Raw genomic sequence first — 283,834 nt, 5'->3', positions numbered from 1 at the left:
TTCTTTAAAAAAGTCACAAAAGTGCTCTTATGTCAAAGAATAACAAATATGACTAATAAAAATTACACAAGTCAGATTTACCCAGTAATGCAAGGGTGATTCAACATGAGAAAAATAAATGTAATACACAACATTATAAAATAAAGGGATTCCCAGCAAAAACACAACACACACACACACACACACACACACACACACACACAAAATACTAGAATTAATAAAGGGGGAAAACGTACAATTATTTCCAAACAGAAAAAGTACTTGACAAATCCAATACCTTTTCATGACAGAAAGACTCAGAAAACCAGGGAATGAAGAACATTTCCCAATATGATAAAGGATCTTTATGAAAAACCCATAGCCAACATCAGATTTAATGGTGAAAGAGTGAAAGCTTTTGCCCTTAAATTCAGGACTGAAGCAAGAATGATACTTTCACTACTTGTGTTTAACACTGGAAGTTCTACCCAGAAATATCAGGCATGAAAAAAATTCACATTGGAAAGGAAGAGGTCAAACTAATTCCATTTGAAAGTGACCTGTTCTTACACGCTGGAAACATTAAGAATACAAACACACACAAACCTACAACAAACTACTACAGCTAGAAAATAATATTGCATAATTGTGGGGGTACAAGAGCAATATGCAAATATCAGTAGTGTTCCTATATTCCACCAATGGACACTCCAACAAACATAATTCTATTTACAGTAATATCCAAAAAAATAACACACTTAGAAATAAACTTAGCTTAGGCTAGACAGTGAAAGACTTGTACACTGAAAAAATTAATATCTAAACACATGGAAAGACTAAATAGTAAGAAGGCAATACTGTCCAAGGTGACCCACAGATTTAATACAATCCCTATCAAAATTCCAAAAACCTTTTTTTCATATACAGAAAAGCTAATTCTTAAATTTATATGGAGTTGCAAGCTTCAAAGAGCCAAAAAATCTTGGAAAAGAACTCATGATTCCCAATGTGATTTAAAACTGACAGAAGTCTTGGCAAAAGATAACATACAGACCAACTCAAAAATCCAGAGGCAGACCAAACATCTATCTATGGTCAATTGGGTTTTTGACCACAAGGTACTAACACTATTCAGTGGGGGAGAATAATCTTTAATAAATGGTGCTGGACAATTAGATATCCACATAAAGAGAATGAGGTTGGACCCCTACCTCAATACATAATTCAACGAATAACTCAAACTGTATTAGACCTACACGGAAGAGCTAGAACTATGAGATGTTTAGAAAACAGGGACAAACCTTCATGACCTTAAATTTGACAGTATTTTTTTTTAGATATGACAACAAAAACATAAGTAACAGCAGAACCTGGACACACGACTATAGTCCCAGTACGGGGGAGGTCAAGGCAGAGGATCAATTGCTTGAGTCTAGGAAGTTGAGACCACCAGTATAAGCAGCATAGTGAAGCTTCATCTCAAAAAACAAACACAAAAAAGGGTTTAATCCTAGCATTGGGGGAAAAGAGAAAGAAACAGGTCAAAGGGCGGGAGTTGTGGCTCCAAGGTAGAGTGCTTGCCTAGCATGTGTGAGGCACTGGGCTCGATTCTCAGCACTATATATAATTAAATAAAATGAATATCCATTGACAACGAAAAAGATCAATAAAAAATAGCTACATCAATTTTATCAAAATTATAACTTTTGTGCATCAAGGAACAAATCAAGAAAATGAGACAATCTGCAAAATGGGGGAAATATTTGAAAATCATCCACCCAATAGAGTCTGGAATTCAGTATCTATCTATCCACCTACCTCCTACCTATCTGTATCTGTTGCGAGGGGGGTGTTTTCCTGTGACACTAATAAGGCAACTCAATTAAAAAATGGGCAAAGGATTCCAACAGACATTTATCCAAAGAAGATATACAAAGGGTCTATATTCAATATCATTAGTTGTTAGGAAATGCAAATCAAAACCAGAATGAGATAACTCTTCACACCCACCAGGATGGCTGTAACCAAAAATTACCAGAGAATAAGTGTTGGTAAGAATATTGAGAAACCAGAACCATCACACACTTCTAGCTAAGTGAAAGAAGCCCTAAAAAAAGAATAAATTCTATAATTCCATTTGTATAAAATCTCTAAAACAGGCAAATCCCTGGAGACAGGAAGCAGATTAGTGGTTGCCAGGCAACGGGGGCAGAGGGGTGGGAGGAAAGGAGAGTCATTACTTAATGGGTTCAGGGTGTTCTGGGGTGATGAAGAAGTTGTGGGACTAGACACAGATAGTGGCTGGTCAACATTGTGAATGAATTAAATGCTACTGAACTTTTATGTTTAAATGGTTGATTTTATGTTGTGTGAATTTCTCTTTGTGACACAAATACTTAATAAGTTTGCTTCCAACATTCCCCAAACACAATTAAAAGATGGATAAGTTACAAACTGACAAATCTAAGTGAAACAAATACCAACAAATCAGCTCAGTAAGAACCACACAAATGAAATCACTATAGAACAGCAGAAAGGACATAACACATTTTCAATGAGGAGGAAGAATATTTGAAGATATGTTCAACCTCACTAGTCATCAGATCCATCCATCAAAGTGACAGGATACCATATCACAGGCATTCAACTGACCAGAATTTTAAAATTTGGTAGCATAAGCATTGACCCAGGGTATCAATCTCATTATTAGTGGGAATATAAATTGATCTAACTGCTCTGGAAAAATTAAACATCCACAAACCATGCAATTTTGCAATTTCACTAAGATATATACTGGCTTGTGTACCACTGGAGATATAATGAATGTATTCACAGAAGAGCTAGTATGATAGGGAAAGCCAACAAACAATTCATATGAATGCAAGATGAAGAAGCTGAGATCCAGCTACACAAAGAGCACTTCTCAGTAGTCAAATGGATAACTGCACATACAACAACAGGGATGAGTTCCAGTTGTGTACATACTTCTTACTACATTACACCAAGTGAAACACTCAAAAGATTACAGTTTTTTCTTAGCAAGTGTGTGTGTGTGTGTGTGTGTGTGTGTGTGTGTGTGTGTTTTCTATCCCTGTTTGGGATAGAATGTTCCATGGAAAAGCCCTTTGTGTGTCCCCTTCTCTTGCTCTGTCTTTGGGTGTAGCTTTCCTAGATGTCAGTGAACCTAACAGCAGACATCACAAAGCTAGACTCCACCCCCTGAAACCTGACCCTTTGCCTCATTTGAATGGTTCTCTTCAATAAAAGGGTTCAGCACTTGCTCATTCTCTTTCTCTTTCTGCGGATCCTTAAGGTCTGAGGAGCCATCACAGGACCCCAAAGATAAAGGTATCTCTGTCTTTTTGTGTAGTTATTTTGTGCAACCCAGTTCACCTGGAGTGACCCTGAGTGTTTTAGTAGTAAGGAATGTGACATTCATACACATACACATACACACAAACACACACACACACATATATATAAAATTTACCATTAAATATGTGACCTGAAACTATCTAAAAAGGAAATTAAAGGAAAAATGTCAGCAAATCCAGGATAGCGGTTCCTGGGTGGGAGAAGGCAGTGGACGGGATGGTTCTCTTACTCTTTTTTTTGGGGGGGAGGGGGACTAAGGATTTAACCCAGGGATGCTTTACCACCAAGCTACACCCCCACCCCTTTTAAAAATTTTGAGACAGGGTCTAGATGAGTTGTTGACGCCTTGAATTTGCAATCCACCTGCCTCAGACTCCCAAGTCCTGGGATTACAGATGGATGCCACTGCACTTAGCTGATTCTTATTTTCTTGTCAGGTGACAGGATTAGGATGATGGGTGTCAACAACCATAAAGGGATGAACAGAGACAAAATAGAGAGATGCAGATATTAGAAAGGGCCAAGACCACACATGAATCAATGATGAGATAAACTTTTTGTTATAATCAATGACTATTCCAATTATGCATACTTGAGGTTCAAAATAAAAAGCAATTTTAAGAGATGATTTAAAAAGATGAATTACTGGGCTGGGATTGTGGCTCAGCGGTAGAGCACCTACCTAGCACAGGTGGGTCACGGGTTTGTTTCTCAGCACCACATAAAAATAAAGGCATTGTGTTGTGTCCATCTACAAAAAATTTTTAAAAAAAGATTCTCTCTCTCTCTCTCTCTCTCTCTCTCAAAAAAAAAAAGATGAATTACTGATTAAGACATTTAAAATATACAGAATTGCATTTATAAAACACAATAGATCATTAAGCAGGATACATCAAATTTTAATTCTTTAGGGACATCTCAAAGAAATGGAACTATACCTTCACCAGAATATTAAAATTTTAAAAAGTTCAAGCTGCCTAACCTCTTCTTGAATATACATTAATAGTAAGGGAGATGCTCTTATATTATCCATGGAATATTGAAGAAACTTGGAATTTCCTTCTAGTGTAAATCCATACTAATGAGGAGTGTTAGACCTTCAAAATTAAGCAGAGATAAGCACATAAATAGCTGTAAAACAAGATGCACCACAGGAAATTAGTACAAAGTAAATGAAAATATTCATGTAATAAGTTACTATGAAAAAATTACTTTCCTATTAAAAATCCCTAGCACTTTTATGGTTCAGATTCCTTGGCACTATGAAATGCATGTTTTTTAATTAACAAAGTTTAAAATAACAAAGATGACAGTAACATAGAAATGTCTCTTAAAAATTCTATTAGAGTGGATTCTATCTCCTTGAAGTTTCCTTAATAACAAAGCCAACAGAGAAACAAATGAAGCAAATTAAAAACCTTCACTACATCTTTAAAGAATATCTGAAATGACCATTAGCAAGTGTAGGGAAAATTCGATAGAAAAAATTCATAAAGCAATCCTTACCCCAAAAAGTGAGCCTGTGGAAGGTTGGAAGAGAAGGATGGAAACTTTCCAAATGACTCAGTGGGGAGCCCCCGCCCCCTTTTCAGTGCCTGTCACAGTGTTGTCAAGGAGAGATGCTGCTGAGGTCCCTGGGGTTTTACTTTTGTCTTCTTTGGTCTGGTACACTGGAAAATGAATTCTAACGTGTCTGTGTTAAATGCAGTGACGCGGGGATTTTTAACTTCCTTCTCTTTGTGCAAATGCTCTGTGATATGTACCTTATAAGCATGCACATACAGACATATATGAGTGTTTGCATACATACAAACACTCATTCACAATGAAAACTATATAGCACATTTAGAAACAAGGGAACATACTGAGGATGCTACCTGAGAAAGCATAACACAAAACAATACATATAGTTACAAAATATGCCTCTCTATCCTGGAAATAGAAGAGGCTAAAATACAAAAGCTTGCTGTGTTAGAGAAATAGGAGGGTTCAGAATGACTGTTATCTATCAAAAGAACTTCAGTGGGATTGTAAACTGTCATTTCAATATAAATTTGAAAAAAGTGTTTAGGAAAAATAAAAACAAAAGTCATTCTCATTACCCACATGTTGAGGGAGTTGGATACAAAATTCTCTGCAGAATTTCTCAAAATGCTAATTCCACCCCTTACCTGTGGCTTTGCTTTGTGTGATTTTAGTTACCCATGGTTCAAAAAGATTATATGGAAATTCCAAAAATAAACAATTAATAAATTTTAAACTGCACATCATTCTGAGTAGCACTATGAAATCTCATGATATCCTGTTCTGTCCTTCTAAGGAGGTACATCAAACCATTATCCAGTGTATCTATGCTATCTATGTTATCCACCTGAAGTCACTTAGTAGCCATCTCAGTTGTGAGATCTGCTGCCCCAGTACTGCAGTGCGCCAACAGAATTTAGTAGCACTCACTGTTTCAGGTATCACTGGGGGTCATGCACATCTCTCTTGTGGAGAAGGATGGACTGCACTGTTTTCCCTCTGTTCAGCATTCTCATTTGCTTAAGAGAATGCTTTGAAATTTTTTCTGTAAAAATAAAACTCCCAAGCTCCCAATTAGTTGTCAATGATCTGCCTTTCTTACCAGCTTTGCACGTCATGGAATCAAATAATTTAGAGATGATTGAGCCTCTTCCTCAATTTGCACCATTTGCTGTAAGGAAAGTAGGGAATCACGCCGATGATGCTCTTGGCACGAGAGGTCTTCCATGTGTTCACCATAATCAGGAGCTCCACGATGAAGGTGTTCACATCCCTGTAACCCAGGCACAGAAAATCCCATTGAGAGGTGTAAGACTTAAGATTTCCCTCCTGACCTGGGGGTGTAGCTCACTAGTAGAGCATGCTTAACATGCTTGAGGCCCTGGGTTCCATCCCCAACACCAAAATAATAACATTATTGTCTCCATGTTCCAAGACTAAGGTGCAAGTTACAGAAACCAGTGATGTCTTCTTTTCTCATATCTCCATGAGCCCTCCCCACATTTCCTCTCAATTGATGACTCTAGTTTCTTCCCCCCCCCCGAGATCACTAATGTTCAGCAGGAAAGAGGCAATGGGGATTAGAGTCAATTTTGGAGTATTTCTGGTATGCAAAGTTCCTCTCTGACTAATGGCACAACACAGGCCGAATGCAGGGTGCAGATGCACCTGGTGGTAGGCTCCCATGGAAGCTGTCTTCTGACATAGTACTGGTCTCAGAGATTTCTCAAAAATCTCTTACACACTACTCCCCATCTACTCCTGCTGCCTGGAAGATCTTGCTCCAGCAATCCTCCCTCCCTGCTTGCACCATCATCTGTCACACTCCCCTGCTCATACTCATCAGCTTGAAAATATTCAGGTCCTTCTTCCATTAAAAATTATGATTCATAACTACCTTCTCTGAAGCCCCAACTCTTTGCTCCCCTTTGCAGTACATCTCAGGATAGGTGTCTACCCTCACTGTCTCTGACTCAGACATTCTCATTCTCTCCCAAACACATTCCAAAGAAGCTTTGATCCCCAAAACTCTTCTTGTGATAATAGAAGCAAATGTGACTCCATTTTGTTTTATGACTTCATCCTGTAAAACAACCATGCCAAGTAGAAGGGTCATGAATGGGGCAAGATATTTTTTCCTTTTGCTACAGAAACCTTTAAGAACACGGAACTACCTAATGGGGCATTGTTTCTGTAACTAGGGTAACGGGGCTCTGTTTCTGTAACTGGGGTGACTGGGCTAACTGTGATTGGTTAGGTTTCCCTCCGCTTGACTGCACTCTCCCGCTTCTGTAACCTGGCTGGCTTGCATTGGCTAGACCCCCGAACATCCCTTTTGCGGTTTTCAGGCTTATAAGGAGCGCCCTTGCAATTATTCAGGGCTGATAGGGGAACAGCTTTATGTTCTAGTCAGTCACCACCGGTGTACTTCAATAAAGACTTGATTCGATTTTACATGAGTGGCCTGGAAGTCAAGTTTATGAAATCCCCAGACGAAGCTTTAACTGTAATATTATCACCAAGGTCGATGGCCTCTAAGTGGTTAAATGCACCAGTCAACACTCAGTCCTATTTCTCGGCCCCTCAGCAGCATCTGCTGCAGCTGCTCATCCCTGTCCCTTCAGACACTTAATGCACACCACTTCCAGGGCACCCCTCTCTGGCCTCCCCATGCCTTCCTTGTTTCTTCTGCTGGTTTCCCTTTGCCCGACCTCCACCTAAGACTTTCATTTGTCTTTTCCTGTCTCCCCTCATCCCTTGAGCTTCTCATCCAATTTCATGGCTTTGTAAATGTTGGTGACTCTCACATTCCTACCTCCAGCCATGCACCTCTAAACTAGGATCTCAAAGTCCCACTGCTGCTTGATGGTTCCACTGGAATGTGTATCAAGGCATCCCAGGACTTAACCTACCCTAAATGAAACTGTTCTTTTTCCCAAAAATAAAAACCTACTTCACCAGAAAACCTGTGCCAGCTCAATTACTGGCAACACTCTTCCTCTGGGTAACTCAGGACAGAAACCTTAGAGCCACTTCTTAGAGATCTCATCTTTTCTAGATGGTTTTTGCATCTCACCACTGCCTCTACATCTGGGTGATGTCACCACATTAGATGACCATGGCCTGCCCCTCCTGGAATATCCCTGAAGTCCATGCTCCATGCAGAGAAACCTGCCCTTCAAGTGAAGTTAGACTGTGCAGGCCTCTGCTCAAGACCATGAGACAGCCTCCTCTTCTGCCCATGGCCAAAGCCCAAGACCTCACAGTGGCTCCCACGCTCTTTTATCATGGTCAGCCCCTTCCTTCCCTTGGCTTCATGGCCCCTTCTCAGCCCAGTCACACTCTATTCTGGTCAGTCCTCCTACTGCTGCTCATTGCCACAGAATGCCTGGTTCTAGGTGGTTCTACCAGGCTCACTCCCACCCCTCCTGTAGTGCTTTATTTCAACATCACTTTTACCACAAGGCTTACTCTGTCTGCCCCTATACCCTCTCACTATCAGCCCTTCTGATTTCTTGCCATACCACTTTATTTTTTTCCATAATGCTTATCACTTCAATATATTGGATAACTTATTTATCACATTCTCTGTAAATCTCCCTCCACTAGAATATTAACCCCACAAAACAAGGATCTTTACCTGTATCAACCATTAAGGAACCTCACACACCAGTAATGTGAACTCACACATCACAGACATTCAACAAATATTGGTTCATGAGTGAATGGAAACACAGACCAATGGTTGAGTTGGTTTCTGTTACTATCAAATGACAAGTCTGATATCTGGTGAATTAAAACATACTTTCATAGGCTGGGGCTGTAGTTCAGTGGCAGAGCACTTGCCTAGCATGTGTGAGGCACTGGGTTCAATCCTTAGCACCACATAAAATAAACAAATAAAATAAAGACATTTAAAAAACCATACTTTCACCAAAGCATTCTGTGCAGAAGGACAAGTAGAGGAACTGACAGTGAGTACAAAGTCACTCTAAGATCCAGAACCAGGAGCAACAAGGAATAGGGCTTCCACCACTCAACTCAAATGATGAAACTTGCTTGAATCACAGGAAAACTTCAGTTAATGGACTTTTCTTCATTTAAAATTTGTCTTATACTTCTAGTAACTGCCACTGGAGTCTGTACTAAAATGAAGTAAGGGGCTGGGGCTACAGCTCAGGGGTACAGTGCTCTCCTACAATGCATGAGACTAAAATGCAAGACTCTAAAAAATCAATCAATAGATAAATGAGGTGGAGGCTATATCTGCCACCAGCAAATCTCCATGTGATTTCAGAAAGAAGACAACTGCATCCAGGCTTGTCATAACCTGGATGAGACTGAGGACCTGACTTAATACAAACTGTGGCACTCATAGGACAATGTAAAGCAGAGGTAGAAAGAAGATTTGGGGATACTTAGTAGTCTTGACTGGGGGAATAAGAAGCTGACAAAAGGCAGGGACAGATGACAACAGTGTTGAAATAAACAAAAATATGCAAAGGATGAGAAATGGAAGTACTTGAAAATGGGAAGGATTAACACAGTCACCCTTCTCAAGTCCTGAATTCTAATTCAACTGGAACTTCAGCTCCCACTTCTCTCTTGGACAATCCACACTGCCTCCAGAATTTATCTAACAAAGACCCAAATTGTCTCTGAGGAGACAGAGGGCTGCAGACACTCAGGAGCCAGAGCAGCCCGAGCCTTCTATGCCTGCACCTTCCCTCCCTGATGCTGCAGTGGGGTACAGGACAGGCAGGTCCTCCACTAGCACTCTGGCACAGGACAGGCCTGGGAAGAGGAGAGTGGCACAGGATACCAAGACTTGGTGCCCTCATGCTCAGCTCTACTGGGGACCATGAAGGTCCCTGCAGAAGAGGAAGCAAGGGCACCTGATAAAGGCCAGCCACAGCCACTCTCTCACTTTCTCATAGCACATACACTCTCTCTGATTTGGGAAGCAATGACACTTCCTTGCCACTCCTCTTTCTGGAGCAGATAAGAGTTTTGTGACATCATCCTGAGGGAGCAAAAATCAGGACAGAGATATTAAAAGTCTAGGTGAAAGTATGTGTGTTCCAAAACTAAATTCCTGGGAAATTTGGCTTTTCTTCCCTTTCTTTGCCATTTATCATATTTATTTATATGTGTGTGTGTATACATATACATATATATATTATATATATATATATATATATATATCTGTATCTATTACTAAATTTGGTAGACAGCAATTTTCAGACTCTAAGCTAAAAAATGATGCACTATCCAAACTGATTTCTAGATGTTAAAAAATGTTCTGAGGCCTCAGTTCCTGTGTTAAAAAGCAGGAACTCAGGGCTGGGGTTGTAGCTTAGTGGAAGAGTGCTTGCCTAGCATGGGTTCGATTCTCAGCACCACATATAAGTAAATAAAGTTCTATCAACAACTAAACAAATTTTTTTAAAAATAGAGAGAGAAACTCAGAAAATGTGGCATTAAGAAGTGGTTAAAATTTAGGGCTTATATTCCATCTTAGCAGGGGAAGGGGAAGACGACAAAGGACTCTTAAAAGAAATGACTTTTAGGAAAGATAAGCAGTCCCTCTAGAAAACAGATGGGGATAGGATACAGTTTTGTGACAATTAGTATGACTTCTTATCTTGGTGAGATTTCTTCTGTACCTCAAGACAGAAGTCAACCTCCCTGGTTGGAACTCCCAAACTTTAGGAAAGACATTTATGACATGTGAATTCTTTTGTGAAGTTTTGCTTTTATGCAGATAAGGAGAATTGAGAAAAAGTCCTCCTCATTTATTTACTATTTCTCAAATGTCCTCAGATCAAAATAATCCCTATGCCATTGTGGGATATCTTCTATCCCTTATAGGGACAGGACTGGGTAGGACTAACGATGGCAGCTTCAAGCTGGAGGGACCTGCCACTCTCTGGCCACCTATAGCCCACTCTGCCTGGCCAAAGCTGAGACATTTGGGGCCCCTGCTCCTTATCAGAGTTTGGAATGGATAACCTGGAGCCATCACACCTCTCCCCTCCCACCCACAACAGTGTGGTTGCTACAGGCTACCCCAGGGGGACCTCATTCTAGGGCAACTGAGCTGGAATGAGGGGCTACTATTGGGCTGGGAAGCCTAGGATTGAAGGACTAGCCAGGGACTTAAAAGAAAAAGGAAAAAACAATCATTCTGAGTGGAAAATTTCCATTCAGAGAGGTATCTAGGGACATCTGGGGACAAATGCACAGTAGAAAGCAGGTCTTCATGTGATCATCCTCTCTTCCACAATGGCACTTCATTCAGAATGGCACAGAAACCCTCATTACACTGAATTCTCTACACCCAGCTTACACATCGCTGACCTCCACAATTTCTAGAACATATGTGTGTCAAATGTTACACTAGGTTGGGATATATGCTCTTTCAGTATAGTCTTTAATCTTCTTAGCTCCTTTACCTTATAAGTGGGGACCATGTTTAAATTATCTGCAATAAAGTCTTTAAGAAAATTCCCTTCCTATAGCCTGTTTTGTTTGTTTTTTGTTTGTTTGTTTGTTTTTTGAGAAGCTAGAGTAGAAATGCTTCCCTGCAGGCCTTACACAATCCTGACTATGGACTGTTAGGAACTTCATGGATTCTGTCATCATTAAGAGTGTCTATTCTAACACTTGATCTGAACTTTTATGACAACCCATTGAAGTAGGTAGGAGAATTAAGCCTAATTTAGAAATGGGGGAAGTTTACAGATGAACAACCTTACTGAAGGTTGCTTGGCATCTCAGCAACAGACAGAATCTGGTCTTGGCTTGATTTCTAGGAACTGGTAGCATACAACACTAGTTGTACATCCCTGCTGAATCCCACATACAGTGAGCAGAAATGGACAAATATCCAAATTTTGAAAAACGACTATTGCAAGCATGCCTTCTTTAGAAGATACTTCTTATCAAATGCTAAAAAAACTTTGATGCGGTATTTCCAACTCTTGGAATTTACCCCAAGGAAACAAGGACAAAACTCTATGCTTAGTGATGGTAACTGCAAGATTTTTTTTAAAAGAGCAGAAATTCTGGATATATATGGGAAGGTTCCACACTGGAGTCATCAAGTACAATGAGACTGTACACTCAACATAATAAATATTCAATACTATATAAGCAAAGCTGGGTAACAAAGGTACAGACCAGGGCAGGGAAAGAATAAGGCCAAGAAAGGTATTCTTTTGCGGGGGGTGAGAGGGGGAGGGTCAATAATGTATGTAAATAATTTTTATTGGGGTATTTAAATTCTTTTTAAAAAATTACAGATCATGCTTCCTAATGCCCCAAAGTCCCATTTCACATTTCCATATTCGTTTACACACTCTAATCACCAAAATTGAGCCAACATTAAAATTAAAAAATAAATCCTTATCATCAATATACAATATTCGGGGGTAAAACATTTTAAAGTACAATAGTAGCTTAGCAAGCACATCCCTCAACCTCTGCGGGGTTGAGTATGGTGTGGAATAAAACCATAAAACCACTCTTTTGTAGGTAAACGTCCACGACTAGCAAGACCAAGCAAATTAAAACTCGGGGCTGCGGGTACACTAGGGATGGGAGATGAGATCCCCCGCTGGCTGGGGACCTGCTCTCTGAAGGGCTCTGCCTCAGGTCCCACAATCAGGAATTGCCTCCCCCAGGCGCCTGGAGGGGACGGGGGACCCCGGGGCCACGCGGTAGGTCCCGGTCCCCGCCAGCCCACTCGAGAAGGAAGGAGGGAGAGAGCGAGGGGCTCCCTTGGGGCGCGACGCTGGAGTCTCCCTCGGTACCGCAGCCTCCCCCGCGGGACCCGGACCCTTCAAGCCACGGCGCTCCCCGCCCCATGCACCTGCCGGGAACGCCAGAGCCCGCCAATCCGCACCGCCCCTCGACGCTGGCTCCCGCCCGCCTGCCTGCCTGCCCCCGACCCCAGCCCCGGCCCCGACCCCAGCCCCGGCCCCGGCCCCGGCCCCGGCCCCAGCCTCAACTCACCCTCCGCTGTGGGAGGAAGAAACCGCGGATCCCCAGGCGGCGTCCCTCGGACCAAATCGGTAGCTCCACCCCCAAAACCGCCACCGCAGCGCTGGAGAGGCCCGGATTTCGCGGGGCGGGGCCAGAGGACTCACGTGGCTCGGGCTTGGGGCGTGGCCTACCCGAGGGGGAGGAGCGGATCTGAGGGTCCAGTCGGTAGGGGTGGGACCAGATAGCGGGACTGGTGGGGAAGGAAATGGGAACAAGAGCCGGGACCTCACTCCAGGGGGCCGTGGCGCTCCCAGTGGCCCAGCACCCGGCCTGGTTGATGAGGAGGATCAGCAAGGCCTGGCCAGTGCGGAGCCCGCGGGCCTCGCTGACAGGTCAAGGGTCGGGCGGGGTGCGGCTCCCCCACCCGCCAGCCCAGCGCGGGTCATTCTCTCCAGCCGCGCGGTTAAACGTCCCATGGCCCTGGGCTCCGCGGGCGTCGGACCCCCGCCGCTGGGGAAACCAGGAGTAAGTGGAGCTGATAAGAATTGTAATGCATTGTTAAATATATTTAACACACACACACACACACACACACACACACACACACACACACACACCGGTGGACAAAGTGGTGCTGCACCGGCCCTTCTATCTGGCGATTGAAGGGTTCCTGTGTCTGACAGGCCATCACCTCATCTGTCCTCTCCTCTTGTCAACGCGGAGCAGCTGTGACTCCTCACAGCTCCTCCTTTCAAACATCCACGCTGTCAACAAGCGAATTGTTGGATCTCTGGGTACCATCATCATAAAACATGAAGATTTCCAATTATTTAGTTGCATAGTCCTGGAATGGAGAAAATGTTTAAATATAGCCAGTTCCACTGAGGCATTATGTACCTTGGACTCTGATGTACCTTTCTTCTATGGGTCCACGTTTGAGGTGATACAAGAGGGCTGGCATTCCTTCCTTCCTTCCTGAGCAAGAGTTTGAACTCTATTCTTCAGCTACCAGTGAGTGAAGGCTAAGCTATGTCAATAAAGAATTTGCTGTCTGCCCTTGTTATCCACCAGTTGTCATAGTGCCCAAATCCATTGATGATGAAACTTACAAAGGTAGCTACATTTCAACATGCAGGGTACTTTCCAGTACTCAGCTTTCTCATTTTTAAAAATCGAATGGTAATTATGTGAAATGGTTAGCCTCTCAGTAGCACAAATGGGGGAAGATGCAACGAAGAGGAGGTGATGGTTCATGCTACCTTCAGGGCAGAAAGCATGGCTACATCATTGATATTCGAAGTCTAAATGTGACTCAGCAAGCAAGAGCCAAAGGAGGCGTTCCCCCTTGCTGTCTATATCTCCATGTTGTATGAAATGTCTTCGTTTTGAAAAAGAAAAAACAGCCTTACTTTTTGATAGATCCTCAGAATTCTTTGTGTTGATTTGGGCAGCTGACCTTTTGTTTTCCCTTATTTTTGTCTCAAGTCTACATATGAAAAAAGAGCCCTTTTCTTCTCAACTAATGGGATGATAAGGAGAACCATCTGGAGATTTCTTTGGTAGTTCTTTAGAAGCAACTTCCACTGCTTATGCTGATCAGCTTCAGGGCTTCCACGGTGGAAACTTGGAAGGGAATTGTTGTTAGGCTTGGTCATGGGAAACTTGTGAGCCATCAATTGACACCTGTCTTCTGATGAATACTTGATGTGTGAGCCAGAGACAGTAATAGCCTAGTATTTCCAGTTTCTTTTTCTTTCTCCTTTGAGACAGCAGTCATCACTGTTTTGACAAGTTTATAGGTTTTATTTGGGAAAGGGTGCAGGATATTGAACTCAGGGGCATTCAACCCCTGAGCCACATCCCAAGCCCTATATTGTATTTCATTTAGAGACAGGGTCTTGCTGAGTTGCTTACTGCCTCACTTTTGCTGAGGCTGGCTGGCTTTGAACTCATCATCCTCCTGCCTCTGCCTCCCCAACCAATGGAATTACAGACATGTTTGTGTTTTAATGTTAACTTATAAATAGGAATTAACCAAACCTCAAATCTGTTTTCAAGTTGTAAAAAAATAAACTTTGGTCTCAGTACACTTTCAAAAGGGTTATTTAATAATGTAAATATTATAGTTTCCCCTACTCAAGAACCCTGTGAAGAACACGTACATTGAGTTGGGGTCATAGCTCAGTGGTAGAGTGTTTGCCTAGCATGTCTGAGGCACTGGGTTCAATTCTCAACACCACATATAAATAAATTAATTAAATTAATAAAGGTCCATTGACAACTAAAAGAAAAAAAAATTAAAGAACAAGTGTATTGTCACTATAGTTTGAACACTGTTTCTAGCAATACTATTAAGTTACCTCCCTCAGGTGAGGAGAATAAATGACACTGGATATACCCATGAAAAAATACTTGTTAAGCATTAGTTCTGGATGAATGTGGCTTTAAAAACTTTAATGAAAAGGTTAGTGACAGAGTTAGTAAGCAGGCAGATGCCTTATAGGAGCAAATTGCAATCAAGTGAGAGGGGATCAGTTTGTGTATAACATCTCTGTTATAACAGAGATGATAACAGTCATCTCTGTTCATTTCTAGCAAAGGTTGGTTTACAGTTGGGGAATGTTTCCTAAAGCAGGTTCCCCCCAAAGACCATTTTCAAAAATATGAAGGACCACAACCCTTTTTCAGCAACACCAAGGATCCTGAGATTTAAGCTAATAATTTTTTGAAAATCAGAAGAATATAATTACTTCATTATATAAGAAACCTTCTGGTAATTATTTGATTAAAAGTTTTGTTTTTAACATTAAATGGGAAGAAAAGCAGAAATAATTAAATCCATGCCTTTAAATAACTCAAAAATAATATTTTATTGATGAGTTATAATATATGAGTTATAATAACTCATATATTAACATATATGAGTTATAATAATTCATAAATATATTTTATGTATAAGAAAAATTATGCTATCAAAGCAGAATTTTAAAGTGATTTTTGAGCAAACTTGCAAGGATAATGATAGTAATTGAAAATCCCATAGAGAGAATTTTAAAATGTTCCTTTGAACTTTGAGGCCTGATTAGAGGTAGGGTCTCATTGCCTTTTTTTTTAAAGATGAAGCCTGGTATTTGGACCATGCTCTTGATATATTTGAATGTGACTTTTGGATGTTAGTGCACTGTTATATCATTTGGCAAATGTTTCTATAAAGTATGCTTTGCTAAAACCTCACAGTTCTGTTAAGGTACAGATTCCCATACTGTGAACCTGTCTCTCTACATATATAGTCTGAGGGGGAAATTCTGAACGTATGTAAGTCTGTGTAACACTTTGATATTATTTTTAATGTTCACCAAGTGGTACGTTCATGTATGTCCTTCAACTGGACTCAGTCACCTTCAGTTGGCTTGTTTGTCAAGCTTGGTTTACTGATTCATTGACAAAAAACAGTCTTGGGCTGGGGATGTGGCTCAAGCGATAGCGCGCTCGACTGGCATGCGAGCGGCCTGGGTTCGATCCTCAGCACCACATACAAACAAAGATGTTGTGTCCACCAAAAACTAAAATAAAATAAATATTAAAAATTCCATCTCTCTCTCTCTCTCTCTCTCTCTCTCTCTCTCTCTCTCTCTTTAAAAAAAGAAAAAGAAACAGTCTTGTCAATGTGGCACTGTTCTTGGTGTGTAATATTTGTGTGTGGTGTTCTCCCTCTGCCCGAGAGGAGTATAGCACAGATGCTGGTCTTACATTTCTATAGACAATGGTAATAAAAATCTTAATATGTTCAAAGGCTGAAAAAAAATTAAAATAATAAAAACAATAATAGTTGAGTTATAGCTCAGTGGTACAGCACTTGCCTAGCAAGTATGAAGCCCTGGGTTCAATCCCAAGTACTGGGCAGGGATGGGGGGATGGAAGGAAAAGAATCTTTGCTATAGTTTAATAGAAATTGTTCATGGTGTTGAGGGACAGAATGATTCTTCTCTTTCAAGTGATTGTTGAAATGAAGGAAACAGGGACGTGACTGTCAAACACTAGGACCAGGTTCCACATCCTCTCTCCTCTCCATTGCAGAAATGACCTCCTAGAGATACCATTGCTTCTCCGAGCTTTCAGCTTCCTCACCTGAAAAATGGTCACTCATGTTGGTGACATAGAAAGTTTGGTCCCAGTGCCTGAAGTAAAGCCAATAATGAGGAGGTTTTGAGAATAATGAAAAAGTTTTATTGCTTTGTTAGCAAAGGAGATACAGTGGATTCCTGTCCCAGAGGCTGTGATTCTAACTGCCAGGGGGAGCAACTGGCTTTTAAAAAGGGGATACAAAAGCTAAAATGCAGCTGTGCCCTATCAGGATTCATAACTTATTTGGAGCCCCGAGAGAGAGCTGCTTCTCAGACCCACTTGTACAAGTTCTGAGGTCTGGAGTCCTTCATTCCTGTGGTCACTGAGCTGAAGAACAAATAACTCTGCCTAGGACAGGAAGAAGGTTAATCTTGCTTCCTTCCCTCTGCACCCATTTCCTCATCTATAAAATGGGAATGCTAACAGCTTCTACCTAATGGGTGGTGGTAGTGACCAGGTGAGTTATTAACCAGCACACAGATGACAACCACTATTAGCTATACTTAGGAGCTATTGTGGTATGAATTGATCATGGTTCTGTTAAACCAACCCCTAATTATGGGCACTTTTTTACTATTGTATACAATCTGTATCTGTACCATTGCCCAATTATTGCCTCATGTCAAATGGCTAGCCGTGTGCTTACTTGAAAGGTGACGCCCTTTCTACATTTTGTTTCCCAGAAGTATATACTGATTTACATTCTCACCAAGAAGGTAGAAAAGCATGTGTGCCCCTCACCCTCACCAACACCAGGCACTCTCCATGTTTTAACTTGGTAGAGTGCATGGTCAATGTTTCCTAGACTTTAAAAATCACTTGTCCAAATCAAGCTGCCTGTAGCTGTGCTGGCCATCCTGCTGCTTGAACTCCATCTCTATTCATTCACTCAACACATGTCAGGCCCATTGCCAAGACCTTGGGTTACAGCAGGAAACAGACAAAACATCTCCTTCATAAGGTGGCCACAGTAGAAGGGCCATTTCATGTCAAGTGTTCAGCAAGGTTCTGCTTTGAATACCCAATAATCTATGACTACAGTATTTTCAAGTAAGTTTGTTTTCATTTTCTAAATATATTACATAGTATTATTATCATCACATGTGGCATTCATCATCATTACACATAATAATATATTACATATTGTCATTATCATTTTTAAGCTATAGACCTTAGAAGTCACTTTTCCTCTCTGACCCTCAGTTTCCTCATCTATGAGGAATAGGCTAATGCTCCTACCTCCAGGCACTATTGAGAGGATGGAATGGAGCCATGTATCCATGGTACCTGGCAACAAACCACACCACAGTGAAGTTGAGATGGGCCACACACAGCCCCCTGTGGCAGCCTTCTACTGACAGACTCAGTGAACATCTGGGCTTTGAGCCTTTGCAGGAATTATTCTCACTGCAGCTATTCTCCTTGCCCTGTTGGCCACACTGTGCAGAACCACAGCAGCAGCCCACCTGCTAGGACTTTGTTTCCATAACTGGAAAGTGACTAGTCAAAGGTGAGGATTCCCCATGCGGCACCCCAATTCAACTCTGTGGGGTCTCTCCCTGCCAGAGTCCAACATCACAGCAAATGCTCCCCCCTCCCAAACCATATTTCTCTGGCTTGGTTACTCTAAGTCCATCATAGTGAGCTGGAGTCCTTTGGACCTACTGATCTGCTCTTTCACCTGCTCTGCCAGTGTCCTAAGTGGAGAGCCCTTTGTTACCACCCTTCAGGCCATTTCTCCTTCCTCCTTCATTGGAAGTTACCCCCAGAGAAGCCAAAGAATGAGGCCTTGACTTTGCTTCTTAGGACCTCAAAGGAGTAGATTCAGGGAATTTCACTACTCACTCATATTTTGTATTTGCTTGAGATAATAGCAAAGAAAAAGATTTTTCCCCATTCCCATTCTATCAAAAGTGTTTGTATTAATCAGGAATATTGCAATGAAGCAAAATTTAAGCTAGCTTAAAAAAGAGTTGTCGGGGGGAGGTTGCTTCATTTTCATAGCAAAGAAGGCCAGAAGACAGTTTTATGTGTGGCTATATCCAGCACTCAACTATCCCCAGGGTTTTATGCTTCTCTACAAGTTCTATCTGCTTTTTTCTTGTTGTGGTTTTATCCTCAGCCAAGCTCTACCCAGAATAGACGAAAGACTTTAAGAATCAACAGTAAGGTTTACTGCATGCGCACTAAATAGTTCACAATATTAAAAAAATAAAACAGAAAATAACAAGTGTTTTTAGGATATGGAGAAACCAGAACATTAAACATTGCTGATGGGGATGTAAAAGTGGTGCATTCCCTGCGGAAGACCATCAGTATTTTCATCATTGTTTCCATTGCTGCAACCTGACAAGAACAATTTTAGAGAAGGAAAAGCTTACTTGGGGCTCATGATTTCAGACCATAGACAGCCAGCTCCATTCTTTGGGGCTTGAGGTGAGGCAGAACCTCATGGCAGAAGAGTGTGGTAAGGAAAGCAGCTCAGACATGATAATCAGGAAGCAGAGAGCAAGCTCCACTCAATGAGGACAAAATATATACCCCAAGGCATGCCTCCAGGGATGCACCCTATGTGTCTCACCCTCCAGACACATACCCTGTGTGTGTACAGTTACCACCCAGTTTATCCATATCAGAGAATTAACTCACTGGTTAGGTTAAGGCTCTCACAACCCAATTATTTTACCACTAAACTGTCGCATCTCACGACTAAACTAGTCAGGGTCACTCCAAGTGAATTTGGGGAATAAATAAAGACACAAACACTGAAAGTTTTGGGTTCAGTGACTGTCCTCAGCTGCAGCTCCCACAAGGGGGGCAAGGCAGGCAAGAAAGAGAGGAGCACTGCTGAACCCTTTTATTGGGGAGAAGCTGTTCAAATGAGGCAAGGGGTAGGATTACAAAGGAACAGGTGAGTGTAGCTCAACCCCCTCGGGTGACACCTACACCTGGAGCCATAACTTGCTATCTGAGCTGGGACAATGCCCAAGTCACTACAAAATGTAGTAATTAGCCAGAGCCCCAGGACATCAGGACTTTGAAGACAAGTTCATCCAGGGCAGGTCCCAACACTAAACTGTCTTGCATTGTCTGCACACATGAACTTTCAGGGGACACCTAATATTGAAACCACTGTAAGAGTCCGGCGAAGCATCGGAGAAAGAAACCACAAGAGACCAGCTTCAAGCAATAAGCAGGGGGGGAGTTTTATTGAACCAGCATGCTGGGGCTCCGTGCCCACTCAGGAAAGGAGAGCAGTCCAGAGCCCAGAGCAGAGGTCAAGCAGAGCTTAAGTACACTTTTTGGAGAGGGCGGGGGGCTTTGCATACATCAGAACAAATCATCATGAGGCGCGGGAAAATTGAAAAACAACTCTGAGACATGATTAGTACATTCATTGGCGGGAACAATCTAGGCAGGGGTGATTGGTCACTCCTTAGCGGGGTACACATTTAAACTGATTGGTTTTGGGGCCTGGATACCTACGTGCCGTGCTACTTGGAGCCCTTAGCTATTAAACAACCAGGGAATCAATGGAAATATTTACTGGGCAGTTCCAGTATTGTCCTAACAGCTACAGAGATTACAGGTTCCGGGGGTAACAGAGGAATTTTAACAATACCTAGTCTTTTACTTTTTAGCCCAGGCCCCATAGTTTAGAAACTTTACAATGCCTGGTCTTTTACACTTTAACTCAGGCTTTACGGCTTAGAATCAGCTTAGAAATTTTACCTTTACACCACAACAGTTGGGGAGTTCCTTGAAAAATCAGACATAGAGTTACCACATAACTCATCCACTCCACTCCTAGTTACAGGCCTCAAAGGAGTGAAAACATAAATAAATATGTGTAAATGAATGTAGATAGCAAATTATTCACCCAAATGTCCATTAACCAATGAATGAATACACAAAATGTGGTCTGTCCACACAATGGAAAATTATTCATCCATGAAAAGGAATAAAACACCGATTTATTGTACAACATAAAAGAACCCCAGAAACATGATGCTAAGTGAAAGAAATCACTCAGGACAGGTCATATATGAAATGTCCAGAGTAGGGAAATACATTTACACATAGAGTGGTTTGGGAGTGAGTCCTGGTCCTTTGTTTAGTGAGATTTTATAGGTTTTGGGGGATACTCTTTGTGTCACAACATCAAACAGCAAATCATTTCACACCGAAAGAGAGTCAACAACAACTCTTAACATTGATTAGCACATTCACTGGCGGGAACAAGTTGGGTAGGGGTGATTGGCTAGTTCAAGAGGAGGATTCCTTTGAAGTGATTGGTTTAGGCCATGAGGGATGTATGGTTTCCCAACATGTTATCAACCACCGTAAACTACTTGGGGGGTCATCTGGCATCCTAGGTATTTCCCTGTCTCATGCTGATTGGCGGTTGCTAGGGTGTTGCTATGGGTCCTCACCTAGCCTGAGTCCAGATCTCTCCTGTTACTTGCAGATAAACAACTCAGCAGGGTGGCTATCTGCCTAGGAGTGCTCTGTGGGTTTTTCCAAGGACAAGGATCACGCCCCCATACTTTGGACAGGCTTTGCTCTGAGGTAGAGGCTGGTTTCTCAAAAATGGAGTTACATCAGTTTCTCAGCATGGTCAACCACAAGACTGGGCTGGCAGGTTGGATTCAGCCTGGCATCCCAGTGTCATCTCCTGTCATGGGGTAGAAGCCTGTGACACAGGGTCTGTAGGAGATCTGGGGAGCAATTGGACATAAGAGATACAAACAGCCTGAGTATCTGTCAGGAAAGGCCTGGGGCTTGCTGCCAGCTGCCGGGACCTGTCTTCACATGCTCTGCACAGGATGTAATTGAAGAGCTGTTCAATAGGAGGAGCATCAGCTCCATATCCTGAATGAGGAACCAGGACCAGAAACCACCAGCAGGCACCAGCTCAGCTTCAGGGTGAGTGGGCATAGAGGGGACTCCACAGACAGGGCCTAGAGAAGAACAGAGAAGGACCTAGAGCCCAGAAATACTTCACTGCAATACCTTGACCTGTCCACACGTTGATGGGATCATTAGAAAATAATATTGACATATTTCACTTCACTTCCTGTGATAATTTTGCACTCTGATATTCAGCTTATTAAAACTGGATCCAAGTGTCCATGGAGCATTTACCTGACTGTCCTTCTGTAAATGCTCCATGGACACTTGTAAAGTGAGCTTACTGTGCTGACACCCCACATGATTTCTTTGCCAAATATCAATCTGCCTGCAGCCCTGCTGAGCCTGAGGGGACAGGAAATGTCGCATTCTTTAACAAACTGAGGCAGGGGGCAGAAGGTCCAGCAGTCAGTGTAGGTAATAAATGATGGGGGCTGAGAAGTTGAGGGTTGGTTATCAAAGAAACCAGGAAAGCACCTCCTGCACAAGGAGTTGCTAAGGATTACCTCCTGGGCTGCTCCTTCCTCCCCTTAGGCACATACAAGGAGAATAAAGAAAAGGGCGTGCATTCTAGGGTCTTTAAAAGAGCAAGAAACACCTACTCCCAGGGACACCCAGCCCTGGGACCCCTTCTCTTTGGAGAAATCTGTTCTCTCTGTATCTATCTTTTTCTTAAATGAAACTTGCTTTCTATGCTTGCTTCAATGTTTCTCAGGTGTTTGATTCTCAGCACCAGGGGAACAAGAATCTCTTCCTGATCTCCAAGACTAGTATCATTTCCATGACCACCAGGTCTCACATCATCAGAATTACTAGGGCTGTGTTTTGTGAAAACATCAGGCGTCTCCTGTCACCCTGAGCATTTCTCTGCCACTGCCATCTCAGTGAACACACCCAGAGATCCAAAGGCAGGAGCTGGGTCTGTGCCACAGTCCAGATAAAGACGGTTACCACAGCACTCAGTCCTTCAGGCCTGGAGGACCTGGACTTCATTTCCCCCTTACAGTCCTTTTAGCAGCACCACAGGAAAGAATAGCCTGGATGTCCTCATTCAGGGACCCTCCCCCGCAGGATAAACCTGTTTATCACCAGAGTGTGATGTTCTGTCAAGACTCATGGGATAATGCTCCTAATGCAGGAGTCACCACCTCTGTTCAGCTAACAGAAAGGCCTGAAGATGCTACTGTTTCTAAACTATTCCCTCTGCAATTCCACTTTGAACTCTGAGAACCACTGTTGGGCTGGGGGTCTCCTGTCCTCCTCTGGTGCAAGCCACCTAGGGCTTTGGAGTTTGGTTTGAGTTCCTGGCCCCCAACCCTGCTGGTGGGTCACATTTTGCCCAATGACTCTGTCTCCCCACTGTCTGGCCCCAGGAGGGAGAGTTGGTCCTAGAGGTGGATGATCCCCCCTGCTCTGTGTGATACAGGCAGGCATAATGGAGAACCTGGAGGAAGCCCTGGAGCCTGATGTCCTGGGTGGCCACCCTGCCTAGCACCCTTCATTCACCAGAATCTACTGGATCTTCAGGTCCACACAACAGATTTTCATGTTCACCTGGAGGTTAGCCCCACCTTCCAGGCACAATGTGACATGGCCACCTACACTCTGGGTCCTGGGAATGTCCCTGCACCTCTCGAATCCTCAGTCTGCTCTCTGAACATGGGGTGCCTAGATGTTCAATACTCAGGGTTGTTGAGGACTTCGTGTGATTTCCATAGACTTGATCCCATGGGAAGATCTGCTGGAGGGGCTGTGGCTGTTTCCGTCATTGTCCTCCCCCATCAGGGAACCTTTTCCCGTACCCCTCACTCACCCCCCTTATTGGGTTAAGCTGCTTTCTTCATTGTAAAGGAAGTTCAAGGTTCACTCTATGAGCTTCTCAGTGTACCCAAACTGGATTCCCTGGGGGCTGGCAGAGGGATTCAGGACCACTCAAGACATCTCAGAAGTAGGTGATGGCATCCCAACCTTTAATGAATACACATGAAGCCACACTATGTGCAGACACAGGGAGTAACTCCTGCCCTCTTGGACTAGACCAGGTCACACTAGATATCAGGGCACATAGTTTTAACATTATAGGAGCCATGACATCCTCCTGGCCTCCTCTAGATATGCATAAATATCAGTGGGACAAGCTGACCCAGAGGAGGTAAAGAGAACTAGGCGGTATGTCAGCCTGTGAGCTAATGGCCTGGGGAAGGCTAGGCAGGACAGACCCCCCATTGTTACCTCATTTATCAGATATTTATGGGGCACCAGCCCTGAGACAGTGAGTGCAATGCACGCAGCAGACACCACCTCACTCTCATCATGGGATTGAGGGTGGGGCTGTCGGGGAGGGAGAAGAGGGAGAGTGTGTCAAGGTTCCCTGAAAAAGGGTCAGGTGGTCACAGTGTTGATCAAGGACTCTCCCATTGGGGTTTCTGTCAGTCCATCCTTGGTTACCAGAACTGTCTGTCACACTGGGGTGGACACAGGGTGGGCTGGCCTCTAGAGGGCTTGGTCCAGAGGCTCAGCAGTTCAGCCATGCAGGGTTGCCTGGGAGGGCAGTGTGGAGGAAAGGCTGGGCCTCTCGTGCTGCTGCCCACCCACATTCCCCTAGGGTGGTCTCTTCCCTCCTTGGCTCATGTCCACACAACAGGACATCAGCCAGCTCAACACTGCAGGCCCACCTGTGGGACACAAGACCACCTTCTCCTGGATCTCCTGGAGCACCCAGAGTCCACTGAGGCAGATTCTGAAGGTGAGAGGACTGGGGTGGGGGCCTGTGAGCCTGTGGGGAGGAGTTGGGACTGGACACACAGAACAGAGTTTCTAGAAGCTGCAGTGGGGCAAGAATAATGAGAAACAGGGCAATTGGTGGTTGAATTCAGTCCGGAACACTTCCTCATGCTGACTTTGTGTGGAGTTCTCTCTGAAAGTCAGTGGACAGTATCTTGTGCCTGGAACGAACATGGACATTTGTGATCTTGTCTCCTCTTGCAGTTGCAGGGCCACCTCCAGCAGTTGTAGAAGCTCCAACAGTGGCTCCATCACCACCTTAAACACCAGAGGGAGAGTCTCTGCCAGAAACCCCTCCACCACCAGCTCCAGGTTTGAGGTCCTAAATGTTGTAGGCAAGGCACCGAAGATAGCAGGAAACAGTTTTATTTGGCTACAGCCAGGTTCAGGGGGCACAGCTTTTGCTGTAATCAATTAATCCTGAACCCTGAGTTCAGGTAGTTTCAGGGTTTTATACCCAGCATGTCAGGGGAGGGGCTCAGAAGTTCACAGTCTGCAGAAGTTCACATAAAAGCAGCTTTTTCTTTCACTGTTCTGGGCAAGTTAATCCTTCAAGGACAACACCTGAGAAGGGGAGAGCTTCTTCTCCCCTTTCTTTCCTCCCCCTGCCAGCTGTTACCATGGAGCCCATTTGTAACTTAAAAACATAGACATCTCTGTGAAGCCCAGCTCAAGGCCAGAGGCCTTGTTTGCATATTTCTTCAAAGTACTATACTGGATACATTTGTGAAAAACTAGTAAGGGGGTGTTCAGCACCTAGAGTGCTGGTGTCTTCGGCCAGTGGCCAAGTAAACAGGGCGACATGAAAATTGGAAGTTTATCTACATTGAACTCTTTTGCAGAGACTCTTTTGCTGACATTCCTAAAATCAGCCATGGTGAAGAGGGCTTTTCTGTGAAGAAATGGGGTGCCACTTCACTAGAGGATCCACAGCCAGGGCCAGCTCCTGAGCTCCACCTTGGACCTGCTATGCCCAGAGAAGCCTTCACCTCCCTTACCCATTTCACTTATTTTCCTACTCATTTTCGTTGTTCATTTTTTATTTGCTTATGATTAATTTTAAATAAAATTGAGTGGTTTACTCATTTTGAAATGTTCAATTCGGTGCAATTGAGTTCATGTTCAACGTTGTGCAGCCATCCCCACTGTCTAGTCCCAGAACAGTCTCCTCATCTAGTCCCTCCCCATTCTCCTGCTAGTCCCCAACAATCACTCATCATTCTATCCATGTGGTTTGCAGATTTGTGATCGACAGATATTTGCTGGGCAGCTGCTCTCTGCCACACTGTGGGGATGGAGGCAGATGCAGGGCACTGTGCCACATCACTTCTCACCCCTCCACCACATCAGAGACTCCTGGCCTCTACCTGATGCTTCCTGCCAGCCTTACCCACTTGCAGGCTGGCCTTTAAGTGCCCTTGCCTCCCATCTCAATCAAGGTAAGACACATTGTCCCCATCATGGCCTGTGAGTTCCTGAGGATGTGTTCTGACCCTTCCCCTCTTCCACCTGGATCAGCCTGCAGCATATGTCCACTCAGGTGGCTCTGCTCACATGACACCACCGGGATCACTGTTTCATTTTTCTCTAGAGTATCTTTATCCCTCTGAGGTGTTATTTATCTACAGTGATGTGTCACATGACAAGAGTACATAGGAGGGGCCTGGGCTGTGGCTCAGTGGCAGAGCACATGTGAGGCCCTGGGTTCCATCCTCAGCATCACATAAAAATAAATAAATATAAAGGTATTGTGTCCAACTACAACTAAAAACTAAATATTAAATTTTTAAAAAGAGTACCTAGGGTGGTGGTTCCACAATTTTATAACGGGATTGAGAAATTCCTACCACCTTGTGAAAATGTGACAATTATAATAATCTTAATATTATAATTGTATAATCTTAATATTATAATAATAATACCTTGCTCTGGTGGTGTAAACAAACCCACTCACTGCACTGCAGGTTTTATTTTTTTTTTTTTATTGGACGTTCATAACATTACATAGTTCTTAATACATCATATTACACGGTTGATTCACGTGGATTATGAACTCCCGCTTTAACCCCGTATACAAATTGCTGTATCACATCAGTTTCCCTTCCATTGATTGACATATTGCCTTTCTAGTGTCTGATGTATTCTGCTGTCTGTCCAATTCTCTACTATCCCCCCTCCCTTCCCCTCCCCTCCCCTCCCCTCCCCTTTTCTCTCTCTACCCCTTCTACTGTAAATCATTTCTTCCATTTGTATTATCTTGTCTTGCCCCTCCTTTCCTCTTATATGACATTTTGTATAACCCTGAGGATCGCCTTCCATTTCCATGCAATTTCCCTTCTCACTCCCTTTCCCTCCCACCTCTCATCCCTATTTAATGTAAATCTTATTCTCAAGCTCTTCGTCCCTGCCCTGTCCTTGTTTACTCCCCTTATATCAAAGGAGTCATTTGGTATTTGTTTTTTAAAGATTGACTAGCTTCACTTAGCATAATCTGCTCTAATGCCATCCATTTCCCTCCAAATTCTATGATTTTGTCATTTCTTAATGCAGAGTAATACTCCATAGTATATAAATGCCACATTTTTTTTTATCCATTCATCTATTGAAGGGCATCTAGGCTGGTTCCACAGTCTTGCTATCGTGAATTGAGCTGCTATGAACATCGATGTAGCAGTGTCCCTGTAGCATGCTCTTGTTAGGGCTTTAGGGAATAGACCGAGAAGGGGAATAGCTGGGTCAAATGGTGGTTCCATTCCCAGCTTTCCAAGAAATCTCCATACTGCTTTCCAAATTGGCTGCACCAATTTGCAGTCCCACCAGCAATGAACAAGAGTGCCCTTTTCCCCGCATCCTCTCCAGCACTTATTGTTGTTTGACTTCCTAATGGCTGCCAGTCTTACTGGAGTGAGATGGTATCTTAGGGTAGTTTTGATTTGCATTTCTCTGACTGCTAGCGATGGTGAGCATTTTTTCATGTACTTATTGATTGATTGTATGTCCTCCTCTGAGAAGTGTCTGTTCAGGTCCTTTGCCCATTTATTGATTGGGTTATTTGTTATCTTATTGTCTAATTTTTTGAGTTCTTTGTATATTCTGGTTATTAGGGCTCTATCTGAAGTGTGTGGAGTAAAGATTTGTTCCCAGGATGTAGGCTCCCTGTTTATCTCTCTTATTGTTTCTTTTGCTGAGAAAAAACTTTTTAGTTTGAGTAAGTCCCATTTGTTGATTCTATTTGTTAACTCTAGCGCTATGGGTGTCCTATTGAGGAATTTGGAGCCCGATCCCACAGCGTGTAGATCAAAACCAACTTTTTCTTCTATCAGATGCCATGTCTCTGATTTAATATCAAGCTCCTTGATCCATTTTGAGTTAACTTTTGTGCACGGCGAGAGATAGGGATTCAGATTCATTTTGGTGCAAATGGATTTCCAGTTTTCCCAGCACCATTTGTTGAAGATGCTATCCTTCCTCCATTGCATGCTTTTAGCCCCTTTATCAAAAATAAGATAGTTGTAGTTTTGTGGATTGGTTATTGTGTCCTCTATTCTGTACCATTGGTCCACCCGCCTGTTTTGGTACCAGTACCATGCTGTTTTTGTTACTATTGCTCTGTAGTATAGTTTGAAGTCTGGTATCTCTATACCGCCTGATTCACACTTCCTGCTTAGTATTGTTTTTGCTATTCTGGGTCTTTTATTATTCCATATGAATTTCATGATTCTTTTATCGATTTCTACAAGATATGCTGTTGGGATTTTGATTGGCATTGCATTGAACTTATATAGGACTTTTGGTAATATCGCCATTTTGATGATGTTGGTTCTGCCTATCCATGAGCAGGGTATATTTTTCCATCTTCTAAGGTCTTCTTCTATGTCTTTCTTTAGGGTTCTGTAATTTTCATTGTATAAATCTTTCACCTCTTTTGTTAGGTTGATTCCCAAGTATTTTATTTTTTGGGGGGATATTGTGAATGGAGTAGTTGTCCTCATTTCCGTTTCAGAGGATTTGTCGCTGATATACAGGAAAGCCTTTGATTTATGCGTGTTGATCTTATATCCTGCCACTTTGCTGAATTCATTTATTAGCTCTAATAGCTTCTTTGTAGACCCTTTTGGGTCTGCTAGGTATAGAATCATATCATCTGCAAATAGTGATAATTTAAGTTCTTCTTTTCCTATTTTTATGCCTTTAATTTCTTTCGTCTGCCTAATTGCTCTGGCCAGTGTTTCGAGGACTATGTTGAACAGAAGTGGTGAGAGAGGGCATCCCTGTCTTGTACCAGATCTTAGAGGGAATGCCTTCAATTTTTCTCCATTCAGAATGATGCTGGCCTGTGGCTTATCATAGATTGCTTTTACAATGTTGAGGTATGATCCAGTTATCCCTAATTTTTCTAGAGTTTTGAACATAAAGGGATGCTGTACTTTGTCGAAAGCTTTTTCTGCATCTATCAAGATGATCATATGGTTCTTATTTTTAAGTCTATTGATGTGGTGGATAACATTTATTGATTTCCGTATATTGAACCAACCTTGCATACCAGGGATGAATCCTACTTGATCATGGTGTATAATTTTTTTGATATGTATTTGAATCCGATTCGCCAGAATTTTATTGAGGATTTTTGCATCAAGGTTCATTAGAGATATTGGTCTGTAGTTTTCTTTCTTTGAAGTGTCTTTGTCTGGTTTCGGAATCAGGGTGATGTTGGCCTCGTAGAACGAATTTGGAAGTTCTCCCTCCTTTTCTATTTCCTGAAATAGCTTGAAAAGTATTGGTGTTAGTTCCTCTTTAAAGGTTTTGTAAAACTCTGCTGTATACCCATCCGGTCCTGGGCTTTTCTTAGTTGGTAGTCTTTTGATGGTTTCTTCTATTTCCTCTATTGTTATTGGTCTGTTTAGGTTGTCTACGTCTTCCTGACTCAGTCTTGGCAGATCATAAGACTTAAGGAATTTATCTATGCCTTCACTATCTTCTATTTTATTGGAGTATAAGGATTCAAAATAATTTCTGATTATCATCTGTATTTCTGAAGTGTCTGTTGTGATATTGCCTTTTTCATCCCGTATGCTAGTAATTTGGGTTCTCTCTCTTCTTCTCTTCGTTAGCATGGCTAAGGGTCTGTCAATTTTATTTATTTTTTCAAAAAAACAACTTTTAGTTTTGTCGATTTTTTCAATTGTTTCTTTTGTTTCAATTTCATTAATTTCAGCTCTGATTTTAATTATTTCTTGCCTTCTACTTCTTTTGCTGTTGTTTTGCTCTTCTTTTTCTAGGATTTTGAGATGAAGTATGAGATCATTTATTTGTTGGTTTTTTCTTTTTTTGAGGAATGAACTCCAAGCAATGAATTTTCCTCTTAGAACTGCTTTCAATGTGTCCCATAGATTCCGATAAGTTGTGTCTGTGTTTTCATTTGACTCTAGGAATTTTTTAATTTCCTCCTTAATGTCTTCTAGAACCCATTGATCATTAAGCAACCTATTGTTCATTCTCCAGGTGATGCTTGATTTTTCCTTCCTTCTTTTATCATTGATTTTCAGTTTCATTCCATTATGATCAGATAAGATGCATGGTATTATCTCCACCCCTTTATATTGTCTAAGAGTTGCCCTGTGACATAATATATGGTCTATTTTTGAGAAGGTTCCATGTGCTGCTGAGAAAAAAGTGTAATTACTTGATGTTGGGTGGTATAGTCTATATATGTCAATTAAGTCTAGGTTATTAATTATGTTATTGAGTTCTATAGTTTCCTTATTTAACTTTTGTTTGGAAGATCTGTCCAGTGGTGAGAGAGGTGTATTAAAGTCTCCCATGATTATTGTATGGTGGTCTATTAGACTCTTGAACTTGAGAAGCGTTTGCTTGATGAACATAGCAGCACCGTTGTTTGGGGCATATATATTTATGATTGTTATGTCTTGTTGGTGTATGGTTCCCTTGAGCAGTATGAAGTGTCCTTCTTTATCCCTTTTGATTAACTTTGGCTTGAAATCTATTTTATTAGATATGAGTATGGACACTCCTGCTTGTTTCCGCAGTCCATATGAGTGGTATGATTTTTCCCACCCTTTCACCTTCAGTCTATGAATATCTTTTCCTATCAGATGCGTCTCCTGTAGGCAGCATATTGTTGGGTCTTGTTTTGTGATCCATTCTGCTAGCCTGTGTCTCTTAATTGGTGAGTTTAAGCCATTAACATTTAAGGTTATTATTGAGATATGATTTGTTCTTCCAGCCATATTTGTTTATTGATGTTACTAAACCTGGTTTGTTATCCTCTTTGACTACTTTCCCCCCTTTACTGTCCTACCTCCCATTGTTGGTTTTCAATGTTATTTTCCATTTCTTCTTCCTGTAATGTTTTGCCAAGGATTTTTTGAAGAGATGGTTTTCTAGCTGCGAATTCTTTTAACTTTTGTTTATCATGGAAGGTTTTAAATTCATCTTCTATCCTGAAGCTTAATTTCGCCGGATACACGATTCTTGGTTGGAACCCATTTTCTTTCAGTGTTTGAAATATGTTATTCCAGGATCTTCTAGCTTTCAGAGTCTGTGTCGAGAGATCAGCTGTTATCCTGATTGGTTTACCCCTAAATGTAATCTGCTTTCTTTCTCTTGCAGCTTTTAAAATTCTCTCCTTATTCTGTATGTTGGACATCTTCATTATAATGTGTCTAGGTGTGGATCTCTTATGATTTTGCACCATCGGCGTCCTGTAGGCTTCTAGGATTTGGGATTCTGTCACATTCTTCATGTCTGGGAAGTTTTCTTGTATTATTTCACTGAATAGATTGCTTAATCCTTTGGTTTGGAGCTCTGTGCCTTCCTGTATCCCAATGACTCTTAAGTTTGGTCTTTTGATATTATCCCATAGCTCTTGAATGTTCTGCTCATGGTTTCTTAGTAGACTTGCTGAGCTATCTATGTTCTTTTCAAGTTGAAATACTCTGTCTTCATTGTCTGATGTTCTATCTTCTAAGTGATCCACTCTGCTGGTAGTATTCTCAATTGAGTTTTTAAGTTGGTTTATTGTTTCCTGCATTTCTAGTATTTCTATTTGTTTGTTTTTTATTACCTCTATCTCCCTGTGAAATTGATCTTTTACTTCCTGGATTTGTTTGTCAATGTGATCTTTCATTGTCTGATTTTGCTGTCTCATGTCTTCCTTGAGACTCCAGATCATCTGAAGCATATATATCCTGAACTCTTTATCTGATATTCCATCTGTTGCAGCTATTACCTCTTCTAAAGTTGAGTTGACCTGCATTGCTTGTGATCCTTTCTTTCCTTGTCTTTTCATACTGCACGCGCTTCTTTCTGCTTGGTGCAACTGTTGTGTTTTTGAAATTTACTAGCCTGAAATCACCTCTTCCGTAACTGAATGAGCTGTGATCAGTAGAACATGGGGATGATTACATCATCTCTTTGAAATGGCGGCTGCTGTCCTCCTCTGTGGTCCGACCAGTGTCTGGAACCAAACTGGACTACTTCTCTCCTCTGTCTCAAAGCTGAAACTCCGCCCTAAGCGCTGCCAAAGTCCTAGCGCCAAACCGCTAGAGGCCGTTCACAGACTCAGCCCTGCAGGGCCCAGATCAGCCGCCGCCGTGACCGGCAGGATTGTGTTCCTGATCCGAGTTGCTCCGAACCGGCTGGAGGGGGGTGGGGTGGTAGGAGTGTGGATCCTAGCGCTGAACCACCTGAGGCCAATCCCAGACTCAGCCTTGCAGGGCCCAGATCAGCCGCTGCCGTGACCTGCGGGATTGTGAACCTGATCCGCGTCGCTCCGAACCGGCTGGAGGGGGGTGGGGTGGTAGGAGTGTGGGTCCTAGCGCTGAACCGCCTGAGGCCGATCCCAGACTCAGCCCTGCAGGGCCCAGATCAGCCGCCGCCGTGACCGGCAGGATTGTGTTCCTGATCCGAGTTGCTCCGAACCGGCTGGAGGGGGGTGGGGTGGTAGGAGTGTGGGTCCTAGGGCTGAACCACCTGAGGCCGATCCCAGACTCAGTCCTGCAGGGCCCAGATCAGCCAAAGCCGTGACCGGCAGGATTGTGTTCCTGATCCGAGTTGCCGAGATTCAGTCGCCTGGGACAAACTGACCCCTCACACAGACTTACTAGTTATCGGCAGGTCTCCTTCCCGTGGAATATTGTTAGAAGATCTTCAGCAGGTCCCATGCAAGTGTATTTATGTGTCTCTCTGATCCTGTTACTGCGGAGGTATAGGAAATGCTGCTTGCTCGCCGGCCGCCATGTTGGATCCCCCCTGCACTGCAGGTTTTAAAGCTGCAACACATACAACAATATGCAGTGCCTAATGTTTGGTGATGGTAATGAATGGTTATGTTACTGCTGCAAGTATTTTACTCTACTATACTTTTCTTAGTATTCTTTTTTTAACCTTTATTGTACTTATTTATTTTTATGTGTTGCTGAGGATCAAACCCAGTGCCTCCCATGTGCAATGCAAGCGCTCTACCGCTGAGCCACAACCCCAGCCCCATGATACAATAATCATTATTTGGGAGTATATTTCTTTCACTTATTAATAAATAAAAACTTTCCTGTAAAGAGTTTTCTGTTTAATGATGGCAGCTGCTTCATATGTCATGTTTTTACCGTGTCTTTTGATTACATCATCTTTTTTTCCCTGTGGACTTAATCTTTGTTGCTTTGCTCATTGTGGCTCTGGGAGCAGTAGGCCATATTGTGTATAGACCACACGGTGTAGGCATGCAGGGGAAAAAGATCATCATCAAGTTTGTGTAAGTGTATTCTATGATAATCTCATGATGATGAAATTGCCTAAGGTCACATCTCAGAACTCATCTTGTTATTAAATGATATAACTCTACTTATTTTATTTGCTCCCTGGCTTCCAAACAGGCTTCCCCTGGCCAGTCCCCACCAGCTGGAATATGATTTGTTCACTGATGGAATTCCCAGCACCTGGATTCAGGTCTGGCACGTAGCAGGTACTCAATAAACATTTATTTTGAATGGTGCAATAAACAAAAAACTGAAAATGAAAGTTGTCGTAATGGGGGTATGTGTGGGATGCTAGAGGAGCTCAGAAGAGGGTCCTATGAGAAGCACATCTGAAGTGAGTGGCGGGTATAAAGGCAAGGGACAGCAAGGGACCTTGAAATAGAAAGCAAAAAGCACAGAGGCAGGAAATAGAAAAGAGGGTCAGCCATCGTTTGTCACTTGAGATCAATTTCTCTCCATTCTGTTTAGAGAGTGGAAGGCGGGAGAGACCCAGAGACTTGGAGAAGGCAGGACTACTTGGTAGGCAGACCCAGGAAGGCAGCCCTCCGCCTCATTCCCCATCTGAGGCAGCCAGGCCAGCTTGCAGGAGCTGCGAGAGTCTGACACAGGACTCAGGTCACTGTAGGAGAATCAGTAGTCAAAAGGGGAATTCTGGTTCCAAGGCTAAACATCCAGTCCTAACATGCATCCCACTTAGGGTGGTATGAGAGCAAACACACACATTCAGAATAAATTATGCTTCGAATTTCCAATTTAGATCTTGTCCTGGGCTGGTGAAATGTGGTGAGGTAGTTGCTCTCTCCATGCTGGGCTGTGCCAGTGAGCAGCATCCCAGGCAGCCCATGATCCTTCACTCCGCAGTGTGCTGTGTTGCTGAGCTGAGATGTTTGAGGGATTAGGGGTGTTCAATGAATTTTTGACTCAGAATGTTTTCCTTTCATTGTTTTCTTTTTCTTTTTGTGCTAGGGCTGGGACCCAGGGCCTCGCACATGCTAGGCAAGAGCCCTGCAGCTGAGCCACACCCTGACTTGTGACATTTCCAGTGTATGCTGGATGTAACCTGCCATAAGCTGAGAAGCATCCATAAGAGGTGAGCCTTGAGGAGAGTTAGAAAAGCAGCTGGTGTTGAGATCCTAAGATTCCCTCCAGAAATCAGAAGCTGTCAGGAGGATAAAACGTGCCACAGCCACGCAATGGGTTAATATTCAGCCACTTGGGCTGGGGAGATCGCGCTCACCTGGCATGCACAGCACGGGGCGCTGGGTTCGATCCTCAGCACCACATATAAATAAAATAAAGATGTTGTGTCCACAGAAAGCTAAAAAATAAATATTAAAAAATATATATTCAGCCATTAAAGGAAGGACAGACTGACACACACTCCAACATGAATGAAATGGGAAAACAAGATGCTGAGTGAGAGAAACCAGACACACATTCACATATTGAATGATCCCACTTGTAAGCCATGTCCAAATTCATAGGGATGGAAAATATATTAGTGGTTTCCCAACCCTGGAAAGGCATTAGAGGCAAGGACTGGGGAGTGACTGCTAATGGGTTGGGGGCTTCTTTAAGGGGAGATTAAAATATTGAAAAAAAGATTATGATGGGGGTTGAACAAAAATTTTTAAAAATTGAATTGTTCACTTCAAATGGGTGAATTCTATGGCATGTGAATTATATGCTCCTGAAGCTTTTTAAATTTCTAACAAGTGTTATTATATTGTTTTCCTTTCATAACTCTGAGGATGGAACCCAGGCCTTTGCAATATGTTAGGCAAGTGCTCAACCACTGAGCTACACCCCCAGCCCAGTTATTTTAATATGGTATACTATTTTATAATTGATATAGATGCTCCTCCCCCAAGCATCACCCCCAACACCTTCTGTGCAAGCAGCAATAGTGACTTCCTTCTAGAGAAGACAGTATGGATGGGGGAAGGGAGAGTAAGGAGAAACTGGACACACATGACCTTATGCAGGGATCAAGGTCAACACCACGGTGATGTGTCGTGTGGCTCCTATATGTCCTCCATACGATGGGAGAAGCGCACATCCCCTCTGTGGTCTTCCTTCTCAAGACCCCTTACCCCAGACCAATAATGACAAAAATATCAGACAATTTCAACTGAGAGCCACTCTGCGGGATACCTGACCCCTGCTCCTCAAAACGGTCAAGCCATTCAAAGCAAGGAAGGTCAGAGCCAAGAGGGGCCAAAGAGGACATGGCAGCTGACTGCAATGGGGGCTCTTGGATGGGTTTCTGGGACATATGGGCAATCTACTGTCTTTCCAACTTTTATGTAAACCAGATTCTAAAATAGTTTATATTAAGGGTGCTGGACATCACACCCAGGGCTCATGCATGCTAAGAATGTGACACACATTGACCTACTACTGAGTTACACCCAAGACTCCAAAACAGTTTATTTAAAAAGCTCATTTTGAGGAAGGAGCTGGAGTGAAATGAATGAAGCTTCACTGTTCTCTGTTGAACCCATGACGAAAGAAAAGACCATTGACTCCAATTTTAAACCAAATTTAAAGCAAGTATATTGTATACACAGGAGACCTGATCCGCAACTGCCTCACCCAAATGCAGGACAAGAGGACAGCGTCTGGTCTAAGAGCAGGGAGGTTTTTATAACCCCAAAAGTTACAAAGGTGGATATTTTGGGAGTTTCCAGCTGACAGGGTTCTGGCAAGCGTGAATATAAGGGCAGGTAGGAGGTTAATATTCTACATGGCTTAATATCTCGAGGCAGGGAGTAAACTCAGATTCCAACATCAAAATTAATGAGGAGCAGCTGAAATTTCAGGAGGATTGTTTGGTCAGGGAGAGCCAGGCATGGGTAAGTTCAAAGAACAGGCAGGAGTTCCCAGCAAGTTTAAAACATCAAAGTAGAGTCAGGCCAAATAGAAATCTTAGTATTTTACAGTAAAACAGAAATGAACTTTTCATGACCTTGGGACGAGACGGCTCCCAATCTTAAGATGGAATTAGGCTGGGTTCATCACATCTTCTCTGGGCCTGACTTCCCCATCAGTTAAAACCCTTCCACAGTGAATATGGGAACCTCACGAGGTAATATACACCAAAGAACTTTGCAATATAAAATTTCTTACAGAATAGCTGATTGAAAAGGCAATCCTCAGCTGGAAAATTGACTCATGGATATATTTCTCTACACGTGCTGATAGTCCTAATTTCATAGGGTCAATCATGGCCCAATAATGTGGACTCTATGAGAAATATATCACTAGATGATATCATCCTCTCAGACCACCATAGAGTGTACTTACACAGGGTTAGACGGCTCTGATGTCCCCAGGCAATATATTCTTAGGGGATCACTGTCTTATGTGCAGCCCATCACCGACAGAAATACTGGTATGTGATGCACACCTGTACTTCCACAGGTCTTTGCCTCTGGATGTAGGTAGGTTAGATTTCTCTCTCTTCCTACGCAGCCTTCCCTCTCACTGTGCAACCCACCACCTTTCTGCATTTCTCACTACCTAGTTGACTATTCTAATTCCCCCATTGAATGGTCTCCTCCACACCTGGATCCTCTGTAGCACCCTCCAGCTGGTTAGGGCTCCCTCACATACACTCTTCAGATGACACACCAGTGGTGGGACCTGGTGACCTAGGAGGATGACTGCCAGGTTTCCCTGTACTGAGGACAGTGAGGGTAAGAGGTGTGAACGTCTAGTGTGTTCGGGTCCCTGGGTAAGGGTCGCAAAATAACCGGGACACAGGGGATGCAGAGCCAAGGCAGCAATTGCAACTGCATGCTGAGGTTTATTTGCAAGTTCTTTTTATATTCTTCTTCTAACAAAGCAAGCAATTCTTCAGTAACATTTCATCTACATTGTCCAAATATCATGCCTCAGCGGGTACACAGAGCTAAATTCAGATTGTTCCTGTTCATTTGATAAGTACCCTCCCAAAGTTCTTTGCAGACATTATCTAATCCCCGAATGTACTGTTCCCAGGTCCAGTATGCAGGAAGCTTCTTCCTGTAGGCCAAACCATGCAGAACTTGTGAATTGCGATAAGGGGAAGAGAACTTTTCCTCCTCCTAGCTGAGGCTTGCCTCAGCTGACCTAAATCACAACCACAGCTCTTGCAAACTGTCAGGCCTGAGGGAGCTAAACTCTGCACACTTAAACCCCAACAAAGAGGGAGTGGGGATGGGGATGCTGAACTTGGCTTCTCCCTGCTGCACATCACTTCTGATGTAGGTGGATTCCTCCTGGACACCATCTAGTCCCTGCAACCAGCAGGTGGGGTCCTGGCCACCAACTCTTTAATGCCCAGTAGTGAGCAGCAAGTGGACACTGATTTTTAGCAGTCAGTCAACGCCCATTATCCCTCCTCAGTATCCAAGGGGGATTGGCTGCAGAACCCCCTTGAATATCAAAATCACCAGATGCTCTACTCCCCTAAATAAATTGTGTAAGAATTTGCATGTCGTACGTACTCACAATCTTCCTTTAAATACTTTAAATCATCTTTAAGTTACTTATGTATATGTTTTGAAACTGTTATCAAAGTGTATGTTGATTATGGAATAACGACAAGAAAATGTCTAAAGGTGTTCAGTACTGACACAAATACGTTTTCAAATATTTTTCATTTGGGGTTGGGTTGAATCTGTGGATGCAGAAGCTAAGCCCACAGAGGGTTGACTACTGATCACAGAATCTCCTAGAGAGAGCCACCAAATGGGCAGAACTGGCCCCAGATGCACTTTCTGGAGAAATGCAGGACAGAACCCCTGGGTCCTCTTCATCCCTCTTTACTTCTGATCACAGTGCCTCGTGTCCAAGAAGCTGAGGGTTTGTAACTCCAGAAGTGGAGAGGGAGCAAGAAGAAGTCTTCCCCCAAAGATGCTGTAGAGGTCCCCAATTCTCACCTCAGGCTTTCCTGCGGTCCGGAAGCCATGAAAAACAGGCCCTGCTTTCCAGGAAACCACTTTATTAAGACAATGGCATCCTGCTGGGGCAGAAAGCAGGGCTGGAGGATGGAGGGGCAGTGCCAGAGCTGTTCCCACCAGGTCAGCCTGCTGGGCAGGGCACAACAAATTGCAAATCACTGAGTCATTTACCAGCCCACCTAGCCCAGCCAGAGTCCCTCTGATTGCTTCCTGGCCCCCACCCAGCTGTACAGCCAGCCCCCTGGGGACCAGTCCAGGCTCTAGGAGGGCCACAGCCACGCAAGCCAAGAGAATGTGTCAGGACATGCTTTGGTTGGCACTACTGGTCTGTCCGTACCCTGGATCACAACAATGAAATGAATGTACCGTCATCCCTCAAGAAGTGCACTCAAAAAAATGGAAAGAAACTTGTATTACTGTGCAAGAAGCCCACAAATGAAATTAACACACAGAAATGTGAGATATATGCCTTAGCTCAGGCTTTGGCTCATACGCACTTGGTTTGCTTCTTCCTCAACGTCAGCATCTCAGGAATATTCCACTATGTATTGCAATGTTTTTCTCACTGTATAACACATAAAATTAAATTAAAATGTAGACAACACATTAGAAATTGTCATTATTTTAAAAGGGGGGTCTGGCAGGTGATGCCGTCTTCTTATGGTGGTCTGTGGATGCCACCGAGGATAGTGCCAATGTTTGGGTAAGTGCTCCCAAAGGCCCAAGTGTTCTCATCATCTCAGTCTTGTCACCAGAATGAGGTGCGTGCAGGACATGGTGGTACCACTAAGAGGGAGTAGTGACTGGAAAAAATTCAAGTGACTCGGCACATTCTATTGAAGGGGGATATTATGACTCAAGCCTCTTTATTTTTTTGCTTCCTAGACTGACAATACGAGAGGCTTCCTCTGCCACTTACTCCCGCCACGATATATGGAAAACAGACAGGGTCCACTGGTGATGGATCGAAACCTCTGAAGTCATGAACCAAAATAAACCTTCTCTCATTGTGAATTGATTTATCTCAGATGTTTGTTACAGCAGATGACAGGAAAAAAAAGAAAAAAAAATTGGATCTTATCACACTTAATTCTCTGCATCTTTGGATCTCACTCCAGATTTGTGGAATCCCTCCAATGCAGCTGGACGGCTTGAATCCATTCCTTTGCCTGGCTGATAGCAATGTTAATAACGTGCAGCATGAATGTCACCTACATGTTCCCTATTTATCAATTACTTCCAGCCAGTTTCTTTTGGTATTTAAACCATGTGAGTTCATTTATTTTTGTCTTGCTACATTTTATTTTTTTTAAAGTTGTCAATGTGGTGCTGAGAATCGAACCCAGTGCCTCACACATGCTAGGCAAGAACTCTACCACTGAGCCACAACCCCAGCCCTGTCTTGCTGTATTAATATGGAAGCCACTTAAGTCTAATTTCTCCATTGACTGAGTTTTGCTTATGTTCCAGGAATTTGAGAATGAAGGGCTCTTATTTTCTTTCCTTTCTCAACAGTTTCTAAATCTGCATGAGGAAGATCCCTATCTCCCTCTCTTGCTTGCTCTCTCTCTCTCTTTAACACACACACACACACACACACACACACACACACACACACACCACTCTCCTGTGCTCCTACGATGCTGGAAGTTGTAGAATTTCTAGTGTGGGGACAACAAATCTAACCCCAACTGAGGCCCCAGCTTCTCCTTGAATCTCCGTGTGAACTCAACCCAGACCCTTCCCTCCTCTGGGAAATACACATTCCTGTCTGATCAGGAGACAGGGCTGAGGATGCCATGCCCATTTCTGAGGATCTGGTGCCTTCACCTGGCTCCCATCAAAGCCCACTTCTAATAGTCACAGCACCTCACATTCACTTAGGTGACCCACCCCTCCCCCCACATTCATGGGGCTAAGAGAGGCTGATTACACTTTCTGGTTTGGGGGAAATGGGACAAATAAAGTCACACACATCAGGAATGATGGAAGCTCTGGGCATGTGCACTGTGGCACTGTTTCCATGCACATTCTACCTGTCACACACACATGCTATGAACACAAGGACAGGCTGTACCAAGCAGGGTGTACCTGCATCATCCTGGGAAGACAGTCACAGGGGTCCCTGAAAAACCACCCTGACCAACCCCACTCAGCCTGGGGAAATATGAAGCATATACCAAAAGGATCCGTGTGTCAGTTCTACTCTTCACACTTAGTTGTGAAGTGGCACCCCCTTTCTCCACAGCAAAGTCTTAACTGGGCTTCTCCAGAAATCTTCACCATGGCTGATTTTAGGAATGTCAGCAAAAGAGTCTCTGCAAAGGAGTTCTATGTAGATAAACTTCCTGTTTTCGTGTTGCCCTGTTTACTTGCCCACTGGCCGGAAAATTATCAGCACTCCAGGTGCTGGGCACCCCCTTACTAATTTTTCACAAACATATCCAGTATAGTAGTTTGTAGAAATGTATAAACAAGGCCTCTGGCCTTGAGCTGGGCTTCACAGAGATGTCTACATTTTTAAGAGAAGTTAACAATTGGGCTCCATGGTAACAGCTGGCAGGGGGAGGAAAGAAAGTGGAGAAGAAGCTCTCCCCTTCTCAGGTATTGTCCTTGAAGAGTTAACATGCCCAGAACAGTGAAAGAAAAAGCTGCTTTTATGTGAACTTCTGCAGACTGTGAACTTCTGAGCCCCTCTCCTGACATGCTGGGTATAAAACTCTTAAAAATTCCTGAACTCGGGGTTCAGGGGATTGATTGATTACAGCATAGGCTGTACCCCCTGAACCTGGCTGCAGCCAAATAAAACTGTTTCCAGCTATCTTCGGTGCTTTGCCTCGTCTGTCCCTACAACAGTTGGGAGTGTGCCTTTGGAGTATATATTTGGTGAGCTGACCTCAGTCTCTCTCTGCTTCCTGGTATGATGTCTTGAGCCACTTCCCTCTACCACATTCATCTGCCATGATGTTCTGCCTCACCTCTACCCTTGAGAATGGAGCCAGCTCTCTATGGATTGAGACCTCTGAAACCATGAGCCCTCAAATAAACTTATCTCCCTTCAAAATCGTTCTTCTTGAGTTTTTTAGCCTCAACAGAAAAAAAAAATTTAAAAGCTAACTAAAACACTTCTGAGATACAAAATAAGCATGTTTCAACAACACAGCCTGAGCACCTGGCCCCCACCCTTGCCCACAAAAAGTAACATATTAAGAGGATGATGCACAAACACTAGAAATACTGCAGGAAATTGCACAGCTCCTCCCTGACTCCACCTCTAGTCCAGGCCTCATTACCGTGTCTATAAATATTGACACCTAAACCAAAAGATTGCTGTCTCTCCCTCTTGAGATGGTCACAATCTCCCTTGAATGTTTATTCCTGGCTCTGTCCTAAAGGCTCTTGATATCTTGAAGACAGCCCACTTCTCCCTCAATTGTTTCTCTGATTTCCCAAAGAAATCTCAGTGTCTCTGCCACATGCTGAAATACTTCTCCATCACATACATCAAGGATCCCACTCAACCTAAGTCAAGGTCCCCTCTCCCCGAACTCTAGGGACCTCTTCCAGGGGCATGGCGTCCATTCCCTGTGAATGGTTGGGGCTTGCTTCCTTCCTCTCACACATGTCCATATGCTACAGGCACTTGGTTACTGTTCTGTTCTTCAAACACCTTTATGGAGGTATAAATGTCAAATGAACATTGTGTATGTCGAAGGCAGTCCACCTGATGTTTTGATGCATGCATACATGGAGAAATGATCACAAACAAGCTAAAGCGCATACCTATCACCTCTTATTGTCTGTGTGGTAAGAGTATTCAAGATCCACCCTCTTGCCAAATTTCAAATATCTGATATTGTCAACTATAGCTGCCAGGCTATACAACAGATCTCCAGAAATTATTTACCTTGCATAACTAAACTTTTATACCCTATGACCAACATCAGTCACTTCATTTATCTCTCCTCAAGACCCTACCACCCACCATTGACTCTCTACTTAAGATTCCACATACAAATGAGATCATGCAAAATCTGTATTTCTGTGTGTGCACGTGTGTGTATTCACTCGTGGTTTGAAATAGAAATCTGATTATCAATGGATTAAAGCTTTAAAAGAAAGTCCACTTGAGGCTTCAAGAACAGGACCAGGACTACTAAAGGTCCAGAGTTATTTTACATTTAATCTGTATTTAAATTTAAAAATATATATATGTTTTTTAGTTGTCAATGGATCTTTAATTTATTTATATGTGGTGCTGAAAATGGAACCCCGAGCTTCCCACATGCTGAGCCAGTGCTCTACCACTGAGCTCCAGCCCCAGCCCTAATCAGTATTAAAATGTTGAGTTATTTCCCATGGATTTATCTCCCAAGTCTTTGATGGTGAAATCCAGAGAGAGTCGAACCTTGACCTGTCCCTGGTTGGTAGATCTGTTAGGAAAACACCAGAACCCGCAGCCAGAGAGCTGTGGTGTCTTCCTGAGTGTCAGAGGACAGGGGTCTCTTGTCCTTTCTCTTCTTTCTTGTCCAGGGGACCCTCTGCCTCTGGAAAGAGACCTGAGTGTGTGAAGGGGCTGAGATGATGAGGAAGGGGAACAGGGTTTGTGATTCTTGCTCACAGAATATTCAGGTCAGAATAAGCCTCCATGGGCTCTCTCTGCCTTCACAAATTCAGGATCTGTCAAAGCTCCCATGATGAACCTCAGCTCAGGAAGCTCATTCCTCCGGAGGCAAGCAGGTGGCCAAGGGGAATGCTCGGTCCTTCTCAATCACAATTCAGTATTTCAGGAACCTTATCTTTTTTGAAACACCTTATCTTTATTGGTGCTCTGTGACACATCTATGCCTCATGCATTTTTAAAAGCAAACACCCTAGGAGTTTGAAGGCTGGTCAAGGCTAATCAAGGTTGAAGTACTTCTCCATCACATATATCAAGGATCGCACTCATCCTAAGTCAAGGTCCCCTCTCCTGGCACTCTCTACCCAAGCTGGCATCCTTGGTGCATTATCAAAAAGTCAGAAATGCATGATTGAGGACTGAAGGTGTCTCACTGTTGCAGCTCTGAAAATGATGGGAGGATAGCATTGGACTCCACCATTTTAAACATTAAAAGTCCTTGCTTCCTGACGGATCACCTTTACTTGGGAATATTGCTGGTTACTAACAGTTATTATGGATGTTCTTTTATGCCTTTCCTGTTTGGAAGTATGCATGAGCCCTATTACTGAAAACTGAAAAGTCATCCCTCCGATTTGTTATGGTGACATTCATGCAGTTTGGGATCGGACAAGGTAAATCATTGTATATTTTGTAATCCATTCCTTGTTTCATCTGTTGAAGCAATGTGCTGTTGCAGAATCCCTCCAGCTTCAGTAAATGGCGATTTGGCGCCCTCTAGCTGCCGTAGCGTGGCAACACAATATGGCTATGCGCCTCTGCAAGTGATCTAGTACCTCCTACTGGCTGCCTGATGACTCACTGCCATTGAATTTGACCCTGAAGAAATAGAGATGGAGATGCTCTGTATCCTGACTGTATCTGTGTCATCCTTGGTAATATTGAACTATAATTTTTCAAGATATTACCTCTGGGAAAAAATTAGTAAAAGGTACACAGGATCTGTTATTTTTATGCTTATAAATGAAAATGTTTATTTAAAAACAGAAACAACCCAGGGACTGGGGGTGTGACTGTGGGAGAGCACTTGCTTAGCACACATAAGGCCATGGGTTCCATCCCCAGCACCCATTGGCCCAACAGTAAAGTATTTGTTTTTAATGGTATCTCCTAAAGTCAGGTGTTTGCAGTTTTGTGCACATGTCTGATATTTTTTGAAAAATAATTAGGGTGATATGATTATAGGTGATTTTAAGCTTTTATTTCACATTTTAAAAGATCAGTGCAAGCTTCATTAGATTTATGTAATGCAAACAGCCTTTATTTATTGTGATTCTGCAAAAACAAATAAAAGGCTGAAAACCTAAGAGCAGAAAGTAGGAACCCCAACTGGAGGAACTAGAAATCTCACACATTATGAAACAAAAACTTTACAGGTGGGAATGTAAAGTGATTTGACCACTTTGGAAAACAGATTGAAAATGTCTTTATAAGTTGGATGTACAGGGAAAGATACCAGGGTGGGGATGTAGCTCAATGTTGGAACAATTTCCTCACACACACACAAGTCCTGAATTCAATCCCCAGCACTGTTTTTTTTTTTAAAGTTGGATATAAGCTATCACATAATGTAAACCAAGTGCAGTAAAACTGTAAGTCCATAAAGTGACTTTTGGAGGAAGGTACATACGAACATGTTTCTCATAATTCCTGAAGACTTGGAAACAATGCAGATGTCCATTAGCAGATGAAGGTCTGAACAAACCATAAACCATATCTACACACTGCCATGTGAGGATGAACGGTGGACACAAGAATACCATCGACAAATCTGAAAATTATTATGTTGAAAGAAGCTAGACACAAAAGAGTATATACCTTATAGTAACATCTATTTTTAAAAAAAACTGTACAGAATGCAAACTAATCAAGAGAGTGACAGAAAGCAGATGAGTGTCTGCTTGGGTTAGAGGGAGTAGGAATAGCAAGCAGAAAGTGACTGCAGAGGACCAGCACATGTCAAGATGATGAATGCATATGTTCACTTTGATGGTCAGCTTTCCATTACTGCAGCAAACTACCTGAGATAATCATCATATAAAGAGGAAAAGTTTATTGTGACTTACAGGTGTGGAGGTTTCAATCCATAGCTGAGTGGACCCTTTGCTTTTAGGGCTGTGGTGAGGCAGCTTATCCTGACAAGAAGAGTTAGGAGATCAAACCATTTGGCCCCAAGCCCCAATTCCTAAAGGTCCCACCACCTAATTGTGCCATAGGTGGGAACCAAGCCTGTAAATGGCCCTTTGGGGAACATTTCAGATTCAAATTATAGCATTCACTGTCCTGATGGTGGTGACGATCTTACAGGTGTGCACACATGTGAATACTTGCCAAGTTGTAGGCTTTAAGTGTGTGCAGTGCTTTGTGTGGCGATCTGCTCATGCAGATGTGTTTACATAGGAATAAATCAAATAAAAACTCTCAAACGAAAAACTTTACAAGAGGAAGAGGGGGAATTGTATAAGATGCTGGCAATCTGGGCCCTCTTCCATGCCCAGGTCCAAGCTTGGGAAGAGGGACAGACACTGCCGGGCCCTCTGCAGTTTCAGCTCCCTCCATGTGCGTGTCATCCTCAATGAAAAGGAGCACAGGGAAACACTGGGCAGGCCCACCTGTCCAGCCAGTCACCCTAGGCCTTCTGGAAAGCACCTGTCCAGCTCAGCACAGCTGGCTCTCCTTCATAAGCATTGCCCAATAAATCTTATGTAAAGATATGAACTTTAGGGGCTGGGGCTGTAGCTCAGTGGTAGAGCACTTGCCTAGCATACGGGAGGCACTGGGTTGGATCCTCAGCAGGACATAAAAATAAACAAATAAAATAAAGGCATTCTGTTCATCTATAACTACAATTTTTTAATTATTTAAAAAAAGAAGATATATCTCATCCATCTCCAGGTGTCTTCTTGGGTGTCTCAGCAACCTATCCTGCTGCCCTAGCACAACAGGGCCTCCCAAAACTTCAGATCCTTCTTCACCAGAGTGTGTGCTCTGAGGCATTCTGTAAAGTACATGTGACTGGGGACCTGCACTTTTTTTATATTTATTTTTTAGTTTTAGGTGGACACAATATCTTTTTTTTTTTTTTTTTTTTTTTGTGGTGCTGAGAATCAAACCCAGTGCCTCATGCATTCTAGGTGAGCGTGCTATCACTTAAGCCACATCCCCAGCCCCAGGACTGTGCTTTTATAATGAAGCCTAACATGACTTATCAGAGCAAAGGAAAGTGCACTGCAGCCCCAGAAGCCAGCTGCGGTGCTCCAGGTGGTATTAGTACTGATGACATTTCCACCTCTCTCCCTTATCTGTAAAGGTGGACTGTGTTAGCCTGGGTCCTGGTGATGCAGAACCCAGCAGAGGCTGCACATGGCCACGCATCCTCAAGCTCTCACAGCAAGTGTGGAGCATGAATGTCTGCCTGAATTAGTCAGTTTTCTGTTGCTCTAAGATAATATGTGAGCACTGTCAATCCGTAGCACTGCCATGCAAGGAAGAACAGTATAATCTGTTTAGCTCACAGTTCGGGAGGCTGAGAGCCCAAGATTGGACAGCCCCATCTGTTTGGCCTCTCGTGAAGTCCTCCTGGCAGGCAGCATTGCAGGGGTCGGAGCATGTTGCATAAGAGATCACAGGACAAGATAGGAAGCTGCCAGAGCTAGGCTTGCTCTTTTTATAAGAACCTGTTCTCCGGAAACTAGCGAGTCTCCCACAATACCTACATTAATCTGTGCCCCCAATAACCTAACCACCTTCTACAAGGTGCCAACTCTTAAAGATCCCAGCACATCTCAATGATCACCATGCTGTGGGCCAAGATTCCAGCACAGAAACTTTTGGTGAGGACGGGTAGAGGAATGAAGCTGCCACACCAGTCTACTAAAAGACTCGTGGCACTGATAAGCCAATCGACTCCAACAGTTTTGTTTCCAAGTTTTCTTTGAAACATACAGAAAAAAAAATCAAAGCTACAAAAAATGTTTTCTTTTTCAGATCCAAGCAGAACGGTGTGGAGAAACACTCTTGGAAGCTCCGTTTTTCCTGAGTTCCATGTCCCTTCTCCAGCACTGACCAGATTCCTGGGAGCAATAATGACTCATAGAACTGTAGTCAGGCCCAGAACCAGGGGTACAGGGCAGGAAGAGGTCTCGGGGTGATCTGGGGCTCCCAGCCTGCTGCCAGTTTCCATCAGGCAGCCTCAGGCAGGCAGAGGAGGGGCTTCTGCCCAAACCAGCTGCAGCCCCTCACGCCCTGAACCCAGGGCAGGAGATAAAGACAAGGCACCCACAGGGAGGACAGGACAGGAGCCTGTGGGCAGAGAAGCCTGCTCTCTACAGGCACCGCAGACGTGGTCACTGCTGTGGTGACAGCTGGGAAATTGCACAGGCACCTTGACTCCTTCAAGCCCACTAACTAGGGATCCTGGGAATCCAGTAAACCTGCCCTTTGTTGGTCCACAGGCAAAGAACTGGGATCACTACATATGAACCTGTACTCTCCAACATGGCACATTATTTGGATGGAGGACTTCTTATAATACACCGTCTTTACTACCCTGTAATTCATTTCCAAATAAAGAAATGGTCACCTGCTCAGTAGATTTCCAAAATACCCATAAATTTTACACAAACATAGTACCAATGAGCTAATGAAATCTATGAAATGTTAGAACAATGTTTGGGATCACTCAAGCCAGTTTTCCTCTCAAAACTGAAATATGGTCAGGGTTGGGAGGTCAAGTGTGAACTCAGCAGGGGAAGAGGCAGCGAGGAACTGGACCAGGACCCTGCCCTGCAAGCTGGTGGAGGAGACGCAAACACCTCTGCACACAGGGAGGTGAGGATGTAGAAATCAGCACAGGGCATCACAGGACAGCAGAAAGGGACCTATTTTGGACTGAGAGAGGGAAAAATACAAGGAAAATTTCACTGAGGAAAGGAGACAAAGTGAGCCTGGAAGGCGATTGGAAATATGTCCACCCTACAAGGAGAAGTTGAGGACACACAGAGGGGAGATGGTTAATTTTAGTGTCTATGTTGGTGGATTAATGAATACCTAGAGAAGTGGGAAAGCGTATCTATGGGTGTGTGTCCTCAAGGATGCTTCCAGAGGAGACGGCCTGTGAGTCAAAGTGGAAGAGGTGGGGAAGTCCACCCTCCGTGTGGGTGGGCACCTGACAATTGACTGGGGAAGTTCCATGCTCCACGTGGAACCATGCAATTGACTGGGGGCCCAGACAGAGCAGAAACAGAGAAAAGGGTTTTTGTCTCTCTGCTGGAGCCAAACACTCTCCTCCTGCAGCCTTGGACATCAGAACTCTCTGGCTTTGGGATCCCAGGATTACACCAGCAGAACCGCAGGCTCTCAGGCCTTCACCTCAGACTGAGAATTACATCACTGTCTTCCCTGTTTTAAGACCTTTGGACTTGGACTGAGCCACACTACCAGCATCCCAGGGTCTCCAGCCCAAGACAGCTTGTCGCAGGACACTTATGCCTCCAAGTATCACATGAGCCAATTCCACCAAAAAAAAATCCCCTCTTCTCTCTCTCTCTCTCTCTCTCTCTCTCTCTCTCTCTCTCTCTCTCTCTCTCCTTCTTCCCACTCTACCTATCTATCCATCTATCCATACCATGAGTTCTGTCTCTGATTTATACAAAAAGAAATAGCCTTGGGCTGGGGATGTGGGTCAGTAGTTAAACACCCCTGAGTTAAAACCCCAGTACCAAAATAAATAAATAAATAACTTATACTGGTACAGAAACGTGTGCATGTATGGTCATGGAAGTGATTTAAAATACCCCATTTCTTTTCAGCAATACAGAAACCAGCCAAAAATTCTTTCATGAAAAAGCAAGAAAATGAAAGCGTATAAGGGCAGTTCCATCTTCCCAGGCACCCCAGAGTCGGGACAGTTACAATGTTTCCCTGGGATCCTTGCACAGGAACCCCATTTTTACAAATCTTTTCACCCCACCCCAACCCTTATCAACTTCTGTAGCCCTTGTCTCTCAGCTTGTGCCCAAATTAATCCCCTTTGCTTTAGGTGAGCTACAGGGTGCTTCACAGGCCCTGGGATTTCCTCAAAGGGCAATAGAGGGCCAAGCATCTATGTGAATGTCACATACCTGTGTGGAGGCCCAGGCAGAGGCAGCTTTCAGACTGTGATAAGGCAACTGACACTCAGCAGGTAGTAAACACAGGTTGGTGGAGGGACAGACACACACACACATTCCATGAAAGCCGTGAGGGCTCCAAGCAGCAGCCGTGTGCCTGGCACCCAGGAGAGAAACTCCCATCTGCACCATGTGCAGGTCCAAGACAGCCCCAGCTGGAGCAAAAGAGGAGGCTGAAGAAGAACAGGGGCAGCCCCCAACCAAGCAGCTGACACCCAATTTTCTTTCCTTGGACCTGGACCACTGTAGTGGCCTCTTCCCTCTAACAGTTTCCCCAATTTTCTATTTTCTTTCCTTGGAAAATGGATTCCTTCAGGATGCTCTACCAATGACATAAATCTCTCTCTCTCTCTCTCTCTCTCTCTCTCTCTCTCTCACTCTCGCTCTCTCATTATCTCACCCTCTCTCATTATCTCTCTAACACTCTCACCCTCTCTCTCATTCTCTCTCTCACTCCCTCTCACTCTCTCACTCTCTCTCACTCTCCCTCGCCCTCATGCTCTCTCTCTCACTCTCTCTCTCTCACTCTCTCACTCTCTATCTCATTCTCTCTTTACTCTCACTCCCTCTCTCACTCTCTCTCACTCTCTTTCTCTCTCACTCTCTCTATCTTACTCACTCTCATTCACTGGCACTCTCTTTCTAACACCTTCTCACTCTCTCTGTCTCATTCTCTCTCTCACTCTCACTCCCTCTCACTCTCTCATTATCTCTCACTCTCTCTCATTCCCTCTCACTCTCTCTCACTCCCTCTAACTCTCTCTCACTCTCACTCTCTCACTCTCTCACTCCCTCTCACTCTCTCACTCTCTCACTCTCTTACTCCCTCTCACTCTCACTCTCTCACACTCTCACTCTCTCACTCTCACTCTCTCTCACTCTGTCTCTCACTCTCTCACTCTCTCTCATTCTCTCACTCTCTCTAACACTCTCTCACTCTCTTTCTCTCTCACTCTCACTCTCTCACTTTTTCTCACTCTCCATCTCTCACTGTCTCTTTCTCTCTCACTCTCTCTCTCATTCTCTCTCACTCTCTCACTCTCACTGCCACTCTCTCTCCATATATATAGTTGTGTACAGACTCACTGCCTTTATTTGTTTTCATGTTGTGCTACAATCTTACCCAGTGTCTCACACTTGGGAGTCAAGTGCTCTACCACTGAGGCACAATTCCGGCCAACGTTACACTTCATGCTAATAAACCTCTGTCTTGACCACTTACCTGGGCCAGAGACTCTCCTCCCTTTTCTTTCCACTTAACCACTTTCTCAGGAGTCATCATTCAAGTCCTGACCATATGATATTCCAGGAAGAGGAGAGCAGCCTCTGACCTCCAGCAGCTGGCCTGGGTCTACTCCAAAGTGGCCTCAATTTAACTAATTACATCTTCCAAGACATCATTTCCAAATCAGGTCATATTTTGGAATTCCAGGAGGACTTGAGATTTTGGAGGACGCTTGCCAAACCTGTACCAGTGCTCACCAGGAGATTGCTGGACAATACCCCCTGCAGTTCCCCACGCCCTGAGCTGGTGCTCACCCTGGGGCCTGCTGCCACCTTTGTGTAACAGTCACTTTGATAACGTGGGAGTGCTGAGGGGGGAAGGATGGAGTGGGAGGTTCTCGGAGGTCTGTTAATCATGTCTGCTGCTCACAATGGTCTCCTGGGTGTTTGGACTGGGATTTTTCCTAGAATCGTCTTCCCTTTCTAGACCAGCTTTCTGGAGAGGGCCAGGCCCTGAAACAGCAAACTACTACATTTCAGTTTTCTTCTCCTTTTCATTTCAATTTTTTTTTTTTTTTTTTTTTTGGTATTGGAGATTGAAGCCAGGGCCTGTGCACAGTAGGCAAGTGATCTACCATCAAGATACACCCCCTACACACACATTCAGTTGATGTGTGTATTTATTTTTTGTTTATCACACTTTTTATCTTATTTATTTATTTATTTATTTATTTATTTATTTATTTATGTTGGAGATTGAGCCCAGCGCCCACACATGCAAATCACATGTTCTACCACAGAGCTACAACCTCAGAACCGCAAACATTGTTTCTACAAATACATGAATAATACATGGTAAATTTTATAAAATTTTAGAAGGATTTTTTTTCTTTTCATTTCAAGCATTTTAAAATATACCAGTAATGCACAGTGATCTGTTTTGTTTTGTTTGTATACTGGGGACCAAATCCAAGGCTTTGTGCATCCTAGGTCAGTGCTGTTCCACTGAGCTACATCCCCAGCCACTACCTGGTGATTTTTTAAAGCATTTTTTAAATGTGTAAAATGAAGACAAGCCCAAGGAGGGTTAGGGACATGGCTTAATGGTAGCATGCTTTCCTAGCATTAGCCTGGCCCTGGGTTGAATCTCCACCATTGCCAAAAAAAAAAAAAAAAAAAAAAAATTAAGCCCAAGAAAATAGCACAACCATGATAATCCATTCTTTCTGTCTTAAATCCTCTGATTTTTAGCAAGTCATGTGGGCACCCGGATAGAGACTATATTGTTCATTTCCCAGTTTCCCTTGTGATGGGGTGACCCAGTAGGATTAAAAAAGTGTCAAATGACAATTTCTAGGCAATGACTCTAGAGAGAGCTCATAGATATCCTTTGTCCTTTCTTCCTTTTCATTCATTCTGAAACTTATAAATGGGATGCTGTGATGGAGAAGGAGAGCAAGGCCACACCCTACACACCCTACAGATAGGAGAGAGGAAAAATGTGAAATTAAGCCACCACGGTGGTGCACATCTGGAATCCCAGAGGCTTGGGAGGCTGAGGCAGGAGGATCGCTAGTTCAATGCCAGGCTCAGCAAAAGCGAGGTGCTAAGCAACTCAGTGAGATCTTGTCTCTAAATAAAATACAAAATAGGGCTGGGAATGTGGCTCAGTGGTTGAGTGCCCCTGAGTTCAATTCCCAGTACCCCCCCCCACCAAAAAAAGGTGAAATTACTCTGAATCCTGGCTGTCTACGGAAATATCAGAGAATACCGGGACCACCCATATTCAGATTTTTATGTGAAAACGATATAAATTTCTGTCTTGCTTAAGCCACTTCTATTAATTTCCTTTGGCTGCTATAACAAATTACAGTCATTCCTCTGTATCCACAGTTTCCACATCCACCATTTCAACCAACCCTGTATCAAAAATATATGGGAAAAAGGTTATATTTTTGCCGATGTGTACTATATAGTAGGCCTTTGATGGTGGTGTCTGCACTAAATATGTATAGACCTTTTTCTTGTTATTATTCCTTACACAATACAGTATAAGAAATATTTATACATCATTTATACTATATTAGGTATTATAAGTATTCTAAAGATAGTTTAAAGTATATAGAACAATGTGAGTAAGAAATGTGCAAATACTACACCAACTTATAAAAAGAACTTGAGAATTCTTGGACTTTGGTATATACATGGGGCAAAACCCATCCCTTGTGGATACCAAGGGATAACTCTACTAAAATTCACTGAATCATATGCTTTCAAATTATGATGTATGAATTATATATCAATTTTTAAAATAACAAAATCTGTCATCCCAAATGTAGCAACCAGGAAGTACTCAGGTGCAAGGAGCCAGAAAGTAAAACACCAAACAACAGAGTCCCTTCAACAAAATCTGCCATAATAATAAAATTAACATGAATCAATATTTACTGAGCACTTTCTGTGTTCTAGTGAATTTTCAAATAGGGGAGACCTCAGAGAGATTGTTCATTTTTAACATAGATTTAACAAAGATGAAACCCTGGGATATTGGGGAGAAGAATACTCCAAGAAGAGGGTGCAGAGGTATAAGGGAAAGAGTGCTTGTTGTATTTAAGGCATATGGGAGACATAGAAGAACACGAGGCACACAGGGAGCAGGGCCTAGTCCTCTCCTCTTTGCTGGGACTGTCACCAGACCTACTGCCAAAGTATCCCCATCATTTTCATTATCTGAGCATATTTCCTAGAACAATGACTTGAGGGTCAAGTTGTAGTGTGCATTCTGATTCTGAAGATGCAGCCCAGGCCCTGAGCATGTGAATTTCTAACAGTCTCCCAGGTGATGCTGATGCTGCCAGTTCTAACACCACGCTTCCTGCAGCAAGGTGGATCTGGTTACCTACTGCTATGCAACAAGCCTTTCCAAACTTGGAGGCAGGGGCTGGGTGTTTAGCTCAGTGACACACTTTCCTAGCAGTCATTAGGCCCTGGGTCCAGTCCCCAGCACCAGATTGGGAGTAGACATGCCAATTTATAGGCATAAGCCATAACTTAGTGTCATGGTGCTGTGAGTTGACTGAACGCAGCTGGGTGGCTCTCCTGCGGGGCCTCCAGTGCAATTGCCATCAGATGCTGGCTGTGGCTACCTGACTTGGCTTACCTTGGACTCCTGGCCTGGGATGGCTGAAACTACTGGAGAGGGTCAAGCCTAGATCTATGTCCATGCAGCCTTTCCAGGTGACCAGCTTGGGCTTCCTCGGGGTGGCCTGACACCTGACATTGGTAGTTATCTTTTTTCAGAATGAGCTTTGTAAAAGATAGAGAAAACTGCAAGGTGTTTAATGCTGAGCCCAGAAATGGGCTCGTTAACACTTTCTTGGTCTTCTAAGGGGCCCACCAAGATTTAAGGAAAGAATATAACCAGTAGATGGGAGAAATTTCAAAAAAATTGGGGCCATATTTAATCCTTGAGAAATATTCTCATAGATTTCTCTCAGGAAAGGCTCATGGGGACACACTGCATTCTTGAGCTTTACATACTTGGGTCCTTGCCATGTGGTTTCCTTGTAGATCTAGTCTGTGGGAGACAGTATGCTACCCTCATTGCATTTTCTGGGATGGATGGATGGATGAATGGATGGGTGGATGGGGTTTTTGTTTGTTTGTTTAGGGAGTCTCATTATGTTAACTAGGCTGGTCTCAAACTGCTGGGCTCAAGCAATGCTCCCACCTCAACCTCTTGAGTAACTGGGACTACAGATACACACCACCTTGTCTGGCTCTCTCCATGTTTTTGTGATAGAATTCAGGGATATTCAAGTGCAGTACAACCACTGCCACCATCATCCAGGACTCCTTACCTCTGGGGTTTAATTTGGATCTATAGTTTTTTGTTTTAATTCCTGAAGTGATACAAGTATCACAGTTTGCAAGCCCCTGGGCTCTAGAAACTGAAGGAATGGTCTGTCACTTACCTGTCATCTGCCTTTTAGCCTTGTGGCTTCAAGAGTTTTGAACTTTATGATGTTCTTCATCTGCAAATCAAAATACTCACTTCGAAGAGATGCACTAAGGAATAGCAGACAAAGACATTTAGCACATACTAGATGAGTAGGCATGAAAAAAATAAAAATAAATCAAATATTATAGATGGGATGGTTGGTCATGTCATTTTTCTAGAGCAATTGATATTATTTAACAAGAGTTGTATCACTGTTCCTTTTCTTTCCCATCTGAGAATAAATTTCAAGGAAACCGTTTCCAAGGGAAAAAAAATGCAACTTTTCTGCAGCTGTTTTGAATAGTGCTATTCATGAGGGAGGTGATTGGAAGTAAAACAACGAGCTCAACAAAAAGTTAAAAGGGAAGAGACGGAGACAGTGGCAAAAATGGAGGTGTAGAAGACTCAGTCAGTTTCTTCACTGAAGCAGCCATTAAACTGGCAAAACCAGACAGAATCAACTCTTTTCTCCTTTTCAATGCTGGGGATTGAACCTAGGGCGTCAGTGCATGCTAGGCAAGTGCTCTACCCCTGAGCCACATCCCCAGCCTCAGAGTCAACTATCTTTGGAACTCTGGAATCTAATCAAGAGTTTCCAGCAACCAGGGAAGTGCATAATGATGAACAAATCTCAGTTAAGAAGGCCTTTTGGTGTTTTTCCTCCCCACCTGCCACCCCTCCATTCCCCAGTATGATGGTGACTGCAGGGATGACAGCCCAGTGTTCCTGGTGGGACTTGCCAGTGTCAAGGGTCAGTATAAACTTTGTTCTTAAAAACCACTTGCACAAGCTGAGGATGTGGCTTAGTGGTAAAGCACTTGCCTAGCATGTTTGAAGCCCTGAGTTCTATCTCCAGCACTGCAAAAAATATGTGCTTGTGTGTTTTGTGGTACTGGGGTTGAACACATCCACTGTTTTTGCATTTTGAATAATCTGGCAGCCCCCTGAGTTCCCTGTGCAGGGCTTGTCTTTGATTTGCTCCCCTTGGATTCCTTTAGCTTACTAGTCAGCATCTGTTGAAAGCATCTAAGACAGCACTTGTGCAACATCTGAGGCAAGAACAGCAGCCAGAAAAAGCAGCAGACAGACAGAGAAGCTGCAGACAGACTGAAGAGCCTGGGAAGGAAGAGACAGAGGAGACAAATATTGGGGGCAATTTCTCCACCACACACACCAGGGGATATAGAGTAAAACCAGCTTGCCCAGGACCAGATGAACACTCCAAAAGGAACTGGGAGAATCTTAGGCTTGCAACTCCAACCCATCCTTGAGCTCCACCCACACAGGAGGAGAAGGCTAACCCAGAAGTTTAGGCAAATAACTATATCAGGAATGAAAATAATGACCACTGAACACTGATCCATAAATAAATAGGAGAATATTATGCACAGCTGCATGCCAACAAACCAGACAAACTAGATCAAATGGGAAAATCCTTGAAACACACACAAAACTAACAAAACTGACTCAAAAAGAAGAAGAAAATCTGAACAGACCTATAAAAATGAAAGAGATGAAGTCCAAAATCAAAAACCTCCCAACAAAGAAAAGTTTAGAACCAGAGGGCTTCACGGGAGAATTGTACCCAATATTTAAGCTTTTCAAACTCTTCAAAAAAAAAAAAAAAAAAGGGTCAGCAGAGGAGGGTATACTTCCGAACTAGTTTGATGAAATCAATGTCAACATGACACCAAAGCCAATTAGAGACATGAAAAGGAAAGAAAACTACAGGTCAACAGTCCTTATGAATATAAATGTAAAAGTCCTGGGGAAATTCCTAGCAAACTAAACCCTACATCACATTAAAGGATTATACACCAGGACCAAGAGGAATTTATCCCAGGAATTCAAGGGTGATCCAGCATAAGGAAATCAGTGTAATACATGGCATTAGTAGAACAGAGTGGGCAAAACATCTCAATTAGCAAAGAAAAAGATCAATAGGGAAAATTTTTGACAAAATCTATTACAATTTATATATATATATAGAGAGAGAGAGAGAGAGAAATCTAGGAATGGAAGGGAATTTCCTCAATATGATAAAGGTTATTTAAGAAAAACCCACATTTTTAGGAGCAAATTTTCATTTTAGGAGCAAATTTTCATTTTAGGAGCAAATTCTGGCACATACTTGGATGAATGGATCACTGACTTTGGATATTAAAGTGACCTATTTGTTTAAACATATTAACAACCTAATTACTAAATTAGTTGCACATGTCATTAGCAGATAGGTCCTTGGTGTTTGATAATTAAAAGCACCAAATTTCCAAAGTGTTTCCTGATAAATTTTAATGAAAAAATTCTAAAGTATTATTATGGTAAAAAATGACCATTTCACTCAATGTTTTTGGTATCCCTCACTTACAGAAAAAAAAAAAAAAAGAAAGAAAAAAAAGAAAAACCCACAGCTACTCAAATGTTAAAGACCAAAAGTTTCCCCCTTAAGATCAGGACAAGACACAAACGTCCACTTTCACCACTGTTATTCAATGTCATGGGGAGAGCATTTAAGTAACTAAAATAAATAAGAAGCACCAAATTGGAAAAGAAGTAAATCTATCTCTATTTGCAGATGGTATATCACATATAGAAAATCTCAAAGAACCCACAAAAAATTACTACAGCTAATAAACAAAATCACAAAAGTTGCCGGGCACAAAACCAACTCACAAAAATCAGTTGTGATTGTATTATAGAAAATAATTCTATTTATAACTGTATCCTGAAAAATAATATTCCTTCTCCTAAAATTCCTAGGAATATAATTACTCATAAAGAGAACCTTTTACACTGAATATTGCTGAAATAAATTAGAGTTAAATAAATAAGAAGACATCCAATGTCATGGACTGGAAGACAGGGCCTCATGCACACTAAGCAGGTGCTCTACCACTGAGCTACACCCCTGAACCCAGAGACAATGTTGAGGGACGTCATGCTGGGGATCAAACCCGAGATGCTTGACCCCTCTGAGCTACATCCCTCCAGGCCTGTTTTTATTTTGAGATGGGGTCTCACAATTGTTGCTGAGGCTGACATTGAACTTGCAATGCTCCTGCAATCCTCCCACATAGCTGGAATTACAGGTGTGCAGAAGTGAGGAAGGAGGAAGAAGTTTTAGTGTCATTTGGCAACATTGGAATGTGAATAGTAGATTAGATTTTAATTGTGTCACTGTGCTGTAGTTTGTAAGAAATTTTCTCTCTTCTTTATTTTCATTTTTGTTTTTGTGCTGCATATTCAGCTCAGGGCCTTATACTTGCAAGGCACACACTCTATCACTGAGCTATCCCCCAGCTCTGAGGTTTTTATGAAATGTGCTGAGCATTTAGAGGTAAAGGGTTTGATAAAAACAACCTAAACTCCAATGATTTAGTAAAAATAATATATATAAATATATAAAAACAGGCACACATATAACATGCATATAACACATATATAACAGACATAACAATCATATATATGTGCAGTAAAGCTAATGCAGTGAAATATTAGCAATAGCAGTATATAGTTAAGAAAAAGGATATAAAAATATTCCTTGTACTATTCTTATTCTTGCAACTTTTCTGTAAATTTGGAATTATTTACAAATAAAATATCTTAAAAGATTTGTGTGTACTGATAAAGTTTTAGTCATAGATTCCATTATTCAACTAAATAAGGATGTAGGACATTCTGTGCCAGGTATGTGCCCCAGTAACCCACTTCCATATCATATGCTGGGAATTCCCCTGGACAGGTCTAGGCTGTGCCTTCAAAGAATGGCATATGCTAGCAGAAGTTATATGACCTGTAGCAGACCTCAGTATTTCATGTGAGTTATGGTACGCATGTGGCCCTTAGTTTGGTTTTGTCTTACTGTATTTCTCCCACCCAACCTCTCTGAGCAAGAAGCTAGTCATTATCCTCTGCAGTTCACAGGCTTTGGGCTGCTGGGCTGAAAAAGGCACTTAAAAGTCTTCTTGATCTTTTTTTAATATTTATTTTTTAGTTGTAATTGGGCACAATACCTTTACTTTATTTATTTTAATGTGGTGCTGAGGATCGAACCCTACTCGCATATGGTAGGCGAGTGCTCTACCGCTGAGCCACAACCCCAGCCCAGTCTTCTCAATCTTTAAAAAAAAATTCTAACATGGACCATTTAAGGTGATGACAGTGATGAGGAGAGTAAGGGAGAGAAGCCAAAGCTTTCTTGAGATGGTCACAAGAGACAAAAGATCAGGTTTACATTCTCTACTGTCAGAAAAGAAAAAAACTCAAAATACTACTAGTATATGATAGACAAACTTATTTCTCTCTCCTGTAACAGTCTGGAGGCATTCCCAGGACAAGTCTTGGATTTTGACCCTCCTCCCATCAAAACGGTAAAATTGAGGCTGGGCACAGTAGCACATGCCTGCAATCCCAGTGGCTCGGGAGGCTGAGGCAGGAGGATCACGAACGAGTCCAAAGCCAGCCTCAGCAAAGGTGAGACGCTAAGCAACTCAGTGAGACTCTGTCTCTAAATAAAATACAAAACAGGACTAGGGGTGTGACTCAGTGGTTGAGTGCCCCTGAGTTTAATCCTTGGTATCCCCCCCAAAAAAAAAAAAACTTTTCATTGTCTATATTGGCACCAGTAACAAGGACCAAATTTTCAGTATCATGATGACCAAGGATGCTGAACATCTTTTCAAGTGCTTTTGCTATTTCTATACATTCTTTGGAGAAATGACTGCTTAAATCATTTGCCTATTTTTCTTTTTTTAACATTTTTTTATTTTTATTTTTATTTTTTTTAATTGTTATTGGACCTTTATTTGTGCCTTACTCATGCTAGGCAATGCTCTGCCACTGAGCCACAAGCCCAGCCCCTGGCCTATTTTCTAATTGAATTGGTTTTCCTTTTTTGTTTTTGAGTTATAAAAGATCTTTAAGTCTTCTAAAATACAAATTATTTATAAGATTAAGTAATGAAAATATTTTCTCTCATTCTATGGTTGGTCTTTTCATTTTCTTCAAGGGAGACCCCAGAGAGAGAGAGAGAGAAGAAGGGGCCACAGGGAAAATGAACCCCTGCCAGGGCACATCCCCAGTGACCCACTTCCTCCAGCCGTGTTCCACCTGGCTCCAGTGACCCCCTGGTCAGTCCGTTCAGACTAGGATGGACCGGTCAGGTTACAGCTCTCACAATCCAGTCACTACAACTCTGAGCATTCCTGCATTAACTCGGAAGATTTGGGGGTGACACCTTATATTGATAAACCCAGCCTAATTCCCTCTTCAGGTTGAGAGCCATCTCACCACAAAGGCATTAAAAGTTAATTTTGGCTTTACTATAAATTACTGTGATTTCTAAACTTGCTTGGAATGCCTGCCTGTGCCTTGAACTCACCCATGCCTGGCTTTCATAAGTTCTGATATTGGGATCTAATTTACTCCCTAAGTGCTGAACCAGTTAAATTTATTAACTAGCCTTTGCGTTATACTTGTCAAAATTCTGTTATCTATAAGTTCTCAAGACACCCCCCCCCCCCGTTTTTGTAACTTTCTGTGCTATAATGCTGCAGGGCTGTCTTCTGTTCCCACGGGTTTCAGGAGAGACAACCCAGCCGGTTGGAATTACAAGCTTGCTTTAATTTGATTTCAATTGGAGTCGGTGATCTTTTCTTTGCGTCGTGGTTTAACAATATCCAAACCAAGACAGTGGTATTTCTATTTTCTTGATTTCTTCTTTATTTATTAATTGGAATTCTTCTGAAAGGGAGGGTTATAAATCATTAAGTTGTTTTGTTATTCTCACCATAGACTCAAGGGCATTTATTTTATGGTTTGGGTTACAAACCAAATCTATCATTGTTTCATTGCTCTAATCGTTCTGAACTCTTTCAGTTTGAGTTCTAGTCTTTAAACATACCCTTTTTAGTTTAATTTTATTTTTTTAGCACTTCCTTACTTTGGGCACCACAAGATGCTCCAAGATCAGTTTGTATTTCACCCGATTCAGATCCAAGAACGAAGGCTCTGGGTACCAGGTGTACTCATCGCTGCTGGAGCATCTCTCCCGTCAGTTGTCAGTGATAAGGAATATATCTGTGTTTACTCCCTGTGTATGTACACACACACACACACACACACACACACACACACACACACACACACACACCTGGATGTATACTGTTTTAAGCACCATAGGGTTCATTCTAGTCTTCCCTCTGTAACAGTGACAAGTCTGGCTCTGACTCTCTACAGTCAATTTGCTCAACCCTGGGACACATCTAAAACAGTTTTGAAATTCCTGACCTGACCCTGTGAGAAACAAATTTACCAACAGAGTACTGCTTTAACATAGTTCTTTTTGCAAACATTAGCAATTCTTTGTTTTTGGATTTAATTAGGTCAGTTACGTATTCATTCCTTTCACCTTGATCATGTGATTCATTTGAAATATAGATATGTTTGTTTGTCACCCTCTAAATTATATTTTGCGTTGCCCCATACCTTGGCCAGTATTATAAAATTTGCATTCATGAAGTTTGCTCTTTGTCATGCCCAGTTCTGTGGGTTTTGATAAATGTGTATTGGTCTGCTCAGGTGTTATAGTACAATTCCACACACACACTGGGTAGGTTAAATAACAGAAATTTATTTTGTCACAACTCCAAGGTCCAGAAGTCCAAGATCAATATGCCATCAGGGTTGGTTTCTGGAGAGGATCCTTGTCCTCATTTTTTTGTTTTGTTTTGGTTTTAATTTTTTTACTTGTAGTTGGATATAATACCTTTGTTTTATTTATTTATTATTGTGTGGTGCTGAGGATCCCCCAGGGCCTTGCACGTGCTAGGCAAGCGCTCTACCACTGAGCTACAGCCCCAGCCGCCCCTCATCCTGGTTTAAGAATAGCCAGTTGCCTTCTCTCAGTTCCCATGTGTTCAATACACATGGAGAGAGCATTTTGGTGCTTCTTCCTCTTCTTATAAGAACACTAGTCCAGGGCTGGGGATGTGGCTCAAGCGGTAGCTCGGGTTCGATCCTCAGCACCACATACAAACAAAGATGTTGTGTCGGCCGAAAACTAAAAAATAAATATTAAAAAATTCTCTCTCTCACTCTCTCTTTAAAAAAAAAAAAAAAGAAGAACACTAGTCCTAAAAGATTAGGGTCCCCCCCCATAACCTCATTTAATGTCAATTATCTTATAGACCCGATCTCCAAATACACTCACACTAGAAGTTGGGGCTTCAACATATGAATTGTGGGGGACACATTTCAGTCCATAGCAAAATTATGAAGTCCTCTCCTCATATTGAAGTGCCATGCAGAAAAGTTCCAGCAACCCCAGAATTCCCTCCTGCTGCCCCTTCATAGTCAACCCCTCTTCCTACTCCCAATTCCTGGTACTTACTTATTGGGTTTTTTAATCCCTATGGTTTTGCTTTTTTGAGTATGCCATCCAGATTTAAAATCTTGAATACAACATTTTGTGTCCAACTCCCTTTCACACAAAGGAATGCATCTAAGACTCTTCTGCCCTGTGTTCTACTTCTGACGTGACCATCTGAATAGCTCTGGGGATCTGCTCCCAAGGGAAACTGGTGAAAATGATTTTGTGAAGAAATTAGCACTGAACTTTATCCAAAAACATGCAGCAAATGAAGAAATATTTATTCAAGAAAATCCATTAAATACAGTAAGAAAAATGAGAGTTTGTGATATTTAATTCAAAATGTGTCCTCCTCCAGAATAGGACCCAGCCACTGACCTAACCAACTCCATTTTGTCCCACTCTGATTCCATTTGCCTCGTCAGTGTTTTTTCTTGTGAGCTACTTTCTTCTGCAGTTGCACTGGATTGTAGAAATCACAGGTCCAATTGGTAAGCATCTTTGTGAAAAGGAATTGAAACTACACTCAAAGAATAGTAAGACAGAGACCACCGTAGGGACAAATGCACTCCTGGACCTTAACTCACGGCTCAACAGCCATTAAAAGAGAGTGTAGGCCTGGAGTTGGGCTCAGTGGTAGAGCACTTGCCTAGCATGTGTGAGGCACTGGGGTCAATTCTCAGCACCACATATAAATAAAGGAATAAAATAAAGGTCCATCAACATATAAAAAAAAGATAGTGTAAGTTCTCTCTTTGCTCTCCTACATTAACTTGTAGCTTGTTAGTTATTGAAAGCTTGGTGTGTGCCTTACCCATTCCCCACAAACAACCATATCAGCTTCAGAGCCCTGGGCATCACTGGGGCCAGGATGTTCTTGCCATGACTCCCCAAGGACAAACAACATCAAGGATAAAAACTGTTAAGGAGCCACCAAAAGGACACATTCCCAGGGCCCTTAACTGGCTACTTGCCATGATTTCTGTTCTCTTCCATGTGTGATCTTAACAGCTACAGCAGTTCATTGTTGTCAGAAGGCAGAGATAAATATTTATCCAGGTTGTGGCATCAATATGAAAAACTAACATTTGGCTCCTGGATAACTCTTGCTTTCCTCAGAGTTAAAGGGCCCTCACAGAAAAGAAAACACACCTTTGAAAGCTACCTAAAGCCAATTAGCATTCTTAAAGCTTAGCTCCCTTGAAAAAAGCCCTTTCACATAAATAAAAGGAACTCTCTCCCTTTATTCTGGGAGCCAGAATGGTCCATGCTCTGTCTCCCTTCACAAACAGAAGCCATAATAAGAGCCTTGCCCCTGTGATCATTCACCTGTTTTCATTTCTACAGTCACTAAGTCAATATTCCCATGTCCAGTGTCAACAGTGAGTCTTACAGAACATCCCCTGACAAGATTACCAGCTCTAACAAGGTGCAATCACCTCCTGATGGGACTGAAGTTGACCCTGTAAGCAGGAGCAACCATCTCACAGTGGGAACCAAATCGCCTCCTTATGAAATGATGACCTTCCCAGAGCTCCACAGAACCAGCCCTGACATAATGACCAACAAGACCATGGCTTGACCAGATGTCCTACTCTGCCAGCTTTGCAAACTCCCAGCCATGCAAGCTTGTCTTTTTTTCTACGAAACTTTTAAAGTTTCTGTCAGCCCCTTGAAGAAGGATCTTTGGTCACTGTACCCCTATTGTTGTGCTTCCCAGTATGATGACCACGTTAATTAAAGCTCCTTTCTTACCCTCCTGCACTGCTCATTTCTTTGCTAGGTATATTGAAATAGGTGATTGGGCTGATCTGTTGGGACCCCTAGAGCCAGGGCTTTTGCCCCAGAACTCAGTAACACTCCCTCTTGGCAGCTCAGAGAGACAGAAATTTGACCCCAGTAACATTAAGATGTGACATATGAGTGCAGCTGCTGAATTTGGCAGGTCGGATCTGAGAGACAATAAAGAGACTCTCTTTATATAAGATAGTGTTTGTTTTAGTAGTCACATGAAAGCAAAAGCAAAAGTGAAAGGTGGGAGAGAAAGAGAAGAAAATACATCACTTACCAGAGAAAACACCAGCACCTGAAGTCAGGAGCTGGGGAGTCCAAGGGCAGCTTTTCAGGGTCCCCACAGGGAAGTCCCAGGCAGAGCGTCCTGTTCATGGGGGAGAGTCCAAAGTCTTATTCCTGGTGAGCTCTTCCTTAAATACAAGTTAGGACAAAGGTTTATCCTAACAGCCTGCATAACCTAGATCCCCTCAAGGACACTTTATCCCCTCAAGGACAGGCCAGATCCCTAGAGAGTGATAGTCTTGAGTGAAGGATTCTGAGTTCTCATGAGTGAACCAAACCCACCAAGAAGTCAGCATTCTTTAGATGTCCCATCAAGGGTGTGTGAAGGTCACAGCAGACACGTGGACAGGGAAGATCTGTAATACTTTCCTAAGCCCTTGAACCCCAGGCTGGCACAACCAAGAACACAGGACTGACTCTCTTTCCCCCCACCTCCCAGTCAGAGGGCTGTCTTCGCAGGAAAGCAGAAATTCTGAATTTCTCATCTTGTCTTCAACTACCAGTTTCTGAGGCTAAGTTGTGGCTGAGTGCAGAAGGTAGGGCCTCCTTTCCTCCACCCCGTCCCCACTGGTGAGAGCAAGGCTCTACCTTAGGCACAGCACCACTGAGAGTACTGGGCCTGATTGACCTTGCCTTGGCTCCTGGAGCTGTGCTTCCATGCTGGCAGAGGCAAGGAGACCCAGGGCTGTGTTCCCCTCCACCCAGCACTAAACTCTTAAAGTGGAAGTGTCACTCAGTCAGTAACACCCATTGTCTCTGCCCCCAGGACAGCTGTGACTCAAGAGAATTTGCCCATGGAAGGGGCAAGCTATAGGAGACAGAGGTCCAAATCTTTCTCCAAAGGATGTACCTTCATTTGCAATGGAGAGAGGTTCAAATATAATCTCAAAAAACAGTGAAGGTGGGGTGAAAGTCAGTTGGGAAGAGATTGACAGGTTTATTGGAGATATAGATAAATTGAAGGACTGCTACATAGCTGGAAGAGACATCTAAGAGGATCACTCCTGGGCAGAAGAAACCTCAAGTGCTTACCATAAGAGTTAGCCCTTTAGGGGCTGGGATTGTGGCTCAGCGGTAGAGCGCTCATCTAGATAAAAATAAATAAACAAAATAAAGGTATTGTGTCCAACTACTTCTAAAAAATAAATATTTACCAAAAAAAGGAGTTTTCCCTTTAAATTTGACTGGATCAATTTATGCCACAGTCCATTGTTGAAAACAACAGAGCAATCAGCCAGCAATTGGTTGAGCTCCATTTCTATAACCGCTCAGGGAAAGAGAGCCAGAGAGCAATCTTCCAAAACCACTCCCAAGGCAACTATAGATGCAAGGAAATCTCCCACTCCCATCCCAAGAATCAGCATCAGTGGCTTCACACTGCAAGGGGGTGATGGGGAATAGACTTCCCTAAAATAATCCATCCATTCACTAAATAAGTTTAAAAAAAAGAAAAAGAAAAAGAAAAGACCAACAATAGTAAGTCCTCCAAGTGGGTAGGTAACCAGTACCCAGGGTTACTACAATACATTTTACACAATGTCTACTTTTCAAAAAAAATTGCAAGACATGCAGGAAAGAATAACCCAAACACAGAAGAAAACGGAGCAACAGAAATTGTCTCAGAGGACCATATATCAAATTTCAAGGTAATAATTTCAAAAGTATTATAAATATGTTTAGGGCTGGGGTTGTGGCTCAGTGGTAGAGTGCTTGCCTGGCATGTGATTCTCATACCACATATATAAATATTTTTTTTTTAAATCCATCAGGGCTGGTGTTGTGGCTCAGTGGTAGAGCGCTCACCTACCACTGGGACCCAGGTCCAATCCTCAGCACCACTTAAAAATAAAAGGCATTGTGTTGTGTCCATCTACACCAAAAAAAATAAATATTAAAAAGTCCATCAACATTTAAAAAATAAAAATAAATAAATAAATGTTGCAAGAATTAAAGAAAGCCATTATTAATGGTGTAAATGAAAGTGTAGAATCAATGGTTCATCACATAAAGACCATTAATAAAGTGTGAAGTTGAAGTTCTATCAAGAACCCACATTTATATTAAAGACCCCACTGCCTGATCTCAGTTGGGTAGAACATCCTGATGGTGGAAACATGGAAGCTGCAGGTCTAGAGTCAAAGTTATCTTTAAGTATCTTAGGCTCTTTAGAAAAAAGTCTACTTACTTTTGTAAACAACTCATAATATATTGTTAAGCTGAACAGATCTCTGCCTTCCACCAACCCTAAAGCCAAGGATGCTATAGCATTTGAAACCTATAGATTTTCCCACTTGGCTGTAACCCACCTAGGTAATACTCACACCAATATATTTGTTGGATGTATTGATTTCTTTCTTTGTTTGGTGCTTTGGAAGTTCATGTGAGGTCTAGGGGTGTAGCTCAATGGTAGAGTACTTGCCTGGCATGTGCAAAGTCCTGGGTTTGATCCTCAGCACTGAAAAAAATAGTTCATGTAACTTCTTCCACTTTAGAGTACCTTATTCAAAGTAACTTAAATCTGTGTTCCCAGGCCTCAGCCACTCACATTTGGCTCAGAGTAAACTATTTCTTATTTTCTTTAAATCATAGTTGTTGTTTTACATCAAATAAAGATAATTTATCAAAGAGAGGTAAATCATTACAAAGAACCAAGTGGAAATTCTGGACTTAAAAACTATTATAGCTGAGATGAAAAACTCATTAATGGGGTTCAATAGTACAGTTGAGCTGCATGCAGTGGCACATGCCTGTAATCCCAGATGCTTGGGAGTCTGAGGCAAGAGGTTCTTGAGTTCAAAGCCAGCCTCAGCAACAGCGAGGTGCTAAGCAACTCAGTGAGACCCTAAGCAACTCAGTGAGACCCTGTCTCTAAATAAAATACAAAAAAGGCTGGGGATGTGGCTCAGTGGTTGAGTACCCCTGAGTTCAATCCCTGGTCCAAAAAAAGAAAAAAAGAAAAAGAAAGAAATAGTACAGTTGAACTGGTGGAAGAATTAGTGCACTTAACTATAGCTTGACGGCTTGAAAGTATGCAGTCAGAAAAAAAAAAACAATGAAGAAAAAGGAATAGAGCCTCAGAGAAATGTGGTGTACCATTAAGCACACCAATGTGTTCTATGGGAATATAAGAAGAGAGAAAAGAGATTAAAAAAATTTTTAAATAAATAATGGCGGGGCTGGGGATGTGGCTCAAGCGGAAGCGCGCTCGTCTGGCATGCATGAGGCCCACATACAAACAAAGATGTTGTGTCTGCCGAAAACTAAAAAAAAATAAATATTAAAAAATTCTCTCTCTTTCAAAAAAAAAAAGAAATAATGGCTGAAACAAATTTATGCTAATAAATAATATAACAGATAAAATGGACAAATTCCTAGAAACACACACACTATAATTGATTCAAGAAACAAATACTGTGAGTAGAACTATAAGAGCAAGAAAAAAAACAATTAAAGGTGAAATACTTGATACATTTCCCCTATAGTAGTAGACTCTTAGGTGTCTACTAAAGATAAATGAAAACCTTACTAAGTTCACACAGAAATCCATCCATGAATGTTCATGGCTGCATTATTTATAATAGCCAGAAACTGGAAACAACCTCAATGTCTCTCAAGTGATGAATGGGTAAACAAAAGGGAATGTATTCATACAATGAAATGTTTTTCTAGTAAAAGTAGGAAAGAAATTCTGATATATGCTTTTACATGGATGAATCCAGAAAATATTATGCTAAGTGTCAAAAGCAAGTCACAAAAGACCACATACTATATGATTTAATTCGTATAAAATGTCCAGAACAGACATGTCTGTAGAGAGAAAAGAGTAGATTAGTGGTTGCCTCAGGATGAATGAGGGTGGGGAGACAGGCTGGTTACAGACAGAGTACAGGGCTCCTTTTTGAGATGAGGAAAAGTTTCTAAACTTGACAGTAGTGATGTTGTACATATAAGTGCAATACATACACCTATACGATACACTCAAGAGGAGCTGGGGTTGCGGCTCAGTGGCAGAGCGCTTGCCTAGCATGTGTGAGGCCCTGGGTTTGATTCTCAGCACCTCATACAAATAAATAAAATAAATGTCCATCAACAACTAAAAAATATTTAACAAAAAAAGAAGAAACACAAATGCCAATAAATATATGAAAAAAATATTCAATATCTCTAACAATCAGGGAAATGCTGATTGTTTATGGCTGAGTAAAACTCCACTGTGTATATATACCATTTAATCCATTTATATATATATTTATATATTCACATAAATATTATATATATATCACATATATATTCATATATATATATCACTGGCTAATATATGTTTATAGAGATTCAGCAATTCAGGACATTATTACTATTATTATTATTATTATTATTTATTTTGGGGTACTGGATTTTGGGGATTGAACTCAGGGGCACTTGATCACTGAGCCACATTCCCAGCCCTATTTTGTATTTTATTTAGAGACAGGGTCTCACTGAGTTGCTTAGCTCCTCAACATTTGCTGAGGCTGGTTTTGAATTCTCGATCCTCCTGTCAGAATATTATTTTTAAATTAGCCACATGAAATAATTTGATTTTCCTCTCACTGTTACATATTAAAATCAATTTTAGTTAAATAATTTATGCAAAGCTTGACTGTGAGCAATAGTTGCTAAAAGGATGCAACATTGTTCATTAATATAAGAGCATTTCACTTAATTACACTGGATAATAGCAGTGCTCCTAAAGGAAAATAAAAAGCAAAGTGATTAGCAGTCATTACTGTTAATTAGCGCTCATGTGACATTCCTTGGGATGACTCTCCTTTAAGTTAAATATTGTTAAAGGTTTTCCAAACCTTGCCTAGGTAAGTATTGGGCTAAGCAGTCAACTACCAGTAAGCAGAACAAAAAACAGAGACAGCTGTGGCTGTGGCTCAGCAGTAGCGCACTTACCTGGCATGTGAGGCACTGCGTTCGATTCTCAGCACTTCATATAAATAAATAAAATAAAGGTCTATCAACAACTAAAAAAAAAATTAAAAAAAAAAAACAGGGACAGAACAGTATCCAGTTAGTATGTCTTTTTAAACAGGAAAAGGTTGAGAGGAATGAGTAAAACTGGAAACTCATACTTCACATTCTGTACTCTAACTGATAAAAGGAGGAAATTTGTGTTTATCAAACTTGCTGTGAGGGCACAGCTCATTTGGACTCCTGTAAACAATCGCCTGGCATGCACACTTCCATATGCATTTGAAAATCTTGGAGATACAGAGCACCATATTCAGCAAGCCAGGTCACTCTAGTAAGGCCCTTAACAAGTTCCAGAAGTTCATAGAGATCTTCAACTTCATCACCTTCACATTTGGTGTACATTCGTCCTATATCCAAGCTCCTTCCTCTGAAGGCTCTGCGGTAGAGGGGAAGAGCCATTGCTTCTGCATACAAGTTAGTGGCATGATGACCCATTGACTGATACATGTAGCTATTCAGTTCATCAGATCCCACTTGGTTTCCATCTGGTCTTAGATTTGCTAAAGCAACAGCTGATGCCCAGCAGCAATGCACTGCATCATATTGTAACAGCTGTCTTTCCTGCCACTGATCAGAGCCACAACCATCATGCTGGGCGCAGTGCGGGTGCGTGCATGCGTGCAGCGGCTGGGAACGAATCTTAAAATTAAAAAAGTAGCCTGATTTTCCATGTTGTTCCCAAGTAATAATAAGAGTCCTGAAAAAAGGGAAAAAAGAGTCAGAGGAGGAGATGTGATATAGGAGCTATGTTCAAGTGACAGGATAGATAAATTTGAAGATTGAGGCAACAAGTCCAGGTATGCAGGCACCCTCTAAAATCTGGAAAAGAGGTCTAGGGATGCGCTTACTACTAGAGCACTTGCCTATCATGCATAAGATCCTAAGATTGATCCTCAGCACTGGAAAAAGGAGGAGGGGGAGAGGGGGAGGGGAGGGGAAGGAGGAAAAAGTCAAGGAAAGGATGCAATCCCACTGACACCTTGGTTTTAGCCCAGTGAAACCAATTTGGGACTTCTGACTGCCAGGACAGAAAATAGTAAATTTTCTTTGTTCATGTGTTTACAGTTACAAAAAATATTTTAACTTTTATACTTATTAAACTAACACTTTAAACATATAAAATATAATATATGGTAGTGTTTTATATTTTTTTTTAAAGAGAGAGTGAGAGAGGAGAGACAGAGAGAGAGAAATTTTAATATTTATTTTTTAGTTCTCGGCGGACACAACATCTTTGTTGGTATGTGGTGCTGAGGATCGAACCCGGGCTGCACGCATGCGAGGCGAGCGCGCTACCGCTGAGCCACATCTCCAGCCCATGGTAGTGTTTTATAAAATGTATTAATCACTTTTTTTCACTATAATGAAATATCTGAGGCTGAGTAACTTTATTTATGTAGCTCACAGTTCATGGAGTTTAAGAGCATGGCACTAGCAACTCCTCAGCTCTGGTGAGGGCCCCTCAACTGCACCACATCCTAGCTGATGACTTCACTGAGGGGATGTGTGGGAGAGGAGAAAATCACATGGTGACGTAGGAAGTCCTAGAAAGAGGAAGGGCCAAGTTTGCTCTTTTATAACAACCAATGTTCTGGCTCTTTTTTAAACTCCTTCTAGCCAGTGTCCCACAAGAAGTACATCAATTCCTTCTGAGTGCTGCACCCTCAGTGAATTAATTCACACTAATCGCCAGACATTCCAGCTCACAATACTCTATGGATGGGGTGATCCAGCAGTAGAACACCAGTTCAATTTGAATGATTACTACAACCTGTTTCACGTGATTCCTATCTAAAGTGCCCCTCTTCCCTCTCCTCCATTACACACTCCAGGATCCACGACCCACTGTATAAGTTTCTTGTTGCTGCTGAAACAAATTTTTTCCATAGACTTGGTGGCTTAAAGCAATGCAAACTTTTTTTTTTTTTTTAACTTCTTGAGGTCAGAAATCCCAATGGTCTCAATGGACTAAAATTGAAGTGTGGACAAGGCAGTGTTCATGCTGAAGGTTCTAGGGAAGGATCCATTTTCTTGCCCTAAACAGCTTCTAGAAGATGTTTACATTACTTAGCTTTGGGTCCCTTCCTCCTTCTTCAAAGCCAGCAAAGGGGAATAGAGCCATAGCATTGCCTTCCCCTTTCACTTTTAAGACCTGCATGATTACATTGAGCCTACCCAGTAAGCTCCCTATTTGAAGGCCAGTTGATTAGCAAAACTAGTCCAGTTACAACTTAATTCCACTTAGCATGTGAAATAACATATTCACAGATATTCACAGAGTCCAGGGATTAGGATCTGCACATGATCAGGAACCTTTCCCCCCCCCCCACCATACCTGCATACACTGATTTTACTTTGCTTGGATGAAAGAATGAAAGCTAGTGTATAATAGGCATTGAAAACATTTGTCCTTATGGACACTGCTAGCTTTTCTTTCTTTTTTTTTTAAACAAAGTACAGATAGCATAAACAAAATAAGATTACATGTCCATAATCAGCAACTCAGGAAGCTGAGACAGGAGGATTGCAAGTGTGAAGTCAACCTCAGCAACTTAGTAAGACCCTGTCTCAAAATAAAAAATAGAAAGTCTGGAGATGGAGCTCAGTGGTAGAGCGCTCCTGGTTTCAATTCCCAGTATCCCCCCCCACACACACACACATACACACACACTCACAGTGAGCCACAAGGATGGCAGAGGAAATGGATTTACCCATGTAGTAGAGGATGTTCGCTCCAAAATTAGGTTTCAGTCAGTTTGTCAACTAAATCCTTCAGAGCTTTCCTCTGTCTTGATTCATGTGGGATATGGATGAATGTATTATTATTTATGAATGTATGTTTTTATTTTGCAGTATTGGAGATTGAACTGTGGGCCTGGTGCATGCTAGACAAGTGCTCTGCTACCGAGTTATACCCCAACCCCATCAGACATTTTTAACCCATCCAGACCAACGAAAGCTATTTAAGGACAGAAACCTCCATTTCATAAAATATGACACCAGGGATCCCTTATCAAGACAATAACTATAGGACAGTGTCTCCAAGAGTTTGTTTGTTTGTTTGCAGTACTGGGGATGGAACTCAGGGCCTCAAACATGCTAGGCATGTGCTCTACCACTAAGCTACACACACACACACACACACACAGAGACAAAAAATAAATGGCCATCCCAATGATGTCCACATCCTAATCTCTGGAACCTGTGAATATGTTACTTCTCATGCAAAGGGGAATTAAGTTGCAAACAGAATGGTTTTTCTAATCAACAAATTGTATACTTTAAATATATATAGATATATATAGAGAGATATATAGAGAGATATATATCAGTGGTACCCCAATAAGGCTGTCTTATTATAATGGGCAAAAGATCTGAACAGATATTCTCCAAAGAAGATATACAGATGGCAAATAAATATATGGAAAGATGTTCAGCATCATAGAATAGTAGGATGATATAAGTGAAAATCACAGTTCATCAATTTTTGTTAATTTTTCTGAAGAAACTTCCTTTTATTTAATTGAGCTCTCTTCTTGCTGTGCTTTCCTCTACATAACTACAGTTGAAAACACTGTTAAACACCTGAACACCTTTGCCTGCCACTTCTGTCATTTTTGCATCTCTTTCTGTTCACTAATTTTTTTCTTAGTTACGGGTCATTCTCCTCCTCTGCGTGTCAACTAATTTGATTCGACAAAGGACATTGTCGATACCATTTATTGAGTAATTGGACTTTGCTATCTTCCTATTTATTTCGTCATTTATTTATCAAGAAACTGGGTCTTGCTATGTTACTCAAGCTAGCCCTGAACTCCTGGCTGAAGAGATCCTCCTGTCTCAATGTGATTGACAGCTGAAACTACAAACACATGCCACCGTGCCCAGCTTTGCTATCTTACTTTCTTAAAGTTTATAAAGCTTTATTAAACATTTCAAACAGCTGTGCAGTAAACACACCAGAAATAAAATCCTGATGTTTTTAGATGTTTCACAAGTGTGGCCTCCCAGTCCCATTGCCCAGATGGACTGCCTCCAATTCTGCCCTCTACCTGGCCTACTCCCTTCCCTCCTCAGGTGAGAGACAGGGATGGTTCTGACTAGACGGACAACCATGCTGATCCCCACTGGGCAGGGGCCAGGAGCTAGTCTCATTTGCCAACACTTGTTACTGAAGTGCTGAGAAATAAAAAAGCGAGTGCCAGTCACAGAGTCTTCCTGTGTGTTCTTCATAATGTACAGTGTACGCTCCCAAGAACGAAGAAGCTCCTGGTGGGAGGATGATGGCTGATGCTTTCCTGGGTCTTGTCTGAACCACCTTGGAGTCCAGTGTGCTGGTCCCTCTGCAATTCCCATGCTAAATAAAAATCCTACTAAAGCTAGCCACCGCTGAACCTCAAAATCAGAACACCTTCCGTAAAGCTTCTTTAAAAGGAATATACAAATGTATATGAACACACACACACACACACACACACACACACACACCAAAATATCCAAACACCTATCAAGGAGATCAGACTGCTATGAAACACACAAGAATGTTCCTGTTCACTCAGCAGGGGGCTGCTACATCTACTTGAGCACATCATACTTCCATCCTGCAGAGCATGCACAGGGGAACACAAGAGTATCCTTCTTTTGACTCTGAGAAAGGCAGGAAAAAAGATAAAGGATGTGAGGCTGGGCTGGAGAGTGGGAACCCAGACCTGCAGGTGAAAGGGGACTGCAGGATCTGAAACCCCAGTGCTTTATAACCTATGCCAATACATTCCCTCCTGTCCTCTGCTTTCTTGGAAAGCTACCAGGGCAGCTGTTTGTGCCCACAAAGCCGGGGGCCAATGCCAATTCTGGAAGTGGGGAATCTGAGCCACTGTACAGGAAAGTTTCCCCCTGCAGCTATAGCAGATGAGAAGCAGAAGCTTCCAGGAAAACCAATGCACAAATGGTGCAAAGTTTCCACTCCAGGAGGACGCTGAGCAGGTAGAGTGGCTTCACAGGGCGGGGTTGAGGAGGAACCGGCAGCAGCCAATGGAGGCAATGCATGATCTCTGCCCAGCAGGACCTTCACCCAGCACCACTGGCACAGGCGGCTGCCCTCCGCTTTCTTCAACCCTCTCTCGAGGAGCTGAGCCGCTGTGCTCTCTGGCTGTTGCCTGGGATCACCGAGGCAGCAGGGACCCTGGGAGCCGGGTGCCACTGCCAGCCACCACGTCCTACCTCATCCTGCCCCCACCTCAGCTTTCCACCAACCCCGCAGAACTTTACTATCTTAAATTGTTTGAACTTTGTTCAAAAAGGCAGTTACTTGTGAATCTGATCCCTTTGAGGCTTAAATTTTTATTCAAAATTAATATGGATTCACAGGCAATTGCAAAGAGAGAACAAAATCCTGTGTATCCTTCATTCAGTTCCCCACATGGTTACAGCTTCCAAAACTGGAAAACAATATCAAAAGAGAAAACCCACATTGATAAAATGTGTATATAGCTACATGCCTTATCACATGTGTAGATTCATGTAGCCCCACCACGATCAAGATGCAAAACTCTTCCATGAAGATCTGGGCACTTACCCCAGAGAAATAAGAGAAAGATCTTTCCCCTTTAGTTATCTCTTTCCTCTCTACAATTTTACCCCTACCCTACACTATCCATAACTTCTGGCAATGAATAATTTGTTCTAAATGTCTATAATTATTTCAAAAATGTCATGTAAATGGAATCACATGATACATAGCCTTTTGATACTGTCCTTTTCATGCAGTATAATGCCCTTGCAATGCATCCATGGTATTTTCTTTATCAATAATTCATTTCTTTATATTGCTGACTAGTATTCCATATATGGACGTATCACAGTTTTAACCATTCACCAGTTGAAGAAAATTTTGATTCTTTCCAGTTGTTGATTTGACAAATAAAGCTGTTATAACCATCTGTATAAATATTATGTGCACAGTTTTCATTTCTCTGGGATAAGAGTCCAGGAATGTAGTTATGGAAAGTATGTTTAGTTTGTTCTATCATTGACAACTATTTATGAGTGGTTGTAGCATTTTTCATTACTATCAGCAATGTATGACACCCCGACACACCAAGTTCTATCAGATCCTTGTTAGCACTTGATATGGACAGGATTTTTTGTTTTTTGGTTATTATAATGGGCATATAATGATTTTTATTATGATTTCATTTTCATTCTGCTAATAGCTAGTGATGTTAAACATCTTTTCATGTGCTCATTTGATAAAGCTTTGTCAGTAAAGTGTCTTTTGCCATTTCTAATTGGTTTGTCTGGTTTTTAACTGTCAAACTTCCACCCCTCTCCCCAGTACTGGGGATTGAATCAGGGTGCTTTACCATTAAGCTAAATCCCTACCCCTTTTTATTTCTTTTAACTTTGACACAAGGTCTTGCTAAGTTGCCCAGGCTGGCCTCAAACTTGTGATCCTCCTGCCTCAAATGGCTGAGTGGCTGAGATTACAGGTGTGCATCACCACACCTGGATTTACTGTTGAATTTTGAGAGTGCTTTATGTATTCTGGATGTGAGTCTTTTGTCAGATATGTGGTTTGCAAATAATTCTCCTGATCTGTAACTTATTTGTCTATGTATTTATTTTTGTTTGTACTGGTGATTATACTGAGCCACACCTTGAGTCCCTGTAGCTAATCTTTTCATACTCTTAACTGTGTCTCTGTAGAGCATAACCTTTAATTTTGAAAAAGTGCAACGTGTTGTTGTTTCATTTTGTTCTGTTTTTCTTTTAAGGATTGTACTTCTGTTGTCATGTTTTAAAACACTAAACACTAGATCCTGGTATTTTCTCCAATCGTTTCTTCAAAAAGTTTTATTAAAAAAATATACTTAAGTCTGTGCTTTAATTTTCATGTCATTGTGAAGTTTAAGTAAAAATTCACTTTTTGCCTATGAATACCCAATTACTCCATTTGTTGAAAAGACCACATTCCTCCATTGATTTCCATCTTTGTCAAAAATCATTTTATTGGGGCCTGGGGTTGTGGCTCAGTGGTAGATTGCTCACCTAGCATGCGTGGGTTTGACCCTCAGCACCACATAAAAATAAAATAAAGATATTGTGTCCACCTAAAACTAAGAATATATATATATATATATATATATATATATATATATATATATATATAGTATTTATGTATGTTTATTCCTGTGTTCTCTATTCAGTATAATTGATCTGTGTATCCATTCTGAGCTATATAAGAAGTCATAAAATTGAACAGGGTGGTTCTTTCCACTTTATTCTTCTTTTTTCAATATTCTCTTAGCTCTTCCAATTCCTCTACCTTTCTTAATTTTCAAATAATTTTTTCTATATCTACAACAATATTACTAAGAATTTTAATAAGTGTTGTGTTAAATCTGTGTATGCATTTAGGATTAATTATCATCTTTACTAATTTGAGTCTTTCGATCCATTTATATGTCTCTTCATTTATTTGAATTTTTTTGTTTCTTTCTCTCTCTCTTAATGTCACACATGCTAGGTAAGCACTCTACCACTGAGCTATCTCCTCAACCCATTTTTACTTTTTTATTTTGAAATAGTTTCACAAAGTTGCCCAGGTTGGCCATAAAATTAGGATCCTCCTGCCTCAGCCTCCTCAGTAGCTGGAATTATAGGCATGTGCCATTATGCCCATAGAGACTTGATTTCTGTCATCAGTGTTTTATAGCTGCATCAACTGGCATAAAATGTAACTCTTTATTTAGCCTATTAATGACATCAATTGTATTGGATTACATCAATTGGTTTTCACATACTGAATCAATCTTACATCTATAGAATTAACTCCATTTTGTCACGGCTTACAGTTCTGTTTATATACTGATTCACTATTATTATTTTGGTGTGAGAATTCAATCGAGGGCTTCACACATGCTGAGCATGCCTCTACCACTGAGCCACATCCCAGTCCCTTTTGATATGTTCAATATGCTAATATTCAGCTAAGAATATTTGGCTATAGGTTTCTTTTTATAATCTTGGTACTATCTTTATCTACTTTTGTTATCAAGGTAATATGGGCCCCATAAAAAGAGTATTAAAAAATTCCAATTTTTCTTGATGAGAAAAAAAGTGGTGGCCAGTAGCGTTATGAAGGCTTATTATGTAGACATTGATATAGAATACGTGTTGATTCTTCTTCAAGTGTTTATTTAAAATCTCTCTTAAAACCATCTGGACCTGGAGATTTCTCCTCCTGGAGTTTTCAAATTCTGGATTTAGTTTCTTTAATAATTATCGGGTTTGTCAAGAACTGCCTACTTAATATTGAATGAGGTTGTGATAATGTGTGCTTTGTGGGAGAACAGATTCACTTCATGTCAATTCTTAAATACGTGTGTAGAGTTGCCCTTTGTTATTCTTTCATATTTGCAGGATTTGTAGGGATATTTCCTATTTCACTCCTGATGTCTGTAATCTGCTTTTTCTCTTATCTCCCCAATGTCCGCCTTTGTCAATCTTACCAAAAAGTTTTCCAGTTTTGACTTTTCAGCTAACTTGCTTTGGGATTTATTGGTGTTCCTCTATTGTTCTTCTATTTTCAAGCTCATTGATTTCTGTTTTTACTTGTTTTATTATTTCCTGGCTCTCGGTTTACTGACTTTTCCCCCTAGTTTCTTAAAGTAGGAGCTTAAATTATTCATTTGACTTTCCCTTTTGTTTGCGGGGGCGGGTACTAGGGTTGAACTCCGGGGCACTCAACCACTGAGCCACATCCCCAGCCCTATTTTATATTTTATTTAGAGACAGGGTCTCACTGAATTGCTTAGCGCCTCACTTTTGCGGAGGCTGGCTTTGAACTCGTGATCCTCCTGCCTCAGTCTCGATGACAGGCAAGTGCCACCGCGCCCAGCAAGCAATCATTCTTAACAAGATCGAATATTTATTGTTATCTTCTCAGTGTTTTAGTCTGTTAATCCTTCCAAAACCCTGCCAAAAGCAGTGCCTGGTCTAGGACCCCACTCTTAAGTGTGTCGGTTGGAAGGAACCACGTTTGACCTGCTTAAATGAGCACTTCACTGACTGAAAAAGTGAAATATAAGTAACAAAATTCACCCGTAACTCCATAGCCCAAGAGGCCCCCCAGGGGGACTGTGGCAGGATCTTCGCTGTCTTTCTGTAAATCCCCACCGCCTACCCAGCAGCCCGCCACCGAAGGCTGAGGGTGCTCCGACTTTCGGCCCCAAAGTGAGCAGCTGCACCAAGAGGCTGCTGGCCAAGCCGGCGGAGCTGGCCCCGCCCATCGCTTCAGTGCAGCCAATAGCGTCGGGGAGGAGGGGGCGGGGGCGGGGCCTGACGGGGGCGGTGCGCTCAGCCTCTGCGCGCCAAGTTCGGGTTGAAAGCGGACGCCGCGGGTCACGTGGCTGGCGCGCGGCTGAGCGCAGGTAGGTGGGTGTCCAGTTGTGGTGCGGTCGGCGGCGGCGGCGTGGGACTGAGGCGTAGCCATACACGTGCTGGGCTGCGTTCTGGTAGGTGGGCTCCCTCGGGTCCTAGGTCCTCGGCGCCCCGGCGCTGTGCTACCCAATTTCCCGCCACGCGCTTCACCAGCCTCTGGGAAACCGAAATAACCCGGAGAGCTGCAGGTTGGCGCCTAGGCGGAGGGGTCCGAAGGCCGTCAGCCGCAGTTCTGGGTCCTGGACACCTGGATGTAGCGCGGGGGGTGGCCAGTAGCGTTACGAAGGCTTATTGTGGGCATAATTAACCGCCCGGTGCTGAGCACTTTTCTTATACGAGTACTGTCGGGTTTTTTTCTTTTAATATTTTATTTTTTAGTTCTAGTTGGACACAATATCTCGTTATTTTAATTATTTATTTTTATGTGTGCTGAGGATGGAACCCAGGGCCTCGCACGTGCTAGGCGAGGGCTCCACCGCTGAGCCACAACCCCAGCCCCAGTACTCTTCGTTTTGAAGACAACTCCTTACCTCGTCCTCACTGCAAGTCAGTGGTAGTAGCGTTTCCCCATTTTGCAGATGAGGAAGGTGAGTCTGGGGGAGAGGAGCTGGGCAAAATGGCAGAACCCAGAATCAAACCCGGATTGGTTTTCAAAGCTGCGTTCCTCGCTGCTGTCCGCTTTGGCGTGCTCCCAGATCTCTGTTGCCTGCAGTCTGCCACCCTCTGTTCTAGGAGACAGGCATTGCACTGTAGGATTCTTGGCCCCGTGCCTGTACTTCGGGGTTCTGAAAGTTAAGTGACCCTTGGTCGACTGAAGCTAGCACACTTGAAGCCTTCAATCAGGCAGTTTATTGGACTGGAAACACTAGTTGTGGAATCAGATTTTGAATTTCTTACTTGAGGGGACTTGTAAGGACTTGTGGGTGATTGTGTTTTTATCTAGTGCTGTGCTCTGGGAAAAGACTTTGGGACTAAAGATAAGCCAGAGTTAAGATTCTGACTCTTGTGATTGATTATATGACCTTAGGTAAGTTAGCTCTCTCACCCTTGGTGTTCTCTGCTTTCCAGAGAACACACAGAAGTTGTTTTTTGTTTCTTGGCTTTGTTTTGGTTTTTTGTTTGTTTTCCTGGGAAGAAATGAATCTAGGGCTTTATTCTGCAATATAGAGAAAACAACTTTGCATGCCTGCCCCAGAACCCTGGACATAAACTGTTATGACTCAGGAACAGGCCAGCAGTACCCCTTGTGGCCCCAATGTGGGGTTCTGAAGACAAGATCAGAGCCTGGAAATTCTGAGCTTTCTTCCCTTAAACACACCCACGTATCATTTAGAGAATTCGATTTTATGTCAGTGGCAAAAATTATACTAAAAATTTATCACTAAACTAACTTAATTTTTTCCCCTCTTAGATTTCTTTACTAAATAACTTCACTGTCCTGATGACTTCTGCTTCTTATTTTCTTGATGCACACTGTGTCCTTATCTTTCTTTAAACTTTCTGCACACCTCTTGTTACTCTCTGCTCAGATTCACTCTCCAGTCTAGTTGTTCAACAAGGAAGTTAGTTCCTTCAGCTAATCCCTGGCTGGATACTCTTGTGTGGCAACATTCCAGGTAAGATTCAAAGGCATAGGAAGACTGATCTCTTTGTAAGTGTCTTCACTTACTAGGTCTTTTTCCCTGTGGTTGTGAGGATCATGGCACACAATGAATGGCAGTGCAGCTGCTGTGAGCCATATTAGACTGGGGTGCTCAGCAGATGTTACACTAGTAATGGTAATTAAGAAGATCCTAAAATTCTCAGTTTTGGGGGGGCGGGGGGTGTTAACCCAGGATTGATCTGAGGGGTATTCAACCACTGAGCCACATCCCCAGCCCTATTTTGTATTTAGAGTCAAGGTCTTGCTGAGTTGCTTAGTGCCTTGCTTTTTTGCTGAGGCTGGCTTTGAAGTCATGATCCTCCTGGCTCAACTTCCTGAGCTTTGGGTTTACAGGTGTGCACCACCAGGCCCGGCTCCCAGGATTTTTTAATAACAATAATCACTGATGCTTTTTGAGTATTTACTCTGTGCCTGGCATTGTTCAGATTGCCTTTTGCCTTTATGTTTCATTTAACTCACAACCAGCTTCTGAGCATCATTATCCTTGTGTTAGATGTGAAAATACTGAGACACAGGTATCAGTTACTGAGGATGCTTATTAAGACATGGCAGAGTAGGATTTGAACCCAGAATCTGTGCCATTACTACAGCCTTTCTTGTAGTGAGCTTCAGCAGACATCTCCTTATGTGTGGCCCTTCACTGCTGAATCCAGGTATCCAACTTGTGACACATCCCCCTGGGTTTTACTAGTTGTTAATTTAAGATTTCACAAATGTATTGGGCAGTAGCTTGAGACCAAAGTTTTTAGGAAATGGTTTGAGGCCATTTAAACTGAAAATACATAACATCAAGGTAAAAATCTGTTTTCCTGTTCTTGCTTTGATCCTTAGGCCTTTGAATCTAATTTTCTGTGGACACTGCTTTGTTCCTCAGGCTTCGGTCACAGGACCCTGATTACTAACCTAAAGGTCTGACATACTGATCCTTAGCAAGTCCTACTTCTTCCTGTCTTAGGGCTTTACACTAAGCCTTTGCACTGCCTGTATTGCTCTTACCTCAAATCTCATATGCTTGGCTCCTTTCCACTGTTCTAATTTTAGCTCAGCACTTTCTATGGCACAGTCTTAAAATTGCTCACACCCATTTGTTGTCCTCATAAGTATCATCACTATCTGTAACTATTTTGTGTATTTCTTGTTTTCTTCTTTATGATCTATTTCCCATTGAGCAGGGACTGTTTGATTAACTTCTGTATTCTTAGCACATAACTGAACATGGGACATAGGAGCAACTCAGTAAATATTTGTTAAATGAATTAATTCAATGTAGGCTGATAGCTGTGAAATAGAGTGTTCAGATATCAAAAGCTTATTTAGAATCAAACATATGATCTAGCAATTCCACTTTGGGGTATATACCCTACAGAACTACAAAACAAAGACTTGAAACAGGTATTTGCACTCACAATAGCCAAAAAGTAGAACCAACCCACATGTCGCACAAGAAATGAATGGATAAACAAAACATGGTAAATGCATACAGTGGAATATTATTTCAGCCTTGAAAAGGAAGGAAATTCTGATACATATATGGGCAAATCTTGAAGACGTTATGCAAAGTGAAGTAAGCTGGACACAAAAGGCCAAATCCCAGATGATTCCACTGCTGTGAGGTACCTAGGATAATCAGATTTCATGGAGACTGAATGGTGGTTTCAGGGGAGAGGAGGGAAAGGGTAGTTAATGTTTAGTGGGTATAGTTTCAGCTTCGGCAAAGAAAGTTCTGGAGATGGGTGGTGATGAAGACTATTTAACAATGTGAATGTACTTAATGCCACCAACTCTACACTTAAAAATGGTTAAAATGATAAATTTTACATTTTATTACCAAAAAAAAGTATGTTTTTCAGCCAACCCTCAGATCTTAGGAACAGATACTATGTTCCCTAAATATAGTATTAACTAAAAATGAGTTTTCCACTCTACATCTTAAAAAGTATATAGTTTCAGGACCTATCTCTTACTGTAATTAAGAATGCCCCAGGATAGTCCCCAAGAAAGGATAATAGATTGAGTTGGTGTAGTGTGTTCTTGGTTATCAAAAATATTCCTGTAGCCTTGGGATTTTGAATTGGTGAATATTCATGATGTGTGGAAAAGCATGATACACACTACGATCACAATCACACAAAATGGGATGTTGTGGTACACAACCATAGAAATGTAAAGTTGTGCTATAGTTGTGTACAATGAATCAAAATGCATTCTGCTGTCACATATACCTAAATAAAATAAATTAATTAATTTTTTAAAAAGCAAAAAAAAAAGGATGTTGTATGTATGTCCACAATCTAAAGGGACATGTCCAACTAAACTGCTTGTGACTGGGTGACTTTGTTCTTGGTTGTATTTTTATTCTTTCTAGAATACACATTTTAATGTTTAAAAAAAACAGAGCTATTAAAAAATGTCCCAGGATATAAAGATTTAAGTGAAATGAGACTAAAAATCTTGAACCCCATTTGAATAAAAAAATTCAGACCTTTTTCATATTTTAGAAAAAAAGCTTATTTAGGACTCAAGGAGATAGTATAGGTCTAAAAGGGATATGTACTAATACTAATACTGCTGGAAGGGTGGGAGTGGGTATTTAATCCTACATGGTAATAAGAACAAGCTAGAAAACTCCAGGTGGGAGGGTGATGAGAGCAGGAGCAGACTGCTAGAGTGTGGGGACACACTGCGGCTCTCACCCAGACTAGGAAATAAGTGGTTCAGAATTACTATCTTAGATCAGAAAATAGATGGTTTGTGTGGGCAAAATGGCAACAAGTTGTTGTGCTGAAGTAGAATCTGGGAGTCCATGGGTGAAGGTCAATCCAGCACAGTGTTTGCCCCAGGAGAACTGAATTGAATGTGTTTTCCCAAATGATTACAGGTCTGACCCTCCAGAGGGGAGGTTTCCAAATACACTTTAGTTCTTTGAAGGTTAAGAAATATCCTGTGTTGCTGGCTACCTTTGAATAGTTAATATTTAAAAGAAGTTTTGTTCTTTGAGATTCTAAGACCATAAGATTGGCTTTTTTTTTAAATATTTATTTTTCAGTTATAGGTGAACACGATGTCTTTATTTTACTTTAAATAGTGCTGAGGATCGAACCCAGTGCCTCACGTGTGCTAGGCAAGCACTCTACCTCTTGAGCCACAACCCCAGCCCCACTAGTGAAATATTTTAAATCAACATTTGTTGTTTCATTTGTTTGATCATTTGGCAAATATTTTCTCTTTCTTCTTTTTTTAATCCCTTTTAGGGATTGAACCGTTTTAGGGATTGAATCCATTTTAGGGCCTTGTATATGCTAAGCAAGCACTGGACCTCTGAGCTACATCCCCAACCCAAATATTCCTTCTTCGTGCATTGCTGTTCTGGGCTGTGGGTGATTTAAAAAGAAAAACACTGAGCACTCACTTTGACTTGAAGGAACTTGGTTTAGTCAGAGGTGAACTGTACTATAATATGAATAGTGAGGCAGCCATGCTGGTTCACTGTAGGTGAAGGCCTCCCAGGAAGAGGGTTTAGGTGGGGGGAGTTGGAGAAAGAAGGGTCTGGTCCATAGTTTTAAACGAACAGCAGGGCTGTTGTGGGTTGTGGCTCAGCAGTAGAGCCCATGCCTAGCACATTAGAGGCTCTGGATTCAGTCCTCAGCATCACATAAAAATAAACAAATAAAAATCAAGAAATTGTGTCCAACTTACAAGAAAAAAGAACTGTGGTTTTGCAATAGATTGTGCTTGTGTATACCAAGCAGTTCTGAGGGAAAGGCTAAAAAAGTATGTCAGCACTTTAGCAACTGGAGGGAACTTACATATTGTGATGAGCTTTGCCTCAGTTTAATATTTAAGGTCACATACACTTTTCCTGTTTTTCTAGGCAACTTGGAACCAATACAATGGCAACTCCAGTCAATGGGACCCACTGGGATCCTGCTGTGTGGTCTTCCCATGATAAGATGCTGGTGCAGCCCCTCAAGGACAGTGACATTGAGGTGAGATTTGTGAGGTCTTCGGCTTATTTTTACATCAGGTGTTTAAATCTCTAGTTCTTTTCCTCTCCCTATCCCTCTAACCACCATAATGGATAGTTTTTTTGTTTTTTGTTTTTTGTTTTAGTTATAGGTGAACATAATATCTTTATTTTTTTATTTTTATGTGGTGCTGAGGATCGAACCCGGTACCTCACGCATGGTAGGCGAGCGCTCTACCTCTGAGCCACAACCCCAGCCCTAACCACCATGATGGACAGATCTTACACATTCTAGGCCCAGCCCCTAAATCTCTGGTTCTAATCATGAATTAATTTATGGACTGCCTTGCAAATATTATAAGAGTATCGGATTGTGGGGCTGGAGTACAGTTCAGTGGTAGAGCGTTTGCTAGTGATAGGGTTAAGGCAGTAGTTTGCTAGTGGTAGAGCATTTGTGCTAGGCCTTGGATTTGATCCCAGCACCACACATATGAAAAAGACTGCGAAATTGAAATTGAGTGGCTTGAGAAAGGTTAAAAGTCCTTTGAGGATAATTTTAGCTGTTTCTTAGTTTCTGCAAAGTGTAGAGCATCATGCTGGATGTTCTGGAGGAAGGTGGGGAAAGATTATAGAGATTAAACCTTTCTTTTTATATATTTATATATATATATATATTTTTTTTTTTTTTTTTTTTTTTTTGGTTGTCAATGGATCTTTTATTTATTTGTATGCGGAGCTGAGGATCGAACCCAGGGCCTTAGACATGCCAGGCAAACGCTCTAATACTGAGCCACAATCCCAGCCCCTGAACCTTTCTTTACAGTGCACAGAGAGCATATGTATTTAGATAGAACTTCCTTGTGTCCTACCTCTGAGTTATGTTCTCAACCTTTTTTTTTCTTTCTTTTTTAATTTTGAGATGGTGTTACCAAGGCTGGCTTCAAACTTGGAATCCTCCTGCCTTAGACTGTCCATGTAGCTGGGATTACAAGTGTGCATCACTGTGCCCAGCCCCCAATTTAATTTTTTTTAATTTATGTATGACAGCAGAATATATAATTCTTATTACATATATAGAGCACAATTTTTCATATCTCTGGTTGTACACAGAATATATTCACACCAATTTGTGTCTTCATATCTGTACTTTGGATAATAGTGATCATCACATTCCACCATCATTTGGAATAATGCCCCTCCTCCCCTTCCTCTCCATTCCCTCTGCCCTATCTAGAGTTTGTCTATTCCTCCCATGCTCCCTCTCCCTATCTCACTATGAATCAGCCTCCTTATATCAAAGTAAACATTTGGCATTTGGTTTTTTGGGATTGGCTAACTTCACTTAGGATTATCTTCTCTAACTCTATCCATTTACCTGCAAATACCATGATTTTATTCTCTTTGATTGCTGAGTAATATTCCATTGTGTGTATATGCCTCATTTTTAATCCATTCATCTACTGAAGGGTATCTAGGTTGGGCATCTAGATTTAGTTTGAGTCCATCCCATTTATTGATTCTAGATTTTAATTCTTGCGCCATAGGAGTCTTATTAAGGAATTTGGGACCTAATCCCGCATGATGGAGATTAGGGCCTACTTTTTCTTTTATTAGACACAGGGTCTCTGGTTTTATTCCTAAGTCCTTTATCCATTTTGAGTTGAGTTTTGTGCATGGTGAGAGATAGGGGTTTAGTTTCATTTTGTTGCATATGGATTTCCAGTTTTCCCAGCACCATTTGTTGAAGAAGCTATCTTTTCTCCAATGCATGTTTTTGGCACCTTTGTCTAATACAAGTTAATTGTAATTTTGAGGGTTAGTCTCTGTGTTCCCTATTCTGTACCATTGGTCTACCAGTCTGTTTTGGTGCCAAAACCATTCTGTTTTTGTTACTGTAGTATAGTTTAAGGTCTGGTATTGGGATACCACCTCCTTCATTCTTCCTGCTAAGGATTGCTTTAGCTATTCTGGGTCTCTTATTTTTCCAGATGAATTTCATGATTGCTTTTTTCTATTTCTATGAGGAATGTCATCTGTATAGGGCTTTTGGAAGTATGGTCATTTTGATAATATTAATTCTGCCTATCTTAGAACAAGGTAGATCTTTCCATCTTCTAAGGTCTTCTTTAATTTCTCTCTTTAGTGTCCTGTAATTTTCATTGTATAGATCCTTCACCTCTTTTGTTGATTCCCAAGGTTTTTTTTTTTTTTTTTTTTGAGGCTATTGAAAATGGGGTAGTTTTCCTCATTTCCCTTTCTGAAGATTTGTCACTGATATACAGAAATGCCTTTGATTTCCCAACTCAAATTTTCAAGTATGGTTTCTATTAGATGTATATCATTTTCCCACCATCATAAAGTGAAAAATATCTTAAATCTGTATTTGCAAAATTTTCCTCCCAAAAGAACCAATCAGCCATCACCCTAATCCTCCCCAAACTTCCCAGCCCTAGGCAACCATTAATCTACTCTCTATCTCTCTGGTTTTGCTGAAGCATCTTGTTGCTAAAGAAGAGGAGCAGGGAATGAAGTTCAGGGAGGGAGAAACTTGGTGGAAAGCAGGGAAAAAAATAACAGGATGGTGTAGAATCAAAAATTAGGTGGGATGTGTAAAGATAATTTTCTTGCCAGAGCTGTGACACACGCCTGTAAATCCCAGCAGTTTGAGAGATTGAGACAGGAGGATCACAAGTTCAAAGCTAGCCTCAGCAAAAACAAGGTGCTAAGCAATTCAGTTGAGACCCTGTCTCTAAATAAAATACAAAATAGGACTGGAGATATGGCTCAGTGGTCAAGTGCCCTGAGTTCAATCCCTGATACCAAAAAGAAAACCATAATTTTCTCCTAAATCATTTTGTTTTTCTTTATTCATTTTATTATTAATTCTTTCCTGGATGCTAAAGTCTTTAAGGAAGACATGTTCTCTCCCATAAGTGTTATGGGAGTTTTCATAATCTGCTTATTTGGGTTATAGTCGATTTCTGAGAGCAAATATGAATCTGTAATAGTATCTTTTCTCTTTTGGAGATACGGCTTTGATTGGAGCAAAATTTTAAACCAAATGTCCAACTGTCCAGCATCTGTTTTCTTTTCATAAGGTTTACAACATCATTAAGAAGGAAAGTAACCGGCAGAGGTTTGGATTGGAGCTGATCGCCTCGGAGAATTTCGCCAGCCGAGCAGTTTTAGAGGCCCTGGGCTCTTGCTTAAATAACAAATACTCTGAGGGGTACCCAGGCCAGAGGTAAGTGAGTGTCTTCCAAGTCCTGTTTCTGACATAGTGATGTGAAGTACTAAATTGGTGTAAAATGTAAACAACATGTAAACTTCATAAAATGGCTTCCCAGCTGGATGGAGTGGCACACACCTCTAATCCCAGTGACTCAGGAGGCTGAGGCAGGAGAACTGCAAGTTCAAACCCAGCCTCAGCAACTTAGTGAGGCCCTAAAGCACTCGTATAGACCCTGTCTCTAACAAAATATAAAAACAGGCTGGGGGTGTGGCTCGGTGTTTAAGCACCCCTGGTACCAAAGAAAACAGGCTTCCCAATTGTGGAGTCTGTGCTCTTCCACTCCTGCCTTCCTGCATAGCTCTTGTATGATTTCTAGCCTGTGATACCACTGCTGTTCCTGGAGCAGGTATATTCAGGGTTACATTTAACAGTCTCTTTGGTAGCTTTCTAGAATAGCAGGCCAGGCTAATAAGGAGTATCATCCAACCCTGACTGAGAAAAGATCAGTGTCCTTTGAGGGATGTCACAAAAAATGACTGTTACTCTCATCTGTATCAGAGTGGCTGAGAAATGAAATGGAGCTGATAGTGCAGGCTGAGTGTCTCATCTGAAATGCTTAGGACCAAGAGTGCTTCAGATTTCAGAGTTTTTCAGATTTTGGAATATTTGCATAGACTATACTGGTTAAGTATTCTAAATGTTCCAAAATTTGAAACTTTTTGTGATGCTGGGTTGCAAGGTAGGTAGGTTCTAATGCATTCTAGGCTCTACCAATGAATTATATACCCCACTCCCTTTGAAACTTTTTTTTTTAAATGTTCCTTGTGATTTCTTCCATCCATGTTCAAAGTTAGAAAACTTAATGCATAAATTATTAGATTTGTGCTTAAGTACTTCAGTTTTGGAGGTGCTATTGTAAATGGTTTGTATTTTTTTTTTATTTTGAATCCTGATTATTCCTGTGTCATTGGTATACGGGACATGAGTTGCCTTTTGTCTATTGGCCATCTACTTTATCTCTTCTATCTCCAACTTTCTTTGTCTATTTTCTGTTTGTATAGCTGAATTGCTGAGACTGAGTTTTTGTAAATAGAGCAACTTATTTTTATAGTTTTGGAGTCTAGGAAGTCCAAGGTCTAGGAACTGCCTTTGGTGAGTGCCTTCTTTCTAGTGGGGACAGTGCAGAGTCCCAGAGCAGTGCTGGGCATCACACGGCGAGACCTTGGTATACAAGAAGCTTCAGATTTGGGAGCATTTGGGTTTCATATTTTAAGTTAGAGATGCTCAACCTGTATAAATTTATTGTTATAAATGTTGGATTTAGGGGCTGGGGATGTGGCTCAAGCGGTATCGTGCTCGCCTGGCATGCGTGCAGCCCGGGTTCGATCCTCAGCACCACATACAAACAAAGATGTTGTGTCCGCCGAAAACTAAAGAATAAATATTAAAATTCTCTCTCTCTCTTTAAAAAAAATAAAATAAAATAAAGGCTCCATGTGGGCCTCATGACTATAAAAAATAAATAAATAAATAAATAAATGTTGGATTTACATGTGCAGTGATTACTTTTCTCAACTCTTTTGAACCAGTGTAAGCCATATATGTGTGTGTGTGTTCATACATACATATAGACATAGGTTTGTGTGTATATATGAAATATATATATATATATATATATATATATGTTATTATTTATTTATTTATTTTGAGATCGGATCTTTCTATGTTGCTGGACTTCAGGGATCTTCCTTCCTCAACCTCCCAAGTGCTGGGACTTTAGACAGTGCCACCATGTCCAGCTTCATTTGGGCGGGGGAGTTGTGGTACTGGAAATTGTACCCAGGGATATTCTACCACTGAGTTACAGCCCAAGCCCTTTGTTTTTTATTTTGAGACAGAGACTCACTAAGTTGTCCAAATTTGACTAGAACTTGAGGTCCTCCTGCTTTAGCCTCCTAAGTTGTTGGGATTACAGGCATGCATCACCTCGCCTCCCCATCTGTTGTTTGTCTTTTACAGTCATTATCAGACAAAGAAAGTACAGAATAAGACATGATCTTGGTGAATTTTAGCATTTGTATTCCAATGGACACAGAAAAAGAAGGGTCACCCTTGGAGAATGAACTGTCATTCTATCCTGAGATGCCCCTGAAATTCTCTATAGAAGTCTGAGGGTCAAATTGAAGGCTTTGTCTTTCTCCTACTGTGAATAACTACCTCTGCCTTGAGCTTTGGTAGATTTACTGAGTAACAACTTATATATCTCATTGGATCCTCCTACAACCTCATAGGACAACATGGGGAGCTGAGACTTGCTCACTCCCCTCCATTGTATTCTTCCCACTCCTGAGCTTTGGCCTCTGCTAGAAGCAAAGGTCAGGGCCCACAGTGGATGCGGTACTCCTGCTTCTCTCCCACAGGTATTATGGCGGGACTGAGTTTATTGATGAACTGGAAACACTCTGTCAGAAGCGGGCTCTGCAGGCCTATCACCTGGACCCACAGTGCTGGGGGGTCAACGTCCAGCCTTATTCAGGTGATGACCACATCTAGATTGTCCCATGCAGCCCCTCCAGGCCAGGCCCCCAGACTGATGTTTACAAAAGGAGTCCTAAGTAAGAAATGAGCCAAAGAGACGGGTGTGTGCATCCTTCTCCACTGCCTTGGGCTCCCACCTCTGCATTCCCACTTCTCTTACTCTCAAGGAGACTGGTACAGGGTTACCGCTTGGGGATCGGGGAGGTCATATTGGTGGCCACGTGTGTTCTCAGCCACTCCTGGATAATCATCTAGTATCCAAGCTCCTGGATGCCACTCAGGAAGAAATACTCACGTCTTTTCTGGCCTCCTGTTTCAGGCTCCCCTGCAAACTTTGCAGTGTACACGGCCCTCGTGGAGCCCCATGGGCGCATCATGGGTCTGGACCTGCCTGATGGGGGCCACCTGACCCATGGGTTCATGACAGACAAGAAGAAAATCTCTGCTACATCCATCTTCTTTGAATCTATGCCCTATAAGGTAAGAGATGATCTGTCTTTCCATTCCCATTCATTGGAAAACCTCCAGTATCTGACTATTGACAGTTTAAGTAGTTCTGTTCCTGTGACACTTCAGGAAACCCTACCTTGTACTATTTTCATTTCTCTGCCCTGGAGGACTCCTCAGGCTCCCAGGGCCCACTGAGGACAGCTGGGATAGATGTTTTTGTTTTGTTTGTTTGCCATCTTAGGCAAAGAAAACACAGAATTTGATGTGGTGCTACGATACCATGGAGGGAGGGAGGGAGGGGAATAGGCAACAGCTGAGGAGGGTTCAGATGCAGCCAGGTGGTGGCCACCCCAGAACTAGGGGAACAGCACCTAGAGTAACAGCTCCTAGCAACCAGGTTAGCAGCAGCTCTACTCTCACCAAGAAACAATCCCACCTGGTTCCCCTGTGGGCCAGCAGCTGCAACAAGGATTGCAGTGTCCCTGACTCTAGCCCCAGTACCGTTGACAATGGCCACAGACCTCCACAGCCTAGCTCAACCCAGCCACTACCTACTCAGGGTTCCAGCCCATTCCTGCAGCCATCACTGCCCACTTTGCACAGACCTGTCCTCAACCGGCATCAGCCATGTGCCCAGAAAACGAACCAGTACCCTCAGAACCAGTGCCCAGCGCTGCCTCTGGGGTTTGTGGGGCAAATCTTTAATGGGAGCTCCATCTGTATAAATATGCAAGTTTAAAAAATGCAAATAGGAGGTGGGGGCTCAAGTGAGACAGTGCTTTGTCTATAAGAACACTAAGGGCGATGGATAGAAAAAAATAATGTGCATTGTCTTTGTTGCCTGGTGTTGTGATTCTTTCTGGTGCCTAGGAATCTTTCTTTGTGTGTGTCTTATTGTCAAATAGTGCCATTTCTGGTTGTTTTCTACTTGCTACCAGGAGAAAAAAATCTTTAAACTTGCTAAATATTGGAGGTGTAATTTTCTTCTTTCAAGATCAAGCCAGTATTCCACATGGACATCCCATGTTGTTTGTGGTGTCCTGTTGGTTGTCTGTGTTTGCTCAGAAAACACAGGGAAGTGTGTGTGTGTGTGTGTGTGTGTGCGCAAGTGACTGTTTTGTTTTATGGAAAGCCTAGGTGTTTCCAGTCAAAGATCTTCTCAGTGGCCCAGACCAGCCTTGAGGCCAGATTTTTAAACATGTCAACAATTAAAAAAAAAAAAAAAACACTTTTGTGTTTGGATTTAGGACATAAAAGCCTACAGTTTCTTTTGCTATTGAAAGAGTTGTGGTAGAAATACAAGGATAGTGACACTTACCCATAATCTAGCCACATGGGAGACTAGTTTTTTTCATAAAAATTTTCCCACTGATAGATGCCTCAGCCTTCTGTGTTGTCTTTTGACCTGTGTCATTTATTTACACTGATTCCCCCACACACACACAGTTATGGTTTAATGTAATCGTTATTCAAATAGGAAAAATAATTTTAAAGACCTTATTTTACTAGTGCTCACTATCAGGGGCTGCCTTTTTCAGATGCTGGCATAATAACTGAAGATATCTTTTAAAAAAATGAAGTACATAATTCTAGAATGGGATCTTTAAAGTTGTTACGACTCAAAGTCAAAGTTGTTTCCTTCCATTTTAACAAAACTGAATAACCTGTGGTAGTCTAGTTATAATTCAAAGACCGACATTGATCAGAAGAAGTCAGTGAATAAAAGAATCTTCATTCTTCCCCTCGCCCAAAGAAAATCCAGTTTCTACTCTTTCTTTTGCTATTGCAAAAGCTGTGGCAGAAACCCTAGGATAGTGGCATTTACCCATAGTCCTGGCCACATGAGAGACAGAGGCAAGAGGATCGATTGAACCCAGAAGTTTCAGTACAGCCTGATCAACATAGTAAGACTCCGTATCCAAAAAAAAAAAAAAAAAAGATTGTTTCAGAGAGTAATTATTGACTTGTTTTCTGGAGCCTTCTGGAGTCTTCTTGAGGCCTTGGGTAGCTTCTTGCTTTTCTGTATTCCTGAAGAATTTATTCTGGACATTAGGATATGAAGTCTTGTGTTCCAGTTCCCTCTGGCCATCCCCATCTTTGACATGCACTCTGTAGGCTGCAGCTCCCTGGGCATAATGGGAGCCTACCCTGTGGCTGGCCTGCCAGAGTGTGGAAAGGCAGGGCCTGGGACCCCAGCTGAGGCGAACCACAGGAGGCACAGCACATCTGGAGGGTGCTGTGAGTGGCACCCTCAAGTCCTCAGTTACTAGGGAGAAGACAGGCCTGATTGGCCTATCAGCAGCCACACATGCTGTGCCTCTTCTGTAGGTGTTCTGGGGTGGCTTTCCTGCTCAGCCTTTCCCTGGACCACCTGCCTCTGTCTTCAGCCCTTAACCCTGCACCACGGGACTCTGCAATTGCCTAATACAGGCCAGAATTCATTTCTTGGTGGAAGAACAGCAACACTGAGTTCTAGCCCACCTCTGCATGGTCTCCTCCTGTCTTCCTCTATCACTGGAATCCCTCCCATTCCCTGTTCCTGCAGGACTGAGGGGGTCTCTCTTCCTAGCCACCAGCCTCTGCACTGCCCTCACCCCACTGCAGTTTGTTATAAATGCCTGTGAATGCTCCAGGAGCATTAAAAAACAAAAACAAAACAAACAACAACAACAACAAAAAACAATAAGATCCCAAAGTGAAAAGCTTTTAAAAACCTCCAACATTTAAAAAGAAAAACATGGAAGGATAGACCACCAATAGATTTTTTTGGTAATTATGGCTTTAAAGAAAAGTTATAGGGGCTGGGTGTGTATCTCAGTGGCAGGGCACTTGCCTTCCATGTGTGAGACCCTGGATTCAATCAAGCACTCAAAAAAAAAATTTTTTTTTTTTTAAATTATTGAGATGGAATGCATTCTGTTGCCCAGCCTGGGCTCAAGTGATCTTTCTGTCTCAGGACCCTGAGTAGCTGGGACTATAGATGTGTGCCACCACACCTGACCATGTCTACTTTTTTTACTGCGTGTCAGTTAGGATAAGTTTCATTGGGACAATGGATTCTTTATTCAGTTCAGAAAAACTACATGCTTAAAACCAAAATGGTCTTTTAACCTGACTCCTAGATGCTCTCTCCTCAGTGCCTAGAACCTTGCATGCAAGCCTCTGTAATTGTGCTGGATTGTAAGAGCTTCATCTAGGGATGACTATCAAACCGGGAACCTTTCACTCCAGGTGTGCTGGTAGTTTTTAGTAGGTCCCAGTAATTGAGAGGAAGGAAGGCTCAGGTTGGGGGCTGCAGACCATGAAGTTTCCCTTGGTACCTCCTCCCCACATCCCAGACCTGGGGGTTTGCTCTGCAGTAATCACCTTTCAATATGTTTACCTCCCCTTTGCCCATATGTTTTAACATGACTTTAATAAACTGAACTAAGATATGTGTTTAAAAAGATACATTTTGGTCTGGGGATATAGTTCAGTGGTAAAGCACTTGCCGCCTAGCATGCATGAGGTCCTGAATTCAATCTTCAGTACCATAAAAACAAAACAAAAAAAAAAAACAATTAATTTTGTGGTGCTGGACTTTGAACTGAAAATAGGCTGTTTTATGTTTCACATTTAGTTCTATACTTAACATATCCATCTCCTTCAGTATTTTTCATTTATTCTTCATAGTCAGCTATGTAACCCTTGACCAACATGTCCCTATTCCTCCCCCCAGCCTTTGAAAGCCACCATTCTCTCTGCTTCTTAGATTCCAGATATAAGTGGGATCATGAAGGTTTTGTCTTTCTGTACCTTGCTTATTTTACCTAGCTTGGTGTCCTCGAGGTTCATCCATGGTACCACAAGGGGAAGAACTCCCTTCTTTTTAAGGTGGATGGCCTTCCACTTCCCATTTTCCTCACTCATTCATTTGTTGGTGGGCAGTGGATTGCTTCCATGTCTTGGCTGTAGTGAACAGTGCCATGGTGAATATGGGAGTACAGATGTCATTTCGGCAAACTGATTTCCAAGTTCTTAGGATGTCCACACAGAAGTGGGGATCGCTAGATCTGAAATTTATTTCTGTGTGTTATTTGAGGTAACAGAGAACCTTTTGTTTTCCATGTGGATACCCAGTTGGTCTAGAGCCATTTATTGAAAAAGCCATTCTTTGTCTACCGGACTTTCCTGTCGCCACTGATATTGCCCAGATATCCTACATCGCATGGAGTTCTGTTCTGGGGTGCTCTTCCTTCCATCAATCAGATTGTCTGTCATTCCACAAATATTGCCTTAATTACTAGCATTTTAAAATGCCTCTTGGCCTGGGGTTGTGACTCAATGGTAGAGTGCTCACCTAGCATGTGCAAGGCCCTGGGTTCGGTCCTCGGCACCAAATAAAAATAAATAAATAAAATAAAGGTATTGTGTCCAACTACAACTAAAAATAACAACTAAATACAACTAGAAATTCTTTACCTTGCAAGACTGAAAGAAAAACAAACTAAAAATAAATAAAGAAATATTTAGGATGACTCTCAATAATGTTCTTATTGTGAAGCTTTCACTGCACCTTGGTCCTCTCAAGTTAGGAACACAGGTTGATGAAGGAAAACAGGTTTATTCAAAGCCATCCTTGAGGAAGACAGGAAACCTTTTCTGTTTAAAATCTCCATCTTCTGGGGCTCAGGGGCATGAACAAGTTTTTTTTTGTTGTTGTTGTTGCTTGTTTTTGTTGTTTTGGGGGTGGTGGTGTCAGTAGTGAAAATTGAACCCAGGGACACTCTCCTCCCGAGTTACATCCCCAACCCTTTTTATTTTATTTTAAGGCAGGGTCTTACTAATTTATAGTTGCCTTGAACTTTTAATCCTCCTGCCCTAGCCTCCCACCCAGCTTCTTGTTTTCTTGTGTTACCAGTGATTGAACCCAATGGCATTTTACCCACTGACCTACATCCCCAGCCTTTATTTTTAATTTTGAGACAGGTTCTAAGTTAAGTTGCCTTACCTGCCTTGAACTTGCAATCCTTCTTAGTTGGCTTCCTGAATTGCTGGGATTATAAGTGTAGCCAATGCAGCTGTCACCCAAACAGCTTTTTCGAGAGGGAAAAGAGGGCAAGACCAGGTAGGAAAGACTTGGTCATTCATCTCATTTCACTAAAATGCAGGAGACAAGTTTGTGGGAAAACAAGTGTCATTCAAAGCTGGCTTTGTGGAGGTAGATCAGGCCATTTTCTTTCTCAAAGCTCCATCTTCCAGGAATCCAGGGATACAGAGAGCTTTCATAAGAGGACAGAGAGCATATTGGGACCAAAGGCAGAAAATATGTATTTATATAGATTTAGCTAGACTGTGTTAATCCGAAGCTTGTCACAGTCTCAGCACACGCTCCCTCATGGCGGAGGGAGAGGGAGGCCCTTCTGAATCAAAAACAATTTAGAGCTTTTAATTTCTTCCTTTCTTTCTTTTTGTTTTTAAGAATTATGGGGCTAGGGATGACTCAAGTGGTAGCATGCTCTCCTGGCATGCATGAGACACTGGGTTCCATCCTTAGCACCACATAAAAATAAAATAAAGAATTAACAATACAGCTTATTAGTACTGAATTGTAATTTAGTGGAAATACAACTTAGTCAAGACTGTATTTTGAATATTCACAGAAAATTTCATGTCATGTTGTACACAAAGCAGAGTCACATTCTTCGTGTCTTCTTACATGTACTTAGGGTAATGATGACCCTCACATTCCACCATCTTTCCTACTCCTATGCCCCCCTCCCTTCACTTTTCCCCTTTGCCCTGTCTAGAGTTCATTTAGGGCTCTGTTACAGGGGGAAGGTGGGACCAAACGTAGGAAATCCACCTTCAGTCTCAGTCTCTGTTGCCACCTTATCATATCAGAAGGAACATCAGCCTCCTGGAGGAGAGATAGAGCAAGTAAATTTAAGAAAACATCTTCCAAGGGAATTGATAAAAATAGTTTTTATTTTTAAAAAAGTCTTTGAATTGTTCTGCTGCCATCTCAGACACCTTGTGTTACTTAATTTATGGTTTTTGAGACATAATAACTTTATTAATTTCATTTTTATTGATTATATGTGCTTATGTAATTGAGTTTTGGTTTTGGTTGGATGGGGGGGGTTGTAGTGGGGTTGCACAAAGCCCTTTGTGCCTGCTAAGCATGAGCTCTATCACTGAACTATACTCGGCATGATTTTTGCCTTTTGATGCAATATCCAGTGACTTTGTAAGTTAACTTATTCATTATAATAGTTTGCCTCTGGGCTTCTGGGTTTTTGGGGTGCCCAATCATGCTGCTTTGAGAATATCAGTTTTCCTAATATTCATGGCTTTTATTTTGTTTTCTTATCTCATGGTGATACTGAAAACTTGGTCCTTGTCCCTAGTGCGGATACAATAATGAGGGCAAGGTATTAAGAAAATGGAAAAAGAAGTTGTATTAATTTGCTAGCAAATGATAAAGGCCACAGACTCATGTTCCAGGGAGGCTGCAATTCTAACTGCCACGGGAACAGAAGTCTTTTTAAAAGGAGACTACAAGAGCTAGGCTTCAGGTGTGTCTATCAGGAATCATAATTCATATCCAGATGGCTGCCTTGAGAACCATTTCTTAGATCCACTGTTACCAAACTCCCAAGTGTGGATTTTTTTAATCCTGTGGCCAGTGGTCTGAAGGACACAATAAACACAGGCTAGGACAGGAAGAATGTTGCTTCCCCAGCAACTAGGGGAGGGAAGATGGAAAGGAGGAAGGAGAAAAGATGAACACGTTAGTCTTTAAATAAGCCAGCAGTGGTAAGGCACCAAGGTTTATGTCAGGTATAAAGTGTACCCTGTTACATGGAAGGTCCTCTTGGTCCTTGGAACAGAAATTGTTAGGCAGGTTTTTTGTTGTATTTGCTTTGTCTCGTGCCTGAAAATCACCATGTTTTGGACTATGCATCATGTGTGAAGGCTATTTCTTGTATATTTTTCTTTCTGCAGGGGCTTTGGGGTTCCTCCTTCTCAAAGGATAGCACCCCAGGGCCAGGGCTCTCTTTTCTCCCGAGGCCTCTCAGGTCATCCTTGGTTATGTGAGCCATACGTGATTGTCTAAACTCCTTGTGCAGGCTGAATACACCTGTGCCCTGCACAAGGATCAAGGGGATCAAGGCCTAGTTTGATACATGGCTCCTGTTGTCATGGTGGGTGGAAAGGTGGCGGGCATGGTTGGTTGACCAGAGGAAGCAGGTGAGCCTGTGTGTCCCTGATGCCCCCACAGGTGTACCCAGACAGTGGCTACATCAACTACGACCAGCTGGAGGAAAATGCCCGCCTCTTCCACCCGAAGCTGATCATCGCAGGTGAGGAGTGGGGCGAACAGCCGCCTTATTCATAGGCAGCGCCCATGCCTGTTACAGAGGGTATGAACAACAGTTTCAGCCTGCCTTAGCTCACTGCTAGTTTCTGCCTTGGATGGCTAAGCTTCTTGGCTCCAAGTATATTTTATTCTTTAAGGACAGGTTTGTATTTCCCACCATTAGTACTCAGTGGAATAAGATCTGAGGCTGTACTAAGAGAAACATTTAGAAATGTTAATCCCTCTGACTCACTGGCCTTCACAATTACAGGCCATCTCAACCACCATTACCTTGAAAAGGGAGGTCACAGAGGTTACCTTTAGCACAAAGGTGTTTTTGGAGGGCACTCTCCATTTCTGTCTTCAAGAGATTTTAGTGGAGAAATCTTCAGGCTTTGATATCTTCACATCCAGAGGCCATTTGTAAATTTGTACTGAGGCTAACTTGGCTGCCCTCAGGCATCTTTACTCTATTGTCATCCTTGTCTCAGGAACTAGCTGCTACTCTCGAAACCTGGACTACGAACGTTTGCGGAAGATTGCAGACGAGAGTGGGGCATATCTCATGGCAGACATGGCACACATCAGCGGGCTAGTGGCGGCTGGCGTGGTGCCATCCCCTTTTGAACACTGCCATGTGGTGACCACCACCACCCACAAGACCCTGAGAGGCTGCCGTGCCGGCATGATCTTTTACAGGAAAGGTGAGCTTCTGACTTTTGGGTAGATGGGTATTGGGTGACATTTTTGCTGTGGGGGTTCAGGTTTGGTTGAGGAAGCTAAAAAAAAAAAACTGGAAATTCTTGAAAATATTATGATGCAGTCCCTTAAAAAGCTACTTAGGAAAGAGCAGTGACAGGCTTTATGGAGAGGACTTACAAGGAAGTCCTGAGCAAGAATTGTAGCCCCATTCCTGTGTATCCAAGTGCTAGGAAAACAGGAAGGGGATCAGCAACTGCTGTGTATTGGAATGATGCAGGCTCTCGGTGCATGAACTTTAATGCAAGTTTTATCATTTTAGTGGGGAATTTCTCTTTCTAGTACCTTATAGCCCATCTCTAAGCCTGTGTGCCCCTTATTTTTAGATTCCCATACCTGGGAAACCACTTGAGCTGTCAGGGCCTTGGTTAGCAATCCTGTGATGACATCTGTGCCCCAGCCTCACATCAGCAGAGAAACCCGCCCTGGATAGCTGCATTACTCTTACTCCTGGGCAGGGCCTCCTCACCTTGCCCCAGCTAGGACTTGACCCAACGAGGTGCCCACGCAGTTTCCCAGCGCTCTCTTGTCCCTGTGCTCCATTGAGGTCCTTCTTCAGTGGGGTTGATGCTTTTGAGTCAGGTGGCCTGTCCCACCTGCCTAGGAGGCCTTTTATTTCTGCCATTGTATGTTAATGTGATTCATTAGACCCTCTGCTGGCTGACAGGAGCCAGAGGACCAAAGCAAACCCTGGCTCTCCCACACACTGTGGTCCCAGGCTGCCCGGGCAGCTTCTTGGTGCTTCATTTCTTCACTTCTGGAGTGGGGACTGGAGTAATAGCACCTGCCTCACTGGACTGCTATTCGGGAGATTAAATGAGTTTACACAAAGTGCTCAGAGCAGTTGTTGGCTCCCAGGATATTCCAAATAGGGTTGTGGATGTGGCTCAGTGGTAGAGTATTTGCCTGGCATGCATGAGGCCCTGAGTTCTATCCCTATGAGCAGCAAAAAGAAAAAGCAACTTCCTTAGAGGTGTTAGTATTATTTATTTTTAAGTAATAATTTATTAAGTTATTACTGTGTGAATATTTTCTCAGAAAGAAACCTTCCCCATGAGTAGCCACCTGAGCATTATCTCTGTTAAGTCGCCTTCCTAGTCATCTTTAAAGAAATGCCAAAGGCATGTGCTTTGTTACAGTCTCGGGAGGGAAATTTCTGTTCCTTTCCACTTTAAGGCTTCATTATAGTCAGGTGTTATGAAGAAAAGAAGCCATCATAGGTGACAGGTGTAGAGTGGAGGTGCTGAAGCTAGGGTTCCAGTCAGTGACCCATCCTGTTTCCAAAAAATCCCAGCAACTCAGGAGGCTGAGGTAGGAGGATCTCAAGTTCGTGGCCAGCCTCAGCAACTTGGTGAGGTCCTTCTCAAAATTAAAAATGCTGAGGATGTAGTTCAGTGGTTCAATCCCCCCCCAAAAAGAGGGAGGGGCAGCAGCAAGGGCCCCCTCTGCTCCATAGCCTTACAAAGCAGCTGCCCTCACACCAGGAGTCAAGGCAGCCTGGTGCTTACTATACCATAAACAATGTAGGTTTGAGAAGATGGAGGGGTCAGCCTATAGGACTGCATTTTGATGGTATTTTTTACCCAGGAGTGCGCAGTGTGGATCCAAAGACCGGCAAAGAGATTCTGTACAACCTGGAGTCGCTCATCAATTCCGCTGTGTTCCCAGGCCTGCAGGGAGGTCCCCACAACCATGCCATTGCTGGTAAAGCATCACCAAGCCTACCCCAGAGCCCTTGGGTGGCACCATCAGCCATGATGACCTCCCATTTGCTCCAATGGTCATCCCATGGTCTCTAATTTCCACTTCACTTGTCCTCCAAAAGTGTGAGCCAGGACTTCCACTGGGGAGGGAACTTGGGGGATAATCTCTGTCCAGGAGCTGCTAACACAGAAGAAAAGGTGGACCACTGGGATTGGTACAAGATGAGGACAGGAAGGAAGTGGTGTCTGCTCCACTCATGGCCATCCTCCAGTGAAACTGGGTCAGGCCAGAGCTCCCAGTGAGAAACAACAGGGAAGAACTCAGACAGAAGAGGGCCCAGCAAAGGCTGAGGAAGATTAGGATCCAAGCCCTGCCTGTCAAGGCACCTGTATCTGACCCTCACACCTGGGGCCACACTGATAACTCCTGTGTTGATTCTGTGACTGCCCAGCAGGGTCTCACTGATATATTTCTTCTATTTGGACAAGTGACCAAGGACGTTTGTGATGGCCTGAGTTATCCCACTGTTCTCTTCTAACAAGACGATTAGTGGAACTTAGGCCAAGGAGCTCAGGATGAGATGTGGCTTCTCAGTTAAGGAGAAGTGCCATTGTTTTCAAGGAGGAGACCTAAGAAAGCAGCCAGTGGTGGAATCTTAGTCCTAAGGGCATGGCAGGCATTGGGAGCCTAAGGGGAGTTTTCAAGTCCTCTGTTTGCACCTGCATCCTCAGTCTCCCAGTTCCTTCCACTCTGGAATGCTGGGCTCACCTAGTGCCCAGCCACTGTTCTCACAAACCCTGATGGGAGACTCAATGGCAGGACTCAGGTGTGTGGATTTTGTGTGATCCTGCATTTTTTTCTCTGTCCATCTAGTAAAGGAGCCCTCAGCCCTGAACGCAGGTGCCAGATGAGTCTGGATGGCATACGGTAAAGCAGGGCTGTCCCTTCCATCCAGGCATGACCTGAGCAATCAGCCTAACTTGTATCTGCCCAACTTTTTAGGCAGCTGAATGATGATTTTCATACATCAAGCTTATAAAGAACTATGAAATCCATCTTGTTTTTAAAAGCTTTTACTTGGTAATCTATTAGCACTGAATCCCCATGCCTAGAGAAAGTTTACCTCAAAAGCAGTTGTTCAGAGAAAGGTTTCCTCAGTAAGGTCTGCAGTAATCATAGGGTTAAAGATATGGGCCTGGGGGTGTAGCTAGGTGGTAGAGCACTTGTCTAGCATACATAAGGCCCTAGGTTCAATCCTCAGAACCACAAAAAAGAAATATATCACTGGGCACTGTAGTGCATGCCTGCAATCTCAGCTACTTGGGAGACTGAGGAAACAGGTTTGCAAGTTTGAGATCAGACTCAGCAACTTAGCAACACCCTATCTCAAAACAAAAAATAAAAAGTCTAGTATATAGCTCAGTGGTAGAGCACCCCTGGATTCAATCCCCAGTATCAGAAAAAGAAGAAATTTTATATTATTTGACACTAAAATGTAATCCCCACAACCTTGGTTGGAATTGCAAAGCATGGGAGCATCAGGGGAAACAGGGCTGCTTTCAATTTATCATCTTTCAATTCTTTCTTGCCTTTCTGACCCACCATCTCCCTAACCAGGGGTTGCGGTGGCCCTGAAGCAAGCTATGACTACAGAATTCAAGATCTATCAGCTGCAGGTGCTGGCCAACTGCAGGGCTCTGGGTGAGGCCCTCACGGAGCTGGGCTACAATATAGTCACAGGTACAAATACCACATGATGTTGGGCAGGCCTACTCTCCTCATGGGTGATCAGAATGTGGCCTACAGGGTGGTGGCTCTGGGCGCTGCAGGGCCTCCTTTGTGTCCTCCTCTCCCCCCGTTCTTTTTGCCTTACCAGCTGCCCTGTCAGATGGGCCACACATGACAACAAAAGCTGCTACTTAATACCCAAAGTGAGGAATAGATGTCCTCAGAACAGCTCTATGGGGCAGTACCTGAAGCTCACCTGAGAGGTTGGGCTGCAGCCAACACACTCCTGTAGGTGGCAGAGCCAGGACTTGAAATTGGCAGGACCCAGTACCCCTCTCTACATTGTCTTGCTCTGAGGTCAGGGCATATCAGGCTCTCCCTGCTGGGAGGGAGACCCTGATTGGCTGCATTTTCCTGAAGAGTTGGCTTGCTGGAGACTTGTTTCCTTTTAATACAAACCTTCTGGATCTGGTTGACCATGAGTGAGGTGGATTTCCAGGTGAGGACCCCATGGGTTGCCACCCATGTCACTGGCACTGTGGATTTCTCCAGGAAGGACAGCATTTTCCTCAAATCAATGTCAGTTGCCATGAGGAAAGGTGGCTTTTTTATACACAGAGCTGCCCTGTTTGTAGCGATGGTGGTCCAGAAATGTGGGGTCATGGCATCTGTAGGCTTGGGGGCTTTCTCCCTGTACCCTATCCTTCACTATCTACAGAGATCCCAGTCCCGTGGTTTAAGGAGTGGTGCTCCCACCAAACAGTCCATTAGTGGCAGAGCTGGCAGGGGCTGGGTGAGCTCCACCTTAGCCCTGGGCAATACCCACCCATCACGATCTACTTGGCTTCTTTTCCTATTTCATCCTTCACATCTTCAAGATATTGAAAATCCAATATCCAATGGGAATAGAAATCCCAGTGTGGACTGTGACCTTCAAGGTCCCTTAGATTAGTTTCTTAAACCTGGTTGTGCACACAAATCCCCTGGGGATCCTGGTAAAACACAGCTTTGACACAGCAGGTCTGTGGTGAGGGCTGAATTTGTAGCCATTCTAGCTCCCAAGTGGCACTGGTTGGGGAACTGCCATGGGAGTTGCAAGGAGTTAGGTCCTGTTAATTTTAGCCACAGGAAAGCCCTGGTGTCAGCAGTCCCATCCACCTTCCTACACGCCAGGCCTGCCCTGTCCCTGGTGACATCGTCTTTGTTCATTCTACCGTTTGAGATGTGATGTAGACATGGAAGCAGATGATGACTGTGAATATCTACTTTGTGCCTGGCACCACGCCAAGCACTATGATTAGTGTCTTGTTTAAACCTCATGACAACCTTTTGAATTATTAGTCTTTTTATACAAATGGGCATTTGAGGTTCCAAAATGTTGAACTGCCTGACAGAAGCCACATTGCCAGTCAATGGACTCAGCCACAGGGCTCCAAAGCTAAGCTGTTGACTTAGCTCCCCTGCATCTTTGAAATCATCCCTGCAACATAGCCAGGCCGAGGTGAGAATTCTCTTATGTCCCAAATCCATGCCTGGCTTAATGAAAGTTCAAAGTGGAAAGATCCAGAGGCTCTGAAGAGTTTCTGGACCTTTGGTCAGGTCCAGACAGCTCTGTTGGATACTCTCAAGATAGCAAATACCTAAGGTGATAAGTCTATAAAAAGAAAACATTTCTTTTGGCTCATAGTTTTGGAGGTTTCTCATCCTACAATCAGCCCCGTTGCTTCTGAGTCTATGGTAAAGTAGCATATCATGGCAGGACTGTGGGTGGAACAAAACCTCACTTCCTGACCAGGCAGCAAAATAGAGAAGAGGAAGGAGCTGTGGTCCACTGTTCCCTTCCCCCACCCCTTAAAGGTTCTATCCCCCAAAAGCATCACGTGCAGACCAAGTCTGTGCCATGTGGACTTTTGGGGGACACTTAAGATTTCTGTACTACTTCAATAATATAGGTTGAGTATCCCTAATCCAAAATCAAATTTCGTGAACATGACAGGGTACCTAAAATATTTTGGATTTTGAACTTTTAGGATAGGGATGCTCAAACAGGAAAGTCTAGCAAATTATCCAAAATGAAAAACTCCAAAATCGGAAATATATCAAGCATTCACCAGGGTTTGGAATAAAATGAACAAGAGGCTAGCAGAGTCTTAACACCAAATATGTACATAGTAAATATGGTGGTTTCCCCACCTGGGCAGTAAATTGAAACCCCTACCCACCACTCTCTAGTGCTTTCTTAGAGGAGCTTGTAAGATTGATGTCAGAGAGGCTCTGGTGTGGCTCAGTGGTAGAGTCCCTGCCACGCATGATCTATCCCCAGCATGGCAAAAAAATCAGAGTCATTTAGGAAATTTACAAGTTATTTGTCAGAAGCCACAAACACATGGACCCAGGGAAACTCCAACCCGTTGCTGACCCTTGTTGTGTTGTGTCATGTCATGGGTGTTGGTAGTCTGAGCCACAAAAACCACTAGATATTCTACCTGGCAGCCTCACATTGGTCCTCTGTATGATACCCCTGTTTACACAGGTTCTGTCCCCTTATCAATTCCTACGCCTGGGGCATCTTTTCTTGTGGGCAATTGATACTCGTCGTGGGTGCTTACTTCCCAACCTCCTCAGCCTTGGTCTCCTCCACCGGCTGCCCAGTTTCCTTCACTTGGCCTACAATGCACCTCTTATATTCCATCATGTCCAATTCTGTTTCCAGGGGGTTCTGACAACCATTTGATCCTCCTGGATCTCCGTTCTAAGGGTACAGATGGTGGAAGGGCTGAGAAGGTGCTAGAAGCTTGTTCCATTGCATGCAACAAGAACACCTGCCCAGGTGAGACTCCTCTTTGGTCTTCTTTCCACACACCTCTGTCTATATTTCTTCCAGCCTGTAATTTTTTTTAATACTTATTTTTTAGTTGTAGTTGGACACAATACGTTCATTTTATTTATTTTTATGTGGTGCTGAGGATCGAACCCAGGGCCTCACAACCACTAGGCAAGCAATCTACTGCGGAGCCACAACCCCAGCCCAGCAGCCCATTGTTTTCTAATGAAAGTATTTCAGACCTCAGATGACTGGGGGATAAATAGGCTCCATGCTAATGGGGAGATAATCCTGGGCTTCTTCCCATATATTCTTTTGGGTTTGGTTCTTGCCCTGCGGTGATAGAAAGAGAAAGGCTGATGTAGAGCCCTCAGCGTGGTACAGCCTTTGATGAGAGATAGGACTTGTTGGAAACAGGCAGCATTTCTCAATGTATTAATAAAATGGTAACATATCTCAAACCTAGACAGATGTTGACCTTTTTAGGAGCAAGGGCCACAGCACAGAAGACTACTTTGCAGATCGCCAGAATAGAACAGCCAAAATATGATCCCACCTCCTTGTGTCTTTGGTACCACACTAGTTTTTTGTGTATTTTTTATTGGTTTATTTTTACTTTTTGTTGTTGTTGATGATGATGATGTTTTAGTACTGGGGATTGAACCCAAGGGCACTCTACCACTGAATACCACCAACCCTTTTTCATTTTGAGACAGGGTCTTCCTAAGTTGCTAAGTCTGGCCTAAAAATTGTGATCCTCCTGCCTCAGCCTCCCAAGTTGCTGGGATTACAGTTGTGTGCCACCACACCCAGCTTTTACTGCTAGTTTTTGAATCAGCTATACTCTTCACAGCTCTATTCTTTTTGCTAGACCAAGCCAAGATCCTCAAGCCAGTTCTTTTTGCCCACATGTCCTTTTAAAATGCAAGCCACCAGCTGCATTTGAAATAACCTGTCCTGAAAATGACCTAGTTGAGGCAGGAGAGTCACAAGTTCAAAGCCAGCCTTGGCAACTTAGCCAGACTCAAATTTTTAAAAAGGGCTGGGAATGTAGCTGTGGCAGTGCACTTGCCTAACATGCATGAGGCCTTGGATTCAGCCCATGGCACTGCATAAAATAAATGCACAGTGCTCTAAGTGTAGCTTAGGGACAGAGCCCTGTTTATCTTGTAGGTGACAAAAGTGCACTGCGGCCTAGCGGATTGCGCTTCGGAACCCCAGCACTGACATCCCGAGGACTCTTGGAAAAAGACTTTCAAAAAGTAGCGCACTTTATCCACAGAGGTAAGAGAAAGATTTGGCATGTCTGCCACATTCTCCTATATGTGAAGTTTCTAACTGCTGAGACCCCGCTATTCACGATGTCTATGTCAAGGCCAAGTTGGGGGTCAGGGGGCAGCAAAATCATTCTACCACATCTTATTTGAGAGGTCTGGAAATGTATGCTGCTCAGGGATGTCACACACAAGACTCACCTCTGAGGGGAACATTAATACCTATAAAGTTTGGTCACTCCCAGCTTGGGGACATTGCGGCAGTGAGCTTTGGACTTCCAACTGTCCTTCCTTTTGGGGTGGCTAGGGTGGGATGGGCCCACAAGTGAGTCACTATGTCTTATGGCCCAGGGATAGAGCTGACTCTGCAGATTCAGAGCAACCTGGGCTCGAAGGCCTCTCTGAAGGAGTTCAAGGAGAAGCTGGTAGGGGATGAGAAGCACCAGAAGGCTGTGCAGGCCCTCCGGGAGGAAGTGGAGAGCTTTGCTTCTCTCTTCCCTCTGCCTGGCCTGCCTGATTTCTGAAGTTGTCATCCTACTCCATGCACTTGACCTGGCGCCACCACCGCACACCAGAAGGGCAGGCAGGAGCACTGCCCAGGGAGTCGCCTGAGGATCCAGTCCCTCGAGAGATGATGGAGGTGCCCCACAAGGGACCCCTCTCTGCCCTTTTGAGGGCATTTCTTTTGGACTTTTCTTGTTTTCACAAATTGAAATTTATTTAAGTCTGATTGTTAGTAATTCTTAGGTTCTTAAATAATTTAAATTTGAACCTCCGATTTTCAACAGTTGTATTTAATTCTAGAAAAAGAAATACTGTATAGCCCTTTAGCCTTAATCATTTAGACAGCAGTATAGGAGAAAGCTATTAGAAAGATTCCAGTATTTTCCTCTGCGTTCTCTAAGTTGCTGGGCTCTCCCCTGACTTGCTGTGACAGGTTAAGAAATACCCCAGTTCACAGCTTATAAATGCTGCCCACTCTTCCTGTTTTGTTGCCCAATGGGATTGTTGCCAAAGGAGCACTGAATTGTGACCATTACAACTGGAGAGGGCAATTCTGAAGCTTCTGCTGTGTATTTTAAATTACAAGTTAGACAAGTATATACAAGGTACCCAGTACAGTGGGAGCATTTGCTGTCAGCACCTCAAAATCTGTTGTAAAAGGGCTGGGGGTATAGCTCACTTGTAGAGCATGTTCTTAGCATGCATGAAGCCCCGTGTTTGATCCCCAGCATCAAAAATAAGTGTTGTACAAACGATCTGTTCCACCTTCTATCCAGAGATCCCCAGCATCAAAAATAAGTGTTGTACAAACGATCTGTTCCACCTTCTATCCAGAGAAGGGCCCAGTCCCTTCTTGGTATGGGAGTCAGCCAGGGGCCAGAGGCTTTCCTGCTCCACCCAAGAAAACCAACTCCCTCCTATAATCAGGAACTCAATGTCACCTTCCCAAAGAATCTTTATTTTTCACGTAGCTGAAATGCAAACTATAGATGACCATTTTAATAAGCACAATCGAAATTTTAACCACAGAATGTCTACAAGAATTACAGCTTTAAAAAATACAACCAATTTTTATATTTCAAAAATAATCTGAACTCAAATAAATTAATTTCTTAAAAAGTCTACTCCTCATACTATTTGTTTGGCATTTACTCTGGTTAAACTCTTGTGCAGTAAAACACCTGTGAGATGCTGTCAATGCATCAGTCCTACTCCAACTCCAGCCACTGTGACAACTGCAGCTTGTGGGGTTGGGATACACATTCACAGATACCACAGGAACATGCAGTAGTAAAATAGCTTTTTAGAAAATAACAAGAGTTCATCACAGATTATGCTTCTAGCTGCAATCTTAAAAATGGCATTTATCTCCATTCAACCTGTGGCTCCAGCCTGGATACAGCTCCCTGGGGTCCTGTCTTGCAGATGATGCTCCTTGTGGCCTAGGATATAGTCTGTTGGTATTTCTTCCACTATGTGTAGGGACAACTACAGTATTCTTCGTGGGTATAGGTGACAAATCAGTCCCCATCCCTCTGCCTTTGATTTAGGAGCTGAAGATAACTGGACATCCCCTAAGACCCTATGTGACACCCCCATTTTGGAGCTGAGAAGTTCCTCCTGGAAGCTGAGCTCCATCCCAGAGGTTAACATGCTGCTGAGTGCTCATTCCCCATCCCAACATCCCCATCCCCTCCTGCCACCTCTTTCCCAAAGCTTTCATAAACCTTATAAGGCTCAGAGGTCAAAGGAGGGGCTCAGGAAAGCTTAGTGTGCCCTGCCTTATCAGCTGAGATTGACTTCACTTTTTCAACCAGAAGTAGAAATTTGATGCTTTTCCATTTTATTTAGTCTATTAATGCTAAATGTCTTCTAAAGATTCCAGTTGTCACTTCCAATCATGGTACTAGGACAAAGACAGAGCCTGCCAGTTTGCTTCAAAGCACAAGCCAAAGTACATGTGATCTCTCTAGGGAAGCAGAAAGTACAGGAGCCCAGGAGAGGCCTGCTTGCCTGCTCTGAGGGTCAGTTCCCCCACTGGCCTTGTACATGTAATGACTCATCCCTATATGCCGAGTTGGCACTACCAGCTGTGCAGGGAAGGTACAATATGGCAGCACAAGACGCTGGCTCACATGCATAGTTCAGGTTGTGGTGTAGGGTATGTGTTCAGCACTAGTCAGTATGCATGCAAGATGTCCAGGGAGTGGAGGTTGCTCTCTGCCTCCACACCACATGGCTCAACTGCAATAGCCCTGAGAACTAGAGTGGAATCTACTACTGGCTTTCCTAGGATATTGAAATGGGAGTTATTGTGTGGGGCTGAAATCTATAGTTTGCTCCAGCAACTGATCTGAAATATGTTAGATATGTCTGAAATAATCAGTCTATTTCCAAATTCAGGAACAATGTAATTTCAGTCATTGTTGTACATTATGGAAGAGTTACAAGGTTACAAGTTTCACTGAAGTAGCAAGATTCCTAGGGAAATAATCATCTGCTGTAGAAGACTATGAGCTCATCTCTATAATGGAGCTTCTGAAAGTCGGTAGTGTATTAACTGGCAGTCTGATCAGGTGGTTCTTAACCAGGACTGCTTTAAAAATTGTGAGGAGGGAAATATTGGGTTAGAGGTCCAGTTGAAACAAACCTCAGACAACTAGTTTCAGTACCAGAGCCCTCAAAGCAATAGTTGGGATTAAAGTAATAAGGGGCACTAATGTCACCTCCTTTTGGGGAAGTGTTGTTTTTTAATGTTGTATGAGGAATACTTCAGATGAAAACTCTTGAAGAGATCCTATTACAAAGGTTTCCCATACCCTTGAGGTGTGTAGATGGGAAACTTCATGAAGGTTGATTGTTCTGAAGTGGAGGGGCTAGAGATTGGCAGAGCATTGGTATTAAATGCCTCTGCCCAAGCTATGACTCAGTGTCAGCACCACTTTCAAGATCCTTCTAAAAGGAAGCACACTTTGTATCAAATAAGCCTTTGAAACCACTATGTGGAAAAGCTCATTTTTAACCAAAACATAAACTGGGAGTTCAAACATTAGTCAGTGAAGCCATAATGAAGAACCACTTTAAAGGAGAGGTGTCCCTTTTTGCCATTTCTGTGGCTGTGGCTGCCCTGGGCCATTTGCTCCACTAACTCCCCACCAGTCTCTTGCCTTTTACTTCTCTGCTGAGTGCCAAGCAGATACTCCCCAAAGGGACTGCCACTTAGGACCTCTCAGTGCATGGCTTTAGCTTCCAGAAAGCCAAGTGTGGCTGTTCAGCATCTGCCTGAAGCTCATCTTCCGCCTTTATCAGTTCCCCTAGAGAGCACAGTGTTAGTCACGAAGTTTCTGTGCTGGTGTGACACATAGGAAAGCAATGGCAATGGTACCAGTGATAGTTTCCCACCTGGTCATTTGGACTCCACAGACCTTCCCTCCCTTAAAGATAAAATACCAAAGTTGTGTCCTTGGAGGCAGGAGAAGATAGCACTTAGCCACTCAGAAATCAAAGTATATCTGGAACATGACAGGGAAGCAAGAACAGGTCGAGGGAGCCCACAAGAAGAAAGTCAACAGATGTTCAAGGCAGAAGCTGCCAAGGCATCCTGGTGACTTCTGTGAACATATGTGCTGAACACAAGGACAAAGAGAATCAACAGGATACAGGCAGAACCATCTGCCACAAAAGGTTTTTGGTTACAATCTCAGAAGCAAAATTACACCCTGTGTCAGGAATGGGGACCTTGACTGAAAGCGAGTGGCCAGAGTCAACAGGCCACATCTTTGTGCCAATGACAGACAAGGAAAGTGATGTGACACAGACTTTGGTCACTCAGCTTCCACTAGCAGTCTCTGCCCCTCAGTAAGAAGTAGAGCTACCTCCCTCCATGAGAAACCTTGATGGTGGCACAGGATGACAGAGCAACCAGGACCCCAGAGATGCACACACAGAGCTGACTCAGGTCCAGTTTACTGCAATTTTCATGGAAAAAAATTTAAAAGAAGCAATACCCAGAGTTTTCCCCTCTAAGGAAAACACTTTTAAAAAAGTGACATTTTCAAGGTTATGAGACCCCTTGTGTCTGCACACCAGTGGCAGCGGAGGAAGAAGCCCTAGGGAGGCTGTGCTGGTTGCCATTAGTGGGACAGCAACCAGAGGGTATCTCCTTCCCAGTCTCAAATGCCTTCCTTGAAGGGGGACTCACATGGGGATTATCGTGAGCTGTGGGGACAGATGCACGCAGCTTTCCAAAAGATAGGTCTATAAGGAGAGCCACATGGGCGCTGGTCCAGGAAGACCCTCCCATTTCAATTCCAGCTGGCCAGGATGACCACCCACACTATCCAGCTGAACAGAACCCTGGTGTGACCCAGTCCAGAAAACCCCATGAGAGGTAGTAAAGTGGTTGCAAAGGCTTGCCGTGGGTGGCTACTGGAGTGTACCTCTACCAAGTCTCAGCCTGTCTGCAGAGCTTCCTAAGGGAGACAGTATTCCTGTACTCTGGCTGGGAAGAGCCAGTGGGAGGCCCAGGAGAGCTGCGGGCAACTCGTCTCTTGCACAGTGGTCATGGCCTCATGGCCCTATGGCCTATTTCATCTGTAGCTCCCAGGACAATCCTCATGCTGGCTGTGGTCTTCTGGTTCCTGCTTCACATCTGGGCCTAGTGATGACCATGAGGAGTGATCTCTAGGGACCATTTACAGGCGTTTTCTTCCCTGGCAGAAGTGAGGGCAAAACCAAGGGGCTGCTCATGTCCTCTGGGGCATTTCCATTCCCTGGCTAGCCAGAGCTTTCTCCCTCCAATCTTCTTCATTTATGGGTCTTCTCTGGGATGATGGGCTCCAAGAGGCCAAACAGAGGGCCACAGCAAGGGTCTCAATGAGGCAGTAGATGTTCTCTTGTTCAGTTTTCCACCAAATCATCAGTTAGCAAGATGCTTTCTAGCCAATTTTGCCATCCCAGAGTCCAGTAATGATGAATAGCCAGTGTTTACACCTCTTCCCATCAAGGAACCTAGGGTCTTCTCTCCCCAACTGAGCCACTGACCCTCTGAAAGCCAAGGACACCCCTATCTGGGCACCACTGACCAGGGAGCTGTGAACACCTGTCACTGATCTTCCGTGTGCCTTCAGAGCCAGGTTCCCACCTCTACCCAGCCCATCTCACAAACTGCCCAGAGCCACATGGGAACCACAACTGCCACCTCCGTTTCCTTCACTGACACCACCAGAGGGCTCAACAGTCCAGCTTGGGCAACCATCCGGTCACGCCAATCCCTCCCCTTCCCATACCCTGAGTCACAGGTCTTGGTCACAGTGGCTGGGACCAACTTCAGATTTTATACAAAAAGCTGGGGACATAGTCAAACCTGAGCATGGGGTGACTGGACCCAGGAGACTCCTGCATATAGTGCAGCTTTAGCAGCTCAGCCAGGTACTGGACCACCCTGACATCTTCATTCACCAGGCCCAGGTTCAGCCTCAGGAAGCTCACCTGGCGGCTGGCAACCAGCTCCTCCGTCTCCTTGTCATGGGCAGGCAGGTGCAGGTGGTGGCAGAAGGTGTAGAGAAAGGCCTTGGAGCACAGCTGGGTGAGCATGCTCTGGACGTGCAGATAATAAGTGCTGCCCCGCTTGATCTGAGTGCGATGGTCTGCCAAGCGGGGCACCAGAGTGCCCCTGTACAGGGGGCAGCGCAGGGTTTTGTTGTCCAGATCCAGGATGCTTGTGTAGCGGCTATAGCGGCTCAGGGCATGGAGGGTGCCCGCACTGCCAGGGGAGGCCACTCTGAAACAAACAAGTCAAGGTAAGGAGAAAGGGGGGGGATTAGGAAGATGGAGGGGCAGATGCTATGATTGTGGGGCTTGCTGTCTCCAGGATAATTCCCACCCAGCCAGCATACACTGTCTCCTGGAAAGCAAATCTGATCATCAGGCTCTTCAAAGGGGTCCTCACTACCCTCATAACCAAGTTCAAATACCTTGGCTTGTTTATAAGGCCCTGTGAAGTCTGATTCCTGATGGCTTCTGAATCCTCTTCTAGTACTTACCTGAAGGGACTTTCCTAGAGCAGGCCAAGCCTTTTGTGGGGCTTCAAAAATACCCTTCCTGTTTGCCTTGCTTACAATGCCCTTCTCTCTGCTTGGGTTTGACTCATGCCTATTTAAATCATATTCTTCCCTCCCTGAGCTGCTCTATGTTCCTCTGCTTCTGTGACTCTGGGACCAGGATCCTTACCCTGAACGCTTCTCTATGAGGTAGAGATAACAGTTCCTACTGTTATATTCCTTGTTGGGTCACTGCAGTGACAAAATGAGCCATGTTAGTATGGTGACTAGCCCACAGTCAGTGCTTCTGTCATCATCATTGCGACTCTGAGCCCAGCACTAACCAACGTGGCAACTGCTGTTTACTCACCTCCCCACTTCACAAGGAGCATTGCTATCCTAGAGATCTAAGACTGTACTGATTTGGTCTCATCCCTCACATCAGTCAGGAATGCACAAGCACTGCATCCTAGAGATCTAAGACTGTACTGATTTGGTGTCATCCCTCACATCATAGTGAGGAACGTGATGTGTACTACAGGAGGGAAGGAGTGGCTCACCTTGTAATCCTGGCACTAGGCAGAATCTGGCATTTAGTTGTCCTCATAAATATTTGGCAAATGACCATTCAGTGATCCAACCCTCTTATTTTTCTTAGAATGGAGGAGTGACCCCAAAATGAATGGGCCAGTATAGGATGGCCCCAGAATTCAGATTTGAGACTCCCTCTTCCCCTCCAGGGGGCAAATATACTGCCTACAGGCCAGCAACCTTGCCTGTCACCCTCACCCCATCACTCACATATCACTGCCAACCTTTCGAACTTGGCCAGCCTGGCCCTCAGAACCCCTCCACGAGGCACTCCAGCCTTTCACCATTCTGGGCCACCCTGATCCAGATGAGTCATCATGTGTTGACAGATTGATGAACTATGAGCTTCCCCTACTGTGTCTTTTAGATTCTCTACCTCTGACAAGTTAAAAGTTGGGATGAGAAGAGTGAATTGGAGAACAGAAGGAGGGGTGTGGGGGGATACTGACCCATCATTCCATAAGTATCAGCAACCAAAAGCCATCCAGGAAGGGCTTTCTTTTCAGGGACTGGATGGTTTCCCTGGGAGGCCCTAGAATGGCTCATTCAGAGCCATGCCTGGTCTCTTACTTGGTCTTCCTGACCCAATGAGTAGCCAACCCACCCTCCTGTTCACTCAAGCCAAAGACCCAGGTCCTTCTCAAAGCACCATCCCCTCACTTCCTATGTGTCACTAAGTTGCTTCTTTGGTCTTCTCAGAACACAGGGAACATCCCATTTATCTCCCTGAATGCCAGTGCTCTGGTCACCTGTCTTCTCTCCTGAATATGAATTCTTCCAGAGCATTGTCTTGCTCAGGTACCTTCAGCTTGTCCCCAAAACCTGCTGGCACAGCCTGGAGTGGATTCTCCACAAGTGATTTAAGTCAAGAAGTGGCACTTGCTATAACACCACCATCACCACCCCAATAGTCTAATGCAACAAGGGTCGGAGTGAGGTCCATAACTTCTACTCCTGGGGCAAATAAAAAGGGGACTCGGGAGGTGGTGACCCATGTAAAGTCCGTGTTCTTACTGCAGACCAAGAATCTTTAGGATAAAGCCTAGGAATCCGTGATTTTAAAAAATCTTCCCAAATAATTCTGACACAGCAGGGGGGCAGATGGTTTGGCAACCACTTAGGAAGTATGACCCCTCCCCCAACCCAAGAGGAAAGGAAACAGAAGTCAGAGAATAATGACTTGCCAAAGCAACACTATCAGTTGGTGTTGGGCCCTGTCTAGAAACCAAGTTTCCTGGTTCTGTCCATGACATCAACCTGCCTTATCTCAAACTGACCAGGGCCTTTCCCCACCACCTGGAGCCAATTACCTCTGCAGGCCAATAAGTTTCCACTTCTGAAAATCCATAATGTGCAAAGGGGAGGAGACCCAGTGCTTCACAGGTTTGGCATAGCGGCCGTAGTTGGGGACAAAGATAGATAGTGCCGTCACAAGCTTCCTGACTATAGTCTCGTCTTCCCCAAGGACCACTAGTGTCCTCCCACTGAGCAGGGAGTAGATGGCTGGGTGGGCAAAAGGGTACTGGCGGATGAATTTTAAGGCGTTCTGGCCAGCCCGCTTTTTATGCCTCTCAGAAGATGGGCCAACCGGATGAGCAAAAGAGGGAGTCCTGTCCGAGCTGGTAGAGGCCACACTGCTTACATAGCTGGTGGTATCTGAATAGTTGTCCAGGCTGGTCTTACTGACATCCCGGCTAGCCAGCAGATAGCTTGGGTCCAGCTCATAAGCTGGGAATGTTTCACAACTGTTGTCTTGGGAAGAAGGGTTGGTGTTTTCCACAGCAAAGTCCACATGGAATCCTTCATCCTTTTGCCGGTAGCGCTGTGGGGGGATGCTCACCACACCATCCTCATCAGAGAAAGTATGGGCTGGAGTGGGGAGTGGCACCAGCTGACCATCACTCTCTTTCCCAATACAGCAAGAAGAATCTATTTGGGATGGGGTATTTTCCAAGCTGCCCTCTCCAGCCTCACCCAGCTCTGGTGAACTGATGCTTGCTTGGAAATGGATGGCCCCCTCATTATCTGCATAGGATTCTTCTTCATTAATGGCACTTGGGTAGCTGGCCTTAAAGTCATCAGGGATGAGGGCTTCAGAAGGACAGGTGCTCAGAACTTCAATACTGTCCTCACTGATGGTCCTGTGGCTAACTGCTTTGCTCCGGACCACCTGGGGGCTCAATGGTACCGTGAGGCTGCCCTGGCTGTCAGATTTAGACAGCACACAGGTGGACTTCTCCGTGCCCAAAACCTCAATGCTTTCACCACTGCTGATACTCCCTTTCATATCCATATCCAGGTAGTCTAGGTTTTCCTGGGGGTCAAAACTGCTTGGCTCTGTCACCTCTACTTCTTTGTATTCCTCATCTCCAAGTTCCTGTTCCATCTTTATCAACACAGACTCCACACTGGACTTGTAAGAACCAACACTAATTAACACTTTAGGAATTGGGCGTTCTTCCAAAGGTCTGGAAAGCAGCTTGTCTTGTCTGGGCTGAGAAGGTACACTCTCTTGTTTCTCCACCACCCTGTCATCAACCTCTACAAAGTCTTCAAAGAGGAAGTTTGTTATGTGCTGCTGTTTTAGAAGTGCTCTATCAATCTGACTAGTCAGGAGGTAGCACAGGTCTCCTCTGAACATGTGCTCGATGTGGCTGAGCTGGGCCAGGGTCTGGGTAAAATACTCAGTGTCACAGAGTTCCTCCAAGGTCTTCAACTTCTTATCAAAACACTTAGTGGACTTTGCCTTGATGAGTTTGGGGATGTAAGCTGGTCGGCAGGCATAAAGGTCTGTGTCAGCAGACTCATCAGGATTAGAGGTAGCAGATGCCTGGTTGGCCTGATCCTGGGAGTGTTGTATCTCACCAGAAGACAAATCAGACCCCTTCACCTTCCTATGAGGGTATGAGCGGATCTGCTTCAGCAGGTCTTGATGTTCAATGATGGACTTCTCCACACTGGCCAGTTCATTGGCTTTCTCAATGGCCTGAGATGAATAAAAGCCTTTGTCATTGGCTTTCTTCTGGATCTCTGTTTCTGTGTGCAGCACTGTCCTAGTGTAATCCAAGTCTTTCAGTTTTTTTTCAAGTTCTCCAGCAAATGCCTTCCTGTTACCCGTCTTTAAGCATTCCGATGCTTTGGAAAATTCAGCTGAAAGCTCCTGGAACTGCTGCATGATTTTATGCTGGTCTGCCGAGATATAAGCCATGCAAAAAGGCCTCACAAAGCCACGGGCCTCCAGGTCATACAGAGTAAGGTGGTGCACATACGCAAAGGCTCCTTCCTTGGAGTCTCCCAACACCACCTTGGAGTCCTCCACAAAGTTTAGCTTAGGGTAGGCAGAACCTGGAGGATGGCCCACGAAGGAAGCCTGATAATCCACAGACATGATCCGCAAGGAAAAGTAATTGAGATCAAAAGTGCCAAAAACTTTGGTGTCATTAGGGATGGTCAACAAGGGTTGGGGTCCCACCTGCTCAGAGAACTCGGAAATAAGGATGAAATCCCTGGAGAACTTGGCCCCGGACAGTTTTGACCACGGGTTGGCCCCCTGGCTGGCGAAAGGGAAGAGTGGCACTGAATACTCCTCCGGCAGGGCCGGCTCATTATAAGGCTCTTCCTCGTATTCGTCTTCTTTGGTGAAGGCCACCACGTCAGGGGCGCTGATCATATTTCCTGATAAATGGAGAGAACATTGAGAGGAAGTGGGAAGCAATGCAGGGTTAATCAAGGCGACGAAGCCAGGGAAGCGCGGTCCTTGCTGCCTCCTTTGAGCCCCCAGGGGTCCTAGGCTGCCTCACACACGCGATGGCTGGAACTTCCGCAACTCCCTCAGAGAGGTAGCTCCTCCAGAGCCCTCCAAGTCCTCATGAACATCAAAGGCCCAAGTGATCAAGGAGGCTGCTTGCTCGCCTCTTCCTCCGGCCAGCGCGGCCAGCCAAGGCACCTGGAGCGAGGTCACCAGCACTCCCCCGAACACGCTGCGACAGCAACAGCCCCAGCCCCGGATCGGGTACCCAACACGGGCTACGGGCCGCCGCAGGAGTCAGCCAAGGTTGCCGCCCCCACGGCCAGAGGGCAGAAACCGTCGCGGCTTCTTGGACGCCACAACCGGGAGCCAGCTATCGCGGTGCCGCCATCTTGGTATCACATGACTCGCGGTCATCGGTATTGCGTGACCCGGAAGCGCCAGTGCCGACGTCTGAGCTAGAGAGAAAAAGCTCGTTAGAGACCGAGCACTTTGGACGGGACTATCCAGCGGGCAGCCTCTCCCAACGATGAGTCCTATTACCAACCACTGTCCTGAACAAAGGGAAAGTGGGGCAGTGTGGGGACCCAGAGAGGGGGGCGGAAAAAAGCTTGAGCGCGAGTGCAAGGCAGTCTGGGAGTTGTAGTTCGTGACCGCTGTAGGACGCGCGCCTGGCGGAAGCACTCCAGAAAGGCGGGCGGAAGTAGGACCCTGAGGTGCGGGGATCGTTGTAGAGGAGGCAGCGGCCGGGAGAAAGCCCTTTGACAGCTTTCCGAAGGCCTGCGAGTTGACTGGTCGAAAGCGCGGTCGGCGCCTAGAGATTCTAGTTCCCTTGCGGTGGGCGGTACCGGCTTCCCCGACATGCTCGGGCAACCGCGGAGTGGGATCGACTGCGGGCGCGGGGCCTAGGGATGATCTTCCCAGTCACCCGATACGTGTTCCGTTGGCTGCGACAGTCTACATGCCGTGACTTGTCCCGCTCCGCCATGGAAGTTGCCTTCCGAGGCGTGCGGAAAGTCCTCTGTGTGGCCGAGAAAAATGACGCGGCCAAGGGTATCGCGGACCTGCTGTCCAACGGTCGCATGAGGCGGGTAAGAGAGCGCTCTGAGTAGGCTCGGCCCCGGGAGGGAAGCCCACCTAGCGGACCGCGGAGTGGGCGTTCATAACCGAGAGGAAGGCGACTTCTCCCCGCTCAGACCACTGCCGAGGCCGCTTGTCTGCCCTCCCAAGCCCCAGGTTCTCCTCCGACCGATGTGCGGTTTTAAATGCAGTTAGGGTGAGCCCCGCATTTGCTCGAAAACCTTTGATCTGTGCCCACAACAGCTTTCCCAAACTTGACCAATTCTCCGAAACTCCTGGGACACAGGATCCGGAGTGGTTCTAGGGAAATCTGTATTTTAATAATTTTCCCTTCAGATCCCGAAGTTCAGTGCAGTTGGAAACCCCTAATCATACACCTTAACTTTTGAAATTCAAGTCTTGGCTGATGGCTCCCCAGTCTTCCTCTGCCACAACTTCTGCAGTCCCTTTGATTTTTTTTCCTTCTCTAATCGCACCTTGATGGGGCTGCACTGTAAGATTTGGGGATTAGAAGTGAAGTCAACCTTGTTCCTACTCCTACAGATGAAGGCCATTTGTTCCTTCATCCTTCAACATCTTTGCTATTTCAAAGCCATACAACTGCACCAAGAAACATGGCCAAATCATAAACTCCTCTATCAAAATTTAAGTCCCTCAAAGGCAGGAATTGTGTTATTCAGTGCACACTGACCATGGAGCAGGCTCTGTTTTAGGAATAAATTAATAGGACCTGCCTACTATTGTTAAGGATGTATTATAGGACAGATGGAAAACAGACTGCTGGGGGCTAGGAATAGGGCTCAGTGGTAGTCCACTAGCCTAACATGCTCAAAGTTCTGGGTTTATTCCCCAACACTTCAAAAAAAAAAAAAAAAAAAAAAAGACTACTGGAATCTACTAGAGATGAAGCAAAGAAAGGAATAGTAGAGAGAATGTCTGGGAAAGACTTCACAAAAGAGGTTACATTTCCCAGTCCTCAGATGACCTTTCTCTTCTGTTCAGTGCTGGTAGAAGAACTTTGAATGCCAGTTGGGAAGGTGGGAACTACTCAGAGAGGGTCTTGCTTATCCACACTTGCAGCAGCAGAGGTGCTTCATAGGTTGGATTTTGGTTGCAGCTTGTGGTGTCATTGAGTTTCAGAGCCAGGGGAAATAAAGAAATAACTTTATTCAAGAATAAATTGGAAAAAAAAGAGTAAATTGAGGGGCTGGGGGTTGTGGCTCAGCGGTAGAGTCCTTGCCTAGCATGTGTGAGGCACTGGGTTCGATCCTCAGCACCACATAAAATAAATAAAGATCCATTGACAACTAAGAAAAATTGTTTTGAGATTCAGAAATGTGAATGACTTGGTTGTGGTCACTAGTTTATTGGTGCACTGTTATGATCTTGAAATCACAAAGATATTAGGGGAGGGAAGAATAAAAAAATGTTTAAGAGACTTTGTCTGAATGAGAGCACTTAAAGCCATTAATTTGTCATGTGACCTTGGACAAGTCCTTTCTCATCTATGAGAAGATGTTATATTAGCTGACCTCAAGCTTACTTTCCAGAATAAAAATTCTATGGATTCTAGCCTAACACAGTGGCACACATCTATAATCCCAGCAACTCAGGATAGCAATACCCTGTCTCAAAAAAAAAAAAAAAAAAAGCTCTTAGTAATTTAGCCCAGGGGTTGGGGATTTAGCTTAGTGGCAGAGTGCACTTGAAGTCCTGAGTTCAGTCCTGGGGGGCGGGGGGTAATTTAGCCTAGTTTTTAATCAACAGGAAATATTGTTGCTTTTTTAAAATTTGTTTATTTTAGGGGAGTACCAGGAATTGAACTCAGGGGCACTCAACAATTAAGCCATATCTGCAGCCCTATTTTATATTTTATTTAGAGACAGGGTCTCACTGACTTGCTTAACGCCTCATTTTTGCTGAGGTAGGCTTTTTGAACTCACTATCCTCCTACCCCAACCTTCCAAGCCACTGGGATTACAAGCATGTACCACTACACCCACTTATTTGAGTTTTGCTTGATCCTTATGCTTATGATCATTTGTTTTTTAATGCGGTTTATAGTTTTTACTTATTTTTTGTTTTTATAGAGAGAAGGACTTTCTAAATTCAACAAGATCTATGAATTTGACTATCATCTCTATGGACAGGTAGGTGCTAAATATTTTTGTCATAAAGCTGAGGTGTGTTTCAAGTCCATGTGCCATTTTGGTGTATATTCTTTGGGTTTTCAGCCATGGCTATACTATACATCCTCCCTAATTGTTTATTTTTAATCAGTGAAGAAGAATTAGCCTCACCATATGTAAAATATGTCACCGTCTTAAGAATAATTTTTTTAGCTGAATGCAGTGGCACATGCCTATAATCCTAGCTACTTGGGAGACTGAGGTGGGAGGATTACAAGTATGAGGCTAGCCTTAGCAGTTTAGCAAGACCCTATTTCAAAATAAAAAATGAAGTAGGGATGTAGTTTAGTGGTAGAGTGCCCCTGGGTTCAATCCCTACTACTACATCATATGTGTGTGTGTCTGTGTGTGTGTGTGTGTGTGTGTCTGTGTGTTTCTTTTAAGGGTGTGGTAGTGCATACTTGTAATCCCAGCTACTCAGGAGGCTGAGATGGAAGGATTGCAAATTGAAGGGCAGCCTGGGTAGTTCAGTGAAACCCTGTCTCAAAACAGAATGAAAAACAGGGCTGGAGATGTAGCTCAGTGTTCAGAGTCCTGGGTTCAATCCCCAGTACCACCAAAAAAAAAGAATTAAATTTTGTTACCTAAGGGTTCCTGGTTAAAGGTGATAATTTTATAACTTATAAAGAAGTTGCTTTAATGGTCCCTTCTTATCTGTTTTATAAGAAACTAATAAACGAGGAGTTTTTGTTTTTTTGTTTGTGTATATGTAGTACTAAGGATTGAACCCAGGGCCTCATGCATATTAAGCAAGCACCCTGCCACTGAGTAACAAAACTTTAAATGATACAAAAGGTGTTATGATACTAGAATTAGAGTGGTGATTATCTTACTATGGTTTTTGATTTGAAGAGTTATTGTATATGTTTGTTTCTTTCCAGTCAACTGTTTTTTAGTTTGGGATTTGGGGGCTTTGTTTTGTTTGTTTTGTTTGCAATGCTGGGGATTGAACCCAGGGCCTTGTTCATGCTAGGCAAGCCCTCTACCTCTGAGCTACACCCCCAACCCTGCCAGTCAATGTGGTTTTTTTTTATTTTTGCTTTTGTTTTGTTTGTGTTTTCTTTAATAGAAGTTCCTTCTTTTGATTTGAACTGTATGGCAAAATGTAAGTACAAAAAGATTGATTTGAATTTTGTTATCATTCAGAGTGTTACCATGGTGATGACTTCGGTTTCTGGGCATTTACTGGCTCATGATTTCCAGATGCAGTTTCGAAAATGGTCAGTATAATTTCTAGGGGAAGTACTTTCTGATTATTACTGTAAATTGTAAAAAAAAAAAAAAAAAAAAAAAAAACAGGAATTTTTAGAATAAATAATTTTTAGAATAAATAACCACTCTTAGGTGTTCCCCCAAAACAGACCCTCTCATGCAGTCATTGGACTGCATTTATCCTGTTGCACATATGCATGAAAGGGTTCCAAAATATCTTATCAGCTCATCTTTGTGGGAGAGTGAACAGTGGTCTGTGCAGAGATACAGCTTTGCTTTTAACTCGAGGCCTTCCCCCCCCACCTTAAGTTGGAGTCTTCTGTGTTTCCCAAAATGGTCTCAAACTCTTGGGCTCAAGTGATTCTCTTACCTTAGCCTCCCAAGTAGCTATAATTATAGTACACACCACCATGCCATGCTTCTCTGAGCCATTTTGGGGGTCCACCAGTGAGCCCATTGGAGTGGTACATTCTTATGAGAGTAAAGGACTCTACCATTAGTGCTGAGGTAAGACTCCTTGTGCTTTTGTTTGTTTTCCAGGCAGAGCTGCAATCCCCTAGTCCTCTTTGAAGCTGAAATTGAAAAGTACTGCCCAGAGAATTTTATAGACATCAAGGTAGGGACTTTTAGAAGACATGTGGCAAAAAAAGTTGAAACTACCACGAGTGGATTGTACAGTCATTTCTGTATTTTTTTATGTTATTTATTTATTTTTTTAGTTGTTGATGGACCTTTATTTTATTTATTTATATGCAGTGTGAGAATAGAGCCCAGGGCCTCACACATGCTAGGCAAGCACTGTACCACAACTCCAGCCCCCATTTCTGTAATCTTAATGCATTTGAATTTGGATGTAAGGTTTTGCTCCAAACTCCATATCATGATTTAAAAAGTTATTTATTTCTACCCATTGTATAAATGAAGCCTTTTTAACTAAGCACCCAAAGGATGAAGTAAGCTTTTTATGAATATTAGGTGTTTAGAGTAAGTATTGTTGAATTATTAATTCCAGTGTTTGTCCCAGCCCTAGGGACTAAAGAGGCTACAAAGTATAAGTAATTTAGCAGTGATTGTCAGTTCAGGGCTAGTTCACCACTAACTGAGAAACCTTAGATGAAAATCAAGTTAATTTTTCTTAATCAGCATATAATTAGAACCACTAGAGGTAGAAGTGTGCATTAGAGCTAAGTTGTAGGTATTATTGTATTTGGTGAAGTTCAACTAAACCCTTGGTTTTCTAGAAACTCATTTATGAGTCTGGAGGATAGTACTGGTGAACACCATCAGTAGCTTTGGTATGAGCAGTTTTCTGTGACCACTCATAAAGGGTGGCACACTCCCAAGAACAGCACTGATCCTCAGTCAGTTCTCTTTAGTGTAGAAGTATCAAGTAATTGCTCTAGATTCTGCTCTTACTGCTCTTTCCCCCTGTTAACTTTAGAAAACTCTAGAACGAGAAACGCGGCAGTGTCAGGCCTTAGTGATCTGGACTGACTGTGACAGAGAAGGTGAAAACATTGGATTTGAGATTATCCATGTGTGCAAGGCTGGTAAGTCTGCTGCTATTGAGGTTCTCTGCTGGGGGACTCCCAAATAGAGAATTCTTCTATATCTCCATACAAGTGGGCCATATTCTTTTGCATATATTTTCTCCTCCCAAAGCAATGGGAATTACACCAGCTGTATTCCTTGAGCAAGTCACTGAATCTTCAGCTTCGTCATATGCAGTGTCAGGGCACTCTGACATGCTTCCTAGGACTGCTGTAAGAATGAGTCAGCAAATAGTGTATTGTATTCCTTTTGTGTGTGTGTGTGTGTGTGTGTGTGTGTGTGTATACCGGGGATTGAACTCAGGGGTACTTGACCACTGAGCCACATCCCTAGCCCTATTGTATTTTATTTAGAGACAGGATCTCACTGAGCTGCTTAGTACCTCACTTTTGCTGAGGCTGGCTTTTAACTCACGAACCTCCTGCCTCAGCCTCTAAGGTTCTAGGATTACAGGCTTGTATTTCTTAAAATTGTATATTGAATTTGTGCCAAAGAATGCATTTACCATAAGTAAAATACAAAGAAATCCTAAAAACATTCTGCTTTTGTAATCTCCCATATTCTTTGTACAAAGCCTGAGTATTCATTGTTGGATTGGAATGTGGCTCAATGGTAGAGCACTTGCCTACTGTATGGTATTCCATCCCCAGCATATGAATGAATGAATGGGTGAATGTTGGCATGTTTTGAATGGCTGTAACAGAGTTAATATTTCCACTTAGAGGAAGTGTTGAGCAACTCATTCTCATTTTGTGGCTCAGAGGTTGAGGTTGCTACTTTCCCTAAGTGATTTTGTGTCAAAAGCTCTGATGGAGTGGCACACACCTATAATCCCGGTAACTTGGGAGGCTGAAGATCACTAGTTCAAAGCCAGCCTCATCAGATTAGTGAGGCATTTATGAATCCAGCAAGACCCTGTCTCTAAATAAAATATAAAAAAGGGCTGGGGATGTGGCTTAGTGGTTAAGGGCCCCTGGGTTCAATCCCCAATACCAAAAAAAAAAAAAAAAAAGCTCTGGTGGCTTCTGGAAATTTAAATACATTAACTTTCAAGGGACAAAGTATATTTCCTATGTTCTTTTCTGAAGGGACTTGAAATTCCCCCCACAGGACCCTTTGATTGACAGTGTTTTTCTTTTCTCTACAGACCTAAAGAGCAAGTAAAAGTAAAGTCTTAAAAGCCCCACCTAGAGAATTTTAGTTAAAATTGACCGTGCTCTTTTTTCTGGCAGTACTCCAGTTACAGGTTATAATGATGTTTTTCCCTTTTCTGTTGGGGAGGGGGCAGGGATTGAACCCAGGTGCATTTAACCACTGAACCACATCCCCAACCCTTTGGGACAGGGTCTTGCTAAGTTGCTGAGGCTGACTTTGAACTCCCAATCCTCCTGCCTCAGCCTCCGAAGTCACTGGGGTGATAGGCCTGCCCAACCACACCTACCTAGCATGTTTCCCTCTTTGACTTTGAATTCCCTCTTACTAATATAAACTAATATATGAAGTGGACTCCTTACAACTTCTTGAACAGGTTTGCCTTTCAAGAAAGTGGTTTAGGAAAAGTGAGCCCTTTGCAATGAGTGCAGTGTAATTTGATTTTGACCTTGGTGACCCTTGTGTTGTGCAGTGAAGCCTGGTCTACAAGTGTTGAGAGCCCGTTTTTCTGAGATCACGCCACGTGCTGTCAGGACAGCCTGTGAAAACCTGACTGAGCCTGATCAAAGAATCAGTGATGCTGTGGATGTGAGGCAGGAGCTGGACCTAAGGATCGGTGAGGAGCCATGGACTCTTCCATGTTGAGGCACACTAGTATTGGGTCATAGATCCAAAATTATCTCATCATCCATCACTTCCTCTTTCATCCCATCTGCTCTCACTGTCCAGGAGCTGCCTTCACTAGATTCCAGACCCTGCGGCTTCAGAAGATTTTTCCTGAGGTGCTGGCAGAGCAGCTCATTAGCTATGGCAGCTGCCAGTTCCCGACACTGGGGTTCGTGGTAGAAAGGTTCAAAGCCATTCAGGCTTTTGTGCCAGAAATCTTCCACAGGATTAAAGGTAAAGTTGGGCAGTTATTGTTTATAGTATGAAACCTACAAGCCCAGGGATAACAAGAAAGTGCTAATAACATTAATTAAGTGGGAGGGTTTGTTTTTTAAGCCTTGCTGCCCTTCACCTTGCCCCATTTCAGTATTCAGAATCCACTGGTTTCCTTAGTTATCCAGAACTCTTCCTTATTTATTTTATTTTATTTTTTAGTTAATTTTTTATTAATATATGACAGCAGAATGCATTACAATTCTTATTACACATATAGAGCATAATTTTTTATATCTCTGGCTATATACAATGAATATTCACATCAATTCATGTCTTCATACATGTACTTTGGATAACAATATCCATCACATTCCACCATCATTTCTAACCCCTTGGCCCCTCCCTTGCCCTCCCACTCCTCTGCCCTATCTAGAGTTCATCTGTTCTTCCCATGCTCCCCCTCCCTACTCCACTATGAGTCAGCCTCCTTAGAGAAACATTCAGCGTTTGTTTTTTTGGAGATTGGCTAACTTCAGTTAGCATTATCTTCTCTAACTCCATCCATTTACCTGCAAATGCCATTTTATAAATGCCACATTTTTAATCCATTCATCTATTGAAGGGCATCTAGGGTGGTTCCACAGTTTAGCTATTGTGAATTGCAGAACTCTTCCCTATTTTATCTTCCTTTGATTGGTACTGTGATAAACCTTTTTCTGTCTGTCATATCACCATGCTTTCTCTGAGACAGCCTTTCTATTTATCTTCCAAATAGTAACTCATGATCACAAAGATGGTACCGTAGAATTCAACTGGAAAAGACATCGTCTGTTTAATCACACAGCTTGTCTTGTCCTCTATCAATTATGTATGGAGGTAAGGAGTCCCATGAGAGTTTAATGATCTAAGAAACATTCTGCACACTTCCTCAACCATACCCTCCTGTTGGCAGCAGTGAACCTGTTCCATTCTTCCCCTGAATTGTATTGGCTTTAAGTTCGCATCTCCGGGCATCATCACTTTTTGGAAGCCAGCAAGACCAGAACCCCAGGAAATAGCACTAAAAATGTACAAGGGGAATATCTGCAGAACTTTTAGATAAAATTAGAAATTTTGAGGGCCGGGCACCATAGTACATGCCTGTAATCCTAGCCGCTCGGGAAGCTGAGACAAGAGGATTGCAGGTTTAAAGCCAACCTTAGCAAAAGCAAGGCGCTAAGCAACTCAGTGAGACCCTGTTTCTAAATAAAATACAAAAAAAAAAAAATAGTGCTGGGGATGTGGCTCAGTGGTTGAGTGCCCTTGAGTTCAATTCCCAGTACCAAAAAAAAAAAAAAAAAAATTAGAAATTTTGAGATGTATACAACTAAAATCCCTCCCTGACACATATGGTTGGCAGGGACTATTCTAGATGAAATGATCTTGAAAGGCCTCTCTAAGAAGTGACATTTGAACAGGAAAAATGTATCTCATAAGAAAAGGAGCACTTGCAAAGTATCACAACCAACTCATGTCCCATGTCAGTCATGATAGAACTGAGACCCCAGTTTCACATTCCTGCTCCTCAGAAGTATTGTCCACTATTCGATGTCACTTCCCATAGGTCAGCACCTTTTTGCACAGTTTAACCCACAGCCTGCACACAGTGATGCCTAAGTGAAATGCAGATATATCTATGTTTAATAATTTGTGGTATGCTTCTGGCAGGTTTATTAATACTTTGATAAAGGGAATGATAACTATTAAGCACTTGAATGTACCACTTCATTAAATGTTATTTTGCTCAATCCTAATAATATTGTGAAAATAGTTATGTGATCCCAGTTTTACAGAGAAGGAAGCTAGAGAAATTGAAGTGAGTTGCTCATGGACACACTATATTTATTGAATGGCAGAGCACTAGCCATTAGATTGGATCCCAGTATGTCTGTTGCACCTTCATAAAATGTTGTGCAGAAATACTTGACATGTGGTATACTTTGAGCCCCTTAAAAAGAGCAGCTGTCCCCAGTCTATTGGGAGGAAGAAACTTGGGTTGTGATATATAAATATCTTCATTAGCAAATCACTTCAGCTGAGTTCCTTATATTTTATATTCTGTTGGAAATGTGAATTTGGTTTTTCATTTTATTGCTTCTATTGTCTGGTTTTCCTATTTCTAATTCTATATTATCCTGAATTTTTTTTAAAAAAGTAATATTGTGCATAGGTAGGTATAAAACTGAACTTGGGAGATGAATAGACTGGTATTTTGTCATCTTTGAAGTAGGCACCTTAAGGCTTATAAAATTGCTGTTCAGAATCTTGGTTTGAGTAGGAAGTGGATGATGGTGTCCACCACACTGTCAAATATGATTGACATTAAATGGAGGTGTCTCTTAAGCTGTGGCTGAGCCCTCTGCTGGCAGTCACCATGATCTGGAATGGTAGGAAGGGGCTGTCACAAATAGGCTGCAGGTGACACACCTCTAGGTTAATATGGTCTTTGTTCTCCTGGCTTTCTAGGATCCCCTGGCAACTGTGGTGGAGATCAGGTCTAAGCCAAAGAGCAAGTGGAGGCCTCAAGCATTGGACACTGTGGTATGTTACAGACAGACTATTCCAGGCACTGGAGAACAGTCATTTTATATTGTTGGGACTGAGATTCTGCATGGGCAGTGGAAGGAAGATCACTTGGGGAAGACATGGGCTTTCTTCACCTGGGCTTTTTGTTTTTAAAGTTAATAAATACAGTATAACTCCATTATATGAGTTTGGAGAAACAGAAAGAAAATGACAAATGACCCATACTCTTGCCATCCTTATGTAGTCAGTGACATAATTTTGATGTCTTCTCTTGTTGTGGTGGTTTTTAGCACTAGGGATTGAACCAGGGGTGATAAAACACTGAGCCACATACCCAGCCACTTTTTATTTTTTATTTTGAGATAGGGCCTCACTGAATTGCTGAGGCTGGCTTTGAACTTGTGATCCTCCTGCCTCAACCTCCAGAGCCACTGGGATTACAGGTGTGCCCCACCATACCTTGCTCTTCTTATTCTTTATGTGTATATTTTTATAGCGTTATAATGGGGTAGCTTGTTTGGGGGTTTTGTTTATTTTTCCACACAAGACAAGCATTTGCTAGGCAAGCACTCTACCACTGAGCTATACTCAGTATGTGTTTTATTCCTGGCTGTTTATATGTGCTTTGACTTAGCAGCAGCATTGTCAGGGTATCACATAGGGAAAAGAACAGCTGGTTATTCCCAAGGAGGCATTAAAGGATGCTTTTTATCCTCCAGGACAATTTCCTGGGACTCAAATGGTAGTTTCTTTCTTTTTTTTTTTTTTTTTTTTTTAAGAGAGAAAGTTTTTTTTTTTTTAAGAGAGAGAGAGAGAGAGAGAGAGAATTTTTTAATATTTATTTTTAAGTTTTCGGCGGACACAACATCTTTGTATGTGGTGCTGAGGATCGAACCCGGGCTGCACGCATGCCAGGCGAGTGCGCTACCGCTTGAGCCACATCCCCAGCCCCTCAAATTGTAGTTTCCAAAGTATGATTCTCAGACTGCTATACATTAGCAACAGTTTGTTAGACTGTTGGTTAAAAATGCAGATTTCAGCCTCTATCACAGCCTACTTTTATCACATTTCCTGGTGGTTAGGCCTTTGAATCTTCTACCTCCCCTGGAAAGTCTCATTATCACACATCAGAGAACTACTACCTGGGATCTGCCTGGAAGTCTCAGAAATCTTCTTTGGGCACAGTCTTTCTCTCTCAGCGTGATGGCAATAGCTGGAGTTGCAGGAGCCAGACCTGCCTAAAGATGAAACATGCAGTCATGGCAGTTCCTGACACACATATACCTTAACGTGCCTATTGATCCTCTTAACAGGAGCTGGAGAAGCTGGCTTCTCGCAAGTTGAAAATAAATGCTAAGGAAACCATGAGGATTGCTGAAAAGCTCTACACTCAAGGGTAAATATTCTATATTTGACAATAGAATTTGGTGCATCTTTATCAACATGGAATATTTTAGAAATATAGCTTATAACATACTGTTTAGATATCACTCTGACAGAAAAAGCATTTTAATATAAGAACCAAAAAATAAATTGAAATCCCTTTTTGTTTTGGTCAGACTGACCAGCCCTAAGAGGCCAGTGAAGTCCCCCAGGCCATAAGGCTGTTGCAGAGTCTTGGGCCTTTATCCTGCCTTATGTTGTCCCTTTCGAGTCTCCTTTGGCTTCTCAAAATGATTCAGCAAGAAAGATTACTGCTTTTCCACCCTGAATGGGGATCCCACCTCTGACCTTTGTTCAGCATAGGTCACCTAAGTGCTCTCCAGTTGAACTGGCTGTATTAGATCAGTGATTGCAGGTGTGTTCTGGGACTTGGAGTTGTTACAGACCATTGAAGAGTTTAGTAATTTCTTTTTCATTTGTTTACTTTTCTTTTAGGTACATCAGCTATCCCCGAACAGAAACAAATATTTTCCCCAAAGACCTAAACTTGATGGCACTGGTGGAACAGCAGACCCCAGATCCACACTGGGGGGCCTTTGCCCAGAGCATTCTCGAGCGGGGTGGCCCCACCCCACGCAATGGAAACAAGTCTGATCAAGCTCACCCTCCCATCCATCCCACCAAGTACACTAGCAACTTGCAGGTTTGTTTCCCTGAGTGTGCAACCTACTGAAACTCAGAGACAGGTGCTGAGGATCAAAGTATGATTCAAATTTGTTCTCCAGGCTCTGACTTTGGAAAATAAGTGATGTTGAACTATCTATTTCATTTCAAAAAAGAGAAGGCAGTGTTAGACACAGTCTTGTTCCTGGCTTTCACAAAAGACCACCCCCCACCCCACTGGCCCCCCTATGGTAGGCTCCATTCTCCATCAGCTCTGTTGCTTTTTCACTAGTCCCTCATATGGACGCATATATGGCAACCTACCTTTCCCCATGCCCTGGCATAGCCTCCATACCCCTACTAGTCTCCTGACCTTGCTGGTCCCTTATTACCTAGAAAAAGCCTTAACCATCTTCCAAGACTGGACCTGTTTCCACAGCCTTTCAGAACCTTTCCTACCACTGCTTACTGCAGTCTCTCCAACATTTCACACTCAACCTCTCTCTGCTCAGCCATTCAGGGATTCAGTCATTTCCTCAGCTGGGGAGTAATCACTATGCAGGCAACAACTATGAAGGATTATTTGGCATCTGCCACTAAGTAAACTTTGTATTTTTTCATTCTTTGTTTTGGCCGTACTGGGGGTTGAAACCAGGACCTCATGCCTACCAGGCAAATGCTCTGCTGCTGAGGTCCTCCCCTCTCCTTTTAATTTTATATTTTGAGACAGGGTCTTGCTAAGCTACCCAGTCTGGTCTTGAACTTATAATCCCCATGCCTCAGCCTCCTGAGTTGCTAGTATATACATGTGCACCACCATACCTGGCTGGTCTTTTTTCTTTCTTTCTTTCTTTCTTTCTTTTTTTTTAAATATATTTTTAGTTGTTGATGGACTTTATTGTCTTTATTTTTATGTGGTGCTAAAGATCGAGCCCAGTGCCTCATGCATGCTAAGCAAGCACGCTACCACTGAGCCACAACCCCAGTCCCTCTTTCTTTTAATATTTATTTTTTAGTTGTAGTTGAACAGTACCTTTATTTTATTTATTTATTTATTTATATGTGGTGCTGAGGATCAAGCCCAGGGCCTCACACATGCTGGACGAGTGCTCTACCACTAAGCCACAACCCCAACCCCTACCTGTTCTTTTTTTAATAATGCATATTCTTTCCAATTTAAAAAGTACCTTTGCAAAGCCCTGAGTATAATCCCTAGCACCACAAAATAAAAGTACCACATGTTTATTTTAGACACTTTAGCAAACACAGAAGATAAGAAAGAAAAAAAGAATTATCTATAATCCTGCCCTCTACTCAGAACCTGATTTTTCAATACATATATATAATATAATAATAAAAGTATAATCTCATATAGCTTTATAAAAACTTCTTAGGGGCTGGGGTTGTAGCTCAGTTGGTAGAGTGCTTGCCTAGCACACGTGAGGCACTGGATTTGATCCTCAGCACCACATAAAAATAATAAAATTAAAGGTATTGTGTCCATCTACTACAAAAATATTTTTTAAAAATTTCAGTACTATATTATGAGCATTCCTCATATGCTACAGTATTTAAAGTGTAATATATAAGCTGGACATGGTGGCACACACCGTAATCTATCTACTGAGAAGACAGGCAGGAGGATTGAAAGTTTGAAGTCAACCTGAGCAATTTAGGGAGACCCTGTCTCAAAATAAAATTGAAAATGGCTGGGTCCAGGCACAGTGGCACACACCTATAATCTCAGCTACTCAGGAGGCTGAGACTGGAGGAACATATGTTGAGAGGCAAATCTCAGGAACTTAGCAAGGCCCTTAACAACTTACGTGAGACCCTATCTCAAATAAAGGACTGGGGATGTGGCTCTGTGGTTTCACACCTTGAGCTCAGTCCCCAGTACAAAAAAATAAAACACTGGAGATGTAGTAAGTGGTAGAGTACTTGCCTAGAATTTGCAAGGTTCTAGGTTCAATACCCAGAATAAGTACATAGATAGATAGGTAGGTAGATAGATATAGATAGATAGGTATTACACAAATGACCCATAATTTATTTTGCCAAATCTGAATGTAAGATTTAAGTTTCCAGGCTCAGGGTTGTAGCTCAGTGGCAGAGCGCTTGCCTCACACATGTGAAGCACTGGATTCAATCCTCAGCACAACTTAAAAATAAATAAATAAAATAAAGGTATTATGTTCATCTACGACTTAAAAAAAAAATTAAAAAAGATTTTAAGTTTTTAACTTTTTGATATTTATACATAAATATTTGTGTGGATCTCAATTATTTCCTTATGAAAGGATGAATGAATTTTGGGGGGCAGGTACAAAATATTGAACCCAGGGGTGCTTTACCACTGATTTATATCTCCACAGCCCCCTTTTTAAATTTTATTTTGAGATAGGGTCTCACTGAGTTACTGAGGCTGGCATGAATTGAGATCTTCCTCCTTAGCCCCCAAGTCACTATGTGTACCACCATGCCTGACTCCTCTGAATGAATTCTTAGAAGGTGAATTGTTACATACAAATACAAATATCTCATGAGTATTTGTATGTAACCTGAGATTTAGCCTCACTAGGAACTTAGCAAGTTCCTTGCTTACCTGACTGATGCAAATTCACCCCAACAAACCATTGCTTGAAAGGAAGCATGAAGCTGGCCTCGAGCAGTCAACTGTAGTGTTACTCTGTGATTCTTATCTTCAGGGAAACCCTTATTAATTTCCTAGGCTTTTGTCTTATTTTTGTTTCTGTTGAATCTACATCAGAAATCCCCATCCTGGGCCTGGAGAAATAATGACTACCCTTGCTTGCCTTTTGCCTGATAGGGTTGTGAGGTTTATCAGCCAAAAACCATCAGTTCCCCCAAGGACCTGCCTAGCCTCACATTGGTGTAGGGCCTGAAGAGCGTATGGCTGACAGTGGCATAAACCAGGTTGAAATTATTGATGATGATGCTATCCTTGAGGTACTGATTCTCGAGAGATTCTTCTTTTTCTTCAGGGAGATGAACGGCGACTATATGAGTTCATCGTCCGTCATTTTCTAGCCTGCTGTTCCCAAGATGCTCAGGGGCAAGAGACTACTGTGGAGATTGACATTGCTCAGGAACGCTTTGTGGCCCATGGTCTCATGATTCTGGCCCGAAACTATCTGGATGTGTATCCCTATGATCACTGGAGTGACAAGGTGATAAGGAGGTGGGCTCCAGGGAGAGGGAGGACAGTCAAACTCCAGACCTATGCTGGTTGATAGAGCAGGACCAGACTGAGTATGTGTGATCTGATCTCTGTGCCTGCTGCTCTCTCTAGCTCCTCCCTGTCTATGAGCAAGGCTCTCGCTTCCAGCCCAGCACTGTGGAAATGGTGGATGGGGAGACCAGCCCACCACAACTGCTCACTGAGGCTGACCTCATCGCCCTCATGGAGAAGCATGGCATTGGTCAGTAACTCACCTGGGGACTTGTAGCTCTCAGGCACTTACTGTATATGCAGCTCCAAGTCTACTCAGCACAGGTGCTACCTCTATATCCCCATTTAATAGTTAAAGCTAGGCCTAGAGAGATTATTGATGTTCCTAAGGTCACCAAATTCCACAGCCAATGTGCTTTTAATGAATTTTAGTTTAGTTTGATTGTTTTGCAGTGCTAGAGTTAGAACCCACAGCCTCTTGCATACTAGGCAAGGGCTCTACTAGAGACACATCCCTACCCTTCAGCCATTGCTTTTAAAAACCCTACACTGCACCACATGTGTAGTGATCTAGATGTTTCCCATGGCTCAAGGCTGATCAGGGAGCACCCATTAGCCTACGTGGGGATTTGGAGTTTTTTTGGTTAAGAACAGCAAATAAGTTATCAACAATTAAAATGATAAGTTCATCCTCAAAATCTATATCTTCGTTCTTTGAAATATCAGACCTGGCAGCCATCACCCTGAAACTAGTGTGAGTGGCAGGCACTAGAGACACAAAGAAAATTAAAACCTAATCTTTCCCTTTTAAGAATTCAGTGTGGGGCTGGAGTTGTGGCTCAGTGGTAGAGCACTTGCCTGTCATGTGTAAGCACCACATATAAATAAAAAAATAAAAAGATCCATTGACAACTAAAAAATATTTTTAAAAAAATAGTCTACCAGAAAATAAACCAAATCCAGCAAAATGTGACGGGTTCTACAGGGGCAGGCAGGGAAAGGGGGCTAGCATTTGAGCTGGATCAGAAAACCACATAGTGACACTTCCTCACTAATGAAGGCAAATCCAGCCTAGGCAAAGCCTGAGGAAGGACAGGAAAACTCATGCCTGCTATGGCTGGGAGTATGTAAGGTGAGAGGTTGGAGGAGATGAGAATGAAGAATGATTTGAGCCAATTTTGCCAGGCCCTGTGTGCCCAGCTGAGGGTCTTGAATTTTAGCACATGGTGAGCAGCTAAGATTTCTAAATAAGGGAACCACATAGACTCAAGATCTTAGCACATAATTTTAAGAGGTTTATTGAGACATAATTTATATATTATATAATTTCTCCCATTTAAAATGTACAGCTCAGTGCTGGGGGTGTAGCTCAGTGATAGAATACTTACCTAGCATGTGTGAGGCTCTGGGTTTGATCCCCAGCACTGCAAATATAAAATGTGAAACTCAGTGTTTTAGTATATTCACAATGTAGTACAGCTATCACTACAGGTTAAAACATTTCATCTCCTCAAAAAGAAACCCATTTTCTTTAGCAGTCACTCCCTATTCCTCCTTCCTTCTAGCTCCCCCCATCCCTAGGCAATCCCTAATCTTTTTGACTCAATAAGTTTGCCTATTTTTTGGGCTGGGGATGTGGCTCAAGCGGCAGTGCGCTCGCCTCGCATGCGTGCGGCCCGGGTTCGATCCTCAGCACCACATACCAACAAAGATGTTGTGTCCGCCGAGAACTAGAAAATAAAAATAAATAAATAAATAAATAAAAATAAGTTTGCCTATTTTAGACCTTTCATGTAAGTGGAGTCATACAATGTGTGGCCTTTTGTAACAAACTTATTTATATCCTCAAGGTTCGTGTGTGTTGTAGCATGTCAGAACTTTTGTCTTTTTTATTACTCCATTGTATAGATAGACCGTATTTATCTGTCAATTGATAAGACACTTGGGTTCTTAAAACTGTTCTGCTGTTATGAACTATGTTACAGATAGTCACATTACAAGTTTTTGTTTTCCATTTTCTTGGGTATACAACTAAGAGTGAGATTGCTGCACCACTTTTTGAGGAACCACCAAACTATTTTCTGAAATGGTTGCACCATTTTACATTCCCACCAGCAGTGCATGAGGGTTCCAGTTTCTTCATATCCTTGCCAACACTTGCTATCTGTCTTTCTGATTATGCTGTAGTTAAGGAGTATGAAGTGGTATTTCACCGAGGTTTTATTATTTCCCTATTAGCAGAGCTATGTTTTTGTTGGTTGATTGGTTGGTTGGTACTGGGGATTGAACCCAGAGGCTTTATCATTGAGCTACATCACCAGCCCTTTTTGTTTCTGTTTTATTTTGAGACAGGGTATCACTATTGGGATCCTCTTGTCTCAGCCTCTTGAGTCACTGGGATTACAGGTGTTCGTGACCAGAGCTACATTTTAAAAGAGCCCTTTGGCCACAGCTTAGAATGGGTTGGGTAAAGGTTAGAGGAGAGACTAAAAATAGGGAGATGACAGTGTTGCAGTATTGTAGCCGTGATCCTGACCCAGGAAGAGTAGAAATTAAAGGAGTAGTTGTAACAAGATGCAGTAGCACATACCTGTAATCCCAATAGGAGACTCACAGGTTCAAAACAAACCTCAGCAACTTAGCAAGACCATTTAAAAATAAAACTTAAAAAGGGCTGGGGGTGTAACTCAGTGGTAGAGCGCTTGACTAACATATGTGATGCCCTGGATCCAATCCTTAGTACCAAAATTTAAAAGTTGTGAAGCTGGAGTTGGCAGCTTTGATGAATGATGGGATGGAAGGGAGCAGGAGAGCAATGTTCCACTGTGATTTCTAGTGTAAGCCAGATATGAATGGAGCTATCTTACCTGCATAGGCCATCCATGTATATAATGGATCCCAGGGTTATTGAGGTTCCCACAGACACTATGCAATTGTCTCTAATGTCTCTGAGTAACTGAAATGGCTTCCAGGTACTGATGCAACTCACGCAGAGCACATCGAGACCATCAAAGCTCGGATGTATGTTGGGCTCACCTCAGACAAGCGGTTTCTCCCAGGGCACCTGGGCATGGGACTTGTGGAAGGTAAGAGAGAAGGAAGCTTGCAGTGAGTAGGAGGGGGACCACATTGCCCAAATCCCTGCGGTTGCCTGTCTTACAGGACCTCACAGAGTACTGCTCTTTCCCACAGGTTACGATTCTATGGGCTATGAAATGTCCAAGCCAGACCTCCGGGCCGAGCTGGAAGCTGATCTGAAGCTGATCTGTGAGGGAAAGAAGGACAAATTTGTGGTTCTAAGGCAGCAGGTGCAGAAATACAAGCAGGTTTTCATTGAAGCAGTGGCTAAGGCAAAGAAGTGAGTACAGACCCTGCCTTCCAGCCCAAAAGGTCCTATAGCTCCCAAACCATGGCCATACCATCTACCTCTGAGAAGTGGAAGTTCATAGACAGTTCAGCAGAAACAAGATGATATAGTTACTCCTGACCCTTGCTTTTTGGCATGCTAACCATGGTTCATCTTCACCAGTGGCCTTTTCACCTATGGAAGAGTGGAAGTGACTATATAGGCTCTACCCCTTTTTTTTTTTTTTTAAGGGAGAGAGGGAGAGAGAGAGAATTTTAATATTTATTTTTCAGTTATTGGCGGACACAACATCTTTGTTTGTGGTGCTGAGGATCGAACCCGGGCTGCATGCACGCCAGGCGTGCGCGCTACCGCTTGAGCCACATCCCCAGCCCTCTACCCGTTTTGTTTTCCTCCTCTGGGTTTAGTTTATTCCTTTCTATAGAGTTTTGTCAATATAGAAAACAATTATTCTGGACTGTTGGTTTAGAAATGCCATTATCTTGATATTAAATTTTTTGAGGGGAGGGGAATACTGGGGATTGAACCCACGGGTACTTTACCACTGAGGAGCCGCCGCCTCCTCCTCCTCCTCCTCCTCCTCCTCATACAGGGTCTAATTAAGTTGCTGAGACTGGCTTCAAACATGCCATCCTCTTGCCTCAGCCTCCTGAGTTGTTGGGATTATAGGCATGCAACACTGCACCCAGCTTGATGTTAAATCTTGAATTAGGTAGCACCATCTTTCAAATCAGAAAATCCAAGAGCTAGTGTATGACCCATTTTTTTCCTGAGGAGCATTTGAAGGTAGCCACTCAGTAAGCAGCATGTGTGTTTTGTTAGAAATAACATGTTTTCCAGCCAGGAACAGTGGCATACGCCTATAATCCCAGCCACATTAGAGGCTGAGATGGGAGGATCTTGAGTTCAAAGCCAGCCTTAGCAAAAGTGAGGTGCCCTATCTCTAAATAAAATACAAAATAGGACTGGGGATGTGGCTCAGTGGACAAGTGCCCCTGAGTTCAATTCCTGGTACAAAAAAAAAGAATTAAGGGGATGGGGATATAGCTCAGTGGGTAGAGTACTTGCCTCCCATGCACAAGGCCTTGGATTTAATCCCCAGCACCATAAAAACAAAAACAACAAAAAAAGAATTAACATGTTTTCAAAACAAAAAAGAAATAACATGTTTCTACCTTTGATGATATAATTTATATAAAATATATATAATTTTATATAATATATAATTATATACAACACATAACTATTAATATATAATTGTGTGTGTATGTATATATATATTTAAAATTTTGTTTTTTTAAAATCTCCAAAATGATATGTCTTTGTTTGCTAATCAGATGAGTGATGGGAGGGTGTGTATTGATGAGCTACAAGATGGAGGCTGGTTGTCAGGGAACCAAATGTTGGAGAATTGGAACTTTGAGCTCCACCCCACCGTACATACATTTGCAGAAAAGAGAAAAGGAGTTGAGGGTTGAGTTGATCACCAGTGGCAAATGATTTATCAATCTTGCCTAAGTAAGGAAACCTCCATAAAAACCTAGAAGCAGAGCTGGGGTCATAGTTCATTTATTGAGTATTTGCCTACTATGCTTCAGGTCCTGGGTTTGAACCCCAATACCACAAAACATACATGCACACACATGGGCCTCCAAGAGCTTACAGTAGCTAAATGTGGGAGAGGATGGCGTACCTAGAGAAAGTATAGATGTTCTACCCCCTTCCCCCTTCCCACATGCCTTACCCTATGCATCTCTTCCACATGGCTATTCATCTGAGTTCTGTAAGCTGATGTAAAAAATTAAACTTGAGGAGTGGGTCATGGGAAGCCCAGTTTATAGCCAGTTGGTCAGAAGCATAGTTCACAACCTGGAATTTGCAGCTGGCATCTCAAGTTGGGACAGTCCTGGAGACTGAGCCATCAACCTTGAGAGTCTGACACTAACTCCGAGGAGATAGTGCCAGAATTGAATTCAATTAGAGGATGCCCAGTGGTGTCTGCTGGACAATTGGTGTATGTGGGAAATACTACTACCACACGCCTTTTGCATGTATGGTAGGCATAACAATTTTGGAATTTTTTTTAATCCTTCATATCACTCTCATACCAGTTTTGAAAAGAGATGCACAAATTAGCATTAATTGCAGACAGATATTTCTGGTGTTTGTGTTTGGACTCAGTATAGTTTTTTTCATGTGTCTGCTGAGATCCTTCCTGGAGTCATGAGCCAGGCCGGTGGAGAGCTCAGTCCCCTCTCTGCCTGCTGCTCAGGCCTGTGGTCCTGACCAGCCGGTTCCAGGCTCATATATGTTCTTTAATTAATTTGTTTATTTATAATTTTTATTTTTTAGTTGTAGATGGACACAATATCTTCATTTTATTTTTATTTATTTATTTTGGTGGTGTTAAGGATCGAACCCAGTGCCTCACGTATGCGAGGCAAGCGCTCAATCACTGAGCTACAACCCCAGCTCCTCACATATATATGTTCTTGACATATAAGAGTGTTGTAAATTTCTTTGCATTGATTGATGGCCACTGTATGTGTTTGCCTTTTCTTCAGATTGGACGAGGCCTTGTCCCAATACTTTGGGGAAGGGGCAGAAGTGGCCCAGCAAGAAGAGATCTACCCCACCATGCCAGAGCCCATCCAGAAGTGCCCACAGTGCAACAGGGACATGGTCCTCAAGACCAAGAAGAGTGGCGGGTTAGTGCCAACTTTTGCTTTCACCTCTGCTTGCGCAGCACCTGCTGTGTTAGCCCTCTAGTACCAAAAGGCCCTGTCAGTTCATGCCTTTGTCATTATTTAAAGACAGACCTGTTATTGGCAGACTCTGGGCAAGGTGTTATACCTAGCGGGATAGCAGGGTGTGATGTGGGGTGTGAAGTACTGTAGGAAGTCAGAGTAGTTGGTCCCTATAAATAAGACATTATTTACCCAAAGTCTGGCGAATGGTGGAACATGAACTTCACATCCAGATGGGTCTCAGTTCAAGTCTCACTTCTGTCATATATAATCTGTATAACCCAAAGCAAGTTATTTGACTGCTTTGATTCCTAATTTGTTTTTCCATAAAATAAGAACAGTAATACCTATTTAACAAAGCTGAGTTATTGTGAGGATTTGAAAAGAGTGAAGACATGTTATCCAATGCATGGTAGATGCTGAATAAATAGTTTCTCTTGTGTAGTTGTTGTTTTGTTTTGTTTTAGTTTGTAGATGGACATCATACCTTATTTTTATTTATTTTTTTATGTGGTGCTGAGGCTTGAACCTAGTGCCTCACACATGCCCTACCACTGAGCCACAACCCCAGCTCTCTTCTTGCCTAATTTTAGTTCTGAATTGGGCCTAAAACCTCAGCTCCCTTTTTATTTCAATGTAGTTGATCAGAGTGGGTTTAGTTGCCCAGTCTGGCCCATTTTCCCAAGCCAGCAGCTGGCCACTGCAGGAAGTTCATGGTGAAAGAAGTGAAAAACAGGCAGTCATGCTTTGCCTTGCACCGTCCCTCTGCCTGATGTGATACAGGGTGCTCTGCAGACATCATCTCATTGAGTCTTCATAAAGGCCCACAAAGCAGATGTTTTAAAGAGCACAAACTCTAGAACTTCAGCCAGCTGAGGGGTTGGTTCTGAGTAGGGTAGCTATAGTGAGTACTAAAGGCAGAATTTGATCCCAGTTCCCCACTTCCTTTCTTCACTCTGCCCTGCTCACCTGGGTCTGTAGCACTGTGTGAATGAGGAAGGTGGTTTCCCCTGACCCTTCCCAGCCCAGCAGCCAAAGACCTGGCTAGCCTAGTGACAAGAAAGGCACCCTGGCTCTCAGCAGCCAGATGCCTGTGGCCAGAGCCAGAAGTGGGTGGCAGGGCTTGTGTGTCCACAAACACAGAGGTCAGTGCCACTCAAGGTTTAACCAGCACCTGAGCATAGAGTTTAATGCTTGATAAATCCTACTGGTAGTTTTTTCTTTGCCACCAGTAGGTAGTTGGATTCATAATCATTAAAATATAAAGGAAAAAAATTTTTACCAGGATTCTTTCTTTATTTTTATGTGGTGCTGAGGATCAAACCCAGTGCCTCACACATACCAGGCAAGTGCTCTACCACTGAGCCACAACCCCAGCCCTCCCAGCATTCTTGGTGGAATGCTTGTCAGAATCACCCAGGGAAATCTGGAGATTATCTCAACATTTTATCCTATAATTCCCATTTCTGAGTTTGTGAATTTTTCATTTAAATAACTGGACTTTAGAGTTGGTTTTCTGCTGGTCACATCCAGACACACTCTAAGGAATTGAGTAAATCACATGCATGGTGCTGAGTCAGACCCTCAATTTCATGACTAGAAGGTATCAAGAAATGTCCAGGAAAAATAAGCGGTATAGTTTTGGAGAGAAAAGGCTCTTTCCTGAGACAGGTGGGTTACCAGGCTCCCACTCACTCCATGTGTGTCCCTGGTCAGGTTTCCAGATCATCCTGAGTCTCCATTTACTCACAGGCAAACTGAGGTGCTCAGAACACCATTTTGGGTTGTCATGAGGAAGAAACAAGAATGTGGGACTGCCCAGCACAGGGCATTTGGTATACAGTGTGACCTTGGTTAGTGGTAGATTTTTAAATAGAAAGCAGAGTCAATAATAGCTGCTTCATGTTTTAGGGACAAAGGCAAGCTTGATTTTCTAAACCATTTCATGTCAGTGACTCTGCATTCACTTAAGTGTCCTTCAGAAAAATGAAGTGTTGTGAGCCAGCCGTGGTCTGTGTATGTGAGCTGTGAGCATTTGAGCACATGAGAGGACTGGATTGACATTGCTACTCTGACTGGGCTGGGCGACGTATGTGTCCTTTTTGCTCACTCTGCCCTTGATCCCACACAGCACCTGAGATGGGTGTGGCTTTCCAAGACATCAGTCAAATCTGCTGACTGCAAAACATTACCAAGCAACCCCCTGAAACCCAATCCCTTGCCTTATTTGGGTTGAATCTTCTCGAATGTCTTTCCCCCCAATAAATGGGATGGTTTGAAGTGTGCTCTCTCTCTCTCTCTTGCCTGCCTCTTTTGCCTCCCTTGTGGGAGCTGGGGCAGAAGAGCCATCACTGAACCATAAGAAAAAGTTACTTTCAGTGTTTGTGTGATTATTTAGTGCCAGCCCAGTTCACCTGGAGTGACCCTGACTGATTTAATTGTGTGGTGGCAGTGAAGGTCCTCTTAAGTCAACTGAAGAAGAGTTTCCTTGTAGATGGTGACAGCTCACATACACTTTCTGTATTCCTGTGGTTTGACCCTAGCCATCATTTCTCCACAGGTTCTACCTCAGCTGCACGGGTTTCCCAGAGTGTCGATCAGCTATATGGTTTCCTGACTCTGTGCTGGAGGCTAGCAGAGACGGGAGTATATGTTCAGTTTGTCAGCCACCCCCTGTATACAGGTAAGTCCGATGCCTCTCAAGGAGTGTGCACAGGACTACCTTTCCCTTCCTCCTATGGGAACCCAAATGGAAGCATCCAGGGAATGCTTGCCCAGGCATTGCTGTGCTTCAGCTGTGCTCAGCAGCAGCCCAGGCAGTCAGACTATGGATGTGATAAAACCCTAGGTCTGCTGGGTTTGATGGAAGCCTGGTCTATGGACAAGCCTTTCCCTTATCCTTCAGCAACCACAGAGGCACCTTTCCAGACATCACTGTAGCATTAGGTCCAGGAAATTATTCACATGTTAAATGAGGTATCTAGGCTCCTTCACAAAGCCCAGAGCCCTAGTGCAGTGTTTATCAAACCTGTTGCCCAGTGGACCCCCTCACACTCTAGGAACTCATTAAGGAGCCCAGAAAGCTTTTGTTGTGGGTAATGTTTTCAACATATACCATATTTGAAATTAAAATGGAGAAATCTTTTGAAATACAGCAAATGAATTTCTTACTAACATAAATTTTAAAAGTGATTTTAGGACAAAATACCTCCTTTCCAAAGCAGAAATGGAATAATAATACTAATAAAGAGAATTCTTGGGCTGGGGATGTGGCTCAAGCGGTAGCGCGCTTGCCTGGCATGCGTGCGGCCCGGGTTCGATCCTCAGCACCACATACAAACAAAGATGTTGTGCCTGCTGAAAACTAAAAAAAAAAAATATTAAAAAAATTCTTAAAAAAAAAAAAAGGGAATTCTTTGCATTTTTGCAAGACTAGATTCCCATCTCTGCCACAACAGCCACAGCTAAATTATTGCATGTGTTGTCACATCTGAAAAATCTTAGTGGGCACACATGGAAGAATGGGAGCAAATTATACACAACTTCTTAGCATTATTATTGTTTCACCTCACCTTGAAATGGTAAACCCTTAGGGGCCCTGGAACCATACTTTGAGAACCACTGGTGTAGAGAAATGGAGCCTTTCAGAGGTGTCTTTACACTTGATGATTAACTGAAGGTCTTTGGTTTCATCTACACTATTTCCCACTCTGCACTCCTGTGAAGACTGGAGGTGACTTGTGCCTTCCATGGGCTTCTGGGGGCATGAGAGGTGATGATACAAGGCCTGTGGCCAGAGTACCCTCTGGATCAAGGGGAAGATGCTGGCACCTGGGTATCAATGTTTTTTTCTCATCTTCTGGCATCAACAGGTTGAAGTTAAAGTTCAAGCGTGGCAGTCTTCCCCCAACCATGCCCCTTGAGTTTGTTGGCTGTATTGGTGGATGTGATGAAACCCTAAAGGAGATCATGGGCCTGAGATTTTCACGGGGGCCCCCCAGAGCTAGCCAGCCTGCCAGCCAGCCCTCTGGCTACCTGCAGGCTAGCCAGTCCCTGAACAGGATGGACACCAGCCAGCACAGCCAGCCGCAGCCTCCTGCCAGCAGACAGACTAGAACCTCAAAGGCTCTGATCCAGACTCTCCCACCACCTGCAGCAACAGGTGAAAACAACTCCATTACCTGCAACTGCGGCCAAGAAGCTGTGCTGCTCACTGTCCGAAAGGAGGGCCCCAATCGAGGCCGGCAATTCTATAAATGCAGCAGCAACAGCTGCAACTTCTTCCTGTGGGCTGACAGCAGCCATCTTGGAGAAGGAGAGGCTCCTACCTCTGGTTCAAGGCCCCCAGGCAGCTCACTGGGACACCCACCAGGCTCATTGGGTGGGTTCAGCAGACCTGGCAGTGGCAGTGGCAGTGGCGGCAATGGCAACACATCCTGCCTATGCAACCAGCCTGCTGTCACACGGACTGTGCAAAAGGATGGACCCAACAAAGGACGCCAGTTCCATACATGTGCCAAGCCAAGGGAACAGCAATGTGGCTTCTTTCAGTGGACTGATGAGAATGTGGCCCCAGGGGAGGCAGGTAAGGGATGCAGGTTTCTGCTTGGGTTTCCACAGTGGTCTCCACTTCAGAGACAGAAGGAATCAAGGCAGTGTAGTGGCAGGATCCATAGCGAGTGCCCAGCTACCTTGCCCCATCACTTGCAGCAAGGTGATGAACCACAGTCTGCATTCCAAATTAAAGGTAGCTCAAATTGGATAGCTCACTGTGCCCGGCACTGTGGTGAATATACTTTCTGCAGGAGGCCTCTTTCAGTTTTAGCAGCAAACATGATGTCAGTTTGACCAATGAGGAAAGTGAGGCCCAGACCAATAAAGTAGCTTTTTTCACTTCACACTGTAACAGCCCAAGTTAGGAATGTAAGCCCCTTCTCCTTATAGCAAGATCATTAGCATCAGCCTCATTTCTTCAGATGAGCATATTAACCCTGGTGATGTCTGGGAACCTACCCAGGATCATGCAGCTTATACCAGCATCCCAGAAAATGGGTATCATGAGATCTGACGCCCAGGTATTGGATCATAGTGGATGGTGTATGTGAGGGCATTTCAAATAGTAACTGCCACTCTTAATTATCTATCTGAGAATGACCCAAAGGCCAAGTGGGAGCTTTGGAGTTGTACAGATCTGATTTCCAAATCCAGCTACTTAACCTCAAATGACTAAGCTACTCCACCACAGGGTCCTTTATAAGATGGCCCAGGTCTACTTTCATAGAGTTCCTGGTTGATAAAAGAGTGGAATTGGATTCAGACTATGAGGATTAAACTCATGTCACCATATCAGGAAGAATCCAGGAGGCAGGGTAAAAAGCAGAGGACTTGGAGTCACTCACAACTGGCGTTTGAGGGGCTTGGAGACAGCCATCCTATTTCCAAACTCATATTGAAGTAACTACAAAGAGATGGCCTTGCACACATTTCAGACTTGGGCAGGGCCACAGAAAGTGACATCTGACCTGCAGGTAAGATAGGGAGTAGGCTGCTGGTCATAGGCTCCTTTCCCATTGTTTGCCTGGGTTTCTGCCTCTGTAAAAAGGGCCTAACGAAAGTGACACTCATGCCCTCTTATTAGAACAGTGAGCACTTCCCCCACTCCACCACAGTGCTAGGTTGGAACCCAGTGCTTTAGATAGGCAAGGCAAGTGTTTTACCAGGGAGCTATACCCCAGCTTCTGAATTTAGGGTTCTAGAGAGAGGTATCAGGAAATATAAAGCAACATCATATCTTTTTTTTTTCTTAATATTTTTCAGTTGTAGATGGACACAGTACCTTTATGTATCTATCTTTATGTGGTTCTGAGGATTGAACCCAGGGGCTCACACATGCTAGGCAAATGCTCTACAACTGAGCTATAGCCCCAGCCCAACAATGTCATATCTTAACATTGTGGAGCTGTTCTTCATAGAGCATGGGGAGTCTGACCCATGGAGTGTACCTATGTAAAAGTTGGGATAACCCCAACCCAATGCTTGCTCTCTATTTCTTGCCACTTCAGGGTGTCTGTTCTAAATACAGCCTTCCATTAACTCTTCCCACAGGGACTTTTGCAGCACTACCCTGGCCAAGAGGCAGAGGAAGAACGCAGGGATCAGAGGCTAGGAGCAGAAGACCCCGAGCTGGCTCCTCAGACACAGAGTCCACGGCAAAGAGACCCCGGAAATGCAGTCTTTGCCATCAGCCAGGACACACCCGGCCTTTCTGTCCTCAGAACAGATGAGGGCAGGGCAGGGTAAGAGAGCAACTTTCTCAGACCAGGGACCAGGTTAACTAGAATAGTTAACTGTTCACAGTCCTTGAAACAGGAGTGATGGGTTTTAGAATTGGGTTTTATGTGAAGAAGCAAAAGGTCAGACCACTCTCAAGAAGACTGGCTCTGCTAGACCATAGGCCTCTACCCAGAACTCAGGAATCCACACAGCCATTGTGAAGAAGTCAGGCAGCTGTCCCAGGACCTCCAAGAACTGTCACTGCTAGCAAAGGATGGCAAAGCTGGCAGCAGAGGACATAACCAATGACATCTGTGTGTTCCCCACTATGGCCTAATGTGCTGCAGAGCTGCCTTTGCCTGAGTGAGGAACTGCACTCCTGACTCAAGCCCTGGCCAAATGGACAGGGCTTCTGTCTGCAGCCATTCCAGGAAGGAGGTTGTAATGCCAGGAAGTGGCCCTCCTATTACCATTATTTCTCCAGAAGCCTCATTTCTGCTTCATCTAGAATTCAGGATATCATGTGCCTTAATAAAGAATTCAACCCCACTTACTCTGACTGCTGACAGTACAGCAGAGTATCTGGTGACAATCCTAAGAGTGACAGCACAAGCACCATCCGGTGCCAGAAACAGCTCTCAACCTGCCACTGCCCCTGGTGGCCATCAACAAGCCCAGCCTTTCCTCCCTACCACTATGTGGTAAGAACTGATCCCAACTTCTGTCCCCCCCCCAACTTTGTCCCTTGGAGCAGAGGTGCCAACCCAAGATTCAGAGCACTAGTTTTCCATTTTCCACACTTGCCAGGAATGGCCTTATTCCTTGTTGGCCACCGCAAACACTCATGAATGATACATAGCCAAATTGGCTCTGATTTGTCTTTTTGTACCAGGAATTGAACCCAGGGGTGCTTAACCACTGAGCCATATCTCCAGCCCTTTTTGTATTTTATTTAGAGACAGGGTCTCAGTTGCTTAAGGCCTCAGCCTCCCAAGCCACTGGGATTACAGGTGTGTGCCACCATGCCTGGCTTGGCTCTGGGTATAGTTTAGAAGAGAAGCAGAAATGGGGTGTGAGTTACCCAGTCAGTGAAGAAACTGATATTCTTCTCAGGACTTGGGACTTCTGGCTTTGCACCTTGGCTGGGCATTAGGGTCAAGGGTTTCTACAAATGCAAGTTTCTGACCTTGTTTTCTAGAGCATCTCAGCCTGCAGGTATGGGTTGTGGCCTGTGTTCATGGTTATTTTTCTACCCCAGACTCTGGCAATCACCCACCTTACTGATTATCTCTGTGGGTTTACCAATTCTAATGTTCCATATAAATAGAGTGATAAGTATGACCTGCATCTGAGTTCTTTCACTTGACATAATGTTTTGTGGTTTATCCATATTGTAACATGGATCAGTACCTTTTTTTTTTTTTATGGTTGACTATATTAATCCCCATGGATAAGGGGACTGAAAGTTTGAGTAGTACCAAATTTTATATACATATACTATGTGGAATTTTTTGTTGTTGTTTTTTGTGGTGCTGGGGATTAAACCCAGGGCCTTGTGCATGTGAGGCACGCACTCTACCAACTGAGCTATAGCCCCAGCCCAACTATTTGGGTTTTACTTTTGTGGTATTGGGGATGGAACCCATGGTCTTGTACATGCTAGACAGGTGCTATACCTCTGAGTTACAAACCCAGCCCTATACTTTGTTTTTTCATATGACTACATAGCTACAATAAAGTTTGTAAGTTAGACACAATAATATTCAAAAAAATTTATTGAGCTGGGCACAGTGGCACATACCTCTAATCCCAGTGGCTCTGGAGGTTGAGGCAGGAAGATCACAAGTTCAAAGCCACCCTTAGCAACTCAGTGAGACCCTGTCTCAAAATAAATAATAGGCTGAGGATGTGGCTCAGTAGTTAAGCACCTCTGAGTTCAATTCCTGGAACAAAAAATGATAACAACATTGAGATGGGGGTATGAAGTGGCATCTCATTGCACTTATGATTTGCATTTCGCCAGTGGAATTGACCATCCTTCCATGTGTTTACTGGCCATTGTATATATTCTTTGGAGAATTTTTGTTTTTGTATAGACTGGAAGTGGAACCCAGAATTTTATACATGCTAGGCAAGCATTCTACCACCAAGCTACATCCCCATTTTTCCCCTTTGGAGAAATACTGGAAGGTCCTGTTTTGGAAAAACCCAGTGTATGAGAACCAGCCACCAAAAGCAGAAGGTGCTGAAAGACCACAGACAAAGGCTGACAAATCCAGGCTTGCACAAAGTATAATTTATTAGGAACTTAGGAAAAAAGCATGTTAGGATATATGGCAGTAGCAAAACCCCAAAGCAGAAAGAAGCAGGGGACATTATATACCTGGGTTTTTCAAAAACAACATATCCACCATCAATTAAGAAACAATCCCAGTATCAGTGGCCAGTATGCCACACTCAGCTAACTGTGTCCATAGGGTTTGAGATGAGTGCCAAGGTCACTTGGTACACAACATGATGGTTATGACCAAGATCATAACCATGTAATCTTGTCAAGATAATTCCTCATAAGTCCTTTACCACATCAGGTGGCTGGGGCCTTTCACATGCTGGGCAAAAAATGTTCTGCGGCTGAGCTGTGCCTCCAGCCCTATTTGTCTACTCAGGTCCTGGCTCCTCTCATCTGTGATGGGGTGTTCTTGTTCAACATGAAGTTCTTTGGTGGAGTATTACATTTGGGCCCAATCACAGTGAAAACTTAACAATAAATCCTGTTAAGGAGTTTCCATGTCTCAGTGGCATGCTCAGAGTAGCAGTCTTCAGTGCAACCAGAAACTTGTCCTGTCCCCTTCCCCTCCAGGAGGATTGAAAGATTCTTTTTTCTGTTTGAAATATTCTTATCCTTGTACTGAACATTATTTCCTATTTGCATTTAATATAACAAAGATCAAGGAGAAGAAAATGACCTCCTCACTGGGCCCCACCAAGAAAAGTGAGGCAGCAGAAATGTGGGAGGTTGAAACCACTGTCTGTGAAACCCTCCCTGATGGCAATAGCCAGGGAGGGTTTCACACACAGTGGTTTCAACCTCCCATTTTTCTACTGGGCAGCTTCTTCAGTCCCTTTATGGAGGGAAATCTTGGCTCCCATAAGTTAAGTCTCTTCCCCCTGCCAAGCAGCTGATATTCCCTTGAAACTTAGTCTCTGACCTCATGTCTCCATCTCAGAGCTCCAACAGCTTACATGATTGGTTCCCTGCCATCTCCTGGAAAAGAGGAAGCCTGACTCTGTATACACAGCCTTTGGTGACCCACCCCACAGACAGCTGAGAAAACAAGGGCAAACAAACCCCACAAGTGTAGTGATCAAAGCAATTACCTATCCCTGGTATGTGCTGATCTTGGAGCAGCTGGAATTAAAAATAAGTGGTGCCCAGCAGGACTGGGGCCTGTAACTTCGCCAGGTAAAGACCATACTGTCCTCTGCAGTAAATTCACCTGCCATTCCTCTCATGTCTGTTGTAGCCAAATTCAAATGCTCAGATTCTACTGTACTGTTTAGCAGCCAGGTTTTCTGGATTAGAATCTTGCTTACCACTTCCTGTTAGCCATTCATATCAGGGGCAGACTGCACCCACCCTTACCTCAGATGCCAGTGTCTATGCTAGGAGGTGGTGTTCCATCTAGCGTGCACTAGACCTGAAAAGTTCCTTCCAAAATCCATGCAAGCCAGGGAGTCTGTGTTTCTGCCCTTCCTGCTAACTGGGCTCTTGTTATCTCCAGATGAGCAGTGCAGAAAGGATCTACAGTAGGTCACCAAAGTCCTGAGTGTTGCCATTCAGTACATGCTGGGCCTTTAGTCCATGGTGACCTTAGCTTCCACAACAAATTAATTTTTTTGTCTGCATTTTTCAGATTACAGAGGAAAAGTATAGTCAAAAAAATGGAAATGGTACAAACATATACCAGTCTGAAGGCTCCTGTGGTTGTTTTTTGTTGTTTTTTATTTGGCAGGGTGGGTACTGGGAATCAAACCTAGGGATTCATGCACACTAGGAAAGCACTCTACCACTGAGCTATATCCCCACCCTGAAGGTCTTGTTTTACAAATAAACAGGTAAAAAGTATGGTGCAGTTCCCTCTTGACTCCCAGGCTGGCACCCCTTCCTGGAGAAGATGCACATGTGCCCTGGAGCTCCTTCAGGCTTGGGGGCAACAAATCTCAGAGACAAGCTCAAGGCCAGCTAAATCTCCAGGTGAAGGCTGGATTGAAGCAAGGCCTGTTTGGACTGAAAAATCAGGCACAGACCTCTAAATCACCCCCCTTCTCACCCCATACCCCCACCCCAGCCAGCCCTTTTTATTTTAAGACAGGGTCTTGCTAAATCGCCAAGGTTGGCCTTGAACTTGCAATCCTTCTGCCTTAGCCTTCTGAGTAGTTGGGATTACAGGTATGCGCCACTGGACACAGCTCAAATTTTTTAAAAGACTGGGGTGTAATTCAGTGGTAAAGTGCTTAGGTGGCATGTGCTTAGGTGGCATGCGCAAGACTTTGGGTTTCATCCCTGGTACTGCAAAAAATGAAGTCCTGGTTTAGCCTTTGGAATGTTCCCCAAAGGTTCACATGTTGAAGGCCTGGCCCCCAGTGCAGTGATGTTGAGAGATGGGGCATTTGGGAAGTGATGGGATCATGAGGGTTCTGTCCTCATGTCCTCATGTGATTGAGGCAGGAGGATCACAAGTTTGAGGTCAGCCTGGGTGGCTTAGTGAGATCCCTCTGAAAATGAAGAGGGCTGAAGTGTAGCTCAGTGGCAGAGCACCTGGGTTCAGTCCCCATCATGTATAAATAAATGAACCAAGTAAACAAATTAACTGAGCTCACTTCACAGACAGCTTCCTCTGGCCTTCTCCAGAGTCCAGGGTGATCTTATGACCCAGTGGACTCACCAGGCAGCTGGGAAGGCTCTCTGCTTCAGTTTAATGACATTAGTGGAAAGAAGGAAACCCTGCAAGGCCCAATAAGCTCCCCTGCTTGGGCAGTTTACCTTGTACCAGGTAGAAGATGAGCACTGCCCATCTCAGATAGGCCTCACAGCTGCCCAGGAAGTAGGTCATAGAGAAGAGGATGGGGGCACAGACTCTGCCCTCAGCTGCTTCCTTGCTAACTACCTCCACCACCAGTGAAACTGCTCAAGACTAGAGTGCAGCTCCCAAACCAAGCAACTTGAATAAACCTCGGCTGAGGCAGTCTCCCACCACCCAGAGGCAGACACTACCATCCTATGTCCTACACCATGCCATGTCACAGCTGGAAGGGGAGGCTTTCCACAGGAAATAGAACTTCACAGGAAGGACTTCAGGATGTGACTGGCATATCTGAAGGAAAGTGTCCAGGCCTCATTTGTCATCTGGTAACAGAGGAACCAAGCCTCACGTTAGCTCCTGAGGGACGCTGAGATGCCTGGCTTGACAGCTGCTTGACCCCACGTTTTGGGGACTTCAGGAAAGGCGAGGGAGGTGCAGCAAACAGTTCTCTCAAGACTGATGGGCATGCAGCAGCCCCACTGATCCAGGAAAGCAGAGGAACACCAGAGGGCCCAGCAGCTCAGCCTTAGGGGAAGAAATGAGCCCTGACTGGTTGGTTCCTATTACAAAGCAAGACTGGGGGGGCTGGGGATGTGGCTCAAGTGGTAGCGCGCTCGCCTGACATGCGTGCGGCCCGGGTTCGATCCTCAGCACCACAAACGAAGATGTTGTGTCCGCCAAATACTAAAAAAATAAATATTAAAAAAAATCTCTCACTCTTTCTTAAAAAAAAAAAAAAAAAAAGCAAGACTGGGCACCAAGGCACACTCAGTATTCTCCCTCCACAGGACCCATAAGGGCTGAATGTTTATGTGGTGGCAATTTGTATGCTAAACTCCTCCCTGGGATGTGATGGCATTAGTGGGGCCTTTGGGAGGTGACTAAGTCATGAGGGAACAGCCCTGTGATTGGACTTAAGGGCCTTATAGAGACCTTGAAGCTATCTCATCTTTCTGCCATGTGAAGACACATCTAGAAGGTGATATCTGTGAACCAGGATATGGGCCCTCACTACACACAAAATCTGTTGGTGTTCTGATCTCAGGTTTTCCAGCATCCAAAATGAGAAATAGATTTCTGTTATTCATAACCATCTATACAGTCTACGATATTTTGTTATTGCAACCAAAAAGGACTAAAACACTTTCTTTTTTTGGTACTGGGGATTTAACCCAGGGGTGCTTAACCACTGAGCCACATCATCAGCCCTTTTTTATTTTTGATGAGATAGGGTATCACTGGGTTCTGAGGTTGGCCTTGAACTTGTGATCCTCCTGCCTTAATCTCCCAATCACTACCCAGTAATCCTACTGGTGTACACCACCATGCCCAGCAAGACACTACTTTTGAAAACAAATTCTTTCACCTCCAAGTTGATTTCAAGTCCTCTTGCCAAGCTGCCGGGATAAGCCACCAGACTTAAGAGCTCTGAACAGCCACCCATGAAAGTGCTAGACCCCTTTCCCAGCAAGGATCGCACACATATGAGAATTTTTTCCTTTTATTCTTGCTCACATTCTTCAAGGCAGAGCTTTGCTTCAGCCCAAAGGACACCAAAGACAGGAGGGGCCCCTGGGAGGGGAGGCAGTTTCCCTCTTCCAGCCCCTACTACCTTGGCCAGGCTACAAGGTCAGAATCCGCTGAGAGTTCATTTTGGCACACTGAAGAGGCCAAGTCAGCACACAGGCCTCTGGGAAAGGCGTGTCCTCTGCTTTCCAGTGGCGCCCAGGAGCAGCTATTGAGGCACAGCCTTGGCCTTGGGCCTCTGCTGCCTTAGGAGAAAACTCACCTAGCTGGAGGGTATCAAATGGACAGCATCTCACTCTAGAGCTGGAGAATTCAACAACAAAAAAAAAGCACAGAAGACAGCAGGAAAACACCAACCTTCAAGAGCCAAAGGCTGGCCTCTACCCAGGTTCAGTAGTGAACGCCTGTCATCCCACAGCTGGGAAGTCTGAGGCAGGAGAACCCCAAGTTCAAAGCCAGCCTCAGCAACTTATCAGGCCTTAAGCAACTTAGCAAGACCCTGTGTCAAAAAATAAAAAGGGCTGGGGATGTGGCTCAGCGCCTCTGGATTCAATTCCTGGTACCAAAAAATAAAAACAAAATGCTGGCCTCCAGGATACCAGGTAACTCCAGCACCCAGGGCGGAAACAAACACATGATACTTAGATGCCTCCAGGATGCCTGGCACAGGAGCCTGAAAAAAGTACTAAATTTCTGTCTTGGCAGAAAAATGGAACTGGTTGGGATGGAGAAGACACATTCTCAGTGGATTTGCTGCTGGTGATAGGGTCTGACCCCAAGGTCCTAGGTCACCCCAAAGGTTTGAGGGACACCTGAGTGAGTGGTTGCAGCCCAGTCACACTCAGGTGACAGTTACCTAAGCTCTCTGGGCTCAGTGACCCCAGGGACCATAGCCCAGGAATATACCCATTCTGTGGGCCTAGGTAGTATACTCTCCTGTGTTCTGGCTAAAAGCAAACAAAAAAACACTGCAATTTCCTGGGAGTGAGATGGGTACAGATCACCAATATCAGAAAACATGCTGGCTGCCCGGTCCCCACCCATCTAAAGCAGCCCCTCAGGTGCCTGTAGACCACTGTAGAGTGCATAACCAATGCTATCAATCTCCTCCTCCCGCAAACTACCTAAGAGGTTCACACTAGGGTTGAAGTGGCAGGGCAGGCTGGCCTGCTCCAGGCTGCTGATGAGCAACTCCAGGGCCTGCAGAAAGCGCTCCCCCAGGGCCTCCTCGGCCCAGTCCACTTCCTCTTCCCCCAGACGAAGAACCACCTGGGTCAGGTGGCTCCGGCCCAGTTGCCCCAGGGCTGGATGGCCACGGCACACACCACACAGTAGCAGCAGCAGCCTCCGGCGAGTGCCAGTATCCTGATCATCCAGGGCCTGCAACCTGGCAGCCTCTGCTGGATACAGGTCCTGAAGCCAAAGATTCCCAGCCAGGCCCTCCAGGGGCCAGGCCAGGAGGAGGTGGTTGTCAGAATGGGCCCCAGTGACTGCCACAAGCACAGCCACAGTGAGCTCCAGGCGCTCATGCTGCACCTCCAGCAGCAGCTCCTCCGAGGCCACGCTGGGCCGGATCAGGCATCCAAGCAGGCTACCAATGGCTGGCCAGTTGACGGAGGCAACCAGGGCCTTGCGGAGCAACTCCAGCAGGACACGGGAGGAGAGGTAGCCACCTACCAGGAAGCGGTCCCAGGGGCTGCTCCCCCGGGGGTGAAACTCAAGCTGAGTCCTGCGTACTGCCCAGCAGCGAGGGTCCCGGGCCACAGTGTCCACGCCAGGTACCAGAATCCACAGGCCTGGCTCCAGCAGCAGTGGGGTCAGCAGGCGCACATGCTCAGCAGCCCCTGCCTGCAGCCCATCATAGAGTGGACCACCAGGCACAAGTGGCCCAAAGGGCAGTTCCGGGAACTTGTTCCGCAGGTAGGCCTGTAGCTCCAGGGCAATGTCACCGGCCAGCTGTTTGGCCAAAGCCACATGAGCTGCTGGGATAACCACATGTTCCCGCTCAAATGCCAGCAACTTCTCCTGGAACGTCAGACACAGTGGTACTGGGGAGCCGAGTTGAGGTGGCTTCTGAAGCTCAGTATCTGTGGGACCTTCTGCAGAGTGAAGGGACCAGGGGAACATGTAAGAACCCCGCCACAATGAGTTAAAAGAATTCTACCTCATTATTGGCTGTGTGACAGCCCTGGGCCTTGTTCCTCACCTGTAATGTCCACCTGAGAATACCAGGTCTAGGTCCTCAGGACTGTGAATACTCGATGATAAAGTTGCCCTGGCCCAGAATCCCAACACCCTGGCCCTACAGCTAAAAGAACTCCATGCAGAGTGAGGAAGACAGGTCCTGCCCCTCTTGAGCCTCAGTTTCCTCATCTGAGGCTCCCCACCATCACAGTAGCATGGTAGCAAACTCAGGAAGGAATGATGATGCCAAGCAGGAGGATCAAGAGTTCAAAGCCAGTCTCAGCAAAATTGAGGTGCGGAGCAACTCTGTGAGACCCTGTCTCTAAATAGAATACAAAATAGGGGAGGGGATGTGGCTCAGTGGTCAAGTGCCCCCCCCCAAAAAAATCCACAACAGTATGATCAGGGAGTCATTCAGTGGTGTGTATTTGCTTACCAAGTGCAAGGACCTAGGTTTGATCTCCAGCATCACAAAACATAACAGAAAACAACAACAAAAAACCCCACAAAACCAAGATCCCCATTAAACATTAGAAGCCCATAACCTAGAAAGAACAGGAATTTGCATAGGACTGCAAAGTCACTCAGGGGAACAGCCTGGGCTGCATCTCCCAAAGGTGACCACCAAAGGAAAACTTAACCACATCAGAAGGGAAGGGGTGCATGCAGCTCACCTGGGGCAGAGGGCAAGGGGGCTGGGAGCGACACAGGCTGGCTGAGGGAAGCAGGTGGGGGCCGGGGCTGTTGGTGCGGTGTGGCCTTGAGCAGGTTTAGTTCCTTCCAGCTGTCCCCCTTAGCATCATCTTCATCCCTAGGGCTAGTGGCCCTGTCAATGAGCTGTAGGCAGAGTGACACAAAGCAGAAGTCTAGAGAATCCTGGCAAAGCTTGGGGTTGCCCTGGATTCCAATGTCAGCCTTAGGGAGTGCCACTGCCCCTCCTGGGGCCTGAAGCACTGTGTGACCCCAGCCCTGTCATCCTCCTCTGGAAGTCTCAGGCAGTCCCACCCAGCCAGGCCTTACCCGCTTCACTGCCAGGGTAGCAATGCCCAGCACAGCAGCCCCGCCCACACCCAGCACCAGGCGGGCATTGGCCAGGAGGAAGTCCACAGCGCTGCCCAGGGCCTCGTCCCCACGATGCTTTCCCCTCTTCTGGGAGAACTCTGCCATGATCCGCCTGCAAGAGAGGCATGGGGCAGTTGAGGCTGAAGCCACCTGTAGATGGGTACATGCAAGTCAGGTCTGAAGGATCCACCCTTAGGCAGTAAGAAAGAGACACAGATCCCAAATAGAGGGGCAGGTGCCCTGGGGTAACAGTGTCAAGCCCACAAGGGAGCCACAATGCCCTGGGAGAGAGGATTCTCTGGGACTTGGGCCAGTATTGCAGGTGGGGGGACCAAGCAGTAGAGAAGGTGAGCCAGGGCCTGTTTGCTTACCAGTGAACTGGCACAGGCAGCGGTGAAGTGAGCAGCCGGAAGGGAGCAGCCCTGAAGTGTGTGACCAGGTAGGGCCAGGCACTTGAGAAGCAGAAGTAGAACTCTCTCAAGGACCAGTCCACCAAGTCATGAGGTCACAGCCTACTGGGGCACCAAGGACTTCTGACCTCCCTGATGGACTTTGGGTGCCTGTGGCCCAGCTGCCAGGTGACAAGATGCCTGGAATGGCTGAAGCCTGAAGCACTGTGTGACTCAGCCCTGGACACCTGCCCACTTACCCCACACTATAAATAAGACCCAGCTCTGGGGCCCGGTGAGGTCACAGGGTAACCAGGTGACCCACCACGACCCCACAGCCGGTTTCTACTTCCCCATTCAAGCCAAGGGAATCAACACTGCCACCCACAGCAGGACCACAGCAGGACTCTGCAAACTGTAAAAGCGTTTTAATTCCAACACTTATCTAAACTGGGACTCGGCCTGCAGGGTCGCACAGGCCCCAGCCGGAAGCCTTCCAATTCGGGAAGTAGGGGAGGGCTCGGGGAGTTAAAAATAACCCACTCTGAGCAGTCAGGCCCAAATGCCGCCAGTCCTCCCGGTTGGCCAAACCCTCCAGTCCTGGGCTAGGGCTGGGCAGGTCACGTAGCTGCCCACAGTGGGGCTTGTTACGGCCCATTCAAAAGTGGGGTCGCTGAGACCCTGGAAACCCAGTGCGGCACCCAAAAAACGGGAAGGGCAGAGCTCGAACTCAGACCTTGGGGCCCAAAGTCCTCCCTCCCTTCCCAGCCGTGACCGCGGGCCACGCCCCCGTTCGGTGTTTGGGACGCGCGCGCCACGCCCGAAGCTGGAGGACCCCAGGGACCGCCCCAAGACGCTCCGGGGGTACCTGCGTCTCGGAGTCAGCGCACCCACCGGAGGACACAGCGGGTTCGCGGGGCCCTGATGGCCAGACCTGCCTGAGAATGGAAGGTGGAGGACCCGGGAACCGAACGCCGAGGCCCCGGGCGGCCGCTGACCCCGGAGGCACGCAGACGAGCAGGCCTTCCCTCCAATCGGAGCGCCGGACTGCAGCGCACACGTTCCAAAATACTGCGCGGCTCAGCCAATGACTGGCCAGCCACGCTCCCTCAGGGACGGGACTCTCCAGCGAAGTCCTGATTTAAAGGTGCAGAGCAGCATTCCGAGCCCACAACGGGGCGGTGGTGTGTGTGACGGTCCTCCCGGGCAGACTGACCGCACCTCGCCTAAAGACCCACGTTCTCCCACCTCGTTATTACCTATTGGGCCGCGGGGCACACAGTGTGGCGAAAGCGCCAACCCCTGCCCACTGCTCCGTGAGAGCTTCTGTGGGCTTTTCTTCCCCCAGGTCTGTTTTCTGTCCTGTAAAACCGGGATCTGAGACGCCACCACCCCCCTCAACGCCCTGTGAAGGACAGCTGTGCGGAGAACAGCTGTGGCTCACACACTCGGCACTTACCGGGTGCGGATTCGAAAGCCATAAACAGCATGGACCAGGAGGGACGCTTCTTTCTACAGAACACGAAGCAAACCAGTAAATAAGCAGAGGGGAAAGTGTTGACACTCAGCGGCGACCATGACAACCGGCCACGGGCACTGAGGGCCTGCTGTCTGCGAAGAGCTACACGTGCCTTCGCTTCTGGCAACAACTTTAGGAAACAGTCAACTGATGAGGAAACTGCGGCCAGAAGCGGAAACCCGAGAACTCGGATGCCCTAGTACCACCTGTCCGTGAGGCCGAGCCTAACTAGGACCTTCCCGGGTCCGGAACCTCTCCCAGAGTCCAGGTCAACGACGCCCAGGGCGCTGCGACCGCAACTCGGAGGTGGTGCCAGCCTCCAACCCGAACACCAGGAGGCCTCTCCGGGACCCGAGGAGACGGAGACTGAGGCCTCGGGGGAGCTGAAGCCACCCCACCCCGCGCGGAGCCGAGCGGCTCGGGCGCGCAGACTCCCGGCGCCGCAGGGTTAAGGGGGCGGGGCCGGCGCTAGCCCAGCCCGCGGCTCTCGGGGCCGCCCCTGCTCCCTCCCGGCGCCCAGCAGAGAGGCGCCGCCATGGAGGCCACCGGGGTGCTGCCGTTCGTGCGCGGCGTGGACCTCAGCGGCAACGACTTCAAGGTGAGCCCAGCCCAGCCTCGTCGGGCGGCGGCCGAGCCTCCCCACGGGCCTTTTCTCGCGCGCGGGCCCCGCCGCTCTCCGCTTCCTGTCTCGCCGCCCAGGCCCGCGGCGGGGCGGGTGGGGCTCCGGCGGTCGCCCCGGTAGCGCCTGGCCCCGAGGACCCGCCCGGCGCTCGCCCCGGCGAACCGAGGGGGGGCCCCGCTGGAGCTGCGACCCCGCGCGCCGTTCTCCGCCCGGGCGGGAGCGTGGCCCGGCGGTCGGCGATCCCGGCTCCCGCCCCTCTGAGGTGACACGCCCGAGCCAGGCCCGGACTCTGCCGGCCAGCCGAGCTGCCAGGGCTGCCCAGGGCGGGTGTGGAGCCAGCTCTTCGCCACCCTCCCCGCCACCATCATCCTGTGTGGTCTTGGGCAAGTCACTTCCCCTCTCGGTGCCTGGGTTTTCTCATCTGCTCATGGGGCTTCAATGTAGCCGTCTGGACCTCTGGACGGGGCTGGATCTCTTGGTACCGAGAGCGTCAGGCAGCTGGGAGAGGTACTGGGCGGTGTAGTCCGAACTGACCGGCTCCAGGCGCCCGCAAGCCAATTGGTGGGGAAAGGAGGCGGTTCTAGGCTGTCAAGAAAGAGGTGGAAGGTGTCAGGGCCAGAGGGGAGGCAGAGAAGAAGGTGGCGGCAGAGCTGTTCTGAAGGCTGGTGCTCCAGGAGGTGGTGGGCAGCTACTGGCTGGGACTGGGGAGGAGGCAGGCAGGCTCTTCCTGCCATTACCTGTAGGTGCACACACCTTTGACCCCACGCATAGGTGACCACATCACTTTTCTCTGATCCATCCCTACTGTCCTGACCTGGGGTCTCCACGTGTCTCCTGTGGACTGGGAGAATCTGAGTCACCAGCCAAGAATGTGGCTGCAGGGGGGAAGGGACCCAGCAGCCAAAGGCACTAAAGGCATAAGCCACCCAGACTCTGTGCACAAAGGGCAGAAGCTGATGAGGTGGGCATTGGAATATGGCAAGTGATTGAACACAAAAGGTAATACCTGTGCAGGGTGAGGAGGTGGACCCTTAGCTGCAGTGTTGGTTTGGACCTTTCCAGGAATGGGTCCTGTGCTGATGGCGGGGTGGGAGCCTAGTGGGGACTTCACAGAGGCTCGGGAAAACTCCCCCTCCAGGCAGTCCAATGAGAGCCCGGACTCCAGGCAAAGGAATGCGAGCAGAGCTGACCACAAAGTGGGGTGCTGGGCATCACCCCCAGACAAGACAGTCTTGTCCAGCCTTCCTGGGTCTCAGAGTCCAGCAGGAGAGGCAGGCTGACACTTTGTCTTTTATTAGTTTAATTTTATGGGTGAAAAAATTGAGGCACAGAGTGAAAAGTGACTTGTCCAGGGTTTCACAGCTGGTGGGCTGGCTCTGTTGCTCCCTGAAGACTTACGTGGGCAGTGGGAGCCACAGAATGTGGTGGAGCATAGGCACCCCTTTCCCAGACCATCCTCCCCGTGAAATCCATCCTCCCCACACACAGGGTGGCTACTTTCCTGAGAATGTCAAGGCCATGACCAGCCTGCGATGGCTGAAGTTGAACCGCACAGGCCTCTGCTACCTGCCAGAAGAGCTGGCTGCCCTACAGAAGCTGGTAAGGGGCCTTGGGCAGGCAGGGAAGTATTTTGGGGCTGGGGCTGGGCCAGGTGGGCTAAGCCTATGGAGCTGACAAAGACATAGAGGAAGGACACGCAGAGCTGTGAGCAAAGCTGGCAGACAGGAGTGAGCCCTCCGTCCCAGAAGGTGAACAGGAAGAGGCCTGGTCTATAAGGGGAGGGAGGCTGAAGAAATGGATTGGCTGGTGGTGTCTTCTCCTGAATGGTGCAGAGCTGTGGAGACAGATAGGAATTCTGGACCCCCTACCCACCCTGCTGAGCCTTTGCTCTCCTGTCCTGGCCCAGGAGCACTTGTCTGTGAGCCACAACAACCTGACTACACTTCATGGGGAGCTGTCCAGCCTGCCTTCACTGCGGGTGAGTACTGGCCAGGAGGCCTTCAGGCTGGGGTTAGGGACCCAGAGTCTGGCCAGAAGCTGGTAGAGTGCCCCTAAATTTAATCACCAGTACTGGGAAGAAAAAGGGGCAGGGGGATTGTTTGATCAGAAAATGTTTCCTGTTATGCATGGTGGTGCATGCCTGTAATATAGTGACTCAGGAGGCTGAGACAGGAGGATTACAAGTTCAAGACCAGCCTCAGCAACTTAGCAAGGCCCTAAGCAACTTAATGAGACCCTGTCTCAAAAATATGAAAAGGGCTGGGATGAAGTTCAGTGGTAAAGCACCCCTGATTTAGATCCCCAGTACAAAAAAGAAAAGAAAGAAAAGTTTTCCTGAAGGCCCCAGAGAATTGGACTTTTAGGTTTGAATAGGAGTTCACCAGGAGGCTAGGAAAAAGCCCATCAGTTGGAGGAAGTGTGTGAACAAAGACCAGAGGTAGGAGAGCACTCAGGCCTACCCTCTGGTGGTCTTCCCAAGGAGGCATCCCGTCCTGACCACTCTGCTCCTCCTGGGTAGGGAAACCAGGAATCAGACTCTCACCATTTCTCCCTAGGCCATTGTAGCTCGAGCCAATAGCCTGAAGAATTCTGGAGTCCCTGATGACATCTTCAAGTTGGATGACCTCTCAGTCCTGGTCAGTGGTTACCCACCTGTCTGGCCTCTAGGCTGGCCCAACCTCCAACCATTCAGTCACCACTCATGACCAGTCCTTGTGGGGCCGTCACTATCTAATTTTACAGATAAAGAAACTGAGGCCTAGAATGGGCAGTGCCTTGCCTGAGGTCACTGGTGGAGTCAGATCCCTAATCCTCACACCCTTCCTGCCAGGATCCTACTGTTTCCCTTTGTCCCTGAGCCACTTCCCCAGCATCCACTCCCTGCTTAGTGTCCTGCCTAATCCCTGAGAATGGCAGAGGCTTGGCAGGGTGGGAACACCCCTGACCTGGGCCTTGTCCCTTCTGCCCAGGACTTGAGCTACAATCAGCTGACCGAGTGCCCACGGGAGCTGGAGAATGCCAAGAACATGCTGGTGCTCAATCTCAGCCATAACAGGTGCTGACTAGGTGTAGTCAGAGTGTCTGGGGGGCTGGGGCTGCACTCTGGAGCTAACTCAGGCGGCCCTGCCTCTTTCCCACCCACCGCAGTATCGACACTATCCCCAACCAGCTCTTCATCAACCTCACGGACCTGCTGTACCTGGACCTTAGTGAGAATCGTCTGGAGAGCCTGCCACCCCAGATGCGCCGCTTGGTGCACCTGCAGACACTGGTGCTCAATGGGAACCCATTGCTGCATGCACAGCTCCGGTGAGCACCTACACCAGTCATACCCCTGCTCCCAGGAGCCCTGGCCCTACACTATGTGTAGGCTGGCACCCTCAAGCTGGGCCTGTCCTTCCTGAGGGTCCTGATCTACCTCTTGGTCTTGTCTTTCTGTCTGCCTCACCACACTGCTGCCACTGGCCTGGTGCCTGTCCCTCCAATCTCCCATCACCACCCAAACCCCCTGTGTGGGCCCTTCCCCTTCCCTGACATTTCATGTTTCCCTGGCAGGCAGCTCCCAGCCATGACCGCCCTGCAGACCCTGCACTTGCGGAACACACAGCGCACCCAGAGCAACCTCCCCACCAGCCTGGAGGGCCTGAGCCACCTTGCAGGTTGGCACCTCCCTGGGCATCCCTCTGCACTCGCTTTCCTCCTGATGGACTATGTGGGTTCAGCCTGCTCCTCCAGCCATAGCCCACAGTTAGGGTGTGTGTGCGTGTGTGTGTGTGTGTGTGTGTGTGTGTGTGTGTGTGTGTGGTGCTGGGATAGAACCCAGGGTCCCATTCATTCAAGGCAGTGCCCTACCAATGAGCTACTCGCCCCCAGCCGTTACATTGTTTCTGTCTGTATCATGAGACTATTAATGGCTTCCAATCATGAGCACTGAATGTATGCCTAGACCCACCCTGCATGGAGTTTCTCCAAATGGAGAAGCTGCAGCTCAGCCTGGTGGTGGTGGAACTGGCGTTTATAATAGGGCTGGCAGTGCCCAGTGCCTGCTGTGGGGGCCCTGACTCGTGGTCCTCCTCACACTCCAGATGTGGACCTGTCATGCAATGACCTGACCCGGGTGCCCGAGTGCCTGTACACTCTCCCCAGCCTGCGCCGCCTCAACCTCAGCAGCAACCAGATCACAGAGCTGTCCCTGTGCATTGACCAGTGGGTACACGTGGAGACCTTGAATCTGTCCCGCAACCAGCTCACCTCTCTGCCCGTGAGTCCTGGACCTTGGCCGGTGGGGTGGAGGGAGGCTGCTGGGCTCAGCCCTGACCACCCAGCCCTGCTCCGCTCCCCCGCAGTCAGCCATCTGCAAGCTGACCAAGCTGAAGAAGTTGTATCTCAACTCCAACAAGCTGGACTTCGATGGGCTGCCCTCGGGCATTGGCAAGCTGACTGGCCTGGAGGAGTTCATGGCTGCCAACAACAACCTAGAGCTGATTCCCGAAAGCCTCTGCAGGTGCTGGGGCCGGGCTGGGCAGGAGGGGCCCTCCGCACAGAGGGTCCTGGAATCAGAGCCAGAACCAGCCCGGTTCTTTGTGAGTCACATGAAATGAAGATGGGTCAGTTTGCCTCTGTGGCTGAAGACCCTGGGGTCCCATGCTAGCCATTCCCAATTTGGGTTCCCCAGAGGACCCCTTGGGAAGATGCTATTAGGGTGGAGGCCAGAAGGGTTCCAGTGCCAGGTGAATTTGGGACTCAGTGCTGCTTCCATCCCCTCCTGGAGGTCACAGTGCCCACTAGTGGGGTCTCCTGGCTCTAAGAAGTTCTTCAGGCAAAGGATGGAGGACAGCCCTCCAGTTCCTCTGGCCCTCCCTGCTGCCCCTCCCCACTTGTCATTTCCCTGAGGTCCCCCACGGGCCCTGTCCTTACAGGTGCCCAAAGCTGAGGAAACTCATCCTGAACAAGAACCGCCTGGTGACGCTCCCAGAGGCCATCCACTTCCTGACGGAGATTGAGGTCAGCCAGGCTGGGCCAGTGCAGGGAGCGGGGGGGGGGGGGGTGGGGGGGTGGTCCTCAGAAGAGACGGCACTGGCGGGTTCACCCTGGAGGGGAGGCTCCTGGTGGGGGCAGCGCCTGCGTGCGGGGGGAGGTGAGCCCCAGCATTCCTAGTGCCCTCCACAGTCAGCCACAGAGGCAGCCAGGATGGACGCCCTGGTCCTGGCCCCTGCAGACAAGAAGCAGAAGCCAGGCTCTGTGTGGCTGGGAAGGGGACCTGGACCAGCGCCAGCTCTGCTCCTCCCTGCTGCAGGTCCTGGATGTGCGGGACAATCCCAGCCTGGTCATGCCACCTAAGCCTGCTGACCCCGCTGCTGAGTGGTACAACATCGATTTCTCACTGCAAAATCAGCTGCGGCTGGCAGGTGCCTCCCCTGCCACAGTGGCTGCCGCAGCAGCTGGTACATTAGGGGACATCTGGCTTGGGATGGACATGGAGGATGGGGTTGGATGCCCAAGGGGCAGGTCCCGTAGGGCTCAGCTGCACACCCTTTCCCTAAGCTGGGAGTGGGCCCAAGGACCCCCTGGCTCGCAAGATGCGGCTGCGGAGGCGAAAGGACTCGGCCCAGGACGACCAGGCCAAGCAGGTGCTGAAGGGCATGTCAGATGTGGCCCAGGAGAAGAACAAGAAACAGGAGGTGAGCCGAGACAGGACAGGCACAGTGCGCCCTGCTACCAAGGCAGGGGCATGGCTCCTGAGAGACCAAAGCCGACACCTAGAGATGAGATGGGAGACATGAGGGTCACTGAAAAGTGCTTATGAGGAAGATCCAGTGGTGATGGGCTTGACAGGGGCTTCTCCAGAAAGTCCTGGGCAGCTGGCTGGACAGGTGCGCTTCTGTTTCCCACAGTGCCTCAGTGCTTCACCTGAAAACAGCTTCTCTGTCCCCTGCTGCACTCTGTGCAGTGGCAGCTGGACGAGCACATCCCTCTCACAGTGCCCTGATCCACACCGGTTACTGCAGTGGAGGGGTGATAGGTCAGGGTACAAGGCAGCATCTGCTTACCTTGCTTGTCCCAGGGTATGACCAGCACACCAGGGAACTCAGCACGTGTGTGAGAAAGCAGCTCTCTGCAAATAACACTGACTTATCGTAGTTAGTTCCCAGCGTATGTGAGAAGAGTCATTGTCCTTCAAGATGACATTTATCTGGACTTTGCAGCCTAGACTCACTCTCTTCGATGCCTTAACTCGGCTGGGTTCTCAAGAATAGAGGGGCACTTTAGGGACATGGTATTTAACTGTCCTCCTCTTCTCCAAGAATGACGCAGGACACTGGGCAGATGGAATGTCCCGCACAAAGGCCCTGGGGTGGGTAGCAAGTAGTGGCTTTGCAGAGTCAAGCCGTGTACTCTGACCGTGCCTCCAGGAGAGTGTGGATGCTAGGGCCCCCGGAGGGAAGGTGCGGCGCTGGGACCAGGGCCTGGAGAAGCCTCGCCTCGACTACTCAGAGTTCTTCACGGAGGATGTGGGCCAGCTGCCAGGCTTGACCATCTGGCAGATTGAGAACTTTGTGCCGGTGCTGGTGGAGGAAGCCTTTCATGGCAAGTTCTATGAGGCCGACTGCTACATTGTACTCAAGGTGAGGCTGACCCCCTGGGGTCCATGTGGCCTCCAGTCTCCTAATCACAGTCCCCACCTGCACCTAGGTCCTGGGAGCTGGGAGGTGGGCAGGCCAGGTGCAGGCAGGGTGGTGGAGGGAAGCCAGGCTGGGCCCCAGGAAGCTCATGGCTAGTGCCTTGGCTCGCAGACCTTCCTGGACGACAGCGGCTCCCTGAACTGGGAGATCTACTACTGGATCGGCGGGGAGGCCACGCTGGACAAGAAGGCCTGCTCTGCCATCCACGCCGTCAACCTGCGCAACTACCTGGGTGCTGAGTGCCGCACCGTGAGGGAGGAAATGGGCGACGAGAGCGAGGAGTTCCTGCAGGTACCAGCCAGGTGGGGCGGGAATCTGGGGTGCCAAGGGAGCTGGCCCAGAGGCAGGCAGGGGGCACTGCTGGAGTGGGGCAGGGAGCTGAAGCCAAAGACGCTGGGCTTGAGGGGCCCCAGGGAGCTGGATGCAGAAGCAAGAAGGAGGTCTGGGGAGACCAAAGGCCGCCAGAACCTGGGTTGGTGGAAATGGGACGGGGTCAGTGGCTGAGGGGAGGGTGGCAGGCAGGGTGGAGGCTGGGAGGCCAATAGGCTGACACAGGGGTGGGAACCAGGTCCAAGGATTGGGGCCAAGAGAGGTGGGAGCTGTTGGGGGAGAGGACCACAGGCTGGGTGCCAGGGAGGTGGGGCCAAGCCCAACCTGGAGTACAGCACAGAGCCAGGTCAGCAAGGTGCCCCACCAGGTTGTCCGTAGACACTCCACATCTGACCCAAGTTCACTGAGGTTTGCACTCCTCTGTGAACCACCTGTGCACACCCCTCGACATGTTGCCCCCACCTTTACAACACGGGTAGACACATTCATGTCATTGGACGTCCCTACGCCCCAGTATGTGTGTGTTTATGAGCAAAGACTATTTTTGCTCCTTAACGTCATCAGGGATTGGTAGCACCTGAGTCACTGTACCCAGCCTGGCGGGGGGTGGTTGGGGGAGGGGACAACCTGGTGAAGATCCCATGGCCTCACACACACAGGTGTTTGACAATGACATCTCCTACATTGAGGGTGGAACAGCCAGTGGCTTCTACACTGTGGAGGACACACACTATGTCACCAGGTGAGGGGGTGGGAGTGTGGCACTGGCCTGCACTCTGCCAGGAAGGGTTGGATGGAAATGTGTTAGGAGTAAATCGGCCCCTTGGTCCACACTGAGCCACTCTCGTCCCGGTCCTCAGGATGTACCGTGTGTATGGGAAAAAGAACATCAAGTTGGAGCCTGTTCCCCTCAAGGGAGCCTCCCTGGATCCAAGGTGAGACCCCATGATATGAGGTAGAGGTGTTTGACCATCAGCCTCCTCTCTGCCTACGGGGTGCAGGTTGGGACCTCCTGAAAGAGGGGGCCCTCTAGCAGCACCCTTTTAACGCCTGTCCCACAGAGCTTGGCAGAAGGGCCCGTGAGGCCCTCTGATAAAGGGGAGCTTATAGCCCGTAATGATGGATTGTTTCTGGTGGAATCTGGGGTATGGGACAGTCATTGTCCCCATGCCCCATCATAGCTCCTCCTTTCAAGGTTTGTGTTCCTGCTGGACCGAGGGCTGGACATCTATGTGTGGCGGGGGGCCCAGGCCACACTGAATAACACCACCAAGGCCAGGTATGAGGGTATTGTGATTTTGTGCAAAGGAAAGGTATCATCTGAGTATGGGTGTGGTCTCACTGAGGGCTTTGCATCTTGTTCTCAGGCTCTTTGCAGAGAAAATTAACAAGAATGAGCGGAAAGGGAAGGCAAAGATCACGCTGCTGGTGCAGGGCGAGGAACCCCCAGAGTTCTGGGAGGCTGTGGGTGGGGAGCCCTCTGAGATCAAGAAGCATGTACCTGACAACTTCTGGCCACCCCAGCCCAAGCTGTACAAGGTAAACCATGGTGTTGGGGTACGGGGTTAGCCTGATGTCACTAGCCAGCTGGGGTCTGGGGACAGGCCAGCAGCACTGTGGTGGCTGTGGAATTTGGCCAGAGGAGGGTGCCCCCCTCTGGAGTCTGGCTCTAAGAACAACAGCATGCACGTTACTAAAGGAACCTGGGCCTGGAGGGGGAGACATAGAGCCTGGTACCAGGCTCCCAACTTTAATTTTGTATGTGACAGGAAACTGGGGTTGTCTTGTGAGCAGGAAAGAGTCAAGAAAATTAGCAACAGTAAGGATCTGGAAAGGGCAGACAAGGAAAGCACCATTAAAAGCCTTGCCGGAGTTGGGCACAGTGGCACACACCTGTGATCCCAGCAATTTGGGAGGCTGAAACAGGGGGATTGTCAGTTCAAAGCCAGCCTGGGGATTTAGTAAGACCCTGTCTCAAAATAAAAAATTAAAATTAAAGAAAGGTTTGGGGAGGTAGTTCAAAAATAATAATAGGGGCTGGGGCTGGGGCTCAGTAGAAGAGCACTTGCCTCACAGGTGTGAGGCACTGGGTTCAATTTTCAGCACCACATATAAATAAGTGAATAAAGTAAAGGCCTACCAACATCTAAAAAAATCTTTTTAAATTATAATAATAATAAATTTTTAAAAATAGAAATAAAAGCCCTTCTACTGGCTGAGGATATAGTTCAGTAGTAGAGAGCCTGGCAAGACCAGGTTTCCATCCCCAGTACTACAAAAATAAATAAATAAAAAGCCCTTCCACAGAGTATCCTTAAAAAGACTTTGGGGTAGAGAAGGAAAAAACAGGTCTCAAGAGGAACGGATGTGGCTTGAGCAAAGGAGGCTAGACTCCAAATCAGAAGGCTGTTATGGGTGGGGCTGATGTCCCGGACCCAGTCTTTGTCATGCCCATCTCTTCCTCCTGCCAGGTGGGCTTGGGCCTGGGCTACCTGGAGCTGCCGCAGATCAACTACAAGCTCTCCGTGGAACATAAGAAGCGGCCCAAAGTGGAGCTGATGCCTGGGATGCGGCTGGTGAGGTGCACAGAACCGGGTACGGGGCTGGGATCTCTTCCAGGTGGCAGATATTTACCTCCAGCCTCTGATCTCCAGCTGCAGAGTCTGCTGGACACACGCTGCGTGTACATCCTGGACTGTTGGTCCGACGTGTTCATCTGGCTTGGCCGAAAGTCCCCACGCCTAGTGCGTGCTGCTGCACTCAAGCTGGGCCAGGAACTGTGTGGGATGCTGCACCGACCACGCCACGCCACGGTCAGCCGCAGCCTCGAGGGTACCGAGGCGCAGGTGTGCTCCGGGATCCAGAGGCCAGCTTCCCTCTATCTGCGTACCCCAGGGTCCCCTGGCCCCTCTGTGGTTGGTTGCTCTGCTAACCTGCAGAACGGGTCCAAACCTTTTTGTGGAACCACCTCTTCTACAAACTGCCCCTCCTAGTTCTGTTTCTTAGACTCCACCTCCCCTGACCCCAGCCCTTGGGCCCCAACCTTCGAACCCTGAGATTAACTCTGCTGGACCCCTCCCCGCTGCTCTCCCTTAGGTGTTCAAGGCCAAGTTCAAGAACTGGGACGACGTGTTGACGGTGGACTACACGCGCAACGCAGAGGCTGTCCTCCAGGGCCCCGGGCTCTCTGGGAAGGTGAAACGTGACGCGGAGAAGAAAGACCAGATGAAGGCGGACCTCACCGCGCTCTTCCTGCCCAGGCAGCCGCCCATGGCATTGGCCGAGGTGCGTGGGGCCTGGGTGCTGGGCGGGGCCGGGGCGGGGCCGGGGAGGGGCCAAGTGAGTTAGGCCCGTGGGGGCACGTACTGCCACCTGCAGGCGGAACAGCTCATGGAGGAATGGAACGAGGACCTTGATGGCATGGAGGGCTTCGTGCTGGAGGGCAAGAAATTTGCAAGGCTGCCAGAGGAGGAGTTCGGCCACTTCTACACGCAGGACTGCTACGTCTTCCTCTGCAGGTGCCACCAAAGCACGCCTCCCTCTCTTGTCTTCCTCTGGGACTGGGGGTTCCAGCCCCTGTTCACTGACCTCTAACCCCACAGGTACTGGGTACCTGTGGAGTACGAGGAGGAGGAGAAGGAAGGCAAGGAGGATGGAAAGGCCAGGGCAGAGGGCAAAGAAGGCGAGGACGCAGCGGTGGAGGCTGAGGAGAAGCAGCCCGAGGAGGACTTCCAGTGCATCGTGTACTTCTGGCAGGGTCGGGAAGCATCCAACATGGGCTGGCTCACCTTCACCTTCAGTCTGCAGAAGAAGTTTGAGAGCCTCTTCCCTGGCAAGCTGGAGGTACACCCAGCTGTGCTCGGGGCTGTGTTCCCATGACCTTGGAAGGAAGGGGAGTGGGACCCAGTCCAAGGGAGGCTTGGGATCCAGGGGCAGGTGGGATCTAGGGAGCTGCCCCTGATTCTTCCACATCCTCAGGTGGTACGAATGACGCAGCAGCAGGAGAACCCCAAGTTCCTGTCCCATTTCAAGAGAAAGTTTATCATCCACCGGGGCAAGAGAAAGGTGGCCCAGGGCACCCTGCAACCAAGCCTCTACCAGATCCGGACCAACGGCAGTGCCCTCTGCACCCGGTGCCTGATGGGGTGGGCAGTGGTTGGCAGGAGTCGGGGAGCAAGCCCTGTCTCTTTACTGACACCCCTCCTCACCCAGGTGCATCCAGATCAACACTGACTCCAGCCTCCTCAACTCCGAGTTCTGCTTCATCCTCAAGGTGGGGTGTGGGTGTGAGCCAGGACCACAGAGCAAGATGGCAGATGGGGTGTTGGTCATGACCCAAAGCCCCTGTACACTCCACAGGTTCCCTTTGAGAGTGAGGACAACCAAGGCATTGTGTATGCTTGGGTGGGAAGGGCATCAGACCCCGATGAAGCCAAACTGGCAGAAGACATTCTGAACACCATGTTTGACGCCTCCTACAGCAAACAGGTGAGGTGGGGGTAGGTGGGCAGGTGAGCCAGAGCATGTGGGCTTTGGGCTGAACTGACCCTCCCACAGGTTATCAATGAAGGCGAGGAACCTGAGAACTTCTTTTGGGTTGGAATAGGGGCACAGAAGCCCTATGACGATGACGCTGAGTACATGAAACACACACGGCTCTTCCGGTAGGGCCCTGTCCACTCCCCCAGCTTCCTTCTTAGTCCTGACCCTGTTGCATGTGACCTTGGCCTCATTTTGACCCCTAGGTGCTCCAATGAGAAGGGCTACTTTGCAGTGACTGAGAAATGCTCTGACTTTTGTCAAGATGACCTGGCAGATGATGACATCATGCTGCTAGACAATGGCCAAGAGGTGAGACACCACCCCCATCTCACTGACCCTGCCTGTTAGAGGAGGAGCCCCTCCATTTGGAAATAGGAATTACAGAATCACAAGAGGCACATTGCCACTCACCTGTGTGACCACCTTGCCTGTTGTCCCTGCCAGGTCTACATGTGGGTAGGGACCCAGACAAGCCAAGTGGAGATTAAACTGAGTCTGAAGGCCTGCCAGGTGAGTGGGGACAGATGCATAGGGCAGGTCTTGGGATCTGGGAAGACTTCCTGTAGCCACAGTTCTCCTTCCTTCCCAGGTGTACATCCAGCACATGAGCTCCAAAGAGCATGAGCGGCCCCGCCACCTGCGCCTGGTCCGCAAGGGCAACGAGCAGCATGCCTTTACCCGCTGTTTCCATGCCTGGAGCACCTTTCGCCAGCCCCTGGCCTAAGCAGTGGCTTTTAGGCCTCAGGCCCTTGACAAGAGGTGCCTCCATCCACCACCTGCTCACTGAAAGTGTGCACAGGTGACAGCCCTGCTTTATTACTCACCAGTGTCCCAGCACCCAGCAGCACTCAGCCCCAGGCCACACCATTGGCAGAGTGGGGGATGTTCTAGGAACCAGCTGTCAGGCTCAGTGTGAAGCCTGCCCCATCCCCACCCCAGGCCAGGGATACGGCAGATGCTGTTGCCCTTTAAGAGATATTAAATGCTTTTATTTTCAATATTAAAAAATCAGTATTTTTAATATTAAAACAGCGCTAACTTTAAAAAAAATGACAAGAAAAAAAAAACCCCAAGGTACAATCTACAGGGAAGCCCATCCTAACCAGCCTCCGAACACACACACACCCTGACTGGGCCTCAGCTCTGGGTGCCAGTGTGTCTCTCTCTCTCTCTCTCTCTCTCTCTCTCACACACACACACACACACACACACACAGAGGCTGGGACAGGGTAGCCCAGGAGCAAGTACCAAAATAGTTTTAGAAAGGACTGTCCAGCCCAGCCCAGGCATTAGAAAAATACTCTTTGCATAGGGGAAAGAAAGGATGGTGCATGGAGGGGAAAGTGGTCCAGCCGCCCCGCCCACCTGCTGTGTCCCTGTCCCCACGTCAGCAGCCCTAGGGCAGCCAACTGTTTTTAAGATGATTCAGACATCCTGGGCCCAGAGATTCCAGGCTGCCCGGTGCCTTCACTTTGGGCTGTGGCCACTCCAAGGCCCAGCATTGTCGGGGACAAGACAGCAAGTCCCACTGGGCCAACAGGTTAGCAAGTAGGGTCTATGTTAAGAGGCTTGGGATCCAGGACCCCAACTTCAGAGCAGAGTAGGCAGTGGCTTGGACAGTGCTGGCCTTTCTGAGTCTGAAGGCCTGCCAGGTGAGTGGGGATAGATGGACAGGGAAGGTCTTGGGGTCTGGGAAGACCTCCTGTGGCCACTGTTCTCCTTCCTTCCCAGGTGTACATCCTGTACAGGAGCAACAGAGGGGGCTCTGGGGGCAGACGGCCTGCCCAAGGCAGCCCAGCAGTTGGACCAGGTTACATAGGTGCCCCTACTCAGCCTCCTGTCTAGGACAGCAGGAAGGGTCCTTTAATGACAGTCTGAGGTGGACTTGCTGAGGCGCTAGCTGGATATCCAAGTGCTGGCCACATGTGACCTGCTCAAGCCAGGATGGGGTACTGCTGACCCCAGGACCAAAGAGAGAATAGGCAGCGTCTATGCCCAGTGCTGCAGGGTGGACAGGGGCACTAGGGACTAAGTAGGTCACACAGATCTAGGGGCCTGAGGTAAGCAGAGGCAAGCGAGACCTTTCGCTGGGCCCAGTGTTTTGGGCTGATCCAGCAAGACTCACCCTTGGACCCTGGTGACTTCCTGGGAGAAGGACTGGCCAAACAGGCCCCAAATCCCTACCATTGCACCTCCTAGTGGTTAGTCCTGGTCCTGCTCCAGACACGCTCATGACCTCTAAGGGCCAACAGCCGGGCCTCTAACTATGAAGACAGTGCTGGTGTGTGGCTCCTGAACTGGAACTGGTGGGACAACAGGCTCCGGGAGCCCTATCACTGCAGGGGCTGCCATGGAGCCCGCTGCAAGCCCAGGACAGGGACCCCCAGAAGGTTGCACTGCTGACTGGTGAGAACCAGGTGGGCCTGGGCCCTGCCCTGCCGCGCCTCATTTGATCAGGATGGTGCAGGTGGGGGCCTCATCTTCTGTCAGGTTCCTCAGGTTCCTTTCTGATTCCTCAGAGCTGGGAAGGGTGATGATCAGAAGGGTCAGGGAGGAGCCTTTGTGGCCCTAAGAAGGGGGCTGGAGAGACAGGGAGCTGGCCTCACCCCAGAAAATCCTTCACATCCTCCACTGTGACATCCCCTGTTGTGTCCAGAGTGGTGTCGGCACTGGTGGCTGAGTCGATGGACATGGGTGAGAGAGTGGACTCAGGTGGCTCTGGGGTGTCTGCGGGAGGAAGTGATCAGCCCCTGCCAGGACCTCTCTACACCCTCTCCACAGGGAACAGACTCTTAATCAATGCAGCCTACAGGGGTTGTCGCCTCGACAGGCACACACCCACCCAGCCCTCCCAGCTTCCAGCCCTGGGTCAGTTGTCCCCTCCCGCAGAAGCCTGCCTACAGACAGCACCACCCTTCTCTAGGAGTGACGGGTCCCCTTTCATGCCCCACTCACCAGCTCCCTTGAGGGCAGGATCAGGACTTCCATCACGACTCTGTGGAGCCAGGATGATGCTTGGGTTCCCATTAGCCTGGCTCAGCTTGGGTGACTCTTGGACCCTAGGGCACAGATGGGGTCGTGATATGGACCACGGCAATGCTGCATACCTGCCTTCCTGCCCGAGCCTGAGGCCTGACACCAGCCAGGACAGTTCCCAGAGTTGGGTGAGACCTGGCTCTGGTCTAGAGGCACCCTGCCAGGGGCTGCCTCCCCACATTACCTGGCCCGGGTGGCATCACGGGGCCAGCTGATGTCCAGAGAGCAAAGTGGCTCTGTGATGTTGCGGGCACTCAGGGAGAAGCGTTCAAATTCTGATGGTGAGATCAGGTAAAAGCCTGTGTGGAGGAGAGAGGAGGGAGTGCGCTTAGGAGCCGTGATGAGTCCCAGCCTTCTATGGGTTCCCTGCTCCAGTCTGTGCCGGCAGGCCTTCAGGCTGACCATTCCCAGGTAGTCCCCTGGCCCCACTCAGGTCCCTTTTCTTCCTGGCCACTCTGGCTCACCTTGGCCATGGCGCGTGAAGACACATGAGGCAATGCCGCTGATGTCCTCCTTCCGGATGCAGGAGTACTGCACCTGGGGCCGCAGGCCAGGCACCGAAAACACGTGCACATCACCCAGGTTTGTGAGGCAGGCCAGGCAGGTCTCGGCATAGTCCTCACAGGCCACACTGGCAAATGTGGCCAGAGCCACCTTGCGTACACGACAGCCCTCATGGGCTGTCAGCTTGAACTTCGTCTTGGCACTCACCTTAGGCAGTGTGAACACCTGGTGGCAGATGGCCAGTGAGCAGGGCCTGGCCCAGTCCTCAGACCCCTTACTCACTCATGGTTGCAGACCACCAGCCCCCAGCTCACCCCAAAGGCCTCAGCTGGCCACACTGCCACCCTGCTTAGCCAGCCACCCCCTCCTCCTGCAGACCCAACCTGGGCTTCACTGTGTCCAGAAACCTCTGGCCTCCTTTAGTGGCCACATCGGCCACATGACTCCTAAAGCTCTGTCTGGTATCCCTACCAAATCATAAACCCCTGGGACTGGACTCAAGGGGTCCCCACCATGCCTAGAGCCTTGTGGTGAGCAGGTCGTGGGGGGAGCTCAGCAGGTTTGGGCATCAAGATTCCACAGGGGCTGGCTGGGGGCACTGTGATGGGGCAGGATTTGGAAGGTCTCAGCAGGCAGAGGATGGAGGTAGGGATGGGGCTCTACAGGAGAGTCTCCACAGCTCCAGCAGCTCACCTTGAATTGTTCCTCAGAGGCGATGAGCACAGCATGCCCACCCTGCATATCAGGTGCCTGTGCCAGGTCCCGAGAGGCCTCGTAGGGCTCAGGCAGCGGGCGACCACGCCCATCCAGCACAGCGATGGCCACCACAGGTGCCCGATGCATCAGTTGCACCTCCTTGCCCAGCACAGCCTCCACTGCCCGTTCAGGCCGCTTCTCACCACCTGCCACAGCAGCTGGCACCTCCAGCGCATAAGCAAACACGGAGCCCGAGTTCGTGCCTGCCCACATGGTGGGCCCATGGTGGGCTGCTGCAGGGCACAGACACAGTGAGGAAGGCACTCCCTGCAGGTCCTTCCCCACCTCTCCTGCACCTCCTGTCCCTTACCTCCCCAGGTAACCTCAACCTAACCTACTGCGTGGCCTGAGAGGCCAGCTCTGCAGCTGACTCAAGTCCCAGCCCTGGATGTAGCCCTTGTGCAGAGGCACAAGCTACTTAAGAGCACCCGCATGAGGACTTCAGTGGCCCCCAAACTACACCCTGATCTTGCCAACCCTTCTTGCTGTACCCTCCTTCCTGTCACTCATGCCCCAAGCTCCACAAGCCATCTCCCCCTACTACCCATAACTGATTCTGTCCACACACTAGTTATCAGGCTCACCGTGCAGGTGCACACTGGCCCTCCTCTCCCTATGTAGCTTGTTCCCCACATGGTGACCAAAGGGTGCCTTTACCAAAGAACCCTGGGCCTGGGAAGAAATGAACCAGGGCTCTCACCCAGGAACCCATCCCCTGCTGCCATGTGTGAACTGAGTGGAGAATCAGAGCCACACAAGGCAGGGGTCAGGGCAGGCACGGACATCTGCCACTCTGCATCCTTGAGAACCGAGGCACCAGAGCAACAGCCACCGGGAGCCCAGCCCCAGGTGAAAAGTCCCAGCAATGAAGCTTGTTAGCTGCAAGGCAGGAGCCCAGAGCAGGACGTGGAACAGTCAAACCCCAAGGCTGTATCAGCCACGTCCAATGGGAAACCTACTGGACAAAGATCCTCCAAAATTAAATGATATCAGAAAGAGGAGACCCAACCTGAACATGAACTGAGACTTGGGAATAGCCTGGGTTCCATGGGACATGAATGGGCAGCAGGGTTGTGCCTGGGTTTCTGTTTAAAAACTTCAGCAAGATTCAACAGCAGCGTGGGGTAGCATAAAACAGAAGTACACACCTGCTGATGGTGGGTGAGGTGCATGGGATGATGTACTCCCATTTTTGTGTTTGTAAAGATCAAAGAACAAACCAATATACCCAGGACCTTATAGGGGCTCCAAGCCACCCAGACAAAGCCATGTCCTCAGCACACTGGCATGGTGGCCAATATAGAGCAATCTGAGCCTCTCCCTTCTCTGCCCTCACTCAACTCACCCTAGCCCTGTGGCTCCGTGGCTCCTACCCACAGTCGTAGGCCCTTGGCACCAGCCTGTCCCTCACTGGATCTCAGACCATGGGATCCCTTTTCTTTTTTTTCTTCCCAACACTGGGGACAGAACCCAGGGGCCCTCTACCACTGAGCTGCATCCCCTGTCCTTTTTAAATTTTGAGACAAGGTCTCACAAAGTTGCCCAGGCTGGCCTCCAACTTGCAATCCCGCTCCTCCTCCTCACTTGCTAGGATGAGAGGTGCTGGCTGCTTCTTTTTGGGGGCCAGGGAGGGGTGTACTGGGGATTGAACCCAGGGGCCTCAACCACTGAGCCATATTCCCAGTCCTTTTTTATATTTTATTTGGAGACAGGGTCTTGATGAGTTGCTTAGGTCCTCACTAAATTGCTGAGGCTGGCTTTGAATTCGAAGTCCTCCTGCCTCAGCCTCCTAATCTGCTGGGATTACAGGTGTCCACCACCACTCCCAGCAGTTACCCTTCTTGCTCAAGTCTGCGGGGTCTGCCCAGATCACTAGCAATACCTCACCATCAGCCCCAGCTGGCAGGTGGGGCTGTACGGTAGCCAGGGTGTCCCCATCACCAGTGCAGCCCCGCACAGTGGATGTTCAGTGATACTCTCCGATGTCCTGGAAGGCCTGGTCCCACTGCTTCCCCCCACCTGTTTCCTAGATAAACAACTGAAGCCAGCCTCTCCAATCCCCGACCCGGCACTGGCCTCACCATCTCGAAGGAATGTGTCAGCAAAGTAGAGGCAGCGCACGACACCAGAGAGGGAATCATCAGCAGAGCGGGGCTCGATTCGGCGCTGCACGGGTGTCATCTCAACATCATGGGGACAGGCCTGTTCGGCCAGCTGTGCATTGGCCTCCTGCAACTAGAAGGAGCAGGGGCTCCTGAACGTGGTCTCTCTGATTCCCAGCTGCTCTCATTCTGCTTGCCTGACACTGATCATCACCCATCCTCCACATTTCTAGCCCACTCCACTCGTGCAGGGGGCTGCACAGGGAGCACAGTGAGTGCAGGAACCCCGGGGCTCCGGGCCAGAGGACAGCTCCCAGGCAGCCCACCCCACTCACCTTGCTGTTGACATTAGCCATACGCTTCTTGCCTGAGACACGGCTCTTGCGGATACGCCGGAAAGACTGGCGCAGTGACTTCTTAAGGGACTTCACCCGGGACAGTGGCCCCTCCATGGCCAGGGAGTCATTGGGATGAAGAGTACACCTGGGGATAGATAGGAGCCAGTCATGCAAGGAGCAGCCATTCCTGCTGGCCCCAAGGCCAGCACTGCAGACCCCAGCTCAGGAGGTCAAAGCCTCTCTGGCACTGCCTTGTGGTCCCAATAGCTGCTGGTGCTTAGGGTGTCCCTCAGAGCTGCCAGTGATTTCTCACAGGGCCACAGGGGTTCCCAGGACTTTTAAAACCAGCCTGCTTTGGCCATACCAAACTTCAGAAAGGGGGACTCAGACCCAGATCTCATCTCACTGGGACTCCAGCCGCCCATCCACCTGACCTCCCCACACACCTGGCCAGCACTGGGCTCTTGCGCTGGTAGTCAAAGAGGCCAAAACCGTGGCTGGTGCCAAAGGCTACAAGGCTCCATTCGGCGTGGAGTGTGATGGCGGTGACAGCAGCAGGTGGCAGGCACTGTACTAGCACACGGGGCTGGAAGCCAGCAGGCCAAGGCAGTGGCCCTGTACGTGGGCTCAGCCGCTCGTGGCCCTTCCACGTGAAGCCTTCTCGATCCTGGAGGAGGTCTATACTGGCCACACTAACTGCCTGCTCTGTCGGCACATCGCTGAGCTCGAGCACCAGCACCTAAGCCCCAGCCAGGGCAGGGAGGAATCAGTACAGAGCAGGGTGCCCCTGGCCCCACCCCAGCCTGCAGCCTCAGGATAAGTACTCTTTTTTTTTTTTTTTTTTTTTTATACAGGGGATTGAACCCAAAGGTGCTAACCACCGAGCAACATCCCAGCCCTTTAAAAAAAAAAAAATTTTTTTTGACAGGGTCTCACTAGGTTGCTGAGGTTGACTTTGAACTTACAATGCTCCTGACTCAGCCTCCTGAGTGGCTGGGATTACAGGTGTGCACCACCAAACCCAGCAGGATAAGTACTCTTTGAATGCTTCCTGTACACCAAAGCCCTACCTGAGCATCAAGGAACATAGTGGACACCAAAACTGATACCTTCTTTTTTTTTTTTTTTTTTTAGAATTTTTAATATTTACTTTTTAGTCCTCAGCAGACACAACATCTTTGTTGGTATGTGGTGCTGAGGATCGAACCCGGGCCGCACGCATGCCAGGCGACCGTGTTACCACTTAAGCCACATCCCCAGCCCCTGATACCTTACCTCACAGACAGATGATTCAATCTTACCTGAGCCTATCTTTCATTTAGCAATAAGCACACATTAAGCACCTTCTATATACTGTGCAAATACTAAGGATATGGCACTGACCAAGTCCCACTGGTCCGTCTCTCTTAGAATGAAGTGCCCTCCCTTTTCCCCAAGTCTCTGTCTCATGGAATAAGCTCATACTGAGTATCTTCTGTATATTGTGTAAGTGCCAGAGGCATAGCATTGCCTGATCCACTGGTCCTTGCGCTCCCAGGGTTCATTTGACTCTCACATTCCTGCTCCCATACCTAAACCTCCATGGTTTCCCTGCCAGAGCCTCACTCAAGGCACCCAGTGACAGATCCCACTTGGTACCTGTCCTCATTCCAGCCAGCCCCAGCTAGGCCCCATTCCCACCCACTACCAGACTCTTCATTTCAGGCCCACCTCTTCTAGGAAGCTCCCCTGTCATGCCCAACTTGGGGACATCAGCCTTACCTGGCCTGCCGTGCCAGCCACCACCATCTGAGCTGTGTACTTGCAGAGCGCAACCTTCTGCACACCAAGCCGGGGATCATCACTGTAGGGGTCAAAGCAGCCCACCTGAGGGGACAGGAGGGAATGAAGACACTGGGCAGAGCCAGGACAGGCTCCATGAGGGGAGGAGTCTCACCTTGCGAAAGGGTGGCCAGTCGTCCTCAGCAGCCTGGCCTAGGCTGTCGGTATGTTCACAGTCTGTCTGGAAGAGGCCAGCTGTGCTCAGCTTGTAGAGCGGCCGCAGCGCCACACCAGATGCATCCCAGAACCGCACAGTGCCATCCTCATGGCTAAAGGGAGGGCAGATGTCAGGACCATCCCTGGGAGGCCTGCATACCCCTTCTTCCATGAGTCCATCAGCTATTCACTGAGCACCTACTACATATACCAAATACAGGTTGAGAGCATGGGACACACATTAAGCTTCTATCAGATAAGGCAAACAGGTACTTGGTAAATGTAGGCCAAGCTACTTCTATCACATGCACCTGGGCCCTTTGAACAGGGTGGGAAGGTGTGGTAATGATGACCATGAAGACCAGGAGATGGCGGAGGGCAAAATGCAAGAATAGAAGACTAGGTCAATTCTTTCCGATTGGAGTTACCCAGCAATCAGAAAGGACACAGTGACCAGGAGACAGGCAGTCACAGAAAAGAGTACAGGGAAGCCCAGGAGAGACCAGCTGAGGCCCAAGGTAGCCACATAAGCAGAACAGCAGTAAGACTGGGGAGGCAAGAAGGAAGCAGGCAGGGGCTGGGGGAGGAGCAGACAAATCTAGGGCACAGCTTCAGGACACGCTGTAGAGCCCAAGTGAGGTCCCTGGGCAGTAGGGGAGCCCAGAGTCAGGGCATGACGTGTGTGTAGACAGGGCTGGAGCCCGAAAAACACAGTAAATTCTTAAGCTATGGAAGGCTTGCTGCTGTCGGAGGTTGGAGGGTTCCACCACAGGCAGGAGGAAAGGGCAGGACAGGAAGTAAGGCCTGAGTCACCAGGCACGTCAATGCCCGCCAGGCCCAGGTCAGGCTCTGTAGCACCTGCCTTGGGCAACTTGGCGTGGGCCGGCCCAGATTTTCCGGTCCCAAGGCAGGCAGGCCAGGTGGGTGGAGCCTTGGGGTTTGCTGGAGCTGAGTTCCAGGCCAAAGGCAGAGTAGGGTGGAGCCCTGAGCCAGGATCCAGGGAGGCTTCATCCAATCCACCCCAGGCAAGGGGGGACAACTGGGCCTGCTACAGCCAGCACTGAGTCACCTGGCATCTCAGTTCCTGCAGGATCTGGGATGGGCAAGGGGCATGCCAGGCCTGGTGGATACAGGATTTTGCTCAATGCACATCCCTAACACCTACCCAGTCAGCAGCAGCCCTCGCTGTGATGGCTCCTGGGCCAGGTTCCGGCCCCCAGTAATGGGCCAGCTCTAGGAAAGGACAGTAAAGATGTGAACACAAGGTCAGGACCAAAGACACCTCCCCCTCCCCCTGGGCATACAATTCAGCATTTCCCCACATCCCCACCTTCAGGCCTGGGCCCAGCACTCCAACAGGAACACACTCCCTCCATAACACCTCACCCACAGGACACCTGGGCACCCACCGAGGCACTGGAGATGAGCTGGGGGCTCTGCTGCTCGCCAGCACTCACGATGCGGGCCCACAGCTTGGCAGGGACATTAGCAACATGGGCAGAGCAGGTGATGGCCGATGAGTGCAACGGGGCCAGGTAAGGGGCAGGCACAGATGGCCAGCCAGGTGTCTGCAGGTCAAGCACCACCAGTTCCTCTTCCAGAAGCACAGCCAGAGCCTGTGGGTCATCGAATTCTGTGGGATAGAGCAGGGTGAGCTCAGCCACAGGCAGTGTTTGGCGGGGTTGGGAAAGGTAGGGCACACACCATCCTCAGGCCGTGTGCTGTGCACTGTGAAGAAGTCAATGATGCGGGAGGTGAAGTCCAACGTCACCAGCGTCTCAGCTCGCAGCACACTCACACAGTGGCGGTCACCATAGCTGGCGCGGGGCATACCACCACTGAAGATGATGAAGTGGCCCCTGCAAGGAAGGTCACGTGAACTAGAGGCCTTGGAACACACACTGCACAACCCAGCAAGGGCTTCACCTGTTGACCCAGAGCCCACCCTTCCCCCAAGCCAGGTGCAACCCCCCACCCACACACTCCCTCAACATACCCCGATTCACAGTTCCGCCACAGAATCTTGTTGATGGCCTTGCAGGGAAAGGGGCCTGGGGGGTTGGGACAGTGTCAGACCTCCCATTCCTGGTCTACCTTGAAGCTTCCTCCTGCCTCTCCCCAGGGGAAAGCAACATCACCCCAACTATCCCCCCAGGGGGTCTCCCTTTGCAGATCTGGCTGGTTACTGCCCCCCACCAAGGCCAAGTGGCCCTCTAGACGCCACCCTCTGCCTCAGGCCGCCCCAGCACTCACCATAGGGAATGGTGGCTACGGAGGGCTGTAGAGTTGGGGAGCCGCCAATGTCCACGGGCCAGATGGCATAGCTGCCATCACTGTGCGAACTGATGATGGTACCACTGTTGCGCCCCCAACAAAGACTCTCCAACTGCTGTAATGGAGGCAGACAGGCATGAGCCTGTGGGTGTGTGCATGGGCCCAGACTAACAGAGGGCAAGCCTCACCCCTACCTGGTTCCCCAGGAAGACGTGGTCAACACACTGTGCAGCCTGGTTCCAGATGACCAGCAGGCCCCGGCTGTAGCCAATAAGAATCTTGGTGGGGTCCCGGAGGTGTCCCTGGAGTGACTCCACAGGGCCCAGAGCCTTTCCACAGCGGTAGTCGTCTGGCACACTACAGAAGGAGCCCCAGTGAATTGGGAGAAGTTTCCAGTCAGAGTGGGTGCTGGGCAGCCTGCCTATGGCTCACCTGCGCAGAACCTCATCTGGGCTGAGGGTCTGCCTCTCAAGCAGTGCCAGGGTAGTGACATCCAGGAAGTAGATGCTACCTCCCTCAGTGCCCAGAGCTGCCGTGTTGCCAGCGGCCACCAGCAGAACCACTGTGATACGGGTGAGGCTGGACGGGGTGCTGCAGAGGATAAGGGTAAGGGAGTGAGCCCAACCATTTGCTGAAGAGGATGTGGAGAGGGCTGGGACTTACTGCCACTCCTACCCAGTCCCTATGCGCTCACCAGGGCCTTCTTACAGAGCAGGATGGCACCTCGGGAAGGCGACACTGCAGTGTAATTAGCCTGCTCAATTATTCATCAGGCAGGAAGAGGGATAAAAATAGGTTTCCCAAGTCTCTGAGAACTCCTGGCTCCTCCCACCACTGGGAAGCAAACTCAGGCACCGGGGCATCGCCCCAATGATGACCAGGAGCTCCAGCTCCAGGACTAACACAGCCATCCTGATCCCCACCCAGAAATCCTTTTACCAGCTCTCTGGATGCCTCCTGACTTTGAAGGAGCGCCAAATGGCCCTTACCTACAGAGGCGAGGGCTGCCCAAAAACCAGCCCGTGGATCAGGAATCCTCCACTCTAGCCATTATGGGCAGGGACGGGGAGGGAGAGGGCCAGGCCCATTGTGTTATATCTGGAGCATCCTGCCAACACCTACTATACCTGTGGGACCCTCCTGTCCCCAATCCTGTTTGTTCACCCATGCACACAATGGCTTATCTCCTACTCCCAACTCAAGGGGTCAGGGGACCTCTGCTTGTCTGAAACCCTGTTCCAAGCCCCAGAAACCCCCAACACCACAGGGAGTGCAGTGTCACACCACAGGCCCATGAAGTTTGGCATATAACACAGTATCTCCTGGGGCTCATGGCCACCAAAGATTCCCAGTCAGTAGCACAAACCCTGCCTGCTTGCCTCAAACTCCACCAGAACCTCCCATCTAATTTGAGAAGTCCAGAGCACAACTTAGCCAAGCAGGGTCCTCCCAGGGCCAGACTCAAACATACCCCCCACCCCAAAGAACAGCCCTTCTGGCATGCCCGTCTCTCCACACCTTGGCACAGTTAGCTCCCAGGCCTCCCCAGGATATTCCCCTGCTCAGGGATCCTCCAGTACCTGGCACCATCAAAGCCAGGCCGGCTGGGCAGCTGGAAACTGAGTGCTTCCTCCAGGTGGGCACATCCATTATGATGGACGATTTCCCAGAGATGCAGACTGCTGTCATCTAGCAGGGTTAGGAGGCGGCCCTGTGGGGTGCAAGCAGAGACCAAAACTGGGTTGGCCTAGAGAAATGGGAGGGCATGGGAACCACAAGGAGCTGGCTGATAGGGAGCAGAAGCTCACCTGACCGGGCAGGAAGTGCATCTGAGTGACAGTGGCCGCATCCCGGTGCAGGCCCGTGAATTCCACACCGGGTGCACCATAGCTGAGGGTGACTGGTCAAGGACAGAATCATGCAGGCACAGGCCAGAAAACCTTATGCACAAGCCGCCTTCCCCAGGATAATTTTCATGGGTTTTGCCTGAGACCTACCTACTGGAGGTTCCAAGACCCAGTGAGGCCCCCTTCCTTGAAGAAGCTTCAATCCTGCATTCCCAAGGTTTTCCTAGGCTCAGAGGCTCCATGCAGCTGCTGCAAGTCAGTATTGCTTTGAGGTCTTAATTTCCTCATCTGTAAAAATGGGCTAGTGGCACCTTTCAGGGCAGCTGCAAATCAAGTGAGAATAAAATCTCGCCCAGCATGCTTGGTCCAGACCTGGCACACAGCTGGGGTTCTGCTCTATTTCAACCTCAAATATTTGTATGTGCCTATGAAGGCCGAGAGCCTGGTGGGTTGGGATCTTACAGGCCAGAGACACAAGGTCAGGCCCAAACAGGGAATCCCAGAGCAGAGTCCAGGCTGCCTTTTACCAGAGCTGCAGGCCCATCGCCAGCTCTGGGCAAAGAAATCCACTTCCCTCCAGGGCAAGTGGCCAACAGCCCCCACTGCACAAGAGCAGAGACCCCAGACTGCCCATTTTACAGATGAGCACACGGACACACGTGAAATGCTTGAAATGCCCCGTGTCAGTGCCTAGAGTCCCAATAACTCTAGGGTTGATGGTGGGTGGATGGCAAGGCCTGAGAGGGCTCAAGAGAGAGGGTTTAGGGAGGGGTCAGCAGTGTTGCCCCAGTGACAAGGCAGGAGCCGTTGCCTGGAGCTTGAGCTGGGATTCTCTGCAGGAGCCTGGCTGGGACAGAGAAGAGGACAAAAGAGGGAGCAAGAGCAGCTGGGCGGGAAGCAGGGTCGCCAAGGAGATGGAGACTGCCCTGCAGGGGGAGGGGCAGCTTCTAAGACCACAGTTGGCCCTCTCCAGCCTCAGTTTCCTGACCCCAGGAAACTCCAGGCTACGGTGATTTAGAAGGAGGGAAGCAAAGGAGAATCCCTGGGCCTGGCCTCCTCTGAAGCTCATGTCCTCATCTGTATTTCAGGTTCACTGTGACCATGAGGAGCCAACGCACAAGAGATCAGCCACAGGAGAGAGAGCTCCAGAGCTAACAGCAAAGCCTATACAGGTGCTATGAGATATGGTGAAAGCCCGTGGGACACGGAGAAAGAGACCACAAGAGGTGTGGGCAGCAGGCAAAGGCCCTTGAGAAAGCAGGGGGCATCTCAGCCCAGCCACACTCCACAGAGCCAGCAAATAGCTCACAAAGGCCCAGATACTTCCCTACTTGGCCAGTGTTCCCAGCCCGGGGGTGAGGAGACCCCCCCCACACCCTCCCCCTTCTAGGCACCGGCTTATTTTCTGCCGACCAATGTCTACCATCAGGGTACTGAGACCCAGAGCACCACCTACAGAGGGGCAGTCACTGGCACCCTCATGAAGCAGTCGCTGGCCAGACTTATACCTCAGTTTCCTGAAGAGCAGTTGGGGTGGGATTCTGTAGGGCAGGCAAGGAGGCAGTCAGCTGCCTGCCACTACCCCCCCCCCACCCTGGCCTGCAAGGAAAATGCCCGCTTTGTACAGCTCACATGGCCCATTGTGCACCCGCCAGGATCCAGGTGGGGGCCGTGCTATGCTCACCATGCCCAGCCTGGCACTGCCCCTCCCCTCTTGGCTGAACACACGTCTTCAAATTCAAACACACGTGTGTACCCACTCAACAGACCCTCTCCCCAGCCCATCCACCACCTTCATTGCGATCATGGCCCAGACTCCTGCTCTGTTCTCCCCAGTCACAGTTGCTGGGATGATGGCAGGGTCGCCTAGGAAACTGGCTGGCTCAAAAGCAGCAAGGGACAGCTGTGGCCACTGCAAACCAACCCCTCCCATCGCCATACACTCAGTCTACCAGCAAAAGTACACCGTAGTCTCCAGGAAGAGTTGTCCCAGGCCTGTCAGACATACAGACAGTACCAACCTGCTCCAATATCCCAGAACCCACTGGGGCCTCCACAAAGTACCTGCCAAGGCTGGAACCCCAGTAACAGGGATATGCATACAGGTGGTCCTGAACAGGCCCTGAACACCACAGCTGCAAAGGATACATTTTGACAGCTCCAGACCTGGTGCCAATTGCCATAATGCGAAGTTCAGGGTCGAAGGCCAGGGCGCTGGGCTGGTTGGGGAAGCCATGCTCCACAGTCTGTAGGGAAGAAGAGGGCTGCTGGGTGTACACACCCTGAAGCCCACCCCAAGGCAACTTCCGACTCTGCTGCTGCTACACGGGGATCAAGAGCCAGGTCCTTCTACTTTCTGTACCTCCAGTACACAGGAATCGGCTGAGTCCCCAGGCTCTACCATGACCTTGCTGTATGCATGACACATGTAGGCCCCCTCTTTGCCAAGCCCCTGTTCCCTTCAATGCCCATGTTGACACACTGTACACAAGATTCTAGCAACAGAGAACAAGGCTCAAAGAAGCACAGGAATTAAAAAGATCCTACCTGCCCCATGGGGATTGTGCACCCCTTCTTAGAGGCACAAACTGAAGCTGGTGAGGTGCTATACTGCCAGGGGTCCCATATGAAGTCTGTGGCACTCCCCAAACACAGATCTTACATGGTGGTCAGAGGTCAAGTTCAACACCCAGGACATCTAGGCAAAGGCTTCTCACTCCCTCCAAACGCAGGAAGACTGAGGCCCTGTCAGCTTTCTGTCCAAATCCTGAGGGTGTCACCCCACATGCCCACCTGGAAACAGCCAGGCAACATGAGTACCAGTCCCATCAATGCTGGGGAGGACTTTAAGGCAACTTGTATACTGTCCCAGTGTTAATGGCACTGCTAGCCACCCAGTGCTCAGCTCCCTGTAGGGCCAATCCCAACACAGTGCAGCCCCTTCCCCACCCACCAGGCTCCCATGCATGTTCTTTCCTTTGGCCAAGCTAAAGTTGCCTACCCCAACCGCAAGAGCTCTTACTCAGCCCCCAAAGCCTAGCTGGGAGGGCCTCCCCAGGGAACCAGCACACCTGGGCCCCAGCCCCATTCTGAATACCACTCTGGGATGCCCAATGTGGGCCACCACATCAGGAAGACACACATTCCTAAGACACCCCATTCCTAGCCTGCCTGTCACTCCAGCCTCAGCCCATCCACGAGGGAACTGAGCCCTCTGGGCAGCTGGCTTGGCTACAGCCTGGCTATCACCTGTCATAATACTCACCAAGCCCATTTCCCAATGGCACTGGAAACGGCAAGCCCACCCAAGGGCTAAGTTGCCCATTTGATTAGAAAGTCCTCTGGCATGCCCTTGCTGGACCTGATCTTTGTCTAGCCAGTCCCAGGTTACAGCCTAGCAGTCAGCAGTCAGGTACATACGATATCTGCTTCAAAAATTCCCACAGTCTTGAGTTTTCTCGTTTAAGAAGAGAGGAGACTAGGTCACTTGTCTATCATTTTCATCCTTCATACCCCACGTCCAATCCATTCCTGAGCTCCGTTAGCTCAGCTTCAACACGCACACAGCGGTCACCCTTCCCACATTCTACAGCCCCTATCTGCCCCATGCCTCAGACCACACCTGCCTGGACTAGCACTCATTGCAGACTGTTCCCCACCCCCACAAAGAAACCAGAAGATGCCTGTGAAAATCATCTCCTTGTCCCTCCTCTGCACAAGACCTTCCAGGGGTTCCCAGCTCACCCAAAGTCAAAGTCAAGTCCTCATCACCTCATTCCCCTCTGTAAGCTTCTCCCAGCTACCTGACTCCTGGTCCAATACTCTTTTGCTTTCCTCCAGTTCACTAGGTTCATTCCTACTTGAGTCTTTGCATCTACTGTCCCTCAGCACTGAACAGGCTTCATGCAGCCCTCCCATGACAGGCTCCTTCCCATCACTCAGAGGCCTCCCTAAATGTCCATGGCTGCAGAAGCATCCTGGTCTACACTTCCCACAGTCTCCCCCTGCTTTATTTTACCACAGCACTGGTCATGGTATGAACTATTACCTACTTAACTTTTTTCTTTTGGTTTTCTTTCCAGTGAGTGCATGAGCCCCAAGAGAAAAGACATTTGTCTCTTTTGGTCTCCGCTGTGTTCCCAACAAAAAGAAGTAGGGACCCAGTATTAAACTGACATGAAACACACATTCCACAGTCAACTTGTGAGTTGGGCCGAGATCTGAATCCAAGACCCAGAGTCCAAAGTTTATGTTCATCCAAACTAATAAGCTCCCCCAAACTCACAAATCTGGGGCCTGTTCCCTTACGGATCACCTATCACCCCCTTTGGTAATCATACCCCTTTCCTAAGACCACTCCCTCCCACCACTGCTGCCCACTTAGAATAAGGGCTTCACCTCACCTCCTGAAAGCCTAGGGCTAACTAGTGTGAGCTGAGTCTGAGTCTCACTCTATCAGTCTCAAGTTCTTATTGCACACCCCAATTTACCAACTGCGAGAGTGACATTTAGCCCAGTGCCTGTCCCCCCTTTCCTGGAAGGTCTATTATCCTCCCACCCTCACAGCCACCCCAGCACAGGAAAGAAGGGGTGGGATCTGGGGGCCCCTCAGCACCAGTCTCTCTCCTCTCTTGGATCACTGATAGGTCTCAGTCACCAAGTCTGAGGATCCTGGGCAGCCCCATCACCACTACATAGGATCTCAGCAGGTAAAACTTCGAGCCCTAAGACATCCCAGAGCTTCCAGGATGACAAATCTCCTGGTGGCAAGTCTCTTCCAGGCAACCCTGGGAACCTGGCCTGGCTCAGGATCATAGCAGCCCCTCCAAAACCCCTTCCCCTAAGGCTAAAGCCCAATCTTACTATGGAGGAAATCAAGGGAGACAAAGTGGCTCAGCTTGCTCTGTGACTTCAGACAAGTCCTCACTTCCCCACTGAATCCCAATTTTCACCCTCAGTGTGTGATGGAGATAACAAATCTAATTCCAAACAGCAGAGAGAAGGCTTTATGGTAAAACTGAGGTACAAACCACCCCCAACCACCCAGGAGGAATTAGCAAGAGGCAGGCTGGGGCCTCACCCTATTTACCTCCTATCAGTGTAGGGGTGTCAGGAGATTGAGGACTTTCCCAGGGCCCCTTCCATCCCACCCAGAGAAAGAAAGACCAGTCCTCCACTTTCCCTCCCAAGTTCTACAAAGTGACAGGATAGCCCATGTGGCATAGGGAGCCAGAGCCCACTGCCAGTGAACCCATTTCATAGCTGATTAGACCAAGGCACCACAATTTTAAGTGCAGTTGGGTACACAGTCCAGCACGTCACCCGGATTCACTCAGCCCCGGGTAAGGCAGAGCAGAGCCTCAGGAGGTGGGGGAAGGGAGGGGAAGGCTCCGAAGGGATTTCCCAGCCCCACCCCCCACTTCGGCCTCCACCCCTCACCTCTCCTGCTGGCCCGGGTGCGAAAGCAAAACAAAACCCGGCCCTGGCTTGTCCAAGGGCCAAGCAGGGGACATCAAAAGAGAGAGAGAGAGAGAGAGAGAGAGAGAGAGAGAGGATTAGAAGTACAGTAAGAGATTCAGAGATCCCCACAGAGACGGAGAGCGACATTCAGGGAGAGACAGGCAAAGACTCAGAGACGCAGGGAGAGAAGGAAGGAAAGGAGACGCCGAAAGATACAGGGAAAGAGAAGAGGGACAGAGGGTCAGAGGCAGAGACGCCTCCTCCCCCAACACACAGGCACAGACTGAGGGCGACGGTCACAGACGGAGATGGAGGGTCAGGGACCTACAGAGATGCACTGAGACAGAAAGACCCGGAGACCTGCACAGCCAGAGCCGTGCAGGGCCAGGGCGGTGAGGCCCACGGAGGGCTGAAAAGACGGCACCAAAGTCGCCGAGACCCAGACCCACGCGAGTCCGAGCGCGAAGGCGAGGACGCGAGGAACAGGGCCCGCCGAGGGGCTCCGGGCCCGGCCCCGCCGCGCGCCAGTCGGCCGCCCCTTCCCCCCGGGCCCGACGTGGCTCCGGCCCCCGGCCCCCGGCCCGGGCCCCCGACCCGCCCCCTCCCGCTCCGGCCCGGCCGCCACAGCACCTTGTGGAAGGCGAAGAGTTCCTGCTTGAGCTTTTCGCGCTGCGGATCGGCGCCTTGCCGCCGGAACCGAAACTTCATCATCTTGCGCCCGGCCGCCGGCGCCGCGCCCGCCGCCGCCACCCGCAGGATGCGCCGCGCAGCCCCGCCGGTCCTGAGGTGCGGGCGGGGCGCCAGGCGGCCGGGGCGCGGGCGCGCGGGGCGGGACCTGCACGGGGTGGGGGGGGTCGCGGGACAAGAAGGACGTCCAGCTCGACCAATGAGCGCTCCAATCGTGCCATCCGCCCCGCCCCTGCCGGCCAGACAATGGGGGAGAACTGGGCCCCCGGGCTCGGCCAGGCTCGCGAAGGGACGCTCGTTGCGCATGCGCTTTCGCGTGGGGCCTGCTGGGACTTGTAGTCCGGTAGCCGGGTCTCCAGCGTGGGCGACCCGGGATGCAGTTTGGAGGGGTCCGGTGCCTGTTCCTGGGCTAGGAGGAAGCTCTATCCAACGAACGAGCAACGTGCACCTTCACATAATGGGACAACCCTTCCCCGAGAGTCAGGTGAGCTCTGACTGGAACAGCTCTTTAGCCCCCGTGAGCGCGTACACATCAATGCTACTGGCCGGATGATTGCCAAGTTTACATTTTTTCAGTTTCGCGGAGCACTACTTTATTCCCCAGTGAATCAGAGCACCTCACAGTACCATGCTTTTGCCTTGGCTGTGTGATCAGTCCGGAATTCCTTCCTCAGCCTCTGGGGAACTCCTATCCATCCTTCAGGACCCAATGCAAAAGGCTCCCTTGGCACAAACACAAGGGATTCTTATGAGTGGCATCAGCTAAAGAAAGAGACAAGAACCCGGCAAGAGGTGGCGTTCAGTAGTGTCCTGAGATTGGATCTGGGTTTTTCTGAGATGGAGGGAGGTCCTTCCCTCCAAAGGGAATCGGGTTTGAATAAAACTGAAGACCTCCCCACTCTCTGACTATCCCCATCCACCCAGGCCTCCTTTTTTCATCTGGACAGTGGCCTCCAGGCATAACCTTCCAGGCTGAGAATGAGCTGCCCAGGGTCTGTGCTGAGATAGGTCCCAGAATTTTAGGTGGGGCAGGTGGGCGAGGCCCTAACCTCCCAGCTGGGAGCAGGGGGAAGGGCTGACCTCTGACCCTGAGGCTGTTGCCAAGCAACAGGGACCTGGCTGCCCACTTCCACCCACACTTAGCCTTGCTCAGCCCATTTTGGAAATTGGGACCGGGAGAGGGAGCTGGAAAGAAAGTTGATACCAACAAAGCTTTCAAGTGCCTACTGTGTGGTAGGCACTGCTCAAAATCCTTTCCTGGGGCCTGGGGATGTGGTTCAGTGGGACAGTGCTTGCCTAGCATGCTGGGGGCCCTGGGTTCCATCCTCAGCACCAGAGGTGGGGGGGACCCGTTTCCTGGTTTCCACTAATTTAATGCTCTTTAACAATTATATGAAATAAGAAAATGATACCATCCCAATTTCACAGATGAGGAAGCTGAGACAGATGGGCCAAGGCAAGGGGCCTCTAGTTGTGGACAGAGCTGACTGGATTGAAGAAAATCAGACTGCTTCTGGCCAATGCCCACCACGCCTTGCTCAACTCAGAAGCCTGGGTTCTGGCCCCTGCCCTGCTACTGGGCCTCCCCAGTGTACCAGAGCACCTCACACCACCATGCTTTTGCCTTGGCTGTATGGTGTGTCTGGAATTCCTTCCTCAGCCTCTGAGGAACTCATATTCATCCTTCAGGACCCAATGCAAAAGGCTCCCCTGGCACAAACACAAGTGACATCAGCCTTTAAAACACTCATTCTTACGAGTGTTACAAAGTTAATTCATATCATCACCATCATCTAGAAGGTATGCCATCTGGAGCAGGTTACAGTTAGGCACTTTTTGCCTCAGTTTCCCCCAAAATGCTGCTAATCCTAGTATTTACCTCGAGGTGTTGTTGTAAAGATTAAATGAATTAATACTTGTCAAATCCTTAGAACATGCGAGGCAAATAGGAGGAGCCATGTATGTGTTAACTGTTATCATGGTTACTGTTAATTGTTTGATCTCCCCCTTTTTTTTTAAAGAGAGAGAGAGAGAGAGAATTTTAATATTTATTCTTTAGTTTTCGGTGGACACAACATCTTTGTTTGTATGTGGTGCTGAGGATCGAACCCGGGCCGCACGCATGCCAGGCAAGCACACTACCACTTGAGCCACATCCCCAGCCCTGATCCCCTTTTTTTAACTCTAGACAAGTCCTGACCCTTCCTTTGGCTCCATTTTGAAGTGGAACTTGGGCTAGATATGGTGGTATATAACCTGTAATCCCAGCAACTCAGGAGGCAGAGGCTGGAGGATCATAAGGCCAGCCTGAGCAACTTAGTGAGACTCTGCCTCAAAATTAAAAGGGCTGGGAATGTAGCTCAGTGGTAGAACACCCCCAGGTTCAATCCCCAAAACTGGGGAGTGGGGGACGAATCCCCCTTCTTGTCAACAGTGCAGATTCTAGGTCCCCCAAATGTGAATACCAGTGGAGTGGAGCCTGAGAATCTGGATTTTTAAACTGACCCCTTTTCTAGGTAACTCTGAAGCGAACTTGGCCCCAATCTGATCATGTTAAGGGGCAAGGAGTTAAGTAGGTATACTGAGATAAAAACGGGTAAATTGAGCTAGATAGGTGGCCCAGCCTGCCCATACAGCTGGGCAGGGCTCGGGGATGGCATAGGGCAGGAAAAGGCTGGGGCATGAATATCTGTACCCTCAGGACCCAGGGGAGCCCAGGCCCATTACTACAGAAGCCTAAGGGGATAGGGACAGGTATCTAGGACAAGTCAGCTCCTTACTCAGGGGAGCCCAGGCAAGTACCTGAATACAGGGTCCTCCTCCATCTAAGGTGCTTCCATGCCTCTCTTGGGAATACAGGAGGTAGGAGGGTGCCCAGATCCATGGGAAGGAACAGTTGATCCCTGCTCCAGCTTCTTCAGCCAGGCTAGGGGCTACAGCCTTCTCTGCATTTCCTGAGTAGGGTGACCACCCTCCCATGTCCAGGTCTCCAGCCCAGCTCTGAGATGGGACCTAGGTCTGATTTCAATTCCCAAGACATCTTATAAGCTGGGTAACTTTAGCTGAGCCACTAATCCACTCTGAGCCTCATTTTTCTCATCTATAAAATGTAGTAAGGACTAAATGAAGTAATCGAAAACAAGATGTGAACATAGACCCGGGCAAGGTCTGTACCTTGTGAGCCAGCTGGTTTTAGAACTCTCAATCCAGGGATAGATGACTTCACCCCTTCTTAAACATACCTCGTGGATTCTTACCTCAGGATCTTTGCATTGGCCTTGAACATTCTATTCCCAGGCCTCCACTTAACCAAACTCCTCAAAACCTTCTTGGTTTTGATAAATGACACCTCTCTGATCTATCCTTGATTTAAAAAGGCAGATTTAGCCAGGCCCAGGAGCACGCACTTGTAGTCCCATTTACTTGGAAGGCTACCTCGGGAGGATCCCTGAAGTTCAGGAATTAAAGGCCAGCTTGGGCAACAAAATGAGATTACCATCTCAAAAATATTGAGCCAGGCATGGTGGCGTTGGCATGCACTTGTAATCTCTGCAACTCAGGAGGATGAGGCCAGAATATCGAAAGTTTGAGGCCAGCCTCAGTAAGTTAGTGAGACCCTGTCTTAAGAAATAAGGGGAAGAAGGGGCTGGGGATGTGGCTCAAGTGGTAGCGCGCTTGCCTAGCATGCACAAGGTACTGGTTTCAGTCCCCAGCACCACAGAAACAAAACAAAATAAATAAGTAAATGAAAAAGGGCTGGATGTGTATGTAGATCATACCACTGAGCACCCCTGGGTTCAATCCCAGTACTGGAAAACAAACAAATAAATAATAAATGTAAAAACAGGGCTAGGGGGCTGGGGTTGTAGCTCAGTGGTAGAGTGCTTGCCTTGCATGCACGAGACCCTGGGTTCGAGCCTCAGCACCACATAAAAAGAAATAAATAAAAATAAAGATATTGTGTCCATCTGCAACTAAAAAAAATATATATTAAAAAAAATATAGGCTAGGAATGTAGTTCAGTGATAAGCACACCACAAAATAAATAAATAAAAAGGGAAAACAGGGCTTAGTGGTAAAGCGCCTCTGGGTTCAATCCCAATACCCCAGTACTACAACCAAAAAAAAGAAAGCAATAGCAGGCCCACTCCTAAGGCCCTCCCCTGCTGGCTTCCCACTCACCATCTATTTGGAGTCTTTGTGTGTTTGTCTCCCCTTGCCTGAGAATGAGCTCCCTGAAGATTGGGTTGGGTTTGGTTGGGTTTGACAGTGCTGGGATCATACCCGGGGCCCTCCTGTGCATGCTAGGCAAGCCCTCAAACACTGAGGTGTGGGTGGGGTTTTGTTTTGGTTTTGTAGTGGCCCGGAATTACATTTAGGAGCACTTTACACCTGAGCTGCATCTCCAGCCCATCCCCCACCCGCCGCCTTTTTTTTAGTTGTAGATGGAGACCATACCTTTATGTGTTATTTATTTATTTTTATGTGGTACTGAGGATCAAGCCCAGTGCCTCATGTGTGCGAGGCAAGTGCCCTACCACTGAACGACAGCCCCAGCCCCCCAGCCCTTTTTATTTTTATTTTGAGACAGGGTCTTCATAATTGCTGATGCTGCCCTTAAACTTGCGATCCTCCTGCCTTCGCCTCCAAAGTATCTGGAATCCCAAAAAACAGATTTAAAAAAAAAAAAAAAGATCTGAAATAGATGCTGTGGCATGTGCCTTTGTCCCAGCTGCTCAAGAGGCCGAGACAGGAGGATTACTTGAGCCCAAGAGTTCCAGGACAACCTGGTGAGACCACTCAAAAACAAAATAACCTGAAGCAAATATGACAACACGTTAACGTGACCTTCTCTCTTATTTTAAGTCTTTTTCGGTGTATTTGAAATACATCACTACAAAATGCAGAACAGGCTGGAGTTGTAGCTCAATGGTGGAGCATGTGCCTGGCGTGTGTGATGGTTCCATTCCAGCAGCACACACAAAAACTCACACACACACACACACACACACAGTAATACACAAACAACAATCACAGTTTAGTAATCAAATCCATGGGAAGTGGTGGTTGATAGGATGTGGATGGGCAGGTAGATATCTAGGGGTGTCTGTGACCCAGGCTGGCATGCACTGAGTGTGTCCTCAGAGACAGGGGCCCCAGAAAATGCTGTGTGCCTCATCCCCTTCAATCCTTGTAGGTACAAGGACAACCCCACTTTATAGACAGCAGTTGGAAGCTGAGGGTAGAAAAGTGGTTTGGACTAAGGTCGTTTGGTTACTTCCCTGCAGAGGAAAGGGGAAGAGAAGGGGTGATTCCAGGGAGTGTCAAGTGGGGGAATCCCAAGCGGCAGCAGAGCTGGGGCTAGGAGGGAGTGGAAGACTTCTCTGGCTGGAGGAGGCAGGCCTGCCTTTCAGGAGCTGGCTCAGATCCCAGCCCAGGCCAGTGACCCTGCTGAGCCGCCCGAACCACACACACAGCTTCTTCCTGGTGGCTGGGGGTGGGGGGTGGGGGACTGTAGGCCCAAGGATTCCTGGAGTGGAGTCTCAGGCTAGAGAGTGGGGCAGGGCCTGAAGAGGCAGGAGAGAGATGAGAGAGAAGGGGAGTCAGAGGGCTGACCGGCTGGCTGGCCAGCCCAAGCCAGGGGCAGGAGTGAGTAGCTTGTTTTGTGGGGTATGCAGAAGGAAGCTGGCCTCAGGCCCAGAGGAGAGGGAGCAGTAGATTCTAGTATTTCTCAATCCAGAAGGTGAACAGTGTTCTGTACCCCAGTGAGAGAAAGAGCAGATGGTAGGTGGGGTATGGAGGCAGCCCCAGTCTGAAACAGGCTCTGGGATGGGTCCTGACCAAAGTCGAAGATAGACAACACAGGGCTACAAAGCCCCTTCTCCTCAGGTGGGGCTGGTGACCTGACACTGGCCAGGAGCCGGAATCCTGGGCTACAAGCTTTGGGGACTTGGGGACACCTGCCTCAGAAGCTCCAGGGGCTTGGCCACAGGCCTATTGGAAGGAAGGAAGGCTCTGATTTTTTCCTTTCTGTGACCCTTCTCTTTTTTTTTTTTTTTTCCTTTTTTGTACTGGGGATGTAACCTAGGGCTTCCTGCATGTTAGGACATGGCTCTGAACCACATCCATAGCCCTGTTTATTTAAAATTTTTATTTTGAGGGACTGGGGATGTGGCTCAAGTGGTAGAGCACTCGCCTAGCATGCGTAAGGCACTGGATAAGATCCTCAGAACCACATAAAAATAAAATAAAGATATTGTGACCACCTAAAACTAAAAAAATGAATATTAAAAAAAAAATAATAAAATTTTTATTTTGAAACAGGGTTTTACTAAGTTGTCTGGGAGGGCCTTGAACTTGCCATTCTCCTGCCACAGCCTCTCAAATCGCTGGGGTTACAGGTGTGCTTCACTTCAACCAACTGTGGCCCCAAGTTCTAATGTTGTCTCCCTCGGCCACTTCACTTTTCTGGGCCTCAGTTTTCTCATCTGAAAAATGGGGGATAATATTGATTGCTACCATTTATTAACCCTAAATACTTGGTCCGTGCCAGACACTGTCATCGGTTCTTCAGTCCTGTCCCCATTTTATTCAGGAAGAAACTGAAGGTTAAGTCCTTTGCCCGAGTCACACAGCTAGTAGACTCCGAATTTGATTGGTCCTAAGTGAGGTCTTAGAGGTTGTGGTAAGAATTCAATGAGACAATAAGTAAAAGGGCCTCGTGCACAGTGAGGAAAGGGTAAGGGTGGAAGTGAGGTCCCAGTCTCCAAGCCTGACATGGAAACATTGTGACCACACAGTGGCCTCTGGCTGTTGAAGGAAGCCAGTGGTCTGGGGAAGCCCAGGAATATCTCTGAGGAGGGCCAGCAAAAGTAGCTTCCAGCAGAGCTTCCTGAGGCAGAGGTCACTGACTGGCATGTGAAAGGTGCATAAGGGTCCCCCAAGGAGCTGTGAGACCCAGGCTGGGAGCTCTGCTGCCCACAGCTCTGCCCTCTGGTCTGGGGGTTACCTGATGTTTGGGCCTCTGCTTGCCCCTCAGGTTTCAGTGGCCTGAGGACCCTGGAGGAGCAGGGCAGAAGCAGCAGGGAACCTGAGTTCTTGCCTCTGGATAACGTGTAGCAGGTTCGGGGACTTAGGTTCCCCATCTAGACCAAAAGATAGTCATCCCTTGGCCTTCACAGTGAGGCCCCATGACTCAGGCTTTGCTGCCACGCTGTGGGCACAAGGGGAACTGCAGCAATGAGCACCTGATACCTAGCAGGGGGAACCCCAACTTTGACATAGTCCAAAGGCTTCAACACACCTCCACCACACAGACCTGAGGACCCAACTCCCATATTCCACACCTTAGTCCCTCACCAACGCAGTGGCTTTTGTATTGATTTTGACTGTCCTCAACACAGCAGCCTGAGGGACCCTAAATCTGCATATCATCCTTTCTCTGTTCAGAAGCCTAGTGGTATGCTGGCGCTACTTGCAAGACTCAATTGGCAAATTTTTGTTGAGCCAGGTGCTATGGCACACACCTATAATCCCAACTATTTGGGAGCCTGAGGCAGGAAGATCCCAAGTTTGAAGCCATCCTGGGCAACTCAACAAGCTCAATCTCACAATAATGTGGTTCAGTGGTACAGCAACCCTGGGTTCAATCCCCAATTAAAAAAAAAAATGTGTGAGTCAGCTGTTAAATGGTCATTATTGAAAACTAGGGGCTGGGGACATAGCTCAGCAGCAGTGAGATTGCTGGGCATGTGCCAGGCTCCAAGTTCAATCCTCAGCACTGCAGGAGCAGGGAGGGAAAAATTAGATGATATAAAATTGAAATTATTTTAAAAATTAAGAAGCCATATATATTATAGGCACAGGCCTATAATCCCAGCTTCTCAAAAGGCTGAGGCAAGTTTGCCTCACAAGTTTGAGGCAATCTCAGAATGAAAAATTTAAAGGCTCATAGTAGAATACCCCCAGGTCAATCCTTAGTTCTGTAAAATAAAAGAAAAACTTACAGAACTAATATTTAAAACCAAATATTTCCTACTTATTTTATATTTACTATTATCTATGCTGTATTTATTATTTTTTGCAGTGCTTGGGATTGAACCAAGGGCCTCATGCACACCTGGAAAGCACGCTCCCACTGACTACCCACCCACCCCCACTAGCCCTAAGTCTTATTTATTTATATACTTATTTTTAATAATGGGGAGAGAACCCAAGAAGCTATATGCCTGGTCCTTTTTTTTTTTTTTTTTTTTTTTTGGTAAATTTGAGACAGGGTCTTGCTAAATTGCTCAGACTTGCCTTGAACTTGCAATTCTTCTGGTCCAAGAGTCACTGGGATTATAGGTGTGTGCCACTATGTTCAACTCTATCAGCTTTTTAATTTTTGCAGTTCTGGTAATTGAACCCAGCAGCACTTTACCACTGAGCTACATCCCAGCTATTAATTTATTTATTTAGGTACCAGGGATTGAACCCAGGGGCACCTAAACACTGAGCCACATCCCCAGCTCCTTTTTTATATTTTATGTAGAGAGGGTCTCACTGAGTTGCTTAGGGCCTTGCTAAGTTGCTGAGGCTGGCCTTGAACTCAAGATCCTCCTGCCTCAGCCTCTGAAACTGCTGAGATTACAAATGCGTGCCATCATGCCCTGCCCAGTCCTTTATTTTTAACTTTGAATAAGGGTCTCACTAAGCTGCCCAGGATGGACTCCAAGTTGTGATTCTTCTGCCTTAGCCTTTCAAGTTGATTATAGGTTGTGCCACTCCACCCAATTCTACTTCTTTAGTGTTTTGGGTTTTTTTATTTGCAATAAGCAGAGATAGAAAAATACCTATGCTGCCAGGTATGGTGGTGCACACCTATAATCCCAGTTTCTTGGGAAGTTGAGGCAGAAGGACTGCAAGTTTGAGGCCAGCCTCAGCACCTTTAGTGAGACCCTGTCTCAAAATAAAAAATAAAGGGCTGGGTTGTGGCTCAGCGTTAGAGCCCTTGCCTAGCACGTGCGCAGCGCTGGGTTTAGTCCTCAGCACCACATAAAAATAAATAAATAAAATAAAGGTATTGTGTCCAATTACAACTAAAACAAAATTATAAAAAATAAATAATAAAAAGGGACTGAGGGTGTAGCTCAGTAGTTACATACTCTTGGGTTCAATCCCCAATACCAAAACAAAAGAAAGAAAAATGTCTATGCTTTTTACTTATATCCATTTGGTCTGTGTGCTGCAAACGATATGTAACAGTGTGCTACTGCACAGCTCTTCACAATTCTGTGTTCAGGAACCTTATGTTGAAACCAGCCAAGATGAGGATATTTACACCATGGAAACGAAAACACCACAAATTAGGTTTGATTCATTGTTGATTTTCTAGACCAGTGCCATCCAATAGAATTATAATGCAAGCCACATATAATTTAAAATTCCAGAGGTTGGTGGTGTATGTAGCTCAGTGGTAGAGTGCATGCATGCATGAGGCCCATGAGGTCCTAGGCTCCATTTGCAGCACCACCAAAAAAAGAAAAAGAAAAAAAAAATCAAAACAGAAACAAAAACAGGTGAAATTAATTTAAATAGTATATTTTATTTAACCCAGTATGTTCAAAATAGTATCATTTCAACATGTAACCAATATAAAGTTATCAGTGATATATTTTACATTGTTTTTCATCCTAACTTCAAATTCTGGTGTTTATTTTACACTTAAAGCACATCTCAATTCAAACTAGCCACATTTCAAGTGCTTGATAAGAGTCCAGTGGCTACCATATTGGACAGCACAAATCTAGTTTTGAGAAAGCCATGGAAAAAATATTAATGATTTAGATTAAATTTAAAAGTAGTGCTGAGATTGAGATTTCAATCCAACTAGCATAATTTCTTGAGGAACTAGTAGGTCATATATCAGCTTTTATGATAATCAATTCATGAGGAAAAGAGCAACGTGGTAAGCACAGTGGCCACCAAAGCTATCAGGTTATCATCCCTGGAACCTGTAAGCACAGTGGCCACCAAAGCTATCAGGTTATCATCCCTGGAACCTGTAAATGTTACCTCATGAAGAAAAAGGGTGAGTGGGGAGGCTGACACAGGAGAATCCCAAGTTTGAGGCCAGCCTCAGCAACTTAGGGAGACCCTGTCTAAAAAAACAAAACCAAAAGGGTTCGGGGTTCAATACCCAGTACCACCAAAAAGAAAAAGAAAGGGTGAGGGGCTGCGGGTATAGAATTCAGTATAGCTCAGTATAGAACACTTTTGTGCACAAGGACCTGGATTCCATCCCCAACACCATAAAAAGAAAGTCTTTGAGGATGTAATTTAAAAGATTATTTTGGTATCCTTCTATCCAATCAAAAACATCCCTAGTAAAAGGGGCAGAGAGATGTGGCACACAGTAGATGCCATGTGACCAGAGAGGCAGAGCAACAAGTTGCAACTACAAGTGAAGGAATGCTTACAGCCACCAGCAGTTTAAGGGACAGGTTTCCCACTAGAGCCTCTTAAGTCAAGGTGTGGACAGGGCTCAAGGACAAGTGATTCTGGATTTCTGACCTCCAAAAGTGAGAATAAATTCGTTCTTGTAAGCCACCAAATTTGTGATAGTTTTGGCAGCCATAAAAAAACAAACACAAGCAGATAAGCTGCATCTTCCTCATATTGTGGTTGAATTATAAGCATAGGCAGATGATTAACACCAGAATTCAGCAAAAGAGCCTAAAAACTTTTGTGAAACAACTGGCTATATGGAATTTACAACAAAATACTATGTATTTACAATTTATGTGCTACACTTCTGTTTATGATACCCTTACATATGTATGTGACATTATGTCCCAGGTCTGTCATATGTCCAACACTGTGCTCAGCACAGTTGAGTCAATATTTCTGCATAACATGACCTTGGGTCAGTCCTTGACCGCCTTGAATCTGTTTCCCTCTCCTCACAAAAGGGTTAGAGGAATGGGATGGGTCCTACGTGGACAGGACTGATGTCCCTGCTGTTGGAAAAATTATGTGAGACCAGGCTGGAGGTGGGGACTGGGGGAGGCTAAGCACCTTGCCTGGTGCCCCAGGAGGTGGAGAGAACTGGATTCAGGGTCAGCTGTTGGGCTCAGGGTAACTGCTCAGGACGATCACCTCACAGATGGAGCCCACGTGGCTACCGTGTAGGTAGTGACTAAAGCCAGAGAGGCAGTAGGAACTCTGGTGGTCAGAACCCCTTATGTTCCTCAGTCTTACAGGGGGAAGGGCTTCTTTTCCTAGGGGTGGGGAAACCTCTGACTGAGGCCCCCATCCCCTGTTAGGGGCTTAGGCATGGGTAGGGAAAAACCACTCTTGCACATGCAGTCTGGATGGCTGGTAGGTCACTTCTCTCTGGGTTCCCATATATCCTCTCCAGGGCACCCAGGATCCTGTGTCCAGCTCAGTGCTGCCCCTGCAGGTCCATCTGGCCAGGACCACACAGAGGCCCTGGTCCCAATTTTCAGACCAAACCCTGGCCAGCCACTTGCACTGTCTATAGACTCTCTTCTAAATGGGCAGTTAAGTGGCTTGTCCAGGTTCCCACAGCAGGAATTTGGCCAAGCAGACTGGCTCTGAGCGCTGAACAGTGTGATACAGACTCCAGACTGAAGCTCTTGGCCAGGCCCTGGGAGTTAGGTCAGGGATTCAGATGGACTAAAGCCTCTGGGCCCAGCCTTACCCCACCAAAAAAAATACCTCCTTCATGCCTGTACCCTAGGTACTCCCATACTCTGAGCAACTGAAAGCAGAGACCAGGAGAGTTTTGCTCACTGTGGGGTTCTAGTGAGGACTTGTCTGGTGTAGTGGGAACTCAAGTCTTTACTGAGCAAGACCACTTTCATATCCTCTACAAAAGCCAGCTTCTCCCTGCCTTGGTTCAGGCCGTTTCCCCGTCACTGGCATGTAGTCCTTCCACTACCACATGCAGAGAGAAGGTGCGGCCCCTGCATACCTACACCCCATAGTTATGAAGGCCATCCTCCTTGGAATAGGCAGAGGACAGACAAGGTCCTACAGCCTTCAGGAGGCCTGGTGTCAACATGGCTGTCTCCTCTGGGGCTCTGAGGGGCCATGAGCTCCACTTCCCCAACCTCTGTTTAAAGTTAAGAAGATAAAGGGATTAAGGAGGCATCAAAGGCAAGCTTTCTCTTACGACAGCATCAGACAATTGTTTCAAAATATATTAGATTTGGTTTTTATTGTAGAGCACACATATCAGGGCAAAGTGCTGCACACACAACTACAAATCATTTTTTTGGGAAAAAAGCTGTAAAAAAAATAAAACTGCAACTGCTTTAGTTACGCAGTCCTGACTTGAGGAATCCACGCTGGCAAAGGAGTTCTGGCCCCTAAGAGGGGCTTCTTGATGGTGGCTGCCCACATTTCTGAGGCCCCAGGCCTGGACCTCTATACATAAAGCCCCCTGGAGTTGTGGTGGCCCAGTTGCCGAGAGGGCCTCTGCTTTTGGCAGGCCCAGGTCCTGGCCTGGCTGGCAAGAAGACATTCCTAATGAATTTAGATCAGCAAAACCTTGCAGCCTTCCAGAATCTGAGTGGGTAGAAAGCGCCAAAGACTTCACTTTTTTTTTCTTCCTTTTATTATTATTTTTTGTTTGTTTTTTTGTTTTTGTTTTTTGTTTTTTTTTTTTTAAAGAAGCCCCTTCCCCAGCTCCCATGCCCCTGAAGCAGAGAAGGCACCAACCCAGTCTGCAGGCCTGAGCTCTGGCCTTGGATGCACACTGTAGGTGAGTAGAGGGAGTGGGCACCTTCCTAGAGGGATGATATGGAGAGGAGGCCCAGGGTGGCCAATGGAGGAGAAAGGAAAGCCAAGAGACCAAAGGAAAAATAAAAACTCAAAAAAGAAAACAAAAACCCTACCACACACCACAATGATTTCCCATACCCCAAATGCTAGACTTGGAAGGACACCAGTCCCTCTAGCTAGAAACAATTCCTAAAACTGACCCAACATGGCAAGTCTAACTTTCCATATAATCCCACGCAAATGCTTGAAGGGAGCAACCCAACAAAGAGGCAGGCATACTCTTGGCAAGAGACCTCAGGACCACTGTACCAGCCTCTGAGAAAAGTGTGGAGGAAACCTGGAGGGCTCGGCAACAGCCTTAGGGTGACAGGGGCTGGCAATGTTTGGGCTCCGCCCCCAGCCAACCTGAACCACGCTGCTGAGGGAGGAAGAAAGGGTGTTTACAGGAGCTTCCAGAGCCTGGACAGCAAGTGAGGGGTGGAGCAGCAGCCCCCCCACAGAGCTGGCAAGGCTCTAAGAGACCTCAACCAAGTGTGGACATCAGTGGAGGAAAAGGGTGGGCAAGAGACTGAACTTTGTTCAGAGCACTGCAAAGATTTATATTTAAAGCAAAAATGAGAATTTCTTAACCATAACATTTTGTTGCTTTTAAATAAACCCAGCCTAACTCAGCCCCACTTGAAGATAACTGCCCCCCCTCCCACAGCTCTACTGGCTACTCCAGCGTGAGTCTCTGTCCCCTACAGACACCAACAACCTTTTCATCCAGGAGGAAAGCCAAGAACATGAAAACCCAAGTCCTGGCCAATTCTGTTTTTCAGCCTTAATGGGCAACAAACCAAGGGAAAAAAATATATATATATAAGATCAAAAACAAAAAATGAAACCCTCAAAACAAAAGGAGGGGCAGCTACATGAGGATCAGCCAGAGTTCCCAGGAGGACGGTGGACAGGCCTCAGTGCCTCCGCATCTTCACCTTTCGGGCGGGGCTGCCTGTCGCCTCTGAGCAGTCCTCTGAGGACTCATAGGACTTGCGCCAGTAGTTCTCAGAGCTGAAGCTGCCCCTCCGCCGGTGGGTGGGCATCAGCACTGAGCGCCGGTTCTCTTCCTTGTCCATCTCCAGGATCCGCGGCCTGCAAAGAAAAGAGGGAGGGCTATTATCTGAGAGGCTAGCAGGACGGGGGTCTGGCCTCATCACCTCTGTGCCTGGTTCTCTGTCCTTAGGTTGGGGCCCTCCAATTCAGTGGTTCTCAGTGAAGGGTATTTCTGGCAGAATCACTGGTACTGGTGGTTCCTGGTCATTAAGTGTCAGTGGTCACACTTCATCTTTGGGCTATCTCCCAGTCACCCTATGGGATCTGCTGGGTAGGAGGAAGCCTTCCCTACCCTGGTCTCTAGAGCCTGTATGGTCCTGCTGTCCACTCTACTTCCCAACTCTTCCTGCTGCCTGTCCCTACAACACCACCTTCTCTGTTCACTAGTTCCTTAACCCACCAAGATCTTTTCTGCCTCACAGCATTAGCCCACACGGTTGTTCTTGCCTAGAATGCCCTTCCTACATAGCTCCCCCATTCTGGTCTTATCTTAAACAGTATCCCATCAGAAACCCTAATTCTTCTCAAATAGATCCTTGGTTCACTTCTACATGCCAAAATTCCCTGCTAACACCTAAATATAAACCCACAAGGGTGTGTTTCCAGGTGGGACTGAACAATGAGGTCATGGGAAGAATATAACATACTTGCATTTGTCAGAGTCTCTGCCCAATCCCTTCCCTCTGAGGGTATAGGCAGCTGGCCAGGAGTTAGGCAGAAATACTACCCATGCTACTCTCCCAGAGAAACCAGACATATGGCTTTGAAAGGTCAGGCAATCTCAGGCTCCTAACCAGCCTACCCACCCTAGGCTTCTCCACCATCATAGTCCAGAGCTAGTTCATGGGGTTGCTTTACTGGCCTTTGTTGAGGATCCTAGGCTGAGTACCTGTGGGCAGCGTCAGGGTCTGCCTTGCGGTGAGACCGCTTGGGTTTCAGAGGGGGGTCCCTGTTGTTTCCTGAAAGGCGATCTGAAGCATAGCTGGGTGGTAATGCAGAGCTGCTCAGGGACTTTGTTTCCAATCGGGGTGCATCTAATCTCGTCCTGCAAAGGAAACACACATGTCATGACTGGGTCTCTGATGAGGGCACATGCCTAATCAGTCCAGTTCTTTCTCTTGCCAGGCCAAGTGGAGACCAGCTAGGCCTGTCTATAAGCCAGCAGTCTCTGCTCTGTGATTTAGTATCTTCATGGTCCAACTAAGGACTGGTGTAGCTGACCTCCAACTGACCAACCTCAAGCTCAGGCCTAGGAGAAAAGAATGGGAACACTCCTGTTTGGAGACTTCCAATGACAGGGAACTGTTGTCCCAGAGGTTAAACCCTAGAGCTCTTTCTCAACTGCACAAAGCAACTCTACCTCCCTCCATTTGGACCCAAAAGTGTTCAAGATGCATCCATTCTACCTGCTAAAAGACTGAGGTCCACTGGTGGGCAACATACACTCCAACAGGTGCCTCCATCCCTGCCTGAAATACTACTACAGAAAGGATCCCTGCTCCAGGCCTGTGGAGGGGCTGGAGGGAAATGGAACCAGACTTAACTTTCTCACTGTAGCGACAGGCACACAGGCTAAGTGGCAAAGCTAAGGTGAGGGGGAGCCCAGGCACACTTTATGATCACGAGTTTGGTTTTAGTGCTACCACAGCCACCTGGCAGCTTCTGCTCATCCCAGGATGTTAACCAAATAGAAAACAGACAGCAATGTTCCCAACCAGCACTGTGTGTAAGTCTCAAGGAACATACTACCTAGTAAAGGCAAAATATGCAAGTACGGATGAAAAAGAGTAGGCATGGAAGAGCTGGGCAGAGATATGCTCAGGGCAGTGATCTGAGTCCTTTTATAAAGCCAGACCAGGAGGAAGCTGGCCTAGGAAACCTCCAAGAAGCCCCAAGGCTTCTTATGCGGTACAGAGAAGGCTGGAAAGTTAAGCAGACTGGAACAAGGGGTAGAAAAGGGGCCCCAGGTAGCCGAGGTGAGACTTAAGCCTAACAGGAGCCATTCTGAACCTGGGAAGGGATCACTCTCCTGAGTTTGGCAGAGGTGGCTCCTACCTCCCAGCTGGGAACCAACATTCTGATGCTCTCAGGCCCAAACTGATGGGCAGGTACAAAGGCAGGCAGGGCAGCTACCTTTGTCCTTGGCTATCACTTCACAGAACGAGAGGACAGAGGGGTCCAGCTCAATGGCTGGCATACCAGTCTTAGCCTCCACTCTGGGAGGCTCCAGGCTCAGGGAACCAGGACCTAGTCCAAGAAAAAAGAAGACCCTTTTCTGGTACTGCCCCTCAGAGTTCAGGTTAGTTATTATCCTTTGAGCCTTAGTTTCTCCACCTGAGCACAGGAAGGAGAAACAGGACTGCCTTTAAGTCTCTGTTCAGTTCTGAGGGCCTAGGAATTAGACAAGTAGCCTGGCTTCCTTCAAGGCTAGGTTCTTTGGGGAGTAGTGGTAGAATCACCTGAGCCCCAAGGCCCTTGCAGACCCCATACCCCTAAGCTGAGCGGTCTAGACTGTAGAGATCAGATGTGACATGAGCCACAAAGTTTGCGTCGGAGGGCTCCAAGAATCTATAGCCTTAGAAGAAAGTGCCTCCTCTGACCATACAAGTGATAAGGAGCCCGTGTTCAGGGTGAGAAGGCCCCAGGTAGCTCCCAAAGCCCCCACAACACTCTGGAGCAGTCTGAAGTTACTTCCTCAGGGGAGTGTGTATGGCAAGAGCCGCCACCAAGATGAGAGCCTGTGCTCAGCTTGACCCAGGATATTCTGTGAAGTATCCTGCCACAGACTGAGGCCTGGCATGGGCCCCAGGCCTCCTGAGCTTCCTTCTTGGGGAAGCTTGTCTGGGCAGGCAAGGTGAGGGTGATGAACTCTTCCCATGGGTCTAGGACTTCTAGAGAGGCTGGGGAGAAAGGTAAGAGTCTGGACAGAGAAACCAGGAGCACCAGCTACTCCCTTTGCTTTCCTGGCTGCCTAAAAGAGGAGAATGCATTGTCCCCCAATTCCCCACAATGGGACAGCCTTACTGCCATTATGAGGCAGCTCCAAAGAAGGGAAAATCAGAGTCAACCTTACCAGAAACCCATCCTTCTTTTTTTTTTTTTGGATACCAGGGATTGAACCCAGAGGCACTCGGCCACTGATCCACATCCCCAGCCCTATTTTGTATTTTATTTAGAGACAGGGTCTGAGTTACCTAATGCCTCACAGTTACTGAGGCTGGCCTTGAACTCCCGCTCCTCCTATCTCAGCCTCCCCAGCTGCTGGGATTATAGGCAAGCGCCACCATGCCTAGCAGAAACACAGCCTTCTATATTCACTTCACTGTAGGGATAGTTGAGCTGAGACCCAAAGGGCTCTGGCACATATACTAGGAATGTTACAAGATATCTCCTAACGGCTGCAGAAGCTCCTGTCCTTCCCCCACTTATGCAATGCCATCAAGCTGTAAGAAACCAGACCAGAGCTAGATCCCGAGCCCGTTAAAAAAGTTTGAAGCAGCTTAACTTCAGAACATGCCCCTCATAAAAGGCAACCAACTCCTTTGAAGCAGGCAAGTCCCTTGGGATTTAATAGAGCGCCATGAAATTTGGAATCACAAGGTACTGCAAATTTTTTTTTTTTTTTTTTTTTTTTAAAGAGAGTGAGAGGAGAGAGAGAGAGAGAGAGAGAGAGAGAATTTTTAATATTTATTTTTTAGTTCTCGGCGGACACAACATCTTTGTTGGTATGTGGTGCTGGGGATCGAACCCGGGCCGCACGCATGCCAGGCGAGCGAGCGCGCTACCGCTGAGCCACATCTCCAGCCCGGTACTGCAAATTTTGAGCAATAAGTTTGAGTATAAAGTCTGGACTTGGACCTCCTCAATAGGTGGCAATAGGAATAAAGACCTGCTTTACAGATCTGATCCAGGTATGTGAGGTGAGGATCAGCTTGCTGACCACTACATCCGAAGGGATCACTGCAGCATCAAGAGTGCATCAACATGTGAGCTGAGGGGAAGAGAAAGATAAATTCTGTCCCAGGTGCTCCCCTCTTCCTTTAGCACTCATGTAAACCCCCATAGAAGCTACTGGGAGTGAGAAACAATGCTAAATCAGAGCAGGTCACTGTCCTAAGTCACAGAGCTACTACCTCACAATAACCTCCAAAGCACAGGTGGGCTCTTCTACTGCAGCAGAGCCGTGTGGGGGCAGTGCCATCATTTCTGGGAGATGGGTATCATCATGCACCCAGACCATAATGACCCTGGTGGAAGGGTGGCTCCGTGGCTCAATAATGACTATTTTTCCCAACTTCTGACTCTACTTTTACTAGGAAACCTGACTTTCCAATGAGACGAGGAAGTGCAAAAGGTCTGTTTAGAAACCTGACCCCTACATAGGACCAAGTTCAAGCACCTTTAAGCATCAGAATCCCACAAAGTCCAGCACCTTCATGTCTCCTACAGTAGTCCCTACCCATTTTCTACTAACTTCCCTCCAAGATCATGCTTCTGATTACTAACCATTTATTAGTTGTGCTCTCTCCATAGAGCACTACTGATATATGCAGTGGTTTGCTATGGTCAGAAGAGCCTAAAAACATATGAAGGGTTATCACCTAAAAAGGGGTATCCAAACATATGGTCCAGGGCTCACAGTAAACATCTCCTATATAAAGGCCTGCAACAGGAGACTCTCCAAATCATTCAGTCTGGTTATCACAATAGCATACCACACATACACACCCCACTCAAGACCCCAGAAGCCAGGAGGGCTCCATGGGTGCCAGCCACACAATAGGACCAGCATCAAAGGTACCTAGAAATCCCCCCAGCTCAAGTCTGGTAAGGTATCTGTCTTCCTCCAAGACCCCAGGAGTCCAGAAACCAAGTCTGCTTTTTCCACCCGTGCCATTCAACTCCATATCTCTGGGTTCCCTCCACTCCATGTGCCTCTGCTCAAACTATATACCTTCACTCAGCACATCCTTTCTCATGCCTTACCGTCATGATCAGAAGGGAGGTTTACTGGGGAAGGAGGTAGAAGTCCATCTAGCATTTGTAAATTTAGCACTGAGAACATAGGGCTTAGGTAAGAACACATCTGAAGAGAAAGTAGCTAAGCCAGGCGTCTAAGCTCATCACCTCTCTGATGGTCTGCCTCTATATTCCCCTGATGTTACAGACATGGGCAGGATGCCAAATGGGCAAGGTATATATATCTGGATACACACTGGACCAGGAAACAAATGAGAGCTAAACTTTGCCACAGAATATAAGAGTCATGGAGAGGAGCAATATCATTCCCTGAAGGTGGCAGGGGTCTCTGTGGGTAAAATGCCTCAGACCTAGCCAGGTTCAGGGAAACCAATAGCTGGCCACTCCTCCACATTCTGCTGAGGGATGAGCTTAGAGTACACCCTCCATACCCACTCTCTGCTCACCCACACCCCAGCCTCACATTCTGGCTGCTCTGCTTTGGTTATGTTGGGGTGTCTTCTCCTGACCCCTTGAATTCTTTGGCTCCAGTGGTCAAATAAGCCATTGAGTTCAGCCTCCTATAGTCTATCACATATGAATTGCTCTCCCCATAGCTCATGTGCTTTAATGGCCTCCCAGTGCCCTTCATATTTCTCCACGTGCATGCAGTCTTTTCTTACATCGTATGAAGGCCTCCACCCCAACCACTACTCTGCTCCAGAGTAATGGAGTGTCAGAGTTACTGGACTACAAGTCTTTGAGAAGCAACTCTTTTTTTTTTTTTTTTCCTGGTGGGGTTGGAACCCTCAACCTCATGCATGCTAGGCAAGTGCTCTACCACTGAGCCACATCTCCTGTTCAAAGAACATCTTTTCTGACTGAACTACCTTTGCCCTTGAACACCTGTTCTTGGCCCTTCAACCACCTACGGGTATGCTCCTCTGGAAAGCCTTGACTAGTCTCTGGTGAGCAATTCAATGTCTGCCTTCTCCCCAAGACAAAAGATAAAAGCCCACACTAACGATACTCCTAGCACTAGTGATCTGAAGCTGCTTTTTCCAGCTTCAGATCACTCTGAGCGGAGTCCTATTTGACCAAAAGCAAAGAAGAAAACTATTTACATTGTCTTGAGCCACTTTACTTGGTTAATGGGAAAGTGCCAACCTTGTAAAAACAAAGTTTTTTGTTTTTATTTTTGTGGCACTGGGAACCAAAGCCAAGAATATTCTACCTCTAACCTTCATTCCCAACAGTTTTTAAATCTTTTTTTTTTTTTTTTCCAGCACCGGGAACAGAACCCAGGGGCACTCTTAACACAGACCTGTACCCCTAGTCCTTTATTATAGGCAAATGCAACATAGTGTTGGGGCCTCCTAAAAATCACGTAGAAGATCCTGAGAGCCCAAGTCATCTCCTGAGAATCAGACAGTGATCAAAAACCTTCCATATTCACTCTGCATCTGAACTACTCCCCTTTATTCCCTACTTCCCTGCCTTCTAGCCTCTGAGCTTGTTTCTGCCTAGCCAGAAGTTTCTAGCTTAGGAGACAGATCTTACCAAGCCTGCCCTGACCCTCCCTTGACTGATGTGCTGTAACTTTTTGCCCATTTTGTTTATGGTGGGTTCCATAGGGAATACATTGTTTTCTACCAGTGCTCTGTTTTGTGTTATAATAGCAATGTAAACATAAGAACAACCAAGAGCACATTAAGTTTCCAAGGAAGCAATAAAGTTTCCTGTGGGGCCTAATTCAGGCAACTTGTGTACAATAGATATCTGATATTTCCAAGTCCAAAATCCCTGTTCAAAGATCATTTCAAGGAGCTCATTTCCTGTCTGATCCCTTTCTAAATACAGTTCACACCTCTTACTCTCAGGATTAATGTATGGATCTTGGCAGCTAGCAAAATCCTCCAGGAGGAACACCCAAGTCATGCCAGGAAATCATGGAAACATTGGGACACCCTCTGGTCCCCCCCCAAACTGCTTCACCCCAGAAGTTGATAAGCCTCTTGGCCATCTAGCCCATGCTTTAAAACTTTAACCAGTAACAAAAAGGCCAGGTCCAGTTTACCTACTGATGGTACCAATGATTACACCAAGGAAAGATGCATGTTAGGCAGCTTGTCCTAGGTGAACGGGGAGACAGGAACATTCAGGGATGTTGACAGATACTAAAGACCTCAAGGAGCTGAACAGCCTGTAGTTACTACCTCACCCTACTCTCTGTAGATTCCCCTAGATACTTAAAACACTCTCAGTCAGCTATTCACTGAGAAGAGGCAAGAAAATGCTTCAACATTTGAGCTCCAGTTTATTAAATTCAAAGCATCTACTTTGATGAGACACTGGGAAAGAAGGGCAGGACCTGTGATGCTCCAATGTGCAAAACACCAAGGGAATACAAGACCTACCACCAGAAGATCCAGGTTACAGATCTCAACTCAGCGATTTACTGAATGTGAAACATCATAACACTAAACGGCAGGCTACAGATGTCACTCCTGGAGAAGCTCTCAAAAGGTCACTTTCAGCCTCCCAGGGAGATGACCCAGTACCATACATGTCAAAGGAGCAACATTTTATTTAACCAGAAAGCACTCAGTAGCCACCCATATGACTCCTTCTATGAGGCCCTTAGAAAGACCTTGCCAGCTATGACCTGAGCTGATGTCAGGGTCCCCAGACCCTCCCTCAGCAGTCTATTTTTTGCAGGGGCAGGGAGGCCATGGGGGACAGAGCTGCAGGTGATGGAACCCGGGGCCTCGCACATGCTAAGCATGTACTCTACCACTCTACAGAGCTATATGCCCATCACAACCTGTGCAATTTTTACCTGAACTTAGGAGAAGGCAGGACTGGCTCTCCACTCTCTGCCTATCAGAAGCCAGGCTCAATGCACACTCTAGCCACAGGAACATGACCTCCCCAGAAGATGTCAAATCAGCCAGGTACCTCCAGACTACCTTGTGATGATTTCTGGGCAGTGCCTGGATGCCCAAGTGAAAATATTCTCCTTTTCAACTAGTCACAGCTGTCCTTTTCCAAGACAAGCCCCTGCAGCTACTCTGGAGCTGCTTCTCTCCACTTGAATCATTCTTCTCATACTAAAGGATTCCTCCTCTGGGCTGGGCCACATGCTAGGAACCAGATAAACAGGGATCTCCCTGCTCCCACAGAAAATGAATTTGGAAATTCACCATGCCAAATGTATGAGCTGACAGTCTAAACAGTTTATGCTGAGAGGGCTACAGTTGTATGTATGATGCTTCCTGCATGTCAACACCTGACCCTTGAAGGATGGTTAGGTTAATCAACTTTCATTGTCTCCATGTTGGTCATTTGGGGAGGTGGGTATGGATCAGAAGATGAATATATTAGATCAGAAGGCATTGCCAACAGAAGCCACAATGCCACAGAACCCAGGAACAAGTTTATGGACTGCCCTGGGAGTTGCAAGTATCAATCCCCAGAAACTAGGCTACATGCTTGGATTTTATTCTACAAGCAACAGAGACACCTGTACCTCTCCTTAGGCCTCTTGGTTGGTTCTCTATAGTTGGGCATTTCCACAGCTCAACTGCCTGGAAAGCTGGGGATACCCTCCCACTTGTCTCCACCCTCTTCTCACCAAAGCCCAGTCCCTGGATAGCTCTTTGGCCTACTCAAGTCAAAAGGTCAAAGAACCTCAGTCACTCACAATAGCCATTCCTAATGTCAGACCACTTTGCCCAGCTGGCAAAGAGTTTCCAGGGGAGCTGATTTAATAGTGCAGACCTTTAGCTATGCTGAGAAGCATTTGACTCAGCTGTCCTAGCCAGCCAGATATGGAAACCACCATTCAAGAAGAAGGAAGTATCTGGAAGACTGACAAGATGCTCCAAAGATTTACCCAGGAGTCAGGTGCGATGGTACACACCTGTAATCCCAGCAACTCGGGAGGCTGAGGCAGGAGGATTGCAAGTTCAAAGACAGCCTCAGCAACTTAGCAAGGCCCTAAGCAACTCAGCAAGAAAAAAAAAAAAAATCCCAGGAAAAGCTATTATGAGAGGTTGGGAGGGAACACCTGGGAGTTACTGCTCTGATTCTACATAACCCCAGGAGTTCTCTTCCAGGTTCATGGCCTAGGCAGGCCACCCATCCCTGCTGCAGGTAAAGCCCGAGAATGACAGAGAAGCTGAAAAGAAGGTGCTCTCTGGATTCTGGTTTGGTTCTGGATTTTGGTTTGTGCTGGGAACCACAGGAAAACAAAATAGAAAGGTAATTTAAAAAACACTTTATTTGGGCTGTGGTTGTGGCTCAGTAACAGAGTGCTTGCCTCACACATGTGAGGTACTGGATTCAATCCTCAGCACCACATAAAAATAAACAAAATAAAGATATTAGGGGCTGGAGATGTGGCTCAAGTGGTGCTCGCCTGGCATGTGTGCGGCCTGGGTTCGATCCTCAGCACCACATACAATAAAGATGTTGTGTCTGCCAAAAACTAAAAAATAAATAAATAAATATTAAAATTCTAAAAAAAAAAAAAAAAAAGATTAAAAAAAAAAAACCACCCTCTGATCAATTTTGGGATTATTCTTAAGCTAGAGAAGAGAGGTTGCCAACCACCAAGTCAACCCAAGTGTCTGAAGTTTCCAAATGTGCCTGGTGCTCTGCCTACACCACAGAACTATCCCACCTAGGTCTGGGTCATATCCACACTATTGACAATAATACAGAAGTCAAAGTTTCAGCTTGACAAAGTGACAGAGCCATGCTGATGACTCCTTTATCACCTTATTCTGGAGTTCTGCAACCAAAAGATAGAATACCAAAGTTATTGACTGAAGTTAAAAAGATGGCAAACTCTTGGGCTAGGGTCATGGCTTAGTGGTAGAACATTTGCCTAGCACGTGTGAGGCACTGGATTTGATCCTCAACACCATATAAAAATAAAAACAAAGGGGTTGTGTCCCTCTACAACTTAGAAAAAGATGGCAAACTCTTATAAGCCCAGCAACTTGGGGCTGAGCACAAGCTTAAATCTGCCTCAGCAACTTAGGGAGACCCTAGATGTAGCACCCCTGGGCTTAGTAAGACAAACCAACAGTTTCCAGCAGCCAAAGCTGGAATAATTGAACATAAATACCCCGACTCTATGCTGATGTAAACAAACGGATTTAAAAAAAAAAAAAAAAAAGGGGGTGTGGGGGGTGTTGGAATATAGTCAGATCTCCTATGCAGAAGAAATACAAATAACTCATGTGGCTACTTCTCTCCTGCCTCAAGAAGGTAAGGCTAAATCTTCACTTTGGGGATTTTTGTTTTGTTTTTTGGTTCTGAGAATGAACCCACAGTCTAGTACATGCTAGGCAAGTGTTCTACCACTGAGCCACACCTTTAGCCCTTTTGTTTGTTGGTACTGGGAACTGAACCCAGGGGCACTTTATCACTAAGCTACATCCCCAGCCCTTTTTGAGAAAGGGTCTCACAAAGTTGCTTAGAACCCTGCTAAATAGCTAAGGCTGGCCTCAAATTTGAGATCCTCCTGTTTCAGTCTCCCAAGCTGCTATGATTATACGTATGCACCATCACACCCAGCATCTTGTTTTTAAGAGATCAATCTAGCTATGTTGCCCAGGTTGGCCTTGAATTCCTGAATTCAAGTGATGGGTCCTCCTGGGCTGGAATACTTGTGCACATCCCAGCGCCTGGCCTCACTACTTCATGTAGACTGTATATGGACAGAGGAGAAGCAGTAATTTTTATAGTTGAAAAACTGAGGGCTGGGGATGTGGCTCAAGCGGTAGCGCACTCGCCTGCGTGCAGCCCGGGTTTGATTCTTAGCACCACATACAAAGATGTTGTGTCTGCCGAAAACTAAAAAATATTAAAATTCTCAAATAAAAAGAAAAACTGACAAACACTGCAGATGACTAGATGTTCAAGATCAGCAGTGCCAAATTATTTTAACAGAATATACCCTTAGCATATGGTAAAACTAGCACTTTATTTCTGTGGTCTTCCTCCCAGAAAACATAACCCTAGACCAACCTTAAAAATGTGTGTGTGTGTGTGGGGGAGGACAAATACCAATTGAAGGATATTCTATAAAATGTTTTGGTTTAATCAATCAATGTCATCAAAAATAAGGCCTAAATCAGGCCGGGCGCGATGGCACATGCCTGTAATCCCAATGGCTTGGAAGGCTGAGACTAGGGGAATCATGAGTTCAAAGCCAGTCTCAGCAATGGCAAGGCACTAAGAAACTCAGTGAGACCCTGTCTCTAAATAAAATACAAAATAGGGCTGGGAATGTGGCAGAGTGCCCCCGAATTCAGTCCCCAGTACCCCGCCAAAAAAAAAAAAAATCAGACACAATGGCACAAGCCTATAATCCCAGCTACTAGGGAAGCTGAGGATTCCAAGTTCAAGGCCAGCCTCAGCAACTTGGTGAGACCCTAAATAAAAAATAAAAAGGGCTGGAGATGCAGTTGAGTGGTAGAGTGCCTCTGGGCTCAATACCCAGTACCAAAAAAAGAATAAGACAAGTCTGAGAAAAGATCACAACCAAGAAGAGCTTAAGGTGATATGATAAATGTAATGTGGAAAATATCTTAGAACAGGGGGGAAAAAATAGGGGGAAAAAATAAGAAAAGTCACTTGTTTATTTTCTTTTTCATGGTGCTGATGAGAGAATCCAGGCCCTTGCACATGCTTAAGCAAACGATCTACTACTAAGCTACATCCTAACCACTAATGGTTTCTTGATAATAACAAACGTACCAAACAAATGTACTAAGGAGCTTGGTTTGTGGCTCAGGCGCTTGCCTAGCATATGTGAGGCACTAGGTTCAATCCTCAGCACCACATAAATTAAAGGTATTGTGTCCAACTAAAACAAATACACACACACACATTTTTGGTGGTGCTGGGGATTGAACCCCAGGGCCTTGTGCATGCAAGGCAAGCACTCTACCAACTGAGCTAAGTCCCCAGCACCAAAACAAAAATATTTTTTAAAAATAGAAGAAATGGAATACAGGGTACTAAAAAACTGTGTACAACCACAATTTTCTATAAATCTAAAACTGTTCTAAAAAAATAAAGTTTATTTAAATTTTGAAGAAAAAAGTTGGCAGGCTTTCCACCTCCTGAACAAACCCAAGTCTACATAGTGGTCTTGCTCTGCTCACCGACTTTTATGGGAGTCTGGGCAAGTCCCTGATCCTCTCTGGAACTCCATTCAAAAGAAAGCTTGTCTTTCTCTGATCCAATGTTTGTGTGGCTGTGGCTGCTGACAAATCTGTCTGCTCACCACAAGGACAAAAAAGAAAAAGCTATAGCCAGACTTGGTGGTGCACACCTGTAATTACACTCGGTAGGGAGGCTAAGGCAGGAGGATCTCAAGTTTGATGCCATCCTCAACAGCTTAGTGAGAGAGACCCTCAGAACTTAGGAAGATTCTGCCTAAAAATAAAAAAAGGGCTGGGGAACATAGCTCAGTGGTCAAGTGCCCCTGGGTTCATTACCCAGTATGAAAAATAACAACAATCAAAAAAACCCTGGAGAGGCCAGGTTTACTGACTTTAATCAGTACATCCATCCCTGAATCCTCTTAACAGAGTGGAGACAGCTACAGCTATGAGCCAGTTGAATACTGCATTCGAACCTTACACTGTCTCCTTACTCCCTGCTCCTCCCAGAGTGAAAACCCAGACATTTTTTAAGCAGGCTTCTAAAGTACAGTCCTAAAAATAATCACAGAGCACACATGTGACAAATCAGAACCAAAGAGGTGAGAGGAGGAGGTTGGGAGTGGGGTGGGGTTTGGAAAAGTGTTCCCCAAATCTTGTCTCAAGATTGTGCCCATAAACACTGGGCAGCATGTGATTTTTGTTCAGTCCTAAAGTCCAAAGAAAGAACTTCATTTTCTGATGAAAAAGCAAAACAGCTTTATCCTCACAGAATGCAAACAAAAAGTAAGAGATCATAACAGCTTTCTGCCCTCCCAGATTTCTCTGTTCCATGCCACTGGTGTAAGGATTTCTCAGGAAATCCAGACAGGTCTACAGGTGGCGCAGAAGACACCAAACACAGGGTACTTACTTCCTGAGGATGATGACCGCTCGGCGCTCCTTGATGTCCTGAGGCCTTATGCAGTGAGTGATTTCGTCAGCAGCATATCCACTGGAAAGAAACATAGTATAAGGTACCATGAAGAGTGGAAAACCAAAACACCTGGGAGACCAGAATACAGCTCATGTATTATGGCTGCCCCCTGCCCGTTATTTGCAAGGTTCAATGATCTACATATGTGGAAGGGAAATACCACATTCCAGGAAGCTTTTGCTGAAAAATTACTCAAGGAAAAACCTGACTTGAGGCAAAGGACACCCATTGGCCTCTTAAGAGAGGCCAGGCAGGACTCTCTCCCCACAGGCCAGGAACTTTTTGTTTTTTAAAGAGCCCTTAAGGCTGGAGATGTAGCTCAGTGGTAGAATGTTTGCTTGGCCATGTATGAAGTCCTGGTTTCATTCCCAGCTCTGCAAAACTAAAATAAGAAAAGAACCTTCAAGAGAATGCACCTTTAGAGGCTCTGAAGAACTGGAGTGACTCAGGGAAGAGGACGCAAAGAGCTATCCCCTCCTTATTCTTCCTCCCTTTCCCTCACCCCTCAGCACAATGAAGGAAGCCAACGCAGCTGCTGACACACTGAGTCACCAGGGAGAACTAGGACTGCCACATTCCAAAAGAGAATTTGTCTACTTGGAAAAAAGCTTTCAAAAGCCTCCTTTGGGGGGATCCACAATTTTGAAGACAGCTGTGTTTGGGATATTTTAAGAATTTCCATCACACTCAAATTTCTATTTATTTTCAACAAGTTATAAGATTTTTAAAACTGCTTACAGACCAATGAATGTGGGTAGATGACTGTCTTCTTTTCAGTTAGCATTTTTTCCCCTCTGAAATTCTAGCAACTCCAATTCCTAAGCCCCTCATATGCTCTCACTGGGAGCATAGCAGCCAAGAGACATCCCAAACCCAAGTCTTCCAATGAGCTGTGGCAGATCTACCTAGACAAACACTCGCCCAACCACAGGCCTGGTGGGAAGTTTTGCAGTCTCAGCTTCCCCACCTGCTCAGGGAATTTCTGGCTGCCCTGGACCACAAACCTTCCTCAGGGTTGATCACCTCCTTCTCAAGGGCAGCAATATAGACACAAGTTTAACTGTCAGAAATGTCATAGGCTTGGGAAGGATTCCTTGAAGTGACCAGGCTGGCCCAACTATGGATAAGAATTGGATGCAAGAATCAGTAAAAATAAAGTCAGGTTGATTCAGGCTTTGCCCCCTACAAAGTATACCTCTTATCTGTACATCTGATTTGAGACAGTGCTGGTGGCAGAAGAAAATTCATTTGGAAAAAAAATTTTTTAATTTTTTTTATACCTTCATTTTTTAAAAAAATGTGATGCTGAGGATTGAACCCAGTGCCTCACGCATGCTAGAACCAGTCACTAGAAAATATTTTCAAAAAACGTTGGTATGTTAAAGGGATAATTCTGAATTACTTCAGAAAAAGAACCTGCAGACTTTAACTAGAGCACTGATCAAAGAACCCTTTCTCAATAACCATTAATATGTCAGCCCACTGTTAAGAAGTGCCATATCCAAAATTGTGGAATCCCCCAAAGGTGTTAGGGAGTTGAAGGGACATGGGTTCAAATCAGAACTTTGTCATCTACTACCTACTTGACTTAGTTAAGTTACATACTGAATCTAAATCTCAGTTTCTTAATCTGTAGTAAGGAGAACAGTAGGTTCTTGGGCATTCATTGTTAAGCTTTATAACTTAGGTATTCATTGTCATTACAAAAAACTACAAAATTGTACTTACTTTCAGCACTGGGGATTGAACCCAGAGGCATTTTACCACTGAGCTACATTTTATATATTTTGAAATGGGAGTCTAACTAAATTGCCTAGGCTGGCCTCAAATGAGTAGCTGGGATTACTAGCATGCACTACCACCTGGTAAGACTAAAAAATTTTAAGCAGCAACCATCACCTTTTCCCTTCCAGGCAGAAGCACAGGGTTCTAGGTTCTAGGTATCTAGGCTGATACCTCTGGGAGGGGGTGGTGAGAGGCCACACATTCAGGGTTTTGAGAATTAAGTTCCTAGGGCCTTACCATTTGCTAATCATTGCCCAAGGGTCCTGGGAAGGGGGGGGAGCAGAGCCTCAGGGTCAGCATCTGCCAAGAAGATATGAGCTGGGATCACCTTGCAGGGATCTCTCTATAGGGAGAGACCTCCTAGGCCCTATTCCAGGGATAGAAGTTAAAGGTCTTATCCCACATTTTTATCACTCTCACAGTGGTGAGATTCTGGGTTGTAAGATAGTTCCATATAATCTACACATAGCACTTCTCAGGAGTCCATAGGTACATTTCTAAGGCTTAAATCTGCAGTGCTAGCTACAAGCAATGTTCCCTGCTGTTAACAAGTTCTATTAATCTGTTTGATTTTGACTACAGACATGACCTAGGGCTCTAGCTTCTAATCCCTAACAAGGAACCACTACTCTTAATGTAATTCTGGAGCAAATCCAGATGTTTGTCAAAGCTTGATTGCCTCCATGCTTCCAGGCCCATCCTCTAAAGGCCTCTAGAACAAACAATAAGCTATGCCAGGCTCTTGCCCTGAGCCCAGGCCTCAGAACTAATGTGCTGATACAGGTCCCCTTGGCATGGACCCCACCTGGAGGGCTCATTAGCAATGGTCTTCTAGAACTTCCTGGCAGCTGTTGACAGTCCACTGACCATTCTTCAAAGTATTGGGCTCAAGTGGGAACTCAAAGTTCTGACCAAAAGAAGCTCTCCTGGCCAAACTTCAGCAGCAAGTGCCCAGCAGAGACCACAAGAGTATAATTTACTGCTAGGAACCTACTCGCTACAAGAGAAAATGTTTGAAAGTCCCAGTCTGCCAGCTTCAAACTTAATATGCCATGGATCCAGCCCTAACCTTGGCATGAAGAAAAGTTCCAGTGCCTCCTGCTCCTTTGTTTTCACAGGGAAATGAGAGGAGGAAATACCTTGTGCAGTCCAGCTTGCTTACTCCCTCCCCTAACTGGGCCCTGACCCCAGCAGCAATTAGTATGCAAGAAGTATCAAGAGTAATAAGGCCTAGCTAGGTGTGGTGGCACACCCCCATACACCCCCAGCAATTTGAGGCAGAGGCAAGAGGATCCAAGTTCAAGGTCATCCTCTGCAACTCAGTGAGACCTTCAGCAAAACTTAAAAAAAGCTGTGGATATAGCTCAATGGAAAGCACCCCTTGATTCAATCCTTAGTATCCAAAACACAAAAGGGTAACAGGATCTATCTCTGTCACCTACTAGACCTTAGAGTGATTCTTAAGGAAGGTGACACATCTACCTTCTCTGGGAAGCTTTCCCTGAGCTCCTGCAAGCAGGGTTACTCCCAAAACCTCAACCACACCCTCCTAGGACTTTTTACTACATTTGGCCTATGGAGATTTTGTCTTCCCTACAAGACAGAGCCTTCTAAGGCCTTATTCAACTCTGTACACAATGGACCAAAAATGAAATGCATACTAAGCCAAACTTTTCCTACCACTTTTGGAGTCTCAGTTCCTATATCTGTAAAATAGAGATGAGATGCAAGAATGAGGAATCTAAAAATCTATAATTAACTATGCAGACCTCTGGCGACAGCTTTGGAGATCAAGTTGTTAAGGCACATTTCCAAGATGCCCACCATACCCTGTCTACTCCATGCCCTCTCAGCCTACACCAGAACAGATTAGAGATGGAGGGACTGGCCAAGATGACAGAGTCTAGAGACAGCCTCCCTCTGGCTGGGGCTACCTATCTTAGACAGCCCCATCACTGGTAGGCTCACAAGACTGAGAAGCTTAGGTTTCTGGAGGAGAGCAGGTAGGAAACCTGGACACAGAAGCAGAACTGTGAGCTCAGACTCAAGTTATTTACCAGATCTGAGTGTCCAGGAAGACACATGGCTTAACTTTCAGATAAGTCTGGGGACTTTTTGAATCCAGAGGGAAAAAGGTCAACCTGCTGTTTCCCAATTTGATAGAATCTGAACACAGAAGGCAGCTCATCTCCTGAGACACCTTTAGTTAAACTTCAAGTAATCCGCAGTAGGGACAGAAAAGTCAATCTTCTTTGGTGACTCTGGCATCACTGGCTCCACTTTGCAAAAGAAAACTGAGGCTCACATAGGTTAAGTCATTTACCCAAAGTCAAACAGCTAAAGTGATAGTTTTGGAATTGCCACCAAGTTTGCCAAAAAATTTTTTGCTTTTATTTTTGTTTGGGGTGGTGGTGGGGGGAGAGTTTAGGTAGCAAGCATAGAAAGAAAAAGGCCCATCTGTGTTTCCTGCTAACAAAGTCTAGTCTGTCCTGGGGTCCTTGCTGGCATCACCAAAGGACACATGCCCTGGAGAAGTCTACAAAGATAAGCCCGTGCCCCCCAGAGAGCCAGCACAGTATCTCAGTAAAGGCTATATGCCAAGTGCCAGTCCAAAATTGCCAGCCAGCCCTAAACAAATTTTTTTTCCCAGCCCTAAAATTTTTTATGTCCTATTTATTCTCTGCTTGGTCTAGGCTTCAACATTAGCTTCCTCTCCTTTGCTGCCCTCTGCCTGTGTGTGTGTATATGTGTGTATACACAACTGGGGATGGGACTCAGGGCGTTGCACATGCTAGGCAAAAGAGATCTACCACTGAAATGCATCCCCAGACCTTTTTTTTTTTTTTTTTTTTTGAGACAGGTTTCACAACATTGCCCAGGCTGGCCTCAAAACTGCAATTGCAATTGCTTATCTCAGCCTGGGATGATATGTGTAAGTCACCATACATACCAATACTCCCTGCCTTCTCATCAGGTCCAGCAGCTGCAAGGATAGCCAATCTCAATGGCCAGGAGTCCATCTTGAGAACATATAGCCCTGACCTCATCTTGCCGTTTCTCCCACTCCCATGGCAACAGAAGATTCCACATGAGATGTGGCCCAGGACCTATCTGCCCTACTTTCCCAACTATTTTAAGCCAGAAAGCTAAATTTTGCTTTCAACCAGCAGAACAAGATTAGCTCTTAGCCCAAAATGGACAGGGGTGCTCACTCTACCCAATACCAACTGTTAAGTACAGGAGGCAAAGGCTGAGCTTAACAGTCCACCCCTGGCTGAGCAAAACAAGTCATTTCCAGACCCATGGCCACGGCCTGGGTCTCTGGGCATGAAGCCACCACACATAGATCATGCTGCTGTGAATAAAGGTAGAAGCATGTAAGCAATTAGTCTTGAGGTTATTATTCTAATTAATCCAATTGGACCTGTTTTAATCTGCCCCATTCACCTTATAGGAATAGGCAACAGAATACAGGATGAGTTATTTATTTAGAGAATAAAAAGGATGGCCACCCAGACCCCACCAAGGAGGACACAAAAACAAAACAAACAAAAAAAACAATGACCAGTTGGGTTTAGAAAGGAGTATAATAAAACAATTCCAAGAAGGGTCTGAGGTCTTCCTTTAAGTGCCCAGGTTTAAACACTGCTGAGTCAATGTTTGCCACACCAACATCCACTTTGAACACTATTAAATATAAAAACTTCATTCCTGCCACGTTGTCTTGGACAATTACAAACACCATTGCAAATGACAACCGAAGTCTCAGGTGACAAATGCTTCAATCCCTCTGCATATGCAGAACACCTGTTTTGTCAGATCCTTCCTTCTGCAGCTTTACTGCATATCACTGCCTGGATTGAGACTCCTACCAGGAAGTGAGAGAAAGCACCACCTCTCTTACTAGCTTACATGCAAGATTTGATGAGGACACTATAAACAGGCAGGTGTTCATCCATCTGCACACCAAGTAAGCCGAGTTTTAAATGAGTCGGTGGTAGATGATTTAAATTAGTGGAAGCATCCAAAATTTTAGGGTAGTGGCTTTCAACTGGAGATGAGTCTACTCCCCAACTCTCACCCTCAGGGAATTTGGTGGTATCTGAAGACATTTTTGGAAGTCATAAAAAGTGCTCTGGTGGGGCTGGAGTTATAGCTCAGCAGTACAGCACTTGCCTCGCACATGTGAGGCACCAGGTTCGATCCTCAGCACCACATAAATAAAGACTTAATATATATATATATATATATATATATATATATATATATATATATATATACACACACACACACACGTACGCGCGCATGCACATACATATATACAAAGTGCTACTGGCATCTAGCACAAGGAGGCCAGGTACACTGTATAATTTCTACAATACGTTGCCAGCCCTCACAACAACGAATCAGCAAAGCTGGGCATAGTGGTGCTTGCCTATAATCCCAGAAACTGAGGAGGCTGAGGTAGGAGGATCTCTTGCTGGAGACAAGACTGGGCAAGTATGTGATATCTTGTCTCAGGAAAAAAAGGGGGGCAGGTGAGGGTCCTGGGGGATGTAGAGCACCCCTGAATTCAATCCCCAGGGCCGCTACCAAAAACTAAAGAATTAACAAGCCCTGAATAGCAACAGTAGCACTGTTAAGAGGTTCACCAAGAGGCTGAACTTCACCAAGGCATCAGCTACCAGTCTCTAATGAATTACATCTGCCTCACAGCAGCACCTACCCCTCCCCTTACCTATGGTCACACCCTGCTACTGCTGCCAAACCTTCTGCTGTTGTATGCTTCCCCAATCCTGTTTTGCGTGGCTAATTTGTAGTCCCAAAACTTCATGAGTCTCAAAAACTTCCAAGTTGCAGCTTACTTCCCCCCCAAAACTCCCAACACTATGGAGCTTATAATAAGATGACCCTTAGGCACACTCCTGCAATTACCTGCCTGGGCTGTGACTATCACCTAGTCTGAGGTGTTCACTGAGTTTGAACTACATGAAAGTTATGAGACATGTTGCAGGATCCACCAAATCTCTAGCCCCTTCCTCACCAAGAAAGCAGAAGGCTCATTAAATTGTTGTATATGAAAGTAAGCATCCATTCAAGTGTCCAAACTGTGCCAAAATCTGTACTTAACACTAAATCATCACATTTAATTCTAAAAGGCTTCAGAAGTTGGCATCATCCCCACTTTGTGGATAAGAAAGCCAGGTCTGAGCCCGCCCACAAGATCCCAAAGCAAATAAGGAGAGTTGGATTCAAAGCCTGGGGCAGTACTTTTCAGGACGTGGCTAGCCCTCCCACACTAACTCTACAGCTAAGTCTGAATCCAGGAAGGGTTGGAAGAGACTGGAAAAGCTTTAAAACTTTACTAAAGATGGAATTTTCCTGATGATGCAATCTGGTTTCGGATCACTAACAGACCTGCATATTAAGAATTTAAAACTTTAAAAAAAAAAGAAAAAACCCTATTATTTCTACTCCTCAATCCAGGAGTGTGCATTTGTTTGGGGGTTAAGTATCTCAAAGTCACAAAATGCCTTGGATCTCCTCATTAAGCAGTCAATTACTGATGGGCCTCCTGAAAACAACCCTAATGGTCTATGACTATGTAGAAAATTAATATCTCATTAAGAGACCAAGTAGTCTTTGTATGAGCTCTTTTAGCACTGAGAGCTCTTCCCAGAAATCAGAGCCCCAACCTGCCTTCTATAACAAGCCCCCAGGGAGGACCTAACCCTGGAAATCCCATCTTAAAAGGCATCCATTTGGAAACACCACCCAGACCTGAGATGCTCAGAAGTCCAAAAGACAAGGAAACATCTGACAGCTAAGTGGTTCTCTAGGATCCAAAGTACTGCTTATGTTACCAATGCCTTCCCAGATTTTCCCATCAGGAGGTGCTGGGCATCTCAAGACTCTGTTGCCATCCTCAATAATCAAAGGAGGCTCAGCTGTTCAACTGAAATGACAGATGATCTGCTCTTTTGATATTAAGAGGGCTCCTGGGACCCTGCTTCTCCCCATAACTGTGGCCTATGGCGTCAACTGCACTTCAAAGGTTAAGCTGCTCACAACAAAATCCTAGTTTGTCCTGATCCTGTACCTGGTGGTAGTCAAGCTATACACTAGAACTCCTAAGAGGTTTTGAAGATTACTGAAGTACATTACTAGATTTACCTTTTCCAGGATTGGAAGGAGGTAGCTTTTCACTTCACATAGACAATAAAAGTGTTCTGGTAGATAATTTTCCCTGGGGCCAGGAAACCAAGTCAATTTTCAGTTTGTGAAATCTACTGCTCACAAACTATAAATACCTGGTCAAGAGCCCAGGTGTACTTTATAAGGTCCCAGTAACTGGCAGCACGTTCTTAACAAAGGACCAATGGGCTTATCCATAACTAAGAGGAAAGAATTGAGTGTGGTGTATTTTATTTCTGGCCCAACCACTGAATTATTAGACTCCAGGGAAGTCATTCCCCCTCTAGGGAATGGAGAAACTGTCAATTAAATACTCTCAGGAGCCCTCTGCCTGTATTTTTCTGTTAAGGAATCCACTAATTTTTTTTTTTTTTCCTTTAAGAAATCCAAGAACAACAGAGCAGGAATGACTTCCATAGTAAGTTCAACTTTTTTTTTTTTTTTTAAACACTGCTTTGGAAATGGAGATATGCTTAAAATCTCATAAGGAAAACAGAGTCCTAATATCTTAGCCTTCTGGAAAGACTCTGGACTAATTCTCAGTTAAGCCCGTGGTCACGAGAAAGCTAACTACAGGTGCAGAATTCGACATTGGTTCCTGAGCCCTGTTTGCTCGCTACACAAACCCCTTCCCCTACTCCCTACAACCTACAAAATGAAGGATGGGTGAGAACCGTTTAAAGGACGGGCTCCAATTGGCCGCTGCTTTCTGAACCCGGGTGGGTAGTTAAGGCAGCGGGTGCAAGGCCGCCCCCTCCTCCCAGGTGGGTTACCTGAGCACAGTCACGCTCCCCCTGCGCACTGGCAGGGAAAGCACAGGTTCTGACACCCGGATAGGCTTGAACTGGAACTTGCAGCCGAAACACAGCGCGGAGTCGCTAAAGAAGGACACGGATACGATGGGGCGCTCAAAGATGTGGATAGGGTCCACGTGAGACACGATACAGCCGCCGGGCTGGTAGTCGTTGATGACGGCGCTGTTGACGAAGCCCTCGGGGATGACGCGGTGCTCCACCAGCTTCTGTATCACCAGCTGGTGCACCCACTCGGGGATCTCGTCCACGTCGCCCGGCGGATAGAGGCGCTCCTGACCCGGCCCACGCTTCTGCAGCTGGGCGCCGTACGTGTATCCCTCGCCGAAGAAGTACTTGTTGCGCAGCGGGGCCCGGTCCACCGTGTGCTCGTTGTACAGGCCCTTCTCGGCGCGGGACACCACCTCATCGATGCGGGCCTCAATCTTGGCGCACTCATCCTGGCTGAAGAGGCGCATCTGGCGGATGCCGCTCTTCACCTTGCGCGCCTCCTCCTCCTTCTGCAGCTGCTGCTCCTCATAGTCGCTGCGCTCCGGGTCAGAATCCTCTTGATATTTGCGCTTGGTCCCGGACATTGGGTAAGGCTCTGCGGCGGCGGCGGCGGCGGCCGCGGCGGCTACAGCGGCGGCGGCTGCGGCCGCGGCTTCCCGGCTGCCCGCCTTATAGTTGTCCCGGGACGTCATGGACTTGAGCTTCTCACGCAGGTCTGTGTAGCCGCTGGCGGCCGCCATGGCCCCCGCGACGCTACTCTAGGGTCCTCCGGGGCGGGCGGGGCGGCCAGGCATGGCTCTTGGGGAACGCGCCCCGGTGCCCCCGGAAGGAACAGGGTCCTCAGTGCCGGACCCCCATGCGTTGCCTCAGGACCCAGCGGGGGGCGTCTAGGGGCCAGGAGCGGGGTCAGAACTCAGTAGCGGCAGGTCATGCAGCGGTGGCGACAACGGGGCTTCCTCCTCCTCCACCACCTCCACGTCCCGGGGGGCAGGGGCGCCAGAAGCGCCTCATGCCGTGGAGGGCTGCCGCGTAGGCTAGGCCCGACTCCCAGCCAGACCCTCAGACGCCCGGCCCGGCCCGCACTTTAAAGCTCTCCTCACGACGTCACGGGCCGCCCGCCCGACGTCCGCCAGCGCCGCTCCTTAGCGGGCTTCTCGGCGCGCACGCGCAGTATTGCCGGCCACCGCGGCTCCTCGCGCTAGGGGCATGCGCGTGCGTGCGGGCCCGGTCGGCGGAGGTGCTGGCGCAAGCGCACACAGGGGCCGCTCGTCGTCCGCCGCCCCTCCCCCACTCTCTGAAGGGCTTCGAGAGAGCACTCTCAAACAGCGACCTTCCTCCACGCCGCGCCGCCTCCCAGACCCACGGGCTCCCTCAGCCGGGGTGCGCTCACACTGTCAACACTGTTGCTATGCCGCGTCATGGCATTGTCCGAATGTCCGTAAAGGCCTCAATCCCCAGCGCGCAATCACCGGAGAACCGCCACAACCTACACCGCCCCGTTACCGCCCCCTTTGGCGCTTCCACTTTTTTAATTGGACCGCCGGCCACGGGCCGGGCGGGCCCAGACTGGAGTTTTCACTAGTCGGTTGGTAATCATGCCTGTCAATCAGAGAGTCTCCTTGGCTACTGCGTCCATCTCTTAATTAGCTGCGAGGAGGGCGGCGAGGACCCCTAAAGGGGCGAATGGATGGCTAAATAAGTGCCTGAATGGAGACCTCACCGGAGCAAAGCTCTCAGGACCCCTAAGGAACTTCTGAAACAGACGGCCGCTTCCCAAACTGCAGGACCGAGAACCTTGGGCTCCAGCTCTGAACCCAGATGGCCACGGCCGTAGAAGCTAGACGCGCATTGTCGAGGGCACCTCCCCCACCGCGGCCGCCGCTGCCCGGAGTGGACGTTCCCCGAGTCACGTCCCGGTGGTGGCGAGTGCATGCGCGGCGGGGACGCGCCCGGGTGGCGTCGCTCCTCTTTGGCACTGGCGATGCGAGGGGGGGGTAGGAGGGAGAGGAAACCCTCTTCCGCTGAGGGGGGAAAACATCCAAGTGGACCAGTAGGCGAACTGAGGCTGAACTGTGGACGTTTACTAGACACAATTCGAAAGTTTGGAAGCCGAGGGCACGGTCGGTCCAGGCGAAGGCGTGGCCCTGCGATGATGGGCTGGGCGGCTCCAACAAATAGGGATTTCTGCTCGAAAACCTGCTGTGGCTCCCCAGGATAAGGTTCATTCAGCCTCTTTGCTTGGCGCTTCCGGCCTGGTCTCCGCTGCCCTCTTTCCACACACTGGGCCACAGCCCTGCCCTTTCCCGGCCAGGTCTACAAACATAACCCCGTCCCTCCTCCTGGCCTTTGCCCAGTCTGTTTAGGCCACCTGGAATGTCAGCTCCCTCCACCCGTGTCCTTCGTTTTGATTAAGGGAAACTCGATTCACCTCTGTCTACCAGCCTTCTCTGATTCTGGTCTGCAAAATGAAGGTAGTGTTGGTACTTACCTCGCGAGGGTGAAATGAATCCACGTAATGAATCCAAGAAGCAGAGGGGAATTGCTGATTTTGAGGCAAGGCCTCAAAAGTTTTCCCATCTATAAACTGAGGGACCCATCAGCCTTGTTGGAAAATGGGGATGCTTGTATAGGTACTTGGCAAGGTCAGGCCAGGCCAGCAGGGCCTGTAGAAGGGGAAGCTGGGACCCTAGCCACCCTCCCTTCCAAGTAGCAGCAGCAGTCCAGGGGAAAGGGGAAATGGGGGTGGGTGGGTGTGGCTGGGACTCAAGTGCTAGCACAGCGTGAGGCACTGGGTTCGATCCTCAGCACCACATTAAAAAAAAATACAAGTATTGTGTCCACCTAAAACTAAAATAAACAAATAAATATTAAAGAAAAAAAAGGGGAAGTGGGGCAGACAGGAATCCTAGGGTAAATCTGGCTCCTGCCTGTTTTGGTGCAGCCTAGTGGGTGCAGGTAGTGATGGTGTTGGTAGGAAGACAGCTGTAGGTCTTGAGAAAGTGGCCAAGGGCAAGGCCAGGTGGCCTGGACTCAGGACCCCCTCCTGCCTGGACCATTCGATGTGAACACCTGGGCAGAGCCCTCACCTACACGATGGGCAGTTGGGCTGGGAGGGTTGAGGTCCTTCAGAAGCCCACTGCCCTTGAATTTCTAAACTGCCTTTCATACCTGCTTGATGGGGAGCTTACCACCAGCCATTCCCAGAAAGCCTTCCTAGAGATTTCCCTCAGGGATCCCAGCCCTACCAAATGAAAATGGCCTCTTCTCTAGATTGAGACATTTCCTCCCATCCCAGAAGTTGCATCCAAAGTTGCCATTTGTTTCTTTTTCACTGTGCTCTTGAGCCAGGCCCCTCCCTTCTCTGAGCCTCTGTCAGGAACAGCATGGATTCTGGAGCTAGGATGGCTTGGGTTTGAACCTTCCCTGAGCCACATACTGGCTTTGTGACCTTTCACCCCTCAGAATGAGTTTCCTCATGTACATCAGTGGTAATGATGATATCTGTCACACTGGAGTATTTTCAGGGTGAAATATGATAGCATACATACAGGACCTGGCACATAGTTTTAAAAGCTACTTTTTATTAAATTTTTACTATGTCCACCCCTAGAGGGGCAGTTGCAGAACTGCAGAGCTGAATTTGCTACTATCATGGGATATTCATGAGAAAAGCTTGCTTACAAGGACATAGGAAGACTTAGAAAAATAAACTTTACATGAATAATTAAAAAAAAAAAAAAGGAAAAAAAGGAAAGGAAACTATGTCCACTCCAGACATCCCTTTGCATCCTGTTCTGGGCACAATAATGACCACTTAGAGCTGGGCATGATGGCACATGCCTGTAATTCCAGCAGCTCAGCAGGCTGAGGCAGGAGGATCATTGAGTTCAAAGCTAGCCTCAGCAACTCGGTGAAACCCTGTCTCAAAATATAAGAAAGGGCTAAGGATGTGGCTCAGTGGTTGAGTCCCCTGGGTTCAATCCAGTACCAAAAAATAATGATGACTACTTAGGAAGTACTTACCCTCAAGCCATTTGCTGGCACTTACAGTTTATAAAGAAGAAAGCAGAGTTTTGGGCCAGGAATCCTGGGTTCTGGTCTCCTGTGCTGTGGATTTCCTCACATCAATCTGGAATTCCTATCTCTGTGTGTCTTGGCCCAGATAGCGAACCCAGTGGATGGGAGCACTTGGGGTTTGACTCTCCTATCACCCAGGGTTCTTCTGGTACTCTGCCTTATGGGGATTGTGACCTTCTTGTGGGAGGGCTCAACTTTGCTGACGCCACCACGGATTCAGTAGAACAGCTATTACCACATGGAGCTTGTGCCTCAATGCACAGGGTCCTAAAATCCAAAACCCTGAGTCTAATTATCCAGTGCTATGTAACAAACACCCCCAAATTTGCACCTCAATCATTTATTTAGCTCACAAAATTAAAGTCTGGACTTAGCAATTTAGCTCAAAAAAATAAAAAGGGCTGGGGATGCAGCTCAGTGGGAGAGCTCCAATCCTCAGATTAGCAAAACAAAAAGGTATACTCTGACCAGAGTTTAGCCAGGAGGATTTCCTCTCAGTTTCCACTCTCCTACTTCTGAGTAGCCTCTGTCGCACAGTGGCCCACTTATGTTCATAAACATAAAAGTTTGCTTCTGTTTTTGTTTTTTTGCCACTTCATTCCTCCCAGAGCCTCATATTTTAGCTTGACTGGAGAAAGGTTTGAGGGCAAAAGTTATTAGTGATCCTACAACATTTTGAGAAATGGGGGAGCAGAGGGGAAGTCTTAGGGCTGCTTCGCACTGGATCCCAGTACGTTCTGTTGTGGGGTCACCATACTGAGCAAACCCCAGGGCTGAGCACAAAACCCAGAGGACAACCAGATAAACCATTTGAAGGCCTAAGCCCTGCAACAGGGGTTAACTTGATTAATAGCATATTTTCTGGCCTCTTCCCTGTTTCCTTCATCTCAGCATCTGCTGCCCGTGGAACACCAACCCCAGGCAGTGGTGCAAAGTGGAACAGTCCTGGGCATCTGTGTCAAGGGCTATTGTCTGATCCTCTGCATGCTGAGATGGTCCAATTGGTCCCTCAGCCCTGCCAGCTGGACCTCCTCTGTTGCTCCCAAGTTATCACCTTCTTCCCACCCCTGCCACCTCCACCAGGATCCATGCCACAGAGCTTCCCAGACTCCCTTGCACCTGTAGCAGCCTCCTTCTCTGGTCTCCCTGCCTCCTCCAGTCATTCCCTGCCTAGAACTTTTTTTTTTTTTTTTTTTTTTTTACTTTTACTTTACTGGAAATTGAATCCTGGGGTGTTCCACCACAGAGCTACACTCCCAGTCCTTATTTTTAAAATTTGAGATGGGATCTCACTAAGTTGCCCAGGCTGATCTCGAATTTGCAATCCTCCTTCCTGAACCTCCAGAGTCAGAATTACATGTGTGCACCACCACACCTGGCTGGAAAATCTTTTTCAAAATACCATCTGGGCACCCCATTCTCCACTGGAAAACCTTCCAGGGCTCCTCATGGGTCTTGGGATGAAATCCTAAATTCATGATACAGCCTGAAAGACTGTACCCAATCTACCCTGCCAGCTTCTTCAGTCTCAGGGTTTGGCACTAATAATGTCCATCATAGTGCCCCTGCATGAGCCAGTCCCTTCCCTCATCACCTGGCTAGCACCTACTCATAGGTCTTGTCCTGATTGTAGTTATTTTTACTAGGAGACATTTCTAATGCCTGGCATATGCCTGGTACACAGTAGGTACTTAATAATTAGTGAATGGCTGAATGAGCAAATTTATCCTTTCTCTGATGCCATCCATGACTCCTAGAACTATGTCCCTACCTAACTATCCTCCTCCCATTCCTGAGCCTACTTCTCCCCTTTCTGAGGTTCCCAAAGCACCAGTACTTTCTGTCCACATTCATTCATTTTTTTCAGGGGTGTGGTAAGAGCAGATATCTCTACTAGAAGTGCTGCCCAAAGGCAATAAGCCAGAGGTAACTCATAGCTCAAGTGATCCTCCTGCCTCAGCCTTCTGGGCAGCAAGGACTATAGGCATGTACCGCCATCCAGCGACAAGTAATTTGTAAGTGCCTATTCTGTATTATAGGTTCCAGGGGATGGATGTAGCAGGGAACAAATACAGTTTTCTCTGTTTGGAATATTTGTCCCTCTTCCTTCCAGTTATTTATTTATTTATTTATTTATTTTTTGGTACTGGGGATTGAACCCAGGGGTGCTTAACCACTGAGCAACATCCCCAGACCTTTTTTTATATCTTATTTGGAGACAGGTTCTCACTAAGTTGCTTAGGAACTTGCTGAGACTGATTTTGAACTCTTGATCCTCCTGCCTCAGTCTCCCTACCTGCTGGGATTGCAGGCATGTGCCACCACGCCCAGCACCTCTTCTTAACAAACTCCTATTCTTCTGTCAAAACCCAACCCTAACACATCATTCCCTGGAAAGTGCTCTTCCAAATTCTCCCTCTCCACTACATCACTTGTGAACCTTGTGTGGCTCATCTAGTGACAGGGTCCTAGGCTTGGGGCTACCCAAAAGGTGCAGAATGGGGAGATAGGGTCTGTGAAGAGAGATAAGTGCAGATATCTCTGCTAGAAATGCTGCTCACAGGCGGGTAAGCCAGAGGCAAAACTGTGCTTTCAACTCTAGCCTCCTCCCTCAAGCTTGTTTTCTAATTCCTTAGCAACTCTGTGGAGGAAACAGCTACCAGGCACGCCTTTTATTTGCACAGAAACGACCAAGGTCACAAATCCAGGCTGAGGCAGTGCAAGGTGGGGGCATCTGAGGAGGACATGTAGAGGGCTGGGATGTAGAGCTGGAACAGATTCAAATATCCAACCAAAGGCAACCACATCTAGGCCACTGGAGAGGGCCTTCCTTGCCATAGGTGGGAACCAGGAGCAGGGACTGCAGCAGGCACATGGCAGGAGGCTGCATGGTTTTGCCTTCTACTTCACTGCGGCCAGCCTTCGAAAGTTCCTCCTGCTAGCTGATCCAAGTCTGCATGCTGTACTTCTGTCCCAACTCTGGATCAGTCTTCATGGGTTCTTGGGGACTTAAGTCGCTCCTCCCGTCTCCCTTGATCTCCCCACCCCCTGAGGTTCTGGGGATATCACTGGTCCGGAGAGGTCCAGAGAGGTCCAGTGGCTCCTCTGAGGCCACGTGGCAAGTCTTCTGATGGAAGGCAGCTGGAGAGCTGGGGGCCGAGTTAGAGCAGGGTGATTTCACTGGGGGGCAGCGTGAGTCGCTTCTCTCGGGCACTGAGCAGGTTCTCCACATGCACGGCTACCACTCGACACAGCTCCAGACCCTGTAGGGGACACAGCGAGAGTCCTGCGTCCACTAACCCTTTCCCAGCTTGGTGTGGGACATGCATAACAGATGTGGTTTGGAAAGAGGGACCCTCATCCCCACCACCCCGGGTGCTGGGAAGTGGCTGGAAGATGGAGTGAAGGGCTGCGGGTTATAAGAGACGAGCAAGTAGGGGAAAAGATACGTCTGGTGATGCTGCTGTGTGTGATCTGCATGACCAGGGATGCTTGCTTCACCTCTCTGAGCCTCTCAGAGCCTCACCTATAATAAGGTCTCTGTTCTTTTTTGGGGGGCAGTACTTAGAATTAAACTCAGGGGGACTTTACCATTGAGTTACATCCCCAAACCCCTTTCTATTTCTTTTCTTTTTTCTTTCTTTCTTTTTTTTTCTTTTTTTTTTTTTTTTTTGGTTACTGGGGATTGAATCCAGGGGCACTTAACCACCGAGCCACATCCCCAGCCCTTTTTAATATTTTACTTAGAGACAGCGTCTTGCTGAGATGCTCAGGGCCGCGCTAAGTTGCTGAGGCTGTCTTTGAATTGTCGATCCTCCTGCCTTAGCCTCCTGTGTGGTTGGGATTACAGACGTGCACCACCACACCTGGTGAAGGTCTCATATACCAGGGCCTTCCTCATAAGCAGTGGTCAGGGAATCAAATCAATGAAATTTGATTTCACATAGATCCTTTACATTTAAAAAAATATTGGTCCAAGGGGCTGAGGGGTAGCTCAGTGTTACAGCGCTTGCCTAGCATGTACCAGATCTCAGGTTCCATTCCTAGTACCACACCCTTCTGGTCAATAAATGGGAACAGTTTCTAATGATGAGTTGCCATGGTTACCCCTGGCACCCCAGCCTAGAACAAACGGTGACCTAGACTCAGGTCTCCCAAGTGGAACAGGGCAGGAGAGGGCACGAGGGAATTGTGGAAAATTGACCTGGGAGTGAGGTGCACAGACCAAAGCCAATATGAAAAGCCCACCCCACCCTGCCCTAGGATTCCTAGAGTGATAGGAGCTGAGAGTGATAAAATAATAGCAGCACTTACTAAGTGTAGACTGTGCCTAAAACTGAGGCAGAGGTAGCAGCTTCCTTGCAGGGAGGGCTACAAGGAAATGGAGAAGCCAAAAAGGTCTCCAGCCAGCCAGCCAGCCAGCCAACAAACATGCATTGAGCATCTACTATATGTTAGACACTGTGCTGTGGACACAGTGTGAAGGAGACGGCCATAGCTCTGTCCCCCTAGAGCTTGTATCTTGGAGAGCGAGACAGACAATAAGTAAACAAATACCTAACTGATCTGTAAGCCATCATGAGGGCCAATGAAGTAGAGGTGGTAATTCATCACAGAGGGTCAGGGAAGTCTTCTAAGAAGAGGGGCTCTTTGTGCTGAAACCTGAGCAAAGGGAAGGAAGGAGCCCTAGGACAAATAAGGGAATGGCATTCTTGGTAGAGGGAACAGTGAGTGCAAAGGGCCTGGGGCAGAGAGCGGGAAGGCAACATATACAGGTGGTCTGGGGAGGAGATGGTAGAAAAGGAGCCAAATAAAAGGTGCTGGGGCAGGAACGAGGAGACAGAAGGACACAACAGCTTAGAGGGCAGGTTCTGGGAAGCAATGCAGGCCCAGAGGCCAAGGCTGTCAGAGGGAGGCTCAGAGTGACCCTGGGAGCAGATAGAGCATGGGAGGGGGACGGGGAGCCTGGTCCTGAGTCACAGATCTCCAAGGGGGTTTTGTTCTGGTCCTGTTCCTCAGAGGCAGGGCTGGGGCAGTGGAAGCCCCTCTCTCGTTCCTGTGAAATCAGCCCCTTCAAGATAGGCCTGTCGTAGAGGTTGACATTGGACCAAGATCTCCACGGGGGATGTGGCAGGCTGCATCTCCAGCTCTGCCCCTCCTCCGAGCCTCCATCCTGTCTCTCTGGTAGAGTGGAAACTCTGGTCCTGCCCTGAGGGCTGTGGAACTTGGACAGGAGCCTAGAAGTCACCCATGCCTTTTTAAGAAGCAGCCACAGTTGAGCAGGCCCAGGGCAGACAGGCCTCCGTTTCCCTATCACAGGGGAGCCCCCTTTCTCCAACCACCATCCTGGGTCCCATGATTCAGCTTCCATGCCTCAGCCTGGGTCAGCTTCCTCAAACCTCCCATGACCCTGACCATTCACCAAACTCCTAGGGCTCCCTCGTACCCTCAGAAACAAGACCCTAATTTTTTGCTGAATATTTGAAGAACTCCAAGAAGTTCCTTTCCCTGGATCTGTCTCCCCAGTGCCCCACCAAACTCTTCACCTTTCTGCAGAAGCCTGAGTCCTATTCCATGATCCCACTACTGAGCTGCTTCCCTGGAAGACCACCAAGATGACCTGCAGTTCTGTTCCCTGAGCTGGGCTGGATGCTACTTTGGCCATGGCCAGGACCTAACCTGTCCTGGAGAGAAGAACCTGGTGAGTGGAACACAAGAGTGACAGCCTGTGTGACAGAGCCTGGCCAGTGGGGGCTGGACCCACCTGCTCCAGCTGCAGCTGCATGGTACGCTGGGCCGCCACATCCCCCAACGCAATCTCCACATAGGGGTAGCTGGAGTTGGCTGTGGGTCGCTGGGTCCGTGTAGACTGGATCTCCTTCAGGGGGAATTTCACAATCAGCTCCTGGGAGTGCAGGAGGAAGATAGGAACAGTTTCAATCACTGTTATTACCTCCCCTGCAAATCAGATCAGTGGAACACAGGAGGCCCCAGTCCACGTGCTGGATCCCTAGTGATTTCCTGTGCAATCTCAAGCACATCACTATTCTTCTCTGGACCTTGGTTTCCTCACCTGTGAAACTAAATCAATAAATTAGCAAAAGATGCATCTGCTGGCACTGTTCAAAAAATGCTGGGGATATGGGATGTCGTGGATGCTGTTGGTGCCCTGACCTTCACGTCAAAGCTACTTTCATGAACATCTGTATCCTTTTGTCTGGGGCTTGATTTCTGGCCCAAGAAACAAAGGGAACAAAATTCAGGGAAAGGTACAGTGATGGAGACTTAATGCAGCAGGAGGAAGCCCTGGACTAATGATTGACAGGGAGTGGTAAGTAACAAGGGCTCCCCCCAGCTGGACCGACTTCCAGTTACCCTCCAGTTACCCACGTTGGCAATTCGTGTGGTAACAGGGCCTTTATTGTCTCCACCCCTTCCCTGCCCTAATTCCACCCTCCAGTGTTCCTAGAATCTCCTCCAAATAAGCCACCTGCCTTGGAATCCTCATCTCACACTCTATTTCTAGGAGCAAGCCTAAGAAAGGGGCTCTCAGGGTCTATTTGTGATGGGCTGCACTGTGACCTCTGCAAATACCCAGTGAAGCCCAAATACCTTGAATGTGACTCTATTTAGGGACAGGGACTTTAAAATGGTGATTAAGGGTCTGGGGAGGTACTTCAGTGGCAGAGTGTTTGCCTAGGATGTGCAAAACCCTGAATCCCATCCCCAGTACTACCAAAAAAAAAAAAATGAAGTTGTTGTTATGGTTGGATCTGGAATGTCCCCCAAAGGCTCTTGTATCAAAGGTTTGGTTCCCAATGCAGCAAAGATCAAAGGTGGCGCTTTTGGTAAATTGGATCAAGAAGGCTCTGACCTCATCAGCGGATTAATCCATTGACAGCTGAATGGACTACCAGGAGGTGGTGGAAACTGCAGGAGGTGGGAATGCGTGGAAAGGAATGGATCCCTAAGGATGTGGCCTTGGGGACTACATCTCATCCCCAGTCCTTGCTCTCATTCTGCTTCCTGACTGCCACACTTTCCTTTGCCATGCTCTTCCATCATAATGTCCTCCTCATCAGGACCAAAGTAATGGAGCCAACTGACCATGGACTGAGAACTCTGAAACTATAAACCAAAATAAATATTTCTTTTTTTTAAGTTGTTTTTTTTCCCCCAGGTATTTTGTTACAGCAATGAAAAACTGACTAACCAGAGGTGAGAAAGTTAAAATAAGGCTATTAGAGTGAGTCCCAATCCATTATTTTTTTCTTCTTCTTCTTCTTCTTTTTTTTTTTTTTTTTTTGGTACCAGGAGTTGAACTCAGGGGCACTCAACCACCGAGCCACGTCCCCAGCCATAGTTTGTATTTTACTTAAAGACAGGGTCTCACTGAATTGCTTAGCACCTCCTCATTGCTGAGGCTGGCTTTGAACTCATGATCCTCCTGCCTCAGCCTCCTGAGCCACTTGGATTACAGGCGTGCGACACCATGGATGTGGCTCAGTGGTAGAGCAAGATGTGTACAAGGCCCTGGGTCTCATCCCTAGCACCACAAAATAACAACAAAAGAATAAATCTGATCCCAGTTACTCTGGAGGCTGAGGCAGAAGGATCACAAGTTCAAGGCCTGCCTTCACAATTTAGTGAGACCTGGTCTCAAAACAAAACAAAAAGGATTACTCCATAGTAAAGTGTAAAAAAAAAAAAAAAAGTGGGAAGAGAGAAACTCTAGATACAGAGACACTGGGAATGTGCACACACCGAGGAAAGGCCATGTGGACACAGAGCCATCTGCAGGACAAGAAAGAGACCAGACTGGCAGACACCTTGATCTTAGACTTTCAGCCTCTGCACATGGCAGAGCGACCCCCTCAGCCTGTGGTGTGTTGTTAAGGCAGCCTGAGCAAGCCTTAGAGTGTGTCACCTCACCCCCCTTCACCTCCACTCTCTGGAGTGGGTTCTGCCATGACTCCCATTTTCCAGATGGGAAGCAGGGCTCTGAGAGGAGGAGAGGATGGCTAGAGGTCATGCCGACGGGAAATGGTGGAGCTGGGCTCCCACAGCTGGCAATCTTGGCTCCCGGGGTGGGTGGGGGACCGGAGGACAGAGCGGGTGGGAGAAGATGGGCAGAGCCAGGCAGAGGCCACTTACATGGGTCTCGATGCTGAGGAAGTTCAGGCCATTATGGTTGACGGCAAGGATGCAGGGGGCTGGCACAGAAACGTTGCTGCAGCTCTGGATGAAGAAGAAGGAGGAGCCAAACATAGGAAAGGCACTGAGCAGGCCTGCAGTGGGGGAGATCGGGTGTTACCGTGTGAGGCCGGGCCCATCCATGGCAGCCCTGCCCCTGAACGGCATGGCTGTCCTGAAGAACATCCTTACTTCCTTCTGTCACCTCTCTGGCCTCTTCCTCTATCCCTTCTTCCTCACTTCCCACTCTCAGTTTGCCCAAGGTCACCCACAGTCCCACCCCAATGATGTCTTTGAGAAAAAAAAAGGTCTCCTTTTGCCAGGCGTGGTGGCACATGCCTGTAATCCCAGTAACTTGGGAGGCCGAAGCATGAGGATCACAACTTTGAGGCCAGCCTCAGCAACTTAGCAAATGAGACCCTGTCTCAAAATAAAAAATAAAAAGGGCTAGAGATTGTGGTTCAGTAACCCTGGGTTCAATCCCTAGTACCAAAGGGAAAAAAAAAAATAGTCTCTCCCAACTGCTTGAGAGGCTGAGGCAGGAGGATCACCAGTTCAAAAAAAAAAAAAAAAAGTCTCCTCTCCCAATAGGTAGGTAGCTCACCTGCCACTGAAATCTCCCCCTCCTCCCGAATCCCCCCCTTAGTAAAGCCCCTCATGACAATACCCCCCAGTTCTGCATCCCCAGCTCTTACCCAAGAACTGGGCACGGGCCTGGTGGGGGCTGAGTGCCTGTGTCTGTGGCCGGTGCTGGCTGACCAGGTTGAGCCAGGCTGAGCCGGCTGTGGTGTGGTAGAGCTGAGCCGGGATGTACTCCTGGACCTCCCGCCTGCGTGTGGAGGGGACAACGGCCCTGAGCACCTGCCACTTAATCCCCACTACACAGCAGGTACAATACAAAGCGGACATGAGTGTTATGTGTCCCTGGGAGACTAAACGCTGGGGAGAGTAGAAGGGGAAGATAGGAGGGCAAGGACTCCCGTGGTGCCTTGGTACACGGCAGGTGGGTGGCCCCGCCAGGGCTGGTACCACCAAGATCCCTGCTTGCAGAAGAGGAAACTGAGGCTCTTAGAAGTCCACAAGAGCAGTCCAAGGCCACACAGCAACCGTGAACTAGTATGTGTGGTGGGGAGACTTGAACCCAAGGCAGGTTCATCCTTTGTAGCTCCCGTCCCCAAAGAGGAGTCCAAGCCAGAGAGGTTTGGGGAGACACAGGGGTGGGGGAGATATAAGAGAGGGCAAAGCTACCACCAAGGGGCTGGTCAGAGCAAGAAGCAGAGAAATACTGGGCCTCTAGGCTGAGCCTCCAAGGACTACAGGGCCTGTCCACCCTACTTCTTTCTTCAGTCCTCTGTGTCACATGATGGTTCCCTCAAGGCAGGCTCTTTGCCTCTTAGCACATGTGAAAATATCAACATCAGTCCCAGTCCATCCCAGCTGCCCTGGGCTGCAGACAGGGCAAGATTGGGAGAAAGTCAGGGGAGCCCTCTCTCCTTGGGAGCTCCCACCCCTGGGAGCTCCCACTCCTTGGTAACATCTGGCCTTCTTTGCACCGCTGTGGTAAGAACCTGGCATCTGGACCTAGCATCCCCAGATTTAACCATTCCTGGTTCCTTCACCTACTAGCTGGCTAAACCTCAGTAAGCCACATAATCTCTCCGGGCCTCAGCTTTCTCATCTGTGATCACAGCAACTCAGGAGACTAAGGCAGGAGGATCACAAGTTTGACGTCAACCTTGGTGACTTGGCGAGATCCTCAGACTCTCTCAATATAAAAAGGGATAGTAATGTAGCTCAGTGGTAGAGTACCCCTGGGTTCAATCCCCCCCCCGAAAAAAAAAAAGAAAAAAAGAAAAGAAAAAGGAAAGAATAGTTGGAAAAGAAGCTAAGACAATACATATGCAGAGAATATTTTTTTATCACTAAATAGGCTCTGAGTTATTAATGCCAGCTGTCCCAGCATCTATGGTGAGCCAAAGAACTTTGGCCCCAGGGCCAGGACAGCCCCTTCTCAGACAGCCTTACTGTACAAGAGAAGATCCTGGGGACCCGAGATGGGCAACTCTGAGGAAGGTGGGGTGCGCTGAGGGTGCCAGGGTGCCTGTCTGCTCTGGCTGATAGACAGGCAGGTGCTTACACACTGGGCAGGTAGAAGTGGTCCTTGGCACGGTGTTGCAGTGAAGCTAGTTTGGACACCTGCTGCAGCTGTTGCTCACTGGGCCGGCTAGCTGGCACGCTGCTGAAGAGGCCCTTCAGGTAGTCAGGCAGGACCTGTGGGGAGCAGATGCATGAGGGGCTGCCAGGCAGGTGCACACCCAGGTGTTCACCTACAGGGAGTCTGGAGACAGGCAGTTATCATTCCAGCCTTATCCACCACTGGTTTTTGGTGAATGATGACAGAGGCATTTGAGGGGGAGCTCTGAGAATGGTGTCCTTGGAGCTTATGAGGGAGTCCCCACAGTGAGGTAAGAAGAGTGTGGGCTAGTAAAGGCGGAGTATCCTCAATGTGATGCACACACATGTCCATCAGATCCATGCTTCTCAAAACTGAGCATGCTCCAGAGTCTCTGAGAGGCTTGCAAAAACACAAGGCAGGGCTGAACCCCTGAGATTCTAGTCAGATAGATCTGGGGTGGGACTTGAGGATCTGCATCAGAGATCCTATTTCCATTCCACTACTCAAGATGGGAAGGAAGCTTGAGTACCAGACTGTGCAGGGCAGGGCTTCAACAGCGACACCATGTGGCCACAAACGCTAAGTGTTTGTATTTTGTACACGGAATTGCATTAGCATTGGCACCAGTTCTGCAAAAACAGGCTGCGGCCTCTAACCTCACAGACTCTCTGAAGCCCACAAGGTCCCAGAGTCACAGAGGGGGCCCATGTGTGCTGACCTGGTTGTAGTGCATGGTCACATACAGCTCATTCTCAAACTTGAGTGGCTGATCCCAGAGCACACGCCGGAACCAGAGCATGTAGCCGCCATCTACCTGTTCCATCTCTGAGGCCACATCCAGGATATAGGCACAGCGGCTGAGAGGGCACACATGCTGGCCTGAAGAGAGCAGGGAGGCAGGGCTGGGTGGGGGCACACTTGTACACGCGTGTAACTGTATGGAGCAAGGGCACAGACTCCAACCTATCATTCAGGTGAGATGTCCCCTCTGTTAAGCCACCTCCCCTCGCTGGGACACACTTTCTTCATTAAAGGGGAGTATATTTATACAATAGGGTGCCCTGTGTTTCACCGAAACACTGATGACCAAAGAGAGGAATAACTCCAATTTGAAGGTACAAATTATATTCCATTTCTCCCAGGGAAAGGGCCTGAAGATCACCTTAGAGGGTGGCCTGCCTGGGTCTGGGAAAACACCCTGGGTTATGCTTAAAGAAATCCCAGGCACTTTCCAGAGGAGACTGGGGACAAGGACATGCACAACAGGACTCAGCCCATGAACACCAGTGGGTATCTTTCTGAAGACCGTCCTCAGGAAAGACCCTTGTGGTATAAGTGGGAGATGGGAAGGCCTGGGGTCTAAGCCTAGAAAAGAGATGTGAGTTTTTTCCCCCTGAATGGACATTTATTTTTACCAAAGATGAGGGGTCTGACATGATAAGAGTCCAGAATCCTCAGGTCAAACTGCCTGGGTTCCAATCCCCACTGTGTGACCTTGGATAAGTCACTCAACTTCTATGGTTGGCTGATAATGGTCCCTATCCTATGACATCTTCATAGCAAAAGGGACTTTGCAGACATGATTAAGTCTAAGGGTCTTAAGAAGGGGGGGATTATCTGGCTGTGTCCAATGTAAGCACAAGGTCCTTCCTAGAGGAGGGTCAGAGTCATAGAAGGAGATGTGAGGATGGAATCAGAGGTTGGTGGCCAGGACAGAGAACAATGTAAAGACTCTACACTGCTGGCTTTGGAGTTAGAAGAAGGGGCCATGAGTTAAGGAATGTGGTTTCCTCTAGAAGCTGGAAAATACATGAAAATGAATGGTCCCCTAGAGTTTCCAGAAGGAACACAGCCCTGACTGCACTCTCGATTCAGGACTTTTCAGAACCAAAAGATAACAAATCTGTGTTGCTGTGAGCCACTGAGTTTTGCTCACTTGTTACAACAGTCACAGGAAACTAATACAGCCTCCCTCAGCCTCATTTCCCCCTTTGCAAATGGCTTGTAGGGGGGGGGATTAAAAGAATTTATAGCTGGGTGCTGGGGAGCATGCCTGTAATCCTAGCTACTCAGGAGGCTGAAGCAGGAGGATCATGAGTTTGAGGTCAGCCTGGGTAACTTAGCAAGACATTCTCAAAATAAAAAATAAAAAGGGATGGCATATTGCTCAGTGATAGGGTGGCCTGATTCAATCTCTAGAATTTGGTGGGGTGGGGGGAGAGGAGTTTATAGCATTAGGAGGTTTGGAGTATGTCTTACTGGTAGAGAGCTTGTCTAGCATGCACTAGGCCCTGGGTTTTATCCCTAGTACTGAAAAAATAAAAAAGAAAAGAAAAGGATTTTTTGGCCTTAAATGCTTTGAATTGTGCATGGGACATAGTATCTTCCATCCCCTCCTCCAATAGGCAGGGGTAGGGAACATGGTTCAGGACCAAGCATGCAGCACATGGAAGGGGTTTGGGGTTGCATGAAAGTCCCCTAAGGGTCCTAGGGCCTGGGAGGAGCCTCCTATTGCAAGAAGCAAGAATAAATTCTTGCACCTTTAGGCTCCTTCCCAGAATAAAAGCTCCCTGAGGGTTGGATCTTCATGCTCCCCGGCACCCAGCTATAAGGTCCCAAGGGGCAATGAGAAGACTCAAGAGAGGTCCCTGCACTCCATGAACCCCCAATCTTATAGAAGGAGGAGACAAACTTAGGCAAAACAAAGCACAGTGGGACAGATGAAGGGCTGGGGGTGTTCAGAACACACACAGGTCCTTCCAAACTTAGGGGAGAAAGTGGCCCCAGACCCTGGGCTTTCAAGGCTGGGTGGAGGGTCCCATGTGGGTAAAGGCCTAGCAATGGGGAAGAGTCTAGCATGCTCAGTTCTGTTGGCCACTCACCTCGATTGGTGACAACAAAGATCACATACTCATTGAAGGCTTCCGGGCGTGTCAGGGCCATCTCAGAACAGATCTCCTCCACCACGTCCAGGGCCACCTGGGGCAGGGCAGGAACACTGAGACTGTGCTATCTGAGCCTGACCTCTGTCCTCCCAGCTCCACCCAGGCCCCAGAAGCTGAGCAGATTTCCTTAGTCTCTCTGCACAGAGATGCAGGATCCTTTGAGGTCTCTGAGGAACATCATCATGCAGGGAGTGAACTCAGTTTTGGGAGTCTGAGACACTTAGGTTCAATTTTTTGCCTTTGTCCCTTATTTACAGTATGACCCTGAGCTGGAAGCTCAGTTTGTTCTGACAAATACAGTCATCATTTAATGTCCATAGGGAATGGGCTCCAGGACCCCAACAGATACTACAATCCAAGGATGCTCAAGTTTCTTCTATAAAAGGGCACGGTATTTGCATCCACCCTATTCATATCCTCTTGTATATTTTAAATCAATTCTAGATTACTTATAATACCCCCAAAGATGCAAATGCATATAAAATAGTTGTCATATTATTGTCTAGGGAATAATGACAAGAAAAAAGTCTGGACCTGTGAGGGACTCAGTACCCTTGGGGGCTCACTCCACACACACGTACACACACCCAGGGACTTGGCTGTCCCTGACCTTCTAGCACCTGTTTACCAGAGACAATCCCTCACTTACAGTGCACGTTTTGATTTTGAGATGCCGTTCAAGCCCTCCGGGAAGAAGGAAGAGCTGTCTCTTGGAACTGCGGCCTGCCTGGTGGTGGGGGTGGTAAGCAAGAGATGGATAAGAGGCTAGGCCCTGGGATCTGGGATAGTGCTTGTTCCCTGCCATGGGAATCCCCAGGCCAGGAGGTCTGAGGCATGAATGTATAGGAAGCCTTATGCACCTGGACTTAACAGGGCTCATCTGCGCACCCTGGCGCATTTGCACCCAACAGAAGGGACTCTGGGCTGGGTTCCTGTCTCCTATTCATCATGACTGCCTCCCCCATTCTCGGCCCCTGCCCCAGGCTCACCAACATGGCCCGAAGCTCCATGCTGCTGGGGAGCTCCAGACGGCCCCCAAAACGCAAGGTTTTCTTCAGATTCTGCTCACAGGCTTTGGCAATCCCTGCAGAGGCAGGGAGACAGGGTCAACAGTAGGAGAAAGGGTCGCCTCTGGTCATCAGCTTTGAACTGGCTGTATTTTATTTTATTTTATTATTTTTATTTATTTTATTTTATTTTATTTTAGGTGGTCACAATATCTTTATTGTATTTTTATGTGGTGCTGAGGATCAAACCCAGAGCTTCATGCATGCTAGACAAGCACTCTACCACTGAGCTACAACTCCAGCCCTGAACTGGCTGTATTTTATTTTATTTTTTATGTACTGGCAGTTGAACCCAAGAGCATATTACCACAGAGCTATATCCTCAATGCTTTTTTTTTTTTTTTTTTTTTGAGACAGGGTCTTGTTAAGTTGCCCTGGCTGGCCTCAAACTTGTGACCCTCCCATCTCAGTTTCCAGAGTTCCTGGGATTACAGGTGTGTGCCACTGTGCTGGACCCACTGTGTTCTTTCCACAATCTGTGTGGCAGGCATTTATACCTCCATTTGACAGCTGAGAAAACTGAGCCCAGCAAGGAACAGTAACTTGCCCTTGTTCAAGAGCTAGAGGTTAGGAACTGTATTCAAACTCACAGCCCAAGGCCTTCTGCCTTGCCCTTGACTATCTATGAGTCTAGAAACAGCTGTGACCCTGAGCTGTTTCCTGGGGAGCTCACCCCCTAATAGGCTCTGTGGCTAGGAAACAGTGGTGCTCTGATCCTGCCAGCAGGAACCCCCATGCCAATCACGCTGTCTCATCCAGGCATCCCAGTGCAGAAGACCCCAGCATCACTGCTCCATGTCTTTAGGTTAAGCAATGTCCTCACCTTGCCCTCGGGAGGGCATCAAGAGTTCTAGGACATTCTGCTGTCTTCTCCTATTTGGGAGCCCTTCCCTGGGAAGCTAGGTCTATTTATCTCTGGGTCAGGGAACATTTGTTAATTGAAGCAAACAGAAAGCTTCAGAGGCAGAGAGGGTGAGGAGCCCTGTCTCTAGCATGGCTGCCTCTTTCTTAGGGCCCCTGGGGTTGCTATGGAAGCAAGGTGAGGAGGCGGCTACTTCTCCTTACTGCAAGGGGCTAAGGCCAAGACCTTGTCACCAACTTTGGGCCCAGCAGCTGGAGAAGCAGGGCCTGACCTGAGTACTCTGGCTCCTTGCCTGCCTCCTCTCCATCTCCCATGTGCCACCCATTCCCATCTTTGCTCCTGCTACTCAGTCCACCAGAGAATTCCTTCCACCTGCTCATTTCCCAGGGTAATACCTCCCGGAAACTTTCCCTGACATTCTCATCCTGAGGTCATATGACTTACGGGGCCAATTTTGGGTCCTCTCGAAATGTTTGGGGGAGTAAATTAACATTAGTTAACATTTCCTGGGTACATGCAAAAAAGGGTCAGGTCCTCTAGGTTTCCCCTCCCACAGGCTGCCTGCCCTGTCCCCCATGTGAGAGGTGCAACCCTAGGTCCCCCAGGCACGGGCTCCTTACCCTGGAAAGGCAGGCCTGGGGTCCTGCTCACATGTTGGAGGAAGTGATGGAGGTGTGGGTAGAGGACATCCGAGCAGCTGTGGTAGGCAGCCACGATGTAGAGCAGCCTCCAGCCTCGCTGGCAGCTGTCCCTTCAAGGACACACATGTGGGGCCGCATCACAGGTGGCCACTGTACTAATATGTGTGCCAGGGGTCTCCTGGATGGAGCCAAAGACTTCCAGATCTCAGGAAAGATTCGTACTCTGAGGATATGTACCCTCCTGCTCAATGAGAGCAGGGCAGAGGGGCCCCCAAAGCTGTGCAGAAAGTATATTCTTTCTGGGAAGTCAAGGTGGGAGTAGGGGAGGAAGGGGATAAGGGTCCGGGATGGCTTCTCCTGGTAGGGGATGTCTGGGGAGGATTCTGGGCACAGGGAACCTACTGGGGCTGTGCAGAAGAACCCCCGCAGGGTTCACAGCAGGTAAGGCCTAGGGACAGTCAGGTGTGTCCAAGGGTCATAAGGGCAGCACATATACTGTGCACCTAATGTGCACTGTCCCTGCATGGAGTGAAATGTAGACATTTCATCCTGTCCTGGTGTGGTGGTTTCAATTGTGGAGATCTCTGATGCCTGGGGACAGCACTTGGGCTTCCTTTGGGAAACCACCCACTCCTCTCTAGATACCTGAGGTTTGGAGATGGGCTTGAGAGTCAGGTCTGGCAGTTAGAGAGCACTGCAGCCTCCCACCCTTGACACCGTGCTTAGCTTAGGATGGGCATTTGATCCAGGACCAGCCAATGAGAGTTCAGTCTCCCTCTGGTTTGGGTGATTGGTTTTGGGACAGGCATGGGACCCAGGCATAGGTAATCAGCACTCTGGATGAGGGATGAGATTATGATGTACCTGGGCCAATAAATCTGTGTTGGGGAATTTTTGCAACAAGTATTAAGTTACTCTTGCTTTCCTTGGGATTGCCGAGCTGGAGAAACGTTTCCCTAGAGCTACTATGTTGCTGATCTGAGAGGCTGCTTGGAAATGACATAGGAAGGCAGTGCCAGGAGATGCAGAAAGCCTTCTTTCTAACAACACCTGGATCTATTTCTGAAGCCATATATTCACTGACTTTTCAGCTGTCTTAACCAGTAAGTTCCCTCTTTTGATTGAACCAATTTTAGTTGGGTCTCTGGACTTGTACATTACAGATGAGGAAACTGAGCAGAAACAGGAAATCCCAGATAAAGTAATCCCCAAAACAACGTGAGTGAGGAAGAAGGTGAGGGAAGAGAATCTTGGGGGGGGGGGTAGGGGGGGTAGGCCCAGGGAGGCAGGAGGCTGAGCTGGTACATCCAGGAACAGGGACACAGTGTGGGGATCAGGGGGTACAGGCTCAAGTGACTCACTGCTTAGAGCTGGTGTTATCTGTGATCTGCTTCACAATTTGGCAGTAACACTCATCCCGCATGACCTCATGGTCTTCACAAAGCTGAAAGAGAGCAAACTAGGTCACAGGTCAAAGATACTATATACCAGGTACAGAAGAATAGGGTGGGCACTTGGAAGGAGTCCTGGTGTCCCTTTCCCCAACTCCCTCCCCACATGCAGGATGCATTCGGCTTTGGGCTAAGGGAGAAGCTTCCCAACCCAATGTCCTCCAACTCAGGGTGATAGACAGGGAAACTATGTCACAGAGCAGAAAGGGAGCATGGGGCAGAGTTGTCTGTACTGACCTTCAGGAGGGTGCAGAGCATGTCCAGTTCATTCTGGCCCTTCAGTGGGGCATCCCCCATGAACCTCATCACAGCTGTGGGGAAGACCTACCCTGCTCAGGCCCAGCAAGATCCCCAGCTGCCCATTCCCAGGGGGCCTTAAGAATTGAGTCTCTCCCTGGGTGACTGTGTCCACAGACCTCTGGGGGCTTCCATTTTCTTCAAAGTGTCCCATGTCTGAGTTGGGGGTGGGGAGAGGAGCTGGGACAGGCAGGAATCACACAGTGCTACCTCCCACCAAGTGGTGGCTGCCGTCCCACCCCCACACCTAGGAACATGTCGGTGGCCATCTTGTTGAGGCTGGTGTCACTGAGTTCAATAAGGGATTCCTGGAGCGGGGTCTGTGAGGGGAGGGAAGGACCAAGTCACCATGAAGGGATATGTCAGAACAGAAGAGGACCATATTATACTTCCAGATCTTACGATGACAGTGTGGAGGGCCGACATTACAAAAGGGGAGCCAGGCCTGACACTGGGGGCGGATGCTGCCTCAGGGGGGCGGGGGTCCTGGACGTTTTTAGAGCTGTAGGGTCTTGCTCTGGACAATCTTTTTGTCCTGGGGATGGGGAGGGGCCCCCCTCACACCACCATTTTACAGATGGAGAAACTGGACACCTTGGTGAAGCAGAGCATGTCCTCCAAGGTTCTGGACTCCTGGCCCTCCTTGGATTTCAGCCTGAGGCCATCCCTGTAACAGGAGGTGGGCACGGCTGCTGACCAGCTCTGCCTCCCAGTCTTTGGCTACATCCTTTTCCCACTTAGGAATGTTCTAGATCCAGAGGCTGAGACATAAGGTGGGCCTCGAACCTTGAGGGCAGCCTGTCAACCAGAAGGGGAGCTGCCTCCCAGGCTGACAGCCAACATCGGCTGCAAGAAGCCCTCCTTTGGAATAGGAATAGGGGTGGGGCCCCCACTCACTGAGGCTGCCTCCGAGGGTTTCGGAAATACTTCTGGGCAAATTCGAGCATTGTATATGGTGGGAGCGCCAGGGTGTCTTCTCCACGGTCCGCAGAGCGGGCCCTGACTGAGGGACCCTTTAAGAGAGGGGAGAGAGAGAAAGAAAGAGGAGGGGAGGGGAGGGGGGAGGGAGTAAGCTAGAGCTAGCAAGGCCTGTCCAGCCACTCCCCACTTGTCCTCCTGTCACAACCCATTCAAGTCAACGCCTGGATGATAGAACCCAGACCACCCAGAGGCCTCCTCTGCCCATGCATCTGAACCCACCTGAACCCAGTGGACTTCTCTCCAGTTTGCCACACCCACCTCCTGCCCAGCTGACCCCGCCTTCGGCCCACGAGGCCACGCCCCCACGAACTAGGCTAGTTCTTGCAGAGCGTGGGCTGATCCTGCCCCTCACTCCTAAGTTTGACCTGACTCTCCCTAATTCCATTCGGTAGCTAGACCCCGTCCCACTCGCCTGGCCCCACCCCACCCCAGGTTGACTTTAACCTATCGGCCAGCCCAGGGCTGGTCCCCGACTTTTGGCTCAGGTCGCTTTCAACTGACCCCCACCCTTCCCTACTCCATTTGGTCACAATTCCAACCATCTCTGGTCATATTCCTGGCTCACCCAGGGGTCACACATCTAGCTCGCCCTACTCGAGGGCTGGCCACCCCTCAAGGGACTGACCACGCCCCTAGCTAACCTGGCTAGCGTGCACCACGGGCTGCAGTCTGACTCATCCTAGCCCCTGCTGTCTCTGCCCCCCGCCGGGCTCACCTCTCTCCTGCGGCCCACCTCCTGAGCTGCGGCTGTAGAGGCGACAACTGCGGCCACCGCGGCAGCCCGGCTCCTGCCAGGCTCTGCTGGTAGCTGCAGGAAATCTGGGGCTGCGGCGGGCTGCACCAGCTCCGAAGGGAAACGACCCACGCGCCCGTGGATCGTCCCAAACCGCCAGCCTAGGGGTCATGGAAAGGGTCAGAGCCAAACTGGAAGATCTTGTCTTGGGATGAAGGAGCCCCTTTAGGGATATCTGGGTACTTCCTTGACCCCTCTCTAGAGCTCTGTGGGAGAGGCCAAGCCATCCCGGTTTTTTCCTTTTGTTTTTGTGGTCCTGGGGATGGAACCCAGGACAAGTGAGGCAAGTGCTCTACCACTGAGCCACACCCCCATTTTACATGGGAGCAAACAGGAAGGGATTCCCTTAGGGCCACTGGGCTCTAGTGAGAGGTGCAGCAAAAGATTGTGGAATCACAGGGCATGGCATGTGAAGACACAAAGAGTCTGGCTACAAACCCCGTGGCCATCTATTTAGGCAGAGGGCTGGGCTATATGGCTGCCAGCAGGTCCTGCCAGGCCATGGCAGAGACCTTTGAAGACACTGCCAGGCCAGACGGCTTGGGGGCACCAATAAACCCTCATCCAGCTGGGTGTGGGGGTGTTCTCTGGTCATCCCAGTGACTCAGGAGGCTGAGGCAGAAGGATCACAAGTTCAAGGCCAGCCTCAGCAACTTAGTGAGACCCTGTCTCAACATAAAAAATAAAAAGGGCTGGGGGACATAGCTCAGTGTTAGAGCACCCCGGGGTTCAAGCCCCAGTACCAGTAAAAGAAAGAGAGAAGGAGAAAAGAAACCCTCACAGTACACCTGTATTGTGAATGTATGGAGCTAGCATGAGCCCTCTTTAGAGTTTCCACATTTTGGGGTACCCACCAAAGTCAGGGCCTCTATGCCGCAGCTCCTCCAGGTATACCACCTTCTTGCGCACCACACAGCCAGCGCTATAGCCTGCGGGCCAGGGTTGTGTCAGCACCCACCAGGGAGGCCCAGCCTTCCCTTTCACTTACCCTACCCCCATGACACTGACCTGTTCTAGGTGGCTCCAGGGGCTGCAGGTGGATAATGTCACCCTTGTGGAAGGCCAGCAGTGCTGGATCCTCAGGCAGGAAGTTCCTCACAGCAACAACATAGTCAGAGTCCTGGGGTGGCCAGGGGCAGGGTAAGGGGCTACAGTCCCCCGCCCTCCTCTGAGAGGCCTCAGGGTTCCTATCTCCCCAGCACATCAGGGGAGGGAGCCTTCTCTAGGTGAGAAGGGGGAAGGTCATGCCAGATGAATGAAAGGAAGAGCCTTGCCTGAGTCTGATGAACACCCATCACCAGCCCACTCAATCCCTCACCAGAGCTGGGCATCGAAGCCTTCCCCAGCAGGTGCTGGGCCTGGGGGCAGGGGCCGGGCGTGGGGGACAGCCTTGTTCTTGGGCCCTCAGCCCTGGGCAGTATCTGTGGGAGGATCCTGACCTTCTTTTATTTTTAAATTTTTTTTTTTAGTTGTAGTAGGACAAAATGCCTTTATTTATTTTTATGTGATGCTGAGGATCGAACCCAGGGCCTCGCATGTGCTAGGCGAGTGCTCTACCGCTGAGCCACCACCCCAGCCCTGATCCTGACCTTCTTCAACTCCAGAATGAAGTCATCCACCATGGTCTTGACCTGGTGAGCTCGGGCTGAAAAGAGGATGACCTTCTCACTAGCCAGGTTGAACTCCAGCATGTTCGGGGACGGCATGGTCACAAAGAGGATATCTGCAAAGCTGGAGGATGGGAAGGTGGCATGAGGGCAGGATACCAAGGCCACAAGGATGCTCTCCCCAGACCCTTTATAGTCCTTCTGTTCCTGTAGCCCCATCGCATTCCTGTAGCCTTACCCGACACTAGCCTCCTGGGACCCAAGGGACTTCTTGCCTCCTGCCTCTGACTCCCCACGGTAGATTCTGCTCATCTCCTACTACCCTCTGAACCAGTGCTCTGGCACCCTCCCTTGGTCCCTCAGTCCAACCTCCCAGATTTTGAACACACTCATCTTTTTTCATGCACCGACCAAATTCTTCCCATCCTTCAAAGCAGGGAGCTACTACCCAACCAGTGATCAAGACTCTTTCCTGATCTCATGTTGAAAGGGATAAGTGAGACGGGGAAAGAGTCGGAGCCCTTAGGTAGGTCTCAGGGCTGGAGTACCATTTCTCTTTTCAGCTGCCTCAAGACTTGGTGGCTTGCAGCACCATTTGCCCCACTTCAGGGAGCCTTGGAGTGGAGGCGAGGCTGCTGTGTAGCCCCAGAGGCAGAAGAGAGAAATGGGCTCCTAGCTCAACCATTTCCTGCCCACCTGAACTAAGGCAGGTAACTTCTATCTCCAAGACTCAGTTTCCCCATCTCTTATATGGGCATGGTACAGAGCCTGGCACATCATAGGTACTTAGAAAGCAGTAGACGCTAGTCCGGAGACTGGCCCCACCTCTGCCGGTCAGTCACCTGTATGTACGTAGGACCTGCAGCTGCCCACTGGCCTCCCGGCTGCCCTTGACCATCCGCAGGAGTTTGATGCCTGTGTGGGACACCGCTAGGATCTGCACACCAGTGCCCACACTGCCCTGGATTAAGATGAGGGGCATGTGAGGGTCTTTTACCCTCTGTCCTGAATGCTCTGGGCAGGTAGGGAGCGGGCAGACAGGGGTTCGCACCGTGGCTGGGAAGAGACGGGAGAAGTAGACCTCCCAGCTGTCTCGGGCAGTGCTGATCACCGCCCGCTTCACACTCTCCGTTACCAGAGGCCGCTGTGTGTCCAGCTGGTTCTGGGCTAAAGAAGGCCAAACCTGATCAGGACCCCCTTTTCACCCTTCCCCTGCCAGCCCACATCTGGGAGATCAGGAAGGAAGACCAACATCTGGCAAGAAGATAACTGGCCAGAATGGGAGAATGAGAAACCGAAACCCAGAGATGGACACAATGTGTCAGATATTGCCAACCCTGAACTTGCAGCCTGGCCATGTAAGAGGCCATAGCAGAGCAAGGAGGGGCGTGTCTGGAGGCAAACTGGGGCTGGGCTTGTTAGCCTTGGCCTCCCTCTGGGAAAGGGCTGGCCAGTGGCTCTGGCTGGCAGCCCATCAGCAATTTCCCCCCTCCCCCTGCAATACCAAACAGGGCCTTCATTCTGAGCCGCTCGTCCTCAGTGATGCGCAGGCAGGCCTCAGAGAACGTGTCATGCAGGATCTATGGGAAGAAGCCATGATTCAGGTGATATACCAGGGACTTCCCCAGCTGGCTGTTCTGTTCTAGGTGCAGGGGAACGGAGAATTCCCATTTTGTAGTTGCGGGGTCATCGGTAAGCTGGATGGTCTTCATAAATCAGAGCTCACTTACAGGGACCCTCTCTCCTCAAGTTTGCCATCTATGGGGGGGTGGTCTTCCTAGGCCTCAGTTTCCTTATCTATCTTGTGTGTGTGTGGAGGGGATGACTTGGATTTGACCTCTGAGTCCTTCCTGCCTTACACCCACTGACCTTATCCATGGGAGTGGGAGATTGTGTAGAACAGTTTCCCAACCTCCAGGACCCCAAATCCCAGAGTGCAGGCTGCTAGTCTATGGGCCCATGACCCTGCTGAGTATACTGGGACAGAAGGGAAGAGGGGACATCACCTGGCGGAACAGGAGGTCTAGCTGCACAGGATGGTTGTAGCTGTCCTTGGGGTAAAACACCTGTGGGGGTAGGGCTTCAGTGAGTAACGACAGACTGTTCCCTTCCTTGCTTTGCACACGCCCCCCCCCCCAACCCTAGCCATGGCGGGATTCTCCCCCAGCCTCACCCCTGGTTCTAACTCTGCCCCCTAGCTTCAACTCTGCCCATCAGGTTCTCCTGGGCCAACTCCCCGACTCCCTCCACTCTCCCATTCAGCCCTTTCCCTGGCTCAGGTCTCCAGAGCCTGGCCAGGTACCTCTTTGCGCAGGAAGATCCGCCAGGGGGCATCCTGGTAGCCGTAGAAATTGGGGTTGATTAGGCAATGCAGCCGCGTTTGCACAGGTTCCTCGGGGGGCTCCAGGGATCTCGAAGGCTGCACTGGAGAGTGAAGGGGAGCAGGGGAGACACCTCTCAGGACCAAGTGGGAGAGTCAGGGTGGAGTAGGGGACATGGTGGCAACCTCATGCCAAGAAAGGGGCCAGGGCAGATTCGGTAGGCACAACTGCTCACATGGGCACACTTTACAACCCAGCCTTTTATTCCACAATAAAGAGAGCATCCAGCAGCCTGCAATGGATGGCCTTGGATGCCCTAGTGAACAAGACAGACAGGCAACTGCCCTTGACTTCAGTCTCATGGCAAGTTTGGGTGGAACAGAAAGAACAAAGCTCTTACTGCTAGGAGCTGGGGTAGAAGTGGAGCAGAGTGATTTAGGAAAGTCTGGGGAGCTGAATTTTGAGGATCTTTCAGTCCAGGTCCTCTCTGAGGACATTTGAGCTGAGACCTGAATGACAAGAACAGGCCAGACATGCAAAGATTGCAGGGAAGAGCATTCTGGGCAGAGGGAAGAGCAAGTGTAAAGGCACTGAAGTAGGAGGGGGCTTGAACAGAATGTACAAGGCTCCAGTGGGAGGAGATGAGGCTACAGAGGTGGGCAGATAGATCATTCAGGAGGACCTCAAAGAGCACAGTGAAGAGTTTGGAGTTCATTACAGGAGCCATTTGGAAGTTTGTGGGTTTTTTTTTTTTTTAATATTTACTTTCTTAGTTGCAGGTGGACACGATGCCTTTATTTATTTATTTTTATGTGGTGCTGAGGATCGAACCCAGGGCCTCTCACATGCTAGGCGAGCATTCTACCACTGAGCCACAACCCCAGCCCAAGTTTGTGGGGTTTTTTTGCTTTGTTTTGCAGTACTAGGGATTGAACCCACTCGTGTGCATGCCGGGCAAGTGCTCTATCACTGAGACACATCCCCAAACCCATTGGAGCAGTTTCTTAAAGTCAGGGACACAATGTGAGTTGATTTGTAGATTTTTCAGGTCACTGTAGCTGCTATGAGACGGGGCTAGTAAAGATTAGGATTCTCTTGTGGTGGCAGGAGGCCTGGTCTGACACTTTTTTGAGCTGTGTGACCTTGGCAAACAATTGAAATTCTTTTTGCCTCCATTTCCCCATCTGTACCATGTAGGAACAAATGGTACTGCCTTGATGGGTTTTAGTAGGATTAAACGAGACCAGGATGGGCCTAAAGTTAGGGTGATTTAAATGTGAGTATTATTATTGCTAACATGTACAAGGCTCAGGGACACAGACACCCATGCCACCAACATACAGAGACTCACCTGTGCTCACAGAACCACTCAAACACTTGGACACCCCGCCTGCTTGCCCCTCCCTCCATCCTGGCCCTCTTACCTGGAGTGGGCCCCATGGATGGCCTCGGTGCACTGGTCACTGGCTTCACTAGGGCCACTGTCTCTCTGGACACCTGTTCTACCCCAAAGAGAGTGCTCAGGGGGCAACCAGCAAGCCCCATGGAGTGGGTAGAGGCAGGGCCATGGCTTGTAGGAGTAGCTGGTTTCTGAAGTTCCCCTGGAGGCTCCTCTTTGTCTCTCTCCCTGCTGGGCAGCAGCCCCCCACCCTGCCTCTCACCTGGGTGCCAGGTGCTGTCCCTAGGTGAGTCATCTGGCCCTTCAGGAGCATCAGGGCCTCCTCGTGGGGGTCTGGCCGCTTCACAAACACCCTTCCATCCTTCCTGCTAGGAAGAGACGAACCAAGCAGGGGTGGACATTGAATCTCCCCTCTCCTCAGCACATTTTTACAATTTGGTGGAGGGGACTTCCTCCTCCACCAACCTCATAATTATGAATAACAACCCAGAGAGGATCAGAGACTGGCCTGAGGTCGCATCACCCCGCTGAGAACAGCAGTCTGGGCTTCCCTTGGCCCCGGGGGCTCATCTGGACCCACTGGCATGAAGAAACTCCCTCCGTGGAGGGAGCTGGGGGGGCGGCACTGTGGAGGCCACAGGCAGGTGCACGGGAGGGTAGACATTCAGGCACAGTGAGTGACCAGGTCCCCTGGGTTTGAGGGCAGCGCTGACCTCAGGGCCTCGGGACGGCCTCCTCGGGGTGGCTGCTGGCACTGCCTGATGATGCTTCTGATCTGCTGTGTGGGCTGCGGGAAGTGCTCTGAGTTGAGCGTGGAGTAACGGACCAAGTCCTGGGAGGGTGAGGCTGTGGGTTGAGGGGGCGGGTGGGGGAGAGGATGAGCCTACAGCAGATAGAGTCATAATCCCACCCCTTTCCCGGAAAGGCCCCCAAACTGAGGTGGACACTCACGGATTTGTGGAGAAGCCAGGCCCTGAGCTAGAATGGGTACAGCCACAGGCTTGGTGGGGGGCCTCGGGACCTTGGCTGAAGGGGCTGGGGCTGCGGACTTTGGAGTGGAGCGCAAGAGCACAGGTTTGGCAGGGGGACCAGTGCCCACGGACTTCGGCTGTGCCTCTGGTGCTAAGGGTTTCTGCAGAGAACAGGGCATGAGATGGACCAGACCGCTCTCAGGGACCCTGTCTCTGCCCCACATGGGCTGTGGGGCTTCTGGGCTCAGAGAAGTATAATGATGTCCTGGAGCAGCACAGCACTCCTCTTTCCAGCTGGTGACTCTAAGCAGCCCCCTTACCCTGCATGGGCCAGACTCACCTCTGGGGGTAAGGGTCTCAGAGCAGGACTCAGAGGCTGCTGCTGGAGTGCCATGGCCTGCAGGGTCATCTCCCGGGCCTGGGGAAGAGCTGTGGTGGTGACTAGGCAGGTCCATAGTCTGCCACCCTCCCCAGGAAGTCTGTCCCTCACTCACCAGCAACACGGCCTGCTTGTGGATGAAGGCCTGCTGCAGAGCCAGTGTGGAGGCATCCAGGCCTGGGACTGGAGGAGCCGAGAGGGGACATGGGCAGACATGGAGGACATGGGCAATGCCCCCTGCCCTCCCACTCCCACCTGTGGCTGCCTAGCACTTAAAGGTGCTTGTAGGCCTATGAGTAGCCCCAGCCCTGCCCCACCCTGGAACCACCCTAGTGGGAGGCACTGACTTGGCTTTGGCTTTGGCTCTGGGGGTCTCCTGAGGGTGTCTTCAGGACCACTACTGCTGCCTCCGCCAGGCTGGCCTCCCCCTTTCATGCGGTAAGCAATGGCTGTGGGCTTCTCCAGGTCCTGGGGGCAGCGGGTGGCTCAAGTGACTGCCTCGGTGCTGTACTCCGGAGGCTCCATGGTAACAGGCACCTGACACCAGTCATTTCCTCCCCCCGGGGGGACCTCCCACTGGCCAAGTGTCTGTCCCCAACCCGTCCTCCCCACAACCTTCTCTCCTCTGATCGAGGAGTAAACTGAAGCTCAAAGAGGAGCTAGGCCCTGCTCAGGGCTGCGTATCATCCACGGACTGCTGTGGTGCTCCGGAAGTCCCCAGGGTGAGGGGACACAGGGGACACAGGGATCAAGGTCATTCACTCCCACCGAGAGCTGGCTTCTACCGGAGGTGGTGGCATCTCCAGCTGTGAGGACACCCTCATATTTTCCTCCCATGGCCAACACAGACCCAGAGAGGACACAGCACCCCATGACCCTGGCTGTGAGAAGCTCCCGTGTCATTCTGGGCCCAGACGTGACTCAGGGGTACACACTGAGCCTGCTGTCTATCTGCAAATGCTCCCCCTGTCCCTACCGCATCCCCGTAGGACAGCACGGGGTTGAAGAGGCTGTCCAGGTAGCAGTCAAGCCCCTTATGGGGCACAGCGGGCTCTCCAAGGCTGTCCGAGTCTGGATGGGGGGGGGTATACAGAAAGGGCAAGTTCATTCTTCCTGTTGGTCTCCACCTCCCCCACGGTCTCCCAGGTTCCCTCCCCACCAGTGATGGTGGCCATTGCTGATTGACCTTGGTGGGTGGCTGTCTCTCTCTGGGCCTCAGTTTCCCCACTTGTGCCATCTTCATTGTGGCTGCTGTCCCCATCAGAGTCAGGTACTTCAGGCATGGGATGCTGAGGCTGAGGCCTGGGGGGTGTATCCTCATCTGAGTCCCAGCTATTCCCAAAAACCCTGTTGAGGGGGGGAGGGGAACACAGAGCAGCTAAGAGAACCACAGCCCTATCAGAAGCTCCCCGACATTTTCTGTTCCCAGAATGGGGTGACTTTCTTCATTTAAAAAGAAGGACAGCAGCTAGGTAAACCCAGTGACTCAAGAGGCTGAGGCAAGAGAATCACAAGTTCAAGAGCAGCTTGGGCGACTCAGTGAGACCATCGGGAAATAAAAATAACAACGGCTGGGGATGTAGCTCAGTGGTAGTGTTTGCGTAGAATGTGCAAAGCCCTGGGTTCCATCCCTAGCACTTACAGAAAAGAGAAAGAGAGACAGACAGACACAGAGAAAGAGAACACCACTGGCCACTGCGGCATGCACCCATAGTCCCAGTTACTCAGAGGCTGAGGCAGGAGGATCACTTGAGCCCAGGAGTTCGAGGCCAGCCAGGGAGGAGAACACAGAGAGACTCATCTCACAATCAAATACAAACAACCACAAACCCCTCTAAACTCGGTCTCTCCCAAGAGTCAGGCAAGCAGAACCTGCTACCCAGGAGAGGCCATCTGTGTGAAGGTGGCCCACATAGCTACCCACATTCTCGGGCATCCCCTGCCAGCCATGGGCCCTTCCGTGCCCACAATGAAGTAGGACTTCTGCCGAGGGAAGTCCCTGAGCAGCTCCAGGTCCGACACTAGGTCCAGCACGTAGTCATGGCCAGCCAGCTCTGCCCACTGCACACCATTCTTCATGGCCACCGTCCATCCTCTCCAGCCTTCAGCCAGACCCCTGGTGACAGCATGTGGAGAGATGGAAACGGGGCACCTACCTAGGGGAGACCCTTGGATATGAGTCAAACCCCAAGCACGACCATGGTGACCCTTAGGACCCTGGGGGACCTGGCCTCTTATCCCTCCCTCCCTCCCTTCTTCCCGGGTACACAGAGATGTGCTGGGTGGGGTATTCCAGGATCCCACCTGTGCCTGAGAATGTCTCCTGCCACCTCTTCCCCAGTACTCCAGGAGTGCACTGGACAGGAGAACTGGTCACCTGGGGTGGTAGCAAGCACTGGACTCAGCCTGGGACATCTGCAATTAAGTCTCGCAGGGCTGCCCTGCTTTGCCTTCTCCTTCCAGGCCTCCCAACTCTTGCCCTGAGTCCCTGTATCAGGGCTCTCCCTCCCTGCCCCTGCGGGTTCAGTCCCCATACCCCATATATCTTTCCTGCAGAGGTATCTCTGAGCAGACTCCTTCCCAGCTCCAGAGCCTCTCAGGACAACTGTTGACCCCAGAATATACGGAGCCCAGCGGACTCCAGCTGCCCCTCCATGAGGGACCGAGGGAGGGCAGGGTGAGGGGTAGGGACAAGGCAGCTTACCATTGAAGCAGCTCACATCCAGTGCCATGTTGGCCTTCTCATGGGTGGTGATCCACTCAAGCTGGGTCAGTGGGAAGGTGCGGGCCGCCCCTGAGCCCTGCTGTTGGGCCCGGCCCATGGCCTGCATGAGACGGTGCTGACACACTGCCTGGAAGCCATTCTGCCCATAATCAGACACAAACCTGATGGGTGGGAGGGAGTCAGAGCCTAAGGGAGGTCCAGGCTGGCCCAGAGCCCTAAGGTGAGGTTGAAAGGGTCCTAGGTTATAGTTCAAGGTCTGCCCTAGTCCCTTCTCTTGCAAATCATGCTTTGCACCCAGCATGACAACACCCAGAAGCGTTGTCATGGTGGCGTCCACGCAGCACTCACCACCTGCCTGTCTCTGTTCTAAGAACTTCATCCTCACCACAGCCTATGAAGTATGCACTACTGTTATCCCTCTTTAACAGGTGAGGCAATGGAGGCCCAGAGAGGTGAAATAACTTGGCCTAGGTCACGAAGCTCACCCATGACTGAGCTGGGATTTGAACTCAGGCCTCTCAAGTCTAACTGTTCATGCTTCTAAAGCGCCCCCCATTCTTCCCCATGACCCGAGAGGTCCCTGCTCTTTTCCAAATTCGCCATGCCCTGGTCTTGCCGACTTCTGGGTTCAGGAAGTCCCTTCTCCAGTCTGACCTGACTCTTACCCTCTGCAGTGAAATCTGTCCTTCCTCTTGCACTGGGCCCAGTGGAAACTGAGCCCAGCCCAGTGGAGACTGGACCACATCAGTGCCCGTGCCTCCCCTCACAAAGATGCTGCTCCTGGTCTACCCTTTACCACAGTCCCATCCACCCTGGCCCCTCCGGGTCCCACTCACTTGAGGAGGAACTTGTCGAGGCGTGAGGAAGGTGCGAAGCCACTGAGACAGGCAGCCAGGAGCAGCCAGCCCCGCTCGGCATTGTGGGCATTGTGATTGTGCCACACCTGATTGGCCAGCTGGGCCAGGATCTCATCCCGTAGCTCAGGTATCGTCAGCCCCTTCTGCACGATGTAGTTCCCCAGGACATCCTCCTGGGCACCATGCAGGTGGGGGTCGCCCATGAAACGCAGGATCTGGCCACAGAAAGACTCTCCTGGGCCTCTCAGAAGGTTATTCCTGCTGCACCCCCACCCCTCCACGTACACCTCTCCCTTGGGTCCTCTGTCCATAGGAAAGTACCTCATAGTACAATGTAACTGCCATATTCTGTGCCGAATGACAGGGCAGTTCACCCCGACTACGGGAAAGGTTAAGATTCAAAGCACACCCGGGCGCGGCCTGTAATGCCAGTGGCTCAGGAGGCTGAGGCAGGAGGATCTCGAATTCAATGCCAGCTTCAGCAATTTAGTGAGACCCTATACAACTCAGCGAGACCCTGTCTCTACATAAAATATAAAAAGGGCTGGGGATGTGACTCGGAGGTTAAGTGCCTCTGGGTTTAATCCCCAGTACAAAAAAAAAAAAAGATCCAAAATACATATTGACTTCCTATTCTGCTCAGGAACCTTCTAGGTGCCCCACACAGCCCCAGTAACCCACCTGTTCTCCTGGCTTCCGGCTGGCTCCATACCTCCTGCTAGGCCTCAAAGGGCTCTTTATTTTTTTTAAATTTTAATTAATTCATTCATCGATTTATTTATTTATTTATTGATGTGGGTGGGGGTTAAACCCAGGGGCACTTAACCACTGGGCCACATCCCTAACCTTTTAAAATATTTTATTTAGAGACAGGGTCTCACTGAGTTGGTGAGGGCCTCGCCAAGTTGCTGAGGCTGGCTTTGAACTTGCAATCCTCCTGCCTCAGCCTCCAGAGCCTCTGGGATTACAGGTGGCATGTGCCACCGCCCCAGCCTCAAAGGGTTCTGTATAATACTTGGATCTGACCCTATTAGATTCTTTCTACCACTCAGATTGACCACATCACAGGAGCATCTTCCTGGACTCCTGTGGTCCTTGGGATGAGATGCAAGCTCTGGCTCAGCAATCAGGTCCTCAGGAAACACCCCCTCCCTCACCCTCTTAACTCTCTGTCCTGAGCACACTGATTTCCTCCTCTCTTTGTGCCTGTTGCACTCTCCCTGCAAACTCCCCTCCAGCTCTCATGCCCTCTCCTGCAGGAGGCCTTCTCTGACCTTGCCTGGGGCTAAATTAGAGTCCTGCTTTCCTCTATTCCTGATGTTGGTCCCTGGCGAGGCTCAGGATCTGCCTCCCCATTCAGACTAGGAAACCCTTGAGGAGAGGAATCATTGGTAACCCTGGGAGGCCCCAGTCTAAGGCAGCCTTTCTGCCAGGAAGAAGGGCCACCTGAAAGGAAGCCAGATATAGTGTCCACTGACATGGAAGTCCAAGGAAGAGGCTCATGAGTCAGGCTTGTGGAGGGCCTAGAGGGACAGCACCGGCAGTCAGAGGCGATGACTTTTTGTGTGTGTGTGTGTGTGTGTGTGTGGTGGTATTGGGGACTGAACCCAGGAGCACTCTATATCCCGCCATGCCCTTTTAAATTTTGAGACAGAGTCTCACTAAGTTGCCAAGGCTGACCTTGAACTTGCAATTTTCCTGCCTCAGCTTCTCAGGGCTATGAATTTGAAGGTGGGCTGGGGCAGGCCCCATACCAGCTTGAAGATGCTCACGGCTTCTGCATGGTACTCGGCTGGCAGCTGCGTGAGGGGCATCCTCAAGGGCACTGTCAGCATCCCAAAGGCAGGTTCCTGGGGGGCATGGGGCAGGAACAAGAGGAGGCAGAGCTGGGACTGACAGGCACAACTGGACCCACTGCCCCCATGCCAGGTGGGGGCCCAGGAGCCCCTGAGGCAGGGCACCTGTCTCCAACATCCGGATGGGGAAATGGGGAGCTGTCAGGGTGCCGACGGTGGCTCTTGGTGAGCTGGATGAGGTCTTATCTGGTTCCTTCCCAGGAACTTAGAGTAGCACTGATATGTAGTAGTTACCCAGTTTCTAGAATATTCCAAGACTGGTTGGTCAATATCTCTGCCTTGAGCTCCAGAGGACCCTCACTATCCCAGCCTGTCCCAGGGTGAGGACAATGTCAGATCCGATGGGTCAGTGTCCACTTGACCTATGCCAGCCCTTACCTTGAAGTGGCACCGGACAAACTTGGCCATGGGGTAATTGTTGATATCCAGGGGCAATTTGACTCGGGGCTCGGCCTGGAGCCGGGGAGTCCTCACAGGGGCCACACAGGGCACTCTGGCCAGCCTGAGGCCTATGGAAAGTGGAGAGTGTGAAGTGGCTGTTCCCTTGTCCCCATACCTTCTGCCCCCTGCCCAGTGCAGACACACCTGCCACAGCTTGCATCAGCCCAGCCAGCTCTGCTGGCACCTCCAGGTGCCCCACAGCCACCACCTCCCGCTTGCTCAGCTCCTAGAGGGACAGACAGCAAGTGGTGAGGGCATCGCCTGCCACACCCCCGCCTGCCAGCCTCCCTCCCTGGCCCCTGCGGCCACCTAGACCCCACACCCACCTCCTGCTCCCGCAGCCGTGCCTCCTCCACCCGGCGCCTCCGCTCTGCCCTCAGCTGCAGAACAGCAGATGGTCAAGGCAGGGAACGGCAGGCAGAGGCGACGGTGGGCCCCAAGGCCCGGGCCAGGTCAGGCCAGCACGCACAAGGCAGCGGCTGGCCTGAGAAGCAGGGGGCAGCTTCCCATAATTGGAGGCTACTGCTCCCCTTTCACAGAGGGCCAAGAGAAGACAGTGTGGCCAGAGAAACAGAGGAGACAGGAGGACAGCCAGAGACCGTCAACAGCGAAGGGCAAGGGGAGAAAACCTTCGGGGAGACCCGCGAAGGAGGAGTTCTACAAAGTGGCCAAGCAGTGTGCAGTGGCATCTGTCCTCTGCTGAGCCACAAGACCTTCAGTAAAGGCCACGCGGTTTTCCCATGCTTCGGGAATGAATGACATTGATCTTTCCAGTTGGTTTATATGACCATGAACCGAGACTAGAATCAAAGTTTAAGAGCCAGACCGGATTCGGGGATGTTCAGGTCTCCAAATTCTAACCTCGATCCATTATTTGAAGACCCCATTATGAACCCAGCACCAGGCCAAATCCTTCACATACGATATCTCATTTAAACTTTTGCACAACCCCAAGAGGTAGATGGGAAATTGAGGCTGCAGAGGGGCTGAGGTCACCCAGCTCAGGAGCGGCAGAGCAGGGATTTGAGCCCAAGACTGAGGCTAACGGTCTCCTATTCTCTGACCCCAGAGAGGGCTGGCACCTGTACCTTGAGGTAGCGGCGGCGGTTCATGTAGGCGTGAACCAAGGACCGGAACTTCATCAGACTCCTCCTCATCTGCTGATAGCGCTGCCTGGCAGAGAGGGTCATGGATTGGGGTGACAGGGTGACCAAGAAGTAGAAATGCCCCTATCAGACTTGCCTAGCGGACAGTGCCTCCATTACACTTTGAGGCCCTTTGGCACAAAGGGAAACTGGAGCTCAGACAGGGGCAGTGATTTAACCAAGGTCACACAGGAAAAAAAAAATAAGGTTTTTTTTTGTACTTGGGATTGAACCCCGGGGCACTTTACCACTAAACTACACCTCTGTCCATTTTTATTTCTTCTTTTGAGATAGGGTTTCACGTACCCAGTGTGGTGGCACACACCTGAAATCCCAGCAACTTGAGATAGGGTTTCACTAAATTGCCTAGGCTGGCTTCAAACTTATGATCCTGCAGCCTCAGCCTTCCAAATCGCTGGGATTACGGGTGGGGGCCACCACGTCTATCCCACAGCAAATTAAGCGGCGGGGCCTGGATTTAACCTTCTCATTCTGTTATAGTCCCAGGGTCCCTGAGATGCAGGGTGGAGCCCCTTTCTACTGGATGGATTCTCCCACTTGCCAATCAAGAGGGCCTGGGCACGGGTGGGAAGGGTCTCCCCAAACAGGGACACAGAGACTCTGGTCATCCTTCCTGCGGAGGCCTGGCTGGCACAACTCCACAGCTTACTACTACCTGGGTTCAGGCACAGCCTCTCCCAGCCCTGAGTACAGTCCTGCAGGCAGTCCTCCCTCCCCGGGGACACACCTGGCAAGGTAGCCTCGTGCCCGGCTTTGCAGGAGGATGATCTTACGGCGCAAGGAGCGGAAACGCCTCTGGACAAGGAAGCCCCGGAAGCAGCGCTGCAGCGTGAGGGCTGCCAGGTGCAGAACGTGCTCCCGCATGCTCTCCAGCAGCTGGTGCAGATGCTCCTTAAGGAACAGCTGAGAAGAAGACACAGAGGAAGGTGAGAGCCAGGAGGCCGGCACCCCACCCCACCCCACCCTGCAAGTCCAAGGAGACAGAGGGACAGGGCAGACGCCAGGAGCAGGGCCAAGTTCAGGGAGGTGAAAGAGAGATCAGTGGTGAATCAGGCAGCAAGAACCACCCAAGCACAGACAGGTCCGGCAGCAGGACCAGCATTCTGTGCGTCCAGCCCATCTGGACTGCCTCTGGGACAGGACTCTTTAGCTTGGACATGAAACTTGAGGTCACTAAGGGCTGAGCGTGGGCAGGACTCACCTTGCTGACCCCGACGCGATACATGTTGGGCATGACTGTGCACAGACGGCTTAGCACTGACACGCACATGTCCCCGTTAGCTGGCAGGTCGGGCTTGAGGGCCACCAAGCAGCGGTACCTGCAAGGCCCACACTCAGACTGAAGCTGAGACCTACCCCAGGTGCCTGATAGACCCAGGTTTAACCACCCTCAACCCCTGAGTCCAGGAGGCCCCAGTCCCAGCGGTAGCTCTGCTCAGGTCATCTGATCAGCGGCCAGTGGTACTCTGGCCTCAAGGCTACTTCTAGATATCAGAAAATCGGGATAGAGAATCTCAGTAGAACAAGACGTTCTACTGCCATCTACTGGAAGCTTGTCAAAATAACTTAAAAATCACACCTCTGTGGGATCGACACAGAGACAACTGTGAAAAAAGGCGAAACTAAAAATACATTTACCATATAACAGCTAGCAAAACTCTTGAGTAGTGTACAACGTGAGCGACTGTGAATGTCAAAGTCTTATGCTCTCCAGGCGTGATTCCAGGGCCACAGGGGTTTGGGTAAGGGTCTGCGGAGCTTAGGAACTATCCTGATGGAGGTACCTGTCAACGAACATCTGGAAGGGAAGCCGCACAGGGAAGCCTTCTTTGCGGATCCGTACAGTCTCCAGGACCCCTGAATAACGTAACTGCGCCATTACCACGTCTGGCTCAAAGAGACCTGGTTCCTGTAGAGATGCCCAGAGAGAGACTCTGCTCACTCGTGTGCAAAGGCACTATCCATGATGAACTGATCAGGTAGACTGAGCAGGTAGTGGAAAAGGCCAAGCCATTTGCTCAGGGTCCTCTAGCACAGGTAGGAAGATTTGGTTCTCCCGGGGGCTCGGTGCTCACTTACCTTCTTGTGGTTGGGCTTCAGGCAACGCACGAACAAGGGGTTGCACCTGGACAGAAGCCAGAAGGAAGGTGCTCAGTCACTGAGGGTCATGGGGTGGGTTAAAGGTGAGGCTGGGTCCTCTGCCCACCTGTCCTTACCCACCTCTCCATCTTTTCCACCAGATCCAAGAGCGACTGCTGGAACTTGGCAGCCACAGTGTGCGCCTTGTAGAGTCGGGTGACAGAGCTGCTCTTGCCCAGGCGTTGAGGGGCAGCCTGAGGGGCGTGGCTGGAGAAGAGGTGTGCTACCACCTGGATTGGGGGGTGGCCAGTCAAGGCAGGGGTCAAGGCATTGAAAGACAAGGGGACAGGCAGGGAAAATAGACACAGAGAGGTAGGGGCCAAAGAGAGAAATGAAGAAAAAGGGGGAAAAAAAAAGTTAATTCCCCCATCTGAAGGAATCCAGAAAATAAGTAGACTCCTACCCTCTCCACCATCCTGGCTTACAAACTCAAAACAGGACCTTCATCAGTTTCTTGGGGACCCCTCCCATAATTAGGCTGGCTTTTCCCCTTTCATTCTGGGGAACACAGAGTCTTTGACTATGTGCTTGGCCCCCCACCTGTGGCATGCATGATCTTGAACTCTGGCTGGTGTTCAGCAGGGGCTGAACCCAGAACTAAAGAAGAAGGTACCGATCTGACAGAGAAGGAAGCGGAGGGCCACAGGGGAGGTGAGGGGGTCATAGTGGGGCTGGGGACTTCTCTAAGCCTTCAAGGAACCCAAATGGAGCCACCAGGCTCTGACAGGGCCTTATGGGTCTGGGGCCCAGGGAACTATCTGGTGCAGGCAAGAATAGGCACGTGGGGTTAGGGTTGTAGCTCAGCAGAAGAGCGCATGCCTAGCATGTGTGAGGTCCTGCATGTAAATAAGAAATTTTGGAGGGAGAGGGGGAGGAGGAGGGGAAGGGGGAGGGGGAAGTGAAGGATTGGGGCGGGGTGGGCGGACAGGGTAGGCGGGGCAAAAAGCAGAGCCAGGGGTCAGGGGACCATTCAGGAGGCGGGGCCAGTGTGGTGGAAAATACAGGGCGAGGTCCAGGTGGGGTTAGGGCTGGGATCCCGCAGCCAGGCCCAGGGACAGGCTGGCGGTGGGCGGGGCTGGCCTTATGGGCGGGGCTGGCTTGTGGGCGGGGCCGTGCTAGGGGCGGGACCAGGGCAGCGGCCAGGCTGGAGACTAGGGTTGCTCACCCGCGTGCGGCTCCGTACAAAGAGGTCCAGCACGTCCTGGCGCACCTGGTCATGATTCTTGTCCAGGAACTTGTGCACCTAAAAGAGGAAGCCAGGAGGGCAGCAGGGGCCAAACCAACCCCGGGGCAAAGTAGAGGGATAGCCCACCCAGCAGGCATTCAGAGGCTTATTTTCCCACGCCTCCTCCTCGGTTCCTTCCTCTGGGCTGGTTCACGTCCCCTGGATGGCCGTGGCCTTGCCTTCCCAGGCCTCTGTCTTCCTGTCCACCCTAGGAGGGATTGGCTCTTTCCCTCTACTAGGGCTTCCCTCCCATCCAGCCCCCACCACTAGCCTCACTCCTCTGGGAGGAGGGAGTAGGCCTGGCTTTGCACACCACCAGTCTGCGGTTCACCCCGCTCTCAATGCCCATTCCACAGATGAGGAAAATAAGACCCAGACGAAGACAGAGGGTTGCAAACCTAGCTTCTGACACCTCTTGGCCAGCGTGTCACAGAAAATAGGAAGGTGACTACAGTGAAATCACTACTGATAGTTATTATTTATTGGGTAAAATCCAGGGGCATTTTACCACTGAGGTATATCCCCAGTCCTTTTTAAATTTTTTTGGGAAATAGGGTTTCTCTAAGTTGCCGAGGCTGGCCTTGAACTTGCAAGCCTTCTGCCTCAGCCTCCCCAGTCCCTGAGATTGCAGGCACGGTGTCACTGTGCCCAGCTAATAATAGCTATTCTTTACCATATCCCATTCTAGGTTTCTCACATCCTCATCTGGACATGGGCGCTGTGATCCCATTTCCAGGTGAGGAAACTAAGGCTCAAAAGGGGTAAGCAATTTGCCCAAGGTCACACATCTGGGGAGCTGAAGGACCAGGACTAGAACCAGGGGAGTGTGGCTGGTCCCACATGGTGCTCCTGTGTCTAACACGTAGGGCAGCCACGGTACCATGCTGGCTGTCGCAGGTCTTACCTGGTAGGTGACCTTGCCGGCATAGTGCTTGATGGTGAACTCAGGCAGCGGCATCTTGGGTTTGGAATAGAGTGGGTTGGCGCCGTGATGGTAGTGGCACTTCTGCAGAAATGTGTGGTCTGTGGCCTGGTGACAGGTGGGATAGTAGGTGGGCAGAGGTCCTGGGACCCTGTTGGCAAATTCTCCAGCCCTGACTGCTCCCCAAAGGGCACTGCAGGGAACAACTCACAACTTTTCATGGCTGCCTGGGGCTCTGGGGGTGGGGACAGGGCATCAGCCAGATACTGGGGGCCTAAGTGGACCCCTGCAGATAGGTGTGGCTGAATCAATTCCCAGCTTGCCTCTCTCCCAGCCCCGTTGCCTGTACACTCTGCCTGCACAATCAGGATCTGAGGCTCAACTCCAAGGTTAGCTCCTCCAGGAAGCCCTCTGGGACTTCCCAGGCTGATGCAGCCCCCTCCTCTGGACACTCACATCCCCCCTCCATCCTAAATCACCCCAGGTTGTGAATGGTAGGTTGGGTGTCCTGATGCTCCACTCCCACCCCTGGTCAGAGCAGAGAGCAATGAAAGACTCAGGGTAGGATGAGGATGTGGGACTCAGAGATCTCAGCGCCCTGGCTAGGCTCACACAACACCCGTGGTCACCTGGGGAAAGCAGCACTGGTCATCGAGGATGCGTAAGATGCCATAGGGCTTCAGCGAGATGAGGTTGATGCAGGGCTGATTGTCAGCAAAGGTGATCTCCCGCCAGTCGATCTGCTCACGGATGTATTCCTCCTGAGGGCAGCAGACGATAGAGGCTCAACCCCCTAGCCCTTCCCAGGGCACACTCACTCTACTCTCTGGGCTACATTTGTCTGAAGGAGGATGGCCGGGACACTTCTGCTTGCATACCTCCTGGAACAGGGAGCTCACCCCCTAATAGTGCAACATGAAGCATCTCAGGACCCTGCTGTTCCCTTTGCTTGGAAGAGCCCAGCAGGGGATAGGAAGGCCCTCTGCCCAGAGGACTCCTCTCTGCGCTTAGCACCCCAGCACTCTCCCCTCCAGCACACAGGTCTTCACGTGTGCTGATCCCAGCTTAGAAGGCCTTTCTCTCCACTGTCTCCTGACAACCTGGGAATTGCCCTTCAAGAAAAAGAACCAGTCTCCAAGGAGGCCCATTGGCCAGCGAGGGTGGAAGGAAACAGGAGAGTGGATGCACCCCACCCCACACCCACCTGCTCTTCCTGAAAGACGATCTTGTTGAAGAGGTACTGAAGGTTCTCGTTAGCATAATTAATACATAGTTGCTCAAAGCTGTTGAAACTCAGGTCCTGCCGGGGGAATGGGGAGGCTGGGTTGGCCCCTCCTTGGCCAGCAACCCAGCCATCCCCACCTCCACAGCCCAGGCCCAGGGTTCTCCCTGCCTGTCATGGCTGAAACTTCAAAAAGCTCACTACTCAGAACCCCGTGTGGCTCCGCCACCCTGGGGATAGCACCTGGAGCTCTAGGTCCTTCAGCCTAGGTAGAGGCTAAAGCTCCGGCCACAGAGCCTTCTGCCTGGGTTTGTATCGCGGTGCTGCCACTTTCGAGTTGTGTGACTTGGAGCATTCGCCTCATGCCTCAGTTTCCCCGTCTGTCAAATGGGGAATACCTGCCTCACAGGTGAATGAGTGAAGTGCCTGGTACCTGATGGCTCTGATCACATGGGCCTGTCAAAGTCTGTCCCCCACTGAGCACCACTGGGAAGCTTCCCCAGGGCAAAGCTCTGGTCTGGGCCTTTCTGGGGTCCCTGTCCAACCCGGTAGGCAGGGGCCTCTGTGTTCAGGGGACCAACCAGGGATGCCTGAAGGAGATGAGGCCTTGCCTGTGTCTCCTGCTCCTTACCCATTCACACCATCCTACCTCGAAGCCATAGATATCCAGGATGGCGATGGACAGGGTGTCCTGCTGCGGGGACACCAGCGCATTGACCCTGGCGATGAGCCAACCAAACAGCAGAGCATACAAGACCTTGGCAATGGCGTCCCTGGGGCAGAGGAGGCACTGGGTTGGTGGGCAGAGGGACGAGGTGTTGGGGGTCTCCGGGCCCAGGCAGGGAGGGATGGACGCGGCCTCACCTGGCATCCACGGCGCTCTCTACGGTCAGAGGGGTGAAGATCTTCTCTCGCATTGTCTCCTGGGGAGGGACAGGACCTTTGAGTGACAGTAGGCTGGTCACCACTTCCAGGAAGCCCCTGCTCCCACCAGGGATTAAAGGGCTGGGGAAGGGAGGCTAGAGAGATGGTGAGGCTGGCCTCAGGCATGAAGCTGACCAGAGGGTAGGGTGCCCGCTCCCTCTGCCTGGCAATGCTGCTGTTCTAGTAAGGAGACAGGCGCTGGGGGGAGGCTTTGTTAGAGTCTCCAGTGCCTACAGACTCACGGTCACTTTGAAGGTGATGGCCTTCTGTAGGCCCTCTGGGGAGATCTGCAGCAGCTCAGCCACGGCCTGGATCTCCCGGGCGCTTACCACTGAGGCCACCTCCTGTGCATCCGTCTAGGCAAAACACCAAGGGCAGCATGTTGTGGACTAGACAAACCGAGTTTAACGTTTATATGAAAGACAGAAACTGCAGGCGTGAGGGTGGGCCTACATCCCAGTGACTTGGGAGGCTGAGGCAGGAGGATCACAAGTTCAAGGCCGGCCTCTGCAACTCAGCAAGACCCTCAGCAATTTCTCAAGGCCGTGTCTCAAAATAAAAATGTGACTCAGTGGTAACCCTGGTACCAAATACATAAATAAAAGTTTAAAATAATACAAAAATAAAAAGGACTATGGGCTTAGTTTGAATGTAGCATACCCCCAGTTTCAATCCCTAGTACTGCAAACAAACAAAACAAAACAAACAAAAAAAATGGAAACAAGCTAGAATTGCCAGGAAGATTCTGAAAAAAGAAAAGAGCGAAAGAGGCTATACAATATAGTGAAGACATTATAGTTGCAGTAATTAAAACAGTGAGTCAGGCTAGGGATGTAGCTGGGTGGCAGAGCACTCGCCTAGCAGGCTGGGTTCGTCCCCAGCACCACAGGGGAAAAATACTGAGCGTGGTCATAGGCAAATGGTGCATAAATAGATAAATGAAGTCCATTAGAAAGTCTGGGATTAGATGTCAGTGTGCATGGTCATTCAGGATATGATAAATATCTATTTTTCAAATGAGGGGATAATTGAGTAATTACCCGGAAGACAAGTTAATTGGATTCCTACCTCAAACCTTACTAGGATAAATTTTTGAATCAAATACCTAATTTTTAAAAAAAATTTCAAAAATCCATGAAACCATGAAAGTTCTTTTAAAAAATTATGGGAGATGGGTGTGGTGGTGGGAGGCTGAGGAAGGAGGATCACAAGTTCGAGACCAACCTCAGCAACTTACCCTAAGTAACTTAGAAAGGCCTTTTCTCAAAATAAAAAATAAAAGGGGCTGGGAATGTAGCTCAGTGGTAATAAAACACCCATGAGTTCTCAATCCCTGGCATTGAAAAAAAATTATGGGAGAAGGTTGTTATAGTTTTAAAAAGGTTTCTTTTAAAATAATAAAAATCCAGCATTTATGCAAGAAAAAATTCATAGATGAACTGCCTAAAATATTTTAAAAATAATTTGGGGGCTGGGATTATGGCTTAGTGGTTGAGTGCTTGCCTTGTATGCATGAGGCACTGGGTTCGATCTTCAGCACCACATAAAAGTAAAATATTGTGTCCTTCTATAACTAAAAAATAAATATTAAAAAAAAATTTGGTTTGCAGATTCCTGCAAAAAACAACAACAAAAAATGTTCTACAAGACATAGAAAACAACACGAAAATACTCAAACACTTGTGAACAAAATAAAAATAAATACGAATTGAAACTGGAAAATCTATTTGTGATTCATAACAGAAACCAAGGACTGAATTCCTTAACATATGTAAAAAGCCCTTATAGATTCATAAAAATAAAAAAAAAGAACAACCCCAAAGCAGAGAATTAAAAAGAATTAAAAAAAAGAACACAAAAATGTACACAGTATAACCTGGAAGGGAAATATAGAAGCTCTCAAGTCTCTGAATAGAGAGCCATGATGTCCCCTTACCTCATACTTCTCAAAGTAGACGTTGCCCAGGTGCAGGATGGAGGCCAGGATGCGGAAGATGCTGTCCTGGTCTTCTCCGCTGAAGCCCAACACCTCCATGGCAGCTAGGAGCCGGCGGAAGTCATCGGCATCGCTCTTGCCAGTGATCTCACAGTTCCCGCCCTGGGCCAGGGCACAGGCTGGAGGTCAGGGACCCTGGGTGGGGACCGGGAGCCCTCAAAGTCCCCACCCTGCCCTGAAGGGAAGTGTAGCTTGAGCTGGTCCCTCAAGCGGTCATTCTACTCTCCAGGTCCAGGAAGCTCTGAGATGGCTCAGGGTGGTGCCTAGTGAGGCTTGGTCTCCTGTTCACCTTGGCTGCAGCCACTGATAATGACAATTGAAACTTAGTGGCCCATGTTGATGGAGCATGGGCCACAGGCCAATGCTAAATTCAGGACGTGCATGAATTTCCGTCTCTAAAACCTCACTCTGTTCCCACGCTGTGACATGATGCTGTCCCCATGTCCCAGGTGAGGAAACTGCGGCACAGAGAGGGCCAGGTAGTAGCCCCAGGCTGGTTAGTTGTTCTAGGCTCCAGAGAGATAAAGAGGAAGGTAGGTTTTCTCTTCCCCTGCTTTGGCCCTGAAGATTCCCGTCCTCCTCGACGTGGTGAGCTCCCTTGAATCCAAACCCGTGCTTCCTAAACCTCCATGACTTTCACCGGCCATTAGGGCACCATTGGCCCAGCCTGGAGTGATGGGGTGGGAGGATCGGGCCTGGGGGCTCCGGGGAGCCTGCTGGTGCTCACCTGGTTCAGGTAGTAGTAGGTCTCCGCCTCCTGTAGGCTGAAGGCCTGCCGCAGCTGGGCGGGCAGTCCAGCCAGCAGCTCATAGAAAATGTGGTAATTCCTCTCGTTTTTGGCCTGCAGAGTGGGGCGAATGGATGCAGAGGAGGGAGTCTGCCATTTCGGTGACCCCCACACAGACAGGCCCAGGCATGCCCACTAACACACACACACAAGGTCCTGGGTGGAGCACCTCTGATGAGCGAGACCCCAGCCTGGCACCAGCTGGAGGTGGGGGGTAGATGCAGGGAAGCCTTGGTATGAATGGCTATGGGATTTTCTTTTGTTGGGAGAAATAAAAAGACAGCCCATCTTCCCTGTGTGCACTGGCCACCTGTGCCTGCACGTGTGTTTATAACCCAGACGTGCCGTCGTGGTGCATTCTGATGGTCCACTCAGCCAATCTGTGACCCAGGCCCTGTACTAGGCCCTAGGCACACAGCGGAGAACAAAGCAACAGAATCCCCTGACCTCACGGAGCCCAGCTGCTAGCGGGGAAGAGAGACACGCAGGAAGTCACTGGTTAAAATATAAAATGTGTCATTTGGTGAAAAGCACTATGGAGAGAGATAAAGCATTACAGGGAGTGAGAGTTTTGGTGGGGTGGAGAGAGATTGAAGTTCTATTCCTTTTTATTTTTGCAGTACCGGAGGGTGGGCCAGGTCCCCATGAATGCTAGGCAAGCTCTAGTCTACCCTTGAACTACATCCCCAGCCCAGGGCTGCGGTTCTAAATGGGTAACTTCACTGAGAAGGGAAAACTGGAGGAAGACTTGGAGTTGGTGAGGGGTTTGGCCTAGCAGGCATCTTGGGGATGGGCCCTCCTGGGAGGAAAACAGTAGGTGCAAAGGCCCTGAGGCAAGAGTATGCTTTGTGCTCTGGGGCAGTGCGGAGCCCATGAATAGAGGGCCGCTGGGTCACTAAGGTGAAAAAGTCACCAGGTGAAAAGGTCACTGTCTCACAGTACACCCGTACCACCCATATGCCATTTGTGTTCATTAACCCCGTATCTACTCATCATGTCCGAGGACCCACAGGTGTGGGAAAGGCTGGCTCACCTGAAACACAATCCTGGATTTCTCGAGCAGGTACTGGGAGGTTATGGCACCAGAGATCACGCCCCTGGGGTGGGGAGCACAGTCAGCTCCCAGGGCAGGAGCAAGGAGGGAGGGGAACAGTGGTGGGTATGTGGGGGGGGGCTGCTATGTCGGGAGGGGTAGTGCAAGGCCTTTGGTAGCCCCCATAATGGTCCCACTCACCCTTCTAGAAAGATCTCCACGAACTTCCCGAAGCGGCTCGAGTTATCGTTCCTGACGGTTTTGGCATTGCCGAAGGACTCCAGGAGGGGTGTTGCCTCCAGGATCTGAGCCCAGGGAGAAGAGGTGGGAGCAGGGGGTGGGCCACTGTCTTGGGGGTCTGGGCGAGGGGCATGACTGGGGACAACCAGGCACAGACCTCCCCAGGCACCCTGCTCTGTAAGGGGCGACCAGAGGTGGAGTTCTTACAGGATCCCAGGGTGTCCCCAGTGCCACCAGCTCCACACAGTCGACTCCCACAGGCAAGCCCTGGGCTACCCTCCTCCTGTTCCCAGGACCCTCACACCGCAGTCCCTGACCAGTCCCCCAGGCCAGCTCAGGATAGGCCTTTGAATGCTTCTTCCTGCCCGTTCTGCCTATTGTCCATGCAGGAGCGTACACACACACACACACACACACATACACACACACACTCCAAGTACCTTGATCTTCAGGAGTGCCGGTGATGGAGGGAACAAGGGACAAAAACAGATGCTGGTCACTAACAGAACTGGCCACCTATGCCCCCAGCCCTCATGTCATTGCCTGTTTTCCTGGGTATCATCTATCTCCAGACAAGAATCTACTTGTGCACTTTTTTTTTTTTTGCAGGGGGAGGGGTACAGGGGTTGAACTCAGAGACATTCAACCACTGAACCACATCCCCAGCCCTTTTTTGTATTCTATTTAGAGACAGGGTCTCACTGAGTTGCTTAATGCCTCGCTATTGCTGAGGCTGGCTTTGAATTCGCGATCTTCCTGCCTCAGCCTCCTGAGCTGCTGGGATTACAGTCATACACCACCTCACCTGGCTTACTTGTGAGCTTGAGTCCCAGTGTTGTTTTTTTTTTTTTTTTTTTTTTTTTTTTTATGGTGCTGGGGATTGAACCCAGTGCCTTATGCATGCAAGGCAAGCACTCTACCATTGAGCTATATCCCAGCTCAGGAGGAGTCCCAGTATTTGCCTAAGACTGATGCATGTCCTATGCAGACACTGGGACTTCAAAAAAATCTGCTGAGCTGGAGGTGGTGGCACATGCCTATAACCCCAGCAGCTCTGGAGGCTGAGGCAGGAAGATCATGAGTTCAAAGACAGCCTCAGCAACTTAGGGAGACCCCAAGAAACTTAGTGAGACACAAGATCCTATCTCAAGAGAAAAAAATATAAAGGGCTGGGGATGTTGCACAGTGGTTAAGCACCCCTGAGTTCAATCACCGGTACCAGCCTCCCCCCACTCCTGGGGAAAAAAAAAAAAGGTTGGTACTAATGTCACTGCTGTTTTGCAGATTAGGGAACTGAGTATTATGTGATGTGTCCAGGAACTCCAGAATCCCTGAGAGTGGCATCCCTAACAGCACGATGACAAGCCCATATTCAGGGCATTATATGGCATTTTCTTTGGCTAAGTTGCTTCATCAGGAAGAATTCTTAGAGAAGAAGCAGAGAAAGCTGAGTCACCACAGAAAATAACACCTGTCGTCTTGGTGGTGGGGGTTTGCCAGATTCCCTGCGCTGTTTAGTCCAGGACCTGCTGTGCCCGTTGTATGTCAGAGCAGACTGAGTTCTAGAGAGGGTCAGGGACGCCCTCAGTGAGTCAAAGTCCAGCCGAGCATTGCTTTACATTATCTCGAAGTCTAGGAATCCCTTGGAAATATCAGAAGATTCTCCAATTCTCTGTGTGCCCAGCCCAGCCTAGGGAGCGGGCTCAGCTAGAGGGAGTGAATATTGGAGGTTTGAAGACTGTGTGGTCCAAACCCTGGCCGATCTGGGCACAGCACTGCCCAGGCTACATGACTGGGTCCAGTGAGGACACATGACCAAAACCGTTCCAATGAGAAGGAGCCCCAAGACTTCTTCTGAAATCTTTGGAGGTGTGAATGTGGTATGATGGCATCCTCTTGCTGACCAATGGGAGAGAGATTGGGGATGATGCCCATCATCATTTGGGGTGGAGCCAAAATAAGGACATTGCTTAAGACTCAGAACATAGCCATGCATAAAACTGACCTAGATCTGGGTGACGTGAGCAGGGCAGAGCCACGGCTGGGAAATGAGCCCTGTAGTCACACAGTGGGCAGGCATGTTGTGGGTGCCCAGCATAGAAACTCCCAGACCCAGTCAGGTGCCATCCCCCCATTTATCTTCCCTGTAGCTCTCTGCCAAGGACTGCAAATCCCAGCTCCTCTATCACCTTGCTTTGGGACACTGGTAAGTCCATTCCCCTCCCAGGCCTCCGTTTTCTCTGGTTCAAATGGACACAGTTGTACCTATTTCCCAGGGCTGCGAGAGACTGTGGCATGATCACACACCTGGCACGGTGCCTGGCCCACCTAGCCTGCTCTCCTAGAAGTCTGACCCAAAGAGGCTTTGAAAACCCTGCCTGAAACAAAGAGATGATCTGATGGCCGGGTGGGAGGCCAAGGCACGCATCTGAGTGGGTGGAGCCAGGCTGGACTGCACAGTCTGGGTCCATCCACTCCCTATTGAGGACTGAGGAGCTCCAATCCGCTGACCCAAGATCACCCTGCTGAGATCATGCTGCCATGGGCTGGGACACTGTGGTCACCTGCAAACCTGGGTGGGCTCCAGAGTCGGGGGAAGTCTGAGAGACTGTGGTGCTGGAGTCTGAGCTGCTGGGCCAGACATCTTCTCCTGAGCCCCAAATTCCCACCATCTCTGTGAGGATGCCCCAGTGAGCACTTGTTCTTGGCAAACCTGCTCCAGTGCAGACCGACCACCTTGGTGCTGCCTGGGCCCAGGCCAGACACCCGGGGCCACTCTCACACTATCTCCCTCTCTCAGGTCCTTTTACCTGCACCTGGACCCAGCCTCCCACACCACCCCACTGCCACCTGCTGGGCTCAAGCCCCTTTCCTCCCTCACCTGTACTCTAAGCTGGTGATTTGCTGTCCCTTGAGCACGGACCTCTGGGCCCTTGTACACGCGCCTCCTGTAACCTCTTCACTCTTCCCCCAGACACGTTCACGGCTACTCTGTGACCACCATGCTCACAATGACAACCCCTAGCACTCCTCACCCTTCTTCCTTACCGTTTTTCTCCCCCAACACGCTGCCTTTACACATGTACATAATTTACATGTATACATACATATATGTATATATATATATATATATATATATATGTTCTATTTTTTCTTTCCCTCTACTAGAATGAAATTCACATGAGCGTGTGAACATTTGTCTGAGTTGCTTCTGCCTCCTCCCCAGCACCTAGCACACAGTAGGTCCTCTATAAACCTTTACGGAGGGAATGGATGAGCTTCTTAGATTCTCAGGTTCAGAGAACAGCATTTTCCTGGTAAGTAAGACTCTAACATGGGGCTGGAGTTTTGGCTCCGTGGTAGAGCACTCGCCTAGCATGCATGAGGCACTGGGTTCGATCCTCAGCACCACATAAATGTAAAATAAAAATATTGTGTCCACCTAAAATTAAAAAAATAAATATTAACAACAACAACAAAAAGACTCTAACATGGCACAGGCCCATGCCCAGAGTCTGACACCCACTCCCTGGTATCTACTGCCTCCCTGACCCCATGCCCATCCCTACACTTGAACCTGTCCTGTTTCTTCACCACTGGGGTCTGAACAGCCTCTGGATGGGAGAAAATGGTGGCCATGGAACCTCACAGGAAGGTGAGGCCAGGCCACCGTGCAGCCTCTACTGTGACCCAGGCTGCCCCAACCTCCAGATGCCATGGATACATACAAGTATGGGGTGGGAGGGAACTCTCCCTTCCCAGAGCCTCCCCTGAAGAGCAGCCCTGGAAATGGCCCCCATGCCTCTGGAACTCAGCCTCCCCATGGCCCAAGTAGGGTGAGGAGCCTTGCCTCTTGGGGAGCACTTGGGCATGCTCAGCAAGGAGTGCTCAGCTGAGGATTCCAGGAAGACAGACCGCCAAGCGGTGGACAGACAGACTCACCTGTTGCATGACATCCCGTTTCTGGTTCATGGCGGCCAGGTAGCGCAGAATCAGCTTGGTCGCCTCCGTTTTGCCAGAGCCGCTCTCTCCACTGACCGGGCAAAGGAGAGGAGCAATTGCCATAGTTTGCTGCCTCCTCTGGGTTCTTCCCCATCCCACCGTGAAGAAGGGGATAGGGACAGAAGTCAGCTCAGAGGGGCCTACTGAACTTCCCAGGTCCTACATACAGCAGGTTGGGCTGGATGCAGACCTGTTGCTCGGAGTCCCCCATCTGTTCCCTGTGTGATTACAGCCCAGCTCACCTGATGATTATGCACTGGTTCTGTTTGGCATCAAGCATTTTGGCGAAGGCGAGATTTGCAATCGCAAAGAGGTGCCTAGGGAGACAGGCCACTAGGTGTCCCTGGGGCCAGCCCATGCCTCCCACATTCCCAAATTTCCCAGGGGTTGGGTGCGTGGGGGCATCTCTGTCCAGTCAAGCCGTCAATTCTGTCCATCCTTCACCCCACTGAGGGAAGTGCACCCACCGCCATCCTGAGCCTCGGTGGCTTCCAGAGAGGACCGTGGCCAGGCCTGGGGAGAGACTGTGAGCTGAGCAGGTGGCCTGTCCAATCCTGTGAGCCACCACCTAAGGCTGAGGGGAGGCCAGTGACTGGCAACCCCGGGACAGCCCTTCTCCCACCGTCCTGCAGACACTCACGGAGGATTCTCTCCCAGGGCCCGCCCGTGGTACTGCTGCACCTGGTCTGGACCGTAGATCCCGAACATCCGGTACGGATTTACTGAAACCAGGATGCTGCCGATGTACGTCTGCTGACAGATGTTGGCCTCAGTACCATGGCTCCTGGTGGCCCTCTATGGTCGTCCCTCCCCCGCTCTGGGAGCCTGGGACCCCTTTCCAGTTGAGCAGATGTCTGGTTGCCTGGCTTTAGTATTGCCATCTAGAACCCTCTAATGGTTGTTTTAATACTGGAAGCTCAAGCACACCACACAGGCTTAGGCTGAGGAGCATGGAGCGAGCCAAGCCCTGCAGCCACCATCCCCCTAGGGTGGCCGTGTTGACCACCGCCCACTTCATGGTCCCGCCAGGCTTCAGGAGCAATGGGGAAGGATCTGAGGTGGCCAGAGCCCTCTGGGTGTCCCTGCTTTTCTGCACTGTGGTTTCAGTTCTCTGGTCAACCTCTGGGATCCAGGTTTAGAGATTCTAGAACTTTGGAGGCTTGATCCATCGGGTCCCTGGATCCACTGGGGTAGGGGGGTCACCAGTTTCTGGATTCCCTGTCTCCAGGCCTCTGCTCCCGGGGTTCACTCTTTTAATACCATTTTAGGACTTTCGATTTTAGAATTCCAGCTTCTAGCATTCTCTGGAACCCCAGAGCTGAAACCAGAGGCCACAAGTCCAACAGGAGACACCTGTCCTTCCCCCCTGGTCCCCAGAAGGCGTCTGCCTTCCCAACTGGGGTCCACCCCAGGACTTACGTAGATGAGGTTCCGTTCAAATCGGGTCTTGAGATTGGACAGCACCGTGGTTTCCTGGAGGTCTCTAGAAGGAGACGTGGAGGAAATCTGTCGGTGTTCCTGGGACCCAAACTGGCAAGGGCCTCCTCCCCACTCAGTCCTGATCCAGGCAGGCCTGAGTTCAAGCCCTGTCTCTGACATTAACCAGCTTTGAGACCCGGGGAAAGTCACTTCACTTTGCTGTGCCTCAGTTCAATGGGTAATGCTAATCGTCTGCATCTCGGGGGTTTGGGAGACTCTCTGAGGCAGCAGCCAGGAGGACTGAATTCCTGTGATTAAATAATAACATTATGATTTAATCCATGCATCAGGCATCCCCAACACACTATCGCTCTCATGACTGCCATCCCACCCGGCTCCTGTGGATGAGAGACTGAGTGACTTGCCCAAGGGCCACCCCCAGCTGGTAAGTGACGGGGCTGGGATTTGAACGGAGGCCTGTCAGACTTCACAGAGCTCCGAAGTCAGTACACCCATTGGCCTTTATGGACTCTTCATTGAGGATGGGGAAACAGAGGCTCTGAAAATGTTCTGGGAGAGAGATATCAGGCACTCTGGCTGGGAGTATGGGAGCCCCACAGTGACCCCTAACTGGCCCTGCCCACTCACTCTAGCTGGGTCATGTCCTCCACTCCGTCCTCCCTGTGCTGCTCGTTGGACCGCACGGAAGGCAGGTTTCGGATGGAGTGCATCTGTGAGAAAGAGAGGGGATGGGGTCGGCAGGTTATAGGGCGTCCCGTAGGTGCCCTGGCTTGGACAGACCTTGCACCTGCTTGCACTGTCAGAGAGGGAATCTCAGGGCCAGCCCGGGGGCTCCTGAAGACTCCTTGCCATCAAATGCAGTGGCTCAGGGAACCTGTGTGCAACACAGGGAGATGTGCTTGACCTTGGTGTTCCTCCCGCTAGTGCTCCTGTGAGCTCCAAGTGTCCTGCCCCACGGAGTGAGCACATACACGTCCATGCACACAAACACACCCACGCTCTCCTATTCCCCTCCCAAACTCAGCCCTCCCGGTGCCAACACCCTTCTCGCTGGCAGACCCTGTGTGTTGACTTGTGTGACAACATCATGGTCTTGTATCCTGATGCAGTGTCCTGAGGCAGGGAGCCTCTGGGACAGCCAAGATGGGGACTGTCTCAGGATCATACCCCGGCACCCATCCTGTGTAATTCAAACACAGTGGTCTTTGCATCTGTCATGGCTTCCATGAGCACCTGTAGTCTTGTGGGATGCGGAGGAGTTCAGCTGGGGGCACCCACCACACACGCAGGGACCGGTTCTCAACATCCACTTGTCATGAACATGTAGGTGGATCACTGGGACAGTTCCCAACCTTGGGTCTTTTATTTATTTACTTTATTAAATGGTTTTTTTTTAGTTGTTGATGGGCTTTTATTTTATTTATTTCTATGCGGTGCTGAGAATCGAACCCAGTGCCTCACACATGCCAGGCAAGGGCACTACCACTAAGCCCCAGCCCCAGCCCCCCAACCTTAGGGTTTTTTTTGGGGGGGTTTGTTTTCATTTTTTATTTTTGGCACTGGGGATCGAATTCAGGGGCACTTAACCACTGAGCCACATCCCCAATGTCTCTCTGAGTTGCTTAGGGCCTTGCTAAGTTGCCAAGGCTGGCTTTGAACTCTCGATCCTCCTGCCACCCAGCCAGCCTCCCACCAACCTTGGGGTCTTGAGAATGAAAGTCCCAGTACCACATTTGGGCTGCAGGATCTCTGTTTATGTGTAGGTGCACACATGCCAAGAGTAAGCAAATAACCCAGCCCCCATGGATACCACATCTGCTCAGACCTCCGCATACACTTGCTTTCCTCCATTGGCCGCACAGATGCCCACACCTGTCACAGGACTGCAAGGCTCCGCAGAACTGCGAGCGAACACGTGCGCATACTCTGCCTTTCTGATCCCAGTTGTACCCGTCCCTGGGCAGGTGAGGAAAGAGGACACCGGGACGGGCTCTGTGTGCTGCGTGACCACTGCTGGGCTGCTAAGTAGGGCACAGTATCACCCTTTCAGCCCTGGCCTCCAGCCCACCCATCTGCCCATGTGCTCGCCAGCAGTCACAGACCCTGAATAATTCAGTCACTCACGTATTCCAGGGTGAGGAGGGCCCAGGCATCCTTGCCCCTCACCCCCAGGCGCCCTGTGCCTCGCTCCCGCAACGCTGCAGCCCACACGGTACGGGGAACCCGTCGCCGGGGCCAGGGCCCCCCCAGCAGCCAGGCTGCCCCCGTTGCCATGGCCTGACCCAGCTGGCTGCCCGCTCCACTAGGCACCGTCTGCAGAGGCCGAGAAGCACCTGCTGTCCCTGCTTGCCCCGCCTATCCTGTCCCGGGGGAGGCTCCAGTGACCACCCGCCCCCCTGAGGGCCACCCAGCTGCGGGCTCGTATTCTGCCATGAGTGTGGGAGCCAAACTCAGGCCGGGTACTCTTCAGAGAGGCTGCCTGCTTGGCACCCCCACCCCGGGCCCAGACAGTCTCCTGGCTCATCTCCCTATCTACCATGTGGCCTCTATAATAAGAAGGCTAGAAGTTTGTGTCCTGAGTCCCCACCTTCTCTTAGTCCAGAATCCTGCAGCCCAGGGGACCATCAAAGGACAACAGGAGCCCCAAGGAGAAAGATGACTCCAATCTGGGGGACAGGAGGGTCAGTAGGAGGTGGGAAGACATGTGCGTGGCCATGGGGGTGGAGAAGGGTCCTGCAGTTTTGCACCCAGTTTGGCCCAAACCTCTGAGGAATGGCTGGGAGCCAGGTGTGCCATTCACATTGAGCCAAGACGGGGACACCCAGGTCTCAGGCAGAAATTGACAGAAAAGCTCCCGTCCCAAAAGCCACCGAGGAACAGTGTTCCTGCATCTATCTCTACGCTGTGCGTGCCTGTGCTGGGCCTCCCCTTGTTTCACTCTGCAGAGGCTCTGGGAGGCCCAGGCTCCTCTCCCCATCTGGCAGATGGAGATAACCGAGAGGCCCAAGCAAGCAGCAGCTTGCCAAGGTCGCACTGGACTCTGGCTGCCTCCCTAGGTCACTTCCTGTCCCACTTCCCAGGCCAGAACTACCATGTCCTCCCTTTGGCTTTACTCCATACCTTGTTCTGACAGTTTTGAGGGCCATTTTCTTTCCAGGGGCTCCTGAGAGACAGGCAAGCAGCTCCAAGGCCCAGGCGGTGGGACTGGGGTTGGGCCTGTACTCGTGGCCAGGGCCGGCGGGCATCTGCTGGCAGCCAGAGGCGGGACCAGCGCAGACCACAGGCTCGGAGCTCTGGGCCATGCTGGGGGGCCTGGGCCAGTTGCTGAGGTGGCTGCAGGGCAGCAGGCCTACCTTGCTGGAAGGAGCTCAGTTTCCGCACCTGAGGTAAGACCACGGCAAAACGCCCAGATCGAGGCTGGGGTCGCTCACCCTCCTTGGGCAGGGGTCCTGGGGCCCCAGTGGGGGCCAAGGGAGCCAGGGGTCTGGGCAGTGTCCTCGAGCGGTACCATAGTGGCCCTGTAGCCCTTGTCTGGTCACACATAGCCAGTGGATATGAGAGGCTGAGCCGTAATGCCTTGTGCTCCGCGGGGGCATCCTTTGGAGGTGTTAGGGTTAGGGTCTTGGACTCTGCTGATGGCTGGGGTTCTCCTGGGGTGGCCGCTTCTTCAGGATTCTCAGGGCCAGGGCCAGCGGATTTGGTGAGCTGTCCAGGTCCTGGGTCATGGTGTCTGCCCAGGAAGATGCTGGTTGCGTTAGAGGCTGGGCCCTCAGGCTGGGCAGCAGCGGATGATACCGGGCCCACGTGCTGCAGGAAGGGATTTTCAGGCACAGGAGGTGGCCTGGAAAAGCCGCGAAGGCTGCCCACACTTCCTGGCCAGGGCGACGGTGGGCGCTGGGTGGGAGGCCCGTCTATGTCCCAGCTGGGGTCCAGCGGGGGCACTATCCAGGGCGTCTCGGAGTCTTCAGGTTCGGGCTGACTCTCCTGGTGCTCCTGGGACCCTGCAGCAGCTCTCCAAGACCTGGCCCTTGGTGGCAGGTAGACCGGCCAGCGTACCTGTGGCTTTACAGCCCGGGTGGGCGGCTCGCTGAGGCGCCGCCAGGTGTGAGGGAGGCGTGAAGGCAGGTTGAGGGACCGGTGCCGGGGACCATGGCCCAGCCGAGGGGGCAGTGGGGGTAGTCGGGGCGAACCCAGCACTGGTGAATGGGGTGGGCCCAGGCGCCCGGAGGCTGGTCGTTGTCGTGGCTTTGGGGGCTCCCGCAGAGATCCAGGCCGGTGGGGTGGAGGTGGGAAGGGCGGCTGGAAGGGGCCCCTACGGAGAGACAGCTGAGGGGACAAGGGCCCCAAGGGTGAGCGGTAGCCCGGACCTGGCAGGTTCCTCAGGGAGGGCTGAGGTGAGGGCAGGGGACTCCAGGCCCGCCTTCTCGATGCCACTGGGGAGGCCCCAGGAAAGCCAAAGGCTGACCCTCTGTGGCGGGAACCCCTGAACGAGGGTCGGGGCACCGGGAAGGCTAGCAGGTCAGGGGGCACCTCTGGGCTTACAGGAGGGGGCTCCACAAAGGCCCACCAGTTTGCCTGGGGTGCTAGGGGCACGTGAGCTGGGGCGGCCCAGGGTGGTGGGTGTCGCCGGAGGGAGCCATAGGGGGAGGCTGGCCGGGGCAGGCCTGAGAGTGTTGGGGAGAAGGGTGGGGCAGGCGGTGGGCCAGGGCTGGGGGGCCTCCTGGAAGCGGGAGGGGAGACGAGCTTGCTCCAGTGGGAAAGTATCCGAGGCGTGGGTGCCGGCGAGGGCGGGCGGTGGGAGTTGTTGTTGTTTTGGGCCCGTGGCTGGGTCCTCCTCAGCACGATGGGCGTGTTGGGCCGGTCAGGGTCCATGCCGGCCAGCTTGTAGCCGAAGCGTTTGTAGGCCGCCTCCCGGACTGCAGGGCTGGCCCCTTGTGCCTTCTGGCTACCCCTGAGCCGCGGAATGGGCTTCTTTTCTGACAGCGTCTTTTTGAGAAAACGTGCCAGTGAGGTGGCGGGGCGGGGTGGCGGGCGACCCAAATCAGGGCTGAAGCTCAGGCCGCGGTGGGCACCAAAGGCCGACAGGGCCCGTTGGAGGTTGCGCTGGCGAGGTGTAAGGAAGCCCCAGTAAGGGTGGGCATAGGGCACGGTGGGCACTGGGGGCATCTCTTCCTCCTCCTCCTCTTCATCTGCATCCCCCAGTGGAATGTCCAGGGATGGGGGCAGGGGCACCTCCAGCTTCTCCTTTCCAAACAGCTTCACCTGCGGCCGTGGGAAGAGGCGGAACTTGCGGATGAGGGACAGCTTGGACCTGGCCGGCTTGTCCATTCCTTGCTGCTCAAAGAAGGCTGCACTGGGCAGGCGGAAGGAGGTGCTCTGCCGCTCCCCGCCTGCTTCCTCTGGCTCCTCCAGCTCCACGATGTCATCCATGGGGTGGGCATATGGATTGTGGGGTGACAGTATAGGTGGCGGTACCCAGGGGTAGGCAAAGGACGGCTCCTCTGGATAAAGATAGGGCACTTCGGGGGCATAGATGGCCTCATCTCCACCTCCATAGATGTCTTCAGCATAGGGGACGGTGTAGGGGACCCCATATGGATCAAAGTAGGGTACAGGATATGGGGTGTCGTATGGAAGGTCATAGGGTGGGTATGGCATGTCATAAGGTGCATAGGGATCTAGGTAGTGGCTATATGGGTAGGCCTCACCCTCAAACCCATCATGGTAGCTATAAGGAGATGAATACCCAGATGGGGGTGCGTAGGGGGGTTCATAGTCGTCATAGCCATAGCCGTACCCTGGGTAGAAGGAGCCACCATAGTAGTCAGGGTGGTAGTAGTCATAGGGGTCCTCAGGCGGGTACCCGTAGAAGTGCTCGCCATAGGGCTGCCAGGTCGGGCTGTAGGGCCTGTAGCCGGCCAGGTAGGGCTCCTGTTCCTCGTAGTGGTACAGCGATTGCTGGTCATAGTAGTCGTCGCCCTCGCGGTGGTAGTCGTAATACTCGCCCAGGTCCTGGAAGCCCTCGAGCCCATACAGCGACTTGCGGGAGCCCGAGCCCCGGAATGGAGCCTCGTCCTCGAAGGGCAGGAAGCCCACGGGCTCCCCAGAGGAGTAGATGCTGTGGCTGCGCGGGAATCTGCGGAGCCGGCCCCCGGGCCGCAGGATCTCTGCGCCGGATGGGAAGGGCAGCTTGCGGGAGCCCACGCGGGAGCCCGAGCGCTGCAGCCAGGCGTCCAGCGTGGCTTGCTCACTGCCCGACTCCTCAGCCTTCTTGAGGAGGAACTTCTTGGTGAGCCAGTTGATGGCCGTGGATGCCTTGCTGAGTGACCGGGCCCGGGGCCGGAGACGGCCGTACCCACGACGTCCGGGAAAGCGGATCACCATGAAAGAGGGCTTCTTCCCCTTCATCGCCCGCTTCTTTTTGCCCATGCGCATCTGCGTCATGAGCTTGGACGTGGACTTGAGCACCGTGCGGGCCTTCTTCTTGCGTTTGGTCTTCTGGGGGCCAGTGTGGAGGCCCCAGAAGAAAGCTGATGCGCTCCGGAACTGGCCCTTCTTGGAGATCTTGGGCGTTCGATCTCGGAAGCCCATGAACAGACGGGAGGTCCCCTTAAGGCTCCGTTTGGGCTTCTCCGGCTCCGGGGCCTTCTTGCCCTTCTTTCCTTTCTTGGCTTTCTTCTCCTCATCTTCCTCCTTTGCCATGGTCGCTTCCTGCTCCTACCACTGCCTGGGGCTGAGTATCACAGGTTCAGGGGTTTGGAGACACAAGGATCTGCTAGGTTTCCTGCTGGCAGCTGGACACCCGGCCTCCTCCGTCTCTGGGCAGCCGGGACTGGCGGATGGTTTGGGGAGGGATGGGCCAGCATTCGGGGAGGGTGGATCCATAATTCATCTCCTCTAGAGACGCCTTGGGTTTCACCCTCCAGCAGCAGTGGAAAGTGCGTGGGTGTAGTTTACTGGACAGGGGAAACCTGGGGAGGCCTGTGCTGG

The 283,834-nt window shown here is 47.8% G+C and overlaps 8 protein-coding genes, 1 long non-coding RNA gene and 2 pseudogenes across 13 annotated transcripts in view; 3 read left to right on the top strand and 8 right to left on the bottom strand.

The window, feature by feature from the left end:
* Positions 1-12,964, bottom strand: part of LOC144256251 (uncharacterized) — a 117,283-nt gene extending 104,319 nt beyond the window's left edge. Inside the window, exons 1-2 of the long non-coding RNA XR_013344040.1 lie at positions 12,895-12,964; positions 5,981-6,151 (exon numbers count right to left, since the gene is read on the bottom strand). This is a non-coding gene — a long non-coding RNA (uncharacterized LOC144256251). The remainder of the gene's footprint in view (positions 1-5,980; positions 6,152-12,894) is intronic.
* Positions 12,965-69,035: 56,071 nt separating this feature from the next.
* Positions 69,036-69,533, bottom strand: LOC144255806 (diphthine--ammonia ligase pseudogene; annotated as a pseudogene).
* Positions 69,534-73,518: 3,985 nt separating this feature from the next.
* On the bottom strand, positions 73,519-73,989 carry LOC144256131 (apoptosis inducing factor BLCAP-like; annotated as a pseudogene).
* Positions 73,990-78,353: 4,364 nt separating this feature from the next.
* On the top strand, positions 78,354-111,665 carry Shmt1 (serine hydroxymethyltransferase 1). Its single transcript, XM_026408726.2, has 12 exons — positions 78,354-78,458; positions 83,919-84,033; positions 87,110-87,255; positions 89,664-89,779; positions 90,101-90,261; positions 97,496-97,577; positions 98,065-98,277; positions 99,920-100,036; positions 101,654-101,776; positions 104,478-104,594; positions 105,762-105,872; positions 106,214-111,665. Exons 2-12 carry the CDS (start codon positions 83,938-83,940, stop codon positions 106,384-106,386), a joined length of 1,455 nt encoding a protein of 484 aa, XP_026264511.1. The 5' UTR covers positions 78,354-78,458; positions 83,919-83,937; the 3' UTR covers positions 106,387-111,665.
* A 24-nt stretch (positions 111,666-111,689) lies between these two features.
* On the bottom strand, positions 111,690-117,127 carry Smcr8 (SMCR8-C9orf72 complex subunit). Its single transcript, XM_026408725.2, has 2 exons — positions 114,309-117,127; positions 111,690-112,148 (listed from the first exon to the last, which is right to left on the bottom strand). The coding sequence occupies exons 1-2, from the start codon at positions 116,666-116,668 to the stop codon at positions 111,695-111,697; spliced, it is 2,814 nt and encodes a 937-aa protein (XP_026264510.2). The 5' UTR covers positions 116,669-117,127; the 3' UTR covers positions 111,690-111,694.
* A 328-nt stretch (positions 117,128-117,455) lies between these two features.
* Positions 117,456-146,908, top strand: Top3a (DNA topoisomerase III alpha). The gene is made up of 19 exons (XM_026408714.2): positions 117,456-117,837; positions 119,917-119,976; positions 121,162-121,235; positions 121,768-121,843; positions 122,669-122,777; positions 124,403-124,546; positions 124,660-124,830; positions 125,588-125,688; positions 127,318-127,392; positions 128,691-128,773; positions 129,256-129,463; positions 132,429-132,614; positions 132,737-132,866; positions 135,589-135,702; positions 135,809-135,974; positions 138,548-138,691; positions 141,291-141,413; positions 142,603-143,315; positions 144,836-146,908. The coding sequence occupies exons 1-19, from the start codon at positions 117,658-117,660 to the stop codon at positions 145,012-145,014; spliced, it is 3,036 nt and encodes a 1,011-aa protein (XP_026264499.1). The 5' UTR covers positions 117,456-117,657; the 3' UTR covers positions 145,015-146,908.
* A 4,664-nt stretch (positions 146,909-151,572) lies between these two features.
* Positions 151,573-156,798, bottom strand: Mief2 (mitochondrial elongation factor 2). 4 transcript variants are annotated; one of them, XM_026408681.2, is made up of 5 exons: positions 156,709-156,795; positions 155,232-155,312; positions 154,819-154,972; positions 154,473-154,635; positions 151,573-153,713 (listed from the first exon to the last, which is right to left on the bottom strand). In XM_026408681.2, exons 3-5 carry the CDS (start codon positions 154,963-154,965, stop codon positions 152,659-152,661), a joined length of 1,365 nt encoding a protein of 454 aa, XP_026264466.1. In that variant the 5' UTR covers positions 154,966-154,972; positions 155,232-155,312; positions 156,709-156,795; the 3' UTR covers positions 151,573-152,658. The 4 variants fall into 4 exon arrangements, with proteins under 4 accessions (XP_026264466.1, XP_026264465.1, XP_026264468.1 ...); XM_026408680.2 differs by lacking the exon at positions 156,709-156,795 and adding an exon at positions 156,118-156,221; XM_026408683.2 differs by lacking the exon at positions 155,232-155,312 and having other exon boundaries at positions 156,709-156,798.
* A 485-nt stretch (positions 156,799-157,283) lies between these two features.
* Flii (FLII actin remodeling protein) lies at positions 157,284-169,909 on the top strand. Its single transcript, XM_026408675.2, has 30 exons — positions 157,284-157,366; positions 158,879-158,989; positions 159,297-159,368; positions 159,946-160,026; positions 160,360-160,445; positions 160,538-160,699; positions 160,946-161,049; positions 161,476-161,651; positions 161,737-161,894; positions 162,310-162,394; positions 162,687-162,834; positions 162,935-163,071; positions 163,804-164,016; positions 164,185-164,364; positions 165,063-165,145; positions 165,264-165,338; positions 165,599-165,682; positions 165,771-165,942; positions 166,875-166,979; positions 167,058-167,249; positions 167,500-167,688; positions 167,782-167,921; positions 168,006-168,246; positions 168,382-168,536; positions 168,616-168,676; positions 168,763-168,891; positions 168,961-169,067; positions 169,149-169,254; positions 169,390-169,455; positions 169,535-169,909. The coding sequence occupies exons 1-30, from the start codon at positions 157,304-157,306 to the stop codon at positions 169,667-169,669; spliced, it is 3,816 nt and encodes a 1,271-aa protein (XP_026264460.2). The 5' UTR covers positions 157,284-157,303; the 3' UTR covers positions 169,670-169,909.
* A 66-nt stretch (positions 169,910-169,975) lies between these two features.
* On the bottom strand, positions 169,976-188,003 carry Llgl1 (LLGL scribble cell polarity complex component 1). Of its 2 annotated transcripts, none has more exons than XM_026408677.2 (22): positions 187,870-188,003; positions 183,928-184,025; positions 181,741-181,822; positions 181,513-181,643; positions 180,365-180,523; positions 180,127-180,289; positions 179,912-180,047; positions 179,655-179,709; positions 179,363-179,517; positions 179,068-179,291; positions 178,824-178,891; positions 177,618-177,771; positions 177,443-177,547; positions 176,128-176,420; positions 175,679-175,826; positions 175,323-175,476; positions 173,179-173,471; positions 172,446-172,710; positions 172,166-172,280; positions 171,901-172,004; positions 171,552-171,672; positions 169,976-171,466 (listed from the first exon to the last, which is right to left on the bottom strand). In XM_026408677.2, exons 1-22 carry the CDS (start codon positions 187,948-187,950, stop codon positions 171,391-171,393), a joined length of 3,180 nt encoding a protein of 1,059 aa, XP_026264462.2. In that variant the 5' UTR covers positions 187,951-188,003; the 3' UTR covers positions 169,976-171,390. The 2 variants fall into 2 exon arrangements, with proteins under 2 accessions (XP_026264462.2, XP_026264461.2); XM_026408676.2 differs by having other exon boundaries at positions 169,981-171,466; positions 173,179-173,474.
* Positions 188,004-200,119: 12,116 nt separating this feature from the next.
* Positions 200,120-225,565, bottom strand: Alkbh5 (alkB homolog 5, RNA demethylase). The gene is made up of 4 exons (XM_026408670.2): positions 223,680-225,565; positions 214,864-214,944; positions 202,700-202,855; positions 200,120-201,849 (listed from the first exon to the last, which is right to left on the bottom strand). Exons 1-4 carry the CDS (start codon positions 224,447-224,449, stop codon positions 201,672-201,674), a joined length of 1,185 nt encoding a protein of 394 aa, XP_026264455.2. The 5' UTR covers positions 224,450-225,565; the 3' UTR covers positions 200,120-201,671.
* Positions 225,566-230,155: 4,590 nt separating this feature from the next.
* Myo15a (myosin XVA) lies at positions 230,156-283,546 on the bottom strand. The gene is made up of 65 exons (XM_026408717.2): positions 279,965-283,546; positions 277,472-277,554; positions 276,824-276,887; positions 276,045-276,154; positions 275,647-275,721; positions 275,345-275,435; positions 271,843-271,848; positions 271,364-271,467; positions 271,163-271,226; positions 270,070-270,183; positions 269,283-269,444; positions 267,589-267,702; positions 267,287-267,345; positions 267,072-267,195; positions 266,405-266,500; positions 265,830-265,961; positions 265,183-265,308; positions 264,219-264,296; positions 263,135-263,283; positions 262,994-263,039; positions 262,699-262,823; positions 262,116-262,233; positions 261,642-261,817; positions 260,837-260,921; positions 260,075-260,128; positions 259,893-259,974; positions 259,686-259,816; positions 259,206-259,301; positions 257,431-257,666; positions 256,574-256,755; positions 256,174-256,246; positions 255,794-255,985; positions 255,056-255,216; positions 254,846-254,940; positions 254,217-254,337; positions 253,985-254,052; positions 253,831-253,908; positions 253,471-253,651; positions 253,233-253,365; positions 252,782-252,884; positions 252,545-252,617; positions 251,102-251,223; positions 250,806-250,865; positions 250,304-250,379; positions 249,851-249,966; positions 249,642-249,760; positions 248,782-248,923; positions 248,201-248,312; positions 248,047-248,121; positions 247,115-247,293; positions 246,316-246,431; positions 246,013-246,085; positions 245,666-245,738; positions 245,359-245,432; positions 245,032-245,114; positions 243,650-243,780; positions 242,090-242,184; positions 241,750-241,827; positions 241,038-241,134; positions 238,874-239,034; positions 238,117-238,250; positions 236,675-236,808; positions 235,941-236,074; positions 233,551-233,691; positions 230,156-231,049 (listed from the first exon to the last, which is right to left on the bottom strand). The coding sequence occupies exons 1-65, from the start codon at positions 283,544-283,546 to the stop codon at positions 230,948-230,950; spliced, it is 10,569 nt and encodes a 3,522-aa protein (XP_026264502.2). The 3' UTR covers positions 230,156-230,947.
* Between the last annotated feature and the right edge of the window lie 288 nt (positions 283,547-283,834).

The sequence above is a fragment of the Urocitellus parryii genome, chromosome 7, assembly GCF_045843805.1.
Source record: "Urocitellus parryii isolate mUroPar1 chromosome 7, mUroPar1.hap1, whole genome shotgun sequence".
Lineage (NCBI taxonomy): Eukaryota > Metazoa > Chordata > Mammalia > Rodentia > Sciuridae > Urocitellus > Urocitellus parryii.
Note: the sequence above shows the minus strand (reverse complement) of the source record. Positions and strands in the feature narration are given on the sequence as shown.

Excerpts from the sequence above, each read along its gene's own strand:
- Shmt1 (XM_026408726.2), top strand. The coding sequence starts at position 83,938 with ATGGCAACTCCAGTCAATGGGACCCACTGGGATCCTGCTGTGTGGTCT. Across the intron at positions 100,037-101,653 it reads CCACAACCATGCCATTGCTG|GGGTTGCGGTGGCCCTGAAG; the intron begins GTAAAGCATCAC and ends CTCCCTAACCAG. Across the intron at positions 105,873-106,213 it reads AGCGCACTTTATCCACAGAG|GGATAGAGCTGACTCTGCAG; the intron begins GTAAGAGAAAGA and ends CTTATGGCCCAG.
- Smcr8 (XM_026408725.2), bottom strand. The coding sequence starts at position 116,668 with ATGATCAGCGCCCCTGACGTGGTGGCCTTCACCAAAGAAGACGAATAC. Across the intron at positions 112,149-114,308 it reads AAACTTATTGGCCTGCAGAG|AGTGGCCTCCCCTGGCAGTG; the intron begins GTAATTGGCTCC and ends TGTTTGTTTCAG.
- Top3a (XM_026408714.2), top strand. The coding sequence starts at position 117,658 with ATGATCTTCCCAGTCACCCGATACGTGTTCCGTTGGCTGCGACAGTCT. Across the intron at positions 124,831-125,587 it reads AATCTTCCACAGGATTAAAG|TAACTCATGATCACAAAGAT; the intron begins GTAAAGTTGGGC and ends TCTTCCAAATAG. Across the intron at positions 141,414-142,602 it reads CAGCCACCCCCTGTATACAG|GTTGAAGTTAAAGTTCAAGC; the intron begins GTAAGTCCGATG and ends TGGCATCAACAG.
- Mief2 (XM_026408683.2), bottom strand. The coding sequence starts at position 154,965 with ATGGCAGAGTTCTCCCAGAAGAGGGGAAAGCATCGTGGGGACGAGGCC. Across the intron at positions 154,636-154,818 it reads CTACCCTGGCAGTGAAGCGG|CTCATTGACAGGGCCACTAG; the intron begins GTAAGGCCTGGC and ends CTCTGCCTACAG. Across the intron at positions 153,714-154,472 it reads CCCCTTGCCCTCTGCCCCAG|AAGGTCCCACAGATACTGAG; the intron begins GTGAGCTGCATG and ends TTCACTCTGCAG.
- Flii (XM_026408675.2), top strand. The coding sequence starts at position 157,304 with ATGGAGGCCACCGGGGTGCTGCCGTTCGTGCGCGGCGTGGACCTCAGC. Across the intron at positions 158,990-159,296 it reads TGGCTGCCCTACAGAAGCTG|GAGCACTTGTCTGTGAGCCA; the intron begins GTAAGGGGCCTT and ends GTCCTGGCCCAG. Across the intron at positions 162,395-162,686 it reads ACTTCCTGACGGAGATTGAG|GTCCTGGATGTGCGGGACAA; the intron begins GTCAGCCAGGCT and ends TCCCTGCTGCAG.
- Llgl1 (XM_026408676.2), bottom strand. The coding sequence starts at position 187,950 with ATGATGAAGTTTCGGTTCCGGCGGCAAGGCGCCGATCCGCAGCGCGAA. Across the intron at positions 184,026-187,869 it reads AACTCTTCGCCTTCCACAAG|ACTGTGGAGCATGGCTTCCC; the intron begins GTGCTGTGGCGG and ends TCTTCCCTACAG. Across the intron at positions 181,823-183,927 it reads AGGTCTGGAGCTGTCAAAAT|CTATGGTGCACCCGGTGTGG; the intron begins GTATCCTTTGCA and ends AGTCACCCTCAG.
- Alkbh5 (XM_026408670.2), bottom strand. The coding sequence starts at position 224,449 with ATGGCGGCCGCCAGCGGCTACACAGACCTGCGTGAGAAGCTCAAGTCC. Across the intron at positions 202,856-214,863 it reads GCGGTCATCATCCTCAGGAA|GACGAGATTAGATGCACCCC; the intron begins GTAAGTACCCTG and ends TTTCCTTTGCAG. Across the intron at positions 201,850-202,699 it reads GACCCTGACGCTGCCCACAG|GCCGCGGATCCTGGAGATGG; the intron begins GTACTCAGCCTA and ends TTTTCTTTGCAG.
- Myo15a (XM_026408717.2), bottom strand. The coding sequence starts at position 283,546 with ATGGCAAAGGAGGAAGATGAGGAGAAGAAAGCCAAGAAAGGAAAGAAG. Across the intron at positions 277,555-279,964 it reads CTCAAAACTGTCAGAACAAG|ATGCACTCCATCCGAAACCT; the intron begins GTATGGAGTAAA and ends TCTTTCTCACAG. Across the intron at positions 248,924-249,641 it reads CAGGTCCTACGTACATACAG|CTTTGCAGATATCCTCTTTG; the intron begins GTGACTGACCGG and ends CCCATCCTCCAG.